General features: G+C 45.6%; 10 protein-coding genes across 14 annotated transcripts; 7 read left to right on the top strand and 3 right to left on the bottom strand.

Moving 5' to 3' along the window:
* The first annotated feature begins 24,120 nt into the window (after positions 1-24,120).
* LOC121833611 (neprilysin-1-like) lies at positions 24,121-30,398 on the top strand. The gene is made up of 4 exons (XM_042287038.1): positions 24,121-24,294; positions 24,826-25,964; positions 27,135-27,543; positions 29,991-30,398. Exons 1-4 carry the CDS (start codon positions 24,121-24,123, stop codon positions 30,396-30,398), a joined length of 2,130 nt encoding a protein of 709 aa, XP_042142972.1.
* Positions 30,399-33,987: 3,589 nt separating this feature from the next.
* Positions 33,988-39,394, top strand: LOC8051591 (glycine receptor subunit alpha-3). Its single transcript, XM_040212470.2, has 5 exons — positions 33,988-34,014; positions 34,084-34,114; positions 34,603-34,737; positions 38,321-38,700; positions 39,209-39,394. Exons 1-5 carry the CDS (start codon positions 33,988-33,990, stop codon positions 39,392-39,394), a joined length of 759 nt encoding a protein of 252 aa, XP_040068404.2.
* Positions 39,395-44,380: 4,986 nt separating this feature from the next.
* LOC8051585 (replication termination factor 2) lies at positions 44,381-63,526 on the bottom strand. The gene is made up of 8 exons (XM_029976905.4): positions 63,346-63,526; positions 63,106-63,200; positions 62,916-63,000; positions 60,317-60,453; positions 59,527-59,605; positions 58,109-58,222; positions 52,238-52,340; positions 44,381-44,750 (listed from the first exon to the last, which is right to left on the bottom strand). Exons 1-8 carry the CDS (start codon positions 63,412-63,414, stop codon positions 44,542-44,544), a joined length of 891 nt encoding a protein of 296 aa, XP_029832765.1. The 5' UTR covers positions 63,415-63,526; the 3' UTR covers positions 44,381-44,541.
* Positions 63,527-63,771: 245 nt separating this feature from the next.
* On the top strand, positions 63,772-68,209 carry LOC8051586 (uncharacterized protein C8orf76 homolog). Its single transcript, XM_040212464.2, has 8 exons — positions 63,772-64,005; positions 64,628-64,864; positions 65,567-65,651; positions 65,720-65,882; positions 67,034-67,106; positions 67,187-67,246; positions 67,767-67,838; positions 67,910-68,209. The coding sequence occupies exons 1-8, from the start codon at positions 63,910-63,912 to the stop codon at positions 68,048-68,050; spliced, it is 927 nt and encodes a 308-aa protein (XP_040068398.2). The 5' UTR covers positions 63,772-63,909; the 3' UTR covers positions 68,051-68,209.
* On the bottom strand, positions 67,739-73,630 carry LOC8051588 (tRNA wybutosine-synthesizing protein 4). Its single transcript, XM_002435659.5, has 2 exons — positions 71,888-73,630; positions 67,739-69,303 (listed from the first exon to the last, which is right to left on the bottom strand). Exons 1-2 carry the CDS (start codon positions 73,543-73,545, stop codon positions 68,994-68,996), a joined length of 1,968 nt encoding a protein of 655 aa, XP_002435704.4. The 5' UTR covers positions 73,546-73,630; the 3' UTR covers positions 67,739-68,993.
* On the top strand, positions 73,607-92,324 carry LOC8051589 (microtubule-associated protein RP/EB family member 1). Of its 2 annotated transcripts, none has more exons than XM_002435660.5 (8): positions 73,607-73,868; positions 78,112-78,277; positions 79,989-80,027; positions 81,986-82,092; positions 82,829-83,033; positions 83,498-83,625; positions 86,261-86,419; positions 90,896-92,324. In XM_002435660.5, the coding sequence occupies exons 2-8, from the start codon at positions 78,139-78,141 to the stop codon at positions 90,968-90,970; spliced, it is 852 nt and encodes a 283-aa protein (XP_002435705.1). In that variant the 5' UTR covers positions 73,607-73,868; positions 78,112-78,138; the 3' UTR covers positions 90,971-92,324. The 2 variants fall into 2 exon arrangements, with proteins under 2 accessions (XP_002435705.1, XP_040357606.1); XM_040501672.2 differs by lacking the exon at positions 73,607-73,868 and adding an exon at positions 75,144-75,347.
* A 13,588-nt stretch (positions 92,325-105,912) lies between these two features.
* LOC8042327 (neprilysin-1-like) lies at positions 105,913-110,619 on the top strand (the record flags this gene model as incomplete). Its single annotated transcript, XM_040212469.2, has 3 exons — positions 105,913-107,639; positions 108,577-109,015; positions 110,251-110,619. Coding segments are annotated over 3 exons (2,535 nt in total), but the record flags the coding sequence as incomplete, so codon positions are not given.
* A 13,673-nt stretch (positions 110,620-124,292) lies between these two features.
* On the top strand, positions 124,293-157,184 carry LOC121046929. Its single transcript, XM_040501676.2, has 6 exons — positions 124,293-124,319; positions 134,570-134,731; positions 135,209-135,347; positions 143,809-144,020; positions 152,438-152,727; positions 156,926-157,184. The coding sequence occupies exons 1-6, from the start codon at positions 124,293-124,295 to the stop codon at positions 157,182-157,184; spliced, it is 1,089 nt and encodes a 362-aa protein (XP_040357610.2).
* An 11,587-nt stretch (positions 157,185-168,771) lies between these two features.
* LOC115317279 (inositol hexakisphosphate kinase 1) lies at positions 168,772-193,346 on the bottom strand. 4 transcript variants are annotated; one of them, XM_029976902.4, is made up of 8 exons: positions 193,106-193,346; positions 189,671-189,804; positions 188,978-189,104; positions 185,060-185,204; positions 183,896-184,074; positions 177,048-177,223; positions 175,446-175,613; positions 168,772-172,066 (listed from the first exon to the last, which is right to left on the bottom strand). In XM_029976902.4, exons 2-8 carry the CDS (start codon positions 189,740-189,742, stop codon positions 171,791-171,793), a joined length of 1,143 nt encoding a protein of 380 aa, XP_029832762.2. In that variant the 5' UTR covers positions 189,743-189,804; positions 193,106-193,346; the 3' UTR covers positions 168,772-171,790. The 4 variants fall into 4 exon arrangements, with proteins under 4 accessions (XP_029832762.2, XP_029832763.2, XP_029832760.2 ...); XM_029976903.4 differs by lacking the exon at positions 193,106-193,346 and adding an exon at positions 190,490-191,380; XM_029976900.3 differs by lacking the exon at positions 193,106-193,346 and adding an exon at positions 190,693-191,100.
* Positions 191,546-207,850, top strand: LOC8034888 (diphosphoinositol polyphosphate phosphohydrolase 1). Its single transcript, XM_002410689.5, has 4 exons — positions 191,546-191,814; positions 200,716-200,871; positions 204,236-204,320; positions 205,486-207,850. The coding sequence occupies exons 1-4, from the start codon at positions 191,722-191,724 to the stop codon at positions 205,596-205,598; spliced, it is 447 nt and encodes a 148-aa protein (XP_002410734.1). The 5' UTR covers positions 191,546-191,721; the 3' UTR covers positions 205,599-207,850.
* The last annotated feature ends 2,456 nt before the right edge of the window (positions 207,851-210,306 follow it).

The raw sequence follows: 210,306 nt of genomic DNA on the forward strand, positions 1-210,306 counted from the left end.
TTTCCAGCGACCTATAAGGGTCGCTGCTATTGCTGGTCAGCGGGCAAGAATTGTACTCAAAATGGCTTGCCCCGATTTTTATTCACTACGTTTCAAACTTGCGGCAGTACGTTGGCGTAAACGAAAGATGCGATGGAAGATTGTAGTCGTGAATAGACCTTCTCGTAAAAGGGCTTCCGGCCGGTTTAATTTTCAGCGTTTGTGCGCATGTCGCGTGATTTGCTAGCTTTGCGAAGCGAAGAACATGCGCGTCCTGGGCTGTCGGAATCATACGTTGGGCTGTGTATTTTTAATCGTTGGTATGCTCCAAAGTGGTAAACATTCAAAACTAAACAAGAAAAGCAAATTCTTTACACGCACGCGCAATTTTTGCGTGTGCATTGTATTGCTCGGATTTCAGTGCTCAAACTCTACCAGCCCGCCTGCTCCGTCTGTGCGTTTTTTTATCCTTCCAGATGCCAAGTAGGGATTCGCGAACCACCCTAGGTTCGATTTCGAAAGGTTTCGATATTTGCGAAGCGAACTGAGGTTCGATTTCGAAAAATTTCGATATTTTCGTACCGACCGAGGTTCGATTTCGAAAAATTCGCAACTTTTGACCACAGCGGAGTTTCGAATTCGAAAATTTCGAAGCTTTCACGGTTTCCAAAATTTCGAATTCGAATATTTCGAATATTTTTTTACTTCAGGTTCGATAAATTCGAAGATCTCGAAATTCTTTGTAAAAAGAATTGTAAAACTTTGAACGCTTCGAATTTTTATAAACATGAAGTTCGAACAATTCGAAGATTTCGAATTTCTTTTTGCATAAAGTTCGAAAAGTTCGAAGGTTTCGATTCTCTTTTAACGCTAAATTAAAAAAAAAACGAAAAAACTTCGAAGATTTTGAATTTCTTTCTAATCCAAGTGCGCAAAGTTCGAAGTCCGATTTTCAAGTTTTCCCACAGTTTCAGTTTCAAATAACGTTTTCACGACTCACTGGTTTTCACAAAATCAAGTTTAGAAAAGTTAGGGTGTGATATCTAGATTCTGCGAAGTTGGGCAGGCAATTAAATGAGACGACGAGTGTCCCGGACGTGCTAGAATATTTGCCAGTGCAGAATTGTGACCGCCAGCCCCCGGGGGGGGGGGGTCGGTCTTTAACCTGCATCACGCAGTAGTGATTGCACGAACACACTGTTTTACGAGACTCATCCAGTTCGAAACGGCCAGGGGCGAGCAGGAGGTTGAGGCTCAGAAAAACCTTGAAGCGACCTGGCAAACTAGCTCGCCACTCCTTGCACGCTGGTAGTAATCCGATCCGGTGAAGTTTATAATTGTCCTGGAGGTTTATTTTCTGGGACGGAGGAATCGCCTCGCAAAAAGCACAGAAGCCGACACAACTCGAGGTCGAGGAGCGTTCTACCATACAAGTGGCGGCGGAAGAGGAAAAACGGGGGGAAAGGGGGGTAGCGGAGGGGGGGGGGGGGGGGGGGGCCTTTAGCCTCCTTCTCCCCCTTGCAGGTATTTCGGACTGTTAAAGAAAACAATACGGGGAAAGAGGGCGTGGTCGAGCTTATTTTAATCTGAAATTATTTATGCATATGTATAGCTACTGTCGCTCTTCACTGCATAAAAGATCGAGTAGATGGTCATTGTTAGAAACTCGTTGTCAGAAGGCATTGCTCGTCACATGCTTAGTGGTTCGGAAGTTCAAAGCTGTCTTTTCGACCTAAACACCTGTGCCGATAGGAACAAAAAAAAAGAAAAAAAAGAATAAATCCGGGAATAAAAAGCAGGAGAAAAAAAAAAACTATCAAGAATTCGTCGGAAGTGTTCTATTCTTGCATATTCAGAGGTTCAGAACTTCAAAACAAGTTTCTTTTACCAAAATGTGTACAGGCTAAAAGAAACACGTCCCAGGAACGTGAAGCAAAAAAAAAAAAAGAAAAAAGTTTTCTTTTAATGACGTTCTGAAATTGAACACTGTTAGAAATCTTCTCCCATGAGTTAATTTATTCCTTAACGTGAAAAAACAATAAATATATTATTTCGTATCCTGCAGATGGAAATGATATGTACTGTCTCTGGTGTTAATTTAAATGCGATACCTCAAACAACTTAGACGAAAATAAATATCAAGTTTAGGTTATAATTGCATGCAGATACATGTTTGGACATTTCTTCGAAACTCGCGTTGAATAACAATAATCACATCTTAAGACGGCACTTACCTAGGCTATACATAGATCATTCTTAAAAAAAAGGATAACATATCTACCATAAATAGCTCCGGCTGCAGCGTGCTTCAAATCTGGCACAAACGATAATCGTCAAAAACCCGTCGTCCTTCCTCGCCCTTTCGGGGATTTATTTCTTTAAACCTAAGCATGCCAGAACATTGAAATAAACGACATTGTCTTTCGTAAGGAACGCAGCACCGCGTGTAAAAGTTCGAGAAAAAAAAAATTACGAATGTACCCCACTACTTGAAATCAAATGAAACCGTCCGCCGGTCTTTCGAAGTTCGACGAACGTCGAACTTTTACCCTAAAAGTTCGAAGTTCGTCGAACTTCTGACTTTTCAGAATCCGAAAGTTCGAAACTTTTCGAATTCTCTTGATAAATAAGTTCGAAAGTTCGAAATTCATCGAATTTTTTGGTCAGTCAAGTTCGAAAGTTCGACAAGCATCGAACCTTGCAGCGCATTAAGTTCGAAAGTTCGAAAAAGATCGAATTTTTTAGCGTAATAAGTTCGACGGTTCGAAAAGCGTCGAACTTCTTAGCTTAACAAGGTCGAAAATTCGACCTCCGTCGAATTTTACGATACAGACAATTCGAAAAATCGAAATCTTTCGAACTTTTCGAACCGCTTGATTCGATCATCGAAACTTCGATTCGGAAAAAGTTCGCGGCATTCCTAATGCCAAGCAGTCCGCCTTTGTTGACGTTGAGTATTATACACCCTTTCAACGAGTAGACCACCGAGACCCAGAAAGCGCCAACTTACTGGGCTGTGTGCGCATGCGCGACGTCTGACATTCCTGAGAAGAGAGCTACTGCGCATGCCCAGAACGCGTTTCACAGCCCAGTAGAAAGAGATGGCAGCGCGCGGAAGACGACTATGCGGGCGGAAACTGAGAGAGAGAGGAGAAGACGAGAGGGGGCGTCAAAACGCGGAGCTCTGGTTGGAAAGAAACGGCGGAGCGTGTTTTTGGAATGCTGAGGCCCCAGCACTCTAAAAAAAGGGTGTAGTCCTTACACCCTGTTGTCTTACACCCCAAAACTTCAAATCGACGTACACCGCATTGACGTCGAACTGACAGCCCAAATTTTGCGAGAGGCTTGATAACGGTTCAATATCACTCAGTGAACAGCTAAAGTACGTATCAAAGATCACAGAAAGAAAAAAAAAACACTAAAGTTTTTGCAATAAAACAAAAAAAAACGTTTTTTTTTTTAGTAAGTAACACACACATTCGTTATTTTTTGATAAGTTGTACCACTCGGCTATCAAGACGCTCGTGAAGGTGTGTACCGTCGGTTCGACGTCAGCGCGCTGTACGTCGAACTAAACTTTTTGGGGTGTATTAATTACACGGGACTAAAGGGTGTAAGTACTACACCCTTTTTTTTCTGAGAGTGAGCACGCGCTTCATGCCTTCCGCCGTCCTTGGCTGCGTGCGCGCACCTGAGGTGCAAGGGACTGCGAACCGTTATTGAGGGTATCAAAAAGCTCCCGCTGGAAACGTGACACCTGCAGTTCTAACTTGTTAGTGACCGCGGGGACGAGAGCGCTCTCGCAATTCGAACCTGGAGAGCTCTTAACCTGTGTGCTGGAAGCAGCGTCCCACCTAGCACTACAGGGATAGAAGAAATATACATAAAAAAACAAATATATATATATATAAACAAAAATGGCCTAATTGAGCATTTCATTGTGCTTTCTTTAGAGGTGTATAGTTTAACCGCCGAGTTTCTTGCCTGTTTCAGTCCATGTAGACCCCAAGTTTCAAAATTGTTAACTGGTCTTCGCCATGGCCGCGCCGCAGCCAAATTATAGATGGCGCCATGATCATAGTGACACATGAGGCACGAAGCGTGGAACCGCTCTCGACCGCTGGGAGAAGCGAGCAATCGACACACCCACGACCTTTCATATAATATCCCAGTATTTTAGTAAAAACGTTCGCGCAAGCCCAAGATGGGAGCTCAACCGAAGCATGTACGACGACGCTACAGTTTTTACCTTGGTGAGGAGATCAGGTGCGCGCGACCGTAAAATTAAATTTAGCTTCAGCGCCGCAACTAACGAAGTGTGCCGCAAAATACTATGTTGGCGCATTCACTAAAAAAAGATGAACTAAAAACAAAAAAATACAGTGAGCTTGCAGGCGAGCTGCTCATCATTAATCCTAATGCAACATCTGACACTGCTGGTACGCAAAACAAAATGTTTCCAAATCTAAGGAAAAGACAACAGCAGGAGAACGTCTGAAAGAGATACAATCTTCTTATGTGTTTGCGTTTAAGACCGTTTCGAGGATCCGTGGGCCCCAAGCCACGCGGCGAGACCGAGCGGGACCAAGGGACTGGTACGCCGCCACCTACCGCATTCTGATCGATTTGATTTATTGATTTGATATACGATTGATCAGTGCGAACGTTATTTAAATTTAAATATTTAGGAGTCCATCTAACATCGTGTCTAGGTTGGCATAGGCACGTAGATTTTACAGCAGTCAAAGCTTGTAAATTATTAGGCCCCTTGCAATACAAGAAAATTTCCGCAAAGTGCGCGGGATAGGCTGTTCAAAAGTTACATTATAGATCGGCTCTCGAGTACAATTGTACAGTTGGGGACCTACAAACAGCCATCGATGAGAATAAAATCGAGAGGGTTCAAAACTTAGCGGCCAGATTTGTCGTTGGAGATGACGGTGGAGAATTTAGCGTGACAAGGGTTAAGCAATCGAAGCAAAAAGAAAAAAATTACGGTCAGAAATTATTTCGTAACATTCATTACTGTAGAGCTTGTATACAGGCTGAAAACTACATTTTTTCCACGCATTATGCATTACGTCGAGTCAATCATGAACGGAAAGTGCGAAAATAGAAATGCGAACACCAGTTGAGATCATCTTTATTTTTCCCCTAAAACTATTGGCGAATAAAACAATTTTCAGCGGTTGCAGAAATGATGGACAACATGATTTTTTTTCGCCGCATTATCAGATATTCCTTATGCTTTTGATTGTCTTTTGTTTGTGCTTTTATTGAATGTATGCATGTATTTTTGCTCTAATGCTGTTGTGTACACTATTGTTATATGAATCCACTGCGTGCCGGGCCGTCAGGTGCTGCGGGCGGTGAATTAAATGAATAAATTAATAAATAAATAAAAATAAATAGGCCAAGAACGGCCCTGTACAATTCTCCCCTCGACGGAATCAGGGACTGCATTTCCCGCACTATATTTTGCAGAATTTAAATAGAGTATCTTGAGTAGAGTATTTACGATAGGCAATATCTCACATACTCTGCTCGAGATACTGTATTTCGATTACTTTCGGAGGTTATTTGGTATGAACTGAAAGTGAGGGCGCAAACGAGCTGCTTTAAGCCTTACAAAAAAAAACGAAATAAAAAAACGAGACTATACGGGGATAAAGCGACAGATTGACTAAAAGTTCTCGAACACAGCTAACTAATTTTATTTTCTTGTTGTTGTTGTTTTTTTTTTCGTTTTTCTTGACCTCAATGTTTGTTTAATCACCTTTTAAAAAACAAACACTTCAGCTGTGTTTGAGACCCTTTAATGTACGTGTCGTTCTTGCCCAATATCTCGAGATTCGTGCCACGCTTAATTAAGTATCTTGCGCATACATTTTATCGATAGTGTTAAAGCTACTCTATCTTAATTACATTTCTCAGTATCTTGTACTGACCATCTCAAACACTTTTTTTTTTGTTATCTTGGAAAGAAACAAAACTTGACGCGCTCTAATCATTCGTTTACTCCGAGCTCTGGTTCGAATGATCGTTGAGTAGACCTAAAGCTATAGACGCTTTGCACACGCGCCAAATTACAGCCGCCATTGCTGACCTTCTCTTGTCTTACCGAAATGCCGAGCAACTGAAACGGTAGTTGCCGATCCTCTACAAAGGCCGATGCTTTAGGAAAGGACCCAGCTTTGAATATAATGTGGCAATAACCTGGCCTGCTATGGTAATGATGAAGGGAAATAAACGAAATAAGAGGAGACAAAAACTGAAGGTCAGTTATGGCGGCTCCCATGCACAGCTGCTGCAAAGCGTCTATAGCTACCTTGCCTCTACCGCACTCCGTCGAAAACGTTCGCACGCCAAAGTGAAACGTCGGACGACGGCGTCCCACGTTCAGAAGCGTTCCGCGAGTAGAGTGGAGACAAAGGCATGCTATAGCTTTAGGTCTACCCACAAAAACGGTCGAACCAGAGCTCGGCCGTTCTGACGCCCCCAGGCGAGCGATCGTCCCCTTCTCAGTCTCTCGGCGCCTAGCGAAGGCTGCCATATGCTTCCTCGTAGTGGCGCAGGCGGCCACGAGAACGCTCGAGCTGAGGTGGCGCCGCGTCGATTCACTGGTCATTAACGACTCGCACGATACGCGCATTAATCGATTACTACTTGGAGTAATTTTGTAATCCTTCGATTACGTTTATTAGGAAGTAACCACGAGAGTACTTTTGGAAGTATACTCAAATTACTCGTAAGCGTTGCTACAGTTCCCTCTCCTTTTTGATGGCGTCCTTTTTTATGCGCAATTTTTCTATACGAAGGGATCCTCGAATCAAATCTCCGACAAAAGGACGGTTGGCCAAAATCGGTGCGTTAAGAAAATAAGTCGTTGATAGTTCGATGATTTGAATCCTATAATGGACAGCACGTTAAAAGGATACTGAACCAAAGAATTTAGTGTCCATAATAAATGGCGCACGTTCTTTCCACGAGCCAGCAGCCGCCGGTGTGCGCGAGCACACGCTACGAAAATGACGTCAAAAACCTACATTCGCGCTTAAGAGAAGAGTGAAATGGATGGGCTTCGGGCCAAAGGAGAATAAAGACAGGCTTTTCATCTCTACAAGTGAAAGCTACGGGCTTGTTAAAGCAAATAATCGCTTACCTTTAACACCAGACACCACTGTGTAGATGAAAAACTTGTATTTATTCTCCTTCGGCCCGAAGCCCATCCATTTCACTGTCATCTTAAGCGCGAATGGAGGCCTTTGACGTCATTTTTGTTGCGTGTGCTCGCGCACACCGGCGGCTGCTGGCTCGTGGAAAGAACGTGCGCCACTTATTATGGGCACTAAATTCCTTGGTTCAGTATTCCTTTAAGGAACCGTTTTTAAACCGGAATAAATACCTGTCGTCTTGAAAATCTGAAGTGATCAGAAAAATAACGATTACTTTTTCAAGTAATGGCCAGTTACTTTTCTTCTCGAGTAATCGTGGGATCTTTATTATTAGTTTTTAAGCGAAAATAAATGTATTTCTAATCGATTTTTTTTTCGCGTAACAATGTACAAGACTTGTGATTATGTTGACGTTAAAGGAACAAATGCACTGATCTTATTGTTTTCTTCTTTTTTATATAAGATTCTTACGTTGCCGAAAACAATAAATTTTTTTTTTTTAATGGTCGACTGGTGTTATTGCGAAAACGCAAAAAGTGTTATAGAACACCGAGTCCGGATTTACTATTTCGGAAACAGCATGAATTTGAACAACCTGAATCGATCCAACTACTTTATGTCCTCCAATACGATACACATTCTACTGTGTATTGGGCGATAACGGCACAACAGAGTTCTACTTTGAGCGAGACCTATCTGAGCCAGAGAGACTTGTCCCTCTTTGTATCGATTGCATACTTCGTTGTCCAGACGAGTCGTAGTTTACGAAACCGGCGCATTGGGAACATCCCTAATGTGTTATTGATTTTGATATTACCCGTGGTAACGGCGAAGCGCGTCGTTGAACTCCTCTGTGGAGAAAAAGAAACCAAATGTGCGCCCCGCAAGCCTTTTACGGTACCTTCCTTTCCACGTCTTCCTATAATATAAATATTAAAATAAATATTAAATAAACACACACGGTTTCCTTTCTGAGATATAGAAGATATGTCTACCAGTGGGGAGAATAAAAAAAAATGTTTGTACTGACGTTTACGCTGCCTTCGTAATAAAGCACATTTTGTCCCCATCCAAGTCCTAACAGTTTGGCTCTTTCAAACGAAAAGGCGCAACAATTTTTTTTTTATTTTTAAGTGGAATAAACCACCCGTCACGTGGATAGACAGATCCTATCCATAGATGTGACAAGGAGACAACGATACGCGAACACAATCTTTCTTCGTTTGGCCATTATTTCCGATTCGTGTACCTGGTGTCGACATTAGGCCGTTTTAGCATAACGGTACTGCAAGCTACCGTGGGCACGGTAATCTTTTTGGCGCACCGATGAGCGTGCTTCGAACTCACAGCGATACCTCATGGTAGCAATTATGTTCCGTGTAGAAGTTAATAAAAAACCTGCGCTACAAGAGCCTATTAGTCTCTATTGTATACTGGATCGCGGATCGGGGGCCTGTCGGTGTCGCCACCGACGGCAATTGCTTGACACCAGGCAATACACGCAAGTCTATGGGAGAAACGCACACAAGTAAGAATATTGAAGCGTGTACGCTGTACTCGGAAGTCAGTATTTTATGGCGTCCTGCGATCCTTATGTCGGGTGTTTGGAGATCGAATCGGTATTTGTCAAACGTTCGAACGCCGATTAAAAAAATCAAACGTACCGGAGCACCTACGGCTGAGCTGGCAAGCTTGCTCTCGCATAAAGTAAACAAAGGAACTTGCCGTCAATGAGACCGTCCTCGGGGAAGCCCAAAAGTTTATGAATAACAAAGAAGTTCCATCTCGATGGCGGCTCTCCGGGAGAGAGCGAATTCCACGTAGCAAAGCCTTCGAGCTTGTCGTCTCCTAAGCTCAACTCGACGAAACCGCCACCGACTCCGCGGTAACTCTAGGCAACTCTCGCCTCATTGAGCTGCACTGCAGCAGAGTCACTGTCGACCACAAAATATTTATTTACATGAACTGTGAGGGATGTCAGTTTTAATGTTTGTACGCAAGCTATCTTACAGGCTTATCGAAAAGCATACACAAGTTGCAGTGCCGACAACAGCTTAGAAACGGGGAAAACGGCACTTTTTCTCGTTCTTCCCATAGGGTCCCATGCATTGGCTGGTGTCAATCAATGGCCGCCGGTGGCGAAACTCGGCCCCAGCTGCCAAGGCCGCGGTCCGCAATCCAGCCTACTACAACAGAGATCAGTGCTACTAGTTGCCAAAGTACGAAAGCTACAAGCTGCGGTAGCTACTCAAAAGCATCGACGCTGAAGCTGCGAGAAGCTTCAGCGTCGATGAAGGCAAAATTAATTTTAAAAATAATGGCGTTTTAGTATGGTACCTGGAACGCGTCTCCGACTGATGTGCTTAGCGTCTTATCCTGCTCGCGACTCATACGCAGTCCCAAAGTGGCAACAGATGACGTCAGAAAGACAGGAGTGTCATGTTGTCGGATGGCACGATCCTGGCGGTTGGCGCTAGGAGTATCGGCAAAAAGCACGAGCGAACGCGAGTGTCGCTGTCGTCACGGTGTTTCTAAAGCCCCTCGATGTGTTTGCGTTTGTCTTGCAAGTAGCGTCAAATGCGCGAGTGCACGAGGCCCATGTCTCGAGCGGCCTTTGGAAGCAAATGGCGGCGCAGCACTGAAATGAGCGGGCCTTGGAAGCGAATGGCGGCGGAGCACACGGTCATGGCACGTGTCTCGCGCGCTTTCACAACAATGGTTGGCGGTACTTGTAAAAACGCTTTTATCAAGGGGCTTTAGGTGTTTCTAAAGCCCTTCTATCCTGGGAAAAGTGGCGCCATTCATTGTTGGGGACATGCTCGAGACACGTGCCGCGCGCCACTTCTGGGAAGTACATGGCGTCTGATATCTAGCTCAAAGCTCTCGCCAACGGCTGCACGTTGCACACGCCTCGTGCATCGACACACCTTGCGCTACTTTTGAAACATTAAGTGTTTCAAGTCCAGGCTGCCGAAGCTTCGGTGGACCGTCAAGCTGGACAGCGACCCAAGGTAGAACAACGGGTGTCTGCCACCATAGAGGTATTCTAATGTACGCTGGAGGTTCAAGTGACGCTAGTGTGCTGACGCAAATTGAAGCAGACAGCAATCAGTCGAAAATTTACTCCCGGCATTGCATTTCTACGGGAAAAAGTGAGTGCCTTTTCTCCCTGCGCTCGATCATAAGAGCAAAAATTTTCAATAATTCGTACGTACTAGGTAGCTTGGAACATTTCTCATTCAGGCCGACGAAATAATTGGTCAGTTACGGCGTTTTTCTTTCAAATTCATCGCATTGAAAACGGTGGTAAGACGGCTTCGTACGTGTATTTATGTGCACTGACGAGCACTGTTAGCACGAACACGACGTCGGCGCTTTTCAGCATGGGGGATATACGTGCCAAACGAACGAAGAACATGTGGAAACCAAGGGAGACGGCAAGAACTACGTAGTAACACTGGATCAGTAACTACCCGTGCATGTACGATCAAAATAGTTTGAAGTCCACGTAATATATTCCGATTTTAAATAAGTAGGTACCGCTTTACTCTTTCTGATCTTTGCGAAGATGCTTCTACGTTGGAAACACCACCCGCACGCTCGAAATATTTGAGAACAAGTGCCCGATAAAGGTTGCCCGGCAGAAAAAAAACATTACAAAGAGACACCTTTCATTGTCCACATACTTTATTTTTACGTTTTGAATGTTTTTATCCGCTCATAAACTGCACGACGGCGTCATGATCATACAGTGACAAGACTGGAATATTAGCAATACATAAGCGTCACCGGAATGCTGGCGAACATTGAACACGCTCTATATTCCCTTCGATCATTATTTTGCTTTGAACCGTCACTCGTTTTTACACGAACACATGTCTGGGACTGAAATGTAGCGAAGTTAAATATCGTTCAATGATAAAGAAAAATCCGCTAACTAAAGCAATGACACTTTTACAATGTTAATCAAGGTACATACTGTTCGGTACTACCCAAATAACCAAAGTGTTCTGTGTCATTTTCCAACGAAGAGACAAAATGCACGCGGGTTTTCCCATAGGAATACACAGGAGCACGGGAAAAATAGACGGGTTGCTGTCTGCTTCAATTAGCGTTACGGAAGTCGCATAGACACTAGCGCCGGTTGAACCTCCAGCGTACATCGTAATAACTCTTTGTCTGCCACATCCACCACCGCTGCTCTGTGACGCCGCCAGGATCGCGGCCGGCGACAGCATGGCACGTCTATGACGTTATAAGGCGGAAATCGAAAGACCGCTTTTTTGATCGCGGCAAAACACACCAGTCGGAACGCGATCCATGCACCAAAGCACCAAAGTTTTTGCGAGACTTTGGCCAAACGTATACATGCCGACCGAAGCGCCACTTTTGGTAGCGCTCGTCGAAAATAGACCACTAGGGTGTGGGCACTCTCTAGTTACCTTGTGGGCGCCGCCATTTTCGTGCTTAGCGTGAAAACGCGAGGCTTTTGCACATCGCAAAGCCTGACGTTTTCGTCGTGGGATGCCCGTGCCGGGGAGAAATCTCCGGGATTTCTCCCTCGTGTGAATACACCTTAATAGACCGTTTTCAAAAGTCCGCGCCAACGCCTGCCCGCCATTGCTCGATCACGAACTCTAGGCATGAATTGGACACGAGGGCTGACGTCCGCGTTCGGTGGGAACTCGGCTCAGCTCGTATTGAAGACGAACGCTCCGTCATCGTTCGGCGAGGACTCGGATTCGATCACGCGCTTCATGTCCAAACAATAGTGACCGCCAATGTCGCTAGACGGACTTTTAGGAACGGTCTATTGGCCGTAGTAACCCTTTAGAAGTACGATTCCTTGCGGTTTAGACATGATGTCAGGAAGTTCGGGCGACAGCGTTTTTCTCCGTCGCGAACTGCTACGGCATTTTTGGAAAACGGAAAAGCGTTTCCTGTGGTTTCAAATAAAGCTTCGGATAATTGTCGTTCGTGGTTTTTAAAGGGATACTACAACGAAATTTCGGCGCTAATTTTTTGGTCTATATGTGTTCAAAGGAGCAGTATCGCATCGAACACATTAATATCTTGTTGAAAAAGTCACGAAAAGGAATTTTAAAACGAATTAAACGATTAGCAAAGAGCACCTGGTGGATGTCGCTAACGCCTCGTTTGTAACGCCCGTCTAGGAACCTTGACAGCTGGTGACGGAGGTTGTCTCGCCTCCGGCCACGACGAGAAAAGAGGGGAAGGATGAACTTCCGTCTTCCCGAGAATCCCTTTTGTGTATTGCAGAAGTAGCTATTGTCCCCCTACAAGATTATAATAGATTAAAGGGGCCCTCCAGAGCTTTCTGCGTTCGTCTGTTTATGTTGTTATATTGCGTAGCAGGTGCAAGTTAATATGTATAGAATGTTTTAGATTACAAAACCGTTTATTAAGCAGATGGCAGAAGAAATATATCGGGACTATTTTCTCTCGGAAGACAATCCCCCATTCCCTGAACATCGCTAAACCTTGACCAATGGAAATGCTGCATCTCGCGGTGAATGCGAACGTTATTATTGCATTACTTTTTAAGCTCGTTGTAAATTAGAGTTTGAGAAAAACGTAAACTGATTGTAATGCGGGAAACATAGTCCGCAATTATCGCTCCAAAGCCAGCGAACTATGTTTTCTCTCCGCAAGCTTGTTGCTAGAGGGTGATGCGTCGGCGCGTCGGCTCGTCTGCAGGTGTGCGTTTGTGGGACAGGTGTTCCTTCTTCCCGTGGATCCCGACTCCGAGGCCAGCTTTGCGATCCTTCCACGTCAACGAGTCAAACTTTTCCTTGTCATCTGTGGAATGCGACTGCGTATTGCAGTAGCAGCGCGACGGTGCGGTGCGACGAATGACGACTGCCGAGCACAAAGTCCGGAGAGATTCCTCCGCGGGTCGGCGGTCGGCAGCGTTGGTGACGCATAGTGATGCCGGAATCCTTCGTTTGCTATTGGCTGACGCGTAAAGAGATGCCCCTCCCGTTTTCCGGGGTCATCTCAAAAAGGGGGGCGTGCCGGAGACTTTGATAGCAATTTTAATAGGGAAATCCGCCGCGCATGAGCGTAATTTTATGATTTTTAGGATCCTTAGGGCCTGTAGATTGAGTTACCGCCATAAATAGACCATCGCAGAACGCTCCGGAGGGCCCCTCTAATCCGTCACTGAAAATTCGTACAAAAGCAGCCGCTCCGGTGGCTGGAACGACTAGGCCATCCCCTCGACGTCAGCCTCGCCGTAGCTTTGCTCGTCCCGAGACGACCTACGTCACGATTGCGTCGGATGTCACATGCTCTAAGCTGGGCCTTTTCCGAGCGCTTGCTACAGTGGGCCGTTTATAACAAAAAATACAGCCACCAGGTTCAAAATACAAACGTGCGATTGTCATTTACGGATATTCTGGATCATATTCAACCTACTTTTGAACACGACGGATATATTTCAAATTTCGTTGAAGTATCCCTTTAAGCACTGAAATAGCGGATGTACGGGTCGTTGCTCGGAAGAGTGTGGCTTATTGTGCCGCTCTTTACTACCCGAATAGACCGCTGTCGAAAGTCTCGGGCAGATTGTTAGAAGGTCGGAGCCACTGCACAAAGGCGGAACATACCGACACCACGGAACGTGTAAATCTGTAGTGTAAATCTAAAGTTACACAAGATGGCATTAAAACGGAGTTAGTAGCGTTTGTAGAGTTTGAACCCTGGCGCTGTCTGAAGTGTCCACCAATACGCAGGGTTACTGTTCTCTGCAGACAACCTTTCATTCCCTCTCCTTTTTGTTTTTTGCGTTGATTAGGTTTTTTGTTTGCGCTCGATTCTCCTGTCCTCGAAAATGCCAAGAAAAGTTGCCCCCGTGCATAGAGCTTCCGACAGAGGGCGGAGTTTCAAAATGGCTTTATAATAAGGAGCTTCCGTTCGTTTCTAACCTGCATGCATACGGCGCGCGCTGGCGACAAACACGCGCAAGCTGGCTCAACATCGTCTTAGGACAACGACGAAGGCCTCCGTACGCCCCACTCTTCCTCCGAGGAACGTGACCGCAGTCGGATGGCGCCAACTCGGCAACTGGACCCGAGTCCCATGCCGGGTTCATTGGGCACGAGGCCCAGCCGAGCATTGACGTAGCACTCGTATCCAATCGGCGTCTTCGCTCGATCTCACTACACGATGACGTCAAAGTTCCAGTGCACAGGCTTTGATTATTCCGGGTGGTGTTGGCACGAGTTCCCGGAAATTGCAACGCTGGGCTCAATTCGTAAACACTGGAACGGCGGCTCGCCGCGCCGTTCAATACACCACTTTCGCCCGTTTACATCTGGACGAGCGTCGTACGTCAAACGAGACCCCGGCCTCTATAGCAGTCGTGCCGCGACGGCCAAATGTATTCCCTAACACAGCGGAGACACCACAAGTCCAATGGCGGCTCACAAACTTCTCGCTGTCTAAACAAACTCACGATGCAATTGGCTCGCCTCACTATTCCAATGTTTACACGCTCTTTTCTTTTTTTCGTTGAGGTAATCCTTTTGAACTTCACAAGCCACCAGAGTTACCGGCCTGTGTGTGTGCGCAAATCTTTCGTAAGACCGACAAACGTACTGCCTCACTTTAATTAGTTCTACGCGCGAGCCAGGTTTCTAATTAACGCTCACCTAGCGGTAATTAGGTCTGGGCCTATAGGCATCGCGGTCGTAACCCTGCAAATTTAGATTGACCGCCTCAAAGCTGCAGCGCGAGTCGTTGAATGAGCCTCCGTGTATGTTAAACGCGGGCGCGCTATGGCAATCCTTCCCGGACCGCATTCATATATTCAGATTGCGCATTCTAAATACGACTACTTTAGGCCTTTCCAACGCTAATCACCCGGGCGAAAAATGCTGAGACAGTGAGCTGTGGATCCATGCGCAGCGTCTGATGTACCGCACAGCAGAGCAACAGCGCATGCTTAGAAGGCGTTTTACAGCCCAGCAGACAAAACCGCCAGCGCGCAGAAGGCGATGAGAACGACCGGGGAGGCGCTTAAGCCTTACCGCTGCCGACGACATTCCGACGGAGCCAATCAGTTAGCTCCAAAGATGCTTCGTCATGGTCCTTGTTGTCTTCGTGAGTTTCTATTTTTTATTTTTATCGCCGGCTAAAAGTTATTGTAGCCTCGGCTCCGGTCGCACATAAAGTTGCGTATTTTTCTACGCGGGCGCCGCCATCTTGAATCGCGGAACTTTTTGCTCACGCCACGCTAGTGGAAGTAGCTCACGTTTTAATCTCGACTGTCTATCATTCTTGTTTTGCATTTGCTCTCACTTGCTCCTAGTTGTAATGCCTTGTGTCTTTCCTTTATTTTTTTTTATCGAGCATGTTGAATTTGCAAGCTACGTGTCTGGGGACAAGGGTAAACGAAAACGATTTATATATACTCGGTTTCACCCTATCTTGCACAGCGGCTAAGGCTAGAAGCGCGAGCTCATTGCGTCGGTAGCTGCCCTTAATCCACCAGAGCTCTTGCCGCCGAGATGTGCCGTAGTGCAAGAAGCTCGCGCTTGTAGCCTTTCCTGCGGTACATCATAGGGTGAAATAGAGTATAGTAGGGTGCCTCAATGTCCTTCTGTTTAGGGTGATGCCACCCTTTGTAGTACCAGATGCCGACAGCACGCGCTCATGGGGAAAATACAAAGAAATCGACGAAAACAAAATGTCGCCATAGCACAGTCAGCGCCACAAGCGCGTGCAGGGACACGCTCTTTCACGCGGTTCTGAACAAAAAATAAAAATAAACGTGTGTGACAAAATGGCGAGATGCCACCACCCTAAGCAAAGCGCACATGAAGGCACCCTAGAGTATAGTAACTAGAAGCAGTGACTATTTGCTTCATTTTAGCCCGCGCACATGCTTCCTGAAGCCCAGAAATGTCGAACCAATAGAGGATGGGGTAAACCTGGGGTAAACTATAGTGTTTCATACTTAGCGTGCAAGGCTGTCAAAGCTACTGGCGCGAGCGCGTGGCTCCATCTATGGTTTTGTTTTCGCGAGAACGCGTGCAAATGATCTGCGAGATCAAACCCCTTGCTCGCGCCAGCAGCTTTGACAGCGTTGCACACTAAGTATGAAACAAAGTATAAAGGCTGAACTTCATGGAGCGAATTTTGCGACGAATAACTGACAAACGTCGCCCGACGGCACGCTCGCTTTGCGCGCCACATAGCAGCCACTGTGCCGATCCCACGCTTAGAGCAAAAGCCGCCGGGCAGAATAGACCGATCTCACCGGCCAGTTTGATTACGCTACACTGTAATTACGCCGCCGCTGCTGCAATGCATCGAGGGAACTTTAGTCTTTCTGCACGTGCGACAACCTCGCTGGAGCTCTGCGCGTTCAGAGCACGAACAGTCTCGTGCGATGCCGATTGCCTCCTGTGGGCTAAAGTTATGGCGGCTTCACGCATGCGCCGAACGCTTGGTGAGATCGGTCTATTCGTAAATTATTCGCAGCACATTCGTCCCATGGAGTTCAGCCTTAAGATTAAACAACAAACGGAGATAGGAACAGCGTTCTCATAGGCTAAGGAACGCGAATGTCCCAGACAAAAAGAAATGACAGATTTTGCGAGTTCCTTTTTTGTTATATTGATTCAGCGCCGACAAGATCCCTCCGTGGATAACGAGTAGTGGGAAATAGAACGGACCCGTTGCAGTCCTTGTTCTAGACAAGGACACCGTCTCAAATGTGCAGGGTAGACACTAAAGTTCAAGCCTCGCATTTTGCGTTAACGAGAAGTCCTGTTTGCGTCAGGGTCCTGCTGTCAAACATGTTTTGTATTCTGCTTAAAAAATACTGCTTTTATTCCTTTTCAAGCCGCATAAGCCTGTGTTTGTGTTTCTCTTTTATTCCAATGTGGCCACGCATGCAGACTTATATACAGGCTGTTTGATTTTAATTCGAACTATTTAAAAGGAGCAGTCAGAGCTACACTAATGCGGTTTGTGCAGATGAGTTATACTGGCAGGGGGACGTAATTCCGAAGGAGAATCGTCACGAAAAGTCAAATAATTAAGACTAATTTGTTTTTCTTTCTTTCTTTTTTTTTTTTTTTTTTTTTTGTTAGTGAAAATAAACATTTGGTTCCAATTAGAAACTTCTAGAGCGTCATCGAAAACCACTAAATTAGTGAGTTTAAAAAGACTCATATCATGCGGTAAGCACGGGCGTGCCTCTAAAGTTATCACTTTTTTTATAAGGCACAAGGCTTGCGGTGCGGACACGCGGATGATAAGATTACCGCCCGTGTTTTTGTACCGCTCGGCTTTGTGCCTGCTGAACGAGTGATAACTTTAGCGCTCCCCCCGCACTTCCATTCTGCTTCGAGTCGTCCTCAAATCGAGACTGATTTATACTTCGTTTCAGCCTCGGTCCGAGCGCGGCCGATGTTATGAGCCGAAGGGCCAATCGAACAGCTCAGAAAGCGTAGCCTCATGGCATGCCCTCTGCGCTTGAGTAGCCGGCGGAGGAGCAGTGCAGAGAGAGACGGCGAATACCGGCTGGTCCTATCAAAGGCAGAGAGCACGCCATGACGTGGTGCATCTTTCGCTGTTTCATTGGCCCTTCGGCTCTTAACATCGGCCGTGCTCATACCGAAGCTGAAACGAAGTGTAGGTGGTTCGGATTATGGTCTGCAAGTTTGCAATTCGAACCATATATGTTTATCTTTATTTATACAAAAAAAATGAAGTTGAATAATTAATTTCAGTTAATTAACCAAACTTTTCGTGACGATTTGCCTCCAAAATTATGTCCCCTTTGCCGTATACTGCGCAGATAGCATCAATGCATAAATATTTCAGGTTTTTTTTTTAGGTATTTGTTTGAATTATAATTGAAAATAAACATGTTTCGTCACCAAACAGCATACGAAACGCAGGCAGTGGCATTAATATGATCAAGTTTCTTTCTTCGCGGTTGGTTCTGTAGCATATATACTGATTGGCTGATGCCACAGTTTGATCGAATGCAGAGCGATAATCAGATGCTCAAAAGTCACAACGCCGTGCGTTATTCAAGCTGTCGGTGAGTTCTTTGTTTTCCCCATTTTTGCTAATTACTTTTATTTATTTTTTTAACCGGACTTCTTCGAGAGCAAGCAAATTACTTTGTATTTTCATGTGAAGGTTTTCCTTACATTCAACGACAAGAAACCCGCGTACCGCGTGACCTCGTTAGAAAGTGTTTCTGCGATCTCCGCGGCTCGATTAAATTAAGGGATCAAAGTACCGGACGGTTTCCGTTCTAAATTGATTCGAACTATCCGCAACTCGCACGCATCCGTCACAATATTCGGACGGCGAAACCGTTTTCTTCGAAGTACGCACGCAACACGGTTCCGGCATTCCAGTAACGACAGCGGTGTTACAGTAACAGAGTTAAGTAACGTTATGGTAAAACAGTCCGCTGTTACCAAGCATACTGTACACCAGTGTTGCGGTACCAGCTCCCCCGTTCCATTCCTACTCCCTTACAATGTATTAGAGTTTCTAACCATTCTATTCCTGTCAACTCTTAAAAATGGTGACATTGGGGCATTCCCATTTTTGGAACGGCTGCCCCTTTTCATACCATTCCTCTAATTTCCAGACGTAAAACAAAATGGCTTTTGACGGCTACGTTGAGTTGCTGGCAAAAACAGCATAAAGCTGACGTCGTCAAACACATACACAACCGCGAAAATAGGCAAAAAGTGTCACCAAGGCACTGATTTCACTAAGCCGAAGGGGGGTCCCACGAGGCGCTTGATTGAACTTGGTTGCACCGCCAAAACATCGATCGTAGAATCAAGCATAAAAAGCTCACAACAGACGGCAAAAACGAAAGCCACCGCGTGTTTGTCAGATGAGGCCTAAAATATGTCTAGTGCTGGAAAATTCAGCTGCGGGTATAGGCACCTAGTAAACTTTCCCTCGTCGGTGAATCAGCTAGTCGCCCAGCCTGTAACATAAACACGGGCCAGTTATGGCACTTGTGGCTCGCGCACACCTCCGAGGTGAGAAGGACCGGGAAAAGTGGGTGTCGTGGTTTTCTCCCTGCCTGGTGGCATATGACTATAGTACCGTAACCGCGCATAATGATAACAGCAGCTATGTCAGGTCTTGCGGCGCCAGGAACGACTTATTGTCCACCCACGGCTATGCAGTTGTTGTCGCTCTTTACGGGGGGCGCCACTTACATCCTCGAGGAATCGTAAGCTTGTTGCACTGTGACCAGGCATTAGCGTTGCGGCTTCAGGTTTTAGACCCCGCTGGTAGATCGACTCAGCTCGCATAAGAACCGGACCCCATTCCTGCCTCCCTCCAGTCCTCCCAATGCTGCCGCGTTCTTTGGCTAGTTGCTCCGGATGTTGTGAACACGCATCTCGTGGGGCCGTGACCTGTGACTTTCCATAATGCAACGCGCGCAGTGTTGCAATATGGGACGTCACAGACCTACGCACCACTTCAATTTGCCCGCTAAATTTAGCGGCGAAGTTGAATTGGTGTATAGGTCACGTGACATCAGGTCACGTGACATTAATTTCTTCTCTAAATTTAGCGGAAAAATTAACGTCCCGTGACGTACACACCGATTAGGTTTCAGCATTAAATTTAGCGTGAAAATTAACATCACGTGACCTAAATTGGCCCGCCACATTTAGCGGGACCATTGAAGTCACGCGACCTGATGTCACGTTATGCTAAGACGTTTCAGTAATGCAACGCAAACGCCCGAAGTTTGGCATACAATTCTTTTCCCTTTTTTTTTTTCTATTTCATTGGTGGGTTGCGCAAGTGCGAAATTATTCCCGAATCATCCCAAGTCCGGAGTGACAACTCCGCGACGCTGCCATACACAAAGATATTCATTTGAGAGTTTTGGTAGATTGTTTCCACTGTCCCGCAAACTTTCTCCGCAGCCGCCTTCGAGATCCGCGACTCTGCAGGCAAGGCTAGCGCCGCGCATGCGCAATAGCGGCTTCTTCGTTGCGGAGGTCTTAGCGGAGGGGAAAACTCGGTCTACGAAAACTCCCTATGGAACGCAATCAACCGCTCCGTCGGAGCCCAATCCGCTAACGGCGGAAGCTGGCCATTGCGATTTCCTGCACAGCCGGGAAAAGATTAAGATGGATTAGGATACAGGCTCGTGCATGTCATCTGATGCCGCCTCGCTAATCCACAGCCAATCCTTTGGGGCTCAGCCTTTCCCGGTATACACTGTCCTCCGTATTAAGAGGACGCCGATCGCAGATGGCACGCCAGTAAAGCAGGGTTGGGCAGGAATACTCTCAAAAGTATTTGGAGACACAGATATTGGGATACATGGCAAAAACAGCTAAAATACTGATACTTAAATACATTTTAAAAAAATGTTTCGTGATACGTAATAGAAATACACTTGAAAAGGTAGAATATTATTTGGAAATCCAAATACAGGGTACAGGGACACAGGGAATATGGGAAAATATATGTTAACTTTCGCATAATAAAGAAGGATGTCGTTCGCAGTCAGAGACACGAAACGTCCCTGACGAAACTCGGTCGCGACCCTCTGTGTGGAGGAGATCAACAATTCTTTTTTAAAACAGTAAAAAAAAAAAGTTAAAAAAAAAATCGTTCCTATGGTATTGCGATACCGAGAATACACCCGAAACTGGATTTCGATACGGAAAGACAAAGTAAAGTTAAAAAGATTATATCACGATACAGAAATATAAATACATAATGTATTTCTGAAATATTATCGCGATACATTTGTATCGCGATACCGCCTAACCTTGATTCCGAAGTTTCTCTGGGCGGATTCCCGGCCAAGACTCAGTCATACGCCCCTTTTCCCCCTCACGATCAGACGTGCATGGTACTCAATAGATGTAACTAAATTGCTCGTAATTCGTTACTTTTCGGAGTAATTTTGTAATCATTTGATTACTTTATTACAAAGTAATCACGAGAGTAATTTGATTACTTTTGAAACTACTAAAATTACCGTGTAACCGTTGCTTCCCTTCCTAATGTTGGCCCTTTTGTCTCCACAAGTTTTCTACCAAGGTATCCTCGGACCAAATCTCCGACAGAAGGACAATCCACGAATACATCGGTGTATTAAAAAAATGAGTGGTTTGTAATTCCGTGATTCTAGATCAATAATGGACAGCACTAAAGCCCCGTTTTCAAACCAGCGGGAATATCTGGAGATTTAAAAGTTTGAAATAATAAAAAAAAAGTAACGTGTTTCTTTTTTTTAATTATCGCTTAATTAAACTTTTTCTGTTAAGTGATAAAGGAATCTAACTGAATACCTTTTTTAACGAAAACTAATTTTAATTGCAATCGATCACTTTTGTTCGGTGACAACCGCAGCGGACGCTATAGCATCATGGGAGTTAGTCGAATGCCGGGTGGATATCACGTGACCTACTTGACATAACCATGTCATGGCATGTTACACCACGATGTCACTCGGAGATTAACGATTTGCGAACCTCCAACAAACATCCGAACAACAACGAACGATCGCAATGTTCCCGCGGGAATATACTTTAGATGACAATCATAAAAATATCAACAAGCAGTAATTAAACTTTTGGGCGCGTATAACTTTTTTTTAATTCCACAACTTTAACAGTTTCTTTTTTCTTTTTTTTTGGGGGGGGGGGGGGGAGGGGGGGGGGGCACATTGAATTCTATAGGCCACAACACAAAATTACCACTTTCTGCTTTTCTCAACAAAAGAGATCCTAATATTCTCGAGGACTGCAATCGCCTGGGTATCACATAGAACGCAAATCAATTAGAATTTTATTATTTCTTTGGCAACTTTTCTTTTATTCTGCGGAATGTCCCAGAAAGTTCAATGCATGTCAAATTTGTCGTGTACCTCTCACTTCTTGTTGTTGTTATTGTTTTATTGTGTCGCATATTTATAGGTTCAGACTTAACCCGCGGCCCAACTACTTATACTAGAATGTACTAATGAGAGTGAGGCACTCAAACTAATAGGAGAGACTGCAGAAACAGTTGGAGGCGTCTTTCTTATGTATGACCGATCACGTCAGATTGGGCATGCGAAAACTGTCTGTAGAGATGTTCAAAGCATACGAGCGTATGGAGCAAACATGCTGGGAACATGCGTGTCACGTGATCCCCTGCCGTCAGGTGACGCAATGACGCGACATCATCGTGTCATATGACGTTGCACCGCGATGTCACGTGGGACATTGACGTCCGGTGACACCGTGGCATCACGTCACGAGGAAACGTGACGTCACGTGACACTAATTTCGTGTGCCATTCATCACGTCACATTCCACGGTGACGTCAATGTGTGACGCCGTGATGTCGGTAGCCATACTTCACTGCTCGGTCGGGATACTAAGATACAGTATGTGTCAGTATGAGCTGGCCCAGCGGACTTTAGGCCGGGGCGCCACGAAATTCATGCTGTAAGCATCGGCTACGTTAAGCTGTTAAAAAAATTGGTTCGAATGAACTGCAACATCTCCTATTCGGTGTCACGCCGGAGGCACTTTCTCTGCGTTTTAGCCAGGGTTTTAGCCCTTTCGGTTACTGCTATAACGGGCCAGCTCACATTGCCGCTGACTGTACAAGACCTCGCTGTTAGCAGATAAAGTTCCCAACCGTTAGACATCTATACAACGAGATACTATTGACTTTCCGAGCACTACGTACTGTGTTCCTGTGTGGTCGGCGCAAACTTTGTGTGCTTCGTAATTTTAGCCTTTCAAAGGCTTGTCGTCTCAGTGAGAATCGGGAAGGTCAACAATGGCACCATAAAGGGAAATATCTATGGCACCATAAAGGGAAATATTCGACAATATGCGAGTGAATGAACTGCACTTGATCGAATTGAAAAAAGGTTAAGAAGCCGCCAAAAGACAAAATATTTGGTGGCGCCGGGATTCGATCTCCGAGTCTCCCAATGATCGGTCAGGTACGCTAAGGTATTCACTGGACGCCATATATGAGTGCGCCGTTCACTGCGCATGCTCAGAATAAGCTTACATATATGAGCTATTAAGACCTGCAAGCTTGGTGGTGTGGAAAGCACCCTACAAAATAGCTGTGGAAGCTCGGCGTCACCACACGCGCAGCAGCCGCGGACTCGACTATGGCCGCCAGTAAATACTCCGCTGATTCTTAAAGCAGTGTCACTCTCATTAGCCCCTTCTACTAAAGGCCGAACACGCAACACAAAAAAAAAATTCAATATATAACACTTTCCAAAATGGCCAAGCAACGTCCAAGGCTAAGATTTCAGGAGTTACTCGCTCATATTCCCTTAAGTACAGAGCAAAGAAGACAAGGAACCATCGTGTCAAGCTCGGGCACGTAAGCTCGAGCCCATGTCTATCGCGTGCGCGCTCGCTAATCTCGTTCTTAACTGGTCAAGCATTCGGAAGCACCCTTCTACACGTCTGTGTGCCCCTAGCCGCCCGGCTTAACTATTCCAAAAATAACCTCGACCACCCGAACGCATCAACCAGCCACCGCCGTCCAGAACTCCCGCTCTCCACCACAACGGCCATCGTTCCTGCGCAACGGCTGCTGCGCATGCAGTTGTTCTTTCTCTCGATCGAGTCGGAAGACAACGAATGCGAGCCTTTTGACAACCAAGTCCTTGAAGTCAAACAGAGGACAACGACCTTCTGGAACAAGTACCGGCCTCGACAAATCGCTTGGCAGCCACGACCTCGCCTCTAAATTTCACCAGACCAAGCTACTTTTTTAGGCCGTCCGCTTTTGTAGCAACAGAAGAACAGACCTCAGTGGACTCCTCCACCCCGGCTCCTCAAACAAGAGCAGACTCGGCAAAGGAACACCGATGTTTCTTGGCGATCCCGGCGAAGGCCGGCTCGACGCCTGCGCCGCTCGTGCGAGCCCGTGCCTCTCAACAGTGATTGCCAGCATGGTCTACGCGAGCCTCTACCTCCTGGTACCCTACATTGTGAGGACCATACTATATCCGGCCTGCTTCACGCCCGACTGCTACGACTTCCCCAGGGAACTGTCCATGGCCATGAACGTGGCCGAAGATCCCTGCACCGACTTCTATCAGTTCGTGTGCGGCCGCTGGAGTAAGGTGACTGGATTTCCACTTAATTCTTTAGATAGAAGCTATCTGATAGTGTGAAAGATTCCCCAGGATCATGCGCTGTGACTGCTTGTGCTTAACGTTTGACAAAAGTGAAATGATGACCTGATGGGTCCTTAACGCTTACTCCCACAAGTTACACCGGGTATAAATGCTAGTTTCTATTATTATTATTAATATTTATTAGTATTATTTTTTTAAATTATTACTGTCGTTTTGGTGGTGATGACAGTGATGATAATGATCCAACATTAGTTCAAAATGTTGAAAAATCCGCATTTATTTTTTCTGACCTGATGGTGCTCTATCTGCCACGAGCGTTTCAGCTTTTGTGGTAACTGTACGCCATTGTACTGGTTTAAATTCAACGCAAGCTATAAGGGGGCATAATTATACAATCATTACCAGCACGGCAGAATGCCGTCCGTGTGTATACAATATATAGATATTTTAAATGTCGGCTTCTCACGAGAGCCGGCTAACCCTAATACTTCGAAACAACTACTACCGGAACCACAGGTTCACCCCGTGGACAAGAACCAGTTTACCAGCCTCCAGCGCAAGATCTTCTTCAGCCTCTACGACGACATCCGCAAGGGGCCCTGGAACCAACAGAGCGCCCGCGAGAAGTCCGCCATCGCTCTGAGCATGTGCGAGGACATCTTCATCAACCGCCAGGAATACCTGGACGACCTCCGCAACGTCCTCAGTCAGCACCAATTAGGCTGGCCCGACATTCCCGACACAGACGTGGACGTCCTGGACGTCCTCGTGGGGCTCGCGCTGGACGCAGACATCCACCTCCTCTTCCAGATGAAGCTTGTGCCAAACTTCAAACAGGACGACCGGCTTATACTGTCCCTGAGCCAAAGTCCCAGTTTGATACTCTGGTTCCAAACCCGGGCCCTACACCTCGCCGGACCATCGTTGGGAGAAGCCCTGCTACAGGTCGCCAATGCGCTGGGCTCGGGACAGGACTACACTGCCTTGGTGGAATCCCTGCTCAAGACGGACACGAACCTTATGTCTATGTACTTCGAGGGAAGGGACAAGGACCTGATCGGCTACTCCCAGTTCCAGGAGCTTGGCGACCTAACCTCAGGCCGGATCTCGTCCGAGCGATGGCTGGAGGCCGTTAACAGGCACCTGCCGCAGGAAGCCCAGATGACAGCCCAGAACGAGTTGTACATCATCGGCACGGCCTGCCTTGCAGTGACCAGTCGCTTCCTAAACAAGTACGCCAGAGAGACCCACCGACTGCGCTCTTTTCTAGGCTGGCATGTTGTGCGCACTTTGTTGCCACTGGCTTCCTACCGGTTGACCAAGAAGCTGATGGGAGAGTCCAGCGAGCCCCAAATGGCCATCACGTACCTTGAATCCTGTATCGGACGCGTGTCTGACATCGCGCCCTACGCTCTGGCGCACTTTTTTTTCGGCAAGTTCCTGACGGAAACGGCGCTCAGGACAGCCGAGTCGCTCGTCAACGGCATCCGAGAGGCGTCCCTGTTGTCCTTCCGCAATTTGTCCTGGATGGAGGAAGGCACCAGACGCGAGGCCCTGCACAAGCTCGCCTCGCTCCACAAGGTCGTCGCCTTTCCCAAGGGCCTGTCATCCAAAGAGGCTATAGACAACCATTACTCTTATCTTCCCGAATTCAGGCAAGTCCAGACCTCAAAGCTTAAAATAGGGAAGATCTTGAATTCCTCGGCTAGCTCGCGAGATTTTTACCAAACCTTGAAACAGTCGAAATATTTGAGCGTTCAATATTGTTCCTTAAGGGCTATGAAGAAACAATGCTGCGTGTTGGCAGTTGCAACCAAAGTTTGCTCGCGACATATATTTTTTTTTTTTGCTACTTGTTAGGCACGAGGTGATTGGCGCCACATTTTGGAATACCTCTGACTCGAGCGCAAAAGCATAGTAGCACTTTACGTTTGCCTGCTAGCTGTTTCCAAAACACGTAGCATTCCACACTGTTTCAGCCTAACTTGGCAAAAAGCAAAAGTTACGGCACCCGTAAATTAATTACAGTGACAGAGTAAAACATGTGACAGCTATGCAGACAAGTTCACTCCGATGGTACATTGCCACGTGCTTCGCTCGAACTCCCTCATTGGCTTAAAATGGCCGTAGTTTTCGCCTTTATACAAGTTCTGGTGAGACAAAGTAGAGTCGAATGATCTACAGTAACGTGTAGTAGCTCTTAAATTAAATATCTACTAAGCTAAGCAGATGAGTTCAGGATTACTTACTGTATATACCCAATACTTGTCATCTTTTCGGAACAACAGCCACTGACATAATATTGCTACATGTATGGCTTGCATTGACGTTACATCAGCAGGACATAATGGTAGCCTTGCTGCTGAGCGCCTACCTTCGGCAGCATACATTTTGCATCACCGATTTTTTTTCTCGCCAATAACAAGTAAGAATGACCAACAGCATGGTTCGACGTCGTTCATGTTCAAGCCACGCATGCTTCAACGAGACGTAGCTGTCTTCAATGGATACATTCTCTTACAATAACATCATGGTCTAGCTTTCCATACACACTCAACTCAATAATTCCGCCGTCTGTCAATCGAGCGGCAACGTATAGTATAGAGAACGGCTTAATTGTGCATCTTCGACAGAGGGGTTGAAGGGCGGAGCTGGAGGAAGCGTCTAGAAAGTCCGTTGGTCAAAGCTGGCGAACCGTCGCCACCGTCTTTGCTCGCAAACTGTATGTCCAACACAGCGTGAGACTACCCCGGTTTATGGACGTGGTAAGGCTATAGGCTAACTTTCGTGTGCACGGAGACTAAACACAGTTGATTAACCCAAAGAAAACAACATGATTTTTGTATTTTCGTTCACAAAAACCTGAACAGCCACAGTGACTGCCAGTATCTCAACGTGTACGTGTGTGCGCGCCGCAGGGAACCGTTTCTACGCACATACACGGAATCTCTGCGCGCCGCACTCGTGCAATCCAAGCCGCTGCTGCGAGGCGGGCGGGGCAACAACTCCATCAACCGCGAGCTGTACCTGCACACGCCACTGATCGCCGTGAACGCGTTCTACATGTTCGTGTACCACGTGATGTTCATCATGCCCTCCATCCACTTCCCGCCCTACTTCGACAGCAGGATGCCGCTCGCCGCTCGCTACGGCGGCCTCGGTCACGTGATCGGTCACGAGATCACTCACGTCTTTGATCCCTTCATGGGCAACATGGACGAGACGGGAGTCAAGGTGGGCATCCCCGGCGCTTTTCTGAATAAGCGGGAGGCGAGATTGCATTCATACGTGCGACGCGAGGACCAGGGTGACGGGGAGGTCGTGATTGGGTCGTCGTAGATTTTGTTTCGAAATGTTTTCTTCAATGAAAACAGGCCTCGCCGCATCTGAAAATTCTCCGTAACACACAAATACAGACACACTGCCTTACAGGACGACGTTGTTCGCGTTTTTAAGCAATTGTTTACGAGCGCCCCCACCCCCTTCTTTAAGAAATTAAGTGTTTTTCATGCTTACCGCATACCCCTTCGATTTCTTGGACGAGCACACTGTTTTCACACGATTAGAAAGCAACAGCGTGAAAGGAGAAGGACATAGACAAACATAAAAGAAAAAAAAAGTATAGTTAATTGCCGGGCAATTGTGTTGCATACGTAAAACGTTCAAACACAGGTCACGTGACGTCGATTTTCCCGCTAAATTTAGCCGGGAAACTGAATTGGTGTGTAGGTCACGTTATGTTAACTTTTCCGCTAAATCTAGAGAAGAAAATAAATTGACGTATTGGTCACATGATATCAGGTCACGTGACAACAATTACCCCACTAGACTTAGCCGGAAACTTGACGTCATATGACCTAATTTTACGTGACCTATACACCAATTCAACTTCCCCGCTAAATTTAGCGGAGAAACTGAATTGGTGCGTAGGTTTTGGTCGTCCCATAATGCAACACTGCAGGAGTTGCATTATGGGACGTCACAGGCCATTGCTGCACGAAATCCAAAAAAACTAGCCAAGGAACGTTTCACGCTGAAAGGGCAGCGCTATTTGTTTCTCTTTTGTGCGTCACTTTGTTGTGTCCTTTTCTTTTTTCGCTATTAATTGCTGATCACCAACTCTTCCAGGCACTAAGGACGCGCACCAAAAAACGATCACTGAGCATAAACAATGATCTCATTCGTGCTGCTTGGTAACACGCAGTAGCTACGTTCGATTTACCTTCACCACCTGCAGCGGTGCAGAAAAGTGTAAAGAAATACACATACCGGAAGTACACTGCACTACACGTTTCTACACCGGTGCAGGAGGTGCAGGTAAAATCGAACGAAGCTGGTGTGTTCAATCTACACTCCACACCACAAACATCCGCAATGCAGAGAAGGGCATGAACACAAGTGCACGGCTTTGGAAAGTGCCTCCTATGCCTGAGTTCTCGTAAGAACAAAAGCTTTCTCCTGAGCTAGGCTCACGCACCTGTTTGCTTCTTTACCGCAGACATTTGTGTGGTAAACATATATTAACTAATGGCCATAGCTGTGAGCGATATTGTCGAACGCGTGACGAGTGCAACAATTCACCAGATTCCTCGCGCACCAAAAAACAAGCTGCTCTTTCCAGTCAAGTTATTCACTCATTAACTCACAATGGCGACCATAGAGGAATGCTTGCCACTGTAAGTTCATTAACAAGAAACGCTTCCTTTGAATTATAGCAATAACTTAATAAGGAATCTCTTCACTTTGTTTGCTTGTGTTGGTGTTGCTCGCACATGGCGTCACACTGTTCCATGACATCATTGTGACTCGTGTCACCTGACGTTACGGATTCACGTAAAATCACAATGTCATCTTGTGTCATGGTGTCACATGACACCACAGCATCACGCAACATCACAGCGTCACGTGACGTCAGTGTCCCGTATCACGTGACTTCATTGTAACACGTGACATCACAGTGACGCGTGGCGCGATATCACAATCGTCCCACTAAACTTAAACCGGGGAATTCTCTCCACTAAATTCCGATAGCCATCCCTGCTCGGAAAAGGGTATTTATTCACACGGGGGAGAAATCTCTCCCTTCGCTTCCCGGGATGCATCACGTGGCAACATCTCACACCTTTGCACGGAGCCGCACTGACGTACACATCCCATGGAGGACGGGGGAGCTACTTCTCGGGCTTCAAAAACAGTCCCCGCCTTGGGGTGGGGAATGTTTTTGTTCTCGAGGTAGTCACAATAGTCCATGCTAAGGTGAGACAAAGTGTAGTCCCGCTGATTTCGCTGATCACTGACGGCACGCGCATCCTTCCCCAAAAGGCATTCCCTGTCTGAATGTATTTCGCTGTATTTCGCTCTAGTTCCACTTGAAAGAAACACAAACAACCGACAACGACGACCCTGAAACACGTAAGGCACAAGCAGCCGATAATTCCTTTGGCAGGCTTGCAGTCACTTGGTACTCGTGAAGTAAGCACGAGATTCAGCGAGTCTGTCAAAGGTACCATCGAGTGCATGCTGCACGGGTTTGAGGCTTGTGATTGTCGGTTGTTTCTGTTTTGTCGTTCTCGCGGGACGACTCGGGCACTCAAAACCCCATCAAGTGCTATCGCACTTTCGTTGCATATGACGGAACGTCTAAACCAGGCTGTTTTATTTATTGCGGTCTTCTCGTCAAGGTGAACTGGTTTTCGGACGTGTCTCGGGTTCGCTTCATCGGCCGTCTCGAGTGCCTGGTGCGCCAGTACAGCGAGGCCTCGCACAGCTACCGAGAGCCCACCTCGCTGACCCTGTCCGAGGACTTCGCCGATGACAGCGGCTTGGAGCAGACCTTCGCGGCTTACCGAAGCGTGGTGCCCAGAGGGGACGCGAGTTCGGGCGTCGGCACGCTGGAGAACGACCAGCTCTTCTTTATGGCCACGTGCCACAAGTGGTGCTCGGCGCGGCTCGAAGGGAAGAGCGCCTACTACTCCCCGAAGAACATGCGGTGCAACGTGCCGCTCATGAACAGCTGGGACTTTGCCAGGGCCTTTGACTGCAAGCCCGGAAGTCCCATGAACCCGGTCCACAAGTGCTCCTTCAAATGAATTACGCCCACCGAAATGTTGCTTCTTTTGCCTTAGTATTTTCTGAAAACGCGCGCTGTCTGCAGCACCTGTGAAAGCGGAATGCATTTTATTAAAACAAAAATAATAAATTGAATATAGATTACGCGTTTCGGTGACTTTGCAGGGATTTTTTTATGGGGTAGAGGGGGGGGTAATTTGGTAATAGGTATATTCAATAGGCACCATTTTGAAGATCAGTAGACTCTCATCTAGATAATAAACGTTTCTCAAAAGATTTCCCGCTGTGCGACCCACGTCGGCCATGTCTACGCTCGCACCGCCCTCTTTCTCGTCGGTCCAAGCGCTTGCCTGCCTAGTTTCCTTTCGTTCCGCTCTCCCAGGGTGGCGGTCCCGCCTCGCGTGTCTAGTTTCCGCCGGCTCCTCGGGGCGGGTCTCTGTCGTCTGCTACACAGCTTATCTGGTTATCTACCTTCACAGAGTGGAGTTGCTCATAATTTTTGGTATCAGCCTTTACTAAGGTGAGCTCCAGTTTAGTATTCAGCACTCGCGTTTACTATCAAAGCTTTTATAAATGTGTATACTTTCGATGTATGAACATAAAGACCATCTCAATCATGTTGCATTAGGCTCTTATAAATAGGGCAAGCTCCGGCTCATCACCAATCGACTGATGAACCCTCGCATAGCTATGACCGCACGTTTCCGCCTAGCCCATTTTAATTGCGGGATATTTATATAAATAATCCATGGCTTCAGGTCGAGTTTGGGGGCACTGGGATCAAATCTGATGCAAAGGTCATAGATCGCCCCAGTCAGTCATCTACCTGGGCTGCGCCCCTAATTGTTTCGACAAGAACAGCGGTAAGAAGCTCGCTAGAAGCGCTTATGTTTTCCTCACTCTAAAGCGCTTTACCTCACTCTGGCTAGTGGACGTGCTACCCACCCGGTTATGTTTTAAATATTATAGTGAATAGAAGCTTGGCATTGCACGTGGTTGCACCAGCAAAGGAAGTTGAAGTATCCTCACTCTGGATTGTGAAAAAATTCCACCAGCCGGCGATGCGGAAACTTCTCACCACGAATAGGCGTGCGATCATGTAATCATAGAAGCGTGAGCACATTTCCGACCTCGGGTTCACAGTCCCGGACTTCACTCAAAAAATTAACCCCCCCCCCCCCCCCCCCACAGCGTCGAACCATGCCGCCGAATCTGGTAGGCGGATTGACCTCTCGCCATTTAAACGCTCACAAAGCCCGATTTGTTTATCTTTACTCAATACCAAAGTGAAAGGCGAAGAAAATTACGAAAGGCCTTATACGAGTACATGTGTTCATAATAAGTAAAACGTATTTACACTGGTGAAGAACGCCTAAAAGCGGGACATACTATTCAACGCCACCGCTCTGCGCTAGAGTGGGAGTTCGATAACGTAACATTACGGATAAATTTTTTTTTCTACACCAAAATGCGAAGTCCCTCTCCAAACCTGGAACACAAATATCCTCAGATAGCGACTTACAGCAGGTTTTGAGTGAGCTTCATTTTGAAAGCCATTCTAGTCAGAAGGGGCCGGGAAATGCATGTTACAAGCCGAGACATCGCAATATTCTACGAAGGCAGTCATCGAAAATATGTAGATGAATGAACCGTACTTGCTGAAATGAACCAAAGTTTATGAAGCCGCCGAAAGACAACATTTTTGGCGGAGCCGGGATATTGATATGTAAAGGTCGTCCCGCAGTCGAACTGCTCAATTTTGCTATTTATTGTCCGCCGGCTATGGTTCTCATGAAGGCCAGACTTCATTTTCTTAACGGGAAACCTTGCAGAAAATGAAATAAAATGAAATTAGTGAGAACAAAAAACGGTTAGCAAAACCATGGAACTGATTACTGCTGATCGCTGCAATACCAGGTGATCCTAGCACATGTAGCGACGCGACAAAAATCGCGCGGATATTGGCATATAGTTTGATCAGATTCGATGACTGCGCCATCTACTTCCGTCACGGTATCACTGGATTGAATCGATGCAGGCAATGAGCACACGTCCCCCTTCAGCAACCCTATGGCTACTTCCGACTGTCTTCCCATTTAGAAACCGACACGGCGTTGCCGCTCTGTAAAGCGTGCACCACCGCACTTACACTTGCTAAGGGAAGAAGCACCCTTCCAGGTAGGCGCCCAATAAAACTTGTTGAGGTTCACACAAGATATTTTCCAGCAGTTCTGTTTAAAAAACAAGTTTTACAATTGCCATAGTGATCATCTTATTGGTGTGTTGTACACAATTGTAAAAGAGTCGAATAAGTTAAGTATTCTAATCGGAAACTTCGAAGATAAACCAAAACGTTAGGGATAAAAGGAAAGCAACGTATGAAACAAATACTGGACAAACATGTTTTGTTTTCTCTTCGTTCTATCTGTCGCTTTTCTTTTATTCCTGTAATTCACCAGCGCGCTCTAATTCGTCAAGAAAAATATTACGTCAGCTTTTTTTCTTCATGACTCGTCCATTCGATTGAAAGCAGTTCTTGGAAGGGTATGATGCAGTCGAGCTATTCTTGCAGGCCGTTCTCAGGCCTCAAAAAGCATGAGACGGCACGTGCCTTCACTGCAATTTGTCACATCAAGACACTTCCTTAAGTTGCAGGGCTTTGGGACACGTTTGAGAGGCTGAAAAAGTGAAATTAACCTTATTTTAATTTTAGGACATTCATAAAACCGAACACATGCCGGGCGTTTCGTTGTGAATGAAAATGTACATTCCAATCTTTTAAATAATCCACATCCTTAGGTTTGGTCCTGTACCGGACTGGGACTTGTGGTAAACGTTTATTGTTGGGATCTGGTCCAGGCACGAAATAGAGGAATGGCTTTATTCGCGTGATAGAAGCTTCGAAATACCTCATGAAATGTTGTCTAATTGAGTAAGAAATTTTATGATATTACATTGCCCCCTTTGATTCATTTTAAGGTCGCTACCATTCACCGATTTGTCATAGTGTCCTCTGCCCTACTATTATTAAATCGTGATTGTGAGTTCACGGTAAATAGATGGAAGGATGCTAATGGCTGTTCCCTTTATAACAGACGGTAGCTTGCGCCACCTAGCCTAGAAACTAAGAGTATGATTCATTCCCTCGCCCTCCTAAGCCATTTTGCTCCCTCGCTGCATTTTTATATCACCAGGAAGTGTGCACTACACAGACTGCCATATTTGCCAGCCCAATTGCTTCGCCTAAATTGAAGTTTTAGTAGACTAAGTTGTTGCATAAACCTTCAGCCACGTAACGGGATCAGAGGACCTGTTTCACAATACTCCTTACAGAGCGCGCTGCTCAAACATACTTTTGCTACATTATGCGATTTTTGTCAACTCTACGCTCAATTCCTTTCAAGCTTGCTTCATTAAAAAAAAAAAAAAAAATTTTCCCTTCGTTACTCAGTTACAGCGGTACTAAACTGAGTACTGCGTAATGCTAAAATTAACGTTGTGCTAAGAAGCTCTCCTTCAGTTGTTGTTCTTGTTGTCTTGTTGTTGTTTTTTGTCATTAAAGTAACCTATGTAAGGAATTTCTCATTTTGTTTCCGGATGTGACTTAAAATGTCCCGGAAATTCATTTTTGACCGTGTACGGTGAAGCTACTGCATGCGCTTGGTAACAACATTTGCATGGCGTGCGGTTAGAAAATACCCATAGAGGTCAATATCCTTTCTCCAAATTGAGACGTGTCACTTTTTAATGGTATGTTTTAGCCGCCTACCCACTGGGACAATTTTATGAAGTCAAGTATCTTCGTAGTAGAAGACATTAGGCATGATACAAATACGTACATAAAGTTCACTGTAAGTGTTGCCTTTCGTTACAGCTGCAATGCGGAACCAAATCATTCCTTAGCAAGTTAAGCCAACCAGAATTCACCAAAACCTTTCACTGCTATCCGGATCAATAGTGCTGCTGCACCTACGCAGATCTAGCAGACAGCTTGCACAACCACATTATAAGAAATATTTTGTTTGTCGCGTTTACGACTGCAGGTGTATAAAGAGGAAGAAAAACTGGTGGTTTGTGGAGTAACCAAATGGGCTTAACATGATAAACAGACTAATCCAGAAACAGCGGTAAGGTCTAGGCTGGGAAAACAGGGTCTATCGCTCATGCATACATGTGTCCTGACTGCCGATACAATGCCTGTTTTCTTCTCTTGTATCGCCGCAGTGTCCTACACGACGGACGACCTCATCTTTAACTGGGACGACGAAGTCCCCCTGGTGGTGGACGACGCCATCGAGCTGCCCCAACACAACCTGGTGGAGACTGCGCTCAGCGACTGTACCACCGTCTACTCCACGGGTATATCTCGATAACGTGGATGCTTGGGCTATTCCATCCAAGGGTATAGCTCCCGTAGGGCACTGCAGACGCCACTTAAACGTGTTTCGACCTTCCTTCGGAGCTTTCTGTTCTGGACGCTTGGGTGCTATGATATTTTTGGGCGGTCACCAATGAAAGGATGTGAAGCGATCCGGAGCTGTCACCGCATGGAAACGTCACTGCTTCTGCCGGTCAAGACACGAAGTTCTGGGAAGGGGTCAGAAATTAACGCGTACAAGCAATAATTCACTCGTCTTTTCAACTCCGGCCACTGAACTCGCACCCCACTAGTTCCTCATGTAGTTCGACTTGGAACTATGCACAGAATGCATCGCACATGCCAGTCAAAAGAGAACACAAAGAAGAGGGATATCACGAGCGTTGAGATCTGCGGAGATCTACTAGGCTAAGAAAGTTTTGTTCCCTAAAATACAACACTGCACAGAGAGGCTGAGCATATGAAATAACCAAGTGTTATCTACGCCACTGGACTTATTGTGTACATCTCTGAACCCCCCTCCGCATTTTTTGTAGGGACGTGACACTTGAACAAGTTTAAGCGGCATCAGCGTTCAAAACTACATTTTATTGAGCCTAAGTTATCTAGAATTAAAGTTAAGGTGCCGTGTAATGTTTGGAGTGCGTAACCCTTGACGGTCAAACTCGTACTGGCATAAAATGTTCAAAATGGAAGCTTATAAATGAATTGAAATGAATTACTACCAAAAACCACAAGAGGGAGCAACAAGCTTACTTCGATGGCTCTGAACTCTCGTTCGACTGTTTTATTAAATGAAAAAGACCGGAAAATTTAACAAGCCGCCCAGGGACACATGATGCATCCCACTTGGAGAGTCTCCCAGTGGGATGCATCATGCGTCCCTCTGCGGCTGGTTAAACTGTCCATTTTCCGGGAAAGCTAGCCTTTCTCACTGGCTATATGTTCGCATATTTGATGCAACAGCCACTTCTCAAAACGTTCTCGCTAATATTTATCTTAGGGATTAAGTGAAACTCTAGATATTTCATTGTGTCATAGCGACCAAGAGCAGTGACGTGGCGCGTTTATGACAGAAGATTGGCTGAGCTGACGAATAGCTGCAAGCTTAATAGGACAGAGTAACATTTAATTGGCCTGAATCAGTGTTTTAATAAAATCGTGTGAGGCAAAAGAAAAAAAGAAAGAGTAGTCGTTAGTTGTTTAGACAGCAGGCGCTTAGTCTGCCAGAGTATGACGACACTGTTACTTGCTGCAGATGAGAAATTTAGCCAGCGCAGTACGACTGCCAGCCTGGGCGTTTTAACGTGCACCATGCAGTATTGATACACAACCACAAGCCGGCACGATCCTCATTCACATTGAAACGGGCTGGGATTGAACTCAGGAACCCTGGGTTCTGCAGCGCGAGCTTTCGCTCCACGTTTTCCAGCAGATTTCACTGCTGGAAGCTCGCTCCAGCAGGGAACAAAACAGTACTCGCGGAGAATTCTTTGCCTGTACAGTTCTTTGATGCTAGGGCCCCTCTATCGTGAAAGCAACAGAAACAACGGACTTTTTACAACGAAGCTGTATACCTCTACCAGCGAAGGAAATTTTCGTGTCGTTGGCGCTTAAACGAAAAAACTCCCGGCGAACAATTAAAGGCAAAACCACATATCTCCTTTGAAATCAGACATACAGCATACAGCTCAGCATCCATTTTAATGAAGATAGAGAATAAAGAAAACCAACAAAACAAGCATCAAAACCACATGATGGATTATAAGGCGCGTGTGAACGATAGGAATACCCTCCCACGCGTTCCGGTAAAGATCAGGTTTGCAGCTGCTTCGAAAGGGGTTGACGTCATTCGAAGCCCCGTGTGAAGTGCAAACCGCATAATGGATGATAACGGCGCCTGCGAACAATGCGAAGTACATTCCTTCTCCCCGCGTGCGTTTTCGTGTCGGCGTTCTCATGGAAAAAAACTTGAGAAGATTGAAGCGAAAAATACAAACAACATACAGCACAACATTCGTTCCAATAAAGAATAAGCACAAAACAAGCATCCTAACCATATAATGAATGATAAAGACTTCCTGAAAACAATGCGAAGCACATAGCGCTCACCGCATACGATCCCGGTGAAGATTACTGTTGCACCAGCTGCCGCGGCGACAGTAGCTTGCGACGTGGGGAGTGACGTCACTAGCCTTTCACTTATAAAAGAAGAACCCGCCTATACCCCGTTTCACCTTACGTCTGTACGCAGCAGATGCTACGAGCTGTCCTAGCCAATCCCGTTCTGTGGACGTGGCCCGTGATACGCTTTCCGCGCGTCGCTGTGCCCCCTCTCTAAGGTCACGTGACACTCACAATGCCTCCGATTGGCTCCGATGGCTCGTAACATCCGCTGCGCTTAAACGTAAGATGAAACGGAGTAGAGCAGGTGATTTCATTGTTGCTGCAGCACCGCGATGAATAGGCCACGCACAGTTAGGACTCCCGAGGAGACGCGTGAATACTATGAGCGGCAAAGGGAAAAGAAACGGCAATACGACCAGCGGCAGCGTGGTGGGACCGGCGGCGGCATTTCGTGTAGTGCAGTAGGCAATCGTTGCAGTTGATACCACAGCTTTGCTGAACAGTCACCTTCACAGCGTGGATTTGGGCCCCATTTGTTTTCCAGTAACGAACGCCGTCTGCGGAGTTTTCTTCGAACTAAAAATTAAGGGCAGCCCAACTTGGTTCCGCCCGTCAGAATACATTGGCATATCGTGCTGTCATATTGATCTTCGTTGCCCTTTATGCCTCTATATGTTAGCGTATATGCAAACAAGAATCGCCGAAAAGGACGAAGTACCCCTAAAGGTAGGTGCTGAATATGTTCGTCGACCGGAACTTTACCTTGCCAAAATGATGACAGCGGGAAGCAAGGCCAAGAGAGGGCGTGTACGCATTCGCAGAAGCTTACTGGAAGAAGGTCTATAGCACTCAGATTTTCTCCTTGGCAACACCCTCACCTTTAAGTATTTATCTTTCCCTATGCTCCCCCCTTGGTCCTATGATATAACACGCATTTCAACCTCACGTGGTATATCGCTACCGTGACATACCACTCGATGCTGAAATTAGTCAGACGCGGCCGGCATCAGCCGTCATTTTTAGCGTCAAGCCAAGGAAACGGGTCAGAGCGTCACGCCGTGCTTCGTCAGCGTTCAGCTGGAGTTCGGCTAAAGTTCGTGTCTACACTGATAGCAGACGAACCGAAGCCGAACACTAACGCAGCCTTCATGTCAAATCTGTGCCCAGCGTTTGCCTCTTTATGTGACTAGAACATTCAGTCCTCCGGCTTTGCCATCTAGGGGGTGTTGGCCACACTCAAACATGGCGTCGTCTGTCGCGAGGGGAAGAGGGAGATAAGGGTCTTTCCCCCATAAAGAAGGAGAACCGGAGTCTGGAGAGGAGGTTCGTTGAAGCTATTCTTCGAAGCAAGACAGCCATGGGTGCCCCTGATGAGGCACCAATGGTTGTCTTGCTTTGGCATCTTGACCATAAAGGGCTGCTCCGTTTCACTCGCAGGCAATTTCACCTGCATCCAAGTGACGTTCACGTTGAAGCGCCGGCTGGGCTACTACATGTTCCACACGTACATCCCGACCTGTCTGATCGTCATCATGTCCTGGATCTCCTTCTGGATCAAGCCCGAGGCCGTGCCTGCCCGTGTCACACTGTGTGTAACCAGCCTACTCACGCTGTCCACCCAGCACGCCCAGTCGCAGAAGTCCCTGCCCCCGGTGTCCTACATCAAGGCCATCGACATCTTCATGTCCTCCTGCACAGTCTTCGTGTTCGCCTCGCTCATGGAGTACGCGCTCGTCAACATTCTTATGGGAGAGACCGACGAAAGTCTCGTGTACCGTAAAGTCACCGGGGCGGTCGCGCTCTCTGCCAAGGTTACGGTGAGTTAAGGTCACTCGACTTCACCCTTTTCTGTGCGACGCAATCGCCACGTGGTGCTTAAGAAACAATGCAGAGAGAGAAAGAGAGAATAAACGTTCTTTATTGTGCTAAGTCCGGCATTCTATAAAATCTCCTCTCCGAGTAGGTCCTCAACGTGTTGGGTTAAAAGTGGACATAGGATTGGTTGGTGAGCCCCAGAGACCGAGGTAACGTAAACTGGAGGGACAGGAACGAATAAGGTGGATCTGGAAGGCTGTGTAGCGGGACATGCCCATAACGAGTGTTAGAGTAGCCCAAGCAGTGTGGCAAACTACTGACTGCGGCCCTCGCCGCAGATAATGGTTTGCCAAGTCCGCCACGCACGCGGCGATATTGGACGCCTCCGTCAAATTAGAAAAAAACTACTACGGTAAAAGTATCCTTGTTGTTTTTCTGTTGTGTTTTTTTTTTTTTTTATTGCCCTTTAAACAACAAGCTTTTTTTTTTTTTTTTTTGCTTCTGGTTTAGGAGACGAGGCGGCTGTCCAACGGAGCCCCGACGCAGAAGATTGAGACGACTCCGGCCACGTCTGGAGGTCTGCCCCGTCGCCGTGACCGCGCCCTGCTTGTCGACAAGATCTCCAGGGTCGTGTTCCCGCTCTCTTTCGTCATCCTTAACACCGTCTACTGGTCAGTGTACCTCGACTATCACTGAACTTCGCCAACCGAGGACTCGCCCAGTTGCGCTTCGAGACACGTCGGAGACCGCGTGTGGCGTGGGACGAACTTGGAGACTCTGTGGCTCGTCGACGAGGTGGCTACGTGCGCGCGCGCTTGAGGCACCGTACGTCCGAATCACGCGGACCTTGGCTTGGGGGCATGGTTACCCTGAGACAAGGATATCGTAGTGATAAGATGAACCTGCTGGTTTACAAACCCACAAATAACTTAAAATATCTGGAGCCCTACAACTGATCTACTAGACCTGGTGGTCTGCCATCCTACCAAGCTGGTAGGATGATCCGGTTATCTACAGGTCTACCGAAACGTACTGTACATACGTACGATAAGCCTAAAGGGTCCTGCTGTTATGTATGATAGAAGCAAGTGGTTTCGTGGAGATAAATTATTATCGCTATAACTGAGCGATCTTCGTTATGTTAGCACAAAATCAGAAATAAATAGCAGAAATTAGCAAACTATTTTCAACATTACACGTATAATACATGACATATAAACAAGTATGTTGTGAGCCATTGTATGCTCAAGCCCGTTGACCTCAGACCTCACCGTCTTTGAGGTGCAGGAACACAAATATATTACTGAAATAAACTCATGAAAAGGTGACATCCAAGCATTCCAGTATAAGAACGCGTTAAGGTCGTGAACCCGACAAACAGACAAGGTGCCGACACTGGAGTCAAAGACTTTGCCAGAGCATCCTCCAGGCGAATATAACAGCGACCGGCACGAGTTGCAACTGCAGTTAATAGAATTTTACCTAGTCATTGTTGTGTAAGACCCGTTTCAAGGCAAATTTCTCTGCGGAGGGCATCGCTGTCCACGACATATGCCACAGGGTTTTTATTCAGTTCTGGATGACCGCAACCTGCGCCCACGACTTGTGCGTAGAGGCTGGTCCAAACATTTGCGTCTGACTGCGACCGACTGCGCTGCGACTGCTTGTGACCATTCACAAGGAGAGAAATACTGGTGCCATCTGTCGAGCAGCCCTAGCACACTGTCCATCTACGCATATTTTACGTATCATTCCATCACCAAAGGCTTGAGAGAGCTTCGACGATGTTAGTATAACTAACAATCAAGAATTTATCAGAGACAATGCGTAGATCTGACACCGTATGTAAAACCTGCAGTCAAGTGTTATGCACATCGAAATTATTCCAGGGCTGCCTGTTAGGTGGCGCCAGTGTGCTCACCGTGTTAAGGGCCTTACTCCGTGTCCTCTAGCCGTAAGCGCGCTTACTGGCGGTTGTAATGAAACTGGCGGTTACATTGAAACGCCCATGTGTGAACCAGCCTGGATTGTTACATTTTTCTTTCTAAAAACACGTGTTGTCCCTAAACGCTGCAGTGCGTGCAATCTGTTGTTGTCAACCGACCCTGTGGTTTGGAATGATGCTGCGAGCTACCGTTGGGACCTGATGTGTCGAGCAACTTCAGGCAGCAAAGGCAAGGTGACCATGGTACCAGGATGCAATAGTCGCACTTTAGGATGTTCTCGTCTTTCAGAACTACTCACCCCGTTAAATCCTCCTGCCTCCTTCCCATCTTACGTCCCAATTGCAGCAAACGGCAGACACGTTACAGTGTGCGGGCACTTCGATGATGCTATAAACTTTATTAGGTACTGTTTTCATCATACTTTAGTATTCTCTACAATGTCTAGACTCAAATTTAAGTGACATTCAGAGTCTACGTGATATATTACGCTTTCAAATGACTAGAATGTAACTTCATGCACATGGTTTTATACGCAAGTTAAGTTGAAACAGATATCTATCTGATTCAGTCAGGTCTATCTCCTAGAAAGCTTCTATTAAATTTAAAGATTGCCTTGCATGTGCTACCTTATTTTATTCATTGTAATTTAAGTGTGCATTGTCATTTCCATTTTATCGTGTTAGCGCAATGAAGTTGCCACCTAGGACTAGCATACATTTATTCATTTCATTCATTGTAATTTAAGTGTGCATTATCATTTTCAGTCTGACCTGTTACCGTAACGAAATGACATCTAGGACTAGCGTATCTTTATCAATTTTGAGATCATCTATTGCAAACGAATAAAACCCGAGGGGATCTGAAGTTGAGAATAACAGTACATAAGGTATGATTGAATGCAGAAAGCAATTTGCTTTCAACTGTAAATGGCACACTTGAAGGACGGTGTAATAAAGAAGTATGAAAAGTTTTCGTGAATTACAACGCATGCCTCTGCGTTTAGAATGCTGTCTCATTCTGTATTCTACAGGTAGCCAGCCATAGGAAACCTCAGCGAATTGGTTATTGCCACCCAATTATCGAGCGTGAGTAGCATGAGCGTTGCATTAGTAGTCCATCGGATGCTATATACCAACTCATCATTGATAAACAAGCTTCTGGTCACACGAAAATGGTGGGCACTGCTTGCATGCAAAAGGCTATTTGTGTTTCATCATGGGCGTGAACAAAACTTAGCTTACAAACGCGAGGATACTGCCTTGAACTACTTTTGCACTGCAAAAATGCACGTGCTCCGCAAACCCGTTCAAAACGTGGAGCTCACCCTTGTAACTCCCACTATGTTAAAACAAGTTCAAAAGTAATGTGAAACAGGCATGTGCCCATGACCACAGTTTGTGTGTGAGACTAAAGTCCCTTGATGTGTTTGTGTTCATTTTACAAGTAGTGTCAAATGTGCCAATGCACATGGCCCATGTGCAGCCCTCTACTCCATTTCATACTTAATATACAACACTGTCAACGCCGCTGGCGCGATCATGAGGCTTGATCTCGTTGATCATTTGCACGCGTTCTCCCGCAAACGAAACCATCGATGAAGCCAGGCGCTCGCGTGGCTTCATCGGCGCAGCTTTCGTTTCTGGAACGTGTCTTGCGCGTTCGTACAGCGATTGACGGTACTGGGAAGAAACGCAAAGCGACAAATTTATCAAGGGGGTTTACGTGAAACTAAAGCTGGGAGAGGCAGAAGAAAAAGCTCTGTAGTATGCAGTTCAACAAAAAAAAAAAACGCTTTTTTTCTAGTTCTATAAAAATGTCTTTAACTGAAAGCATTTCATATTCAGTAATATTGGAAAAGTACCCTATACACACGTTTTCAGACGTCTTAACGACAATTCTATCTTTATGGAGTCTTAGCGGCTTTTGGGGGGATTTTTTTTTCTTTAGTTAGGGAAGTGTTCGTTGCTAAAGCTGCGTAGACGGGTAGTCGCCAAGGCCCATAAATGCATAATCCTCTTCTTAAAAAAAAAAAGAGGAAAATAGGTTAGTGGGGTAGCTCTTCAACGGCTTCCAGTAAACAGCTTTCAAGTTTCAACTACATTGTTTCTCTAGAGTGGAGAGGGGGAGGGAGACAAAAACCAGACAGTTGTCGCTGTTGAGGGTGATGTCAGGTAACGTTGGTTGACGCAAAAATGAAGACATTCTCAAACTCCAAACGACTTAGAACAAATTCCTTATTCGTGGATTATATTTCTCTAGTAGGTTTTGGGAAAATCCTTTGTGACCACCGCGAAAAAAAAAAAAAAACTGTGCGTTTTGAAGCAAGCAGTTTTGCTCGATAAGGATGATGTGGATTTGTTCCAGGGGTGTTGGTAAGGCATGATGATTAAAACGTACAGCATAAATAGACATGATAACAGAGAAAGGACACACAATCTTTTGTGTGTCCTCTCTCTTCTGTTTCATCTGTTTGCGCTGTACGTTTTAATCGTGACGGAGAGGTATACAAAAGGAGTATGACGTCAATGATGTTTTGTTCCGGTGTTTTGTTTCTGGACCAGGATCTTCTCGCCAACGTCTTGAGTTACTCAAAGTTAAAGTTGCGATGCAACAATATTAGAAAGAATTTGCAGTTTTCAATTTTTACATTGTTTATCTTGCTAAAAAGAAAAAAAAAACCACCTCATTCTCTTTAGAAAAGAACGGAAATATTTCGCGACTCGCAGCCGCGTGGTGGCGGAAACGGGAACTAAGGCATGACGCGCAATGTGTATAATATAATAGGTTGGCGAAATGTGCTATTAAGTGCTCAAGCTAGTGCCATGTTTGATAAATATCGTCGTTTCAACATGAGTAAATAAGTCGAAAACCCCATGCCATCGACAAAGTTGTACTATATTCAGTTTTAGTGGCGCCATCTGCCCGAGGTGAAAGAAACTATTCCTCCCTTGCGCCTCACCCATCTCATTTCGTTGTGCTACTACATCAGTCGAACTTCCTTACAAAAAGACAAGCTCTTTGCTCTCTCTTTCTCTCTCCCCCTACCCCCACCCCCTCTCCCCGCCACGTGAATCGTAAGCAGAGGCCGCGCACGCTGAAGGCTCTAAAAGAGATCCCAACCAAATACCCTTTATCCAACACCACCTAGAAATAAGGCCGTAGCGCTCTTCTTGTGACGTCGCAAAGGAAGATGCTCACGTCACTCAGAAGAGCGTGCAGGAAATTAATTCGCTGTTAGATTATACAATATTTTGAGCACTCACCTCCGATTTCTACCGGTGGCGTGTTCAGTGCAGCTGTTCTCAGCATCACTGCACTGGCGGATGCCATAATGCAGGGCAAGAAACATTCCCAGTGAGTTGATAAACGCCAACCGCGGCACACAAGAACACAAGACACGGATACCCAGCACCTTAGAGCTCCCAACGTAGGAGCGGCGCCCCAAATAGCACTTTCGCCGATGTTTCAACCACTCAACATGGCCGCAGAACCTGACGCTTGCTAGACGGCGCTACAGCATTCAAAATGGTGCTGCCCACGATATAGTAAGTAGTATGTTTATATTTTATAAAATTATGTCTAAAAGCAGCTATGCCCGTTTTCACGAAAACAGGACATGAGACTTCCTGGAGGAAAAATGACAGGACGGCAGAAATGAACCTCGACCAAAATGATGGGAATGCCCAGGCCAAAATGGGGTGTCTCATCCCCCAACACTTAATAAAATTCACTTTCATTTTGCTTTTATGCGAAAAAGGTTTATTGTATGCACAAGGTCAGAGTTGCGAATAATCTGTATTTACAAGAGGGTCTGTAAGGTTTCAAATGTGCAGCTGTGTAGCAGTCAGTTCTTCTTGGCACATGGCCTCATGCGTTAGAATCTCTTCCCGTCGGCCTTCAGTAGAAGAGCGGGTTGTGCGTGATCCAGTGGGCCTTGGGCTGGTTCACGGCTGTTGAATGCGTCGTGAAGAGGGACTTGAAGGCCTCGCTGGTCTTGGGGTCCTTCGCAATGCTGTACCCTTGCCTTGCCTTTTCTGGCAGAATCATCTTAGTGGCCGTTCCGACGTCAGGCTTCTTGGCTGCCGTGCCACTGGTGCTTGGGCCGCCTGCAATAAAGTCACGATCAGTAAAGACGAGAAACGACAGCCAGTCTTGTTAAAGGGCAACTCCGGTCCATACTTTTGATTTTGGGATTATGACTGTTTTTAGCACACTCAGCGTCCCTGAATCGCAAGGTGTAATTTTCTTCTTGTTATTGTGAGTAGATTTAAAGATATTGACGCCTCAAAGTTTTGTTTGGGGCGCGGCCAACGAAACCGAAACTAGCCGCTCGAGGCCCCGGCAACACTGGAAATCGGCCGCTATGTGAACGTGACGTCAGGATCGTTCTCGTTCAACGAGTATGCAAGCCGAGCGGCGCCTACCTCTGTTGCGCTAGCCATCTAAAGATAGGAGGTAAGCTAGCTGATTTTGTTTCATTTCTGTATGCGTGATAGTTATCCAGCATATGTAACAAGAGTTAGTGCGTATACCCAAAAGCTAGCAACTGGGAAACCGGTGAACTCGTTCGGTGACGTACTCGGCGGCCGCCACCGTGCGTGCGCTATGCCGTGCTCGTCGCTTGTATACCCAAAAGCTAGCGCCTGGAAAGCGAGTGAACTCGTTCGGTGCCATACTCGGCAGCTGTCGCCGTACTTGCGGTCTTCCGTACTCGTCGCTAGGCCTAAATTGCCATCGGGGCTCCGTGGATGGAGCGGCGTTGCTCTACGCCGCACTGCCAGTGACGTACAGTATACTGGGGGCCTTCTCGCTTTCGCGCTGCAGGTCAGTCCCAGACACGAAGCTTTGAGGCTCTCCGGCGTGGGCCGCGGCGCCCGAAGACACCTGTGCTAAGCTGTACACGTCTTTTTTTTTTGTTATGTTTATTTCTGGCGCGTAAAAGCTGAAGTCCAAAGTCCACTCGTCGAACAGCGTTCACCCACACCTTCTCCAATTTCCGGTCCGTTGAAAACTTGTGAAAAAGCACCTCCGCGTTGTGCAGCGGGTTGTTTGAGCAGCCCACAGCGCTACAAGTTGTACTCGGCATCTTTCGAGGAACAGCTGGGCAGTCTTGGGTGCATTGAGTTGCTCGCTAAAACGAGTCTTGGAGTCCTCACAAGCAAATAAACAAAAGGCTATACCGAAGATACACCGGCTACAGATAAAAGCAACGGCTAAACACGCCAATTACAAGCCGAGGTATAGGCGGTAGCAGCTCAAAGAAGTGCACTCCGCGCAACGCCCGGACCGGAGGAAAAAAAGAGAATGATACTGACGTCACGGCCCAATGTTGCTTTAGCGATCGGCAACCCGCTGGCCGCCCGCTAAGGAGCAACGGCTCGCGGCGGGTCGTATTTTTATTATCGGCATCAGTTGAGAATGTGGCGTCCCCCAGACGTAATTTTTTGGCTGGGGTCGTATTTTGTGTCACTACAGCGCGATACCAGTAATTTATTTCATTTTGAGTTTTGGCCGGAGTTGCCCTTTAATGATACCAGAAAAACGGCAACTAGCAACAATTCCCAATTTATTTACTTATTTATTTCAATGTCTCAGGGCTCAGGGGCATTACAGAGGGGGTGGACATACAATATTGGTTCAGTAAAAAATTCAAACACACGAGGCAACTTGGTTATAAAAGTTAATCCGGCACAATTTTAGCAGAAATGAGTAGTTATAATGCTTTTCTAAATAAAACAATTGATGGAATAATTACTAATGATGCGAAAAGGTGGTTCCATTCCAATGGCGTTCAGGGAATGAAAGAGTCGATGCAAGTTGAAGTTTCACAACGAGGTATGCCAACTTTAAAACTGTGATCGATGTGGGGAGAAAATAAGAGGGGCTAATGAGTGGTTTGTCTTTCAGAGAAGCGTTGGAATATTAAATTTTATGAAAGAGGCATAAATGAAATAATTTTTGGCGTGAGGATAGAAGAGGCAGAGATAGGGTGATTTTCATAGACGAAACACTTGCGGTGCGATGATAGTTACAGACTATGAAACATGCGGCGTGATTTTGCAGTGCTTCAATATTTGTTATAATCGTTGAGTGACCAGGGTCTCAGACTACTGCAACATATTCCAGCTTTGAATGTATTAAAATCTTGTACAGAAGAAGTTTTAGTGACATAGTGGTTAGTTTCTTTTAAAACATCCAAGCACTGCATTAGCATTACTGATTATATGATCAGAATGAAATTTTCATGACAGGTTAGAAGTGATGTGAACACCAAGATACTTCAATGAGGTTACAGATGTGAGCCGAGTTTGACAAATTGAGTATGGTGATGGTGACGTTTTACGGTGAGACACCCTTATAGTTTTACATTTGTTAGTATTGAGAGTCATTTGCCATATGTTACACCATTCCAAAGCCACGCATAAGTCAGCCTAACGAAGAGTACCATCCAATTTGCTAGTAATTTCATGATATATTACACAGTCATCTGCAAATAAGCTAATATGGGATGATACACATAATGGTAAGTCATTAATATAAATACGAAACAGAAGTGGTCCTAAAATGAACCCCTGAGGAATACCGGAGGTAACAGGGCTGAGGCAAGAATTTTCATGATATGCAGTAACAAACTGTGATCAATTACAGTTACAGGTTAAGAAGGTAGCGGCGAATGCCCCTCAAAGGGAATCATATATCCCTCCACCACCTCCGCATCCACTAGCGTCCCATCGTTTCCGTGACGTCGCGGCCAACGCGCGAGGAGGGTCTCGCCTTTCTGTACATATTTGCTTTGTCTTTCGACTTTGACTTAGCATTGTGGAAGCCACGAGAGGGAGATTAGAGTTTTCCCCCTGCGATGGAAACAAATACGACTTTCGGGGATTAGCTTCCCCCTCCTATAAATACAAAGGCTGCTTTCAAGGGCTCGGTTCCCCCTCCAATGAATACGAAGATTGCTTTCTTAAAAAGTGGGGGTCGAAGACAAGTTGGCACCACTCTGTGGCCATTATCGATCCACTGAAGCGGAACAAAGACCGTTTCCAGTAAACACTTTTTTCTACTGCGGAGGGTATTGAAACGGGGGTATCACGCTTGTGGGAGGAGCTTCTCCTACCTTCTTGACTTGTAACCAGTCTTGGGTAGTAACGCGTTACTAGTAACGCATTACTGTAACTTTGTTACTTTTTTGGTAACTTGTAACTGTAACGAGTAACTTTTTAAAAATGTAACTTGTAACTGTAGTTCTATTACTTTTTTTTGAGGCAACTAAGAAAGTAACGACGTTACTTTTGTCATTACTTTCCAGTGTTTTATGAATAATATATCACTGAACGAGTGCAATTTAGCCATTCCTTGCACTTTTCAAATCATCTATTCCGACATTTCGAGTGTCAAGTTGGCCTTGCACTAACTTGTGAATACATTCTTTTTCGCGAGTCACGATCTGAATATAGCCACGTGTAGATTTTATGAAAAAATATCTAGTTACCTTTACGCACGCTCTTGTACTTTGTGTCCTGAAGCACTACCTATGTTGTGGTTTTTCTTTTTTCTGTGCAAACGCTTTTTAATCGGGTGAGTCAACCGTGAAACAACAATGCACGTAAAGGTAACTGCGCATGTCTCGTATTTTGATTAGCGCCACTACTTCGCACTGCGCATGTTTTGTATTTTGATTTGCGCCACTACTGTGGCGTGGAAACTTTCAAACACTAACTTCGAGAAGCAACTGCTGCTAAGTTACAATATGAAGTAAAAATTGTACTTTTTAATTTTATGCAATAAAACATTGTAAGGGGCGTTTTTTAGTTTTTTCAAAATTTTTGTGTGTTATAGAAAAGTAACTGAAAAGTAACGTCGTTACTTTTTAAAAGTAACTGTAACTGTAACGAATTACTTTTTAAAAGTAACTTACCCATGACTGCTTGTAACCGACTATAGTAAGAAATCATTTAATCCAGGACAAAACATTAGAACCAATATTGAGTTTATCAAGCTTAAAAAACAACAGTTTGTGAGATACTTTGTCAAAGGCTTTGCAAAAGTCGAGAAAGACGCAATCAACCTGAGATCCACGGTCAAGGATGGAGAAAAGATCACGAGAGAAGTAAGAAGTTGAGTTTCGCAGGACAGCGATTTTCGAAAGCCATATTGTGAGGGTGAGGAAAAAGAATTTGAATCAAAAAAACTAACTAGAACAGAACAAATCATGTGCTCTAAAACTTTACAGGGCGTGCTGGTTAAGGAAATGGGTCGATAATTAAGAGGGCTATGTTTGTTACCTGATTTATGATGAGGAACTACATCTCTTATTTTCCAATCGTTTGGTAAAATGCCAAGGTCAAGTGATTGTCGAAAAGTTTTTAGGAGAAAAACAAATGTAAATTTTGTACTTTAAAGAAATTCAGAACCTATGTTATCAACACCACACGATAAGGACATTTTAAATCATTGATTAGTATAACAATCCCGTCATAATCAGAAACAAGTGGATCCCCTAGAAAGAAGTTGTAAACAGAATAAGTCGGGCTATCAGATTTTACATTACTATAAAATGCTTTCACAAAAATATCATATAGTAGAGATGCACACTGATTGCTTTGAATATCTAGACCGTTATCTCCTGCCAGTGAGGGAACAGTATTTTTGGGGCACATTTACAAATTGCTTTGTGCTATTAGATAACATGAAAGGTAGGGTTACATTAAAAAAAATTGTTTTGGTCTCTCTCACAGCCGTCTTATAAGTATCCGCAACTTCTTTGTAAGCATCCCAAGGAGCAGCGAGGGCAGATGACTTTGCAGTGCGGAATAAACATTTTTTCTTGTTACAAAGGCGTTTCAGAGCGACATTAAACCAAAGAGATTGGGATTCAGAAACAAGAAACCTACACCGAATGAATGAAGTAATAAGTGTTTCTTTTATTTTTAAACAAGTTCCAATTAGTTTCAACTGGACGCCCTGAAAAAGAAAGCAGAAACTCTTCCAGGAACGCAGCTAATTCTCTATTCATTGCGTCAAAATGTGCCCTTCTATAATCACGGAATCGCTTAGTAGTCCTATTCGAGACACACATGAGTATGCAAGTTGAAGTATAGAATGCAATGATCACTAATTCCTGGTAAAAGGGTTATGGAAGAGGCGAGGCTAGGCTCAGTGGAGAGAACTAAATTTAACACACTAGCTGTAGTATCGGTAATCAGAGTTGGTTTACTAACAAGTGGTGAAAAAAAAAATGAAAACCGAGATCAAGAAATTCTGAGTTCACAGGCGAATTGCAAGTAGCTGTCGGAAAAGCACCAGACCAATCACTAAAAGGTAGGTTGAAGTCACCCAGCATTAACGTCGGCGCAAGATGAAACCTAGAAAAAATTGTATTTTGAAGCATCACGTAACCTGGAGCAGAAGCCTGCAGTCGTAATGGGAGAATGATAGGCGCATACAACATTTCTGTGGGCACAAAGCAAACGCACGTATACCAGTTTTAGTGAGGTAGCAATATCTACATGACAGCATTCAAGGTTATTATTTATTGCAATTAAAACCCTGCCACAACATCTATCACCCCTAACAGAACAATAAAACCTATACCTCTCAGCGCGATAAAATATTTCCTAGTCGTGCGCCAAACTCAAAAGCCATGTTTTAGTTAAAAAAACTTCACTAGATCACGCATCAATGACTGATGATGGTTCGTAGGAATTCTGGATAACACTTCTGATGTTAGTAAAAAGAACTGGCAGGGAACTAGGTTTTTTTATCAATTGTTTTCTTAAAATTCAAAGTTGCAGGTGCACCAGTGATATGTCTTGCTAGCTATGTGGTAGCCTCATAGCTTGACAAGTTTCATAACTAAAACAAAATTGTTTATCACCTACGAACAGCTTGTCACCACAAGGTCTGTAAGGACCTCCCTGGGTATGGGCAAAATTTAAAAGCTTCTTCCTTGCAAGCTCTATGTTTTTCGGGTAATCCTCACCAACAAAAATGTTTGTATCTTTTAGCTTGCTGCATGGCTGCACCACAACTTTTTTGTGTTTAAAGAGGGCAAACTTCACAATAATAGGTCTTTTCTTATCTGGGTTGAACTTGCCAATCCGATGAGCCCTGTCTATTGTACCGGAGTTAATCTGTGTGCCAAGTGTGGCGTTGCACACGTCTAAAACAAGTTTCTCCGATTCAGCCCATGTTTCCTTGACTGCATCTTCTAGCCCGAAAAAAAGTAGGCTGGATCTACGGGAACGGCTTTCCGCATCATCACGGAACGACGCTGAAGGAGTGCCATTTCCGAGAGAATGTATTCTACCCTTGCCTCAATTTCTTTCGTTGCACACATTTTCGATTTACCAATGGCAAGGTCACCTTCGATAACCCCGACACGCATAGTTAAAGTGGATATTGTATCATTTCTATGCTTCTGGTCATCTTTTATTTATTTTAGTTCAGCTAAACACTTGCCTAGCCAACATGTAACTGGGTAACAATTTCCTCCATCTATGATGACGACTCTGCCTCCTGCTCAGACATGGAGCCAGAGTTACTTTCCACGTTCACTACTGAGAAGCAACAGCAAGTCTAGAAAACGCCTCAAACACTACCGCGGGCCGAACCGGATCTCCCTTCTCTCCCACGGAATGAGTCCGAGGAGGTCGGTAAAGTCTGAGGAGCAGACGAGTCACTTTTTCGCCTCTGCTGGCACTGCCTGGCCAGACCTTGCGCACCTCTACCGGATAGGTCGTAACGCATCGACGCCGCAGAGTGGCAATGCTCTTAACTACGCCGGCCTCTCCGTAGCCTTGCCCATACTGGGAAAGCAGTGTCCCATGGCATGTCATGCTCTCCGATAGCTGCTCTTCAAGCGCCATTAGAATCGGCTGTTTGGAACGAAAAAGAAGGCCATCCATTCAAAATAAAAACATGCAATTGTCATTAGCACGTATGGCCAATCCCGTTTAACACATTACTGAACGTAAGAAGTATATTTAAATTTTCATTCCAGTCTACCTTTAAAGCATAAATAGATGCACATAAATTATGCCCAGTTTGATACACATGAAACACTTACTGCTTGTTTTATGACGCATGTGCCACCGATCAAAGAACATTTAATCGGCTCGTGTACCTTTGTAAACCATGTCAACATGAGCACGCTACCTTCTTTCACGTCGCTCTAAATCCCCCTAAAAAGGATTACAAATGCTCGAGCACAAAAAGATTGACTTCTCAAAGCAACGATTAGCATTAGAGCTGCTGCAAGACGCTGGCGGTGTACACCCCAAACAGACGCCGCATGCATGTTCACCTTCGTGTTGGTGTAAGAGTCTGTGGCAGACTCTTGAACCAACAGTAGGTCCCTGTGTAATAGCCACGGACAAAATGAACTAAAATGCACTGACACACTCGCCCCGCTCGTTCATAGCAGCCCCTGGTGGTCACAAGAGAAACCATAGCTTGTCCAAGAGGCCTGTTACATGCTCTCCTCAATAGTCCCCCGTTCGAGATCTCGCATCAGCAACAAAGTGCACTATTGCTGCATTTCAGAGATCTCTTTCTGCACGACCCTACGACGACGAGCCAAGAAGACACCCACCGTTGGCCATCTTGCTGGACACCTTCTTGACCGCCTCGGCAGTGTCTGTCTTCGCCTTCTTGCCTACGTCGTCGGTTGCCTCGCAGGCCCGTTTCTTCAACTTCTGCGGGACAGACATCGGCGTTTATTTTATAAAATGCAGTTTCTTGTGGAGAAAAAATAAACAAAAACAGAACACGAACAAAGCACACGGTTACTCGAAGTCAACAAAAGCATTCGATCAAGCTTGCTGGCAGTGAATTAGACGAAATGCTGCGGCAGGACAGTAGGTCCTTAGAAGTGCCAGAGAAATGATAAAAGAAACAAGCCAACAACCAACAGCCACTAGCAGTGCTAATATGTCAATGCAGTTGCAAAGGGGTTATCTCAAGAGGTATGGTAAAACCATCCAGTTCTTCGAGGCCACCAGGTTCTGTTTCATGGACACTTAAAGGCCGACCTACAAAATCCTCTTCCGCCAAGAAAAAAACAAGTTCCCAGTTTTTTTTTTTTTTTTTTTTTCCATTCCCATCTACGCAGAAGTGGGTCTCTGAGCTGCTCCCCACAGAAAAGGGGAGGGCTTCTTTCTTTCTCAAATGGAAAGAAGGAAGTTGAGGAGAGTTTCCTCCTTTGTGACTGTTTGTCGGCTGCTGAACCGAAATTTGGATTTCAGAAAACAATGCAGGAGCGGTAAGCAGGACGCTACAATCCCTAAAACACCACTTGCAAGGCGATATTTCGAATGGACGGCCGTATTTTTGGAAAAAGAGGTAGAGAATGAACGCAGCCAACGAGGCGCATGACATAAACATATCTCGTTTCCTCCTCTCTTCGCTTCGCCCCCTCAAGGCGGCGAGGCAAAGAAGATGCGAGACCGTTTCCTCTCCTTCTCGGAGAAATAAGATGTCACCATACCTGTCAAATGCGCCTCCTTCTTTTTATAAAAAAAGAGTCATCGGTTCGAGATATCGCTGCATGAGAGATGTTTTGGTGTTCGTAGCATCCCGTTGCATGCTTCTACCGCCTTGTTTTGTGGAATCCAGATTTTGGTTCAGCATCCCTTTAAGACCCTTTTTACTTAAGTTAAGTAGAGCCACCAAAAGAGCTGTGCTTAAGAGAAAAGGCCTCCAAACCCCGAACCGCGGTCCTCGACCCAGCCCATGGCTGGCCACGGTTCCTCCAATGAAGCCCCGCCCACTTCCAGCAGGCCCGCCCAGCGCAAAAATAAGTGCGCGAAAAGGAACAGCACCACAACACACACCAACCGCGTAAACGAAAAGGAAAACTGCCTATCATAAGGTGTGCTCGCTGTTCATATTATTTATTGAACATCTTCATCACCAACATCACCATATGAGGACTTCAGTCATTCTGAAGCAGGAAATAATAATGAAGAAAATATTATTATTATTAATATTATTATTATTATTATTAGTCCCCTGTTTCATATCTGTATAACTATGCATGTTAAAATTCCTCTGCGTTCCCACATATACATTGTGCTTAGTGTCCTGCGTCGTATCAATTGCATACTGTCAGCATCCCAGTTCTATCATTCTCATTAGACTTCTAACCCGTCGGAACAGGCCAAAGTTTCCATGCACTTTGATTTATGCCTCGTGACGTTCTTGGACCCAATTATCAAAGCGCAGCTCTTGGGCGCCCGTTTCCGGCTTGAGCAGCGTCGCTGTCAGCGTAATTGCGCATTGCATTATGAGACGTGTCCCATAATGACATCACACGTGACATCACTAGGGTCACTAGGGTTACGAGTAACATCACTCGCAACCGCGCATTGCATTATGGGACGTTTCCCATAATGACATCGCGAGGGTCACGACTGGCATCACGAGAAAGGGGGGGAAGGAGGGAGGGAGGAGGGGCATACCCTCCTCTCTGTACTCTCCCCTCCACCTCCTCAAAAGCTGCGCTCTAAGTCAGCATTACAGGGAGTTGTAAACGTCTTTCATTTTTGTGCAACGTCATAACTAGCTAAATAGTGGATTTATTAGTAAAGTAGATATATTCATCAACCTTATATTTTTCGTTTTTAATGTTTACTCTAACTTTCAATGTTGTATTTAAATGCTTATCTATAGGTTAATTTATTCCGTTCTTCCTCATTTATATTTACTTTTTTTTTATTTTCTGGCCCTCGAGACAGCGATATATCCCAGATCCAGCCCCTCAGAACAACATTTGGAGAGCCCTGCTTTAGAGGGTCAACACTTCAGCTGTTGGATGGATGGATGCTGATGGCTCTACTCTTCATAACAGGCGGTAGCTTGCGCCATCTAGCCAAGAAACCAAAAGTGTGATTTTTTTCCTCGCTGCCCAATTTTCTTCCCCTCTGTCTTTCTGTAACTATTACCATGCAGTGTAAGATAGTTGTCGCCAGTTTTTGTCGACGTGCCTGACAAAAAATGCAAACGGTGCTTTCCGTCGTCCCGCTTGCCAAAACAGCTCACAGCAAAGCAAAACACTACCGCGATCATTCCCAAACATTGTACCTACCGCTCAAAAGGTTGCATTGCTGAACTATAACCGTAGCAAACAGCGCCCGTGCAATTCTAAGTGCCAAGGAGGCGGCACCCACCAGCTGATGGCATGTAAACAAATGTCATACGACTCAAATCTACGAATGACCGTCTTGGCGAAGTCGGACAATGAGTAAAAAGAGTGCCGATGCTCTGAGCCTAATTTCCTATACACGTTTGCGAGTACGGTCCCTGGACACCACCACATTGCTCGCTTGGCGTGCGCTTGGGCGCGGCCATAATCCGATTACGACACCCTGCTGCAGTGGCTTAAAGGGATAGTGTAGCAACCGCGTAGCCTCCGCCGTGCATTGCGAGCAGCTGGCATTTGGAAGACAGTGACGTCACCATGTAGGAGGCGCTCCACTCCTTAACACCACGACGTGCCCGGCCAGCATGCAGGCAAGCAGTGCCAGAAGCACGTTGTTGGGTGCTTTCGAACGCGATAACAACACTTCAGATTTCTGAAATCTACATCAATAAATATTATAATTAAAGTCCAATGAACGGACGATGATGGGGCTTGTATTGGTGGGGAATAAATATCTGAACACCACCGCAAAATACAAAATTCTAAAAGTGTGCCCCGAGAGAGTCGTGAGAGTTGGTTTTTCACGTAGTGCAGTTGTTCGTCAAAAAAGATTACCGTAATATCCCGAGTCATCGCCCACCCCCCAACCGCCTGAAATTCGTTAAAAAAGTGGGGTGGGCCATGCCTCGGTGGGTGAGCACAAACACTTAAAAAAAAACGGAAAAAACCGCCTATTTTTCTCTGCGTATCTAGCGCTGATGCACAAGAGACACATCAAACTCAGAACTCGATTTAGTTTCATTGTTTTATAGAAAAAAAAATGCTCACGAAAGAATATTTTACTATAGCGAAGTCCGTTGCTTGCATACGCGCTAGAAACACCGCCGATCTGCATATAGCACGAACGTTTGTTCCGTGAAAGAATGTCACCATTATGTTCTCCTAGTTAGTAAAAAAAAGAAGAAAAGTCTACAAGAAAATAGAAAAACCGACCAGGCGCAACGAGCGAGCGAGCGGACCAAAGAAGCGACCAAGAGCAATGCTGGGAAAGCCGGCGGTTGCGTTGGCAAATACTTTGGCGTCGGGCCAAGTCGGGCAAGCTCTTGCGCAACTTTCTTGTTTGGTGCGTACATACGTGTGTCTGTGCACGGCGGGCTATCAATGCACGGGCTATCAATGCACGGTTGGGACCCTCTGCAAACGTCTGTGTAGGACGTTCCAGCAAAGCTTTATTTACGCTTTGGCTTTGCCTAAAATATTGCACAACAGCGGTCGCGACGGGCGGGAAGAAGGAGCGGGTTCGCGGTGACCTTACTTCGGCGGAGACAGACTGACCTAACACTCCGGGGTAACGTTAACAAACTCCTATTTTGTTATCTCCATCGTTTTCTTTTCGCACGGATACACGACCACTTTGGGGTCGCTCACGGAGAAAATGCGTAAACAAAAAGAAGTGTCTTTCCCTCCTTCGTTTTACTTTGTCACGGACGTCCTCCAACTGTAAGGTCCGCGGCCGCGTCATTCGGGTAGGATGAGTGTTCGCGGATCGCAGAGTCCGCGCTGGGGTATTTGAAGGGGTGGGCGATGACTCGGTGTTTTTTCGGAAATCGATATTGGCCCAAAAAATGGGGTGGGCGATGGCTCGGGGATGGGCGATGACTCGGGATATTACGGTATAATCTTTTTTGTTCACTCTTCTGACTTACCTACTTCTACAAGACGTGCCTGCACTCCCAAACTGTAGTTCATCCACAGGTTATGTATTTTAACAAAATTATTAAAGTATGGCGGAAACCCACATTGTGCAATTTCTTTTCGGAAGTATTTGCCAAAATGTTTTCATTGTCAAACCACTATATAATATAAAGGCTACCTAGCAATTGTTTTCGGTTTCGATTTCGGTTATCAACAAATCAAAATAAAAGTTTTGTTCAGGTCACGGCTACTAAGCAAAATATGGTATTTAACGGTTTTCGCTCGAGCTATATGAAGCTTTGCTGTGTTTCAACTAACTCCATTCCTTGCATAAATTATTGGTTTTATTTTTTTTTTAATCAAAACTACTAAGTATGTGTCTTTCACTTCATTGAACCACTTTATTTTACCTAAATACTTTGTTAACTTTACCTTCGTTAAAACAGCAATTAAGCCTCCATACATGCTCCACAATATGTACTGTAATTTTATTATTTTATTTTGCTCATTTCATCTGGTGATGCATCTGTGCATATCTTTAGTTTGTTTTAACATCTTGTCACAGTAATCAGCCACAATTATGCAAACCTTTTTAACATTTTATGACCTTAATAAGTAAAATTCACACATTAAATAAGAAATGTGCAATTTCTGAAATTTTACAATTTTTCCATCGCATTTTCTTTGTCGCGGTATGGTGCAAGAGACAACAGAGGCTGTGTGCAGAGCCAGTTGACAAACCAATAACATTATTACACTATAATCACTGTTCAATTGTGTAATATAAAAACCCTATAAAAAGAAAACAGGTGGTGCAGTACAGAACGAGGTTATACAAGTGGTACCCCTACATTTATTACAAGAACCAATTAACAATGAAAATCTAACTCACATCTGTTGACACGCCCAAAGAATAAACATGCGAAACCATCAGTCACGCGTCTATCAAGGGACTCAAGCCGTCGTCTCATCTGTTCTACCGTCTGCATGCTTAAAGTGCTTAGGTAGCACCAATATCAGATTGAAACATGCGTTAAAACCCTGGATCCCTGGGTCCTGCGGCGCGAGCTTTCGCTATACGTATTTCAAGCTGTGGTGAGCCACCGACACCCAACTAAGGCCAGCGGGGACTGAAGGCAATCCAAATGAAATTTGACTTTGCACCGGAGCATGTGCGTGCTCCTATTTCGGTATATCACGCCCTTGCTATGATTTTTCAGCACCAGAAGAGTTTACTCATCGATGACCTCAAAACTGCAGCACTGATGAAAATCACGGAATTTCTTAAATCAACGCCGCATATCCGCGTCGGTCGCAAGAAAAATCAAATTCGACAAGATCGACTGCAGTGTAATTCACCTTGCAAGTTTGTCCGAGTGCTGCAGTCAAAGCATTGGCTCGTGTTTAGAGATGGATGATACACAAGGAAAGAGACGCAGATATGCCCGCATGCCCGGCAGTCACGGTTCAGCTCCCCCCAACTGCAATCCTTGTACAAAGAGATGAACTAACGTGCGTCTGTCACACCAAAACCCAAACTGAAAACAACACCAAAAAAGACTGGAACTCTGCCCTCCTAGCTTTCCCTCTATTGCTACAGAATGTTGACCCTGGTGCCCCTAAAATTACCTTGTCAATCTTGGCCCTGGCTCTTCGAATCTCCATCTGTGCCGTCAGCACCGCCACTTCGTCGTCCGTTCCGTTCAGCACGACAATGTCGTCGTCGCGGAAAGGCTTGGCGCACTGCCCAAAAACAGAGGAAGAAATGGGTTGACCTTTATTTTAAAAAGTTGTGCACGAAGTGGTGGGATGCTTTATGAAAAGATTGCTACGGTCTGTTGCAGGTTTAGAAGCCCTCCAATCTTTCTACTTTAGCAGAGCAAGTGCTGGAGAGGCGAGTGGAGAGGACGCCACCAATTGTGGCAAGCAGAGGGCTTTGAGGTAGGGGTTTGTCCCACTATTCTAGACCCGGAACAGACTATAATCTTGTTCCCAATAGGTGTCCACAATAAAAAAAAAGCTATTCCCACACATGCATCAAGGTAGTCATTTAAAATGTTCCACACTTGATTCCGAGGACGGCATTTTTTAAACAGGTTTTCTGTCTTTGAAAAATGAAGGAATGACCAAGAAGACTTTACTCAGCTGGCACATTCTTTACATTCCTGTACGTTTAGCGTCAATGGCCAAGTAAGAAGTCAGAAATACGAACAGGATTGTTGAACGACGGCTTACAGTATATTCCGAAGCTTACTTTTAAGGATGGTGAAGTGGATTTTATTTTATTTTCTTTAACCAGACAGAGTAGTGCCATCCGGTTACTCACATAAGGGTTCACAAAACTCTAAATACATTTAAATAAATAAATAAAAAAATATCAGAACAATACCAAACACCAAAACACCATACTAATCGCTTCTTTTAAGACTTTCTTCTCCATTTCTGCTACTTGAGTGGAAAACAAAATTGAGAGAATTATTAGTTTTTAAATGCACTGCTATCTGAACTTAGCAAGATGTTCTATAGCCGGTAACAGGTCAAGAACGAAGTGGAAGCTCCTCCCACCCCTTTCCACTTCAGCGAAGCAAATGTGGAGAGGAGGTCGCCTCCTTTCCAGCGTTCACAGACTATAGTTCAGACTTAAAATTACATTGGACAGGGAAGTGGAACACATCAGAAGCTCAATACCATAAAGAGAACTTCAAGATTGGCCAAATTTGTTCCGACTTCAGTTTTGCCTCTTCTTTGCTTCTCTGACGGTGCAGGTAGCACATTTCGAAAGACCGCATCATACTTCATCGTTCACAAATGTATGAAACATGTCAGCAGAGTCATTTGCTGCCAGTCATTCGTCCGGTTCAGCAAAGAAAAAGATGTCACAACCGCACTTCGACGTGAATGCGGCGTGGTACCAGAGCCGTAAATAATTCAGAGACGAAGCCTAGACCTGAGGTCACCCTTTTGAAGCGAGCAAGCCTCACTGTCATATGTGCATAGCTTCAAAGGATGATCATAGAGAAAGTTGCGGGAGGTCGGCAGCCACTCACCTTGTGACACACCTCCGACTTGACCTCTTTGAGCGCTCTGTCCGACAGGACGCACCCACACTGCCTTAGGTAACAGAACCTGCAAGAAAAGACGAAGCAATCTTTAAACGTCGAGAACGCTCATGAGGTGGCGCTAGCTACCTCCCGACACAGAGGGTGTCGCCGCTACCATCTGTTTTCATGGATACAGTGAGCACAGAGATGCTATACAAACATCTCTGTCCATGCATACACAAAGGGACAATGTAGGACGCTAGATGCTTGCTGACCAAGACGAGTTGGAAATGTTCACTCAAAAGAGCTTAAGGTTACTCCTTTCGTGTTTCCTTTGGGATAAGCAACGTAAATGTGCGGCAAAACTCTTCACACATGCATACGTCACAAAAAGGTATTTGCTCTAACAGCGATGCTTTCTGGCTTCTACTCAAAAAACTGAACAAAAAAAAAGGGAGTTTTACGCATCAAACTGACGAAAGGCGCCCAACACGCCCCGGCAGAGAACCAAGGATTAATTTTGACCAACTAGGAATCCTGTGACGTGCAACCGAAAGCTTTAATGCAATTAGCCTCCGTTGGATCACGGGCATCTCGGCCAAGCTTCGAACTTGCCAACTGGGGATCCGTAGGCTTTGCCTCGGAGCCAGTTTTCTCCTACTCACATTAATAAAAAGAACAGCAGAGGTGCTGCCACTGGAGTTGAATCAATGCCCACAGTTAGTATGCGAGAATGATTAAAAAAAATTTAACGAACTGCAACTGGTAGCGAAGAAAAAGGTAAGCAAGGCCTCACTTGTGCTTCCCATTCATCTCCAAGCCAACAATGGGGCAGATGAACCGCGACGCACGCAGGTCCACATATTCGTCACCCTTGTCGGCGTCACGGCGACGGTAGCCAGGGTTCTCGGTGAGATTCAGCTCGACGATGTCCTGCGATTTGTCGAGGTAATTAGGCGTTGGACTGACGCCGACGCAACTAGAGTCAACAAGTACATACAAAGTGCCCAGAAAAAAAGATTTTCAATGGTTTTTTTCCACTGCAAACAAAAAAGCTATGCACTGCCAAATGCTAGCTCTCCATCCAACTGTAGCCCTAGAGGTCTGGACCATATTCCAAAGTTTCAGAGCTCGCCATCGTCTGGTTTGAAAGTTATAAGCAATATTCGGATCTTTTTTATGAGAAAATGGCGACCGACAAAGCCAAGGAATACGTGAAGCTGAATGGTGTCAGTTAATGGCTAACAGGAACAGGCACCATTTTCCTATTGAAATTTTTAGACAAACTCTTATAACTTTTCAATAAGATAGTTATTACTTATGAAACTTTGGAACTGGGTCCGGATCGCTAGAGCTACATTTCGGCAGAGACTGAGTGTACGGGCAATGCATAGTTTACTTTTGCGGTGAAAAGAAAAAAAAAGCTTAATATCTGGGTAAGGGGCACACTGTACAAGGCCAAAGTACAGTGCAATGTTTTATTGGGCTATCAGTTCATTACGTAGCATATATGCGTTACATCACAGGGCGTGTTATAATCTGAAACAAACTTAGTCACAGCAATTTCTTTTTTCTTGTTTTACATTTTGAACGTTTGAGACTGGGAACAAAAAAATGAAAGATGTCTACAACTCTCTGTAACGCCGAATTAGAACGCAGCTCTTGAGGAGGGGGAGGGGAAAGTATGTCCCTCCTCCCCCTCCCCCTCTGCTCCCCTCCGATTTAGAGGGAGATTTTCGCTAAATTTAGAAAGAAATTTTCAGCTAAACTTAGCGGGCAAGTTTTTCAGCTAAAACTTTTTTCGCCATAGTGGGGAATTTTTTCCGCTACATTTAGTGGGGAAATTTTTTCGCTAAGCTTAGCGGGGAAATATTTCCGCTAAATTTAATGGGAAAATTTTTCCGCCAAATTTAGCGTGGAAACTTTCCAGCTAAATTTAGCAGGAAAATTTTTATGCTAAATTTAGCGGAGAAATTTTCCCGCTAAAGGCTTATTCACATAATGCATTTTTTCAATGTGCCACAGTTTAGCGAAACCGAGATTTCGTGAAATCTGTCTATTCACACGTGGAGTTTGACACACGAAACCTGTGACGTATTGACTCATGAGGATTTCGCCAAACCTTGACATCTGCACCAAGAATATCAAGCGTTTCGCATCAAAATTATATGAAGTATGCACAGTGTGAAGAGACAGTCTGTTTTATTATTACCACTCAATAAACTTGGTCAGATTCGGCTCATCGGGTTCACTACTCGTGTCAAACCCGGAAAAGACTGCTAACGTCGAAGAACAAGCATACGACCTTGAAGCATTTCAGAGATTTTTACACCACTAAAAGAAAATTATCCCCAGCCATCATGTTTATATGCGGTGCTGGCACTCGTCGCGACTGTTAAAAAATCTGCACCGCACCACCAAGCCGTACTGCCAAAGCGTTGTTCACACGCAACCGAATAGGACCAAGACTCATCGCCCATATGCACCGCTTCTCCACTTGTCGATCGCCATGTTTGCTTTTATTTTTTCGGCTTTGGCTCGGATACGGAATCGGCCAAAAATCAGACACCTCCAAAAGCTCACTCCTCCTCGAAGGTCAGACGTCGTAGCGAAATCGAATGGCCATTGGCAGCGTCCGCGTTTCTCCTACAGGTGATTGACAAGCCTCGTTGAGGTTTCAGTGAAAAATTGTTCCAGAAGCGGGGAACGCGCACCACTTTTTTTGGAGGCGCGCCACTTTTTTGGTTGCGTTCAGACGAGGAATCTGTTTCCCAAAACCTAGTTTCGCGACACAAGATTCGCCAACAAGATACATCGTGTGAATAGACCTTAAATTTAGCAGGAAAATTTCCCCTGCAAATTTAGTGGGGAAATATTCTTGCTAAATTTAGGCGCCATGTGACGTCATTATGGGAAGTCTCAGAATGCAACGCGCAGTTACACCAACAGCAACGGCGTCAGCAACAGCGTTCAAGCCGGAAACGGGTACCCAAGATCTGCGCTCAAAAAGTGGACAAAATGCACGCACAGGTCTGCCTGGAGAGCACCTTCATGGCCTTGGGACTGAGAAATGCATTGGCTTGGAAGGGGGAAACCATCCATCCATTCATGAGACTTGTGTGTAAGTTGTCCACTTTCTGTTCCTAGTCTTGGGAGTTTAAGAGGTTGAAAGTTCGCCAGCTCGCCTCCATTTTCTCACTTATTTCTTCTGTTTTCTTGTTTGCTTCTTTTTCTTGAGCATAATTATGTATTCAGGTGATCACACTAGCTAGAGCTTCGAAAACACAAGCATACCATCTAATTCACTCTTTGCGGAAAACTACAATTATGAATATTACGCAAGTGATTTATGAGATCCACATAACGAATGGGCAGACACAAGATATCAAGCAAACCTTGAGCGATCGGATGTGCTGTGCAGTCTCGCAAGACGTGTCCTTGTTCAGCAGGCACTCAATCACAGATTCCTTGTTGTACAGTCTGAAACCCAAGCAAGAGACCGGTTACGAAGCAGTGTTCGCTGAAACATCGAAAACACACGATATCGCCATTCCAAAGAAACAGGCAGAGACTGCGTTGGCATACCTCCCCAGTTCGCAAGAAACGATCGGCAACCTCAGCTCTTCCTGCGTGACGGCACAGTGTTTCCATTTGGCGACAGCCTCGGCGTCTTTGTCTTTCTGAGAAGTGAGAGAATTAGGAGATTTCTAAGTCAAGTCCCACAAGGTGTAAAATCAACCCCGAAAAGCAGGGTAAACATCGGCGACGGCACAAACGATGGCATGTTGATGGCACTCGCGACAAGCAGAAAATGCCTACACTGACCTGTTCTGGCTTCTGTTTGGTCCTTACAAGTTCGTCTCGACGTGGAATGGTACCACCATCGCATCCCATGTCTCTGTTTTGTGGAAATTGAGCTAAAACAGGAACCAGACGACGTGAAGAATCTGAAGTGAGATGCAACACAGGCTACACTGACGCCGCAACCGGAAACGCGTTTTCCCCCTGGTGGCGGAAACATAACACTAACCATTACCGCTAACCATTATGGGTGAGCAGCAAGCACACTGCGCAGCAGAATGTAGTTCACAGAAATTTACTTTTCTCTACTTTCTATCGTAGCACTGCTCTGTAACATTATTTTCTGGACAAAATCTAAATCTTTATGTTCTCAAACAGCTTTTAATTTTATTTACACTATTTTGTTATCACTTCTTATCCGTTGTTTGAGGCGTAAGGCTACACAATGACGCCCGGTAACAGGTGGGATTTAAAATTCCATTTAATTTTCTCGTGTGTCGCGCAAATCCCTCCTCGTTCTCACTGTGCACTTGAATGATGAACCCGATATTTGAAGTGTAGTGATTCAAAACTTTACTGAAATTGAAAATGGAGTTTGATTTCGACGACGATGTATTCGATTCACCCAAGATCCGAACTCAAATTTCGGAAACTTGTTACAACGCGAAGATTTGTACGCCTGAGGTATGGCCTGAGGTTCACCATTTCTGTATGCTTCTGCTGAAACGACTGCACGACAGGTCATAATCACGACGGGCGTCTGATGTCTGCGTTGTAGATGTGAGCCTCCCACAATGCATAATTTATGTATGTAACTATAAAAAGTAAACTAATAACATATTTAAATTTCGTTCTTTTTGCAGATGTCAACAATTTATTTTTTATTCATGCACTTGCCGAACCTTGATAGACTACATGTAAACATTTATGACTACTTGAACTTTGATAGACTTCTGCGTAAACATTTATGACTAAGTGACGAGGCATTAATTCCAACACTGCATTAATGATTTAGCACAACCTTGTTTCGTTTGTACTACGCGGAGCGCAAGTTCGTCTGCTTTTTGCGCAGTCGTTGTGGTGACGTCAGAAGACCGAGTTCTGATAGGTTCTGATTGGAAGGATAGTGAGTAGACCTCAAGGCAGCTAGCATTGAGGTCTACCCACTATCCGTCCAATCTAGTCAATCGGAACTGGGCAGTCTGACGTCACTGCAACCCCTGCGCTAGAAGCAGACGAACTTGCGCTCCGCGTAGGCATATGTTCTAGAAACATCCATTCACTCTGTTTTTCTTCGTCGTTCCAGTGGTTTCTTTCTGCAGCAGGGAAAGACACTGAAGAGCAACTATTACTGGCAAAACACAAGGCAGACTATGAATACTACCGATGTTACTACGTTAATGCTTTGGAGAGCTACACACGGTGCTTGGCTCTCGTGCCGAAATCAAATACCGCAGTCCAGCGAGACTGCATCGAGGGAAAAGCAAGGTGCTGCTTGAAGCTTGGCAAAACTGGAGAAGCCTTGCAGTGTGCCAAGGAACTGGTAACTTGATTGTCTACATTTTTTTATTAGGCCATCAGTTCTAGCAACTGAAACACTCCGAGCACACACTCCAAGATTTTTAGGCCACAGCAGGGTGTCTTTTTTTGGATGCCCGGCCTGTAGCACGTGCTCGTTGCCTTCCTTCCTTCATGAGCTGCACACGCACACTTAAAGCTCACGAAATGCCTAAGTGTAGGAAACTCACTCCGGAGGCGGGACAGCCGAGAAACCTCCTTGTCGTTCCTATCCTTTCAAAGACTATATAAGATCTCTCAATGGCACTGAACTGCAAACTGCGGCAAGGGTCTCATCTGTGATGCACAGCCAGCACAGGATTATTTATCCCACAGCTGGGAAAGTGGGTACCCATGCCCCTTCCCTTCCAGGATGCATGCCACAGGCACGTAGCCAGGAGGGTGGCCCATGGGGCCCGGCACCCCCCCCCCCCCCCTTGAAATCTTCCATTTTGCTGGGGCCTCCTCTCCCCCCTCCCCCTCACACAGCATTTCGTCATGGGCGGCACCCCCCCCCCCCCCCCCCCCCCTCCCCCCGAAACAAAATCCTTGCTACGTGCCTGGCATGCCATCCCGTCACTGAAAAGTACTTGCAATCACCCAACCCTTCATGTCACTCGAGCTTTTGTTCCTATCTTTCATTCAACTTTTGCCGCAATCCATCAACAATTCTTCTGTTCAACTCCAGGAAAGCCTGGCCAGCAACTGTGATCACAGGGTGGCCTTGTGGATGATGCTGGCTGAGATCCATCATCTTGCCGCAAACACATGTGGTAATGGTTAAAGAGATTGGCCTATCATGGGCTGTACTAACGGTGCCCCACGTGGCCCTAAATTGCAGAGGAGATGGCTGCACTCTGCAGGTGTGTTCTGGTTCGTCCGTGGACATCCGAGCTGTGGTACCGTCTTTCCAAATGCTACCTGTCTCAAGCCTCCTCCGTAGCCAATGGCATCAGCTTGCCCTCATCTGCTCTGATGGCTGGTGCATCCTTGATAAGAACAAGGTGCCTTAAGCTCTTCTTCAAAGTTTCTAATGCTCTGTGGTGCTCTACACTTTATGCTGAAAGCTACTTCAACGAAATAGTACAATGGCATATCTGATAAAACCTCTTGGCACTGTCGAAGGACAGGCCTGAGGGGTACCCTTCAGCTTGGTGCGGTTGGCTTAATTTGTTTAAGGTTTTATGCTGGCTCATCCTGTTTTTTTCGGGGCTCCAGCGCTAGGTCATTTTTTGCAGCATGACACATCGAGCTCGCGATTCCCATTTTACTACTTCACATTTTTGCCACTACAGTCTAAGCTTGTTATAACAGACCTTGATTTTGACCAAGATTTCGGTCTGTTCTAAAAGGAGTATGTTGTATGCAGATATGAAGTTGAGTCAATGGTGCATAGAGGAAAAGCAACCGAACTTCACAAATCTGCATGTTATATTGAAATGTCTGTTGTAACCAGGTCTGTTGTAATGAGCTTAGACTGTAGCTGGCACTGTCTCCTTTCTGGTTGTGAATAGTCACATCAGTTATAGGGGTATTCACTGGATGCCATATTTGAGGGCTATGTTTAGAGCACATGCCCAGAACAAGCTCAAATTAGTAGGCTGCTAAGACCAGCAATCTTGATGGTGCAGAATATATGTTGCAAAAGAACTGTGGAAGCTCTCTGCCAGCACACGCTCAGCAGTCGTGCACACAGCTATGGCAGCCAGTGAATACAACCTATGGTCTCTTTGCGACAATAGTTGGAGCATCCCGGTTCGGGGTTGCCATCGATGGCGCAGAATATATGTTGCAAAAGAACTGTGGAAGCTCTCTGCCAGCACACGCTCAGCAGTCGTGCACACAGCTATGGCAGCCAGTGAATACAACCTATGGTCTCTTTGCGACAATAGTTGGAGCATCCCGGTTTGGGGTTGCCATCGTGACTCTTTGTGCAAAGCCTACCATGATGTTTATAGAAATACTAGTAGTTGAAGAAACATCTGACATATCGACAGGCTTGTTTGGTAAGACTGCTTAAATCAACAGATATGTAAACGTTCTGTATTTATATGTATATAGTATGCAGTGTCACATGTTCAAAATATACATGATACTACATATTTTTTTTTGCACAAAAATATGAAGCTGCATGAACAGACACATATCCTTACAGGTTCCTCTACCAGGGATCTATGTCTGGACACCGGTCGTTTGGGAGAGTGCAGAACTTGAAACGACGGGACGAGGTGTGCAATCTTTCGCAACTGTCAGCGTGCGTAGTTGGTGTCGCTTCCAAGTTGTGACTCAATTTAAATTTGGTTTACAGGTTCAGGGGCTGATTGAGGATCTCAACCTTCCTCCCAACTTCATAGAGCTCGCTTTAGAGGTATGCTTTTGATATGTGATGTGTGTGACATGCGTGATTTGTGTGTGTGTCATCAGCTCACGAAGGACAATAACAAATACAGTAAAACCTCGTTACAACAAAATGGGATATAACAAACTAATGGATATAACAAAGCAATCATAATTCCCCTTGCTTGCTAATAGTGGGAAGAAATGGACATTGGCTATAACAAACTAATGGTTATAATGAAATATTTATGACCGCTCCTTCAACTTTGTTATAACGAAGTTTTATTGTATACCTTTTCGCCTAAATCGCCCCAGCGCCGTGAAGCATGCAGCGAGCATAGTCGCATGTGCTGCACGTGCTGGTATCTGCAGCAGTAACTGTTTGAAAGCATACATCTAAAACAAATGGCACTTGGCGCACGTGCTCGTCAACGCCTTATTTTGGTTATTTACTTTTATGCAGACAAGGCGAGCGCATGTACCTACGTCCCCAGCATTCTCTTTGATGGTTGGACAATTTGGCAAGACAGCTATTGCAAAATTCGTTTCAGGAACTAAACAAAGAAGATGATGGGAACAAGGATCTCGAAAGAGACGACGAAGAAGGATCCTTGGCCCTGCTCGTAAGTCGCCAACAATAGTTTGTCCTGAAGTCGCTTCTGCGAGTTCCGAATGTATCCAATTGCTGTTTCAGACCGTGACGTCGGCAGAGGTAGTTTCAACATTGGAGAAGCGATGGTTCTCGTGGGTCAAGCACACACCTTCAAGTCTCCAGGGGATGTGCCAAACTGAGTTGTTACAAGATTTCAAACTTCAAACTGTTCATGATTCGTGACGGCTGTGCGGTCTGACACATGGACGTGACATGAAACTGGCAGGCACGAACCAGCTTGGCAGTCACATGACCCCTGCAAGCTTTGTACCTCTACGTCTCATTTCGGCTCATCTTTTTTTCTGTACAAAAGACTCTTTACAAGAACCAAAGATTCCTTGGCCACAATTTTTCATTGCTTTAGAAAGAAAATGGTTGCGGGTTGCATCCCGAGCAAGCAGTGCTGCAAGAAGTTTGTGCACCGTTCTTGCAGTAATTTCATTGCACCAAAAGCCAAATTTAACCAGCTTCGCAAAGAGTGAATGCCACGGGCCCCGTGAGCCCACCAATGTGACGAAGCAAAAGGTGCGACAGCTTTCCGGATGAAGAACGCAGTCCGACGTCATGCTGTCACGCGCCTGGCTTCGACTCTCCAATCGGCTCGCTGGATCCGTTGCCTTCGCTGTTTGCTAAGTTACGGCATTCGTATTACCCGCATTTCGTCTGCACGCCCGGCAGCTAGCACAGCGCACTACACGTCCTGGGCTGAAGAAAACCCGTGTTATGCGTGGCTTGTCCCCAGTTTCAGGTTTCTTTACAATGCCTTAAAAGACAAAATCTCAAAACGAGTTTTTAGGAACCCAGGGGTTTTTGGAGCTCCCAAATTTCCTCAATTGCCTTTGCCTCCAAGTAACGTGGTTTTTCGAGTTTAAGCTCTATTTCAGCAGATACGAGCCATGTGGTGATGCATAGCTATGTCTTTAACATTTCCCTAGTATGTGCACTGTTGTTTAAAGGCTTATGGGTCTTTTTTACTGCATTACCGCATTAATGCCGAGGCAAAGACGGGTCCCTTGGTTGTCCACCGAAGAGAGGTAAGCATTCTTTGGCAAAGAAAACTTCTTAGAACCCCCGCTTCGAATCAAGAAATGTACACAACTCGAGCACGCATGCGCACCGCACGCCTTCACACCATGCAGTTTTCCACGTCCAGGAGCGCGACCTGGCGGTTGAAGTGGGTCCCGAACGAGAAGCAGTTGCCTCCGCCACCGACAATAACCACGATTCGCCTTCCAGCACAGTCTTTTGTGAGCACGCTCGTGTGGCCAAAGGTCATGAAAGGGCGTTGGGGGTCCTGAGCCGGCAGGGCGACTTCCCTGCATGTCAGTGCCCCAATGTCGACAACCGCAATGCCGGAGGGCGTGCCAGGATCGCCGCCGATACCTCCGATCAGCACCAGGATCCTGGCATTGATGAGATGCGCTGTGTGGCCGTATCTGTCGGGGGAGGCAGGGGGGGGGGGGGGGGGGGGGGGGGCAACGAGGAATGACACAATTATTAATCGCCATCTTTGTTTCGACATGTGGAGGAAAAGGGCACTACCATCAATTCAACCATTTGTTCGTTGTTCACAGTATTCAGTTTAACCGAACACTGTGAACAAGGAGCAAATGATTGAATTGATGTAGTGCACTTTTTCCTCCACATGCCGAGACAGTGCCCACGAATTGTAGAACAATGTTTTCTGGATGTGCCATAGAAACGTTGCGGAATAGTTGACGGGGACCACATGTATATGTATAATAACTAGAGCCACTGAAGAAGTTACACTTCAGGGCAACGACACTTTAGTCATCTTGGTGCATAGAACCGTCGTTGCCAGTTATCTGAAATATAAGGAAATGCTTTTCCGTCCTCCAGACAAGCCGAAACAGTCTGTGACAGCAAAACAATATTGCCTGAGCTTCTAAACACACCGTATCTAAAGTTCAGGAAGTTTCATTTTCGAACAGAGTGCAATACGTTAAGTGTAACTTATTATGGGGCTCTAGTATTAACCAGTTGATTAATTTGCTTTTGTGGTACCTGTGCTGAATTTTGCTGTCATGTTGCACTAAAACTTTTTACTTTATGAACATACACATTGGCCTATTTGACAAAGGTGAAATGTCCAAAAAGTGACAACATACAATGTGACATGACTTAGCAAAAATATTTTAGCTCCCCAGCAGCTAGTTTCAACACTTGATGCCCACGCTCATTCTCCTCTGGGATGTCGTGCTATGCCTGTATCGTGTGCTCGCACATATTAGTTGCTTAAGGGGAAACTCCGGTCAATATTCTCGAATTTAGGATTAGGACTGTTTTCAGCCACAGCAGTGTCCATAAATTACAAGGTATAATTTTTTTTCTTTAGGGTATGTGTATAGTTTTATAAATATCACGGCTCAAAGTTTGGTTTCGGGCGCCTACGGCAAAACCGAAACTATCTGCTAGAGGGATGGCAACACTGATCATCAGCTGTCCGGCAATGACGTTCCATCACAAGAGTGCTGTGGTACGCTGTACAACCAATCAACCGCAGCTCCACCGCAATGTGACGTCACGAGTGCTATGGTACGCGGTACAACCAATCAACCGCACCTCCACCACAACGTGACGTCACAAGAGTGCTGCACCAGTGTTCCTTGACTAAAAGCTGACCCACTTGCCGCTCGCTAAAGAGCAGCCGGTCGCATCTTTAAAATCGGTTTTAGTGGAGTATGCGGCTTCACTTTGACGTAGTATTTCGGCTGTGATCATATTTTGTGCCACTAAAGTTTTAGACTGGAGTTGCCCTTTAAAGGGACACTGACATGGCATTTATGCTTGCCAAGGTTTTTATTTGTGCATGACATATGAGAGCCTAACTACCCAGGAAACAATTCGTGGCGCAAAATTTGTTTTCTTTCGACCTGAAAACTGCGAATCGAGAACTGGCCGGTTTGAGGCACGCTCACTCTCTTCTTTGTGGTCACATGCCATTTTCTATGGTTTAGACACAACCACCAAATACAATCGAAGGTCATCGAACGTATACGCACAATATTAAAAATAGAAAAGAAATATGATACCCATTTTTTGTGCCTTCTAAAAAGCTGCAAATACATTGATTGGAAAAAAAAAAAGTTGTACAGTCACGTGACTTCTGCCAACTCTCTCCTCCTCCCAGTTTCTTCTTCCTCCCCAGACCAGTTTCGGTTTCGAGCAGTAGCATTTTTTAACTTTATTAAAAATATATGTGACGCTGTAGCAAAATATTGATTGATTGATTGAAAATATAATCCGACACCACAATAACTTGCCTTGCAAAAAATAAAAATAAGTTCTGCGGGGTGTCGGTGTCCCTTTAAGCACAGTAGTAATTTAGATGTTCAACATAAGTATTGAACTGATTATGGAAAGCTAATCCCTGCATGTTTGTTGACTCTAGGCTAAACAGAATTATAAAAACCTAAAAGGACAGTTCTTAAAACTTGGGTATAGAAAGGCAATAATTTGTAAATATCTAGCCTTGTTTTCAGGCAGAAAAAAAAGGAACTTGCAGAATCCGAAGTGCTTGGACAGAAATTTAGGAAGATATATGTAAGCATATTACCCTACACATAATTTCCTGCATTGTTTCTAACAAGATAGACAATTGGATAAGTGTGTATGTAATGGCAGTAAACGCTAAAACTAAAATCTCTAATGGAGACGGGATCAACGTGTCACCTCTACTTTGTTTCACATTACGATCAACTACAGAGGACGCTACAAGTTATCTTACCCCATTCAGTGCTGTAAGCATATTACGTGACATGGTGGCAATGTCTGCCACGCATTACTGCACCCCTCGCGAAGGTGGCACGACACTCGCACTATATTGTATTCGATGGCCAGTAGCGTCTACTGCAGGTCATCGTAAGGTGAAACGCAGTATAACAATTCTCTGTCACACCAATTTCTGGCACTTTTTAACTTAGTCTTATTTTTACTTTGTGAACTGGCCTCTTTTTTTATACAATGCCGTCTGGCATAAATGAAGGGACGGTCAAATACCTCGGCAACAGCCCAGACAGTGGCAGCCGAACCCATGTCGAAGTGCAGACATTGAAGCAGTGCACGCTGTTCAACGCTTTCTCTTCGGCCGAGAGTCCGCAAGCCAGCACCATCTCGACGCCGTCTCTTCCGACAACCGCGTGGCTGTGTCGCGGCGTCGGAGCGTCGTTACCGTGACCAACCTCCGCCCACTCCATCGTGGAGACGTCCAGAACGTGACAGTCGCCGAGTGCTCCAACGCCCACAGTCCGGCCTCCAAACAAAACAACCCTGAGTGTCCCGTCGTCTTGCCGAAGACTGCAGAGCGTGTGCCTCCATCTAGGCTTCGGTGCTCCTGAGTTGTAAGCAACGTTGCTTGCCACGTATAGGTCCTCGCTCGTTCTCGTAAGGAAGACGTCGTCTTGAAAGGCTTTCAGCGGAGAAGAACGGCCACCGTTGATCAGTATATTGCTGTCATCGAGACACGTCATTGCGAAGTGTTTTCGTCCTTCCAACCCGACATCCAGCAACTCCGACCTGAAATCGACAAGGTCTACAAGGACAGGCGCGAAGCTGCGATGGTGCTTGCCACCATTTTCTGCAAACCCACCGACGATCAGCAACTTTCCGTTAGGTGTTGTCACAGAAGCGTGTCCAAATCGCCGAAGACTCGCGTCAACATCGCAAAGAGTCCAAGACACTCGGTGTTCCATGGACAGTTTGATCTTTTCCGACGCTGTGTGTGGCACGAAGCCAGATTCAAACGCATTGAAGATGTCTCCTTTTCTGGCAAGAGAGACGACATAATGGTTGCACTTCTCGTGGAGCTCTTCGAACTCATCGAACGGCTCCAGCGAACGAACGCGCAAAGACTCCTTTGGGTCGAGTTGATCGAGGAACTCTCTCATGGTGATGCATTCGCAGCTGTCATAGCCAAGCAACCGGTACCTCTTCTTTAAGGCATCCGGGTCTGGGTAGTCTGTAAGCGATTTCAGAGGCGAGCCCAACGTTGCAAAGTGCCTCAGCATGACAATGCCGAACGCGTCGTAGGGCCGAATCTGTTCGTAGACCACAAACATGACGTCTTGGAATTTTCTAGCCGTCCACGCGACCAATTTATCGGAGTGCTTGGTGTCGACGTAAGAGAGGACGCATTCTGATAGTAACAGCGTGGGAACCGAAAACAGGAATTTGGCGTTCGACAGCGAGGCCTCTAAGCCCTCGAGATCGCATAAGTCCTGGTTGAGTATGCAATAACTCGTCCAGATCCCCGGTTCAACAGGCGAGCCGACCAACTCCGACAGTTCGGAAGAACCGTTGATAACTTCGGTCTTCTTCGCCACTACGAGAGGCAGGTCGATCTCGAAGTAGCGACACTGGGTGGGCAGCACACCTGCAGACTTGAGCCTGAAAAACGTTGTGTCAAATCCAGCGCCGATGGACAATATCTGACACGGCTGCTTTCCGAGAAAGCTACAGTACTTTAGCAGCAGACGCGAAACGCACTTGGCTCTGACGTAGTAACCACGGTTGATCAGGGGCGACCTCCTGGCTGGTTTACTCACAAAATAATGCAGAAAGTCGTCTGTTTCGTAACCTCTACATGTCATCGAGTGCTTGCTAATCACGCAGCTGTCATTTGTGCTTTGCACCGAACGGTGCTTCGCAGTCTTCGTCATCGCGAAGACGTCGGGACAACTAGCAGACGCTACCGACACCTGGGGCCCGCCATCTTGCTGTTTCACGTCTTGGCAATCGTAGTACCGCACTGCATTCAGGCTTTTCATATTTAACTTTTGCACGTTTATTCACCTATTGACTATTTCAGCTAATTAATAAAATTATTATTTGAATTTAGGTAAAAATTTACAGTTGATTAAGCGGTATGATGTCTGTTTCTAACGTCACAGGCCCCGGCGAGTTGTTCTAAAACCAAAATTGCATAAAAGGGTAGTGTCGTTGATTAGTACTACCTCCCTGTTACACGGCTCTTCTTGAATCGGTAAGTATTGCAGTTCGTTTCACATTGACGGTGAATACAGAGACCACCGTCTCTAACACGGCTGGAGTTATCCCTCGTCCCTACAACAATCGCCGTTGTCCGTTCTCTTTAAACCGGCGTGTAGGCTTAGTTTCTTGTGGGGTAGGTGCTCGTAACTGTCACACCAAAGCTCGCTGTCGTACCTCGCCGATTTTGAAGGACACTTAAAACATTTCAGTCGGTTCCAAACCTGAGAAAACATTCGATTTCTTCGTCTTGAACCCGAACTAGTAACCAGACCGGTGTTCGTTGAACGCAGGTGTAATGCTTCGCCTCAAAAAGAGCCGCCCCTGTGTAAAACAGAACGGCTCATACATTTTTTTCATTATTCCCCTAAACGATCCAATGCTATAAGGTTCACCCCTGTCTTTATTTAAATATTTGTTCGTGTTGTTCCGCTACACCGGACGTCACTTGACTGGCCTTTCTCACCGTCATTTTTAAAAGCCGGGGCACCGCTGCCGAGCTGTCAAGTGCCGTTGCAAGCAACGACAAGCCGCTTGCTCCATTCCGTGCGCTCGTGGTCGCTGCACGTTGCTTGCTCACTGTACAAATTGACGAACTTCCGGTTTTTTCTTTTCTTTATACGTTTTGTGTCATTCGCGCGCACACATGGCTGCGCTTTAACGGACGTGTAAGCTTCCCCTGCAAGAAGACAATAAGTGGGCGAGGTGAACGACATTTTACCACGGGGCCAAGTCAGCCGGTTGACCGTAACGTCCGGGACCTCACCAACGACGCGTTGTCTCTTTAAATTCGCTCACCTTGTTTTTTTCTTTTTCACTTATTGCCGAGTTCGACGACAAAGCTTGAGAGGATAATCTCCATAGCTTATGTCGTCGGCGCGGTCGCAGCGTGTTCGTGCCGCTACGTAGCGAGCCGGTCGTCTTCGTGCTTGATCATCTGTGTCCTGGGTGGGGGGGACGTCTGTTCGTTTTGTTCTTGTTTTTTTTTCCTCCCGGCACTTTTTTAACTCTATATAAGGCCCGGCGCGCTAGTCTGTGACCGTGTCGCGCTTGAAATGTGCATACATTCGCGAGGCCGCTGTAACCTAGACGTAGCTCGCTCGCTCCACCCTTTTTTCGAACTTTGAACGCGATTTCACCGACGGCGTGTTCCTGGACCGCGCTAAGCCGCTTGTCTCGATCGCATTTTTGGAGTGTATTTAGTTGACACGTGACACAGTCAGCAGACGGTGTCTGCCTCTTCTCTAATCTTGCCATTACCGCCAGTGGTGGTTGTACAATGTTGGTGTAGATATGTGCCCCTCCTCTCCGCCCCGCAATCCTGAACTGGATATCGGCAGCAGATAAGGGACAGTCCGCATGCCCTCTATCTGCATTCATTTTGCGGGGTAATCGGCCAGGTCATTCAATAAAATAGCCCATGTCGCTTATGCACACGTCGTTTGGGTCAACATGTGGAGTTGTTGCAGATTTGGCAAGTACAGGTCTTAACTGCATTTTATAGAATTCACAGGTCGTTTGGGTCAACGTGTGGAATCGTTGCAGATTTGGCAAGTACAGGCCTTAACTGCATTTTATATAATTAAATACCCCTCGGTAGATTTTGCTCGGGTACTGAAAACCTTTGCCGTAAAATTGTTAGTTCCTTCCGAGATATTTTTCCGATTTTGGTTGCACTTTTGCTGTGTTGGTCCCTGTCTGTACCCTTGTAAAGAACCGAAGATCAAGGATGATGACTACTAGCTCTTTTTGGGGCAGTTTAACTGGGCTGCTGCAAGCTACTGTGGAAAGCGTAGAAGTGTGCCCCAAAGTTTCCACTTGACTATGTTAAAGCAGTCGGGTTCTTCCTAATTCTATAATTAGGTTGATGAGGTTCAGTACTTTAGACTACTTTTCTTCAAAAGTTCTTAATTACCCTCACTACCAAAAAAAAAACAACCTAGTATTGTGTACTGCTCATGGAAGGAAATTGTCATTTGAACAGAATTATTGTGCATATCATTTTTAAAGTAACTAGGGTTCTCCCTGGTTAGGTAACTGGCAGTCGTAGGTAGAAAGCTTCTGGAGGCGGCATGATGCCATCAGAGGTGAAGATGAGACTTGTGGTTTGAAGGGACACACTTTCAATAAAAACCAAAAACGAACAAAATCGAGACTCTATTGGATGGAAACAACACCCTTGGGTATGTTCCTGCCGACTGCAACCTCTACTTCTGGTTTTACTTAAAACTTTTTTCTTTTTTTTTTTTTTTTTTTTGTTTTGCTGCTGCTGCTTTGAGTTGGTATGTTGCTTCCTTTTTCATCAGACCTCCATGGTGGCAGTAAACGCAGTCTCAAATATCGGTGAAAAGAGCCTTTTTGGAAGTGAATGGACGGCACGATTAGCCGAACTCCCCAATGAGCGCTTTTAGCAGTTCAGCAACTCGTATGGGCAAAAAGCAGAAGGAACACTGGAGTATATAGCCTCTAGAAAGCTGAATGATCGGTGAGGATAATAAGTACTCTCGGAAGTTACTTTAAAAAAAGCTACCTCGTATCGAAACAGTGCATGGAAACTCATTGTGATGGTTGTGCGAGAGAAGTATGCTTTGGCTGACTGGTTTTCTTAACATTACTGGATCCTTGGGCATGTGTCTACACCAAACTATTTTGGTCGCAAGTTGGCTGGTTCATGGAATCGAGGATTAAGCCAGTTTTGAACACTTGAATTTCGGTGATAATTGTGATAACCAGGAATTGAATAAAATCATTGTCTTCTAATGAAAAAAAAAAAAAAAAAAAAAAACCTTGCCTGCAGTCTTCATGGATATTCTGAAATACTTCAAAATCATTCCTTGTGAAGTGAACTGTGCTTCAGTACGAATTAGGCACTGCAAGACCCCTCAAAACACCATTGCACATAGAAAAAAAGAAAAACAAAAAGGTTTGTGTTTGAAAGGGTCTGAATATGTCTCTGAAAGCCTCGAGAACCCTCGGAATTTTTCGCTCGAAGCCACAAATTCCAACCAGTGCAGTCGTTTCATGACCGACCTTTCAACAAACCACCCTTCACGGAGCCGGCACGGTCAGAGGGCAGGGCACTTGCGAAGTACCGTTGCGAATAGGCAAGAGGAGTCGAATTAAAATGGGGAGAGGAGGAAGGGGCGAGGGGAGCTGCACTAGTTTAGAGAGCCGGCCGCGTGGGCGACGCGACCTGTTTGTGGGCGCAGCAGCGTGTCTCCGTGTTCTTGTGTCCAGTGTGGGTCTGTCGACGATGCAGGAAATGGACAGTTTTGTTGCCTCAATCTTTCTGCTTTTGTTCCTTTTTTTTTTGGAGCGACAGGACAGGTGCTACGATCTGTGTGGGTGATTTGAGCGGCACTTGTGTAGCCCACATCGAGGCGTCGAGAGAACACGTGTTGGTGGGAGGTCGGGTGATGGCTTTACCGAGCCCGATTCGAATGCAGATTCTAAAGTCCGGTTCCTCGAACCGTAAAAATGGGGAAACGTAGGACAGAAGCCTTGTGCGAGCCAGATTTCCTATAAAAGTGGTTGTCTTGATGCTGACTTACAAATTAAAATCCAGCAGGGCCGAAAAGTTTCCTCTTCAATCTTTTAATGGACAAAAGGGAAGGGAAAGAGCCCCGTCCCTGCTGTTGGCCTTTCAGATACTTGGTAGGAACCATTTTGTGAAAGAAAAAAATGTTGATGGGTGTAGAATGGAAAAATTTGGGGACAGTGATTTTCTAGCATTTGCCGTAGTAACTGACAATTGGAATGGAAGGGAGAGGTCTTCTAGTTGCCCCGCCTCCAGCTCGAGCATGCAAACGCAGCCACAGCGCGACAGAGTGCAATGATAGCGTGCCTGCCGGTGTCTGGGTATTGCAAAAGACCCTGCCATTCTCTCCTGTCGGTGACTCAAGCTAAGTTTAAGGGACTGTAGTAGCATTTTGATTTATTTATGTGATCCCGTTCTCGCCCCCTCTCCGTGAAGAAAATCTCCAGCAATTGAGGAAGCACCCAGAATTGAAACGAACAAATTAAAAGGCAGGTGTGACTGTAGCCACTCTAGCAATGCTTTCGTTGCCTTCTGTCGCGATTTCGCTGCGTGTGCACACTCAAAGCTCTGAAGACACTGAAGTGTTTTTAAAGGTAGGAAGTTTATGCTGGAGGCGGTACTGAACTGCCTCCCTGTCATTTCTGTCCTCGGTGTATGTTACTTGATCAAGACGCTAAAAAAGATTTCTTTGCATGTGCAGGGTTGAGAGCGGTTTATCCGGGCAATCATGGGAGAGCAGGGTCCGCTGTGTGTGAACGTGCACGCGACCAATGCCACAACGGAGAACCTGAGCAGGCACGACATGCTCAACTGGGTCAACGACTGCCTCCGTACGCACTACACCAAGATCGAGGAGCTCTGTTCGGGTAAGAGGCCCCATTGCGAGGACGGCTGACAGATGTAGTAAACATGTAATTAAAACAGCGCAATTGAACACAAGGACAAGTACAAGAAGGGACACCGACTAGCCCTCCTCCAAACATTACTACGGCTGGCAGTCGTTTGGATTGGTCGACGCGTCCGGCGTCTTCCCTTCGTGGCCAGGCCTCGAACATTACCACGCGCATTTATTTTCCTAGTTCACCTGCCTTTGCGGCGTCGTGTTGGCTCCAAAAAGATGTTGTGAAGCTTGTTTCCTGGGTTTCTGCACCGTATTTTCTTAGCGATCCAACAGATGAGGTGGAATGTTGCAATGAAGTCAGACGTGACAGTTAGGTTTTATCATACTCAACTTGCCTCATGGTCCTGCTGTTTCGCATAATGCAGTTTCTCAACAGGTCCTGACTCAAAAATATCTCTTTTGGTAAGACCAAAAGCTATTCCTTTTTTTTTTAAATGTAAATGATGCCCACAGGAGTGTTTTTGTGCACTCTTTAGCAGCTGTGATAATCAACGGTAGGCACAAATGTAATGTTTAGTGGGGAACTGGACCAAGTCTTTAGATTTGGCTCAGCTCGCCCATTGCTATTGACTAAAAAGGGAAGGCCCACTTTCCCCTTTTTAACTGCAACTTGGTGTTTGCATTTGGTGTCAAGTATGTCGTGCCACATTGTCAAGCCTTGCGCAAATGCAAGAGGGAGAAGTCATTAGCACACGTTTTCGCAACAGTGTGTAGCTGCACCACTGTGGAAGCTAGGCTAGCCTTGACAACAGTAGAAGATAGTTTGTGCCGAATACAAAATATGTCAACTTTTGATCTGGAAAATTTTTATTTCTTCACAATAAACATTTTTAAAATCTTTAATGACCCTTTGAAGCAATCACAACTTTTTTCTTACTACATAGGCAAACAGGCAATGCTAACTTGACAACAAACTTTTTAAAATTGAGGCTTGGGCGAGTTGGCTATTTATGACTTCAAAGGTAACAGCGCAAAAGATAACTCGAACCACGTCATCAGCGCGACTTGAGAGGTTCCCTTTTGAAGGTGCTCGTGGGGTCCGAGTGTGTGAGTTATCTTTTGCGCTGTTGCCTTTAAATCGAGAAAAAAAAAAAACTTGGCAGCAAAACACAAAGGGGGTGGGAAATGATTTTCTCAATTTTGGTGCTCGACATCCTCTAAAATTATGCTAGACAGTCGTGGAAGACCATTTTCAAGGACAGCTCTTGTTAATATTTTTTTAATTTGGGATTACAACACTTTTTTTAGGTAAAGCAATCAGCCATCCGGCCACAACGTAACTTCACAAGGATCCTGCACCAGTATTCCTTGAATAAAAGCTAACCCGCTTGCCGCTTGCTAAAGAACAGCTGGTTTCATCTTTAAAATCGGTTTTAGTAGAGTATGCAGCTTCGTTTTGATATATTTAGGCTGCGACCGTATTTTATGCCATTAAAGCGATACCAGACATTTATTTTGCTTTTGTTTTCTACCAGAAATGCCCTCTAAGTAACCTTCAACAATGAGACTGAGATGACTGGCAGCGGGCCTGATGCCATTAATTTAGTTTTTTATATCAAAGGTCTATTCTCTCGCTCGCATTCATTGATGTTTCTTTTTTCTCTCTCTTCGTCTGTGCTTCGAAGCCATTGTAGTCCTTGTTTTGTACCTGAGCTGTTTTGTTTTTTGTTTTTCAGGTGCCGCCTACTGCCAATTCATGGACATGCTTTTCCCAGGTAAGCTTGCCTGGTTTGGGTCTCTTAACTGGAGATGCAACATAAACCGCTCTATTGCTTGCAATGCTCAGTGACCGAGCGATTTGTCAGCTGGGTCTCGCACTGTCCACGGCTCATTGTACTTGACACTATTATACCAACAGATTCTTTTGCAGTGGAGCTGTTAAGTGCTAGGCTCCCCAGGATCGTGTCCGGTATGTTGACACAAAGCTACCTGAACAGCTATCGCCATCTATAAGCGATGGCGGCGAGCACAAAACCAATATGGTTTCCGCCTTCGCTCGTAGATGGCGGCGATCTTTCCAGCTATCATAGAAGAATTGATAGTTGGGCGCGTTGGTGGAAATTCATCGTAGAAAACATCGCGAAAAACGGACGACGACTAAGAAGCACACGTAACGAGCGCAGCGCTCGTCACGTTTAATTCTTCGCCCTCGTCTGTTTTGCGTGCTGTTTCCTATGCTCTTATCAGTTTCGGTTTGAACTCGCGTTGGGTCGGCCGCGCGCAACTGCGGAAGGAGCGGCGACGTACGCAGCAGCGCGAATGGGTTCGCAACCGCCGCAAAGCCGCTGTTGCCTCGACTTCCACTGCGTCCAGCGCTTCAGATTCCCTTGCCAAAGAGCACATCGCTCGCCTGGAAAGCCGCCGCCGAGAACAGAATTAGCGGTGTAAAGGGCGCCGGCGGGCCAAGGCCACGGACGGCAATCGTGCCACAGAGGCCAAGCGCAAGCGCAAGGCCCGTCGACGACTGCACTCCACGCCGGCTGAACAGTTCCCAGGTGCGATGGCGAGGTTCCAAAGGGAGTTTGTGGAGAACCCGTTTGGAGTCACGTGTGCCGTGTGCGACCGCCTTTGGTTCGCCGGAGACGTATCCACGATGGGTGGCGTATCGGGCAAGAAGCGGGAATTGGGCACGTGGCGCGTTGCGGCAGTGTGTACAGTACAGCTCCGCTGGTCTTCCTTTTTTGCAAGAGAGGAAAGGCTGAAAGTTTTTTTAACTCGCTACTTGTAATAGAAACTCGTGTGTTGTGGGAAAGTAAATGAACGGGAAAGCTCATATCATCTGTGGGACTCTGCAGTAACAATGGCTGTGCTTGTTGTGCCATCAAGTACTGTGAATTGTGCATTGAAATACGAGACTTTGACACATAGCATCCATCGTATTGTTAAAGCGTGGAATGCTTTTTAACAGATCTCTGTGCATTTACTGCCAAGTTTAGCAGGAAACAAATTTATGTCCTGACATCCTGTCACATGCCTCCATGACATCGCATAAGCTGAGGTTGCGTCATGTCGAGTCTCGTAATGTGATGTCACGTGACGTCATTTTGTTTATTGAATCTAGCAAGGAGATGGTGTCATGCAACCTGGTCACGTAACGTCGGTAGGAAGTCCTGTCGTGATATAGTCATGTGACCCGACATCCTGTAATGTCTGATCCCAAACTTGGCAGGGAAATGGACTTTGCGTGACTCAACATTATGTGGCATGACATTGCAGTGTCAAGTCACGGTGTCGCACAATACCAAAACATTGGGTCATGTGACATCAATTTTCCTGCTAAATTTAGCTGGGAAATTTTGAACCCTTAGGTTTTTTTCACTTCCCGAAACTGTAGTTTTTTCACTCCCAAAACTAGGCTTCTTTCGGTTTTTCACTTCCTGAAAAGAGCGTAGGACGTTGTGACGTCTTCTAAAGAAATTCAAAACGTTGTTCCTGAATTACTGTATATTTCATATTGTAGGGCTTTTGAGTTAGAGGTCGCTGGTAATTGCAGTTATAAAAGTAAATAAGAAAATAAGTTGCTGGAGCAAACTGGGTTAAGGTTACATCGTTGCTAGCATGCAAGCTATACTGCGCTACATACGACACTACAAGCTGATAACACTCCATTGTAGCCAAGCATGTCTGGACAGAACCTGTGCAGCGCAATTGAGTGGCGTTTCATTCTTCCCAGGTTGCGTCAGCTTGAGGAAAGTGAAGTTCAAGACCAACCTGGAACACGAGTACATCCAGAACTTCAAGGTGTTGCAGGCCTCCTTCAAAAAAGTTGGCGTCGACAAGGTGAGCATTGCAACTCCCAAAGCTGAGGTGCCCGAAACAAGTCTCCAACCGGCGCTTACCGTGCCCTCCTTCGCGGTCTCTCGATTTCCCCCGAATCGCAGCGCGCTACGGCACAAAACTTTAAGCTTGCTTCAGACGGAGCAATTTCTCCGAGCAACTTGACGTTGCAACACCAGCAAACCGCGCGACCCGCGATCACACGCAGTGACAAGTCACTGCAATTTGCCTGCATCATCATTAAATTTTATTTTTCTTGCACTGTTTGCACGCACAGTTACGTGCTATAAGCATGTTTTTATACATTCAAATTGCGTTGAGAATCCTAGCTCGTATTTATGAAACTGTTTATTTCCAAAAACTATCAATTTCAAACTAGAACTATAGTTGTCGTGATTACCGGCACAAGATATCGCACGAAAATGTTTCGCCCCAGATTGGCTGCTACCGCTTCAAACGTCTTCGGATTGCTCACGGTTGCTTGCATGTTTCGAGCCGGACCCGATATCAGCAATTGGTGTCGACTTGGGGAAACCTAGGAAACAACCCGCCAGCAACCCCAAAATTGCCGAGAAAGTTGCCCCGTCTGAAGCGGGCCTTACAATTTCGCCGGGCAGAAATGGAGGGACCGCTTTCGACGAAGACTTCTTCCGGGCACCATGCCGTAGGGTGGCTCCGATCCAAAGAGTGCCCGTCGCGCTCCCAAGTGTGTCGACCTCACCCGGGCGGTTTGTCGTAGAACATCCCCGTGGACCGGCTGATCAAGGGCCGCTTCCAGGACAACTTCGAGTTTGTCCAGTGGTTCAAGAAGTTCTTCGACGCCAACTACGACGGCCGGGAGTACGACCCCGTGGAGGCCCGGGGGAGCACCACCATCGGGGGCGGCACTCCGTCAGGGCCCTCCCGCATCGCCAACCACCACAAGGTGGCTGCCAACAGGCCAGGTGGGTGGGGCAGGTTGGGGAGAAGTAGCGTTAGCGATTTTGGCCAGTGCCACCTGTAGTATTCGAAGACTGTGAAAAGCCCTGTCTACCTCCGTGCGACGTCGTCTCACCGTAATCGGTGAAGGGTTAAGAGATAAGGGTAGTTCGCCCCTATTCTCGTTCAGCTGGTCTGTGTAATTGGCTTTTCGCATTTTTAAGATGCATAATTTATACAATTGTAGGCTTAGCAACACTTTTATAATGGAAAGTAATAGAAATGTGTTCCCTAAAAATCTGGCACATCTTTTTGTGAATGAACCAGTTTACCCCAGATATCTTGATGAATAAAATAACAGTGTTTTTAGTCTTTTTATTTTTTTACAATTTTTTTTTTTTTTTGCTTGGTGTGTGAGGGGGGCTTGCACGAAGAAATTCAAGTGTTTGTTTTCTTGCCGCCTCGCATTTACGTGGTGCTTTTCGTCCAGTGCACGCGACCAAGCCGATGACAAGAAATGCGTTAGGCCCCGTCTCCAAACCTATCGGCGCCGCCACCCGGATACCTGGCGGTGCTGGCGGGGGCGACTCCCACAAGTTGGAAGAGCTCACAAGTCAGGTAGGCAGGGCTAAACGGGTGCACGTACCTATTGCAGTCTGCGGATAGTGCAAGCCGAAACGCCCACTCTGGTCTTTTTCTGCGTCCGCGGTCCCGACGCGAATGAAGTTACAGGTAGTGGTTTCTTTTGGCGAAGCTTTTTGGTTGTTATTGCTCGGCAACTGCTCCAATTTGGAGTGTTTCAGCTTTTTCACATTTTGTTAAAATAGCTTTGAAGTTGCTATTTAACGAAAAACAAAACTTTTTATTGGAAAGTATGGGTTTTTAAGTCTCAGTTTTTTGGTGTAAAATTGCTGAAGTAAAGGGAGTGCTAATGGCTGCTAGACCACCTGTATGGCAGACAAAATCGCCCAAATTTATCCTGTGGCGCACCAGTATATTTTTATTTCTTTCACAAATTTCGTTACATACCGTATTCGTTTGAACATAACGCGACCACGAATATAACGCGAGGGCAGTTTTTGATGCCCTCAAAAAGAAAAACAAATATTATTACTATCGTAACGCGAGCAGAGGCTGCTTAAATTTACACCGCACTCGGGGAGGGGGGGGGTGGGGTTTCGGCAGCCCATTAGCAAAGCAAAGCAAGACACGAAGCAGAAGTACCAACAAACAAAAACACCACGCCACTCTGGAGTAGAGACTAAAAAAAATGCGCAGGCAGAAAACACTGTTGGACCCCACACACGATCACACTCGTCCTTGTTCTGGTCCCCCCGCATAAACAAACGCCTCATATTGCACGATTACGTGAACACGGTCAGCGGTCTTGGCTTGATTTTGCTTGAATTGTCCAGCGGTGCGCTGCATTTCTGCTGTGTGCTTTTGGGCATCATATTACGGCAGTGTTAAAAGAACTGATAGCGTAGAAAATATTTACTCCACTTTGTCATAAGTACTACTGTGATGCCTTGTAACCTGGAGTATTTCACTCATTGGACCATACTCTGGTTGCGCATGATGGTAACCCTGAGTCTGGGAGAGAACAGTTCAATATACACCAGGTTGTCTGCACTCAAAGCATCTTTTTAATTGATTGGGTCGAGTTTTTTCCATTCTTCGCCAGTTTGTATGAATCCACTTGCTCGAGTGGTTTTCTTACTGCCGGTACTACCTTTGTATTGATTGCTTTATTGATTTGCATGGAAGGGAGGCGGGTGCATCTGTTTAGATCGATACTGGGTCAGTGTTGCTATGGGTACCGCTATGTATTTCACTAACAGTAGTGCTACACGTAACGTCTTCCTTAAAGAAAAATATAATTTTAAGCAATATCAAAGAGCAATTTTTTTTTTATTTCAGGATGGTTCGTTGTGCTATAAAATGGTTTGAGAACACTGCTAGACGGAACCCCCATTTAAACGATTTATTGTCTTTCCTACAAATAAACCTTTTTGTCAATTTAAATCTTTTTTTTTGTTACATTGTGTTTTTTATAGGAAAGAAATGTACCTAAAAGGGCAAAAATTTTCTTGTCTGGAAATGCTAATGAATAGAAGATAATTTATTCTGGGCACTGCAATAGTTGAAGTCAGCCCACGTAACAGAATTTTTTTGTTGCTCCCAAACGTATCTTACAATTATCCCGTGCCTTAAGCCAAGACAGAGTGGACACAAAGATGCCTCAAAAGAGGGCGAGCCCCCCTTTTGGTGCATCTTTGGAGGTGGATGTTGGTAAGGTTTCCTAAATAACGAGAATAGTGATAGAGAAAAAGAAGGAAACCAACAAGCCAGCCTTTTAATGAGATGCAAACAACCCAAGAAAAACATGTGGTGCAAAGCGTAGAGTTCATGAAGTCGCCACTGAAGAAAATGTTTGCTACACAGTCTCGGTATTCCTTAGGAAAGCCACAGAAAATCTGGGAGCTGCCTGGAGTCTCTCTATTTCACTCTTTTCAACCGAGTTTCTGGTGAATCTTCAAATCGATGATTGTTTCAGCTGTAAAAAGTATTTGGTGTTCTATTTTTTATTAAGGATGGTATTCATAGATATTCTGAGTTCAGTGTCATCAATGCACATAAGAAAAAGGGACGGTAAGCAAAACTTCCAATGGTCAGTTTTTGGCTAGCAATTTTCTTGCAGAAAAATGTTTGTTCCGATTCTCAAATGTCTTTTTCTTGATTCCCCTTATGGATTGGGGAACTTTTGAACCGCATGAATGCCTTGTCAGAGGCTTAGGGCAAAAAGAACACAGGAAGGAGACAGATTTCTGCCTCCCTCCTGCGTTGTTTTTGTGCTACATTGTAAATATGCAAAACCAACTAGTCCAACAGCTCACTTTGATACGGCTTAAGTCTGCATTTTGGAACCTTGAAGTTTGTCAAATTCATTTGCATTCACGCCACAGTACACCGACGTTCAAATCGCAACACTAAGTTCAGCTTGCCGAGGTCGCTCACCATCGCATCACAAATTCCTTGGAATTCAAAAAGGAACTCGGCATCTTGCCACAAACTCGTCGGAAGTCGTCGCGTCACACTTGTCAGATTTTAGAAAGTCATTCACATTGGGTCAGGAAGTGTGATCGAGTGGATTCGCTGGTAAATATGTCGGTGTGCGGTTGGAGGCCTTTGAAGGCGAAACGGGGCATGTGCTTGTCATCGAGGTCGCTGAAGGAAGCGTCTTTTGTCCCAGGTTGCCGAGCTGAAGACCACGGTGGATGGCCTGGAGAAGGAGCGAGACTTCTACTATGGCAAGCTGAGGGACATTGAGGTCCTATGCCAAGAGTGCGAGCAGAAGAACGGACAGTCGGAGGTCATAGAGAAGATCCTCGAGATCCTCTATGCCACAGAGGTGGGGGAAGCCTTTACCGTAAGCATTGGGTAGCGCTAGTACCGTAAATGGAAACCCCCCCTCGAAACATTCTGGCACACCTTGTATCCGGTCGCGACCAACTCTCCATTCTTGTTAAAAACCAACGACCAGACCCGAGATTCTGCAAGACAGAAGATCCTCCTCACCATGGGGGAGGGGTAAACGGGCGGTGGACAGGGTAGAAGGGGAGAGGAAGAAGCAGGGGAAAAATGGAAAGCGCAAACTGGTCGTCAGTCTTCAAGCGTGCTTGAATGCAACTCGAGGCTAATGAGGCCGGGGGGTTTGGTGGCAGTGTTAGCACATTAGAGCATGTAGAGTGATAGCTCGAGCTGCAGAACCCAGGGATCCTGGGCTCAATCCCCCACCCCTGCCAGTTTCTATATGGATGAGCGTCGCACTGGCATGCGGTCGTAGGTCAGTCTGCGCGACGCATGTCCAAGACCCCAGGCTGGCAGTCCTACCGCACTGGCTAAATTTCTTGCCTACACTGGAGACACCGAATGCCCACCGGGGCCGACTAACTTCCCCTGCTGTCTAAACAAACGTAACTCATTGACAATCGGAGCACCGATAGACTGATCTCGCTAAGTATGCGCAGTGCCGCCATGACTCTGATCCATGGGAAAACTGCTCACTCGTGTTCCACTCGCAGACTTGCAGCAGGGTTGTCGTGAGCGCAGAAAGTCGGCAGTCCCCACGATACATGGCAAGGGACGAGGTTTAACGAAACTGGCCGGCGAGATTGGTCTATCGAGTAATGTAGAGCGCCGACGATTACCCTAAACGCAGTGGACCTGGCTCAAACCCCCAGATGGGTTGTTCACGCTTGCATCGTTCAACTCTAGTATGTGGGGAGTGAAACCCACTTACTACAAAGTGCTGTTCCATACAATGCGAGAAATTACGTTGCCCAAGTATGCACCAAAATTTTAAACGCGATTCCAATGTTCCTTAAAGGGCAACTCCGCTTCATTTTTGGTTTTGAAAAAACAATGCAGTCCTCTTCAGTATCGCCTAGGAAGACCACACGTCAAATATTACGACGCAGAGGCCGGATTCTCAAAGCGAACTTACGACGAAAAAAATGCGTACGACAAATTTGAGAGAAAATCCGTATTCTCGAAACGAAATTGTCGTAACTTTTGCGCAGGTTACGACAAAATCCTACGACAGCTCCGAAGCTGTCTTACGCACTTTCTACGATCAAATTAACATGGCCGACAACGTCGCTCAGTTGCTCGGTCGCCGACGACCAACGGACATTTATTTTTCTACCTGCTCTTCTTGCGCGTCCCGACTTCAAACAGCAAGAAAAAAATGAAGAAGTACTTGAAACCGACCACGACGAACATGAACGCAGGATCCACAGACACCCGGAAAAGGCAACAAAGGCAACAATCCCACCGACCAAGCGAGCTCGACAGAATATATAGGCCTAGCAGGCACTCCGACCCGTTCCTGCGCAGCATTGCTCAGACGGTCCTTGGCCAAGACCGTCTGCCCACGACCGGCTGGCTTGCTGAATGGAATATGCCCACGCGACCCTTGTGGACCCTCCCCGTATGAATAGTTTGATAGCTGAACTAAATTTCAGAGGATCTCGATCACCTTGTTTTCCGAGGCAGCGGTGACGAACGCTGTCGTTGAAAAGGGACTCCTCGATTCTATCTCCTTGTTTTGTGTGATATAGAGCTCAAATAAACGCCATATGGATAACCTTCGCAACACGGTATGTACACTTTGTTATTAGTATGCCATTTTTAACTGTCGAGCTATATCAGTTTGTGGGAGCTACGCGATGCCGGTCCAAACTTTCTTTGCCAAGTGTCACGTCAGTATCGAGTTGCAATCGTAGAAGATCGGTCCCGAAGCGCTTACCGAAACGCAGTCTGAATCCAGCACTTGGATCAAACGCACGCGTCCGCTCCGAGTGTGAACAGGTATTTGCGTGACTCTTGCTGACACTCTCGTAGTTCAAACGTATCTTTTTTAACGTCGGCTCACTCCTGCATTTCCGAGCACGCGAGAAGCGCCGCGGCGGCTTGTTTCCATCTACGTCGCTTTGCAAACGACTGGCACGGGGCTTTTACCAACGATGACAGTTGTGTTGACTTCGTAGCGATCGAGTTTGTAGCAGTCAACGAAGCGTTTAAATCGTGTTAGCATCGATATACCACTGCACGGACACGAACCCCAGACAAGCGGTGGTGGAAAGGCCGCCCGTGTTATGAGAATCAGCTTGAACACTAAACATTTACACACAGACAGGACAGGACATACAGTCGTCTATCAACGAGTGGTTAGCCTGTTTGTTATTAAAAATCCACGTGCTCCGAACTATGCCTAGCTCTCTAATTGGTTGTTCGTTTTGACGAAGACGCCGTTGCCATAGCAGCAGCACCGGAAGTCATCGTTTCTTCGTAAGAGGTCGTAACTTTCCTCCTCTCACTTAAGAACGCGTTTGTGAATACAGTTTTTGCCTCATCTTACGATGATCGTAACTTTACGAACATCGTAGCTAAGATGTCGTAGGTAAGAGGTTTTTTATGAATCTGGCCTCTGTTCTGTCTAAATGTTTCTTAAACAGTCCGGCAAACTTTGCAACTCGCCAAGTTGCCGAAATCGGCTGACTTGAGCGGGCGAATTCAGGCGCAACCAACAGCTCAGTCAAGGCTACGGCATGGGCGGAGCCAACATTGAGCTAAACGTCATCATCGTGGCCCCCTTTTGCTTGTTTTTACTTCTCCGATCGAGCGTAGCGCATGACGTCATCAATGTTGCCTCTCGGCGCTCAGCGGTGTCCACGTGATTGGCGTACGTGCCTGCGCAGCGCGCTTCTTGGGAGCAGACCAACCGCCCGCCGTGGTCTGCTCCGCGACACAACCACTATCGTTGTCTCACCGTTTGTGATTATTGCCTCTCGAATTTTCGTCCACACTATGGATACCACGTGCGCAGAGTCGCAGACTTATGCCGCAGTTGTGCAGACGTCGAATGCCGTAGGCACCAAAACGTGGCGAAGAGTCCGGTGCAGACGACACTCGCGCCTGCCGCACGCCCGCCCCCATCCCGCCCGTCGTTGGGCCGAGGATCACGTGACATCTCGTACCATGTGATGGCCATGTACTTAGCGACCCGAGGCCAATGTTGTCAGACGGTGCCGAAGTTTTGGTTTCGATTTCCGCTCGTGTTTAAAATTAGATTTAAAAATATATATCCCATTTTTCGCGAAGCAAACGACGTAGTGTCTTTTACCAGGGCTTTTTAATTCGAAATCACTCATTATCCCGAAATCTTCGGAATTGAGGAGAGTTGCCCTTTAAAAAGAAAAACTTAACATTAAAAAGAAATCTTTGGTGCTTTGTTAAACACATTTGGCAAAATTTACCAGACAGAATGAGAGTACTTTTATAGTAACACTCCAATCGTAAAGAGTTCCATGTTGTTGGGTTTTATTTCCCTTCAAATTTGGGGCAAATTTTTGGGGTTTGATTATTTTTTCTAGAATCTGTGTATTCCAGTGTTCATTTCTAGCGCCGAGCTAGAAATCAAGGTTTATCACTATAAAACGACTGCGTGTCTATAAATTCGACCCCTTCCACGGACAATGGAACTTACGCTTGTGACCCAGAAAACGGGGGCCCGGTGCAAGGACTTGGTTCGGAGAGAAAAGAGCAACCTCAAGGACAGATACAGTGTAGACCGCATATAACGTATGTCGCGGGAGTCGCGAAAATCCGCACTATAAGCGGTACCGCGCTATAACCAAAACATCAATTTTTCAGGCCAAAATACATGCCATGAGACAACTTACCTTTGTAAAAGAATTTATTTTATGTTAGATGTAAAATAAACCTTATTTTGAGGAAAGTCTATTTCACCAGACTAGTACACTTCTTTCTCAAGTGTGTCGCACATTTTGAAAGAAATGAACGACTTTTGCCTGGCGCAGCCTTTTAACGGCATTGCGGGTTGCGGAGGGACGTTGCGAGCAATGGATTGCTAACCCTAATCACTTTTCTTCGGTGATGGAAACGCGTGAAAATTCGCATCCTTTATACGGTACGCGCCAGTAATACCTACAACTTGAGCACAGGCATAAAATGCTCCAAATAAGAAATCCAGGCGATGTTCAAAAACACAAATGCTTAGAAAGCACCACTGTAGTTGAAGTAAACAAACACGACGACATGGGCGTTTCTGCTGTCTTGAGAATGCCGCCACGACATCGCCGAACGCCGACTCTGCGCTTGTTCTCCGCGCAAGCCGAGCAGAGTTGACACCGAATGCTGACGCAGCCTTTGTGTCCAATATTACACAATCGGAGTTTGCGCCCGACTGATGGCAGATTTCGATTGTTAGTGCAACAGTTACCAGATGGCGCACACTTCTGTAAAGGGCTTATTAGCAGCTACAAGAGAGAATGTGGCTGACATTTGAATGTTTCAATTGCAGGAGGGCTTCTCGGTTCCTGAGGATTACGTCGAAGAGGGGGCACCCGTGGTCGGTAACGACGAGGAGGAATACTGAGGGCGCCATCGCAGCCTCGAAACAACGGTCATCTGGCATGCCACTTTACAGGCCCTCCTCTCCCGTTTTTATTTTCTCCGCACACTCCAGTGATCTAGCTCGTTACTTTCCTTTCTCTGTTGAAAGTTTATACCCTAGAATAAAAAGAAAAGCATTTTTTTTAAGTGCCGGCAAAAGTCTTTCACTCCGTTTCGTCGGTCTCATCGTAGGGTTTCTCTGTGGCCAACTTCGCAAGTGTCTGACTGGGCCTTTTTAAGTAGACAAACTTTAATCCATACGCACGGTGCTGGCAGCAGTCTCATCGGGGTTAATGCGTTTAGGCCCCTGTTGTTTGAAGTCTACGAGGTTTCAAATGAGTGCCAAAAACACGAGGACAAAGGGAGGACACCACATAGCATTGTCTGCGATTGAAGGTTAATTTACAAGTTGACTTACAAGCTAATTTTTTGTCCTTGTGTTTTTGGTGCCTATTGGACACCTGCGAACGCCCACAATTTTTCTTTTTTTTTTTTTAGGCAAAGGTTTGTAGACTATTAAAGCAATAGGCACATCTTCACAATCTTTCTCGTCTTTGAGGTGTGAAGTTTTCTGAAAGGTGTTTTTTTTTCTTCGGTTTTTGCTATGAGGCATTGAGATTATTTGCAGATCTCTGGAAATTTAACTTAAGGTCGACTTTATTGGGGCTTTTTGTTTTCCTGGTGTTTATTTCATCTTGCCTCTCCGTTGAGCATGCAGCAACAAGCTAATTCTTTTTTAAAAGCTTTTGTTTTCTCTAATGTTGTACCGCTTTTACGGCGCCGTGTTTTGCGCTCGAGAGTTTTTAGCTCCCCTCTAATTTTTTTGTTTTTTTGTAAAAATGTTTGCTGAACTAGGAGAGTGCTGTGTGGTATGTCAAAATTTTATGCACTTTGTAAATAAATAAGGGACGGTATTCGTAAGCTGTTTGTTGATAACCAGTGGGGGTGCTCGTTTTTATGTGAATGTCTTATTACCGAAATTGTTTTACAAAATTGGCGTTATGTGATGTCGGTTTTGCCGATGTTCAGTGTCTCTTAGTGCTTGCGTCTTTTCATGCACGGTTGTGCCGATCGTTTTAGTCTTCTGCGTGTCGCAGTCAGGGGGCACTTCAAAATGGCAGAATTCGGATGCTTTGATTGGCTGGCAAGTATTGTTAGGATAGAGGAAGGTTGACCGTGTGCTGTGTGGTTGGTTGCCTTTGCACATGGTCCCAATGCGTGAATGATTTCTCTCGAGCTTTGTTTCCTCTTCAGTTCATATAACGCTGTTACCTATGTCTTGTTGACTTTTGGACTGCGAAGAGTTGGGACAATAAACATGATTTTTCTCCACTGTCTTCGTAACTGTTGGCTCTGGATATTGTGAATCCCTGCTCTGTTCATCCTAGAATTGAAGAAAGCCCTGTGGTTAGGGGGTGGCAAAAGTATGTTTGTTTGTCACCTTCCATTCTCTCCGCCATAAACCATTGGGGCATGGATCGGATGTCGCATCTGATCGTGGTACTTAATCCAGGGTTGTGCTTTGTAGACTGCTAGAAAAATGACACTCTTGCCATTTTTGGTATTTGTATTTATGGCACATTGCTTATTTTTCTACGCGAATGGTGCGCATGTAGGTCATGGTTTTGTAAACATATGAATGGTGCATACTTGGCATTGATTTTTCTGAGCGTAGCCAAGGTTAGCACAGTTTCACATTGCTGCAACTAGTTGATTACTAGTACCATACTTTCCGGGCTACGAGGGTAGATTGAAAAGTTGCCGGAATGAGAATGAAAGCAATATATATCGGATTTAAGTTGTACTTGATTTTTCGGCTCAATTCCCCTGAAACTCTACACACTTAGTCCAGCCTTTCGATTCCCTCCTGGAAGTGACTTCCTTAGAGATCCCCAAAACAACTCTTCACAGCCTTCATTAGCTCTTCATTTGACAAATTTTTTCCGTCCAAGAAGGTCTTGAGCTTCAAGAATAAGAGGAAGTCCGAGGAAACCAAGTCTGAAGAATACGGTGGATGCAAAAGGACTTTGAATTTCAGTTCTGTCAGTCTTTGCTGAGCGACTGCACTTAAATGGGCGGGTGCATTGTTGTGGTTAAACAACACCCATTGACCATTTCCAGGCGTTTTTCTTAAATTGCTTGTTTCAGCATGTCCAGAAGTGTTGTGAAGTATTGGCCAAAAACAGTTTTCAAATTTTTAAGATAATGAGCAAAATTACTTTGTCTTCAAAAAACAGTGATGCCATTGCCATCGCATGAGGATTGTCGGTGCAATCGCTCGATTGTGGGTGTGTGGGCTGACGTCCGAAGGCCGGGGCTGCAGGGGTGAGTGCATGAGGGATAGCACTGTTCCCTGCAGAACGCCAATGTTGTTATTGCGCGTAGGTCCCTCCCTGGCGTCTTTGCCATAACCGGCTCTAACCTTGTTGGCGCGTCGCATGAGGAAGGATTTGACGAAGTCGAGTTGTTTTCCGTCAAGATCTTCCTGTTCCATCTTGTTGATTATGGACTCGTGTGGGACATTACCCAAGGCCTTTTTGATATCTATGGATGCAATCGCCCACATTTGTTTCTTGGCTGCAGGTGCATGTCGACATCTTTATAGATCATAAATAGGCTGTCATGAGTGCTAAGATTTGCACTAAAACCTGCCTAGCATGGGATGGAAGGTGCCTAGATTTTCTGCGTTGTATTGAATTCTGGCAAGCACCATGCGCCCAAGGAGTTTACTCATGATTGACGTAAGTGAAATTGGTCAAGTTTTTGGGGTCCGTCGCTGGTTTCCATGGCTTGGGTATGAAAGTGACGAGAAAAAGCTTCCATTCATTGGGTAACTGCCCCAATTCCCAAATGTCGTTAAACAATTTTAGGATAATGAGTTTGGTTGCATGGGGTGTATTTCTAAGCATTGAGACCATGATTCCTTCGTAGCTTGGTGCACTGTTTGTTTGGCATTGGTGAATGGCAGCTCCAAGTTCCCACTCGGTAAAAGGGAGGTCTTGGGGTTTGTCCAATGGTCCTGCATGTTTGGGCAGATATATCTCGGCTCTTGATTTGGTAGTGGGTTGCAGGAAGAATTTCCCCCCCCCCCCCCACCCCGTTTTTCTAGGATGTCCTCTGTTGCTTCGTTGGAAAGAAGGGTTATTACTGAGATGTGACTGACTCCCTTTCTTTTGCCCAGCGTAGAGTTGAAAGTTCTCCACACATCCCCCAATTCTGGTGCTCTTGTCGAAGGTTTTGCGATAATTCAACCAGCGTTCGGTGGCTAGTTGTCATGCATATACTCGTCTGCTTCCTCAATTAACTTTGTCAAGATGTTTTGTTTTGTTTTTTTCCTTTACGTTTTTTTTTTTTAGGGCTCTGGTTCTCTTGTCCCGAAGGGCCAAGAGGTGGTAGTCTGGTTCAGGTGTTTCAAACCCGACTTCTTTATTCTTTATTTTATTCTTTATTCAATGATTACCCCGCAGTGCCCGAGGGCGTTACAGCAGGGGGGGTTACAAGAATGAAAAGAACACGTCTTCATTGAAACAGCACACTTGCTCTTCAGACAGCCAATTCCACATTGCAATTGTTCGTACAAAAAAGGTGTTTGCAAACATGCATGTCCTAGCGCGGTACTCTCTAATTTTAAGGCTATGATCATTACGACTAGAAACATAATAGGGTTCTTTTAAGTAAGTCTCGCTATTTATTCCTGTTTTATTTTTAACTATTGGGTATAAAAATTTTAGTCGCAGTTTTTCCCGACGTACGGAAAGTGGTTCCCAGATTAACATTTTTTTTTTTTTTCATTTCTGTACAGTTTTCTTTCCTCCCGTATCGTCCAAGAACAAACCTAGCCGCCCTGTTTTGTATTTTCTCCAGCTTATCAATCGACGTTTTTTGGGCTGGGTCCCAGACAGCACATGCAAACTCTAAAATGGGTCTAACACATGTTAAATAAGCAGTTGTCTTTAAGTTAGGTTGTGAGCATTTTAAGTTATGTTGGATAAATTCTATGTGGGCATTCCATGAACAGTCAGATGACAATATGACACCTAAGTATTTGTACGTAAGTTCTTTGGTTATAGGGTTATTATTTATGAAATACTGAGATTCAATTTGTTTCCTTTTCTTTGTAAAACAAAGGTTAACACACCTTTTGTGATTTAAATTCATTTTCCACGTACGATCAAGGTCTACTTGCAACTGGGCGACATCATCTGAACTCCTAATCTTTCTATACACTACACAATCATCAGCAAACGGTCGAATGCAAGAGGAAATTCCAACAGAAATATCATTAATATAAATTAAAAACAAAAGTGGACCCAGGACAGAGCCCTTACTCCTGATGTTACATCAACGTAATCGGATTTCTTGCCATTCAGTACTACACATTGACGACGCTGGAACAAGTAATTTTCTATCCATCTAAGCACAGCCGAGTCTAGATTTAACATTCTTAGTTTTTTGTGAGAACAAGTGAGTGTGAGACCGTGTCGAACGCTTTTCGAAAATCCAAGAATATACAATATATTTGCCCTCCCTCGTCGACATCAGATGCAAGGTCATGATAAAATTAAACAAGTTGCGTAGTACAACAAAACCCCTTACGAAAACCATGTTCTTTAATCAGTAAGTTGTTTCTTGTCATATGACCGATTACCTCTGAATATAAAATATGTTCGATGACTTTGCATGAGACGGAAGTTAATGAAATGGGCCTAAAATTTACGACATCTTTTTTTGGCCACCCCTTATGGATAGGGACGACATGAGTTACCTTCCAGTCATCTGGCAAAAGTCCTATGTCCAGTGACTTGGAAAAAATTAAATAAAGGTAAACCGAAATTGGGTAAGCACATCGCTTTAGTACGCGCGGAGAAATGCCATCCGGTCCAGTTGCTTTTGTCTCGATCATCTATGTTTTTTAACGCCTTCTCAATACCACTCATGCTAAGCTCAACTGGCTGCATTGATTCCACCGTACTAACAATAGATGGATTAACATAGTTGTGTTTGGGCTAAAAGACAGACCGAAAGTAATTATTTAAGCACGTTGCTTTTTCTGTATCATCCGAAACTGTCTGTTGATTATATCTAATTTCACTTATTCCAACTGTGTCCGATCCACATCCCTTTAAATACTTCCAGAAATGCTTGGGGTTGGTTTTTATCCTGTCATTGAGTGTATTATGGTTCCTTAGCACCCTTTATGCTCCTTTTATATTCACGCGTAAGCTCAGCCAATTTTTCAAGGTGATTACTACTTTTGGTCTTCTTATATCTATCAAATGCTCTCCTTCGCTTTTTAATTATCCTAAGAGTACTTGAAGTTACCCATGGTTTTCTTCGTTTTTTTAGCTTTCTAGAATCTATTCAAGGAACATATACTCCTCAGAAAGACACTCAAATACGGAAAGGCAGTCAAGAAGCTCTTCAGAAAAACCAGGGTAATTGCCCTTCTCAAAGAAAAAGACTTTCCTCGATTCGCATGAATTTGCTCGGTAGATTTAAGTTTGGATATTTGCTACAACAGCGTGTTGGTCACTGATACCAGGGATAATATTAACGGTGTTAATAAGATGGGGAGGGCTACAAAACAAGAGGTCTAAAATGTTATTATATCTTGTTGGTTCACTCACATACTGCTGAAGCCCACACATATCGACAATGTTTTTCATTTCAAGATTAATTCGGCTACCAATCGTGCATACAGAAGTGCCATCCTCTAAGTCAGGCAAATTAAAGTCTCCCGCAAGGAGAATAATTTGGCTTGAGGCCTCAGAAACAATGTCGTATAGCGATCGGATCATACTAAGATCCGAATTTGGTGGTCGGTAATACGATCCAAGAACATAGGACGAGCTATCAGGTAATGTGACTGTGCACCAGATTGATTCAGTAGCGTCATGACCAAGTTTGAGTATGGATGATCTCAGCGATGAATGAACCAACAAGAAAACGCCTCCGCCGAGGCGTGACCTATATCTTTTTGATAAGAAACAAATCCTTTTCGGAAAGACTTCGCTATCACTGATGGAAGCGTCTAGCCATGATTCGGTTCCAAACACGATATCAGCCTTTACTGAGTCGATTAAGCCTGCCAATTCGACAACTTTATTTACAATGCTTCTGCAGTTTATTACAACAGCAACTAGGTCGCGACGAACGCGCTTCTCTTTTTTTTTCCTTTTTCCGTGGGGCGTCAGTCTTTTGTGACAGTAACAACTTGTTCTATTTCCGTATCCCATGTAAACACTTTATCATTTACGATGAGCTTATCAAAGTTTAGCCTTACACGGTTGCCACTATCCGCTTTTTTTGTTTTAGCATATTCCCAAAGTTTCTTTCGAATTTCACGGGTTTTCGGCGAATAATCTTGGTCTACGCTGTAGTTTGATCCCTTGAACTTTTTGGCGTTAGGCAGAATATCCTGTTTTTCCTTGTAGAAGGCAAAATTAACGATGATTGGTCTTTTAAAGTTCTCATTGTAGCGACCTACACGGTGCGCCCTTTGCACCGTTTTTAGGTCCACACCGAGCTTGTCTTTGCAGATACTTTTAATGAGATTTTCAGATTCATTCCATGTTTCTTTGTTATTCGTGTCATCCACACCATAGAAAACAAGGTGTTGCCTGCGACCTCTGTTTTCCAGATCAACATTCCTGTTTTCCAATTTCTTAATTTGTCTTGCCAAAAGCTCAATTAGCTTTGCCTGTTCTGTTACTAATTGATTAACGACCCCGATTTGCCCCTCCGTACCAACAAGCTTCTTATTTATTTCTTCGATCATGTTTTCATGCTTCTTAAACCTACTGTCGATAGCGTCCAGCTTACTCATAATGGAAGCCTGACCGTTCTGCAAACTTTTAAGAGGGTCAATTTCTACTACGTCGAGGGGGCCAGGGTTAAGTTCTACATCTCCGGAAAGTAGCAACAAGAGAAACAAGTAAAGTACTCGACTTGCAAAGAGGCGAAAATATTTGCGAGATATGCGCAGTCTCAATCGTCTGCTACAGACGGTATCAGCACCTGACGTGGGAGGAGCCGGCAACGCAAACAGGAACTTTCGAACATAGATAGGACTGTAAGGACTAATTTGCGCGAACTGTCGAAGAGAACTAGAGACTGGTTAAAGGGGCTCTTATTGAGTCATTAAACATATTTGTGCCCAGGGTCTGCACTGCATTGCATCCAGTTCCCAGCAGCCCTGGTTTTCTGCTAAGCACACAAAGCTCCTAAGGAAAAAGAAACGCCTCTTCAGACTCGCCAAATCAACGGGGTCTCCAGCTACTTGCACCAGATATCGCGAGAGTGCCTCACAATATAAGTACCAGATAAAAAACTCCAAGCATAAGTATCTTGATTGCGATCTCCAAAATCTACTAATAACAAACCCTCAAAAGTTCTGGTTAGCGATTCGGCCTCCCCAAGACAGATTACCTTCCAAGTTTATTGATCCCGACGGGAATGATCTAACCGAATTAGAAGCATGTGAAACCATGAACCTAGCTTTCTGTAGAGTTTTCACGGAGGAAGAATTCCCATTACCTATGCCCATTTCACCCCATGGAGTTGTTCATGAAATGGCCAAATTCAACGTTTCACCAGCCGGCATTGAAAAACTAATAAATAATCTTGCATTCAATTCCGCCCCTGGGCCCGATGGTACTTCAACTGAACTACTTAAGCTAACCAAAGAAGTGTCATGTGTTCTATTATCCAGTTTATTCAATCAGTCGTTGTACTCCTGTGACATACCAGTCGACTGGAGACATGCTAAATTAAACCCCAGTTTTCAAAAACGGTTCTAAAATGTGTATAACAATTTACAGACCTATTTCGTTAACGAGTGTACCTAGTAAACTGATGGAGCATGTCATATATTCACAAATAATGAATCACTTATCTTCCAATAATCTATTGTTTGCAAACCAGCACGGTTTTCGACGGTCTCTCTCATGTGAATCGCAACTTTTTGAATTAACGACAGGTATTTATGAAAGCCTACATGCCAAGACAGATATTCATGCCATCTTCATTGATTTTCAAAAGCCTTCGATAAAGTTCCCCACTGTCGATTGCTTTAAAAACTTCATTCTTTTCATATCGACAGAGGCGTTATAAATTGGATCGAATCATTTCTAACATCTAGAACTCACTATGTTTCTCTTCATGAACAGTCTTCTACGACCATGCAAGTAAGATCTGGTGTACCGCAGGGAACCGTGCTGGGACCGTTATTACTTCTGATTTATGTTAATGATGTGCCTCTCTGTATTAACTCGACTCTAAGATTGTTCGCAGATGATTGTGTGATGTACTCTAGAATTCATAATGTAAATGACTGTAGCACTCTGCAAATGACCTTGTCAAGATCGAGTCTTGGTGTGGAAAATGGCAGATGGAGATTAATGTTCAAAAAACTAAGTCCATGGTCTTTACTATACTAAACGTGTTCCGACAAAATCTAATTATACTATTTTCAATTACCACATAGAGCAAGTGATGCACTATAAGTACCTCGGAGTTTTCCTAAGCAGTAATCTTTCTTGGGAATATCATGTTAACCATATATCAGCCAAAGCTAACAAATCACTCGGTTTTCTCCGACGTTCCCTCTACCTCGCATCTAAAAAAACTAAACGAACAGCTTATACCGCTTTAATACGACCCATTCTGGAATATGCTTCAGCCATCTGGAACCCTCACCAAGTCTTCTTAGAAAAAGAATTAGAGTCAATTCAAAATAAACCAGCTCGTTTCATTTTGCAAAACTACAACTTCCCAGTAAGTGTAACCTCTCTAAAATCATCTCTACAGCTTCTTCTTTTGAAAGACCGTAGAACGTTAAACAGACTGAAATTGCTTCACAAACTTTTTTATCACTCTCCATCTCGATCGTAAGTTGATCTGTTGTAAACCTGCCCCTTTTATCTCACGCCGACTTGACCACCCCTGCAAATTACACCTTGACATTCCCAGAACTAACCTTTACAAGTTCTCGCCTCTTCAGCTTGCTATTAGTGACTGGAACCAACTACCCGAAGCCATTGTCACAATAATAGACCCACAGAAATTCGCCGATAATGTTGCCGTTCATCTCCATCTGTGATAATTTTCTTGTTTTATATTACTAGAGTTCTTTTGTTTTGACACTGTCCTGCCAAATGTCCCCCTTTTTGTAAAACCCCTCGTGGGTCTTAAGGGGAACCAATAAATGAAATGAAATGAAAAACAACAGTAGTGTTAGCTGCATGTCGCCAAGCGTGCCGGCTCCAAATCCCACGCAGTCAAAGTGCCGTGCGCCTATGTAGCCACCGACGAAGACACGTGGTGTCCTTTGCTCGAAGAAGATTGGCAAATCCAGTTCGACGATCGACTTATCGAAGGAGCCGTCGCAGTCAGTGATGTCTGGCAGATCCTCTTCGGCGATGCCTGGTGGCACGTGCAGTCCAGTGATAGCCGTCGTAGAATGTTCGGGTACGTACGGAAAAGCATCCTTACATCTTACTTCAGTAGCCAGGTTGGTGGCTGCCGTTAGCAGTGCGGTGACCTGGTGGGACTGCAGGTTGTCCCTTTGCTCTTCTATGTTTTCTCTAAACTTGTCCCAGATTATGGTTTGAGTCTAATGTTTGGGTTTTGAGGTTGTTGCGGTTTGGGTTTGAGGTTGTATCTGGAGCAAATTCGATTCGCATCAGAAGGGGGAGCGGCTAGGAGTAGCTCGGTTTTCCCTGGGAGGGATTTTCCGCAAAGTCTACTAGGTGAGAACTGAACCACCTTGCATATTTGGTAAAGTTGTGGAAGACGCAGAAGAATAAATTCATCCATTTATTTCACTGCATCCTCCGCAACAACTTGACAAAATGCACAGTGTGGTTCACTTCTCACCTCGACTCCCCTTCAGTGGTTGAGTGACTAGGAAAAGGCTCCATGTCCAAGATCTAGTCCCCATGCGGAACTATTTTGTAAGGATGACAGTTTACAAACAAGTGGACAAGAGCATTGCCCAATGCTCCTCTGCACATGGGGCTTACCCAAGCAGCACGGATTTCGGCCAAGCAATGGCCAATGTCTGGCGATGGTCTTTTGGCCAGTGGCCAGAGAGTGGCCATTCATTGGCCAATATGCTTGGCCGATGGCTGATGGCCAGTGGCCAATAACCAAGATAAAGGGCAGTCACCGGCCAGTCTCTGGCCACTGTCTGGCCACTTGGCCAAGGGCCATTGCCAGCCATTGGCCAATGACTGGCCAACTCTGTGCTGCTTGGGTATCTTCACCTTCAGTGAAGCTTCTTTAACCTACTTTCACAACTTCTTTTTCTCACTATTTGGTGATGCGAACTCTAGGGTTTTGCGAATATTCGAATAGTAGTTTATAATAATAGGCTATTCAACATACACTTTGAGATCAACTGCGATTGTTGTATTTTTTCAATATGTTGATCGCGGTGTTGAGTGCGCTTCGCACTGAGCACCGGTGCATTGCCAAGAAGCAACACCCAGGGAAACGAGCTCCGCAAGTGTTGCTTCTCTGCAGCGCACCGGTGCCCGGTTTTCAATGCGTCATGGTTCACGCGCGTGCCTGGTGTATTTAAAAATGAATGGAAACTTTGTAAATGTAGACAACTGTATTGCAGTATTTTTTTTTTTTTTTACAGTTTAGGTGGTTATTATGTACGGGTATGTGTTAGGCAGAGATGCCCCGACGACCTGTGTTAATCATCCGTGATGGAAGATATTTGCATATAGCAAGAATATTTATGAATCCCCTCAATTAGGTATAGTTGGGCATATTCATACCGTACGTTCAATTTCCTGTCAAATGAATTGTTTACTTGCCATCCCAATGTAGGCATTGGATCCCAATGTAGACATTGCCACAGTCGATATATTCGTGTCCCAAAGAGCGGCCGGGCTTTTTAAATCGACCGCAAAAATTGGTTTCTTAACCTATCGCGTTCCGATTTCGTATAGCGTTGGCCACAGGTGGTGCGTTTGTTTACTATAAAAATCGCAAAGAGAGCGCCCTGTGGTTTGAAGACCTGTGGCTTCGCTGCGTTTCCATAGAAGTTAAGCCTTTTTATTTTTTTTTTCCTCGACTAAGTTCGCTCTTTGCGAATTTTATAGAAAAAATGCACCACCTGTGACCAACGCTGTAAAATCGAAACGTGATAGGTTAAGAAACCGATTTTTGCGGTCGATTTAAAGAGCCTGGTCCCTATTTGGGACACGCGGTAGTTAGATAATTAACTTAGCTTATAAATGGACAAGTTGATAACGACCTCCACAAGTTCGTCTGGATTTTTGTTTAAGCACGGTGCAAAAGTAAAGGCTCGGAAAAACTATAATCAGTATTCAATTCGAAAATATTCAGCCAAAACCGCCATTCGCTTCAAACTCAAAATCCACCATTCACACACAGATTGAATTAATTTTCCATATCCTGAACTCTCATCATTTTGTTTTACCAATTATCCTGCTAAAAGAAAACCAGCAACATGGATTCGGCTGCAATACTGGTGGGCATATCAGTACGGGTCAATGTTGGCACAGGGCCAAAAGCAGCACAGGAGGCAGGGCAAGAATAGAAGCTGATGTTTGGACACATTTATTATCCACAACACTTCCTTTATCAAAAGAGAGAAGCGAGGATATAATTAAAACCAACAGTCAGATGAAAAGCTTTTGCGAAAATATTTCTGCGAGGACACATTTTTAGGTGTTAATAAAACGTTTAGTCCTTTGTCTCCAAGGAAAGGTGCTTCAGACACCAGCAGATGAATTCGGGAGAGCCTTGTTCCTTTCTCGATAGATGCCACCGAGGTCAAGCTTACCCTGAAAGTCAGCGATCGGTATTTGCTATTTGCATTAATTCGAGACTGTCGCAATAAATCCGCCTCTGCTCCTCACTCGCTTTTAAGTGTCTAGGAAGCAGCACTGTAAAGAAAGGCTTGTGGAAGCTGTCGACACAGGTGAGCTTTTCTCTGCACGTGTGTATGTAGCCAACCAGTGACTGCTGACATCTCCGAAACCTGTTCCCTATCTGCTGTTTTAATGCAGAATGTGTTATATGTCTGGCACCTAACCGGTTAAGTACCACCGATGAAAGTCGACCGGCCGACTGCCAGCCGAACGCCGACACAGCGCTCGCCTCCTCACTGATCGGACACCGGTGCCAGCCGAACCTCTTCCTGGCAAGGGTAGAACATCACGCGTTCAGACATACCGCGGCACTCTGACGAGCCTGCTCCAAGTTTCCCCAGGAAAACAGCGCGAGAGTGTGACAGAAAAGCGGATGGAAAAAAAGCAGTCTGTTTAACTCTCCTTCGTCGCGAGCTGGTGCCAGGGCTCTGCTTGGCACTGCGCTGCGCATCTCAAACTCCAATGGGCTCAGAGAAAGTCGCATTTACGCTGTAACTGCAGAAGATGGAATCTACAAGTACGAAATCCACGGAGTGCTCAAGCGCCTACCTTGCACAACACAGGCCCGCTCTGCACCATCCAGTCTCCACATCAACACATTTCTCGACACTAGCACGTCACATTCTGTGTTACCGCTGCCTTTGGCATGCTAGTATGGCAAATGGGCAACTTCTAGAGCGCAGCTTTTAGGCGCCCGTTTCCGGCTTGAGCGGCGTCACCGTCGGCGTAAAAGCGCGCTGCATTATGGGACGTTTCCCATAATGACGTCACAAAGGCCACTCGTGAAGGTCACGACCTTCAGTGACCTTCACGATGGAGGGAGGGAGGAGGCAGAAGAGGAGGAGGGGAAGAGGAGGGGAGGGTACAGAGGAGGAGGAAGGGATACCCCCCTCTCTGTACGCATCCCCCCTCCTCCTCAAGAGCTGCACTCTAATTCGGTATTACAGAGAATTGCAAACGTCTTTATGTTAGAGCGCAGCTCTTACCGCCGAATTCAGAAACCTCACTCAAACTACACTCAAACTGAAGGGCCCCTTCACTTCCTCGAGAAAGGCGCGAGGGCCGGCGCTGGCCAATCGCGAGGACGGATCCGCCGTCGCGATTGGCCAGCGCCGGCCCTCCCGCCTTCCTTGAGGAAGTGAAGGGGCCCTTCAGTTTGAGTGTAGTTTGAGTGAGGTTTCTGAATACGGCGGTTAGAGGCCCGTTTCCAGCCTGAGCGGCGTCGGCGTAACCGGGGGGGGGGGGGGGGGGGGGTCACGTGACCCCCCCCCCCCCCCGAGGTCACGTGACTACCCGCAGGTGACGTGACCCCCCTCAGTACCCTTCCCTACTCCTCCTCAAGAGCTGCGCTCCAATTCGGCGTTACAGGGATTTGTAAACGGCTTTCATTTTTTTTTACAAATCACATCATTCCAGTTGAACTGTACGAGACCTAGAAATTGTATGGGACATAACCATTTCTATGGCGTCTTATGGGTTCGAATGTGCTGTGTCAGGTTTCCATGTGCTCTAGGGCCTTGTTAGCATTTGTAAGAGCTCTTGCCTGCCTGTGTTCGAATGTGCTGCATCAGATTCTCATTTCGGCTAAAAGATTGGGGACATTGCTCGCATTTGTAAGGCTTCTCACCTGCGTGCTGTTTAATGTGCTGTGTCAGCTTCAGGTGGAATTGTCGAAAAGGCCTTTCGTGCTCTCCTCCAATATCTCCGGATGAGCTCTCTGATCGACTCTGATGTTTGCAGACACATAACAAAAACTTATATGTTGTATCTGGGACAAGTATTCAACGTTTAAATTTATGTATGCGAGCGAATGGGAACCCCCGTGGTACAGTGACGGACTTTGTCATCTCAGATTGGCACTGCGATGACAGCGGATGCTGTCTTCCGGCTCGCTGTGGACTCATTTTCTAACAAGCCCAATTGTAAACACGCCCGTTGGCTTCTGGACTACAGTGCATCGGATCTTCAAACTTGTACATAACAATTTCTTCCTCTTTCCTTTACTCGCCCTTCTCCCAAAATGCCAGGTAGCGACTTGCCCCTGACTGGAGGCCCACACATCTCCTGGCTCCCCCGTTTCTCTTAACCCCAAAATAAACAAACAAAACAACAACAAGCCCGTCGCGCGCTCCCGCGCGTGAAGCCACCGGAAGGCCATCTTGCACGCGGCGAGATCGCGTTTTCGCTAGTGTTGCAGAGGCTGGCGGCAGCAGCGTGTTGAAGACGTTTTCTACTCGTTCGTCGTCATTCGCCGAAGAAATTTTTCTCAGACCCTGTGCAAGCTTCGAGACTTCCCACCACGCCAACTTTCCACATTCTGAGCTTCAACTGAAAGCATGAACGGAGCCTGCAGCTCGCCCCACTCAAAAACTGTGAAGAATGATGAGACGACTACCGATTTCGACGGTGCCCTGGCTCGAACTGCCTTCGTGCTCCCGGTGCTCACGCGCCCCATGAAGCCATCTTGATTCTTCTTTTTTTTTTTTTATTCCCCGCAGCACCAATTCAGTTTCCCCGCCAAATTTACCAGGAAAATTGACGTCACGTTACCTGTGCACTAATTTAGTTTCCCCGCTAAATTTAGCGGAAAAAAATGATGTCACGTGACCTATGCTCCAGCTCTTGTTCGTCGAGACCGAACACCTGTCCGTGTGTGCAACGATAAATGCTATCGCAATCACAAATAATCACCCCTGCAGTGTAGTCTCTGCCATTTTTTTTTAATGGTGCGCGCCTACTTTTTTTCTAAATTATTATTATCCCAACTTTCGCGCGATTTCGGTTGGTTTTTCGTGCACGTGCTCCAAACTGTTTGTTATATCTCAACACTTGATGACTCGAAACGATCAAGTATGTTACGGCTCTAGTTGAGGCTAGAACACGGTGGGTTAGTGTAACTGTTGCGGCCAGGTGATTTTCAGTGGGGTATTTTGTGGAGTTATTCCACGCAAGTGAGCGGCGAAAAAGAAGAAGGTAACGGAACCAAGCAAAGGAGGCCGCACCAAGCGGCTCTTGACTACCCGACAACACGGAGTCCTTACCACCTCCCAAGCACGGGGGAGGCTTCAAGACCGGCGTGAACCACCCGAGTTTTGAAGACACCTCCAGCGACGCACTCCCACGCCGAAAGTCAAGCTGGCCAAAGCGCAAGAACGAAGTCCAAGATGAGACCGAATACGCCTACACGCTGGAAGACACCGACGACGGGAACATCGAGGGCTCGAGCGGCTCACAGAGTTCCAGCACCGCGCGTCAGCAGCACATCTACATGATTGTCGCGGTGGCGGTTGTGGCGAGTGCCTTCCTTGGTGTCTTGATGAAATTCGCTTTGCCTCAGGGTCACTCCGGACACCATCATTACGCGCGCAAATTTGACCACAGGGTCTTCATTGAGCCCGATACGGAAGCTGCGTCACCAGCCGAGTCAGGCCCAAGGAAGTCACCAACCAATCGTCCTGAAGATACGACGACTGGTGTCCGCACCCGGAGGACCACGTTCACGTACGAATGCCGCTTGGATGCTTGTTTGTGGCAGAGTAGTCTCATCTACAAAAAGATAAACCAGTCCATCGCTCCCTGCGAGGACTTCCATGCATACGTCTGTTCAAACCGTTGGTACGCAGAGAGCCTTGACGTGCAGGAAAGGCCCTACACTGTCAGCGGTCCGGGGCTTCTGATCCTCGACGTCGCAAAGTATCTGCTCCACCAGGCGGACAGACCGGCGAACAGTCATCCTGCGTTCATCAGGCAGTCGGCCGCGTTCCTTCGCGGTTGTATTCACCAAGCGAACGCCAGCAAAGGCTTGCCGAGCTGGGGACAAGTTACCGAGATTATGGACACCTTCTCCCTCACCGGATGGCCTTTTTTGACAGACCCAGAAGGGGTTAAGTTTCAGGCGGTACTCATGAAGGTCGATAAGGATCTGGCCATCTTTCCGATTGTCAGTGTGAGTCTGCGCAAGCGGTTCGAAAACGAGGGTTATATGCTGCACCTGGACTCTCCCAAGCTGACTCTCGTGCGTCACCAGATGGCGTACCTCGAAGAAGGATTGCAAGAGTACAGCAAGAAGTACATCAAGCGCGCTCTTTCCCTCCTGGGCAACAAGGCAAACTTGGATCACTCGGCGGACGATGTGTTCGAACTCGAGCGCAGACTGGACGAAGCGTCGCTCCCAGCGCGGAAATTTGTCTCCGTGCTCAACTTGACTATACCCATCGTCAATCTCAAGCGTACCGACAACCTAGAATGGGAGACGTACCTCGTTCACCTACGACGCGGTTCGGACAAAGTGGTCGTTATGAACGCGGCCTACATAGAAAAACTTTCTGGCATCCTGACCTCCACGGCGCTCTCGACTATGCTGAACTACGTTGGCTTTCGTATCCTGGTATCCTTGTCCCCATTTTTGTCCAAAGAAGCTGGCTTCCTCGTTCCGCTGAGCTACGACGACCACATCCCGGGGTATAGTTCCAGACTCCAGGCCTGCGTCCATCAACTTGAGAGGCTGTACCCGTACGGCACACTTAAAGTTGCCCGCCTCTCAATGGGGAACACGGTTTCGGAGCAAGTGCTTTACGACCATAACCTCGACAGCCTCGTGCGTAACGTCAAAAGTGCCATGATGCAGACCGTGGCACACGCACCCTGGCTGACGCAGACCGAGGCCGACATTGCGACTCAGAAGATCCAAAACCTTGAAGTGGATTTCATCGGCGCCAAGGAGCACATGGACACTGTGACCAAGTAGGTAGCTGTTTTCTCCCGTACTTTACTTTTCCCGGCATAATATTGTAAGTATCTACAATACAAAATATATATTTAAGAAAACTACTAATGAAGGCGCGATCCCAACATTCCATTTTTCCAGCACTTTCCAGTGCCATGACGTCAAACGTCACTGGCAAGCATATTTGCAGGTCGAGCAGGCAGTTCAGAAAACAGTGTGCTGAAGCATTTGTTTCGCGCTGCTGAGCAAGTGGTGGAGTGAGCTTCCCACGGCATTCATCTTGTACCACTTATTGTAATCAGCTGGGACCAAGTTCTACTGACCAGAGTGAAACCGTGCCTGCATGCCACTGACGTCAATGTTTCCGTGTTACCAATAAAAACTTCCAGTTTGAAGATTAAAAATTTAATAACTTAGCGAAAAGAAATTGTTTTGACGTAATATTTGAACTACTAGTTCAGCGATGTCTATTTGTGTGATGAGCCAATTTTGAGGCAAATCAGAAACCACAATAACGGCAATGATCTGGCCATTTTATGCTTAATTTGATTTGCTCTGCAGCATCTGAAAGGCCATCGTCTAGTTCGCGCTCCTAGATGCTCCTAGATGTCACCCGGTCAAGGACTTGCACACGAGGCTTCGCCGTCACTTGAGTTTTCTGCACGTTGTGAATTACTGCTAATGATGGTTGAGGCCGGCTGAAAGGTGTATATAGTTATATATTACCACGTTGAGGATTTCGCACGTGGTCAAATCGAGACCTGTCACGCTGTCTCCAGACACTATATCTCTGTTTGCAGCTGATATTAGAAAAGCTTGCTCGTCCTAACTGTATATATTGATAAGGTCAGTTGTTTAAGATTGCAGACGGCCTATCAGCGCGCGCAACATTTATGACGGCGACACTTGGGTAATAGAAGAAAGTTTCTCGTAACCACATCTCAACTTGTCCAGATACTACGACACCAAGACGGAGGCAAAGTTCACGGCCAACTCGACCCTCAGCGACTACGTCACCCTCCTCAACGAGGCCACAGCTCGCTACTGGAGGTCTAAAGACAACGCGGACTACGACGCCCGCTACCACGTGTCCTGCCTGAGGCCCGGCTTCGAGTACAACGCCGCCAGGAACTCGTTGTACATGCCGTACGGCGTCGTGGCCTCCCAGCATCGCGCGTCCCAGTCCACGATACCCGCCATCCTGACGCCCTTCATCGTGCCCTACCTGGTGCAGGGCATGTACGAAGCCATCGACGACAGGGGCTCGACCATGAACGTGCGGGGCATGCCGGAGAGCTGGTGGAGCAGCGAGTCTCTGCTGCGATACCGGAAGCAGCAGCGCTGCTTCGCCGAAAGTTACCTGCAACACATGCTGCGGTTTGGAGCCTTCCCGGTAAAAATTCAAAAGGGGACGAGTAAAAAAAAAAAAAAAAAAAAAAAAAAAAAATATATATATATATATATATATATATATATATATATATATATATATATATATATATATATATATATATATATATATATATACAAGTCGAATCTCGTTAATTCAAACTCTCTTAAATCAAACTTGCGGATAATTCAAACTAACATGCAGGTCCCATCCTATGCGTCTCTATGGAAGGAAACTTCCGAGAATTCCAAACTTTGCTTTATTAAAACAAATGTTCCCCTCGAGTTCGAATTAACGAGAATAGGACAGAGATGACAAAGACGGAGGAAGTGAAGGTAACCTTCCCTGACATCTGGCGATATCTTCGACTAACCTTCACTGTTTATACGTATATTGGGTGTTTTTTCTTACTTTCTTAGATATTACATGTTTGTTTAAAAAAGGCCGTGTAAGCTACACTGCCACTGATGCGGTCTGTGCAGGCGAGTTTTACGTTTGGGGACATTATATGGGGGCTAACCGTCATTGTAAGTCGGATAATTCACTTAAACTTGTAAAGTAGCTTTTTTTAATTAGTGAATATGCACTTCAATTAGAAACGTACTGAGCCTCATAGAAATCCACTAAATCACTAAATACTGAGCGGTGCGTTCTCGCACCACTGCCACCGCGATTTTTTGGCGCTGCAAGTCTTTTTCTGACTTAATGGCTTTCGATGACACTCAGCAAGTTTCGAATTGAAATCATATGTTTATCTTCACTAATTAGAATGGCAATTAAGCAATTTTAGCTAATTAATTGACTTACCGGGACTCGTATAGCCCCTTACGTCATGTCCCCATGGCCCTGCACAAACTGCGAAAATTTAGTTTTCATGTTTTTCTCTTTTTTTAAGTCTGTAAAGGTTAAAAGTCACCCTGTATATTCTATTCACACAGACATTTGAGGCCATTCAATTGCCCAAAATTAATTTAATTGTCTACGTAAGCACACACTGGTGGCACTGCATGAATGCACTAAAGGATGTCCGTTGAGACACGTTCCGGCTATGAATTGCCACTGCTAGTGAAGTCGAAAGCGAAACGCAGGATATGGGTGTGGAAGCACAGGTAAAGTGCGGAGCAGCTTCTTTCAGTTCAGCATTATTTTGATGGGCCGAGTCGAGAGCGGCACTGAGCGGCAGGCACAATGACACGCGTAAAGTTTAAGTGACCGTGTGGGTTGATGCTTGTTTGTAGGGAGCCCCAATGATACCCTTCATTCGCCGAATGATGGCCGAGACCGCGGCACTGCAGCCGTCCCTGGAGGTTTACAGTCGTGCCCTGGCAGAGCCGCACTCTATGCAACGCAACTTCAGGGTACCCGGTCTGCCAGCAATTACACCAGACATGCTCTTCTTCGTCAACTTTGCCGCGAGCCACTGCGATGCCGTTCGGAGCAGCGGTGGCCTTGGCGCTCTTGCGCGCCGGCAAGTCCAGCACAGGGTTGCCCTGCCATCGGTCCTGAGAGTCAACGTGCCGCTTAGGAACTTCGACCGCTTCGCGGAAGTCTTCTCTTGTGCTAAAGGAAGCTACATGAATCCGGGAACCAAGTGCAAACTGTGGTAGCCTCGTTTGTTGTTGCTTCTTGAATGCTCTGTTTTCTTTTTTTTTTTTTAGATGTTTTAATCGAGCTTTATAAAGCGAACACAAGAATCAATATTTCATTCCTCTTTTCTGTGCTGAGATATCTCTTCTAAGCAAACACTATTTTGTCTTGAATCTCTGAGGCATTAATCTCACCTCGTCTAAGATCTCTGACAGACAAGAAGAAAGGAAAACCTGAGGAAACAAGACATTTTTAATATGTATCACAACATGCGGAAGCAGCTGTGCGTTACTGCTACCGTGACCCCGGAAGTTTCTCTGATTAGAGACGAGGTTCTGGAAAGTTCCAATGACATACAGTTAACTGTACCTGTACTATATTGAAACAAGTGTAGCTTAAAGGGGTACTCCACTGGTTTTTTCATTGTCTCCGATTTGCTTGAAATTTTGCTAAACTAACCAACAAACATCGTGAAAATAGTATCCCAAATATTAGGTCAAAATATTGTTTTTTTGCAAAGTTATTGAATTTACAGTTTTGTCCTCACCGTGTTTTTCAAGCTCGAAGTCTCTACTGGCAACAATGAAAAAGTGACGTCAGTGGAAGGCAGGGGTTCACTCTTTGGGCTGTAGATTATGTTTTAAACTGATTCGAAGCAGTTTCATGGTGTCAAATGAATGCTTGGGAAGCTCGCTGAAGTACCCGCGCTCCAGCACGGAGCAAATGATTGGCATATTCTATTTTTTGGCTGCTTGCTCGACTGGCAAGCCTGCCTGCCGCTGACGTCACGGAACTGAAAAGTGCGCGAATATTTGAATGTTGGTTTTTGCATCATTTTCATTTGCCGATTTCACAATAACTATTATGAATTTCGCGATTCTGCATAGCATACCGGAGAGAGTAAAGGCCGGGGAGTCAGAAAGTATAGTTAGTTAAGGTAGCTCGAAAAATCGGTGGAGTACCCCTTTAAGTTCCCTTTGAGTGGTTTACGATATATTTATTTACAGTGAGCGATTAATTTATAAAGGTAGTACAGTACAGCTATATACATGCGACACTCGACAATAATGAACAGAGGATTCAAGTTCAGTGATGAAGAATTTCCGCGGCCTTTTCGCACTCTTTTTCTGGTGGAGACCTCTGAAATCCGATGGTTGCTTGCATGTACCAAACGTGGCACGAATGGAGGCCAAGCACTGAGCCAACGGATTCCCACTTCGTCTTAATTTTGTCTCGGGACTTGGTGAAGTCGATAATTTGTGTCTTGCCTTGCTTTGATATATGCGCCGACCACCGGCATGAAGTCTCGAGAAGTGAGGATTGCAGAATTCGCAGGCTCTTGGCCGACCAGCCTTTGGAACGTTTTTGTATTTTCTTTCTCTCCTTTTAAATGCTGCTGCCAAGCGACTTCCTGGCCCTTCTTCCCTGATGCGATGCCGATAGCTTTTATCGCGAAGGTTACTAGAGGCGATAAGGAAAGCTTGCAAGGGAAAGGGCCCACGGCCCGCGGCTCGCTCGCTATTTCGTAGGAAGCCGGGAGGAGTTTTATGGCGTCTTCCGAACGCTATGGGAGCAAGAACAGATTCGTTTATCATCGTTAATCTCTAGCCCTTGATTGGGTTGTCAACTTTGCCGCTCAGTGCCTGGTAAAATTACTGGCAGTCTCGCGAAGGAAATAAAGAAAAGAAACAAATAAATATTGCTATTTTTACAAACTGTTTAGAGGGCTGTTCATAATTAATATTGCCCTCGTTGTGCTCTTAAATTTTCCATAGGTGTATTATTGCCACCACAACTAACTGCCTCGAACATGACACACACATTGCACTCGTCATAAACCCGCAGTCGGAAGGTTCCGCTCTCTAACATCTGTAGACTTGTTCTTCACAGTGCGCACCAAAGAGTTCCTTCTGGCAGCCTTACAAAAAAGTAAAAATTCCAAATGGTGTTTAAAGGGAAGCTGAAGCGGTTCCGTATTTGAAGCAGGGTGTCGAACCGAAATTTTTATCGGTTCGGTTCTGGTTCGGGTTCACGGCTTTCGGTTCGGTTCCGGTTCAGCTCTGGGGAGCCAAAAATAACGGTTCAAACCGGTTTGAACCGCTAAATTGAGAACATATTTTCCGCGTTCTTTTGGCAATATACACTATTTTCGTTGTGAAACGATTAACTATATAGTTTCTTCGATCGTCCGTGCAATTTACTTTTGTTCTTAGGTACCAAAAATATTAAATTCAGTTATTTAATTTTGACGCAAGAGTAGAAGAAAATCTACATTAACATACATAACGTCGTGTTCATACGACTGAATATCTATTTGTTTACGAGTAAAATATATTTTGCCTGAATCAAAATGTTTAAGTACAAGAGTAAAGAGTTGAGCCTGTTGGTACATACCTGTAAATAGATCAGCTTCTAATTTAGAACTATACTGTATTTTCTTGTCCTTTCTTCGTGTTAAAGTAAAATTCTAAAGTTCAAGCTGATCTATTTACATGGTATAAAATGTTGTCGCGAAGTGTGGTAGGTCGTCTGAAATACCCGTGATTGGTACAACTTTGCGTGTCAGTATTAAAAGTGAAATCGTGTCATTGAACTAAGCAATTCATTACATCACATAAAAATATGAAATGAGCATGCACCTCGCGGCCATATATCATGAAATAAGGTTTACGAAATACACTTTACAATATATATATATATATATATGATGACGACCCAACTGAGCTAAAAGCAAGGAACTTTTCGAAATGTAACAAAGTTTTAGGATAACTCCTTTCAGTCTATCTTTTATAGAAACACCGAGCGGCAATCCAAATGCCTGTTGTTCTAACCAAACATTGTTTACTCTCAGCACCGCACGCATGCGACTAATCATGGAGCAAGGAGTAATTGCAAATGTTCACTCTAATATATACGCACCTTCGCACTCAGATCGAATCTGGCCCAAAATAGCGCTTGCCTAAGTGAACATTTTCTTAAACAGAATAAGCTGGCATAGCCTGGCTGTTGAGGTTTGTTGTTGACAAGATGCCGGACAATTTAATTTGCAAATGAGCATCACCCTTGCTAATTGATGATTTTAACACGATAGCTTTAACGAGCTCATGTCGCAGAAAAACCGATGTCGGTGGCGTGACTGGAAAATCCTGATGGGTCATGACATCAGAGCTACATACCCTAGCGCAAGAATTTCAAACAACCCACAATGCTTACGTGAAACGTGATATGACGCGTGGAATGAGGGTGATTAAAACATGATATATACGCGAAATAAAGGTCACCGTATGTTTCAAATTATTTCACTTTTGAAAGTAATTCCTTTGCCTTAAAGAAAAAATTAAATATTTTAGGCAGGATTCGAACCCACAACCCTTTAGTTGCGAGTCAGACGCTTTTCGCTAGACCACGCGAGGCACGCTTGCGCGGCAAATGAGAATGCGATGCAAACGAGGCCCGTTGACGCGATCGCGTTCCACGTTTAAAGGCGAAGCTTAAGCGTCCTTCAAAATTCTTTTTTGTTTATGTAAACGAAGTAGTATTTCACGTTCTACTCGACAAGGCAGCTACTTAATTGGACTTTTTCTGACGGTTTGCGTGCGTAATCATCATAGTTCCACCGCGCGCCCCTGTTTACTTTCTTTTCGTCCAGCCCCACAGACACATAAAACTAATGTTCACCAGATAAAAAAGGCAATAACAGACTTCTACATGTTTGAGAAGTTAGATGTGTCAGGAACACATAGTTATTTAAATTAGCTTCAAAATCAGAAATGTATGTAAGGCCGTCCCATATCACTTACAACGTGCCTGTCGAGGATAAAAACGCCGGAAGAGATTGGCAGAACCGCTTTCAGCTAATTTGGGGGCATTGTAATTAAATATATTTTATATTGATAAAAAAATTTTACTTTATAAAGTTCACATCACCGCTTGAGACCGACACGGAAGGACGATACTCGAAACTACGCGAGCTGTGGAGTCTACGTAAAAGTGTTTTTCTGTTTGCTGATTGGCAGTGTGAAACTTCGGGTTGCAGGGTACGCTAAAAAGAACTCTATGCTCACATGATGAATTGGAAGTCAAATACACGAAATGTTCAAAAAGAGAGAAATAATTAATGTTATGTTTTCCAAATAATCCCTTCCAGAACGCCTTACTGCAAAAAGAGATGCGTAAAGATGCACGCAATGATATTCATGATTTTACATAAATAGCGCGAAGGACAGACAAAGATTCTTGAAATCTTAGTATATTACATATGATCAGCTTGCATGAGCTCGAAACTTCCGAAATACTGCCTCGGGAGGCAAATGTTATATTCGGTTTTACCTGCACTTGTTTTGGGCCCTCACTTTACAGCGCTATGCTGGAATAGTCATGCGTTCTAACATTTCTCTAAGCTGCCATATCTCATCGCGAGACTGCTATAAATACTTCACGAATTTACAATTAGGACATTTATGGCTAGTGTTGCGAACATCATATTTCACCAGAAAGCTGAACTATTTAGCATGGTATGCACGTGACGTTATCACACTATAGGCTGGTGGTCATTCTGATTCCTTCTTGCTGAGAAAGTCGAATTCGACGGTGCGAAAGGCACGCTACAGGAGGTGCAAGCTCAGTGAAAGCAAAGTATTTGAAAGGCTAGTAATATTATTCTGTAGTGCATCGTCGTGAGGAACGGCGCCAGCGTCTGGCACGACAAAAACGTGCTTTTTGGCAAGAGCGCTTTTCCAATCAAAGTAGTTTCCAGGGTCACGCTTTTTGGTCTGCGCCAAAGGTGCAAGGAAGAGGAACCCTTACAACACAGTAGTGTTTCTAAAACTCCCCTCCCCCCCCCCCCCCCCCGGCCCCACACACAGACGCACTTCTTTATACAGTGGTGCTGAAGGGCTAGTCATGCGTCACCGCGATCTGTAAATGGCGACGGCAACCAGACAGCCGGCTTGCCAGTTGTTTGGTTGCCACCGTCGCTCATAAATGGCGGCAACACCTCCAGCCTTTCCAGTCTGGCTTGCTGACTTGCGGCCGGCCATTACTTCATTCCCACCATAGTACAGCATTTCTGGCCTTCCTTGTTCACCAGAGTGGAAAGACTGAAAGTATTCCTGAGGAAATGCCTCCTTCGTTCTTTGTCTGTTAATTCGACAATTTTATTTGACACTTGTTAACCCCAACCTTTCACTGCTTTTATTTTGCACCCCGTGAAGTTTAAAGGGGTCATGAAACGATATCGTGTTGGAATGTGCATGAATTTTCCGAGGCATACTGGTCCCCTGGTCCAAGTGTACTCGCACAAGGCGCCACTGATTCAGAAGCTTCTTTGTCGCGGTGAAATTGCGAGGATTGAACGAGACTATTTCTTTTAGTCTTGCCTTCTCAAATATTTATGTCGTAATTGTGGGATCAAAACCACCCGCCTGTCGACAGTCGAGCGCGACTCATGGATTGGGCAGGAGAACTGTGTGAGCACCGTACATCGGCTCGTAACAATCAATGCCTCGGCGGACACTTGGGTAGTGGCTCGTGTCCAACCACTGTGGTGATGAGACCAGTCGAACTCTAACAATGGCTGGAGCTCCAGCACGCGTTTTCTTCCTTTAAAACTCCAGCGCGGGGGTATGATTAACGTTGGCGGCATAAGATAGGCACCAGGCCACGTGGCCGCTTCTGGCTCCGAGCCTAGGGGATGAACGATGCTCATATTTCTCTAATTTTTTCGGCGACTACCATTGCCTAGAAAAAAGAGCAAAGCCAAGTTCAATCAGTTATTAACGTTAGGGACTGATCCTGAGTAGTATTTAGTAATGTATAGAAATATGTTATAGCTCATTTAAACAAAATACAGAGGGGTCGAAACTTGGGCAATAACTTGAGAACGACGCTCGTGTGAGACTTACAGCGACTGCCAACGTTCGGCTGTTCCTCTCACGTCACTAAAATATCTTCTTCTTTTAGGTATTCCTTCCGTACACACGTGTAGTTCTATGTAACGTCATATTAATAGGTCGCATTTAGTCATTTCAAAACTTCTATTCTCAGGGACATCTTTCGGATATACTTCAGCAACAACGAAAAAATGTTTCAATGCCTCAATAATGTAAAATTGGTCTTGCAACATTTTTTTTTTTTGTACTTTCAATAAATAGTGTTAAGAAATAACCCGTGACGTTGATAGGTTGCGGAAACATCCATTAGTTTTCCCCTAATAACAGATGCAGAAAAAATAAAGGACAGAGACAGCTGTCGATATCTCCTCAACTCGCAATTTGAACAAGCGGCCACGTGATCTGACCCTAATTATATACCGCCAGTGTTCATCACAGTCATGCCCTAGGCTGCAAGGGTTTGCAAAGCAAAAGCTTGGGCTGAGCTTCAGATATTGTTAGTGTTGGGCTATTGATTATCATATCTAATTGACATGAGCCGTTACCTGAATGTTTGGCCATGCTGATTGTCATGAACCCGAGCACTCGACTAGGGGTTATGAAAATCGCTTACGTCACGGTGTCACGTGACTCTCGGTGCGAAATCGTGATGTCATGTTACGTCAAGCTGTAACAAGGTTAATACATCTAGTGACTTCCTCAAATTAAATCGATTTAACGCAGTGAGTTACGTGACGTCACGAGGCCACGTGACATTACTTGACAACATGTATTGACACCATGACGTCACGTGACAACTTGATACATGGTTAATCATAGTGCCAACAAAGGTGCCATGAAAACCCACAATTTATCCTACGTTGCAATTATGTATATGACGATTCGATCAACAGATAGAAATACAGCCGCCAATTGTTTATTCCCATATGTTCATTTTGTGATACTGGCAAAGAAGAAAAAAATATTACTTTGAACCGCTTTGAACCGGTTAGCGTTATATTTTTTTTCGGTTCGGTTCCGGTTCAGTTCCAAGATGGCGGCGAAGATTTCGGTTCAGTTCCGGTTCGGCTAAAAATAACGGTTCTGTTCCGGTTTTCGGTTCGGTTCCGGTTCGACACCCTGATTTGAAGACACACACTTAAATCGTTTTGATATGGCCTCCAGGATCCCGAATATCGAGACTATTTTGCAATTTGGTGCATGGGGGCTGAAGAAAACCATTTTCAAAGTACCGCCGACGCCCCTCTTTCCCGGAGCGTGACGTCATAAAAGGAGTTTTCGGAATTGACGCACTCGCGCATCTTCAGCGCCTATCAAAGCTATGCACGCGCACTCTTGCTATTTTCAGAAAGGTCAGAAAAAGACGTCCCGACTGGGCGCTGCCCACACGAGCGACACACGCTTGGCGGCCTAAAGATCGTCTCATGACGTAACGACTGGTCGGAGGTCTTTCGCATTTTCTTGCGTTTGATTACATCTTCGGGAAAAAAAACTGAAAAAAAAGAACGTGATATTCAGATTTACGGTATAAAACTACGCTAACATCAACCTCTATCTCATTTTTTTGAAAACAAAGTGTTTAAGCTTTCCTTGAGACAAAGATTATCGACAGGATTTGTCGCTGGAGCATAGCCTGCCAATAGAGAGTTTTAGTAGATCGTTTTTTCGTCCCGATAACGACACCCAACCACGATACGATGCATGCCCAAGGCCGCCGGAAGGGAGAGGGGGTATTGCTATCGGGGCGAAATAACGATCTGCTAAAACTCTCTAATATGAAGTGTAAGCCACACGAAGACCATATAGTTTCTTTAATAATGCATTCGAGTGAATAGATACCGAGTCACCGCCAAGTTAAGAAACGCAGAGCGTGGCTAGCATCTCATTATCGCTCAGCTGCCCGAAGGGCCAATGAGGAATCGTAAACATATTAAGCCCCTCCCCCTGCGTTTCTTAAGGGGAGGTAGGCAGGTAGGTAGGAACGTTTATTTCACTTTCTTGCATTAAGAAATGCTGCGGTGAAAGGGTTTAGGGTACAGGAGCGGGGTACAGGGAACTTCCATTCTTCTCTGTTGGCCCGGTTGGCGCGACGGCGTCAGAGGATAGATGTACAGTAGGTTCAGGCCTCGTGTTTTGCTGCTCAGTGGTGGATAGCTGAATGCCTTGAAGCCGCGTGCCGACAGGCGGTGCTGCTGGGTCTTGGATGTACGCGAGCAGCGATCGCCAGAGTTCGATAGCGTTCACTTTGGGGAAGGAGGGGTCCGGGCAGGCCCAGGCATGCAGCGAGGTAGGCCTGAAACTCTGCTGGATGGTAGCCAAGGTGCGGGTTCGGGGCTCCGAGTACAGCAGGCAGTCCCAGAGCAGGTGCTCCAGATCAGCGTTTTTATGGCACAATGCGCATGCACCAGGAAGGTTGGTGGTAGCAGCACAACTGCCCTTTTCGCGGTGGCTGCTGCTGTGCTGACGGAACCGCTGTAGCAGGTAAGGGGTGAGGATGGTCCTGGTCTGAATTTGGCGGAGCGTGACAAGCTGCCGGCGAGAGAAGAGTTGAGAAGGAGGGAAGGGTGTAAGGAGGGGATTGGCGGTAGCCAAGAGGTAGGCTCTGTGGTAGTGCCGTGCTTTGAATATCTCTTCCGCTGGGTCGGGTGGTAGTGCACGGGACTTATACTTGTTCGTGAGGAAGGCAGACTGTATCTTTGGATCTTGCTCTGGCCTGCACGAATACACTCTAAAAAAAAAGGTGTAGCTTTTACACCCCATGTCACATATTTGACACCCCAAAACTTCAGTTCGACATACAGCGCACTGAGGTTGAACCGAAGGTACCAACTTTCACGAGCGGCTTGATAGCCGAGTTGTACAACTTATTAAAATAGCTAATGCACGTATGACTCAATGCAAAAAAAGTTATCGGGGTTTTCTTGGCCCTGCTGCGAAGACCTCAGTGATTTTCTTTTGAAGTCTTTGATAAGTACTTTAGCTGTTGAATATGTTATATCCAACCGTCATCAAGCCTCTCGTAAAAGTTGCTGCCGTCATTTCGATGTTATTGCGCTGTACGTCGAACTGAAGTTTTGGGGTGTCAAATTTGTGACAAGGGGTGTAAAAGCTACACATTTTTTTTTTTTTTTTTTTTTAGAGTGTAGTAAGAGCGCGCGTGCGAGGCGGTGAGCTTTCTTAAGGGGAGGTGCGGGTCGATAAACGGCAATATCTTGCAAAAAGTGTGTGGGTTTTACGGTGCTTTGTTATCTTTGAATATTATTTTAAATAAAAAATATATAATAACGTCCGCTTACGATCGCGAACCTAGTCGCATTTGAAGAACTCCCGGCGACTCAAAACGGCATAAATTCGAGCCATTTTCTTGTGCTTGGCACTTCAATTCGTGACGTCGCCCGCCATCATATTTATGTTGGGACACACAGTCCCAGCCGTCTCCTCTCCATCGCAGACTGCTGCAGTTTGCACACAATCACTCTCTTTTTTTTTTTAAATATTGTCCTACCACAACCAAATTTGGCACGCATATGGTTGAGAATTTGTAGAATGCAACTATTAAGGTTTTGCTAAAGGTTTATTTATATATATATATATATATATATATATCTATATATATATATATATATATATATATATATATATATATATATATATATTTGTGAAACATTTAAGAAACTTTTGTTAGCCCTTTGAAAAGTGGCGTTTTTTATTTTCATTTATTTTAAAAGAAAATGGGTCGCGCATACCTTATTTCTGTTGCTAATTGGACTCACTGGCTTAAAATTAGCGACGTAGATTAATTTACTAGGCTCTTTCAAGTGTGTTGACATGTCCCACGTGTGCGCAAGAACATGGTTCTTTTCTGCATGCCCACGACATCCAGAACATAAAGATAATCTATATAAAAACTAACAGATAAATAAAAACAGATAAGGCACTAAAACAATGAGAATTTTCTTTAGTTATTGTAAATATCATTAATAATATATATTTTTTTTTACCCTGGCAAATGCTTTTTTAAGCTACCAGTTGCTGTAGTCCAGAAATTCACTGCGCACGAACAAGAGCAAGTTGTACGCCTGCGTTTTCAACTTACCCGAGAGGCGGCTCTGCGCGAAGTCACCTTGGTCAGTTATATGTATTCTCCCATCTCTTACTGGCCTTGCGGTGGTAAGCAGCGTGTCCGAAACCCAACGCCCTAACTAAGAGCGTTTTGTTAAACCTGACGAAGCTTATTTTCTGTGCTTTTCCTCTCATAAAATTAATTTCCAGTCATCGTAGTTCCTTGTTGAAACCGTTACGGATATGTCTGCAAAGGAAAACTAGCACTGACCTTAAAAAATTTGGGCTCAATAACTAAAAAAAAAAAAAAAGCAGTCATTTTTTTTTTTCAATCTTTACCAAAATAATACAACTTTCGTAAGAGAGAGAGAGAATAAACTTTATTCAAATCGGCCCAGGAGTTTTGCTTTAGGGCGAGAAAAAGAAAAAAGCGCGTGTGACGAAGTTAGCGTGGCCTGTTTTTCCCGAACGCCTCGACGTCGATCTGGTCGATGGATGTACACGAACGTCGACCGTGTTCCAACATGCACACGCAGATAAAGAGCAAAGATTGAAACCTGCGGTGCATGGCTGTAGTTGATAAATAAATAAAAATAAAGCCACACTGAACGCTATGTTGTAACAACCTTGCAGCTTAACAAGACTTGTTGTTGGGCTGGTTGCTGCATGATGCTGAGGAAAATTGTAAGCAGAGACAGACGCGAAGGCCGAACAAGCGCTGGTCTGTGTCCCCTTCTTTGTACTCGTCTCTGTTTTACGCATACAAGTAAATTTCCTGGGAACCTAGCTGAATGCCGTGCTTAGCCGGCATACAGTCGATGGGAAGGGGTCTCTAAACCCCGGACGCGGGCCGAATCCGACCTCGGAGGTCTTCAGACCGGCCCGTGGCTGGCCGCGGTCCTTACCGCCGCCCGCGGCCCGGTTCCGGCAAGCCCGCTGCTACCGCCGCACAAATAAACGCGCGTAGGAAACCGCTCCGCCACGCGCACGTAGGTTCTCTCGCCATAGAACACAGGGGACATTGTGATGACCAACATCGCCAGTCTTGTACGCGTGCCACACGGGCAACTCGAATGCCATTTACAACGAATGACATTTGAACGATCGGCCAATCAGCGCGCGACACTCCGAGCGTGGAGCGTTCCACGCGCGACAGATCGTGAGTTGATTCGTTGATCATACGAATGTCATTCGTTGTAAATGGCATTCGAGCTGCCCGTGTGGCACGGGTATTTCATATCTACGTGTCTAACTGCGAATATGAATTTCATCCCGTTCCCATGTAGGACTATATTGTGTCTAGTGTCCTATGCCGTACCTATTGCGTGTTGTCAGTATACGTTCTTTTATTATCATCAGTCTGCTGCCTTGTGTAAACATACCAAAGTTCACATGCGCCTGAATTTAAGCCGTACAAGTTTTTTCGGTCATAAATAAAGTTTATTTCTCACTTGTTTTTTTTTTTTTTCTCCTCTTTGTTTACTTATTCTTTATCGGCCCTCGATGTGCGATATGTCCCTAATCCGGCCCCTTAGCCAAGAAGTTAGGAGACTTTAGGTTTAGACAATGGCTAGAACGAAGCTATAACAGCAGGAAGCGTCAGAGCAGCGCAGCGGCAAGCCATCGCATGCCTAAAAAGCACGCGACAAAACTTAAGGTCTGAAAGTATTAATGTGTGTATAACTTTAGTCTCTATATACATGAAGAGTTCAAGCATTGCTGCACCTGTCAGATTATGATCAATCCGAAAATTAACCGGTTTATAGTTGAAAAGTAACATAGTAGGTTAGTGATTGTAAAAAAAAGCATTCTGTGGTGATGCATCATCATCAATATTTCGGAGCTTCTAATATAGCACCGTATTAATTGGTTGTTTGAAACTTGACAAATATAAGTCATGGCTGACAACACACACATTTTGATTTTAAAGTTGCAATCTTCAGCAACATTCGGATTCTTTTGATTGTGGTGAAAGTTACCTGTACTGCTGATACCATCACTGCTTGTACATATTTTTTTAATTACTGGTAGGGGACCTTCTTCTGTACCTCGCCCCTTCCCCCCCCCCCCCCCCCCCGTCCCCTACGGAAATGGGGAAAAGGCCGAGTATAGAGGTTTTTTCCCATAAAACCCCATATGGGTTTATAGGGAAAAGAGTCCTATACCTGAGCAGTGCCCGTCTTGTCTATCCTGGAGCCCATGTCGGATTTTGCATCACGTGACCGTAATCGCTGTGGCGGAGATTCGCAGGGAATTAATTCACGCACGATACGGCAGACGATTATATGGCCGAATCCTCTCACAGGTTCCTAGATAGCAATTTGGCATAGGAGCGAGCAAGGCATGTTGTAAATCGCGCCACGTTGCTTTTGTTTTAGCCATGGCCTCAACGATCGTACACCAGCCGAACACGGCATTGCACAATTTGTTGCGAGAACATATGGCTTTCTTGAAACTCTGCAAAAAACAGCACAGTTTTTTTGGTTTTTTTTTAATTTTTGGATTTAATTTGCGAATGCGTGTTAGACCGCGGTAAACGAAGCATGTCAGTTGACAAATTCGACATCGAGCAATTCGGGAACGAAAGCAACACAAACTTCGTCATAAGCGCAATTTTTACGAAGGTCGTTGGGGCCTGAAGGAGATTGAAAAGATCAGAACTAGCTCACTGGGTCCCAAAACATTACAAAAAACCAAAGCAAGTTTTTTTTTTTTTTTTCTTATATCGGTTAAAGCGACTCTTGAAGATGAAAAAAATAATGAATTGGTCTATGAAAACGCACATTAAATAACTGCGTCGGTTTCAACAAAATCTCGTTTTTTGGGAGCGTATTTTTTTAGCGAGGCTGCTTAGCACCACAAGAGCAGAAAAAAAAAATGAAAAGTATCAGAAGCTGTCTAATTTGACTCGTAGCCGCCGCTCCGCTGAGCTAAAACCATTGGCATGAAGCTTGTAATTTGTTTTGGGTCGCACATTTCTTGAGTAAACCCGGATTAGTTGTCAATCCAAAGTAAATTTTTTGAATACGACAATCTCTATGTGACCTGCACGCAGACTTGTACTCGTTCAGAATTGTACGAAAACCGAGCCAACCGTTTGCTTTTACACCCCATGACCATGCTGGCTGGTACGGGACATGCGCAGAAAGTGAAGTCATGTGGCATACGGCCAACGGTTAGTACGTTGGAAAACACGCCATGCCGCATCGTTCCAGCCAATATTTAAGCGATTGGGAACCAACCAATCACGGCATTGTACCGATTATTACGAAAGTCTTTGTTTAAAAGTTCACGAAAGCTGCAGTTTTTTTGTTTTTTTTTTAATCTTTTCTATCTTTCTGCGCACGTTCGAACACGGTCGACATGCGTATACACACTCATCAATCAACTCGACATGGAACCATTTGGGAGAGAAAACAACGCTAACTTCGTAACGCTTTTTGCAAAAGATCTTCGGGTCCGTTGAAGATTGAAGAGATGAGCACACGACGACTTTCAATTGGCTCGCTGGGTCGAAACTTTCACAATTCGCTGTAACGGCTTCGACGACACATTGAAGACTCAAAAATAAGCCGTCGGTCAACTAAAAATAAAGCAAAATAATTGCGTAGGATGCAATAAAACGCGCGGTGTCGGTGCTGTCGGCCTTAAAGCGGTCTGGTCAGGTCTTTCTTTCAGGCAGGCTATTTAGCACTGTATAAGATCAGAAAGGAATGGGAGGGTACCAGAAACTGACCAATATGACTCTGCGCATAGCGGCTGCTCGGGTGAGTTGAAAACACTGCAGCACTCAACTTACCCTCGATTATATGTCCAGTAAATTTCTCGACTACATCGATTCGCTCGAATGTATTGGTGAGTAAACTAAAGCAAACTGGATGTGACCATGGTCGTTGAAAGGACAGAAGTTCAGGAGAAGCTCCTTCCATCCCTTTCCACTTTAATAAAAGAACGCTGGAGAAGAGGTGACTTCCTCTCCAGCGTCCGCTCTGCTAAAGTGGAAAGAAGTGGGGGAACTTCCCCTGAACCGTTAAGCCGGCGACCCATTGCTCAGGCATTATACAAACGAGTCTGCAATTACGAGTCCGTGGTTCGAATGGAGCGTGCAAAGTTTTCTCCTTCAACTCGTTGCCATGCGGTATTCGAAGCACGGATATCGCGCTGACTCGCATTCGAAACTGTATGCAGACTGTCTTTTATATGACGTATAATTCCCGGGTCCCACTCGAGCGACAAACAGATACAACAGGTATACCGACACGCCTGAAACCCGCGTGCATCATACACTCGAAGCAGAGCCTTTTGTACTCTGACTCGAAGGTATCTTTGGCAGGCGTGCATCCACTCCTGCTCACTTGCACGAGCACCGAGGCTCCAAGTACACTGCACTCCAAGGCAACAAAAGGTATTATCGCGTGCATGCTGCACGTGTTTGTGTTGTTTGCGGCTTGTCTTTGTCTTTTGTTTCTGTTTGTCGCTCTAGTGGGACTTGGGCATAAGCAGTGTGACCCCGGCCTTGACCTGTCACCACCTACGTGGGACGGGCGTGCTACTCACTGGGAACACGTTTCAACGCACTCGGTCTAAAGCAGTCCTGAGCGTGTGAAGCAGCCTTTAGACGCATCGTATTTTGGGGTCATTAACTCATTTTCAGGAAGGGATGCGAGGAGGGCCACCAGGAACTCCTTGGCGTGCAACGTTCAAAACTCGTCCGTGAAAGAAAGGGTTCTTTGGGAGTCGCGTGTTTCTCCTTTTAGCTAAACGGGCGGTCGGAGAGCTTTACGGTGAAATGAAGTCATTTGTTCCCAGAAGGAAGGTGTCCAACGGGACTAGCTAAACCGGCGGTGGCCGAGTGACCACTCGGCCACCAATCCCCCTTCTACTGACATCGATCTCAATTTGTTTCCAAGCATTTTCCAGGATTCTACGACCTCTGAGAGAGTGCGGAAGAGAGCTGTGCGATGCCTAAGGCAACTGCGCTGGGCGTCATTGTATTCAGCATATCTTCTACTTTATTCGGGGGTTCGCTACTTTTTGCTGCACATCTGAGCCAATTTTCTGTTGTTTTCGTCACAAACTTTCAATACAATTACCCAGTTTGACGAATACAATTCCCAACAGTCCACCAAAGTGTTCAAGCGCACGTCGGATGGCAAAGTAAACCGTTTTTCTCCCACCTCCTTGAGCTTACTTCCCTCGAAGTGGCTGTCCCTAAAGTACTTCATCACGTGCACAATTTGTTCTCTTAGTTTTTAGTTAAAATTCTTTTGACTGCAAGTTCAAAATGAGCGCGGTGCAGCCGTACGTGAGGACACCTGTGGAAGACTCTCCCGGTAAATGTCTCCTAATTTTGGCCATGTCGGTTGCGTTGTCCGTCAAATAGCTTCTCACGTTACATTTCCTCTCGTTTACACAATTCGTTATTGCATTTACTGCGAGCTCACCGAGGTTATCTGAAGTATCCGAGTGCCCAGAAGTATCAACGTTGTCAGAAAGAAACGTCTGCCCAGTTTCATCATGCGACAGTGACGCAAATTACTGATTTATTGTGGATGTTACACACACCGTCCGTGCTCATGGGTGAGGCGTTCGATTTCTTTTTTTGGGCGTATGCTTCCCCTAGCAAGGCGTTTCCTACCAAGTGCCGAGAGGGAGGCTTGTACCCGTGACCCAGCATGTTCGTGAGTGCAACAAACTCCGGGGTAGCTCAAAGGCTCGGAAGGATATGTTCGTGGCGCCCACAAATCTGGCTACTTGCTTGTCTAAACTACGTCTGAAGCTGGCAGACGTCTGGACAATGAACGAATCCAAGACCTTCTGTGGCGCATTCTTGGCCTCCCTGCTGCCTTTATGGTGTCCAGCCGCAACTACGTCCTTTACGAAGCAGTTCCTTCGGCTCTAAGAGTCGATTTTATAATAATAACATAAGAACTCGCCTGCTGTTGTCAGGTCGACTTGAAGTGCCATCAATGAAGTATCCGCCTGAGAACCATTATCTACGTCCTGTACAATGGATTGTGTTGCGCAATTCATCGTACAGCTTGTTGCTCGCCTGGTCGCGAGCGGCAGGATACCCTTCCAAGTGTTTCTCAAACTGGTCAACTAAACCCTGCATTTCCTTGCCACAACTTCTAGAAGTCGCTCTTTCACCACTTGTTCTTCTTTTTGGACAGAAAATGTCTACACAAGATAGCCCATTTACGTCCGGACATTCTGCGTTATTAAATTTACAGAGTTCGGTTCCCGACGCGTCGATCACGATATTGTTACAAAGCAGCACTGAACTAGTGAAAGACGACTCCAATGAGTCTGTCCCTCTTTATTTATTCTGCTTTTATTTTCCAAAGCGTTCAGCCAAGTTGGCTTCATGCACACGTAGATACTGACCCTTTGCTTGTAAGGACGGCCTCAAGCACATCGAAAGGGTAAAAGAAAAAAAAGTTTTTAGAATTAGGCAAGAAGAGAGTGTTAATAATGTTACAGAAGTAAATTCAAAGAAACAGAAAGGACGAAGACGTCCTGTCTTCCTTCTTTTCGTAGAGTTTTTGGTATTGTATTTCTCTGTCGGTGCCGCGCAGAACAGTGAATTTAAAGCTGGAACGCAGTAGTAGCCCCACGGCAATGCTTATTCCCGTGTTGTTTCTGTTTAAAACCGGTAAACTTTTGTATTTCAGGAAACAAGTAAATTATATTGACCCTGCTTTTCGAAATATCTTCCGCACAATATCCGAATTTCTAATTGTCCTCCGAACAATAAATTCCATTTAAAGCGGAGCCCAACTGCTCAGATTGCTTCCGCTAAACACTCGGTGTTTTCGTTGGCAACAGCGGAAGCTCTGAAGTTACGTCATCCAAAGAAAGCCACGACAGCTCTTGACCACGATCTCAGTAGAACAACCTCGTTCTTATTCTTTTATTCGCGGTCACTGCTTCAAACGGAAAATGTAAGGTTAAAAAACCTTAAAAAAATAAAAGGCGTTTACAAACCTCTGTAACGCGAAATTAGAGCGCACCCAAGCAGCACAGATTTGGCCAAACATTGGCCGATGACTGGCAATGGTCATTTGGCCAGTGGCCAGACAGTGGCCAACCATTGGCCTATGATTGGCCTTTCTTTGGACATTGGCCAATGGTCTATGGCCATCAGCCGTCGGCCAAGCATTAGCCGATGAATGTGCACACTTTGGCCATTCTCCAAAAGACAGTCGCCAGCCATTGGTCAATGCTAGGCGAAATTCCGTGCTGCTTGGCAGCTCTTGCTGAAGAGGAGGAGAGGAGGGTACGGAGGGGAAGGTAGGCCCCTCCTCCTCCTCCCCCGTCTTCCGCTTCCTCCTCTCCCCTCCTCCCACCTTTCCTTCTCCCTTCTCCTCCACCTCTCCTCCTCATTTTACTCCTTCTCCTTTCCTCCTCCCCGTACCTTCCCCTTCTCCTCCTCCGCACGTGACGCCAATTTTCCCGCTAAATCAAGCGGAGAAACTGAATTTGTTCATAGGTGACGTAACACCAAGTCCATGTGACGTCATTTTTCCCACTAACTTTAGCGGGGAATTGAATTGTTAGGAAGTTTTCGTACATCGTTTTCGTCGTTCCCCAACGCTCTCCGCAACCCGCTACGGTAACCGGAGCTCTACAGTCAAGGCCATGAGCGCGCAGGCGCAGTAGCGGCTTCCTCGTTGCGGAGGGCTTAGCGGAGGGGGAAACGCGGTCTACGAAAACTCCCTATTGTTGAGGTCACGTGACGTCAATTTTCCCGCTAAATTTTGTGTGGCTACGCCGACGCCGCGAAACCCGGAAACGGGCGCCTAAGAGCTGCGCTCTACAATACGTACGAATCGGTTATATGCATCATTCACGTGTAATTTGGAATAAACCGATGTGCAATCACGTTTAAAGGCTGCATTCCTAAAAGCAAGGAGGCGATCATCCGACATTTCTTGGTAGGTTATAGAAGTCTTTGCAACGCCTCTGTACGATACAAGCAAAAGAAAATTAAAATGTGGTCACTCATGTTACATGTTTTGGTTCTAGGCACTTTGACGTTGGCTGTGATATTAGTAATAAAAAGGCCAATTACACTCGACGTGGTTGTAGTAATTCTAGTTGGAGACACTCGTGTAGTAGGCCTCCTTTCTAGATGAGCGTTTAACTTAAATGAAGAACAAAATCTGGTTTATACCATTATATGGTAAAACCAGTTATTTAAATTACGATTTAAATCAATATTTAAATCTCTATTTAGATCATCTTGATGTATTTTTCTCCACCCTGGTACTGTCCATTACTGGATTAGAATCACCGCCTTATGAAATGCTTATCTTCTTAATCCACCGATGTTGGTAAGTCATCCCTCTGTCGATGATTCCTCGGTGGGAAACTCGTTCAAAGGGGAAAGAAAAATGGCAGCTTTTACAAGGACTTCCAAAAGTAATCAGTTTTCTCTTGTGGCTACTTTCTAACAAATGTAATCAAAGGATCACAAAATTACAAAAAAAAAGTAAACGATTACAAGTAATTATACTCTCAATGAGTACCGTTCAAGTTTGGCACTAAAAGCCAATAAATGGAAAGCTAAAAAAAAAAAAAAAAAGACCGAAGCATAGCAAAAGCTTGCCCCACTCTACAACTATGCCTGATATTCCAGATGCTCCCGATTTCGATGCCAGAGGCTGGAAAAAATGGGACGGTCGTCTTGAAAGGCCTGTCGGGCTACATGCTTCAGCTTCTTTCTCAAGGCCTCGGGTTCAAGTGAGCACCCTCCGATCTGAAATGAGTTATCGCGCTCCGGTGATCGAACAAACAACACTACGTAAACTACAGTTTTAATTTGTATCTTGGCAGCTAGGTACGCACAAAACAAAAGCGAAATCAGAATAGTAAGATTAATAAAAGTTCAGTGAGAGCAGCTATACAAAAATAAAGTTATTAAACCAGTCCTCACCGCTGAGCCGGCAAACTGCCACGAGGAAAATTAAAAATCGCAAAAAATACAGAAGGTCAAGTGGATGGAGTACGCCTGACTCAGCCCTGACTATCGACCGTTGTCTTTTTTTTTTTTTTTTTTTTACTAAACATATACAATGAATAATAATAAAAAAAAGTACCTAATCAAAACATACCCTCGAAGATCCAGCCACCTTATACCTTTGAAGAAAAAAGTATAGGGCAGCAAATTGATGGTTGAGGCAAAATTGAACAAACCACAGGTGTGATTATCTATGAATGTGAAAGCATTTATCGTTGCGCACCGCCAAATTTAGCGGGAAAACTGAATTGGTGCATAGGTCGTGACGTCAATTTTTACGCTAAATTTAGCAGGGAACCTCGCCGCTAAATTTAGCGTCGTCCTCTAGGACGACGCTAAATCTTTATCGTCCTTGAGATCACCCTAGATGTCATCCTTGAGGTCGTCCTAGACGTCCTTTCTAACGTCGTCCTCGGCGCCATAGTCCTCGACGTTAAAGACCTGGGGTCTTTAACGTGATCACTACCGCGTGAGCACGTTAAAGGCCCTTGGTTAGCAGTCGTACTGCTCTGGCGAAATTGCTCATCTACAGTGTAAACCAGTGTCGCCCCCACTGGCAGACCAACCTTACGCTGTATAAATCACTAAAACGTCCAATTTGACTTTTGATTTGTCGTCCTCGACTACGTCCTTGACGTTGTCTAGGACGACGGCGAGGAGGACGAAATAGAGGGCGACGTCAAAGGCGACATTTCGTACGACCTCTAATGTCACGTTCGTCTGGAGCGCGATGCTAGGGTGCCTCAAAACGCGTCTCCGACTGGTGTGCTTACCGCCTCCGAAAAAGTAGTCCCTCGATTTTCGCCCGATGGCGTCGTAAAAATGTCATACTGTAACCGGCTGCGATCCTGGCGGCGGATTCGGCAGCCAGGACTCGGAAGACCTAAAGTCCCTAACGTCCCTGTCCAGGGACGTTAGGAAGACCACGACGACAGCGACACTCGCGTTGGCATTTGTAGGAACGTGTAGGACCAACCGCCAGGATCGTCCGACAGCTTGACGTCTTTCGTGACGTCATTCGTTGCCACTTCGGATGCATAAACTTAAGCTAAACACACAAGTCCAAGACGAGTTCCAGGCACCGTATACCGATGCTAAGCGCGGCATTTCTCTTTGCCACTCTATTCGTTTTCACCTCTAGAAAAAAGCAAGTTTTGCGCATTGTTTAAACGCCGAGCGAAGAAGTTCTTACACGAGATTTGGTTGTCAGGGGAAAAAAAGCGATGCTTTTAGCGTTTGAAGCGTGTATACGTCTTGATAGGATAACATCTACAATTCTAACCTGCACCTACATATATCTTAACTCTCCGCTACGCGAGGAGCCAAACTGTTTTTATTGAGTTTCTTGAGATGAAAATGAGTATATAGGTGACGATCGTTCTCTGTTTTTCGAGGTCCACAATCCACGTGCCATCTGACGGCAACTGGGGAGGCCGGAGGCCGGATGGGTCCTGGGGCGGCCAGGTGGGCCTGGTCGTTCGAAACGTAAGAAAAATCCCTCCCCAGTAACTTCCGCCCACGTCTTGTTTACAGACCAGACTCAGCCGATGCTACAAGCGCAGGCATATGTGTCTCTTTACACTAATTGCACTGCACGGCTTGGCGGGGACACTGAAAGAACGGAGCCCGCGCTTGTAGTAAACGAAGTACAATTGAAATGATTAATTTCTTCATTTGAGCGTCTATTTCTGCTTCACGTCTAATGATGACGTAGAGACCCATCATACCATTATGGCTGTGCGCAACGTAGTGTAACTCTCTGAACTTCCGAGCAATAAAGTTTCGGGGTGCTCCTTCGGCCAAAATCCCATCGTGCGTAGCCTTGACCTTGGGAAATAAAGATGCTTTTTGTAGTAGGAAAAGACGGGAAGCGAGAAAACGGGGCGCCACTCGCGGCGTACATCTTCGCCTTTCCGTACAGAGTTTCGGGAATGAGCAAACGAGTTGATAGCTCCCCCTGTTTTTTGGGGAAAGTGCACATTTTAAGAAACTCGCGCCATCCCTTTCGTCAACTGGCAACGCGTCCGCCCAGCAAACATCCAGCCACCTTGGGTGACAATGCGCAATAACTTGGGATCTTCGGGTGCTTTGGAACAGTCCTTCTCGATAGATGTGCGGGGGAACTCGTCAACTAGTGACATTACGACTTCTTGTAAGAACAAGCTCCAATGACCCGACTTCAGTTACTGATACGAACTTCATCAAAATCAGGAAGACTCAGCAACAGCGACACCGGTGAGTCGGCTGTCTTAGAGTTGCATCTAAAAAAGAAGCTACTCATCATGTTTAACACTTCTTTTGTGTGCGCCACTGGAACGACTGTTCAGTGTGGTTCGCTTTGAGGCGCATGAGGCTGTTGCGACGTAAACAGGAAGATCTGAGTTTTGGTACATATGCCGTAATAAATAGAATGAGCACTAATTACTGCCCGAAGATATCGAAAAGCAATGTCGAAGTAATTTTATTACTTTTGTAAAGTAATTGTAATGTAATATCATTTACTTTAAGTATGCAGTAATTTCTAATGTAATATAATTACATTTTCGCAGTTTTCAAGAAAGTAATTAGCAATGTAATTTAATGACATTTTGAGAGTAATTTTGCAATCTCTGGTTACATGCTCCGGGTTCTCAGTCGTGCTGCACTCACCAAGGTAGTGATCTATATACGAAGACGTATCACAACCTGTTTGGTTGCGAACTCACTTCCCGTTGTCCGAACACCTACTCAATTGAAGCGGTCTTTAAACCCGAATAACGGTTTCTAAGACATTGGTGTGGGCAAAGCGGGCTTCTTTGGGAACACTGTGTTGGTGTATACACGCACATCTAGGCGCGAGCCTTGGACAGTCGTTACGATTGCGAAAGCTAAGCTTTATTTCTTTTATTGCAACGTGCACTTGTGTTATCTTTTTCTTGTCGCTCTTCATGCTTACGATGAGACGCAATTGGTTAAGACCAGTGTATCGAACCGAAAAAAATACGGGTTCGGTTACGGTTCAGGTTCAGGTAAATTTATTTTGTTCCGGTTCAGTTCCTGTTCGATTAATTCGAACCGCGAACCGGTTCGGGGCGCTGAACCGGTTCGCGAACCGGTTCGGAAATTATAAATGACAAATTGCAACATCAAAATAAATTACAAATAAAACATCTGAAATCAGCACATACGAAACGGGATACATCGTAGTGTAAGGCTCAGGGATTTCTACCAGGAATGGTTTCCTTATGTGCACTCAAAGGTTACCTCACCGACGTTTACGCATTCGGACTTCATCTAATTGGGTCCGACGCAGTAGCTGCAAAATCCGCGACCTCCTTACAAACCCACTTACAAGTAGAACTCGCTAACTATCCCGCCACCTCGGCGTGTAAGCAATTGAAGGAACAGTGGGGAGAAAATACAGCTTTCTTTATTTGAACTAGCCTTCGGTAACTCAAATTAGACTCTTAAAGAAGTTTCCATTAAACAAGATACGGAATATGAAAAACACTTCACCGAACGCAACGCCAGAAGGACGTAATAGGATAAATATTAAAATAGAAGAGTTCGCTGTCTCACAAATATGTTAGCTTCTAAGTGCCTATACGAAACCGGATGCATTATTACCAAACTCCACAGCCTTTTCTTTTCTCATTCCGATGGAAGCAAGCTTCAAGAACTCGCGCGTTCTAGAAACGTGTTATGAAATGAGCACACAGCAGCATTTAGGATTTACGAGATTGTAGGAAAATGAAATCCCGAGACGCGATTTTTTTTTTTTTTTTTTTCACAGCCTTTCAATTTTCTTTCTTCCGTGCAAGTCGCGACCAGCGCAATACTGGTTCCTATGTCAAAATTCATGGATGCAGCGTTTATATTCCTAAGACTGAGTGGAGAAGAAAAATATGTAAGCGAGGTGTGTGTCAGTTGACGGCACTTAAAAAACAAATGGCATTGATAGCACATTCATTGTCAACAGCGCGTGGCCGAACCGTTTTGACATGAGCCGGTAACCGTTATTTTTTTCCCGGTTCAGTTCCGGCTCGGGTTCATCGCGATAACAATATAACGGTTCGGATTCAGTTCCGGAAAAAATACCGGTTCGGTTCCGGTTTTCGGTTCGGTTCCGGTTCGACACCCTGGTTAAGACGCAATTTTTTTAATCCAAACCGTGGCGACACTGGGAGAGAGGTCACGTCTGTGTTTCTTCTGTTCACACGAACGTTGTTCTATACATTACAAGTAGAGCGCAATTTGCAAAGACGCAATTTGATGGAGGCGCACGAGGTGAGCGCTGACGGTGGCAGCAAGCTGGGGCAGTGCGGATGGGGAAAGGAACGACAACACGGTACGTTTTTGTTTTCGTATTTCCTCGAGCCACACTGCTAATAATGTTCGCTGCCGACATGAAGACAAAAGTGTTTGCAAACACGTTTGAAGCGTTTTTTTTTTTTTTTCGGGCGCAGTTTTTATATGATTTATGTGACAGGACAGTCGTGCAAGGAAGAACTGACGTCTTAGACATTTTCTGCAGACTGTTTATGTATAAAGCAGTAAGACGGCAGCCAGGGGCGGATCCAAAGGGGGGGGGGGGGGGGGACGACGGGGGCGGCCGCCCCGCCCCCCAAACAAAGTCGACCCCTTCCTCCCTCCTCCTTAGAGAGTGACATGGGTGGAACCCCCGCTGCACACGAAAAAATGGGAGAATAGTATCCTTACAAACTTTCCGCCCCCCCCCCCCCCCTCAAAAAAAAAAAAATACAAAAACAGATTTTTTTTTGCCGCCAACCCCCCCCCCCCCCCCCCCCCCCCCCCCCTGACGGCAGCTTGGTCCGAGCGCAGCAGACTCTACGAGACGATAGGGCCAACGAAGCAGCGACAAAAGTGCAATTTTTGCTCCTGACTGGGTCCCCCGGTGATGCACTCCGTGACGTGGCACCTTTTGCCGCTACTTGAGTGGTCCTCACGACGGAAGCGGACGTATATTCCCCGGGGCCCGGCTGACTTTTTCTGCAGGCGTGCAACGTGGCCGCCGGACCTATGGCCATGAACGCGGACCGCGTGAGCGTCATGCAGCCCCTGCCGGCCTTCTACTACGCGGACGCCGTCCACATGGCCGGCAGACGACAGATGTACAGCACCGACGTCTTCGGCTACATCTACGCCTTCGACGAACAGGTCTCACCCTCGCGCCGGCACGGGGCATCCTGGTTGCACCAAACCCGCCGAGTCTTTATTTTACGGCACTCTTCTCACCGGCGTTAAAAAAAAAAAAGAATGTTGGCAATTTTTTTTTCTTGGTTATTTTTTGAGGGAAGTTGTTTTAAAGAAGAATGTCAATTATATCTCGCTGGGCTAGGTTTCAAAACCAGGTCGGAAACTCGTGTGAAGCACGTATGGGAACAATAAAGACTTAGACAACTCGCCCAGCATTCCACCGCAAATGCCCCACATGCACGACGCTAGCAGGGGACGACGTCATGAGCATGCCTTATATTCTAGGCAGTAATGATCTTAATGTTGGACATCGCTGGGCGAGTTGGTTGAATCTAATTTCATAAACTTGAACAGCGCAAAAAAAAAAAAAGAAGCTTAAACACAGAATGACAACTAGTGCTATTCTAATTAAGGCTGGTATTTTGCTGATTCTTTCAGGTCTGGATGGCCCTTGGCATCGCGCTACTGGCCACCGCAGTCATCATGGTCATGTTCCAAAACAACTTCAGGCGCGTCGGTGCGATTGGGAAGTTCGTCGATTACGTCTTCCTACTCTTCGCGATGCTCCTGACTAAGGGTAAGTGTTTTCTGCGATTACCTCGTGATTACAATGCGCGTAACGCCTTCCTGTTCAGCCTTCATTTAGTTACTAGCAGTGTTGTAGGCGGTATCCAAAAAAAAAGGAACAAAATATGTTGCTCGTGCCATGTAAATAAAAGGGACGGGTTACCATTACTGTTATCGATAAAAAGTAACGGACGCTACTTTACTTTTAGAGCGCAGCTCTTAGGCGCCCGCTCCCGGCTTGAACGACGTGGGCGTCGCCGTCACCGCTCGGTGCGTCATGGGAAATGTCCCATAATGCACCGCGCGGGACCCTCGATCGTGACGTCGCTCGTGACGTCACGTGCGACGTCATGAAGGTCCCGCGCGGGGTGCATTATGGGACAGTTCCCATGATACAGCGCGCGGGGAGGAAAAGGAGGGAGGAGGAAGAGGAGGGGAGGAGGAGTAGCCGGTAGGATGAGGAGGGGAGGAAGAGGGGGAGGGTATACCTTCCCCTCAGTACCCTTCCCTCCTCCTCCTCAAGAGCTGCGCTCTAATTCGGCTTTACGAGGTGTTGTAAACGTCTTTCATTTTTTTATTCGTGAATTAAAAAGTTCGAGTTATTCTTTTGACGTTACAGGTAAGCATAAGCGTCATGTTATGAGAAATATTATGTACATGAAGGAACTTAACACAATTACCTTAACTTTGTTACGGTTCGGATTTTGAATGTACACAGGATGGGTGCAAGAATTCATGACTAGGCGCCTGGAATCACGAAAACCAAAATTGTAATATCTTTTAAGTCGGAAGAAGATAGAATAAGTAACATAGCTCACTTGAAATAAGAAACGTATCGACGGTGACAGGTTAAGAGCAAAGTGGAAGCTCCTTCCACCTCTTTGGCCGAGGCTACATCCACGCGCGGGGACGTAGCCAAGTCGGGAGGAGATAAGGCTCCATCCACGCAAAAGGTCACGTGACTTATAATATAAAAAGATAATTTGCTTTTATGTACATATTATACCTTCTTATAAGTAAATATAGGGTATAAAAATAAAGAGGTTATATTTCATTGATGTTTTAAGGTTAATATGTCACGTGACCTTACAAATGTTTAGACAATTCATTAATGGTTTACTGTTTTCTAAGACTAATAGCAAATATGATGCATCATGAAAATAGTACCAATTGAGACGTTGCCTCGTCTTTTTCTACCTTCTGGTGTGTCCTCTTTTCTGCCCCAGTCTCAGGTTTACAATCATGTTCAATATATATCTTTATATTTATGTTGTCCAGGAGTCACCAGAGTCACACACACGTGTGGGCGGCGTGCGTGCCGTGCGTGCGTGCGGGCGGTGCGGGTGCGGCCTCCGGGGCCTTCGCCCATGTGCGCATCGCTGCTGAGGCGAGGCGGAGAGGCTTCGTGGTGTTTGTGGTTGGCTTGGTTCGAAGCCTTTTAATGTGAGCTATTGTGTATCGAACGAGACAAGTACGTGCCCACCGGTTCGTACGTTCTTGATTTGCGCGCACGCTTGCAATCACACAAAGATTGTGAGAAAAGGGAAAACATGCACTAGTCCCATGAATAACAAACATACTGAGAGCATTCAATCGAGAAAACTGGGTAAAAGTTTCCAGAAACAGTTTATTCCATGACAAATAAGACAGTAGCCGATGCGCAGATGCCACTCGTCCACGAGATCACCGATGAACACGAAGCCCTGCTTGCGGCAGAACTCCTGCAGGAGCCAGTTCACGTCTCTGTGTCGATCATTCAACGCCTGGATATCGGCACTCTGACTACGCTGACACTCCATCGAAGAGAACCTGTTCCCTCGCCTAGGAAGGACGGAAGAAAAGGCGATCTGCATCGTCGATTGCGTCCCAAAATCTGAGCGGCCAGCCAACAATACTTGTCAACGTACGCGCTGGCACAAACGCTGGTTTTGTTTGTACCAAAATCGAGCAGGGCGTCAGACACCTTGGAAAACAAAGCCTCGATCCTAATGCCACTAAACGCCCGCACTTCGACAGCCTCCCGATTATTCGATGGGAAATACTAGGACAAGTATTTCACCGTCGAACCCCCGGCAACCAAAACTTGAGGCAGATCAGAAGCGCGACCGTGCTAATACTCAAACGGCCAAACTCCTTGTCCGAGAAAACAGAAAGAAAATAAAAACGCTTCAGAGAAAGTCAAAACCGCTTGCGGAAGACCAGGCAGGCACAGTAGACAGTAGTCCGCGCACGGCAGGAACGCAAGGTGCAATGGCCGCCAAGCAAATGGAAAAACAATGGGCACAATGGGAGGCTAGACCGGAAGTTGATTGTAGTGCGCCGGAAGTGACGTGTTGCGTGGATGGAGCCTTATCTCCTCCCGACGTGGCTACATCCCCGCGCGTGGATGTAGACACTCCCTATTATCCCCACCTCTTTTCAGGTTAGCTGAGCGAACGGTGGAGAGGAGGGTACCTCCTCTCTAGCGTTAGCTCTGCTCAAGGGGAAAAAGGTGGGAGGAGCTTCAACTTAACTCGTATCCAGTCGCCGACAACACGTACGTTATTCATAGGATTCCGTTTTTCAGAGTTTATTTCTCGTTAAAATCGGAGAGCGTTTTTCGGAGCTTATTTTCCGCTGAAAATTCGGGATTTACAGGAGTTTAGTTATGTTAAATTCCCGATTCTTTCAAATTCAGCTTATTTTCCATTGTTTTTAGATAAAAAGTAAGAAACAGAATATATCCGGGCACCACGACCCGTTGTCCTCAAGGAACCTCGACGTGCTAAAAGGCAAATCCCTTTTGTCAGTAGTTCTAGATTTCAAAGGAAACTGAAGTGGCCTCTCCTCAGGGCCATTGACTTTGCGTTCTTATAAAGCTTATTTGTAGAAGTCTTTTTTTCCTTTTTATTTTGTCGTTGTGGCCTCGAAGCTTAGATTTTTTCGGGTATACCCGAATTCACGGCAAATTTAGAGCCGAGTGTTTTTTTTTTTTCTTTTTTTCACATTTATTTGAAAAGACGGCCCCCATACGTTACTGTTTTGACAAGGAAACAAGGACGTTACCAACTTAAAAAAGAAACGCTAGAACAGTTACGCCGTTACTGTAACGCGTTACCTTCAACACGGGTTATTAAGGAGACACTCAAGTGGATTCTGACATCGTCTATTAATGGTGATAACTTATTCTACGGGCTATCAGCATCCTAAAATATACGAAATTACACTCCTGGGCGACCAATAAAGATAAAACGGGGTCCTAGACAGGGATGCCCTTCGTCGCCATTGTTGTTCGTGTTGTATCTATAAAGATTAGAGGAGAAGTTGGAAAAAAATCAATCGTGGGTTCGATTTTTCATAGATAAAAAATTGTGAGCAATTCCACTTTGTGAATTTTGTTGGCCAGCGAAGCTTTCGAGCCCCACCACAAATGATTCACCAAGAGACACGCAAAAACACTTCACCAAATGTTTGTTTACAGTATATATACATAATTTTGAAACTGTAGTGATAATTGCTTTGTGATCACTATGATCAACACTAAAGGGTTCCATTGCTACTAGCTGTATTTAAATATGTCAAGCAGTTACGTGACCGGACTAGAGCGAGAGAAGGCCCATTGTTCTCGAATGTATCTCCAGTATCACATGTTTCGACGTCTTTCCTTATCAAAATCCATATCGAGGTGACAGGGCGTATATGAATTTCCATACAATAGAGCGCTTTTAAAAGTAATTTCTGACCTGTTCTTGCATACGGATACCAAAAATGCATGGAACCATAGCCATATACAGCTTTGCTGTGAAAGATCGTGAAGTTATTATCAAATCTGATGTATGCTGATGATATGGTGCTAATGGCCAATAGCAACATAGAGCTTCAGTCCCTAATGAATGGACAGAGATTAGGCTTATAGTAATTCATTAGTGTCAAATCAGCGGTCATGATATTCATTGATTACAGAATTTCAGATATAAAGATATAAGGATTAGAAATCGAGCGAGTCGATATATACAAGTATCCAGGAGTATGAATTAACGAGGGTACAGAATTCCTCAATGAACATGCAAAATGTGTAACTGGTAAGGGTAACAGATAGAGAAATAGAGAACTGTGCGACTATAACAGGTACCAGGTGGGTAGGGAGGTTTAAGAAATGAAAGCCGTTTACAACTACCTGTAACGCCGAATTAGAGCGCGGCTCTTGAGGAGGAGGGGGGAAGGGTACTGAGGGTCACGTGTTCTCGGGGGGGGGGGGGGGGGGGGGGTCACGTGCCCGGGGGGGGGGGGGGGTCACGTACCCTCGGGGGGGAAGGGGCGTGACCTTGAGGGCCACGTGACCTGGGGGGGGGGGAGGCACGTGACCTCACGGTTACGCCGACGGCGTCGCCGACGCCGCTCAAGCCGGAAGCGGGCGCCTAGGAGCTGCGCTCTAAATGGAGTCATGGTTCCGAGCCTGACTTCTGCAAATGCAGTATTGTGCATAAAACTGGACGTCCAACAAGGCTAGAAATAAAGCAACGTGGAGTATAGGTAGATTGGCTCTGGGAGCACACGGTAAAACACCGAACCAAGGTGCACATGACGATATTGGATGCCCCTCATTTGAGGGCAGGGGAGCTAGCAGTAAGACTCAATTTGAGAATAGGCGAAGAGAAATAGATGCAGAACGATGGACACAAAGAGTTTTTAGCTATTTACACATGAGAAGCGCCGATACAAAATAGAGAAAGCGGACTAGAAAACTTAGATATAAATATAAGGGCAATAGCAGGGAGGCGGATGAGAAAATAGCAAGTTTTAGTAGACCGTGTTTCTCCCCCCGCTAAGCCCCTCCGCCACGGCGGGTCTCGGAACTCTACAGCAAGGCCACCAGCGCGCAGGCGCAGTGGCGGTTTCTTCGTAGTGGAGGGGGAAACACAGTCTACTAAAACTCCCTAATAAAGGTTAAAACTAAGAGGGAAATATGGAAAGCAGGCATGCAGACTAAATCGGCCTGGGAAATTTACAGATCGTTTAAGAAGGACAATGCTAAGGAGCCCATCTTCGACAATTTTCGGGGGAGCTCCTTGTTGCTTGCATGGGGCGAGCACGGGAGCATTGTGGACTAATTAGATATGGTGTGTGTAACTTGTAGAGAGGAGGAGGAGACGGCTGAGCACTTTATACTTTACTGTAAAGCCGGGGTCAGACTGTTCATACATCGTACAAAAGACCGTCTGCCAAAACGAGTCACTGCGATATCCGTGGTTAGAATGCCGCATGCCAAGTTTTCTCCTTAAACTAATTGCCATGCGGCATTCAGTCACCTATCGCGGGGCGACTCGCGTTTGAGTCAGTATTTAGACCAGGGTGTAAGATAGACAGGTGGGGAAACGGCCCAGAGAAGCCTACCGCAGCGCCGTTACCGGATTGTGTACTCGTCTGCTTGCGGGTACCCCCGATTTGCGACAGATGGCGCTGCGGCGAGAGGAAAAAAAAGTCGGAATCGAATTTGCATGAAACTTTGTGGGAGTGTGCGCAAAATAAACCTTGAGCACAACATTCCTTTATTGAAAATCCACGAGAAATCACCTCCGTCAGTTTAGCCGGTCGCCACCGGTCGCCCACCCGGAGTGAGAGTTCGCGGTGCTCCACATAGATGGCGCCACAGAAAAAGAGAAACCCGAGGGGGACACAATCCGGTCGCTCATTTGGCTCTCGTTCCCCCCCCCCCCCCCCCCCCCCCCCCCTGTCTATCTTACACCCTGATTTAGACTGTATTGCGGACCCCGGACACATGCAAAAACAAAAACAAAAAAAAAAACATTTTTTAACATCCTGCTTAGGAAAAGAAAGTCATAAAACGAATTTACGTCGAAAAGAAAAGAAAAAAATTAGATCTATATTTACGGCGCGATACGAATTTGTAGTTGGCGCCCGCGGGTGCCGCTGAAAAGTGGTCTCTATTTGCCACGTGACTGGTCCCATTTGTCACGTAGTGATTGCGCTTATTCATCTTTGTTCGAAGTGTAACAAAAAACTAAGATTAAGAGATAACTTTAGGGCCCAAAGGAAACTCCTGAAAAAGCACGAGCAGACGTGATAGACCTGTGCGCAGCGCCGGTCAGACGACGGCGGCGGCGCTCCGAAGCAGACGAACTTGTGCGGCGGCGGCGACAGCGGCGTGGAGAAACGCGTTGAAGCGGCATCGCACAACGCTCAGCGTGCGGCGGCGGCGACGCAGCGCGGCGACGCACAGGCCTACCGAGTGACCAGCGGCGGCTTCCGCGGGCGCCAACTACAAATTCGTTTTGCGCCGTAAATAGAGCCCTATTTTTTCTTTTCTTCGTTGTAAATTCGTGTTATAATAGTCTTTTTCATTAAACACACGCACTGGGATTTAGGAATAGTAAGGTGAAAGTATACATGGGGAAGGGGGAGATAACCAAGATATTATCTGACTGGGAGCATAGGCCAAGAGAAGGATGAGAAAAATTTTCTTCTCTTCCGGGCGACCCGTAAGGCGGAAGGAGTATGCACCCGGTTGCACAAGGGCGCCTCCGTCGTACGAACCGTAGTTTTAAAAATAAATCTCTAGATATATAACTTTATGTTAACTAAATGTTAAAAAAAAACACTGACTAGGTGGCGCAAGCTGCCACCGATTCAAATTGTTCTGCCTCATCTATCCATCCATCCATCCATCCTTTAGACAATACTTTCTAAACTATGTCTACTACTCCCAATGGTTTGACGTTTTTTGTCCAATTCTATAATGCACAACGCGCCTGATAATAACAATTAGAGGAATGTTCGGAATCTTCACGCAATAACTATATCAAGGATGCCCTCCCCCCCCCCCCCCCCCCTCTTTCCGTTCCCCCAAGAGAGAATAGTGACCGCATACTGTGAGTTTACTGGACGTCTTGCCACGTAGAACTGGTCATTGAATTGAAAGCCCAACATACAATATGTCGATCGTCAAGAACACGTTTCTACGAAAAACAATTGAGTGCCCCTTAAATAATGAAAATATAATGTAAATATTCTTTACCACCTGAGACGCCTAAGATCAATTATAAACACTTTTGTTTTTTCTTCACAGAGCAGATTTTGTGAAAGTCAGGGAAACAAAACACACCCTTTTCGAAGTCCTTGCCTCCCGTTTGAATAGACGCTGTTTAAAAGTAAATCAAGCAACATTGGCAGTTGTCGTTTCCTGGTCACAAAGCGTGTGACTGGATCCGAGTCCTTCCCCAACACTGACGCAGCCCTCATGCCCAATGCATGCTAGAGCGCGTCGCCAAGCAATGCCCAACTCTGATAATTGGCGTAGCAGCTGCCAGGGGGCGCGCGCTTTCGAAAGGTTATACGGAGTGAAAACAAGACAAAAATAAATTTACCACGCAATTAAAAAAAAAAAAAATCTTTTCGCTTCAGTCATTGTTCTCTCTCCGTGTCCTTGGGTCTTCCTTCGCCGTCTCCAATGTCTGACATTCAGTTTAGCGACGATGTAACGGGGATGCATCCGAGGTCCAACGGTTACTGGTGAGCGACAAAGTAAAAACTCAGATAGGTAATGGATGAAGAAAGAATAAAACAATTAAAACAGGGACAACACAACCACATCTTTCAACTAGCAACAGACAAGTAAACTTTCAAACAGCGAGCAGCCGACTATACCCAGTAGGAGTAGGGAAAGAAGGGGGAGAGAAGGAAAGGAAAGAAAAGAAACGCGAAGTGCAAGTCAGGGTGGTAGGGTTATCTCGGATTTTAAAAATTCAACCTCAGTTTTCGTCAGCAGGAGGGAAGGGTTAGACACGTTGTTTTTTGCTGTGGTCATCGCGAATGATTCTATGATTTCCCTGCCGAATCTGCTGTCATGTCCCCCCAGGATTTTTGTGTCATCAAAAAGGGGATGACAACTTCTGCTGACGAAAACTGAGGTTGAAGTTGTCATCCCCTTTTTGATGACACAAAAATCCTGGGGGGACATGACAGCAGATTCGGCAGGGAAATCATAGAATCATTCGCGATGACCACAGCAAAAAACAACGTGTCTAACCCTTCCCTCCTGCTGACGAAAACTGAGGTTGAATTTTTAAAATCCGAGAAAACCCTACCACCCTGACTTGCACTTCGCGTTTCTTTTCTTTCCTTTCCTTCTCTCCCCCTTCTTTCCCTACTCCTACTGGGTATAGTCGGCTGCTCGCTGTTTGAAAGTTTACTTGTCTGTTGCTAGTTGAAAGATGTGGTTGTGTTGTCCCTGTTTTAATTGTTTTATTCTTTCTTCATCCATGACCAAAACCAACACGCTCTTCTCCCAAGCATCAGATAGGTATACGACGTATCTCTTCTTTCTGACAAGCCAGGCGCACCTCCTGAAGTCACATTGCCTTGGGTTATATTGATCTCATGAGATTTGACATATTTAAATCTATGCATAATGTGTCCACAAAAAAAAACAAAAAACATTAGGCAACATTATGGCAAGCGGGCCCTTCTCGCAGGTCCGTCGCGATGTCCGGACAACACGAGGATGCTCATCGCGGTCTGGTGGCTCGGCGTCATCTTCACGACTACCACATTCACGAGTCATATGCAGGCCAGCATGACCATCAAGACGGAAGCGCCGCGCATCGAAAGCGTAAAGGACATCGTGAACAGGCCCGACATCTTGCCCATCATCATCGACGGCATGGCCTTCGACGTCATATTCAGCGTATGTACGTCCTAGTAGATGCTGCACACAGCACTCTGTGGACTGCGGCGAAAGGACTCTTAATTGGCAATCACACTGCTCGTAAAGAAAGGCTGCTGCAGCCGCGATGCCAACGTTATCATACGGACACGTCACAAGCATGTTTTTTTCGTACATGTATGTACGCTTCGAACATGTTTACAGCCAGTTTTAGTACGACCAATATGACCGTGATACAACAGCGTCTCCAGACTGCCTTTTGTGTGAGGTATTAAGCCAGAGTCCCACTAGAGCGACAGACAGAAACAAATGACAGCGACAAGCCTCAAACCAGAGTCTTTCGCGATTTGAGAGGCTTTGTAGAATAAAGGAGGCTATGCTCAAACATGACCATCATTCACGTGAGGATATCTTTAGCAGGCTTGCAATCGCTCGTGCTTATTTCAGGAGCACCGAACGACTAAACGCCTGCCAAAGGTACCATCGCGAGCATGCCGCATGGGTTTGAGGTTTGTCGCTGCCTTTTGTTTCTGTCTGTCGCTCTAGTGGGACACGGGCATTAGCTGTATGAAAGCGGCTTTAGATTGAGTTGATTGACCTACCTCGTGATGTTCGGTGAAGTTGACACAACGGCTGCGGATTTAGGAAATAGTTCTATTCCGATCGGATTTGGCGGTTTGAGCACAACCAGCTCTTTCGAATGTCTATAAATGGATACGCTTCACGCAAACATTTTCTGCTAACGTATTACAATCACAATCAGAAAACCACTTTAAGTCGCGATCACTCTGCTAATATATCATACAAAAAAAAAAGTGCACTGTCTAAGGCGTGTTTCTTCCCTGTATGGACGGTTTGAAGTCACATTGGTCATAAAAAAAGTTGTCTGCAGACATGATCGAAGCATACGTATGTACGAAGCAGACACAGCGGCTGCGTTTTGACAAAACAAAAAAGTGTTTTTAGTTGAACTTTGCGGTAACTGTCCCTATGCTTAAAGGGGTAGTGCAAAGGCACAAAGAAAACCAAATGCTGCTTCAAAGGGCACGCCTATCAGTGTAAAACACGAGCGTTCAGTGACGACACTGGTCTTGAGCGTCGGATAATGACGACACATAAATCTAGAGGCAGGACTGGCTGAATAGTTCCACGTGACCGCATCTGATCCTTTCAAGCGCGTGATTCTCACTCAAATTTTGCTTGGAACACCCGTAAATCAGTGGGGCGTTCACATCTTCATAACTGGATGTTAACTACAGCAATTAGGATGATCTTGTCGCACGCTCTTGTCGTTTCGGTTTTCTATTTCTTCAGAGCACAATGGCGTCATCAACAATTGAAAATATGCTCAAATTTTTTAACTTCTTTCACCTATTATGTTCAAAATACATTTTTTTTTTTTATGTGTTGCTAGAGTTCCACACGCTAGTTCGAGCGAACGCGATGCACATTTTAAAAAAAAAAGACCAGAAACGCTTTGCAGGGAGCACAACCAACTCACTTGGATATGTCAAAGTAAATACGCGTCACGCAAACATTTTCTGCTAATTGCCGAATCCGCACTGTTGAGAAATGCCATTAATTTACGTGGAAAATGAGGATGTAACTCATCCCGTTAATCGGCATTGCATCCAGTGTACCGCTTTCGTGCGGCTACGGGAACTGTTCCGTAAAAATACGTAAGGAATGCGAATTGAAATTGTCCCATTTGTTGGCCTTGCAACGATTGTGCCGTTTTCATGCTGAAACAGGAAGTGTACCGTACAAATTCAAACATGCAATTTTGCTGAGGAGCACCAGTTGCCCGTGTACGACGATGCCCCTAACGAGGATATTACAAAGTAACAACTCGTGTTTTCAAAAAACGTCCTACCAGCACCGGGCGTGCATAAAAGCGGCAAAAATTATGAATTTTGAATGTGAGGCATTTTTCGGTGCACCTTTCTCACTGGTTTTCCTTCGGTATAGGTTGTTGTGAGTGATAAAACGTGAACGTATGCGAGGAGCGCAAACGAAAAGCTAACCAGATCTCGTCCCGAAGCGCCGCCGTCTCGGGGCGAGAGGGTTTACGTGATTAGCACATGATTAGGTGATTACGTAATTATACGATCTTACGTAATTAGGCCCAACGTAACAACGGCGGTGCCTCAAGGTGAGAGGGTTATATGATTAACTCGTGATTACGTAATCACGTGATCACATATTCGCATATTCTGACCAGTCTTGGATAGTAACGCATTACTATACGAGTTACTGTAACTTCGTTACTTTTTTGGTAACTTGTAACTGTAACGAGTTACTTTTTGAAAATGTAACTTGTAACTGTAGTTCTATGACTTTTTCTCAGGTAACTATGAAAGTTACGACGTTACTTTTGTCGTTACTTTCCAGTTTTTGATGAAAAATATATGATTGAACGAGCACAATCTAGCTATTCCTTGCACTTTCCAAATTGTCTGTTCCGACGTTTTGAGTGTTAAGTAGGCCTTGCACAAACTTGTAAATGCGTTCTTTCTCGCGATTCATCATATGACCCGAAAATGGCCACGTGTAGATGTGATGAATTAAAAAAAAAAAAAAAGAAACCTAGTTATATTTATTCACGCGCTTGTACTTTGTGACTGAACACTTACATCTTAGTATCTTGAAACACTAACTATGTTGCGGCTGTTCTTTTCTTTTTTTTCTTTTTTTTTTTTGCGCAAACGCTTTTTAATCGGGTGAGTCGACCGTGAAATAACAATGCACACAAAGGGCATTGCGAATGTGTCGTATTTTGGTTATCGCCACTTATCCGCACTGCGCATGTATGGTATTTTGATTTGCACCACTACTCCGGCTTGGTGTTAACAGTCGAGGCAAAATTTAGTGCTGTTTGCGCGGGGTTTGCTTGTTGCTTTTGTTGCGCGGGGTCTGTTCAGCAAGGGCAGGGACGTGTTCGCCATCAAACGAGGGAAACTTTTCAGACACTAATTTCGAGAAGCAACTGCTGCTAAGTTACAATATGAAGTAAAAAGCGTACTTTTTTTTAATTTTATGCAATAAAACTTGGTGGGCGGCGTTTTCTAGTTTTTTCTAAATTTTTCGTGTTATAGAAACGTAACTGAAAAGTAACATCGTTACTTTTTAAAAGTAACTGTAACTGTAACGAATTACTTTTTAAAAGTAACTTACCCAAGACTGATTCTGACGTACTTAGGCCCCACGTAACAAGGGCGGCGCCTCAAGGTAATTGGATTATGTGATTAACGCATGATTACGTGATTACGTAAGACGTAATCAAGTAATCTTACGTAATGGGCCTTTTCCAAATACCGACGGCACCAGGCGGTGGCTGCACGAACTACAAATCGAGGAAGTGACCTACCTGCGCTACCAATCGATACTGAGAGCTACGCTACCAGTTGCTTCGCTCTCTGAGCTGCGTCGCGTGCCCAACGCGACTTTAAAGAGGGAAATCCGTAGCGTCCACCCAAACGTCGTGTTTTTCTTTCCGTCCACTTTCTTTTTTTGTGTAACACAATTATATATATGCTGCAATTACGTGTTCTACTCGTCGATCTACAGCCTCATTCCGAATTTCCTCGATTTTTCGTGCCGACTTCCACCGCTTGGCATCGGGCGCTCGCGCGTGCGCAGAACGCTTCTCGGAAAAGGTCCATTATGCCCAACGCAAGGTTAGGCCTAATTGACCACGTAAGCACGTAAGCTTACGTAATTAGACCTATCGTACGGTTAGGCTTAACCTTATATCGGCGTAATTGCGTAAGATTACGTGATCACGTAAATACGTCTTCATGGGGTATTCACGTAACAATTAGGACCAACGTAAAGTTAGGCCTAACCTTACATTCTGCCTTAATACGCATGATTACATGATAAAGGAGCCTTGCTTGATTACGATTAACGTTAGGCCTAACCAAACGAGATAACCGATAACATGATCGTACGTGACACGTGATCACGTAAGGTTATGCCTAAGGTTAGGCCTAAGTACTGTATATATGTAAAAGCACACATACAAAACTTGAAAGTATAAAACAGCGAGGACGAGGACGGGACATATGTCAGTTAGTGACAACATAGAATGGCAGAACGATAAAACCGTCACGTGACCCCCCCTAGGTCCTTCCTTCGGGAGGACCTAGGGGGGTCACGTGACGATGACGTCATCAGTGATGATGACGATGCCGATGCGGATGCCGATGACGTCACCAGTGACGTCACTGATGACGTCATCAGTGACGATGACGATGGCGATGCGAATGCCAATGACTTCATCGGCATCCGCATCGTCATCGTCATCATCACTGATGACGTCATCATCACGTGACCCCCCAGGACCTCGGGTTCCTTCGGGAGGACCTCGGAAGGACCTCGGGTTCCTTCGGGAGGACCTCCGGAGGACCTCGGGCTCCTTCGGGAGGACCTCGGGTTCCTTCGCGAAAACCTGGGGGGCGGGGTCACGTGACCTGCGGGGTCACGTGACGATGACGTCATCAGTGATGATGACGATGACGTCCTCAGTGACGTCACTGATGACGTCATCAGTCATGATGACGATGGCGATCCGGATGCCAATGACGTAATCGGCATCCGCATCGTCATCGTCATCATCACTGATGACGTCATCGTCACCTGACCCCCCAGGTCACGTGACCCCTCCCCCCGAGGTCACGTGACCCCCCCCCCCCTTCTGAGGTCAACTAATCCCCCCAGTACCCTTCCCTCCTCCTCCTCAAGAGCTGCGCTCAAATTCAGCGTTACAGGGAGTTGTAAACGGCTTTCATTTTTTTTTGGTAACTTTTAACTGTAACGAGTTACTTTTTGAAAATGTAACTTGTAACTGTAGTTCTATGACTTTTTCTCAGGTAACTATGAAAGTAACGACGTTACTTTTGTCGTTACTTTGCAGTTTTTGATGAAAAATATATGATTGAACGAGCACAATCTAGCTATTCCTTGCACTTTCCAACTTGTCTGTTCCGACGTTTGCACAAAGTTGTGAATGCGTTCTTTCTCGCGATTCATGACCCGAAGATAGCCACGTGTAAATGTGATGAAAAAAAAAAAAAAAAAAAGAAACCTAGTTATATTTATTCACGCGCTTGTACTTTGTGACTGAACACTTACACCTTAGTATCTTGAAACACTAACTATGTAGCGGTTGTTCTTTTTTTTTTTTGCGCAAACTTTTTTTATTTGGGTGAGTCGACCGTGAAATAACAATGCACACAGAGGGCATTGCGATTGTGTCGTATTTTGATTATCGCCACTAATCCGCACTGCGCATGTATGGTATTTTGAATTGCACCACTACTCCGGCTTGGTGTTAACAGTCGAGGCAAAATTTAGTGCTGTTTGCGCGGGGTTTGCTCGTTGCTTTTGTTGCGCGGGGCCTGTTCAGCAAGGGCAGGGACGTGTTCGCCATCAAACGAGGGAAACTTTTCAGACACTAATTTCGAGAAGCAACTGCTGCTAAGTTACAATATGAAGTAAAAAGCGTACATTTTTTTAAATTTTATGCAATAAAACTTGGTGGGCGGCGTTTTCTAGTTTTTCTAAATTTTTCGTGTTATAGAAACGTAACTGAAAAGTAACATCGTTACTTTTTAAAAGTAACTGTAACTGTGACGAATTACTTTCTAAAAGTAACTTACCCAAGACTGATTCTGACGTACTTAGGCCCCACGTAACAAGGGCGGCGCCTCAAGGTAATTGGATTATGTGATTAACGCATGATTACGTGATTACGTAAGACGTAATCAAGTAATCTTACGTAATGGACCTTTTCCAAATACCGACGGCACCAGGCGGTGGCTGCACGAACTAAAAATCGAGGAAGTGACCTACCTGCGCTACCAATCGATACTGAGAGCTACGCTACCAGTTGCTTCGCTCTCTGAGCTGCGTCGCGTGCCCAACGCGACTTTAGAGAGGGAAATCCGTAGCGTCCACCCAAACGTCGTGTTTTTCTTGCCGTCCACTTTCTTTTTTTGTGTAACACAATTATATATATGCTGCAATTACGTGTTCTACTCGTCGATCTACAGCCTCATTCCGAATTTCCTCGATTTTCGTGCCGACTTCCACCGCTTGGCATCGGGCGCTCGCGCGTGCGCAGAACGCTTCTCGGAAAAGGTCCATTATGCCCAACGCAAGGTTAGGCCTAATTGACCGCGTGAGCACGTAAGCTTACGTAATTAGACCTATCGTACGGTTAGGCTTAACCTCATATCGGCGTAATTGCGTAAGATTACGTGATCACGTAAATACGTCTTCATGGGGTATTCACGTAAGAAATAGGACCAACGTAAAGTTAGGCCTAACCTTACATTCTGCCTTAATACGCATGATTACATGATAAAGGAGCCTTGCATGCGTGATTACGATTAACGTTAGGCCTAACCAAACGAGATAACCGATAACATGATCGTACGTGACACGTGATCACGTAAGGTTATGCCTAAGGTTAGGCCTAAGTACTGTATAGTAAAAGCACACATACAAAACTTGAAAGTATAAAACAGCGAGGACGAGGACGGGACATATGTCAGTTAGTGACAACATAGAATGGCAGAACGATAAAACCGCCCCCCCCCCCCCCCCTTTCCCCGAAGGTTTGAACGTTCTCAAAGAGGGAAAGGAGATAATTGTTATAAAAGAAAGGGAACTTACTATAAATATAAAAGTTCAAAAATCGCTGTCGTCACGACCAGAGGTTTTTAAAGCGACTTGATGCGATGCGCTTTCTTTGCGCATTATGCCGTTTACATGACCGCATTGAATGCGACAACTGGATTCGATGCGACTAAGTCGCATTCATGTAAACGCGGCTAGAGAGAAAGAAAAAGCTTCAGGTACACCTAAGCATTTCTTATCAGTTGTGAATGCGAAAGCATGCAAGCCGCTCGTCCGCTCCCGTTGTCGTCTGCTACGTATACTAGCGCGCGCGCGCTACGGGATCTCGGAGGCCATGGCGCAGCGGCCAGTGGGAACCCCGTCGACGCGCTCAAGCCAATGGAACCGAAGACGAAATCGCAGAAACTATACTCTGTTTCATACTTAGCGTGCAACGCTTTCAAAAGGGAGTTTTCGTAGACCGCGTTGCTCCCTCCGCTAAGCGTTCCGCAACGAAGAAGTTGCTACTGCGCCTGCGCGCCGATAGCCTTGACTGTGGAGTTCCCGCTATCGTAGCGAGTTGCGGAGGGCCTTGCGGGACGGCGAAAACGATCTACGAAAACTCCCTAAAGTAACTGGCGCGAGCGTGGGGCTTTATCGTTGATCATTTGCACGCGATCTCGCGCAAACAAAACCATAGATGAAACCACGCGCTAGCGCCAGTAGCTTTGACAGCGTTGCACGCTAAGTACGAAACAGAGTATAGGAGCCGTTTTCGCGCTTCAAACTGATGACGTCAGCTCCCTCCAAGAGACCAGTTAATGCTTTCGCATTAAAAAATCAAATATGGTTATGGAGAGAATGGCAGCCTTAAAAAAACACGTGATAGAATTGATCAATATCATCACACGAAAAAGCCCATGGTCCTTATCGTTTTCTCTTTGATTCGTGGTAAAGAGAACTGAAATTTTGATTCCTTCAAGGACCATGGTTCGGCCGTCAGCTAGAGCATTACCATTGACAAAGTTGTGTAAACGGCAGCTATACCACTTATCGTGCCAGTAAAATGTATGAGACTCATTCTACCCACCGAGACCCGTTGACGTTGTATTCCTTCATCCCCGCGTTCACTATATCTTACTGCAATCACATATTACAACAGAAAGCACTATGGAAAAAAGGGTGTCGTTTTACGCCTTTGTCCCATACAATGCACCCCAAAGCTTTAGCTCAACGTACAGTGCACTGGCGTCGAACAGACGGCCCTAACTTTTAGGAGGGGCTTGATAACGGTGGAGGTATGCCTCATTAAACAGCTAAAGTATGTATCTCAACGACGACAGAAAAACACTGAGGTTTTGCAGTAGGACCAATAAAGCCTCGATTACTTTTGTTTTATACAGTAACACGTACATTAGCTATTTTAATGTGTGTACTCGGCTTTCAAGGCCCTCGTGAAAGTCGGTACCGTCGGTTTGACGTCAGCGCGTCGACCGTCGAACTGAAGTTTTGGGCTGTCTTCTATGGTACAACAACGGGTGTAAGAATATACCTTTTTTTTCTGAGAGAGGGTCGTGAATCATTGTAATATCTTCAGAGGGTCAACCACGCGCAATGTCTCTCAACAACCACAGAAGGCACAAACAGCTTCAAAGGCAGTTATTCATTCGTGTAAAATGGGCAGCTCTTGGGCAGCTAACTAGAGTGCCATATGGGCAACAAGATCTCTTGCCGTGTGATGTTTCGCTGCCTGGCGAAGCAATCGCATGAGTTTTTCCGGCACACCAGAAAGAAGCCTTGCAACGGCTTGTGCGCAGACCTCAACCTTCCCCGAAGACAACGAGGTGTGGAGGCGCATCCAGAAGGAGCAGAGCCAGTGGTCCTTCAAGCGCGTCTTCTCGCGAGACACCTACGAAGGCGTTTTGGACGGCAAGAAGGTCGTCTTCATGGAGCAGTCCCTGTACCACTACAGCGTCCAGCTGCTCTACCCCGATGAACCGCCCAGGGGACAGTTCTACTTAGGCAAGAAGAAAGCCGTCACGCTCCCTGCCTCCATGTACGTCAGCTACGACGCGCCCCAACGTGTCAAGAAAGCTTTGCACCGAATGTACGTAGCCGCGTTCTTTTTCAATCTTCAATGAATCTTTATTCATCTTTAGTAAACATCAAATCATTGCATACTGCATCTGTATCCTTAGCTATTGGGGCTAGTTTTTCATTCATTCCTGGATAGAAAAATAAGGCGTGCGGGTTTTACCTGGCGCGCATGTTAGTGCCGCACGAATAATAAAATTCAAATAACAAAATTCAGGGTTCACAACGTTTCTAGTTCCAACTACAATACTTGGCATATTTTACTTCGTGCTAGATAACAGAAAGTATAAAACAGAGAGAGGACGAAACACAGACGAGTACATTCTTTCAACTCTCAACAAAGTTTATTCCATGGGGTGCGAACGTATGTTCCCCTGCGCAGACTTAGGGAAAGGGGGAAAGGGCAGAGGCAGAGGGGGAAGTAAGAGGAAGGAAGGGAGGGTGGGAGAGGCGGCTGGGTGCGTGGACTCGTTGGGGTCGGGCCGCTCACCGAGGTCGTCTAATCACCCCGGACAGCTCTTGGCTCAGATAATCTATCTCTCTATCGGAGAGTCGGTTACAAGTCAAGAAGGTAGGAGAAGCTCCTCCCACAAGTGTGATGCGCCCTTTTCAAATCTCTCCGCAGTCGAAAGAAGAGTTCACTGGAAACGCTCCTTGTTCCGCTTCAATGGATTCCCACTTGTCTCCGATCCCACTTTTTACGAAAGCGACCTTTGTATTCATCGGAGAGGGAACCGAGCCCCTGAAAGCAGCCTTTGTATCCATCGGGAGGGAAGCTAATCCCCGAAAGTCGTATTTGTTTCCGTCGGTGGGGGAGAACTCTAATCTCCCTCTCGTGGCTTCCACAGTGCTAAGTCAAAGTCGAAAGATAAAGCAAATATGTACAGAAAGGCAAGACCCTCCTCGCGCGTTGTCCGCGACGTCACGGAAACGGTGGGACGCTATTGGATGCAAAGGTGGCGGAGGGATATCTGATTCCCTTTGAGGGGCATTTGCCGCTACCTTCTTAAAGGGCAACTCCGCTTAATTTCAAAAATTTTGAGATAGTGGCCGATTTCGTTTTTTGAAGCACTCAAAAACAATCCCCAATCCTTTGTTTCGCGAAAAATCTAATATTTTTCGTGTAATTTTACTCTAGCCATGATCACAAACCGAAACCGAAACGGTGGCAAAGCCGGACAACATTGTATATTTGGCATCACTAAGCATGTAGACCCACGTGATATACAAGGGGAAGGAGCTCCCCTCTTATCAGGATCCTCCTTTGTGCCTCCTGGATTAGCACGGGCGTCGCTATTCTCCTCCCAGAAGATTATAGAAGATTAACCTGTCACTCAAAATTCTTACAAAAGCAGCTTCCCTCTCCTCCTTTTACTTGGTGTTCAAAAGTATGCGATGTAACACAAGCCGCGTTAAACAAGGCGATCGGCTTATCAGTAGTATCAATAGTCGAGCGCCGGGCCGGCCGAGCGCGTCACTCACGTCTTTCACGGCGCTGGCGCCACCCGTGCTCTCCCCGAGAAAGAAAACAAAATCGAAAAACAAAAAATAAAAGAAGCTGTACATGCTTGATGACGTCGCGGACGTGCCGGGAGAGGAATTTGGAGGAAGCGGAAATGCAGCCGGGCAGTGTTGTCTGGCCCGCACGTCTCATCCAAAACCAGCGGATTCGTGCTTGTCAAACTTTGACAGCGATTTTAATGAACTTCTAGGCGGAATTCCGTCGTAATATTTGCCATGGGGGTTTTGTAGATGATAACGAAGAGAACTGTATAGTTTTGCACTACTGGAAAAGAAGCGGAGTTGCCCTTTAAAGGGGTCATGAAACGCTTTTCCAACTTTTTCCTGTTTAGCTTTCCTCCTCAACTCATAAATCGCGCATTCCACCAAACAGTCAAAGAAGACGAAAAGGGGGAGTCTCCTCTTGCTCGCACCCTCGTTTGTGTAATCCGGACGCATCCATTCTCCCCCTAGAAGATTAGCCCGTCGCTCAAAATTCAGACAAAAGTTGCTTTCCCCACCCCGTTCATTCCGAAGCTGACAGTGCTGTTGAAGCTACGTGCTCGTTGGGCCAGCCACACTTTCCACGTGAGCGTGGCAAATGTGGCTGCAGAGAATGAAGTCAGGTGATGAAAGGGAGGCGGCTGATTGGTCCGGCAAGCGCGTAGCTTCCACCACAATGTCAGCTTAGGGGTGAAGGGAATAAGTGAGGTCCGGTTGCGTGTGACGTCAGTTTGGACCCGATGACACGCTTTTGGGACCGCGGATGTATCACAGTGAAAAGGCAGAGAGGTTGCGAAGGGGAGGAGGTACGAAATAGTCCGCTCTGTTTTCAAATTTTCGCACTGAAAGTCAGGCTTTTGACTTTCTACCTTTTTTCTTTTGGTCCACTGAACGATGTGCTATTAGTTAAATCCCAATCTAAAATGATTTATCCCAACCCAAAAATCGTTTCATGGGCCCTTTAACCTGTAACTGACTATAGCGAGGGGGAAGAGACATTGACGACGGAGTTTTTTATCGCAAAAGATTCGATAACTTCCCTGCCGAATCTCTGAGGATGGCGACCTAGCACGCGCGTTTTTTTGAACCTTGGCTTACATCCTCCGCATGTGCGACGATGTGCTGCAATCGGGTGCACCGTTTCCTCGCTGGGATCGGCGACCTCTCGGAGGAAGTGCTCCCTCAGGCGGTCATTTAGGCACCGGCCCGTTTGCCCGATATATTCGTTTATTCCATAAAGTTTATTTAATTAATTAATTAAAAATAAAGTTTATTAATAAAGTTTAGTATTAATAAAGTTAATTAAATAATTATTCATTATTTAATTAATTGAATTTAATTAATTAATTAATTAATTAATTAAAAATAAAGTTTATTAATAAAGTTTAGTATTAATAAAGTTTATTAATTAAAAAATAAAGTTTATTCCATGGGGTGCGAACATACGTTCGCACCCCATGGAATAAACTTTGTTGAGAGTTGAAAGAATGTACTCGTCTGTGTTTCGTCCTCTCTCTGTTTTATACTTTCTGTTATCTAGTACATCGTACCAACACGCTCGTTAGGAATATAATTTACTTCGTGGTTTTCTCCAGCACGTTGCGGGATTTATGGTAGGCAATGAATTAACCACGCGACCATATACAATTTTTCACTCCGTTTGCCATACGCAGGTATACGTGGATTGCAAGCTCATGCAGCGGACTTTAGTCGGCGTCAGGTTAACAGTTCAGGGGAAGCTTTTCCTAGAGCGAACGCTGGGGAGAAGGTCGCCTCCCCTCTAGCGCTCGCTCTACTAAAGTGGGAAGAAGTGAGAGGAGCTTCCCCTGAAACTCTCAACCTGTCACCGACTATAGTACCATCTAGGTACAAGATCTTTGCACAATTGAGTCTCCACGGCACCCAACATCACACCAGTTGCCTGGACACCGCTGGCTATTTGCCTCATCAACAAGATCAGGCGAATACGATAAAACGCGTGCTGCGAGACGCAGCTAATCAACGTCATCTCTACCCGTTATCGGACCACTGGCGGCGCGTAATGGCGAAAAGTAAAGTCCCTCTACTCAGGGCCGCCCTGGCGCTGGATAGCGGGACCTGATTATTAGCCGATTAGATTGTCCTTAAGCCTAAAGATCAAACTGGTCGGCAAGTATTTCCGTGCACCGGCCGGCGTCCTTCACGCCCACTCTCCCCAAACTATATGCGTGCTAAGTAATACTAATATAATCAGAAGAAACGCTAAAAAGGAGTGCATTTCTTGTGATCTTTTGCTCTCAGCCGTTTGTGTCCACTGCGCATGTTCAAAGCATGTTTGCCTTGTACACCAACACGCGACTCTGACGTCAAGCCTCTGCGGTGGCGCTGTTGTCGCCACGGCGCATGCGCAGAAGCTTCACCCCACGCGAATCTGGTGTCTGCACTCGCGCAGTGTCCAGACCTGGTGTGGGCAAGCGCTGACTCGTTTGGAAACAGTGTGTCGGTCTATGTGCATGCTTGGGACATGTTTGAGAGAACCGTTCTCGTATGATCAATGTGACAGGTCTGTTCTACAGGGAAGAAACATGCCCCAGACAGTGTCTGCAGACTGCCTTTTGTACGATGCATTAGTGGTGTGACCACGGCTTTAAACATGGACCACAGTTCGCAACCGTAAGAAGAGCCAGACTTCTTGCATGGCCACCCACGGTACACTGATCGTTGCGCAGGTCTCGCTGGATCTGCGAGTCCGGCGTGATTGACATGCACCTCAACAACGTGCTGCTCAAGACCTGGAAGATGCAAGACGTTCATCATCTCCAGGCCAACGCCCTGAGCGTGGACGACGTGTTCGGGGTGTTCGCGCTCTGGGCCATCGGCATGGCTCTGGCTGCGACGGCTCTCCTGGTCGAATGCGCGCATGTGGCCGTCCGCAAGCTTGGAAAGCCCAAGAGAACGACCCGTATTGCGCTCTCGTACTTGCGCTGATGAACAGCCCAGGCATTGTTCAGGGAGCAACTTTAGCAAGAGAGAGATAGAAAAAAAATATTGACTGAGACTTATCTCCAAAGTCCTCTAATGCATGAAATGTACAGGGTGTACCCGGAAAAAATTGACAGGTTTTTCTTTCGGCGCAAAAATGAACTAGGCATCGCCGAACGCTCATTCTCTGCCCAAAGGTAGCGGCAGAGGTTCGAAACAGATGCCAAAGTTTCAGCGCGAACCGATATTTAATTTGAAAGTTATAAATGATTCTCTGAAAATGTCAATGGGAAAATGGTGGCCGACGGAGCTCTCGAATACATGGTGCTCTATGGCGCCAGAAACCGAAAACGGGCGAAAATGGGCCCCATTTTCCCATTGAATGTTATAGAAAATCGCGTATAACTTTTGAATAAAATATCAGTTCGTGCCGAAACTCTGGCATTTAGTTCGAACCTCTAGCGCTACCTTGGGGCGGAGAATGAGCGTTCGGCCATGCATAGTTTATTTTTGCGCTAAAAAAAACCATGTATTTTTGTTTCGAAACAGCCTGTAGTATTTGAACAGCGATCGTTTAAATTTGTTTAGAAGGTATTATACAGTCGTTTGGGAGTATACCTACATGAAGTATACCTACATGTTTATCAATTTCCCCGCTAAAAAAGAAACGTCACATGACGTCAATTTCCCCGCTAAATTTAGCGGAAAACTCATTTGGTGTAATAGGGCACGTGACGTGATCATAATGATGACGTCACGCGACGTCATCAAATTAGGTCATTTGACGTCATGTGACGCGAGTTCACTTTACGCAAAATCACGTGACGTACAGTCACGTGACAACAAGTTTTCCGCGAAATTTGTCGGAGAAAGTGTATTGAACTATTGTTCGTGACGTCAAGTAGCGTGACATCAATTGTAATGCTAAATTTAGCAGGGAAGCTGAATTGTTATGTGAGTATCTTGACATCAAATCAAGTGACATCAATGTTTAATCTAAATATACTAGAGAAATTTAATCTGTCTATTGTCCACGTGACGTAAGTTTCCTCGCTAAATTTAGCGGGAAATGCAAGGACGGACGGACCGACAAAGTTTGGGGGATTGGGGTTCTATTAAAAAGTACTTGATACTTTGAAAAGTATCTCCTGAAGAGGCTTGCAGTCACCGACAAGTTAAGAAGCGAAGGGTGTGACGAGTCCCGATAAAATTGCTCCGCAGCCAATGAGATTGAGTCGTTGGCAGATAAGAAAGCTAAAGAACAAACCGCCAAGCAATTAAGAAGCGTAAATTTAGATCAAACGACGTCCGGATGTCTTAAGTTGTCAGTCATTCTAGAAGTATTATAGTGAACGGGAGGTTGCACCTACAAGGACACACCACATTAAGATAAAGTAACAGATTTCAGAGCATGGCATTGATTAAGGCAATTGAAACATTCGCGACTGCAGCTTAGCGCGATTATTTTGCGCCTGGGCACGTTTCGGCACTAGTTCTATCTTGGTGAAGATAATAAAGCTACGTCACAACACACCCCAATGTGGAAAGAACGCTGTATTTGGGGCGGGGGGGAGGAAGCCATGATCTCTTATTTTCCTCACCGCAGTACACAGTAGAAGCGACGCGGTAAGAGCGAGATTGACAATGGCTCTTCTTTGTATTTCAATAAGAGAATAATATCAATGTTCAATAAGTGTTAGCGGCTTAGTTGGCTCGCACAGCGCGCGAGCACATTTGGAACACTAATTGTCTTGATAGTAATTTCTTTAGTTGTAAGAAAAACAAAATAAACCGGCGACCGCTTGTTTCGTGGGTGTGATGTTCTCCACCAGTTGCTTCGAAGCATCGCAAGAGAAAGTGTGCATACGAACTATAAAAAAAGAACAGACATTATAATCGAAACACTGGAAATAAAATACCAGACCAGCTGTTGGGTTATGATATACATTTTTTTTTATTCGTTTTCTCCACTATTGGTATTTTATTAAGGCCAGAATGCGTCTTTGGTCAAAGTCGGACCGAACTGCGATGGCTTTTTTCTTGGCCCTGCTCGTCACATATTTCAATATACAGGGTGTATGTATAGTGCTTTTTTCATGCGGAAATAAACTACGCACCCTCGATCGCTCAGTTTCCGTCAAAATGCTCCGCTAACGGTTCGAGCCGTGCAGCTGCAAAAGTTACAGAACTACCTGTTATCTTACTCAAAATTTAAAAGTGATTTTCTGCAAATTGCAAAGGAAAAATGGCGCCCGTTGCTCGTAACTGGCGCCATTTATCTCCATCTATTCGAGGGCTCCATCGGCCACTATTTTCACATTGAACATTTCAGTCTTTTAAACAAGATACCGATTAGTTCTGAAACTTCGGCATTTCGGTCAGACCGCTAGCGCTACATTGGGGCGGAGAATAAGCCTAAGCCTTCCGTGATGCGTAATTATTTTTGCGGTAAAAAAAAAAACAAAAAAACACACTACTTTTTTTACTTTTTGTTTTTTTTTTTTGAGTGACACTTTGTGCAATGTTTGCCGCATGAAGATAAGGCCGTTGACCTCGAGTGCAACCTTCTGCAAAGTGCATACACGTTTTGGCATAGTTACATACGATCTGGTCGTCTACGACAGAACTCAGTAAGTACGAAAAGGGACATATTTGGGCCGCATTAACCGATGCTTACTCAGCTTTGTTTGCTCTTGAAGTTGTTTCGGCGGAGCTGTATTGAGATTGCCGACGGACCGAGTTCTCGACCGCCGGCTTGTCTGCATTCCGAATAAAAACAGATAGGTATAAAAATGAAGCACCAGACGGTTGAGCACTCTTTTGTGTTGCCGACCGCTCCGGTAGGCACGGTGGTTCTCGAAGCGAGAAGAATCTTGCGAGCTGGAAAACCCTGCCTCCGCATATAGAAGTCCATAGAGAAAACAAAATTGGTCTGTGAATAGGTGTACTGTGCTGCCTAAACTTCCGCAGGTGTACGTGTGGGCTTCGCAAGAAATAAGACGGGGGGGGGGGGGGGGGGGGGGGCAACGGTCGCGCTTGAGAGTAATGAGTAATGAGCGAGGATCGTGGAATGGGACGGCTGCCGGAGCCGCGTCTATCGGCGTTTCAAGCAGACATGAGAGCGCGACGCGTTGAAGGGAGCAAACGAGCAAGTCAGCAGACAAGAAATTGCTGCACAAACCACTATAATGTTGATTGTTTTTGAATTGCGATAGCATTAGTCTAGGACAACCATAAGGACAATGTCAAAAGCAACGTCGAGGACGACGTTGCTTTTACAGTATATATACTGTAAAACCCTTAATTTTCGCGAGCTCTTAAATTTTACGAGCTTCACGAATTGAAAAAATTCGCGAAATTTAAGGCGCCTGGAATTCGCGAAATTTAGTAGCCGCGATTATGTCCCGTAATTCTGGAAGAGTTAGCGACATTGGAGCCCGATTTGAGTCGGGGTTCGGTGCCCTTTGATTGAATGCTTCAAATCCACGACTTACTTGTTTGTTTGTTTTTATATTATTATTATAATGTCCATTTGTTTATTTTACTCTCTATTTTAGTGCTCGGAAGTACCTTTAAGTACATTGTGTACTACCGCGGAGTTTGTGAGAAATCTGAACCTAACTTTTCGCACCGCAAAAAAAAATAAATAAAAAAAAATAAACGAGATATTGCAGCGAGCTCCAACTTCCTCAAAACTAGCCCCAGCCGTTCGACCAAGATGCCAAAGTTTCAGCACCAACCGTTATCTTATTCAAAAGTTATAAGCGATTTTCTGGAAATTTCAATGAAAAAATGGCGGCCGACGAAGCTTTCGAATACATATGGGGTTCTACGATGCCAGAAACCGAAAACGGGCAAAAACGGGCACCCTTTTCCCATTGAAAATGTCAAAAAAATCACATAGCTTTTGAATAAGATAACGGTTGGTGCTGAAACCTCGGCATCTTGCTCGAACGGCTTGGGCTACGTTCTGACGAAGTGTGAGCTCTTTGCGCTGTCTAGTTTATTTTTGCGTTGCAAAAAGCCGAGTTCGGATTTCTTGGGAAAACTTGTTAATCTTTTGAGTATGTACTTGTACTTCCCTTAAAGTAATTTTTTTTTTCTTATAATTTTTGAGGAAGTGACAGCTCGCGACTTCAAAATTATCCCCCAAATTTGATATCGCTAAATTTGTAAAAAAAAAAAAAAAAAAAAAAAAAAAAAGAAAGCTATGCCGCCAGGTACAAATTACATAGCTGCGGCGCCACTCGAAATCCAATGCATACTCCGTTTTTTTGCACCATTGGTGTCTAAACGCGACTTTGGTGGTATATCAAGACCAACCAATGGTACAAAAAAAAAAAAAAAAAAAGCAGCGAAGTATGCACTGGATCTCGAGTGGCGCCGCACTATGTGATTTGTACCTGGCGGCATGCGGCAAGATCATCGAAGACAACCTGAAACATACAAGCGTCCAGGCGCTTTTCCGTTACGTGGACGACTTCTTAATACTAAGTGCCACGGAGGTCGACGACCAGATAAACGGATCCAGAGACACAGTTCTTAGATGCTTCCAAGAAAGTTGCCCCTACTTGGTTTTCACCTATGAAGCACCTGTCGACAAAAATATAAAATTTCTAGATCTCAATCTGACTTTCAATCAAGGACCGTGTGCTGGAGTAACGAACTCCGGTCAGCGAAAGGATTTCTGCCGTTCCCATCTGGACACTCAAGAACCATCAAGAGGAGTGTCGCTAGCACGGCTCTAATCTCTGCCCTAGACAAATCGTGTAAGCATCAAATAAAAAAAAATTTTGAAAAAAAAAAAAAAAACAGATGTGCCGCCTACAAGATTCGGGATATCCAACTAGTCTCATGGAGCCAGTCTGTGAAAACATCTGCAAAAAATTGAAGCATACAAGGCAGGAGAACGGAGACGCAGACAAAACTCGAAGGAAGATCGTGGTGCTACCGTACATTCATGGAATTACCCACAAATTGAAAAAAAGATTGCAGCAAGAAATGACGTACAAGTAGTATGCTGCGCGCCCAACAAAGCATACTATATGTGCAGTGAAGTGAACCGAAAAAGAGAGAAAAAATCCTGCAACACGGTCCACAGAACGCAGTATCTACCATGCACAACAGGAGTGGTGTACCACATTCCCCTGTCTTGCGGGAAATGCTACATCGGCCAAACAGGCCAATGTATCAACGACAGAGCCCGTGAGCTTGCAGCGTCTCTAAAGGGAACAGCGGCAGGACATCTGGCAGCTCATTGGAAGACATGCCAGTGCAGTGTAGCTTTGAACAGCACCACCATTCTTGCAAGAAACAACAATCCTCATGCACGCGAAATGCTCGAGGCGCTCGCCATCGAGGAGCACGCGAAGAATTGCGTCAGCACCCCATCAATCACCATACACAAAAAGAAAGACAATAGAGAGTTTTAGTAGATCGTTCCCATGGCTCCGATAACGATACCCGATACTCCGCCACCGCCTCTCTTGCGCAAGCATAGTATCGGTATCGGGGCTATCGGAGGTATCGGAACGATCTACTAAAACTCTCTATTACCTACGGAATGTCACGCCCCAAACAACAGCCACAGGAGCTTGCGGTGGGTTAGTTAGTTCAAAAACAATTTGCTAGGAATTTTGTGCAAATAGCTTTGTATATTTTTTATATTTCTGTATAAGTGCAAATATCGGGAGTGATCTTTATTAGTGAAATAGGGTAATTTATATAACAGGTCTATCGTGCTCCACTTGGGACTCAAAAGGAAGGATCAAAAGCGCAAGGAAGAAGTTTACACTAAAACATCGTTGGTAGTCAGCTGTGTATCATATCCTGTCCTTTCTTTCTTTGTGTTCTAGTTTAATTCAAAAGTTCAAGCTGATATATCTACAAGTATGTACCAACAAGCTCAAATCTTAACCGTTATTACCCAACACTGCCATTTCATGTATCTGCTCACACTCTCTACAACGCCTCCGGGCACGGAAGTTATGTTCAATAAATAAATATAGGTATGCACTTTTTGTTTCATTTTTATTTCTCGGCACCACTCTTTAAAATTAGAAGTCGACCTAAAATCAAGACCAAAAAAGGTCGACCTGTAATAGTACTTCTGAGCATAACTTCCGAGCCCATATCGCGGCAACCCGCCGGTGTTCCCCTACGTAAGCTGATTCTCCTATCGCACCGATGCGCAGCGGAGAAGCTCGACGCACGGGCGCCTGCGCGAGGTGGTAAGGGATGACGCGAGGGGAGATAGTACCCCGGGTCGGCCACGGCGTGGAGGTATGCGGCCCAAATGAAAATTAAGTGATCTCGTGAGGAGTATGAGACACCGTTTCTGCTTATCAGAGGCCATAGCACCAATCTATGAATTGTCCTCGCTACTTTAAGCTCTCCGACATCGCCGACATCATCGTCTGGAAGTTCAGACGATGGCATGACCAGCGCAGTCGACGAGCGAATTTTAACTACGATGAGTATAAACATACCGCGAAACACATGTTCGAACCATTATAATTTTTCCATTTTTTCTTTCAATAGTAGCGTCCATCATTATTAAATTCCATTTTTCTTGAGCAAAAAATGGCATTTTGGCGCGACATATAGCCGACTTGCGTTCGTGGCGCAATTTGTCGCATCACTTACGTCACTGCGTTACAGTGATAGTGCAGTAGGAGCGTGAGGAGGGGGAGAAGCGGCCGCCGAAAGGGAAAAGGTGGAGCGGCAGACAACGGATGAGAGAGCCACGTGACTGGCGTGCCCCACTGCGGCGAGACGCCGAAACACACTTCTCCCGAGCGAACAAGTGTGTTTCGGGCCCTCGCCACTGCAAAAGCTGTGCGCTGACGTCCAGGTTCCCCCAGAGCCGTTTATCGAGAGAGTTTGGCCATACATTTGTTTGAATAGGCGAGCATCTCGGGGCCAACCACAGGCCGCGAAACAGCCCCTAGCGGTGGTCGTGAACTCTAAATCTCTAAATTTGTGACACGACTAATGGACCTCTTGGCGAATATGTGCTGCCACCTAGACACGCGACTGGGCTCGAGGCTAAGTGGCGAGAAAACAACGCGCGCGCAAGGCCTCTCCCACCCGTTCCACACACAAAACGTCAGCTACATCCTGTTCACCCATTGAGGCGCTGTGACCTAGATACGGCTCTCCCAAACTCGCCTTTGTCCCCATCGTGCGTAATATTCCGTCCCGAAGTCGACACAACGAAACCATCTTCCCTCTCTGCTCGGCCAGAAGGAAGAGAGAGAGGGTACTGGAAACATTTACTCTCGAACCGATGTTTCTACAAAAGGTCCATTCAAGCCGTTTTAGCGTCGCTAGAGTTCAAAGGTGTTACTCTCAGTGACTGAAAACTTTCTGCGTGCGAGGTTTTCGTCACGCCAATATTCAAGTGTAGAATAAACGAACGTGCGCTCCAAACCAGGGCCACCGGCCAACTTGCTATACTTCGTTTCACCTTATGTGCGAGCGAAGGCAAAGCTGGAAGCGCGAGCACGAAAGCTCCGTGCCTTCAAGGAGCACTGACACCCCAAAGGTCGTATTTATTTTTATTGTCTAAAACGATGCAAGTTGCAGTCATAGACACGCAAAAAAAACCGCATCGCGAAAAAATATTTTCCCGCGCGCGCGCGCGCGCCTTTTTATTTTTGGCGTTTGATTTTCCCGCCTCTCGCCTCCTCGCTTCTTTTGATCGGTGACGTCAAAAATCAGGAAATTTAGAAGCTTTGTAGGCGACATCTCTATAACATTTAATAACGGCAATCGTAAAACATGTTTTTTAACGCAATTGCGAACGCACTAAGGCCCTTCTTTTTGAAATACCAAAAATCGGGAGTTCGTTGTGGTGCCGTCTCCTGGATTTGTATCCTCCAACGGAAAACAGGCGACACCGCTCAAAACCGGTCCGCCGTAACGCCGCCGCTCACTCCTTTCCTCCTCGCTTTGGGTCGCCATGGCAACAGCAGGGAGTGGTGAAAGAAAGTCGACTCTCAGGTCTCCGCGATTTTTGACGTCAAGGCAGCGGCGCCAGGGGGGTAAAGGTGGGTGAGGAGGAGTGGCAAATCCCGTGCGCCGACATCCTGGGTCCCGAGTGAACGATCGCAAAAGAGAGCGACAGAACACGAGAGAAAGAAAGCAACGTTGCCATGGTAAACACGGAGAATGAAAACTCTCAGCAATATAAACAGTGATAATTTAACGTTGTAAACTAAATTCTGAGCTATTCTAACGCTTATAGAAAGCAATAAAGTCATTACGCTGCATTAACTTCCCTTCTGTCGAAATCTCGGAAATCTGGTGGTTGCGCAGTTTCGTATTCCTCAACCGCGCCCCAGAGCCGTTTATACTGAGAGAGTTTGGCCTTCTTAAGGAGATTTTGGCAGTCTGACAACCACAGCAGCGTAGTCTGACAACCGGGGGATGACTACTTCCGTCCGCCATATTGTGGATCTGCCTCATAGGAACTCTACGCGATTTCACAGGAATGAACAAGACAAAGAAGTAACGCCATATTGTGTTATCGCGAAATCCGCTGGTTCTAGCGGCCAACAAGCTCCGCCCATCGGCCAAACTCTCCCAGTATAAACGGCTCTGCCGCGCCCAGCCGCGCCCCACCAGCGAAGCCGGGTACATGGTTTAGTTTAGCGTTAACGCGAGGCCGTACATCTGCGCGCTATGCAAAAAGAAACCTTCGAAAAGCACGCGAGTATCTTTCCACCGGTAAGTTCGTGGATTGTTGAAGTTCACGAAACTGCTCTGATGATGTAACCGTGTTTGGGACCCCGAGGGTCTGCCTGCATGGTCCGCCGCTTGCGGCAGCCAGAATGTATGGGAAAATGGCGGACCTTTTCCTCTAGATTTAGTATATGATCTCTATGAGCGGCGCCGATCGCGCGGGAACTTCGAATTCGGCATTTGGAAATTGTTTTTTTACTTCACAAATACTGAATTCCCAAATTTCAAATTTTGAGGGTAATGTCCCGGCATCGTTTTCAATCGTTTCGGATAATAAAAAAAAAATATGATTTTGATGTGTCAGTGCCCCTTTCAGGCTTTGCTCGAGCGTGCGAGCTGGGGAGAAACGCAAAAAGCGCTGGTCTCGCGCTTTTAGCTTTGGCTTCGCTCGCAGATAAGGTGAAACGAAGTATAGAAACAGCGTCTCAGCTGAGACGGTGAAAGAAAGCACTGCCAAAGCCAGCGCACGAGCCGAGCGGGACTCCGCGTCTCCAGACGCTCGCGCGCCCCACCCTTTGCACTGTTTTCTTTCCGCCAGTCACAGGACGCTGTTCTAACAAGCCAACATCAGCAGTGCAGAGAAAGGCACGGGCACGAGCGCGTGGCTTTGGGAAGTGGCTCCTATGCACGAGTTCTCGTACAAACAAAAGCGTTTTGCTGAGCTAGGTTCACGCGCCTGTACCTTTGTCTTCACTGCCGACATTTGTGAGATGGAGCAGAAAGGCCGAGATTGAACGCCTCTATTTCACGCTTTGAATGCCGTTTGCAATATTGCGACGTCGCGGTCTCCTGATTGGTCGACGCTATGTCACAAATTTAGTTTACGCTCTAAGCGCGGGGGGAATATTCGGCGCTGGCGGCGGCCTTTGCTCCGCCTATTGGCCAAACTCTCCCAATACACGGCTCTGGGTTCCCCTAGAGTTCCTGTATAGGCTCCCTAAGGGAGCCAGAGTTCCGCGTTCAGGCATGGCATGTGGATACAGCTCCTCACGTGACTGAATTCGGCGAATAGCAGCGAGGCGCGCGGCGCGCTCAAAAGCCGGGAAACGTACGCCGGGGCGCGTGCAACGTCTACTTTGCTGTACGACACTTGATACGGCTCCTCACGTGATCGGATCTCGGCGAATAGCGGAGAGGGCGGCACGCGGCACGTGGAATCAAACGCGCAACTCTGGCTCCCGTAGGGAGCCTATAGACAATTGCAAGCATGGCGCCACAAGTGGTGCCCCATGCGTGCCAGCGCGTGCAACGCGCGGGTGAACGTAGCTTTGGCAAGCTCGTAATCGCACGGGCGTGCCTGCTCGAGCAGAGACATGGCGGCGGCCTGTCGCCCAGCTTGCAATCGTCTATACAGGAACTCTAGGTTCCCCTAAAGCCCCTCTATCCTGGGAAAAGTGGCGCCATTGATTATTGTGGAAATGCTCGAGACACGTGTCGCGCGCCACTTCTGGGAAATTCATGGCGTCTGAAATCTAGCTCAGTGCTGCGCTGAGCCGCCATGATCTTGTCAAGGGCCGCACGTTGCACGTGCCTCGACGCACCTTGCGCTACTTTTAAACATGAAGGGGCTTTAGGTTTCCCCTTGGTTCCCCGAGAAATGACTGATGCTCTGTGCTACCAGATCCTCGCGCTCCAAATCTGCGACCGGGCACATCTCTGGCTCCATCGTCGAACTGCCAGGCTTTGCGAGTAAAGAGGAGGCTATGCCCTTGTCTGTACTCCGTTCCAACGCGTTCGAGGGGCGAGTAGATGCAATCTTTGCGTGTCCTACCGACTGATCTTATTTCCAACCAGCGATCCATGCTTGACGTCCCCGCGCGCTCTCCGTCTCCCCCTCTCCCTCACTTTCATGCCGTAGTCTCGTTTGATCTACCTGGAGCGGAGCAGAAAAGTGCAGGGCACTCACACTTCCGGTTGTTTTAAGATAGGCTGCACCCATAAATCGAATACGGCGGTGTGCACCGGTAAATTGAACGCAGAACGTATGGCCAATGAAGTAGAGGAACTTTTTTTTTTTTTTTTTTTTTTTCCGAGTAGAGGGTCTGAGGTCTATATTTGAGGGCGTGGTTTAGAGAGAACGCTCAGAACAAGCTCACACTAATAGGCTGCTAAGACGGGCAATCTTAATGGTGCGGAATGCACGTTGCAAAAGAACTGTGGAAGCTCGCCGTCAGCATGCGCTCAGCAGTCACGTACACAGCAATGACTGCCGTTGAATACTCCCTGTTGGCGACATGCGCGATCGAAAGCGCCGCCGTGGTCGGCCTCCCCCGCGACTGGCCCATTGCTGGCTATGATGTCAGCAAAGGATTTCTCATTGACTGAAATAAGGAATGTAAAACTTGAATTTTGACGGTGCTGGCAGTGTTGCTTAGAGTGCGCAATGATTTCAAGCTTCCACCATGCTCATTACAGACACCATCGAACTTGTTGTTCGCAAGGTAATGACGTCACGAGAGGGAACCATAGGAGGGCGCCACCTGCCCCCTGGCTCCACCACTGCTTCCATTCCACCACAGCCTAGGCCTTCAACTACGGCACTTTACCTTGAGCAATGCAGACCCCTCCTATAATTGCCATACTCTGCACAATCTGTACCACTTGCTAAAAATTAAAGAAAAAATAAACTTGCAAGTTTTAATTTGTATCACTTTTGCTAAGCTGACCTGATTGCCAACAATTGCTAAAAAAATAGAAAAAAAGCTGTTTGTAAGTTTTAAGTTGTATGATTATCGCCAAAACAAAAAAAGATAAGTTTGTGAGAGTTTTTCATTAATATGAGTATATCTCAGGTGAACATGCTGCAAGCACACCAAGTGGCAAGTTTGCCCAAGATATGAGAGTAAAGTATAGCATTCAATATACCCGTGCATAAATACTTTATAGTCATTTAGAAAGTGTATGTACATGTTTAAAATACAACAAGCAACATGCATAAACTTCCTCCTTTTGATAACAACCTGAAAGAGAACAATTACTATACCCGTTTCCTACGATGTCGAGAAGAAAACCTAAAAGACGGTCGCGCAAGTTTCCACGGCTCGCCCGTCCGGGCAAGTTTGGCAACCCGTTGTCAACACCTACGGCAAGTCCAACCCAGCTACGATGCTAGTCGGTCAATGTTGTGCACTTTGCTGCTGAAGGCCTAGTATGTCAACAAACAGAAAACAGACTGACTGAATGTGCAGCAAGCTTTTAAGCAAAACAGGTGCATCACGGAACAAAGCCACGAAAGAGCCACACCAAGAAACGAAACCATAACCACCATTAACAATACCAAAAATGGCAGATACACAAATACAGCCTCCAGGGGTGACAGCTCCACCCCAGAAGACAAAGACCGTCACTCTGTCGGCCAGTAACAACTTCGGCCGCAGACGAGGTGGAAAGATCTCGTTTGCGGCAGGACAAAGGTTTGTGACCAAGGTGTCCAAGCACCCACTTCGCGTGGGTTTTACAATTAAAATCGGGCAACTTAAAGGGTCAGAAAACAAGTGTGTGTATGTGTGTGTGTGCTCACAACCTTGAGGCATGTCAACTGCTGGTGAATGTTACAATGAACACAATCTGAAGCTTCTGCACATAAACATCCCTAAGCCTATGGTCACGCCCAGGGGGTTCTGGACACAGCACCATGGCGCCATTATGTACACTCATCCGATAGCCGCAGTCGAGCGTTTTACTGTGGACTTCACGTCAACAGTGAGAACAACAAAACAAACAAGAGTAGAGATGCACCCTCTCGGGCTGCTCTCCTAAAGATGGAGTAGAACTACCGCACGGGAGGCGATATATAAATGGGGCTTTTGTTCAGGAGTTCAGGGACGCGCAGTACTAGAAGGAAAGGCTTCCCCACTGGCACAAGCAGACCAAAATAGGCAACCTAACATTAACAGTTGGGGCCAAATTCTAGGCCCCCGTGACGGACCCAAAATCCGCACAGAATTCATCTTGCGTGCTCCTTAGACGGGCACGAAAGAAAATATGAGAGTTCTGCTGTGGAAGTAGACACTCAGTGCCCACTGTGGACACTTAAATAAAATTGATAATTAGATGTACATACTATATTGCTTTCATTGTGTTGAACAACTAACGTCTCTATGTCGGTGACACGGCTGTCCTGTCACAGACGACGTCCCTGCACGTCAGCACGTGCACGCTTCCACTAACACCTTGCAAGTGAGTCCCCGCAAAGAGATATATGTTTCAACATAGAATTTGGCAAACTGGAACCAGCAGAATGTAACTGGAATTACTCCCAACATTATATGCATAATAATGAAGCTTCTCTAAAAACAAGAAGCATGCAATCCTCACAAAATAAGACATTCTTTTATCACAAACAAGCAACAGCTTTGTGAACGTTGAACAAAAATGATGAAAACCAATGACTGTTTACAAAGAGAACCGAGTATAGAGTCGAGTAGACCTAAAGACCCACACCAAAACGATTTCTCGGGACGTTCCCTCGAAGAAAGCCACCCGCTCCCTGTATGTCGCATTCAAAAAACAGACACCCAAAAACATGGTGGCACGTAAAAACAAGTACAAAAACCAACCGGCCCCATAAAAACACCTTAAAACGTTTTCTCCAGCCTTCGGATGCAATCACCGGAAGAAAGCCTCAACCTGCTTTAGTAACCCTTTGGTCAGCTGGCTTCCCTAGCAAGGAAAAGCGATTTAATCTGGTCACTCGTCGACGGGATTCATAATTTCACGCGACTTGCGCCAGACATGTACACTCCCTTCCAACACTAAACAAAGGGCACCAGTCACCGACGAAAAGAACAAGGGGTGGCAACACACACACACCTGGAACCACGTCATTGTGCCCCGAGAGTTTTTGTGAGATGACGAAGCAACGGCTTATGTCAACCTTTCCCAAAAGCAACTGGGTAGAACCGGACCCCCTTATCACCGGCTACATAGACTAGCGACTCGCACCCTTGCAAAAAAAAAATGCTGCTATAACCACCTTCTAAAACACAATGCTCGTAAATTGGCAGCACCCCAAAGAAAGCTGCAAACCCATCACCTAGAAAATGCCGTCTCTCCACAATCACATGCTAGGAATAAAGAGATCTTCATGCGATTCGACACCTAGCCAGAAATCTGGCACTCCTCACACTCAAATAGGGAGGTGCTATTTCACCCGATGGTATGAGCTCAAATAGTTTTTGTTAACCTACGCAAATTATGCTGTTTCATCATCCACACGCTCCATCAACCCGATCATTGGAAAGACTGATTTGCACCGGTCCACGAACCATCAGAGACAACACAGTAGTGTCTGTGCCAGGAAAACCTTTCTCTTTCCCAACACAGCTCTCAGAAAAATAGCATACTTATGTTGTTTCCACTGAGTTGTCCAGAATGAGTTGTCTGCCTGCACCCTGTCTCAGTAGAGCTTGTCCATAAATTATCCCACAATAGTTTGTCCTGTTCCAGTTTGTCTGACTCACATCTGTCCTGTTCGTCCCATTCCAGTGTTTTTACACAGTAAACCAATTGCTCCATTTTGTTCCACTCCAGTATTTCCCACTGCAGTGTCTCGTATCAATTTGTCTCACTCCAATTTCTCGTATCTCCCCTTGTCCCATTCAAATTTCCCAGTCTGTCTTGCATCAATCGGTCCCATTCCACATTGTCCAACTTCAGTGCCCCTCATATATTCCAGTTCGTCCCATATAACTTTCCCAATTTGTGACACCACCTTGCACCCGTCCCAGTTTTGCTCACTGGAGACCTATCACCTCAGTCCATACCATTGCAGTCTTTCCCACCATAGCCTGTCTCAGATTAATCTATCCCACCCCAGTTCCTTTCTCACCCCATATTCCGAGTTTGTGATGCCAGTTTGTACCACTTCAGTTGTCCTGCTTCAGCATCTGCAGCTGAGCGATGAGGCTCTTGAGGCCGAAGAGGTAGCCCTGATCAGGGCCTTGGTCCTTGGGGCTGTGGACCGAGTGCGCAAAGTCAATCATGCGCACGTCGACGGGAGACGAGGTTGAGGGTCGCTTGGTGAAGGGGCGCTCCGTAGGAGGACGGCTGCTTTCGTTGGAGTTTCCGTCTGTGTTTTTGCCCTCGTACAGGATTAGCAGAGAGCTCGTGTAGAAGCGGAACGATTCCAGCTGTTCCACGGCCTGCAAGGAGCCAGGAAGATGCTACAGAACTGACGTGTGCAACCCAAAGCTCAGTTACGTGGCAGTCGTTTCACGTGGACCCCCGTGGGAAACGGCGGCATCTGTTTTTTCGCAAGCTCGGTGGCACAGATTTGCTTTTTTGGTGTGGGGAGAAACCGGTGCTGCCAAACAGAAGTAAAATCTGGTAAACGGCGACTTTGTAATAAAAAAAAATACCCTGAAAAAAGAAAAAGATGCTGCAGAGTTTTACACAGGAAAAACTGTGAAACTGCAAAAATCTAGGTACTGTCGCCGACCGATTATTCGGACTTCGCTGGGACCGCAAAAAAGTCCGAATAATAGAGCAGTCCGAAAAATCAGCAGATTAAAAAACTTGACTTTAGTATTACTTGCAAGTGGCCTAAAAAAGCCGTAAATAGTGCCTTGTTTCAGGTTACGCCTGCGTGCCTTGTTTTAGGTTACGCCTCCGTTTCCGTTCACCAACTTTCTGTTAGCTTCAGAATCGCTGCCTTCTTTTCTAGCGTTATGGTCGAGTACTTTCTGCGCTTCTTAACTACAGATCGCGGCGGCAGAACAACATATGGGGCCATGACGTCCAAGCCAGCGTTTTCCGAACGAGATCAGAGGCGCAAATCCACGAGTGCAAAATGGCGACTGGCGACGCGAAGGAACGAAAAACAAAGCAAAATGATAATAATGATGATGATGATGACGTGCAGCTAAATGGGGAAAAAAAAGGGCTAGCAGAGCGTCACGTAGCGGTAGGACTCAGGAGTGCTCAAGTAGCGCCGGGAGCGCTGCCAAACCAAGCCAATCCATTTGCAGCCAACATAGAATTCAAAATGGCCGCTTCTCGATGCTGTTTTCCTCTGATCGCTTGCGACGATTTTGTTCGAATAATCAAACTTTCGGACTTCAAGCTGTCCGAAACATTGGTCGTGAATATATACTATTTCTATGGGGTAAGTCACGGTTCCGCCTTTAGGTCCAAAATATCGAACAAGTCCGAAATATCGGAGTCCGAAAAAACGGTCGGCGACTGTATAGGTACAAGTTTATTGAATGTTGTTTCGATATGGCAAATCCTGTTACTTCCGTCAAAAATATGATTTTAACAGAATTCTTCACTTTAGCCATCTGTGCAAAGGATAAACACCTCAAACTCATAAAAAAACAAGTTTTTCTTTTGTTTACACATACTGGTTTTCATGTTGCGTCAAGTTGGTGCTCTTATTTTAATTATAACGTCTCCCGGCTTTTGGAGTATTTTTGCATAAAAAGAAAGGTTAACGAAACACATTTGTCTGGCCCCCTTCATTCCCTATTTTTACCCTTGAATGGGTAAAAGCAGCAAAAAAGCCATTGCAACACATAGTGCAATTACCATATTTATTAAAAAAATAGGTTGATGTTTTTCTTTCCATGCTTTAAAATTGGCGGCCTACTAATAAACATGGCCAAAGAAGGCTGACCCCATAGAGCTAACCGATACGGTTCCTCACTTCAACCACTTCTACAAGCAGACTGATGAAAAGCGGCAAAAGCTTAATACAAGGGGCACATGAACGACCTTTCTGGAAGCTTGTACGATGACTTGGTTAGCGCACCTGACAAGTGAGTTTTAGCTAGGGTGACCCAGGCACAGCATAAATCTTCCAGGCTTCTAAAAATCCCCAAGGTTGACCTTATACCGTATTTACTCGCACAATGAACGCATCGCGTAATGAACGCACCCCCCAAGTCGGCTCTCAAAATTTCGACTTTTTTTTTCACTCGCGTAATAAACGCACCCCCAACTCCGATGTCAAAATGTTGACCCCCTCCCCCCACGCACGCGAAATGAACGCACTTTTCTATCCTGGTGCAGCGAGGTCGCGAAAGCATGGGCGAACGAAACGCCTTGCAAAAGGCGTTAAAAAAATTCGCAAAGGTCCAACGGAAGTAAGAAAACAAAAAACATGGAGAGGAGCTCTTTTCTTTTTTTTTTTGCACAGCGCAGTCTGGACTTTGGGTTCGCACGCCGCCGCGCGCAAGGAGGTAAGAAAGAGAAGCGCTCTAAGCGAAGGAAACAGCTTGCGAAAGGCGGCAAAAAGAAAAAAAGAAAACAGAACTAAAAGAAAACAAAAACAAAGAGAAGCTTTTTTTCTTCTTTTTTTTTTTGCACAGCGCAGTTTGGTTACGGGGAGTCGGGCGCCGCGCGCAAGGAGGTAAGAAAGAGGAGCGGAGAAGCCTTCTGAGCAAACGAAACAGCTTGCGAAAAGCGGCAAAAAGAAAAAAAAAAAAAAAAAAAAAAAACGGAACAAGAAAAAAAAAAAGGAGCTTTTTTTTTTTTTTTATATATATAGCGCAGTTTGGTTTTGGGGGGATCGTGCGTCGCGCGCCACGCGCAAGGAGTTAAGAAAGATAAGCGGAGAGCCCTCCCCTAAGCAAACAAAACAACTTGCGAAAGGCGGCAAAAAAAAAAAAAATCCAAGGTACTAAAAAAAAAAACATTTTTTTTTGTTTTTTGTTTTGCACAGCTTAGTTTGGTTACGGGGTCGGGCGCGGCGCGCAAAGAGATGAGAAGTTACTTCGATTTTTCAGGATAAAAGGTCTGTTCATTATGCGAGTAAATACGGAGGCAAAAAATTTTACTTCGCGTAATGAACGCCCCCCCTAACTTTGCATCGATTTTTCGGAAAAAAAAGTGCGTTCATTCTGCGAGTAAATACGGTATTCAAATATTTCAATGAAAAATTCCCCTTTTGGATGGGGGTCGATTCTGGAGAGGTGTCATGTCATGGACAGGCGTAACATCACAACCGAATTTGTCGTCAAACATGTTTGTAATGTCACGGACATTACACACAAGAGTTAACATCCTTTTCTTGCAAATTTTAGCGGGCACATTTTTTTACTAATTGTAGAGGGCTTCTGTTGGAGCCTCCAACAGACTCCAACTTCTGTTGAAGAGTCTTTTAATCCCAAAACACAACAGAACTGTATTTTCCATCCACGGGAATTTGGCGAGAACCTAAGCATTTTTTTTATTTATCTTGGAGATTTCCCTAGCTCAGGGTCAACCTACGATCGAAGTCAACCTATATTCGGGTAATTACGGTAGCAGTGCTTGTGGTGGGTAAAACACAATCGGCCTGAAAGCCTCGGAAGCAACGAAACAAAATCCAACACTGCAGCCAACAGCCAATTAGGAAAGACAGACATATAGCAGTCATGCCTCAGTAATATGAAAAACGTTAATTAGGATGCCACACCATATAGACAAAGTTTTTGGGGAAAAGTTGGAAGAATGGAAATGTTTGTATTAACGAGACTCGACCGCAGTGTACCCTACCATACTGGCACATGCGAAAGAAAGCAAACAGTGCATGGGTTGTACCTTGTAGAGTGCTTGGAGGCGCTCTATGAGGGGCAGGAGGATGTCGGAGCGGAAGCGGATGCCGTCGTGGAGGAAGTGGAAAAGGGTCTGCCTGAAACCCTCCACATTGAGAGAGCGACCAAAGTACTTGTTGTGGCACTTGTAGTAGCCCAGGTTCTGCTGGTACACCTGCACACAGACGGTGTTCCACACGCACCTCTCGGCGAGACGAAGACTGATGTCCAGTGAGCGACAGACGGTCACTAACGTCTGCCATTAGTTTGCTGCAGTTGCCGCTATTTGCCAGTTGACATTGCAGACAACGTATGAAAGACGGCACTAACCCTACAATAATGTGCATCTATAGGATTGTCTACGGCTCACGCACTGCGTCACGGAGCAACACCTTGCCACATGTCAAGTAATGAGCGTCCGGCACACTTCGTCGGCACTCTTCAAACTCTTCCGCCCAACAAAATATAAAATATGGCGTAGCGTGGCTTGCTGGAGCCATAGTTTTTTTACCATTTGCCAAGTAATGCTGATACGAAGTGTAAGTCACGTTAGACTCGAGTACACGGTCTACTACACTCTTGCTAGCGAGCCCAAAGCGGCCGCCTCGGCCCGAAAAAAGCCAGGTTTCACAAAGCAAACGTTTCTTTCCAATCGTTGGGCCCTTGTACCTCGCATTTTCGTAGCAACCTAGGCACGCATAGATGCCTCGTCAGGGGGGCCTTTAAAGGCATGGTGAACCAAAATTTGGACTTAACAAAGACAATGCAGGAGATGTAGGCGGGACGCTACAATCCCTACAGCACTACTCGTAAGGCGATATTTTGAATGGACGACCGTATTTTTGGAAGAAGAGGTCAAGATTGAACCAAGCCGATGAGGCGCGTGACGTAGAGATCTCGCTTCCTCTCCTCTTCGCTTCGCTCCCTCAAGGCGGCGAGGTGGAGAAGACGGGAGGGTTGGAAAAACACGACGTAAACATTTCTGTCAAATGCGCCTCCTCTTTTTGAAAAATATGATCATCTGTTCAAGATATCACTGTACGAGTGATGTTTTGGTGTTTGTAGCATCCCATGGCACGCCTTTGCCGTGTGTTTTGTGGAATCCAGATTTCGGTTCAGCATCCCTTTAAAGGGATACTGAACCGAAATTTGAATTTCGCAAAATAAGGCTCTATAAGCGTTGAACGGGACTTTACGAACTCCGAAACATTGCTCGTACATCGATATCTCAAACGGATGGCAGCACTTTTCGAAAAGAAGGGCGCCATCAAGCGAGGCCTCTGACATCACTGTCCTCCGGGAGAATTTGAGAGTGAGGGGGAGCGGCCTCGCTTCTCTCCTCCTCGCTTCGGTTCACCAGCTCGGCACGGGACGTAGTGAGGAGGAGAGGGAATAAGAATCGTGACGTGCCTTGCCTTGTCGGCCTCGTCGGCCGGGTTCAGTCGGGCGCTTCTTTTCTAAAAATATGGCGATCCGTTTGAGATATCGCTGTATGAGAGATGTTTTTGGGTTCTGCATCGTCCCGCCTATCTGTCCAGCCTTGTTTTGTGAGTTTGAAATTTCGGTTCAGTATCCCTTTAAGGGCGGCTTTGGGCGACTCATCTCGTACCTGCATGCCGCAAATTCGGAGGCCTAGGGGGCTGGACGTGGTGGAGGCCACCTTGGCGTCGAGGCTCTTGCGCTTCTCTTCGGAGGCGTCGTCTGTGTACTGCCTTGTGCCCATCTTCAGGTCCAAAATGCAGGGAAATGTGTAGCGGGCTGTCAGGTTCTCTAGCAGGATAAACTCTGCAGGGGGCGTGGGGGGAAAAAACCAAAAGCGAATGGGCATTAATTAGGACCATAAAATTGCAGTAGTACAGCTCTCTCTACAGAGGGTCCAATTTCCAGGAATAATAAAAAAGGTATCTTTTTCTTTTAATTTCAAAAATAAACTTTGTATTACCTAGCACCCAGTTTCTGCCAAAACGTTGTGCTAGCGGTCCGGACCAGGCGCTGAAGTTTCAGAGCTCGCCGTCGTCCAGTTTAAGAGTTACGAGAGATTTACAAAAATTTTAATCGAGGAAATGCCGCCCTCGAATGCATGGGGATGAGTAACGTCCCCTACCAGGAGCAGGCCCCATTTTTCCATTGAAAGTTTTAGAAAATCGCTCATAACTTACGGATAAGATGGCGGCTGGTTTCGGCAATTTGTCATTCGGAAATCTGCGGTGCTTAGCGACCCTCTCATACTTCAAGAGGTATCCGGGCGACGGAAACGCCTCCCACCAAAAAAAGGGTTCACAAAGTTTTGACTTATGTCAGTAAATCAAGTAGCTTGCACACTGTTTTTGATTAATTCAACATATTATTTTGGTGCCGTACAAAGAAATATGGTCAAAAATAAAATTAAGAAAATGGCTGACCAAATTTTACCAAATTTGCAAGAAAAAATAAAAAAAAAAAAGGTCTGGCAAGCGTTTGTCTTATTCAGACTTGTACTATAATCTGCTACAAGGAAATTACTTGCGATCCCTTACGTTTATCAGTAATTTTCTTAATGGAATAATTACACATTTGGTAGAGTAATTGTAAAGAATTTTCCTTACATACAGGGTGTCACAAAAGAAAATTTACACGGTCTTTTCTACCGCAAATATAAACTAGGCATCGCCGAACGCTCATTCTCCGCCCAAAGGTCGCGCTAGAGGTCACAACCAGATGCCAAAGTTTCAGCCCGATCCGATAACTTAATCAAAAGTTATAAGTGATTTTCTGAAAATTTCAATGGGAAAATGGCGGCCGACGAAGTTTTCGAACACATGGGGCTCTATGGCACCAGAAACGGAAAACGGGCAAAAATGGGCTTCATTTTCCCATTGAAATTTTCAGAAAATCACTTATAACTTTTTATTAAGATATCGGATCGGGCTGAAACTTTGGCGTCTGGTTGTGACCTCTAGCTCTACCTTTGGGCGGAGAATCAGCGTTCGGCGATGTCTAGTTTATTTTTGCGGCAAAAAAGACTGCGTAAATTTTCTTTTGTGACACCCTGTATTTATGTAACGGCTTCTTTGTAAACCCTTACATGTTCAGAAACCATCCCCTTTCCCTCCCCTCCCCTGAAAAAGAAAAGGTGTTCATACTGGCAAAGTTGACCGCAGTCACACGTATTGGCCAATGCAAAGAGGGACATGGCACTCTTTAGTTCCACAAAGTCTCTTTTTCCAGTGCCAAGCCCCTGAATATATTTTTTTTTTTTTCATTTCTGTTGACCCTAACAACAAATTAAGCAAATCCAAACCGGCCTTCCTAAAGAAGAAAAAAAAAAAAAGTGTGGGCAAGCTATCTTTGCTTTTTAAAGTCTTTTCGCTTTTCTTTGCGATCGAAGACGAGTAGAGGGGGACACAGAGGAATTGAAGCTCAAAGCAAACAATTATGCACAAACAAAAATTAACAATGTCATTCTCGGTTATAGTGACTACCACAATGAGTAAAGTAGGAAGTGACGCCACGAAAGTAACGGATTACTCTTTGACGTAACGTCGCCTACTTTCATGGAAGAGTAATTGTAACTGTAGTTAGTTACAACTTGGCATTGGGTAATTGTAAATGTAATTCCTTATTTTTCTTTTAGTAACATGTACAGGTCGGGGCTTTTGCCGCCATATGCTGTCCCTTCCCCCTCCTTTCCAACCCTCACTTTGTTTCATGAAGAACTGATTCAAGCCATACTCTGGGTCGACCTTCCGTGGCAGTAAAGAAAAAGCTAGAGGGGCGGAGCTAACGGCACTGTGTTGCTGCGCCAAGTAGTTCCGGACTCGCTTCGGTTTCAGTTTGGGTTTCAGCATGACAGACACACATTTGCAACAGTTGATCTCTTTGTGCGAGGGTCGCGGCTGGGGGTGCTGAACTGCGATTGCTGAGCACGCCAAGCTAGATCTGCGTCTCTTTACTCTTATTTCATTTCTTTCTAAGCACAAGCCAATGCTTTGATTGAATCACTTAGACCGACTTAGAAGATAAATTATACCATGCCCAATCTCCTCGAATTTTATTTGTTAGGCAGCATTGATTTAAGAAATGCTGTGAATTTCATCAGCACTACAATGCTTTGAGGTCGTTGTTACGTAAACCCTTTTGGGGCGAAAAAATCATAGCACGGGGGCGATATACCAAAATGGGAGCACACATGTGCTACGGGGCAAAATCAAATTTCACTTGGATCGCGTTCAGTTATCACTGGCCGTAAAGAGGGTCGGTGGCATACCACAGCTCAGAACATGTATAGCGAAAGCTCACGCTGCAGCAGTGTTGCGGAATGGGCACCCCTATTCCATTCTGATTCCATTCCGGGGAATTAGAGTTTTCGATAAATCCATTCCTTTCGATTCCTAGGAATGGGGACACTGGGCCCATTCCCACTCCTGGAATGGCTGAATCGTTCCATTCCATTCCTCTAATTCCTAAACGTTAAAAGTGTCACTTGACAGCTGCATTACGTTGCAGAGTTGGGCAGAAATACTCAAAAATGTATTTGGAAATACAAATACTGGGATAGATGAAAATAGTAGCTAAAATACAGATACTAAAATATATCTGTAAGAATGTATCGCAATACATATCGGAAATACATTTTAAAAAGAGGCAAAAAGTCTTTGGAAATACAAATACAAGAATACATGTTAGGGGGGGCAGAAATATAAATACTGATAATGCAATACATTTTTCAAATTTCTTTGAAATGCCAACTGAGATGAGGATTTAAGTTTGAAGAGGAAGTTTTTTTTTTTGGTAATGAAATTACTTTCCCGCAGGCTTGGCGCTTCGCCTTGAAGGTAGTGGTTCCGGACGAAGAGTCCTCAACGGGTTTAAAAAAACGTTCCACCAAGGATTGACCGCGGTCCCTTCCCTGGCATCCTGTCTGAGTGACCAGTGATGCGAAAAGACTTCGGCCTCTAAATAAATTCCATCAAAACATCACCACTTCCCTGTCCAAAAAAGGCGCCCCTGTCAGCACTGATCACATGACGTCACGGTGGGATGAACTAGTATTCTTGAATCTGTAAGTGTTGCCTTGAACATGAAACTTTACCCACGCTGCTGTATGAAAGGACAATACATACTTTCGTTGTAGGTGACCTCGTTAAAGACCATGCAAGCAGTTGCATTTGGAATTTTCAAGAAAAGTGGACTACCTGAAGCATTCTGAAGCACATGTCTTATCTTCTGTTACGGTTGAAAAATCAATACAGTGGCATTCTTGTAGTGGCGGTCCTTCCTGCCGACTCTCTGCCTCCAACGCATGAATGGCAGTCTTCAAGTTTCGCCTAGCATCATTCAAACAGAGACCTCACGGATTGCGACCTGAGATGGCCGGCACAGGTGCGAGCTCTCCAAGAAACAGCGCGCTCGAGACGAGTCGCAACTCGCAGGTGTACGAAGTCTGGGTCCACACAGCGAGGCCACGTCTGGCCTCCTTCCCGGATATTGGATCACCAGAGCAGCGGGTCACGTTCACGTCGGCTGATGACGTACCCTTGAGCCGTGCAATATTACAGGCACAGACGCATTCCGATATGTGTTGAACTTCACTGGTGAAAGGCACCACCGCCACCCCCCTCCCCCCCTCCCCCCCTGTTCTTTGCATTGACGCTTGTTTTTTGTATTGCATTTTTTCTTTTTTTTTTTGCGTATAAGTCTGTTAGGGCCTTACGCGGGTTTGCAGTCTCCCGCTCATTTTATTTCTGAACAACCGACTCCCTGTCTGGCTCGGTATAGCTAAACATAAAAAAAAAATAATAATAAAATATAAAGACCCTGGCCCCATTCCATTCCGGGCAAAAGGCATCTAATTCCATTCCCATTCCATTCGCCTGAACGTTGCCGCCATTCCATTCCCATTCCATTCCGGGGTCGCTAAAATGTGGAATGATTCCGGAATCATTCCAACTCCGGAGTGGCAACTCTGCAACACTGCGCTGCAGAACCCAGGGATCCGGTGCTCAATCCCCAACACTGCTCGCTCATGCTGGTGAGCTAGCTAACCAACCGGTATACAGAAAAGATGGTGAGTCAGTGTTCCTTCTGTCTCACTTGCGCGTGCACATTGCACACCACTTGATTGGCTTGTTTTGACAACTTCTGGTTAAGCACATAGAAGGCACTGACAATGCACCATGGTACTGACAATACCCAACGATGCACATGAGAAAGACGCCATGTTTGTTTCGCAGGGAACTAAAAAACCTACAGCGAATTTAAACCAAAAAAACAAACAAAAAACCAAAGGAGCTAACAAAGAAACGTCATAAGTTAGGCAGATCTTGACCAATATTATAGCAAGATTGTGAAATCAAAGCTAAAAGTAACAATTATATATTTTTTTAATTGGTTAAGTTACACCCAGCTCATATATTCAGCTGTGGAGTGAAATGGCATGCTTTGGCTCTGCAGCCTTAGCTGCATTGCCACAGAAAGTCGAACCCAGTATGGAGCTACCTTTGCTATTGATCTCAAGTCATCTTTCTCTACAGAAGAACCTTGTTATGTTTTTGAGGGGATTGCGGTAAAACAAAAACATTATGAACCAAGAAACTGCAACAACCAATAACAATCTTGGGAGCCTATAGATCAGACAAAAAGCAACCCAAAACCACAATTTTAATTTCCGTCAACGATTTCCGCTGCATCGGTGCAAGGTGGTGAAGCACGACTACAAACTTTAATGTACATGCTAGTGTACATGAGGTACTACATACTTCACCGTGTGCACCAGTGCAAAATGGTGAAACACGACAATGAACTTCACCTTGCGCATTGGTGCAAAGCAGTAAAGCATGACTACAAACTTCACCTTGTGCAACGGTGCAAAAGTGGTGAGGCACGACTCAAACTTCACCTTGCGCATCAGTGCAAAGTTGTGAAGCATGACTACAAACTTTAATGTGCATGTTAGTGCGGATGAGGTATTACATACTTCAATGTGTGCACCAGTGCAAAATGGTGAAGCACAACTACAAGCTTCCCCTTGCGCGCCAGTGCAAAGCGGTGAAGCACGACTACAAACTTCCCCTTGAGCATCGGTGCAAAGCTGTGAAGTATGACTACAAACTTCACCTTGTGCACAGAGTCGAGCAGTGAGCACGCCTTCAAACTTGAATGTGAATGCTAGTGCACATGAGGTACTGCATACTTCAACGTGTGCACCGGTGCAAAATGGTGAAGCACAACGACAAGCTTCCCCTTGCGCGCCGGTACAAAGCGGTGAAGCGCGACTACAAACTTCCCCTTGAGCGCCGGTGCAAAGCTGTGAAGTATGACTACAAACTTCACCTTGTGCACGAAGTTGAGCAGTGAGCATGCCTTCAAACTTGAATGTGAATACTAGTGCACACGAGGTACTGCATACTTCAACGTGTGCACCGGTGCAAAATGGTGAAGCACAACTACAAGCTTTCCCTTGCGCGCCGGTGCAAAGCGGTGAAGCACGACTATAAACTTCCCCTTGAGCATCGGTGCAGAGCTGTGAAGTATGACTACAAACTTCACCTTGTGCACGGAGCCGAGCAGTGAGCACGCCTTCAAACTTGAATGTGAATACTAGTGCACACGAGGTACTGCATACTTCAACGTGTACACCGGTGCAAAATGGTGAAGCACAACTACAAGCTTCCCCTTGCGCACCGGTGCAAAGCAGTGAAGCACGAGTACGAACTTCCTCTTGAGCATCGGTGCAAAGCTGTGAAGTATGACTACAAACTTCACCTTGTGCACGGAGCCGAGCACGCCTTCAAACTTGAATGTGAATACTAGTGCACACGAGGTACTGCATACTTCAACGTGTGCGCCGGTGCAAAATGGTGAAGCACAACTACAAGCTTCCCCTTGCGCACCGGTGCAAAGCAGTGAAGCACGACTACGAGCTTCACCTTGTGCGCCGGTGCAAAGCGGTGAAGCATAACTACAAAATTCAATGTGCATGCTAATGCAAAGCTGTGAAGCAAGACCACAAACTTCAATTTGCGTGCCAGTTTATAATGGGGAAGTATGACTACGAACTTAAACACAGTGCAGGAAGGCAAAGACGTGAGAAGTAGAGAAAGCGAAGGAAGAGGCAGCCGCAGCCGGGCGACTTGATTTGTTACATCAGCTGCATTTGGTGGCAGTATTTTGATACAACTGGGAAGGCAAAAAGTAAATTAATATACATGTCTCCTGGAGCTAAATGGGGTTAGGAATTGTGAACGCAACGACCAGGAAAACACATCAACCGAGATGTATCAATGAAGCTCTACCATATATATCTTGTCACTCACGGTCACTCATCCTGGCACTCTCACCTCCTCCCATCATTTTCCTTTCTCCCTTACCCTGCCCCTTAGAGAATCAGTTCATTCTTCCGGCAGTAACAACCCCTTATGTTCTTTTCCAGTCTATCAGTTTGCGGGGCAGGGCCCTATCTGCGGCGTCCTCGCTAACCTTTGGGGCTTCCAGACGACGAAAGGAACTTCTGGATCTGGTGGTTGTGGCAGCGCACGATCCACGGATTGTGGGTGGTGAAGCTGTCCTTCTTGCCGCCGTCGTGCTCCTCAAAGAGCTGAGCACTCTCCTTCAACACCGGTTCAATCTCGATACTGCCAGCCTTCTGCCAACGCATCCTGCAGCCACAAACACACTGGCATTCATCTCTAATCGAAAATCGAACCGAAATCGCTAAATTCAAACAAAGGAACTGGATGATCTGAGGCGAAAGGTGTCTGGACAACTGACAAGGTCCCAGACCAACTCATTATGCGTCCGTTTGTGAAGCATCCGACACACTACACAGACACAACATAAACATGATTATATTTTAGAATAACATGGAAAGCATTCCTTGTCCACAAAGTAATGCATTCAAACGGTCATGATACGCCGGCGTCCATCTTCCAATTGGTACCTACCTACAGTACTTCCTAGAAATTTGAAACTTTTTATGAAAAAGGCCAATCTAATTGCTGTCTTAATAGCCGATCACTGTGGTCTACATGAGGAACTTGTTAATGATAGTAGTGATTCAAATTAAGTACCACTCTGCCATTCCCACTTTTGCTTTTTAAAGGGAGGCAAGACAGAATTGCATACTATTACTAGACACATGCAGATGTTCCAAAGCTTCCAATATTGATTTGAATAGTAGTGAATCCTGTTCAAGCATCTCTTATCAACTGGTGAAATTAGAGGGTTGTGGAGGTTTTCTAATAGCATCCAGATATTTGCAGTGTGTTATTACAAGGTGTATTACCTTGAAGTAAACATTGTACATGATGGGGATAAACCGCTGTGTCCCGACGGGGCTATGTATTTTTGTCGTCCGCGTTTGCTGGGATTTTTATCCACATCATGTGCAACGTTTCCCAAATGGCCCAATTTACTACCTTGGCACAATCTAAGTAATCCATCTGTATTGGCTTACATCCACAGCAAATTACCTTAACCAAATCTATTTCAGTAGTATACTTGAACATGCCGGGTGCAAACTCTTTGCCCTGGTGCACATTGGTGAAAGCAAATCAAGCGCAACTTCCATCTAATGTGACATTCATAAACATGCAGGAACAGAGGCTGAAACCCTTAGAAGATCTCGAGGGAGCTCTTGCCAACCTGTATTTCCGGGCCCTTGTGAGGCTGTCTGTGCTCTTGATGGAGTGACTAGATGCACAGCCATTTTTGAGATGCTCGTACGATGAATGCGCTGTCAGAGTCAGGTAGCCATCGGGATCCTCTGATAGCGCCACTTCTACCACACCTGGTCGAGAGGAAAGACGTGGTTATGTGCAGGCTTAATGGCCGGCGTTCTTAAGGCGGTAAACAAAGAATGAATGCACCTCTTTTCAAAACCAGCATTGCAAATTATATGTGATGCCTGTTCCATGCCTTATGAATATGAACTACTGTCGAGACCGGTTATAAAGAAGTCAACGGAAATTAAAACTCACTTCGCTACATCAACTATTTCGCTATAACCGACTTCGGTTAATGAAGTGCAAAAGGGAATGGGAAATCGTGATCGCTTCGCTGTAGCCGCTATTTCGTTATAACCGACTTCGTTATAACCGGTCTCGACAGTATGTGTGCATTCCGGGCATTAGTTAACCCATTAAAAAGGGCAATCTAAATGTCCCCAGGCAGCGCACAATATTGGGGCGATATTCGCCTCGGGTCGGGAAAGTTGTGCGAGTATTGCCGATTTTTTTCTTGTATCGGGAAAATTGTGCCTGTACCATTTTGATTCTGCCGATGTCGACGGAATTATTGCGGCGAAGCAAACATGTTATATATGGTACACGAACCGTGTTTTTCCCTGATTATTATTTTTGAATCTGCAATAACTGCGCAGTATTAGGCATTTTCGGCCAATTCGAAAAATGAGATTGAAAGAAAGCCGGAACCATTTTGACACGGCCTATGTCCACAGAATGTCTGTTATATCGCGCCGACGCAATCCCGATCTTCCTCCCAAAAAGAGACCTTGGAAAGGGAGAGGAGAGAGACGGGATGACACGAGCGAAAGAGGAGGCATAATAAGACGGAGTGAACCCAACCTCGTTACACCTCACGTGACCAGACTCGCTGGCGCCTTGGAAAGGGAAAGGGAGAGAGACAGTATTGCTCCTCTCCTGATCACGTGTTGTTTACGAGTTTCGCCCGTACGCTGACTAACCTGGACCAACGGTCTTTCTTTTTTTCTCGGTCTCCGACGCGCCAGTATCGGCGCTTGGCGCTCTCGTGTTTGGTTGTTTTAAGACTTGTTTCCTTCCCGTAGTTTTTCCGTCATCACCGGAGTCTTGGCTCTCGGGTAGTTTTTTCTTTGTGTTCGCCTGATACTATGGCATTTACGTGCATTCGCGGAACAAGTCCTACTACGGTTTGAGTAACATGTGTCGCAACTAGTCAACGATGACACTGGTCATTATCGATAGAGCCCTCTCTCGACCAAGAGACGTCTTGGTGTTCGTGTTCAGATGTTTTCTTGGCAGATAGAGCGGGACGTATGGATGCGATTGACAGGTGAGAAACAACTTATTTATGAGTTTTCTTAGTCATGTAGGACGCGAGTAAAGTGCTGCAGTCAATTTTGTTTTTAAATCTCGTGATGAATGGAGTGTTGTTCTTCATCGTTAACCGCGTGCTGTTGCGTCGACGTTTGTAAATATGCGTGGTAATATTCTAGTTTTGACTGGAAGGTGAATAACAAGTATGTGATTACTGAAAGTGCGTTGTTGGTGCTTGTGTTTATTTATCCTAATGTGATTTTATTGTCTTTACCGTGTTTATACTAGAATCTTAACTGTATTAAGGTAATAGTATTATTGTATACAAAATAAGATATTTTGTTTTAAGGCAGCTCAAGCCCATAGGTAAATTAGTTGACTAAATAGTAAGTTTAGTATTCCTGTCACACGGAAAAGCCAATATATTTTCATTGAATGATATAAGATTTAATCAGTTCGCGGTCTTGAGTGAATATACGAGCGTCGCAAGCTGATTTGTCGACCCCCCATAATGCAATTCGCTCGAAATTATATTAGCTTTCCATGTGGCCTGGGGTATAATGCAAGAATTCAGTGACTGCACGCGATAACAGTCGCTTACATGATCGTAAGTGACACTTGTCTAGGGATTTCCGCGTTGACTACGTCTACCTGATTTTGAACTGTGGTCTGTTTTGCTCTTTCAAATCACTGCGTGTCTCGCCATTTTGCCGAAGTATTTCTGTATAAAACATGCATTCCTACGGTAATAATTGCGTGACTGAATGTTTTCGAGTTAAAACAATCACATTTTTCTATTGACATCTTATACGCACTCGTCTTGCCATTTCGTACAATTATTTAGCAATGTAATGTTTTGCCAGTGCAACAAAATGTTTTCTACACCCGTTGCTACGCGCAGCTTTCATTTTAGCTAATAAGACACGCGGATGTGACTGAAAGCTATGACGGTCGATCCACGCGCTTTGCATTTGCTTCGACGCGGGCCCCCAATGGCATTCCGTTGCGACGTCACGAAAAGGGCACTACGGCTTTATTTCTAGGAGGTGTTGGTTAGTGCGCTATTGGGCTAATGTTTGTATGTGCCATGTATGCACTCAATGTATATGTTCAGTTGATGCTTGTGGTATGCGTAATGTATCTGCATGCGACTATAATAAAGGTGCCAAAAAAAGCCCAAAGCGTAATGGTGGCGTGAGCAAATAAAAATATTTTTGTAACAGATAAATTGGGCGGTATCTATAGTCTGTTGCAACTCAAGAAGGTAGGGCGATGGTAAGAAGTGCCGGGAGGAGGAAGCAGACGGAACGCTAAAGAGAGAAAGGTGTCCCCCTCTCTTCTCCAGCGTTCGTCTGCTTCGCCTCCTTTCCGGCCCGTCTTACCCTCGCCCTACCGTCTTGTGTTGCAACGGATTATGTCGCCGACGTTCCAAGCACTCTGTAGACATACGTGCGATATACTGCGGGTGCTCAGACGACACTTCCAGTACTTGATTGACATACGCGATACCCGGCGGATACTCAGCCGACTCTCTAAGTACTCTGTGGATGCAATGGGTGATATCTGGCGGCTACTCAGACGACACTGATGGCACTCGATTGACACGCGATGTCCGGCGGATGCTCAGCCGACGCTGGCAGTACTCCAGTGATATTGTGCTGGTACGGCCCCCCTTTTCAAACGATACTGTCTGGACATCGTGTGGATGGGAATAACCGTATATTCGGAGTATTTGGCAACAATATTGTGTAGATGCTCGCCCAATATTCTTGTGCTGCTTGGGTCATGGTTCTTTTAAACTGAAGTGAAATCCAAGTTTGGTTTCTTCACTGAGTTGCTCGGAGTGTCCATTTTTGCCAAGGTGGCAAAATTATTTTTGGGATTACGACTTGTCAGATAAGGCAGTGTCTCTGAATTACAAGGTATAATTATTTTTTTTTCCAATATTCTGTGTAGATTTTTAAATGTTACGGCTCAAATTTTGGTTTCAGGCGTCCACGGCAAGACCAAAACTATCTGCTATGGGGAGTGCAACACTGATCATCAGCTGTACGGCCACGACGTGACGTAACCGTGGTGGTGCGATACGCGGTGCAACCAATCAACTGCAGCTGCACCGCGATGTGACGTCACAGGAATGCTGCACCAGTGTTTCTTGTCTAAAAGCTAACTAGCTTGCTGCTCGCTAAAGAGCAGCTGGTCGCATCTTTAAAATCGGTTTTAGTGGAGTACGCGGCTACACTCTGACGAAATATTTCGGCTGACATTGCTTTTTTATCGTTGACAGTAGAGACTTTTACTTCCAAAAATATGGCGAGAAAGAAAATTGTATATTCAATAAATTTGCAAAAAGAAAAATTCGCGTTGGCCCAAAATTGGTTACTGTTTCAGCGATGTTGATGTGCTTAACAAATTTTTAGGCAAATCGGGAACCATAAAGAAAACATCAGAGTACCCCTTTAAACAAAAAAAAGGTGTTTCACTTGTTTATTGCGCAAAAAGCGCAACCCACGGCCACACAACTTGCCTTTGTATTCCGACGTAAAGGGCTTAAGCACATCTGGAAGGTTTTCATAGAACCTGAGTTCCTGCAGTATGAGTGGCTTGCACAGGGTCAGTTCGTCCAAGCATAGCATCGATGAGCGTCCTCCAACCTAACACCAAAAGCACGAGAAATCAATATGCATTGCCGAATCATGTCTGTGAAGTTTTGAGCAGGCAAAGGGCACCTCACCGCTACAAGAAATGCAACTGTTGCAAGAAGCCCACTATACATATCCAGGATGCCAATTGGACAGGTGTGTGGCACGTTCAGAATATGCATAAGATGTCTGGGATACAGCCACCGAAAAAGCTACGCTTAGTGCGTCGTCAGTTCATTCCCTGGTTCTCTTGGGGGCGCCACCATTTTGGTCCTTTGTGCAGACCGGGCGCAATAGGCGATTGTTACAATCCTAAAATGTGGCTTCCCAATCTCTAGATGCAGTGTCAAGAAGCTCAGGCTTGCTCCGACGCAGACTGTTTTAACAATTTCTGGGGGACGAAAAACCGCCCACTGCGATTTCAGATGAAGCTCCAGACAACCGGAAACCATAATTTTAAGCACCAAGATGGTTGATGTGTCGCTACTCTGAAGCACAGCTTGTTTATAACGACTCTGGTCCGGAATACCGACGTTGTGGAACTGGTAGTTCAAAGATGTCACTTTTGCTGTAGTTACCTGGTGGATAAAAGGTTCGAGGACCACGTATTCATGCTGTCCACCGGATTCGGCAGCCATCAGGAGTCGCATCTATTCCCCGGACGTCATGTAGTGTAGCAGCCTTGATCGGTCCGTCATGCCGCTTTCGAACTCTGCACAGGAGATCAAAGACATCTGCAGACTGTTTGTCAACAGATGGCCTGCCTTCTTGACCCTTTAACTGCCACTACAAAGTTTCTTTTACACAGGATATTGTGGACGCCATTGTGCCACGGTAGCTGCCACGCCAATGCTGACGGTCAGATTCCGTATACACTAGCAGAAAGATGGGACCCTACGAGTTATACATATTTCTTGCCGTCGTAATGCTTACGGCACATGCAATAAAGGGCATCATTGCCAAGTATTGGCTCAAGGATACCCTCTTGAGCACACCTGCAGTCTCGAAGTTGATGAGTAACAACCGCTTCCTCCTCATCTTGAAGTTTCTTTAAGATAATCATGAATAAATATGTTTACATGTCCTGCAGAGCATAATGGTGCATTACTAGCAGGTCATTTCTACTGAACCAGCATGCAAAAAAAGAAAAAAAAAAACGTGCAAAAAATTAAAAGCAATCAAAAGGGGGGAAAAAAAAACGACAGTGGGAGGTCTAGTAACCCTGCTACAAAGATATACGGTGCTGAAAATGTGTGGTTCGATAATGATATTGTTTCTGCAGAAGGAGCGGCTGCTCCTGTGGCCGACGCCGGAGCAGCGCGCTCGCCGATTTCGGGAACATTCTAGCAACGGTAAAATAAAAGCTTTAAGTTGTGTGGATTCAAATTAACGCTCACGAGTCAACCGAAGCCTCCCGCGACGTTCGGTCTTCTTAGTATTTCTCGACAATGCCTCTGTCGTAGCGGCTACGGCCCCTCCGAAACGGAGGGTTTCAGGTGACCACTATTGACCGCTCCGCTCTGCTTCGCTGTACGTGGTTTTGGGGACGTTGAAAGACACAGTGGACAATCTCACCGAACGGCTGGACAGTCGTGCTTACCAGGGAAACCGAGAATTCTTCATGAGATCAGACTTAAAAGGGGGCAGGGAACGAAACTACAAACTGAATCAAAACTGGGGAGCTCCTCCGCTCAAAACATGCTAGAAAATATTTTGCCTTCCCAGAGAGGGCACTGTAAGCTGCAATTGTGTTTTATTGTTATTTGTCGCTATGTTTCTCTGCGATTTCTGCTAGTACCGCTGGCTGCGAAGTCTGCTACTAGCTAAACTGGAAGATGAAGCTGAAGAAACACAAGTCGTTGAAATATTTTACACACAATATTAAAATTCGGTAGATCTTGAGACGATAGCTTCATTTAGGTGGAGCATAAATTTTGGCCTTATGCTCGAAAGACGACGACATATTTTAAATACGTTCCGGAAAGTATGATGAACAACCGTACGTTTTGCATTCTACCAATTCTACTTTGTAATAAAAACTGTAAATACGCATATGAGTACGCATCAACTAAACCGGAACTAGCCGGTACTAGCCAGAGCAGAACCAGAATGAAATCGACGAAACTTCTTTGGACTTCGTGGTAATTACTTCTACCCGGCGCGCTTCAATGATCAGGCATGCTCATGCTCGAACGATCACTCGCTAACGTCACGGTTTTGTTCTTTATGAATGAAACATGACAGTCGAACGGTCGAATACGGCATCTCGCGCTGTGAACGGAGAATGCGTAAAGAAAAAGACTTAAGGAAAAAGAAAAAAACAAAACAAAAACGTGCCCGATACGGGTGCGTTTGATTCGTCAACATAAGTGCCGCTGTTAAACGCTATCCTGCAAGCTCCGTATCACGTGACCTTCGCCCTCGGCTTTGAAGCGTGACGTCACCGTTTTCGCAGGCGCCGCGCCCCCCGTTCAACGTTGGCCAGAGAACAACCGAATGCGCAGCATGTCTCAAAAATGGCCGTGGGGCGATTGGAAGTGAGTGCACCTCGGCTTGTGTACAAGTCCGGGCAGCGATGAAATCCTAGCCGCTCGCAGTCCGAAGTCGCGCCTCTCCTTCCCGGCGAAGTATGAAAGAAAAGCCAAATTCCACTCGCACGTATGACGAAGACGGTTTTCGGCGACGTGCGGCGTGTTTGTGCGTGCGCAGAGAAGAGACTGAGGTAAGCCGACCCGTCGGATTTTTCACCTCGACTCTCTAAACACCTCGTCGTCTCGCTTGTGGCCGACCCAAAGCTGCATTCATCGATAGCACTGTGCTCTACCAACAACACACGTATATTCCGCTTTTACCCGCTCCTGAAAGGAGCAGGCTGGTTAGCAAGCAATGCTGCCATTATTTTTTTTTTTTTCCCCTTATTTTTTGGGGGTGGCCGAGAATCGTACTCTGTGCCCTCTTCCTAACACCCTATCTCGTTTCTGTCGGATGCGCTTTTCGGGCTCCTGTTTATCTGGCGGCGTTTAGTCACTGCGTCGCTGTCGTGTTGTGCCGGTGTCGGTGGTGACCTTGCTGCTCGATTCATTGGTGGACACTTCAATTGTGCATAACATTTGACGGGTTGCAGTTCGCTACACGGGTACGTGTGCTCTTTGGTTGGGTGTTTGGGTGGTCTCGCGCTTCTGTGTATGAAATCGGTCAGCAAAAGGCGATGGCTGTGTTTCACCCTCAACATCGTGACTAATTCACGGCTCGTTTCGATGATTTACGGCGAGAGACGGTGCCCATGTGCCGCTGAGCTTATCGCTAACGCAGCTGTGATGCGAGTTTTCACTTGGCGCGCACATTCTGCGTCAGCCCCTGTCGAGTCAACTCCCGTGGTGACTGAACTCCCAAAGCAAGTCGACAAACCTACCTTCAAAGCTGCCCATCTAGAGAGAGAAAAAAAAGTTGCTTGTGAAATATCTTAAAAGATACCTTTCCCCCATTTTAAACACACGCACACACACACACAGACATGCACAGGACCAAATCAGTTAGGAAAGAGGGTCTGTTAGTTGAACTTGCAATGTGAGACCCTTAGAAGAAAGTTGAGAAAAAGTGTAGAAGAATCTGGAGTTGGGCGAGTTGGTACGTCTTAGATTAGAAAAGCGCCAGAAAACAAGGACAATGGAGAGAATAGACGAAACAATGCTCCCCTTGGATACTTTTTGTCCACTCATCCTTACATCAGCTGCCCTAAACCCAGTCACAAGAATTACGCTAGTTGAGAGAAAAAAAAGTTGCCCCTTCACGTTACTAACGTGGCAAAAGTAGTGTGGTAACATGGAATCTAACGTGCTATCATGGAGTAGCTGTACACCTGTGGAGACTGAGTGGTGCAAATGATAGCTCGGTGCCATCTTCTGCGATGAAAATGTTAATGCGCGCGGAAATGGAACAGTTAAAACGCAGCACCGCTGAGCAGAGTTCTGGCACCAGCTCACAGCAAAAGAGAACCAAACACTTGAACATACCTCAACTTCTGAGCACATCTAGTGGAGCATTTGCTTTTTTTGTTGTTGCTCTTTCTTGTGCTGTTACCCGATGCAAGACCGAAACGTGCTCGTTTCTTGGAGAAGGATGCTGCTGTATGTCTGACCGCGTGATGTTTCGCCCCCGCCGAGAGTAACACGGATGCAGTCGAGGAGGACGCACGTGAGAAGACGAGCGCAGCGGTCAGCATTCGGCTGGCAGTCAGCTTATCGACTTCGGTCCCTGGTTGAGTGATGGAATTGTTTAGGGGCCGGCCATATAACATGCTCTGTGTTAACAGAGGATCATTGTTTCTTCAGCCTTCCTCTAAATCATCATCATCATTATCATAATTGATTAAACCTTGAAGACCCTTACAGCTTTGCACAAGGGGGTTACTGGCTGGAGAACATTGTTATATAAAGCTAGAAACAGGAAAAATGACCACTCAAACACCTTTAGGAAAGATCAGGTAATTAAACAGGAAAAAATACAAGAGTAAAGTATTTCTACAAACACAAATTGAATTTGCTATTAGTGCAACTGCAAATGGGTGGTTAGTGGGGATATGAATGTGTTATGATCTGTTTGTGTCGTGATACTGTTATGCAGGTTATTTTAGTCTTATTTTTAATGGCAAGGTGGAGTTAAGAAACAAGACCAACGAAGCGAAAATTGGACGGACTCTACGAACGTTATCAATGCGAGGAAATATGCAAGTGGGAGGAAATAACGATGAAGTTCTGATGTCATGATTATGATAGTAAATCTTGCAAAAAAGAGATAGGTGTGATAATGTTCTTGTAGACAAGAGCACATCAAGGTTAGATTTCATTCGTTAACAAAGTAATGCTGATGTCTCGTGAGTAATCTGAAAATATGAATCTGCGCAATTTTGAAGTGCCTCTATGGTGGTTATCAATGAACGTTGACAAGCGGACCAGATGGATGATGCATGTGCAATTTGTAATCTTACCGAGAGTAGTGTAGGCTAGTTCTGATGATGGTGCTAGTTTTAGATTCTGTCGAAGATAGCTAAAAGAGGAGTTAGCGTAAGACGGGATGTGTGTTATATGCATGTTCCATGAGGGGTCGTTAGATAAGTGAATGCCAAGATACTTGTAAGATGCACATTACATGGCTTGGTAATTGCCTGGCTGCACATCGTGTAATAAAAAGAGAAAGGACTAGGGGCACGCATGAGGGAAACGAGTTGCATTTTAGAAGAGTTTATTAGTTTCGACTTATTACGCCAGTCGACTATTATAGGTTAAGGTCGGCTTGCAGGGTTAGGTTATCTTCCAGGTTACATACAGATCGGTAAATTACACAGCCAGCAAAAAGTCAAATACAGGACGTTATACAGGAGGATAAGATGACAAGTAGTATGCTAAGTATGATTGCTTAAAAATTGTCTGATTCATGATGTTACAGATGGAATTATGTGAAGTTGATTCAGTTTGAACATGAGTAAACGATGGGATACCTTATCAAATGCTTGAAAAAAATCAATGGGTATGGTGTCAGTCTGTATGTTATCGTTGTTGCTGTGTATTTCATGAACAAGTTGGACTAGTTGTGTTTCGCAAGAAAACAATTGTCTGAACCCACGCTGGTTTGAAAAAAGGATGTGGTTATTTTCAAGATGCTTCTTAAACATTAGACTAAAAACCCCGAGGCTGGGACGAGAAGGGACGGACAAACACAAAGTATTAAGACTTTGTGGTTGTCCGTCCCTTCTCGTCCCAGTCTCGGGGTTTTTAGTCAAATGTTTAACCACCACCAGCTCGTTCGCGCACTAACCTTTTGTTCACTAATGCTTCAAAACATTTGAATATATCATATGTTCAAGAAAGATTTGGAGCGATAGTTTCATGGTGAAGATTGATTGCCTGATTTGTGTATAGGGTACACTCTGCCAATTTTACAATCTGTAGGGAGTTCACCAGAAGACAGCGATTGCTGGAATATAATTAACAAAAATGGGCTTTGTGTGATTTGGTGTTTCTCAGTAATTTGGAGTTAATTTTGTCATCCCCAGAGCTGGAAGAGAGCTGTAACCTTTCTATTGAGCTTATGATGCCTGAATAAGTGATTTCAGTGGCAGCCACGGGAGGGTGATGCAAGGTGAGGCCTGAGCCGTATATGGGGAGAGTTTGGCCAGTCTATCATCTTGCCGCCGTAACGCCACCCTCCCGAGTGAGCCAATCAGCCCGCGGCAAAGAGCAAGAGGCGTGAGCATATGCGAGTGAACTCCCGGCTGCTCCCAGCTGAGCGGGAAGGGCCGCTATTTTCATTCATTCGACCGGCGGAATGCATGGGATCGACATCCAAATTTCGGTTCTTTCCTTTTATTTGGCAGGCCCTGGCAAGAAAATTATGTAGTGCTGTTCTTCAGTGGCCTAAAAAGCTAACGAACAAAGTTTCTCCGCGTTTCAATGCAAACTTTTATTCAGGCAAAAAAGAAATAAGCCCATAGCAGATGACGCATAGCCTCAACAGTGCTCAGTGCTGACATCATTGCATCAAAATGGCGGTCGTCTTCTCTTTGGTCCCTTCTTTCTTTCTCGCTCCTTTGGCGCTCTCCTCCCTTTCCTTCACTTTTCCCCTCTCCGGCACCTTCGTTGCCACACCCACTGGCCAAACTCTCCCAATATATGACTCTGGGTGAGGCCAGTGGCATATCCAAGAGGGGGGGTGACGGGGGCGGCCCCCCCCCCCCCCCCCCCAAACAAAGTCGAACCCCCTCCCCTCTTCTCGGAGGACAATTTGACGTGGGTGGACCCCCCGGTGCACACAAAAGAATGGGAGAATAGCATCCTTACAAATTTTCCGTCCCTTCCCCAAAACGGAGTTCTTGATCCACCCCTGTGTGAGGCATGCTACTCTGGTCACCTGTTGTAAAGACTGAGGAGAAAATTGTTAAGACCGTTGACGCTTTGTTCATCCGATAATGGCAACCGATCATCATTCATTAGTTGTACAGGTTTAGAAGTTCTTGAATTAATTACATCCCAGAACTTTTTTAGGTTTATTGCAAAAAATGTTTACTAAGGCAATAGTAAAAAACTTTTCCGCCTTCACCTCTGTGATGGATTTGTTATACATATGAGCAATCATATTATACTGTTCCCAGGCAAAATTGGTGATCAATTGTTTAGGTTTAGGTTTTGTTAGGAACAGTCAATGGTTAGGTTAGGTTGGGTTAGGAACAGTCACTAACATTGTCAAAAACTCGTTTTGCCTACCCCATTCTACAAATCTCCCGAACCCCACTATCCCCGCCCCGGTGAAGCAATTTTTGGCGTTGTGTCTACCTTCGGAATATCGTGATTATTATATTAGATGCCTTCTAAGCGAGCCGAGAACGATAAGCTTGAAGCATCCAGTTTCCCGGTCATGTTTTTCAGAGTTTTATAACAGGTAGTTGGGGGGTACCTGGACATTACAATCATTGCTTTACAACAGTTGCTGTCTGCTGCATATCTGTGTACAGATCAGCAATTGTTCTGTGACAGTGTAGGCAGGCACATGTCCGTGCATGCCCCAGACTGCAATAGCTGGCTTACACAACAAACGGCATTGATAGTGGTATGGCAGACAAGTGCAGAGGCTCAGTCTTTCTCTCTTCTCTTATTCCCTGCACTTGAGGTTCATTCGTTTGAACGAGTTGCATCACCAGAAAATTTCACCGAGGTTGTAGCCTAAAAAAGTGTCCACATCTCTTAGGTAGACCAGTCAATGTAGCCAAGCCATCACACACTTTTTTTTTTCACCCTATTTGGTGGGGCGAGCAGTCTCTTTTAACATTAAAAGATTTTTTTTCTTTTTTTCAATGCAATTTTTTTGTCGTTCACTGAGCATGTAGTGGCACGACCCCGAGTTGTTTCACGCTCCGAGTTGAATTTAACCAAGCTGCTCTGTTGAGTTTGTTTGAGTATCGAGAAGGTAACTTAAATTGATGGAAAATTTAAGTCTATGGATTTCAAGAGGAGTAGGTAGTCAGGGTTGGGATCGTCTAGATAAATCTGCTGACCTCCCAGACACACTCTTCATAAGAGTACGCTTTCAATAATCCAGAATCATACACTGGTCAACAAATGTGGCTATCAGAGCTTTGCCCAGAAGGAGGTCTTAGCTTGGAACCTGGAACATTTTATGTGATTATCACGGATGACATGTGTCATCAGGAAGTTGCCGTTACTGCAGATACTCCGCCTGCCTCTCCCGCTTTTATATATGTGGCCGTCGGTTCGATATGTGCTCGACGAAAAACCCAAGGCTGTTGCAAATGCACGAACTGACTGACATTGACATACAAGTCCGTGCTCGAGCTTTCTGAGCTACCACTGGCCAGCTTCCTCTAAGACGTGGACCTGTGGTGCATTGGACGCTTGCCCACTTGGCAGGCTTCCCTCACAGGAAACAAATTTACGTCGTCTACCTTGATCGTTTCCATTGTGCAGGAACCGGAGCGTAGCGTGACGGGGTGTCATGTTGCCGAGGGAATGTGTTGTTTTTCTGTCCGAAGTTTCTGGGGCACATTGTTGACAATCTCTGAGTAGGTGGTGCTGGAGTGACCTCTTTGTCAACTTCAGTAGACGTCTGAGAAAGAGGAGAAAAGGGCAATGTACCACATAAAGTACAGTAAAACCTCGTTATAACAAAGTTGAAGGAGTGGTCGTAATTATTTCGTTATAACCATTAGTTTGTTATAGCCAATGTCCATTTCTTCCCACTATTAGCAAGCAAGGGGAATTATGATTGCTTTGTTATATCCATTAGTTTGTTATATCCCGTTTTGTTATAACGAGGTTTTACTGTATGTTAGTTTCAATTTTAATTTTTTTTTCTTCAAATTTGGTACAATTATTTTTATCGCTGTGAACTTCCGGTCCCTGCTTGCACGTCCACAGTAAGTCGCAGCGTGATAAGAGTTCAGAAACAGATTTTTGCGGGCCATTTAAAGTGCCTTATAAGCATTAGTTTACATGCTGTATAACAGTAGAAGGTTGCAGCTCATGCCTGCATGGCACCACATATGCAGTGTCAGCAGGCATTGCTCGACCTTGCATAGCCACATCGTACTGTGAAACACACCCCTCCCGGATCCGTCCGTGAGAAGCTTCCTATGACGCAGGTTTTATCTGCAAAGGTGCTATCAGTGGCTCTGTGACGCACAAACAGGCAGTTATCTTGGGTCCTTGAACTTATTTTTTCCCCGATGGCGGCAAATATATTCGCGTTCGACAAAGGTGGGGGTGTGTACTGGCTTATGCCTCTTCTTTGTTCCTTTATTAGCGTGGCTTCGAAAAAGCCCCGTGAGATAAAATTCAGGGGCTTGCCGATTTTGTTATCTCAAGCTCTGCTTCATGGTACGAAAGTGGCAACAAAAGTGGAAAAACGAAAATATGACAGAAAGCGGTTGTCAGTGCAGGTGCGCTGGTGAAAGTTTGCCACAATGAAAGCTAACTCGAGACTGTGGAGGAAAGTGAGGTTTGTCAAAAGTGGAAAAGGCAGACAAAAGACAGACTTCTCAATTAATATGTTGCCTATTTGTCTGTTTTTTCTGTCCCTTCGACTTGATTTTTTTACTTTTTCTACTCCAGTTTTGGTTTAATTTGCGTCGAGGGAATTGTTGGGAGACATTTTTGGGTCCCTGAAGTGTTTATCCCTACAGTTCGCTTGCAATCTGGGGGAAGTTCAGTTTCATGCTATTGGAATTGATCTGCTCAATACTGGTATGAGACCTCTGCAAGCATTCACGCAACTTTATGTTTAATTAAGTACTTTTGTGCTTTACCAACAATTTCGAGTGATGTTTCCCTTGGCGGAGAGTGAGAACATTTTTGTGTTGCTATCATGCACCTGTAGATAACGATTTATGCACTTGATATGCGCTCCCGCATTCTGCACATGCTGCCTCCGCATTCCCACAAACAGCGATAAGCAAGAGTTATACGAGGTGCGATGCAACAACTTGTAACAGTTTTTCTTCCCAGTTACATGAACGGTTAAGACTCAAATTTCACATCCAGTACAAAACAACAAAGCAGTGTATAACTGATATCGTAGATTGCTCACTGCAGGCATGTTTCAATGCGTTGTGGGATGCTCCGTGCTGTGTCGCGACAACTATATTGTCGCAGATGGAAATTGTCTGACAAATGTAGAACTTTTTGTAAATGTTTAATGAGACCAGCTTGTGCCCACAAACTTTTATAAACACGGCACGAGTATAAAAGCAGATGACAGCGTCGTTTTCTTTTGACCAGAGTGCGTCGTCCGCTTGCTGCACCTATCACAAGGTGGTACCACATGCACAACCCCCGCTAACTCGGTCGTCTGCATTGTCGTCTGCCGTTGATTGTGGCAAAGGTATTGGACTCGTTTTTCGCACGAAGGAAGCTCTGCCTTGAAAGTACGCGAGGTAAAATACCACGAAAATCCACCCTCGATGAAGAGTTGAACGCCATGTGCGGGCGCCGATATTTCTGGCCGGTTTTTGAGCAAGCCCACAACATTAAATGTGCACTAAAAAGAATTTTGCGATTGTTTGTTCTTGGTCATAACTGATTCTACAGGTCCTAAGCATCCTAAAAATTCAAAAATTACAGTCGCGCGACGCCGAATAATTTTTTTAAAAATGTGACACCCCTTTTTGAGCGGATTTTTCCGCTCAGGAAAGGCAGAAAAATACATACCCTAGCAGCAGTGTCAGCGCGGAGATGACGGGCACTCGTCGGCCAATCGCAAGCCACCTCTCTGAGAGAGGCGACTTGCAATAGACCTTTTGCAAAACGTACAGCGCCACGACAGCCAGGAATTTCGGGAACCCTCAGTACAGATCATGTGCTTTCTCGTTGTGCCTCCGCGACTGTGCGCGCGTTCCGGCAGTTACCGTTAGCAGCCGTTGCAGCCATCCGCCATCCCGCCGAGTTGTATGTCGTTGGCGGCGTACCGTATCTGTGGCAGTGTAAAGGCATCGTGACAGGTGAACTTATTTTAATACGTTATTCGTCGTAACTTACCTTCACGTATTGAAGTGTCGCCTAATCCATTTCATTTGCACCGCAACTGTGGCAGGTTTCGACCAGGTTCAACAAAGCGTTGGTGCAGCAGACGACAGAGCTGGTACAAAGGAGGGGGATGAGGAAGGGGCAGCGGTTGGCTCGTCACTCGCCCGACTCGGCTGCTCAAAAGGTGTTTCCGTGGTAATCTGCACCCGCTCGCGTATGCCACGTGGTCACGTGGTAGCGGGACGAGGGGCGTACCGAGGACTCCCATTATTCGTCGCGCGGCGCGTGCGGGCTTTTGGGACTTTTGCAAAGCGTCTATTGGCCCACGAGTGTCCATCGTGACCTCGCTGACACCGCCACTGGGGTGTGCCCCGCCTTTCCTGATCAGAAAAATTCGCTGTGAAAGGCGTGTATTCCGACCTTTCATCACGTTTCTAAACAAGAAATTGGCGTCGCGTGGTTGTACTTTTTTTAATTTTTAGGATGTTTAGGGTCAGTAGAATCCGTTATGACCAAGAACAGACGATCGCAGAATCCTCTTTGGTGACCCTCATTGCTTCGTTTCGGAAGGTTCTGACAACGGCCGGTTTCAGATCCTGCTGGTGTCGAGCAGCAGCGCCCCCGACCGGTGGATCGTGCCCGGGGGCGGCCTGGAACCAAACGAGGAGCCAAGCACGGCGGCCATGCGCGAGGTCATGGAGGAGGGTGGGGTCCGGGGACGCCTGGGCCGCTGTCTCGGGACCTTCGAGGTGACCCTTTGCCTCGTGCCCCTTTCCCCTCCCTCTGGCGTCGCACCGGTGTGTTCATTACGTCCCCACATGTGGTATCTCAATGTCCACCCGACAATGTCGTGGAAGTGTCGCGCTGGTTACTAGGGCGTAACATTTGTCGGGCCAAGAAATGGCAACACACAAACTTGTCAGCAAGAAAAAAAAAATAGTTTTTTTTTTTTTCTTATAAATGCCTTTGGTTTCTGCAATTCCAATTCTTGGTCGACGTTCCTTGGACCTAAGTGGACGTCAGCTCATAAAAAATCATGTTTTTTCCGCTTTACCTTTTGATTTGAGTAACATTGGGTTCTAAAACTTAATCCCATTTTGGCGCCGCTGTTGGCGTCGCATTCGTGTGGAGTTGCAGCTGTTTGCGATTCTTGGTTTATTAATGTGGGTCGAACAGTGGGTTTTCCTTTCTCTCAGTTGAACTATGTAGACCACCTACTATAGAATACCGGAAGAGGGCCCACCCCGCTTTCACTGAAAACTGGGTTAACCAGGACACGAGTGCTTGTCTGGTCAAATCGGGCACCTAACGTATAGTTTGCATTAGGTGCCCGATTTGCGGGCGCTTTCGTGGTATTTTACGGCAGGTTCGTTTCATGCACAGTCTAAACTGGCAAGAGAGTGGGCGTGGCCACTGCTGGCTTTGCAGAGTCCAGACCTATGGCTGACAGTTTCCGTTGGCTTAGTAGGCAGTGCAGGCCGGCTGAACAGGTGCCTGGTCGCTGAACAGGCGACCAGGCCTGTTCGTGAACAGTGGAGCATGCGGCCCCCATGACCCAATAAGAGCTTTGGAAAAAGGCACGTGATAACACTGCAGATCGAGGACACTGAGGCCTCGTTACCGCCACAGCAACGGTGCCATCTGTGACATGAAGTAGCTCTAGGCTCCTCTTTCTTTTAAAGGCAACTAAACTCGCCCTACTCAATTTTTGTCAAGAAAATATATTAAAAAAAAGGAATAAAAATATTAACAACTATGTGAGTTTCAATCACATTGAAACTGAAAAAAGTGATACCATATCCGTATCCACTCACAATTTTTTCTCCTTGTAGTGCCATGGCTGTTGGCAATCGCAGCCACGTAATCAACCGCTTCCACCCGAGACATTGCACTGCGACCTGGTATTAGCACCCACCAAAGATACGCAGGGAAATTGACCGTATGGTTGTCTCACTAACTGTTCCCGACGAGCGCTACTCTAGTGGACAGCAACGTTGCGGTGGTGGGCACTCATCCGAAGTTGTTGGTTTAGCAACAGACAACTCGTGACCAGCAGTCGGCAGCCGGTTTCTCCAGGCCATTTGATGGAGTGACACGCATGCTCCCGTGACGTAATATCACGTGCCTCGCTCCGACGCTCTTATTGGGTCGCAGGGGCCGTAGCCTCCGCAGTTCGCCAAGTTGTCATGAAAGAGAGTGTGGTGTCGCTGTACCTCAATACAAGACTCACTTGGATTGTCAAGAGGTTGAAATTCCGTAAAACAAAATAGGAATACCATAAGCACAACAACCGGAGCTGTGTTCCAGGCAGTATGGTCGTCGTTAGCGGCGTTTGTAAATCGACTCATTTGTGGAACTCTGCTTCGGGCAAGTCTCTTGTAGCTTGTAGCGTTTGAAGGATGGCACACTCTTCGGGAGAATCAATTATCATTTTCACCCTTGACAGCTTTCTGTGCAACTTGTGACTATGGTGAAAACCTCTTGAAATAAGTTTTGTCTTTTATTGGTGGTGTCAGTATGTTTTATGCAACTCCTGCCGGGGAACTTCGACTAGTTGTTTTTGTGACGGACGTTGAAATGGCAGTCGGTGTCTTTACATAATCGCTTGCTGTCATTGGAAGAAAGCATTCACGTACACAGCATTCACTCGTGTCAGGTCGGATTCCATCGGTTGGCCACAAATTCTGCTTTTGGTCATGGTCATTTTCATGGTCATAATTACACATGTACCAACTAGCCCACTTAGCCGTTTTACTGCCATTTTATGTCATGGCAACTCTGTGGCTACTGTTCCCAGAGCAGTCGTGAGAGTTGGGTCTGTAGCAACAGGAAATATAGTCTAGTTGAGTATTCTCACAGACTACTCTGATTGGTTGGAAAACATCCTTTGATACCGTATTTACTCGCATAATGAATGCACACCCCTTACAACAGGTACCAATATTTTGACTTCTTTTTTTTTTTCTTGCTCGCATAATGAATGTTTCTCCAATTTTCGGCTCCGCGAATCTCGAATGGCATCCAATTTAGCTAGCCACCAAGCCAGTTTTCTTTTGTCGCCAAGCGGTCAGGCCAAGTCAATCCAAGCCACTCTCGTAATGGTTGCAAGTGCATAGTGGCGTAGTTGCGGAAGTGGTCAACTATGAAACTTAGCGGCGCGCACACTTGATGAAGCTTGGGTCCAGGAATTGCCCAGCCCCAGACATCCTTTACCTATCGGATGCATTGATGTCAACAAACATGCCATCGTCTTTGGCCCGCTTTCGGACAGTGAAATCGTGAAAGTGGTTAGGCTTAAGAACGGTCCCGTAGCTCTCTGTGCTGACTGAGCTTCGTGGGGCGCTTTTCCTTCGGCAAGAGGCACGCCGAAAACGACCTAAAAAGGTTTGCAATTTATAAAGCATGTTTGATGTGGTGCGCCCCCGACCAGCCGTGGGTGCGCCTCCATCAGTGGAGACGTGCCACAGTACCTTCTCGTATCATATTGGCACTTAATATGACATTTGTACAAAGTGTGCAAATGCAGAAATTTTACGCCGCATAATGAACCCAATGTGTAAATTTTTCGGGAAAAAAAGTGTGTTCATTATGCGAGTGAATACGGTACTTGTGAGCCATGTGGTGATGGAGCACCGATCGGAATAATAAGATTCAATCTGCGTACTAGAAGAGGAGGCACAGAAGGCATTATTGCTGCAAAGTAAAATGCAGAGTCTGCATTTGGCTTTGGTAAGACATCTGTGGATCGGTGTCACATATCCAGAGGTCATAGCGTGGCAGGCTGGGGTCATAGCGTGGCAAGCTGGGGTCGGCTGTCCAGTCCCCTAGTATTTAGGTAGGCACCTTAGAATGTCTTTTATAGTGCCTCACGAAAAAAACATAAACAACACTACTGGTAGTTGAAGCAGTGATGTCAGAGGTGTCCCTTCAGCCGATTCTACTAAACGTGAACTTGATCATATTTACTATATGCTTATCGTGGAGTGGTTCAGCAGCTTGTGTATGTTCTTTTTTGTTTGGAAAGCACCGAGGAGAAACTTCTGCCAGGTGCATTGAACACATTTTGACAATGGTGTGTCGTTGTTTTTTTTTTTTTCACTTCTCCTCGTCTAGAACCTCGAGAGGAAACACCGCACAATGGTATTTATTTTGGAAGTCACGGAGGAGCTTGAAGAGTGGGAGGACTCGAAGAGCATAGGTGAGAACTTCATGTATGTCTACCATCCTACAAAGCGCATAGAAAACATTTGTTGCGGTTTGTGGAACGAGACTGGTGCATGAGGTAGCAGAAACAACATTTGAACTCAAAGTACTAGCGAACTTTCCCAAACTATTTAGGGTGACCTCGAGCGATGTTACCCTGTGCAACTCGCGTTTTTGATTTCAAGTGCTAGCTGTGCTCAAGCTGTCTCAGCAAAGGCCTGACCATTATTACACTCGGAAACAATTTGGATGCTCAGAAAAATCTCCATCTAAAAGGCGTCGGAGGAAAACATTAATAGTAGCGATTAAAACGTCAGTAACTAACCAAGCAAATAAGTTGCTTTGCACAAAGTTTACCATTCCAGGAATATGGCTGAGCCGGCGTGCCGGCAGCTTGCTTGTGCCGTGGCAAATTTGCATTTCAGGCTTGGCGTTCATGTGAAGGTGATCAGCAGCAGTGAACAGCAGTTGTCCTCAAACTTGGTTTTGCTTACAATATAAGTGCCCATTTGCACCAATGAAAACAACCAATTGCAAAAACAAGGCATGCAAGTTAAATACTAATATTTTTCAATTGGCTGGTTCACATTTAGCCAGACGCTCTGCAGGTTTATGTGATCCTTCCTTGCACATGTCGGACTGTTATGTGTCGCACCCACAACTTTTGCCAATCTGCCACGAAAGGTCACTCCTGATCATATCGACCCTAAAAGGTTCAGTTGTGAGTTTGATATCCACACAGTAGGACAAATCTTCCATTTCACAACTGTTCCATGGCACAAATTGTGGCCTCATACCCCATGAAACCAAGTTTTGCCATTGGCACAGTGGCTAAACAGAGCTTCTCTATGGCGTAGCAAAGTATTGCATTCCTTTTTATTGTGCCGACACTTTCATTGGTGGAGGATGTTGGCACTCTTCACCGTACGACCAGTTTTGGTCCAAAGCTCTGCGGAGAAGTCTTCTCATCATTCACAGGCAGCCCTCTGTCACGAAAGTTCTATAGACTGTCCCCATGAATGCTGCTCATTTAAAATGATGGCACTGCCATGCTCTGCTCCGCTTTGAGGGGCGACGCTGCTGTGCTACACAAAACGGCAGGTCAGCATACATGCTGAGCCACATCTGACCGTGTCCCATCTCGTATTCATTCGCCGCAGGACGCAAGCGGAAGTGGTTCCCGATCGAAGAGGCCCTCCGCGTGCTCTCAGTGTCCAAGCCTGTACAGTGTAATTACGTCAAGCTGCTCATGAAAAACGACAAAGTGCCATGACCCGGACAGCCGCCCTAGTTTGTTTCGTTTTTGCCCCACCCTCCCTTCATTTTATTTTTTTTTCGCTCCCCCTCTCCCCTATCCCTTGCACACCACCCCCACCACCACCACTCCCCCGTTTCCCTAAAATAAAACACAGTCGAAGAAGACGAAGAAGAAAAAAAAACTAAAAACACGATGTACATACACCTCGAAGTTGTTGTTGCCGCTCGTTGTTGTTCTTCAGCCACGTTCCCTTGACTGTTCTTCTGAACCTAAGCTGCACTGTAACGACCCAGATTTCACTTTTAAAAAAAAACGTGAATGTTGGAAAAACTGGGTTTATCTTTCTTTTTTTTTTTTTGAGGGGGAGAGTAAAGAGGGGGCGGAGAGGGGGCTTTTCGACGCTGGATTTGGGGGGGAGGGGAGGGGGAGGGTGACCCGCCGTGTGGGAGCTGGCGACGCGATTTGTGCGCGATTGACAAGAGTTCTGAAAGAGAATGTTGTTGTTGTTGGATTGTGTGGAAAAGAGACTGACTGGTCAGTGGCTGCGACAGCACTCCTGTACTTTCCGCTTCTCTGCGTGTTTTCCTCCGATTGTATTGTCTCTTTTTTCGTTTTAATTCTTTCGAGGATGGAATTGCAAGGAAGAAGCGGAAGATTGACTCCCCCGTCTGTTTACAGAAAGGGAATGACTCTGGCTCGTCACAATATTTAGGCAGAAAATGAAATTACATTTTTATTATCATTGCTACCTTTGTTGATTAGGTACCGGAAGCAAGTATGTTGTTAAAATGGAGCCAGTAGCTTTGCTATTCCACCATACGAAAGGAATTGTGACAAAGTCGACAACCAATGTTATGGGTGCTCTTTGAAGGCATGTTTTGAAGTGTGGCAATTTCACATGTAAATGGTTTGGAGAAAGGAAAAAGACCACCGAGGGGAAGCGGCGAGCGTAACCGCATGAGAAAAAGGGAGGCCATTTTTACACGAGGCTTAGAGCTCCACCCTAGAATTCGCAACACATAACAATGTTTCGCTAGACACCCTTGGGTCTTGGTCGGGCCTTTGTGCTTAAAATTAAAAGTGACAGACAGCACTGTGGCTGTGACCCCAAATGTTCTTTTGAACCTACAGATCCCATTTGTATGAAAGGTGAAGAGTAGTCGCAGCTGATTTAATGGTTTTTACAGGCACGCCAACTGGGGGTGCGAACTAGTAGTACATATTTAACCGGCCCCTGTTGTTGTAACTAGTCATGTTATTTTTTTTTTTGTCACTTACCGAAGGCATGCCACAACAGTATGAGCTGTATTTGCTTGCAATGGTCCTACTTACGAAGCATTTGTCATGCCGTGATCATAAAAGGGTTAGCATCGCTCTCGAACCCCCAATTATAAGAAACTGCGAAACGAACCGTCCCAACATTTGAAACTGCGAAATGGCCGCGAAACTTGCCAAATGTGTCAAACACAAAACGGCCGACGCAATCGCGGGAAAGCACCCCAAGATGTCGAACCTGACGACGTCCCACCAAATCCTGAGCTGCTAAAACAACCAAGCGGAGGATTCTAAGCTTTTCTCATCTTTTTATAGTGGTACAAAAAACTTTTATATAATAAAAGGAGGGAGGATGGGGGGAGGGGAAGAAAATGGATGTCTCAATCCACCTTGTTCCGGTCACATGCTATCTGCAAGTGTTTCCATCTGTGCCGTGCATCAATTCGATACCCCAAAACGTTCAAACTGCTGCATCCTGGATGTAAACCTGCTTTATCTTGTCCCTACTTTTTCACGCACCAGTTGGCAACGTTGGGCTTTAAGGGCCGCCATCACGTCGTAATTGCCGCAAATCGCTCACGATTTTCGACATTCTCTGCCAAGTTTTGTGTCGATTCTGCCTGGCTGTCTTTGCGCACTGCCCCCAGAATGTTTGCCGACCGCAAATCGTACGGGATCAATTTCTCGGCGTTGCGGTAGCGTAGTGTTGCCTAACAACTTTGACAGACACCCAGACGGGTTTGGGCGGCGGTTCCTGGTGCTGGCAACGTGGGGCTTGTATCAGGCAGGACTGCCCAATCAGCAGTCGCGTTTAGCCCGGGTCTACCCCTACCGAAAGGAGCAGGTCGATGTGATCAGTCGCTGCATGCTTTGTTACGCCAGATGCCGATCTTCTGATTTGTATGTGTCTTCAAAAAGAATACTCCCAGTTTGTGTGTACTGTACCTTGTCTAAAGCAAAGAGAATAAACAAACAAAAAAAGCCCTGTTTAAGGAGAGTCGATTTTGTTTTTCTTTCTAGTGCGCTCTTAGCCAGCCAGCCTTGCGAGAGCTGTGCCTTGCAAGTGGCAAGAATTCCCCTCGTGACCTTTATTGACGAGGACTACAGCAGGGGTCCTCGGACTTTGATCTCGAGACCTTGTAAACAATAATGCACATACTAGAGTTTTGGCTCATAATTGGTCATCAATAAGGCATTCTCAAGTGGCTCAGATCTGCTAAAAAAAGTGCTTAAACTGGAAGAACACTTCGACGAGATGACACAATGCGCAATAGCCCATTGTGTCGTCCCGTTCCTACTCTCGTCCGTCTCGAAGCTTGAAGCGCTATTATGTTTTCAAACTTTTCAAGCATTTGGCAACATCGACGATGGACGTCCTACAATGCCAAGTACAACATCAACAATTGCTATAACTATAGTCCGTCGCAACTCAAGAAGATGGAGCGAGGGAAAGGAAGGCCAGGGAGGAGGAAGCAGACGGAACGCTGGAGGAGAGAGGGGGAAACCTCCTCTCTCTAGCGTTCTGCCTGCTTCCTCCTCCCCAAACTTCCTTTCCCTCGTCCCATCTTCTTGAGTTGCAACGGCCGATAACAAAATGCCCTTGTGGCACTGTCAATACAAGAGCTCGTGCTGGGAGACACACTTTCATGCGCTCCGGAACAAAGAAAAGAAACAAAAGCTTTCAGAAAAAAAATGGTCATTTGTCTATTTTTACGAATACAAATACTAGAAAGGATAAAATATCGGGGTTGGAAATAGGACTTCTTTCATTGAGCAATAACATAGAATGGCACGCCCAGAGCAACTAAAGTTTTTTGGGAAGCCTGGCTACTTTTATGTGCATGCATTGTCCTGTATATTTAGCTGTCTTATGTCAGCACTGCATTTAGGCAATGTTTGATCAGATTGCTGCTATAGTCCGTTGCAACTCAAGAAGGTAGGGCGAGGGCAAGATGGGCCGGGGAGGAGGAAGCATGCTCAAGAGAGGGGGAAACCTCCTCTCTTGAGCATGCTGTCTGCTTCCTCCTCCCCGGCCCGTCTTGCCCTCGCCCTACCTTCTTGAGTTGCAATGGACTAGTTGTCTGCAAAGTAGTAAGTATGTTCATTTGACTGTCAGAGGGCTTCTCGATGAATTGCTCATCCAGTTCAATGCTTTATTCACAAGTTACAACAAATAACGAGCAATACAGGTAGTACCATCAGTACCACAGCACTGAGAAGGAAGGAGTATATATTCACGGCATTAAAAAAAGGGCCACATTTTCAGTAAGAAATTTTTTTGTGATTTTTTTAGATGATTTTGTGAAGACAGTTTGAAACAGCAGATTTTTATCTCCGTTCGTGAAATTCAGGCTTCAAACTAATCTAAACTTTCGAACTTGTACCTCGAAAAAATCGAAATCTGATTTTTCTAACTTAATCTCAACTGTTTCCTGATCACGGGAAAAGTAGAAATTTTCAAGGGATCTGTGCAAATGCTTTTATTTTCCTAACTAACTTGCGTGTGGAGCAGTATGACACCTCACAATGTGGCCAATTAGTTCTTTCAAAAGAAACAGGTTAGGTATAATGTAGGAAAAGGATGTTAAAATTTTATTTCTTTGAAATACAATGCATGTACGGAAGGCATAAAAACACCGAAACTTCTTCAGCTATGTCAAATTAAACGACAAATAAAAATTCAGAATCTACAAAATGTGCCCCACACCCACGGCTATTCTGAAAGTATACTGTAACTAACATCTATTTTTAGTTCGTCGGAGAGTTGGCCTCCGTAACACGCATGCTTTTCAGCAAAGGAATGCTTATATTGGTGAAATGCAGATAGTTCGCTTCAAATCCCCAGCAGAATGCTTTCTTTGTGTTCTATGTTGGTTTTGTCATAGCCTTAATTACAGTCAACATTATTACAGTTCCTTCATATTTAGCATTTTCATCTGCCTTGCTGGGAACAAAAAAAGTGCACGTTGGCTGAGGACAGCATTGAAAATTGTAGTGATGCTTACCGACACACATTTGTTAAGCGACGCCTATAACATAATTTAAAGTGTGCCCAGAGCTCTTGAGATCTAAAAAATATGCCACAATATAGTTGAATTACACAAATAATGTCATTTTCGTTACAAAGAGTGAGTGATGCAAGCAGTTAAGTCATGTTAAACAAGTGCCACCACTGCTCCCAAGACTATTTTTGACAACCTACCAGCTTGTGATAAACCTCCAAACAACGTTGAAACCGAAACTAGAGTTTTTTTGGCTATCCACGAGATAGTGGAACATAATCCTTTACACTAAAAATTTAATTTCTTGACAGCGCTTGAAAACCATTGATCACTGGTGATCGACGGCCTATAGGCGTGGTAAGGAAAGAGTTGAAGAAATTCAGAATGTTTCAAGTTTTCGAACAATCTGTCAAAATATTTGAAATCTTTGAGTTCAAACTTTTAAA

Source organism: Ixodes scapularis, unplaced genomic scaffold (assembly GCF_016920785.2).
Source record: "Ixodes scapularis isolate PalLabHiFi unplaced genomic scaffold, ASM1692078v2 PGA_scaffold8__174_contigs__length_109621045, whole genome shotgun sequence".
Classification (NCBI taxonomy): Eukaryota; Metazoa; Arthropoda; class Arachnida; order Ixodida; family Ixodidae; genus Ixodes; species Ixodes scapularis.

Coding starts and splice junctions, on each gene's coding strand:
- LOC8051589 (XM_002435660.5), top strand. CDS start 78,139: ATGGGAGAGCAGGGTCCGCTGTGTGTGAACGTGCACGCGACCAATGCC. Junction 82,093..82,828: donor AAAAAGTTGGCGTCGACAAG/GTGAGCATTGCA, acceptor GGTTTGTCGTAG/AACATCCCCGTGGACCGGCT. Junction 83,626..86,260: donor TGGAAGAGCTCACAAGTCAG/GTAGGCAGGGCT, acceptor CTTTTGTCCCAG/GTTGCCGAGCTGAAGACCAC.
- LOC8051588 (XM_002435659.5), bottom strand. CDS start 73,545: ATGACGAAGACTGCGAAGCACCGTTCGGTGCAAAGCACAAATGACAGC. Junction 69,304..71,887: donor CTGTCTGGGCTGTTGCCGAG/GTATTTGACCGT, acceptor CTCCCCCGACAG/ATACGGCCACACAGCGCATC.
- LOC115317279 (XM_029976902.4), bottom strand. CDS start 189,742: ATGCGACTCCTGATGGCTGCCGAATCCGGTGGACAGCATGAATACGTG. Junction 184,075..185,059: donor ACAAGGGCCCGGAAATACAG/GTTGGCAAGAGC, acceptor TTGTGGCTGCAG/GATGCGTTGGCAGAAGGCTG. Junction 172,067..175,445: donor GCCTCCAAGCACTCTACAAG/GTACAACCCATG, acceptor GGCTCCTTGCAG/GCCGTGGAACAGCTGGAATC.
- LOC121833611 (XM_042287038.1), top strand. CDS start 24,121: ATGGTCTACGCGAGCCTCTACCTCCTGGTACCCTACATTGTGAGGACC. Junction 25,965..27,134: donor TCTTATCTTCCCGAATTCAG/GCAAGTCCAGAC, acceptor ATTAACCCAAAG/AAAACAACATGATTTTTGTA. Junction 27,544..29,990: donor TGGACGAGACGGGAGTCAAG/GTGGGCATCCCC, acceptor CTTCTCGTCAAG/GTGAACTGGTTTTCGGACGT.
- LOC8051585 (XM_029976905.4), bottom strand. CDS start 63,414: ATGGGATGCGATGGTGGTACCATTCCACGTCGAGACGAACTTGTAAGG. Junction 63,201..63,345: donor CCAAACAGAAGCCAGAACAG/GTCAGTGTAGGC, acceptor CTCACTTCTCAG/AAAGACAAAGACGCCGAGGC. Junction 60,454..62,915: donor AGCACATCCGATCGCTCAAG/GTTTGCTTGATA, acceptor GACAAATCGCAG/GACATCGTCGAGCTGAATCT.
- LOC121046929 (XM_040501676.2), top strand. CDS start 124,293: ATGACTCTGCGCATAGCGGCTGCTCGG. Junction 134,732..135,208: donor TCTACGCCTTCGACGAACAG/GTCTCACCCTCG, acceptor TGATTCTTTCAG/GTCTGGATGGCCCTTGGCAT. Junction 135,348..143,808: donor CGCGATGCTCCTGACTAAGG/GTAAGTGTTTTC, acceptor CCCTTCTCGCAG/GTCCGTCGCGATGTCCGGAC.
- LOC8051586 (XM_040212464.2), top strand. CDS start 63,910: ATGGAGTTTGATTTCGACGACGATGTATTCGATTCACCCAAGATCCGA. Junction 64,865..65,566: donor TGCAGTGTGCCAAGGAACTG/GTAACTTGATTG, acceptor GTTCAACTCCAG/GAAAGCCTGGCCAGCAACTG. Junction 65,652..65,719: donor TCTTGCCGCAAACACATGTG/GTAATGGTTAAA, acceptor CCTAAATTGCAG/AGGAGATGGCTGCACTCTGC.
- LOC8051591 (XM_040212470.2), top strand. CDS start 33,988: ATGTCCCGGAAATTCATTTTTGACCGT. Junction 34,015..34,083: donor GGAAATTCATTTTTGACCGT/GTACGGTGAAGC, acceptor AAATACCCATAG/AGGTCAATATCCTTTCTCCA. Junction 34,115..34,602: donor CTTTCTCCAAATTGAGACGT/GTCACTTTTTAA, acceptor GTATCGCCGCAG/TGTCCTACACGACGGACGAC.
- LOC8034888 (XM_002410689.5), top strand. CDS start 191,722: ATGAAAGAAAAGCCAAATTCCACTCGCACGTATGACGAAGACGGTTTT. Junction 191,815..200,715: donor TGCGCAGAGAAGAGACTGAG/GTAAGCCGACCC, acceptor GGCCGGTTTCAG/ATCCTGCTGGTGTCGAGCAG. Junction 200,872..204,235: donor GCTGTCTCGGGACCTTCGAG/GTGACCCTTTGC, acceptor CTCCTCGTCTAG/AACCTCGAGAGGAAACACCG.